Consider the following 288,358-nt stretch of genomic DNA (forward strand, 5'->3'; position numbering starts at 1 on the left):
GCACGCTAAACGATGCCCTATCACTGCGATCCACTTGAGCCATTCGGCAATTATTTGTCACGGTTCCGCGCTATCAACGGTCATCACACAAAACCAAACAGCGTCATGATCGCCTCCGTATCAGCCCGTTTCGATCATCCATCGAAAGTGAGTGAGTTTTTACCACAAACAGCAGCAGATCTAGATGCACCGTCGTCTCCCTCCGATATTTTAAATGTACACTCACGGCTGGAAACTGTCAATTGTGATCCATCCATCGGGAAGCAAAAAAGAAAGAGCGAAAAGCGAGAAAGAGAGCAAACAATATAGCAACAAAAGGTGCCAGTTAGTTTAGTTTTTGAAAAATAATTTTCAAACACGTGTGGCAATGTGAGTGTTTGTTGCTGTGCTGGCGCGATACGATGGGCTGCATACGTTGCGAGCGAGGGGGTCCCACCGTTTGCTTCCGGGACTGGCAACATCTGTCGCCGTAACCTTTGGCCTTACCTTGCCGCGTTCGCTTTCGTCCGTCTGCCGTTCGCCGTGTCTTCATTTTCGGCTTCACGCAATTCCTCGCAATTTTCGGCACCCGGGTTTCCTGGGTGAAGTGGAGGCAGCAATGCAGCAGCAGCAGCAGCAGCTAGATTCGAGGCATGGAAGGAGCGGAGAATCCTTCACCTCACCAACAAACCAGTTGCCGAAAATTCGACATTTATTCCCAAAAGCTAGCCAAGAGCAAATGAAAACGAAAACGAACACCTTTTACCCTTGGCGGGGTTTGTGGTGCGGTGTGGCCGTGTGTGCGAGCCTTGCTCTATGTGTGAGTGGTTGGGAAGCCCTTCCTGCCAGCACCAGGATGACCATTCGCATTATGCATCAAAACACCCTTACATGGTGCACCCTTGCATCATAGCCGGTCTGAAAAGGGATAAAGGCCGCACAGTCTTTGCATGGCTCTCTTTCTCTCCCGCGTGTCCCTTCACGCACGGTAAAAAGGGGTCTGCGAGTAGCGGGTTTTGGCGGGAAAAGCGTAAACCCTCTGGAGGGTTTTTGCATAAGCCGTGTATTGATTCGATTCGATTGCTCTCCCCCCGCTTCGCTTCGGTTATGCACGCCATGGCCGACAGCGATAAAAATGGAGGGATTGTGAACGGTGCACGCACACATGTACGAAACAAAACAGTACAACAACAGCAAAAAACGGGGTAGCGAACGTTAAATTTGCATTCATCCATTCTTCGCTGCCATTGTGCTATGCTGGGAATGGAAATTTGATGCCATACGATGCTTCCCATAGGCAGCCGGACCGCTGAGCCGTTGAGCCAATGCGCGCGCCATTTGCGAAAGGGGCTTGTGAAACGGTAAGCCATAAAAACGATGGACGATGCGCGTTCTGGGGGTTTGACGATAATCGAGCGAATCGATAAAACTGAAGCGCAGAAACGAAGGTAGAACGTAGGGTTTTGTTTTTATGTAACGAGAGTTTGGCTTCTAGCATTGGTCATTTCGAAAATGTTTCTATTGACTGGCTGTGAAGGGATTATTGTGCATGTTTGCGTGTAGAGAACGAGCAATATGGGCAAAAATTCAAATTTTATTGAACAAATAATAGTGTTTTAAAATGTATTTTACACTCTGAAACATTTAAGAAACTGTCGTAAATGTCGGTTTATTCGTTGTTTGTTTTGTACCTCTTTTTACAGGTTTCTTAGGTATAGGAACATTTTTAACCTTTTTTTAATTTCATAACAACAGAACAATTGTACAAAAAATAATTGTATATTCAAAATCACATGATATAATAAAAAGAAGAATACGATTTCTATTATTATTATCAATACTGCCACTAATGCTACTGGTAAAGCTGTAACGGGACTAAAAGTTGGTAGTAATTAATTAATTGAATCCGTAAAGAATGATACGATGTAGTTCTGACATGAAAACACATCCTAAACATCATATCTGTTCTAAGATAGCTGCATGCAATTCAAATAAATATTTAAAACCCAGCTAAGTACAATATCGCATTCTAACGTTATGGTCAATGTTTCCAAGCCACTTCATGATAGACTTCAATTGAAATAATATTAACTGGATCATAATTCGAAACCTTAATGCCAATTTTATAATTAACATTGAATTTATTACTTCAGAAAAGGTGCGAAAAGTTTGTAACACATTATTAATCGTTAGTAACATAAAAATAGAATTGAATAAAATATCATTCACAATGCTTTCAAATAGCTTATTCTTTCGTCCATCTTTTTATTCGCTTTCCTATACTGTCCAAACAAAAAAATCAAACAAAAGCCACCCAATCAATTCCTTCATCTCCCTTGGGTCACCGATCCATCCAAAGCCCACATTAAGTTTAAAAATAAAAAATAAAACAGCCCAAATCTGTCAGCAAGAAAATGATGAGTCCGTAAACTGTCGAAAAAGGTCACTTTAAATAATGCCCATACATGGTTTTAGTTTTTTGGCTCGTGCTCATATGATCCAAACCGGTGGTGGTGGTGGTGCCAGCCGTCCGATGAATTGAGACTCCCTCTGCAATAAAAAAAAACTGCACCGCACTGTGAAAACAATCAACTTTCATTCAGCGAATGAAGATTGAATGTGCTTTAGGAAGAGTCGAACAGAAAAAAAACAACACACGAAAAATCTAAAGACCAGCATTGGATCAAAAGCTGCATGTTTATAGTAAATAAAAAAATGCGTACACACAGCTTCATAAAAACACACACACAGCATGCGTTTATTTGATCCCGTGCAGGACACGTAATATCTTGCAGCTTGCACGCTGCAATCTTCAGCGATTGAGAGGCCAAACGAAAAGAGCCTAAAACGGACATAAACAAAAAAATAAGCTAGCCACCGTTAAAATTTTCTATTCACCCAGCACCGGTAGGGAAATTTATTTTCACCTTCTCTCGGTCGGTTTTGACTGGTCGAATAGGGTTTCTACCTTTTCCATTTTAAAAGTTCAATTTTTTGTATTATTTTGTGCGCTTTGTTGAGGACCCTTTTCTGGGGGCTTTCTTCGTTTGCCGGTTCGTTTGCGTAAAACTCATCTCATTTCAGGACTGGCGGAAAAAGTTTCGGACACAGCGCACACGCACAGTACCCTCGCAAGTGGCCTGTTCCGCTTTTCAAACCATCTCCCTGGCTGGTCATTAAAAGGGCTCAGAAATGGCATTTGATAAGGGTCCGGTCATAGGGGCATCGACATTGGGCTAACGGCTTTCGGATTTTCGATCAATGTTCAATGTCCGAACCAGGGGAAGGGTCGCTGTGTGTTCCGATTGCCTCGAAACTTTGCCCGTGAGGTTGTGTATAATGCAGGAAAATGGAACCGTATTTGCATTTTCTGCTGCTTGGTTGCCTTGGCAATGCTTGCAATGGGGTTGGTGCGTTTTATTCGCTGTGTGCTAGCAGCTTGCAATCGGACGCAACCGTTTTCGCTTGACGTAATTAATCGATTCTTTTGGACAAGCTTTAGCCCCGCGAATTTGTCGATGAAAGGCGATTGGAACGGATCAGACGCTGAAAGATTAATTTTTGTGTTTAAACCTTCAGCACGCTGAAGTCCGTAGTGTTTGAAAGCTTGGTATTTTTTTACATCTCAGTCCTTCTTATTGAATGTATTGCATAATTTGTGTTAAAGATCATATCGCATGATCATGTATTATATATTAGTTTCAACCCAGTCAAAGGAAATTTTGTTCTGCACGCTATTCTATTAGACACACTGAACGGACGGTAAAGCCGTTTGGGCCGTTAAACCTGTAAATAACCACAAAACAACGCAATTATTATTATTAATAAGTAATTAAAAAAAGGCTAAAATTCGCATATTCGAGTAAAAAAATCCAATCAAGCACAACCTTTCCGGGGTGGGTAGGGTTATAACTTTAGTCAATATTTTCAACACTCAAAATTATACAATTATTACGATCAAATGATGTTAGAAATCAATATTAAGTCAGTAATCCTTGCTATTTATATGAAAACAGCATCGAAACTATGTTCCATTCATACTATATACAAATTTTAAGGTATCTTTGTTTACCACCGCTATAGGAACACAATACGACTATAGGAACAATACCACCAACATAGGTGCAACTAAACTGTAAAGAAAATTTGAATTTTAGTAAATTTATTGAGTTTGATGGTAAAAATAGTTGTGATTGCAAAGATAAAACATATTTCAGTTTCTGTGTGTTAAAATATTCATAATTTTACCTTCCTGACACTTAAAATCCATTAAAGTACATCTGTACATATACAAACTGTGCCACTATTGGTACATTTACCCTATATTGAACACCAGTGCATGTTAAACGATAACATCTAACATTCTAGCGATTAAGTAAATTCACATCTTCATGATTTTAGTAAAGATTACATCCGATTTTTATGCAAAATAAATTGGTATAGCCTTGTCTTGAGAGTGAAAAGTCGTAATTACACACCAGAACACAAATTAAAAACAGCATACGCTTAAATAATTCCCAACCAATCCCTGGTGGAATGTATACTACAAATTACTAAAACAGCGCAGATTGCAAATCATACACACAACAGATTGAACACTCCATCTCTCTCTCTCGTTCTTTCTGTCTCGCCGTTCTCCAGAGACCCGTTCGTACAAGTTAATCAGTGCAAAACGATTGCCTCGACCACTTCAGCACTTTTTTGCACTCGGTGGCCACCCCCACAAAACCAAAAGCACTGCACCAAAAAAAAAAGGTCAAATTAATGAACAGCGATGAAAGCGAAAACAACCAGTCCCTTAAGACAACCGTAACCGTCTTGCGCTAAATAAGTAATGCCTAAAAAGTGAGTGTATGTGCGCCACCCTATCTAATAAATTTCCAATATGTCTTTCCGATGACTTTGTACGAACGAAAGCAGCACGTGCGCGCACGTCCTCGCCCAAGAAGTTCTAAAGGTATCTTGTTTTTTTTGTTATATGTTGGAAGAGCTGTTTCTTTCCTTTTAAAACTGAGCTGAGTTGGGTAAATACAAACCCGTGGATTGGTCACGAGCCTTAACGGGACCTCCACATGTGCGTGTTTTTAATGATTAGCCCTCCCTTAGAGTCACACTGTATAGGTGAACGTATTAAAAAAACGCTTCCCTCCCAGGGGCCAAAGTTCATCAACCAGCCAACCACCGGGATGCTGGAGGTGATATTTTTAATTTCCATCCCGTAGGCTCCTTCGGCCCCGGGACACACTGTTTCTTCCCCTTCCGTCTCCCCGTGTCACGGAGCTCCCGTTAAATCGAGAAACAATTCTACGGTTAATGCTTTATGCTTCCCTGCATGTGTTGTGCTTTTTTATCTGTAAAGGTTAACCGTCGTCCCTTTTTTGTTGTTGTTGTTTTCTTCGGTCCACAGTGGTAGGGACGGCGGCTCGTGGCAACGCCAAGATGGAAGATGTTTGTCTTTTGCTACTGAATTTTGGTTGCTCAGTTGCAAAGGGGAAGACGACAGCAAGCACCAACGAGCAGCCCAGTCAGCACGCGGAACAACTTTTCGGGACAATGTTTTTGCCCGTTTTGTTTTTCTTGCCTTTCTTTTTTTTTAACAAATATACGAGTGTTGTTTTTCTTATTCAAAGTTTCCCCCTCGATGGTAGTAGCTTCCTCCTTTTGGCACGTGGATATTTTAAGACCCCCTTAGAAACGCGCAGGCAACGATGGTAACCGCCCGTGCCGGTGGATTGTCTTTCCTCCTTGGTACATCGTCGTTGCCGTGATGGTTAAAAAATACTGGCATCTAGGGAACCGAACAGAGTTCTCCAGGAGTTCCTAGGAAGTTCAGTTTCTGTTCGGTGGGCCGGGAACGTGCTCGAGTTAATTTGTGCACCATTAACCGATGATACCTTACGCCTGTGTTCTTGGGAGGTGCGCAGAAGAAGTGTTTCAATTTGATCTTCTTTTCCCCTGTCCTGGAGGAACCCTTCAGGGGGTAATGAAGTGGCCGCTCGGATAGGCTTTTCATCATCTTCTTTTCGCGTTTTTTAATAGGATTTACACATAAATATTTAATAATAACTGCTCCAATGAGTGCCGGGCACATAGCTGGAGTTAATTGGCGAGCAGGATGATGCGTTAGTTTATTTGCGTAGTTGTTTCACTCATCTACCGTATACGACTCCCATGTGGGAATGTGTAAGCTACCGGGGTCTGTTTTTTGTCTTAAATTTTATAGCGACCATTTTGTTTCAACAGCTTTCATTGTATGCTATTTTTTCTACACTTTCACCAAATAATTTATGCCCGTGCGACACGCCGTGGTGAAAAATCGATTACGTTTGCCCAGTGCGTAATGCCAGTTTCGTAATGGCGATCCGAACGGCAACCAAAAACCAAATCCCTTTCCCCCGTCGACAGTCAACAACATTATCGAGCTGCATTAAAGATTGGTGTATAATGCATTTTTTCTTCTTCTTCTACTCTCGCAACATAGCCTTCCTTCAATGTCTGTCGCTGACGGCCAACATGTCCATGGCAAATGAAAATTTATGCGTTTTTCTCTATGCGTGGACGGAGGATATTCCAGCGTCCAGCCAGGAAGGGGCATGTCCGACGGGCAAGCAAAAATAGAGGAGAGAGAAAAAAACCCCGTGTGAGGGGTTGCAAGCTTGGGAGTTGGCTCACACGGGGTAAGGAAGCATAAAGAAGGAATCAAAATTAAGGGGTTGGACTAGTGTGTATGCTTGTGTGTATGGGGGATCTTTTTTTTTGCTGCGTTTGTGTATGTGTCGCCCTGCAAACCCGTTATGTGTGTGCGCCAGTTTAGGGTGAACGTCCATTTGCAGCAGCAGTAGAGGCAGCAGCGTGATGCAATGGGTATTCATCTTTGTGGACAAAAAGGGGTTCAAAATCACCCCATTTGGAAGATTTGATTCTGGTTGGGTGGTAATGGTAGGATGGTAAGGGATGGATAGAAAGACCGTCCACCACCAACGCGTTCCAGCGAGGAAGTACAGTTACGCCAACGGCCACCGTATGTGCTGCTGGTGAGTCACCTAACGCCGAATTGTAGACCACCAAACACCCGGTATCCAGCTTTATCCTTTCCGTGCAGCCAAAATCCATGATATTGCAACAATATATGATCCGGTGGAAGGAGTCAGCTGTCCGAAAGCATGCTGTTTTTAATCAGTTTTCTTAGCATCCCAGTGGCGATTTTCCGATGCCGTTAAATGGCGTCTCAAAGCCATTAAGCGTTGATTGACACACCGTTGGGGGTATTTTGGGTTAATTATTTTCTGTGGCCAAAATTACGACGGTTTTTGGCAAAAGGTTAGTTCAGGTGAAGATTAGGGAAGATATTTTTTATATCAACATAAACGTTAAATGCTTTACGACCAAATTGAGTTGATAATCGATCATTTCAATCTAAGAAATTATTGAAAAAAGGTTTGACTTTCAAACACAATCGAGTAAAACAAGTTGAAGTACAATCACAAAACTAATGAACATAGCAATTAATTGATACAAGACAATTGACACGTTACAAGAGAAATAGTTCCTTAATAGATTTTTTGTACTTGGAAGACGATTTTTGGCATCTTTTGCGCATAATGCGGTCAATTTATTAGTAGTCAACACAATTTTACCTCCTGAAACTCATAAAATCCTTCTTTAAAAAGCCGTTAGTTTGACAAGTGAAATATGATGTTTGATATAGAAGTTATGTTTTATTTATTTTGTATGTTTATTGCGCTAGCCGATATTAGTTTTTATATTTATGAAGAGTAATTTTGTTCATATAGAGACCTTTCGTTTGAAATCATTCATGATCTTTCCTTATTGCATAGTCTTATAACATCATTAAATGCTTTAAATAAATTTCACTTCGGTTTCATAAGTTCCACTTTCCATCGGTTCCAACGGTTCCAGCAATGCTCTTTGATGTATTCACCATTGACCGTGGGGGACTGGCAGAAATTAAAGGAAATACATTCTTTTTTGTTTTACTTTCACTCTACCGCACGAGCGCTCCACTGCTTAACGGCCTGACGCACATCGACTCATTAATCATTTAATTACGAGCTTCATCTCTAGTTTTTGCTTTATTTTTTGTTTTCATTTCTCTTTCTTTCTGTGCTACTCTCCTGCTCACCCCGCTTTGTCCTTTGTTTTAAAGAGGTACTTTAGGGGAGGAAAAGGTGGGAGAGAGAAAAAAAGTTTTCGAGCTAAACGATTTTCCAGTCCTCTAATTTTATCTCGTTTTCTTCCTGTGGACACATTTTACCTGTGCCGTCGGGGCTGGGTTTCTCTTCGCTTCTTCGGCTCCATCCCTTCCCCCGCTATCCTAACGCAAGTGAAAAGCTGGAAAATCAAATTTTTGATGTTTTAATTAGCGTAACTTTGCTCCGCTTTTCCTTTGCTGCGGACGCACGGGTGACGGTGGTGTCTCGCTTTCCCATCGCTTTCCCGCGAAAGTACAATCGCCCGTGGGTTTTTGCTGTCCGAGCGCCTGTTTACGACAAACTGTTTGTGTCGTTGCGATTTCAATCTTAGCCCCGGAGGCTCCTTTCCGTGGACTGTTAGCTTTTTTGTACGCAGTAAGAGCTATCCCACTTTCCTGTGTAGTTTGTTGCTTCAGCTATGAATAAGTGATAAGAGCAGAAGCTAAAGGAGCAACAAAGGTGTTCGATCCAGGAGAGCAATATGTACACAAACCTAACAGCAGGAGAAAAGATCATCCCACATTGTACATTGTAGACTGGAATTTTAAAGCACCAACGTTTAAAAAAACTGATGTATTGTAAAGGCAACAAATTGTCCAACACCCCAACTCCGCTATAGGAAGTGACCGATTCCTACAAACATCGTCGCACCGTTGGAAGCACGCGGAAGGGAAATAAATGCTGATGATGACAGGGAAAATATTTTCAATTAATGAGCCAATGATTAATGACAGCGCCCGCGATGTTTTGTCGGAGGCGTGCGATAATGGAGAAATGAATTTTCATTAATTTAGTCATTCGCAACGACGGCTATGCCGGTCAGCCGGAATTGCGCTGCGTGACGGAATCCTTGATGTCTGATGTAATGTGCGGTAGGCTGTAATGGTGTTGGTGGGATGTTTAAAATGTGATCGGGATGTTGATTTGTGTTTTAGGAGATTATCCATAATGACCGAAAGTATATCAAGAAAACATACAAAAATTGTCACGCAAGACGCATTATATGTTTTAAAATGTCATTGATGCGCAAGCACCCGAGGCTTTCCTTCCAAAATTCAAATCAAATTATATCCTGCTACGATAACTGATAACGTTTCCAACTGATAACATTTAACAACATTGAACAGTAGATATAAAAATTAGAATTGCAAGCAAATAGATGATGGTATGATCATTTTCTAAAGGGCTTTACGTGCGATTTTCTCAATCAGTTTGGCTCGCCTCACGCATATTGACGCACACTCTTGACATGCAATAGTAGTGCCGACACGGGCTACGTTCATCTGTCTCCACTCAACTATGAAAATAGCATCAAGCGAAATCACAACTTTTCCCCTTCAAAATTCCTTTCTAATTAAACCATTTTCCTTTCCTCCTACCATCAACCATCCGTCACCCCAGAGCACGTGGCAATCCCGCCAGAATGATCTATCGATTCCGATGCGTTCCTGCGCCCGGTTCTGGATTGCGTTTCCATTATCAGGTTTCAAGCCACCTTCACTTTCACACACGCACACGCATACCGTCTTCTTCCGTCATCCAGATGGCCACCCGAAGCGGGAAGGTAGGCCAATCGATTGCAAAAGTCGGCGTAGGCAGCTTTCCAACCCAGGAACTCCATTTTACCGAACGCAGACTGTACCATGGTCCTGGCCAGGGCCACTCGATCCAAAAGACCTGCAGACTTTGATTGATTGGCGGAAGATAAAAGGCATTATTCTTTTCAATTTTTCTCTCTATCACACGCTTTCACCAACGTTTCCTTTCGCTGTGCGTGTATTGCTTAGACAAGCCTTCCCTTTTGTTGTTTGCCAGTCGACGGTAACGCGCAAAACTCTTTTCCCACCTCTGCCCTGCTGCCGAAAGCCGATGCGGTGTACAATATCCGTGTTGCTAAGGCCTCTACTCTTCCTGTTTGTTTCAAGGCGCAATTCGGGATTTGGATCCAGTGAGTGATGGAGAGTGCGTGTGTGTGTGTCTGTTCATTTTTCCGCTTGATCGATTCGGACCCAAAGGTGGAAGGCGTGTTGATGGATCCCGGTGTCCGGTGTCGATAAGAATTCGAAGCCTCCAGCAGCCACCCCAGCGTTCAGATACTCTACAGAACCTCTTTGGGAAAGGATTCGGCTCGATGCCTTGGAGGGATTAGTTTGTGCTGCTTTGTTCGGATTCTTTTTTCCACGAGGAGAGCTGTACATGCGAAAGACAAGTAATCTTCCCTGCTGTCTGTCTCGCAGACGCAAACGTGGAAGCCTTTCTCTTTTTGTTTGGTCTAATTCGTCCTGGCTTGGCCAGCATCCGATGGACAACCCTCGCCGTCATCGGTTGCCGTCCAGAATGATGAATCATTTCGAACCGATTTCGTCCGGGTAAGAATGGCTTGACATGTGGGCAGTGGTAGTGGCGATTGGTGGTGATGGAAGAACGTACGATGGTTACGTTATCGTACACACATTATTGCGTTTACTCTTCCATCAGTCAAAACTTTGCCATCCCTTCGTTCCCGCACGCCATTGGTGCTGTTCACATAGGATGTTGGATTTAGCATGGATTTGGACGTACGCTTCCGTTCAATAGGTAGTTTGATGTTTGTTTTGTTTTTAGATATATTTTATTCCTTATTTTTTCGATGTTCCGATCAACCCAGTTAAAGCTTTTTTGCAGCCTTTAATGCCTAAACATACTGCCCCAAAGCAACACAATGATTACAAATGTGGCTTTGTTTACGAAATGCGGCCAACCCCTACCACCGTTCCCAAAACTGGAAAATGAAACTCGTCCATCATCTCTGGGAAGAGTTTCAGCCTCGTTGGACAAACGGATTACCGAATCCGTAACTGGAGTAACATCTCCAGTGTAGGCTGCTGCTTCTTTCACCATAAACACAATCTCAAGATGTCGGAATCAGCACCAAAAAAAAAACGTCCAGGAGGTACCAGAAGACCGATTATGTCACCGTACCGACCCACATGCGTCCAGAAAAATCGGGTGTCGTTAGTGTCACGTGGGAATGGGTAACATTTTTTTCGGGACAATTTAGCTCAAGATTCGCTCAAAATTTGACCGATTTGACCGAACACTGCGTCGCACTGCTGGGGTGCTGCCGATCATCGATCATCCTTGTGGCTCGTGGGTATGGTGGCATTTTGCAAATGGACTTTGTTTCTTTTTTTATCTGCCTAGCGGCTTTCTGTCTCTGCTCTATCGCCCACATAGAAGATTGTCACTCCGGTGCTGAAAAGGCAATACGATCCTCATGCGAGATGTTGAAAGAAGGTGGAGAGCATTCGTCACTTTGATGTGGGCCATTGTTTGCCGTGTGTTGCGTGTTGTTGTCCGTAATACTTGCATTTGTGTCTTGTAAGGAATGCTGTTTTGTAGGTTATTGTGAAATGGCATTATGAGTGATGTTGGGATTATGCGAAAAGGTTTGTAACTCATTCGTCACTGATTCAAAAGTATTGAAGATTTCATTATTAAGTTATTGAATAGAAATGTGAAAGCTGTAAAAGAAACCGGTATGAACAACATCTAAAAGACTGGGACCTGGAAAATCGTAAATACGCCTTAATGCAATGTGAAACTTAAGTTTCCTCATTCCTAGTTAAGAACACTACCACGATTGCAAAACCTCATCATGAAATACAAAATTCAGGTTCAAATATGAATATTAGACAAAGATCCTGGAGTTCGATTCTCCTAATGTATCTGACGTAACATTTTTTCTCACACATGTATTGTTGAAAACTTAAAGCAGCTGATATGATCATTTTTCAATAAAATGATGAATAAAGTTTGAGAAAAATACATCGTTCTTCAAATCATCCTACCACATTACAGTTCAAATGCTTCAGATAGTGCCAAATTAAACAAAAAATAGCTTCCAATAACCTGCCTGTATCTGCACCTACTCCCACCAATCAGAAGAAAAACCGTAGCTCCCCGGTACTAATGTGCGGGCTTTATTGTATTGTAGAATCACTCCGAGAATAAAGAAGAAGAAAAAAACTAGACAAAACTTGGGCATTCAAAAATTCAAAAGAAAGCCTTCAACCACCAACCACCGGGATGCTGCTGGACGTGGTTAACCGTGTCGGTGGTAGCAGCAGGGATCGCACCCAGCAAAGTAAAGCGTGGACCGAGAAAGAATAGAAATTAAATCAATCTTTTATGAAGCCCTGGTGATGTGGCGCATGACGATGATTAAGCGCCGTCGTGCCAGTTGGCTTCGTGTTGCTTGATTCTTTACCAGCCTCCCTTTCCAGCAGCCCTCATCGGCAGCAGCAGCATGAGTAATGATTGAAGATGCCCGGTTTCGGAAGCCCATTGACGGCACCCGTCCGCCACTCTCTCTATTTCTCGCTAGCTGGCGATGGCGGTGGAACGGTGTTACAATTAATTTGCTAAAAAACCTATTCTCTTCCTTCCGCATGAAAGATGAAAGGCACGTCCTTTCTGTTTGCCATTCGGTTGTGTCCGGTTTCGGAACGGCGGGGCGTGTGTTATGGAGAGAGTGGTGCATGCTTTTCGCGCTTTTATTTCTTATCACTCAACGTGAAATGTCGTTTCTTTTACTAATTTCCCCCTGCGCCCTAAAAGCAGAAGCTGACGATGAGTTTTTCCGCCACATTCCAGCGTTCGCACGAAACGTTTACTGGGCAAAGCCTAACGAGCCACGGGTTTGGAGGCTTTTGCTCGCTTAACGTTTTCATCCGGACTCCATTTTTTGTGATGGTACCAATAAATTTGGTTCACTTTGCCGATGACAAAAGCCATCGCCGTCTTAGGCCCGGGAAGCAAAAAGCATCCCTGCGGTGAAAAACTAATAAAATGCAATCTTTTCCCTATTTTCTTCTCGTTTGCTCAATTTTAAATTAGAGAAGCGCACACAAAAACACCTGCCAGCACCGCGCCTTTTGCCTGCTGCAGTGCGATGGCTAAAAGAGTGTTCCGGTTCGAAGGACCAAAAAACACACTTCACTCCCAAAAAATCTACCTTCTCTTTTCCCGATCTGCCCGTAAATCGTAAATAAGTTTTGCGGCCTCAAATCAACTTAACCTTTTTTTGCGTTGCGTTCGGTTGCGGCATTGTTTCTAGTTTTGAGCCGGCAATAAAACGCCCTCTGCGCAACGAAAGGAAACTATAAAAGCGCACAGCGAAAGGTAAGGATGTTGTGTACCAAATTCGAAATCAAAAACTCGACGCACAAACCTTTTGCAGCTTTCATGGATGCATCAGCCAGCCAGGGTGAAATGGCTACGAAGTCGGCCGGCTACAAAAAAACCCCGGCCCCGGCAGACAGACGCTAATGAGCGGCACGCGGCATGCCGCCAATCGGTGTGACCGCCCTTTCATCGCTTGCCATACGCTTTGCTTGCTGTGTTTTAGTTCTTTGCCGGCTAGCGGAGCGTGTTTTCACCTTTCTTCGATCTCGTTAAAATTTCAGCGTCCAGCTTGGCGCGGTGTGGCACGCCCGGTGCACCGACAATTTTACAATGTTTTGGTAAACATCATGTTGTTGTGTTTTTTCGTCTTTTTTTTTGCTTTATAGCAGTGGGTGTACCTAAGACACACGCGGTCTTCGAGAGGCACACGTTCCGATCGGGCCGAGAAGTGTGGCCATGTTCCACTTTTTTATGGCAAGCAATAGTTGAACCTTTTGGGTTGCTCTTGTTTTACAGGATGTTTTCAGTTGCTTCGTCTTGCTTGTCTTTTTCTCAGGTGTTCGCGGCGTCGTGGTGTTGGTGGCGGGAAGCAACTTACGAATATTTATTGTGCAGCGTGCGTCTTGGTTTGGGTGAATAAATCGCAAACCGCGGGTGGAAGCGCGTTTATCGAGATCTTAATTTAGATGATTACATTAAGCCATGAAGGATCGCGAACGATCACAACAAACCGTAGCAATAAATTTGCTGTCGGATGAAAGGGAGAAGACAATAGCAAGGGGCAATAAAGCAACATATTTTATTTGTTTGAAAATACTTGCTTGTGTTGAGAGTCGTCACTGTGGAGTGTTTTAGCGGTAAATATTTTAAGAAATCATTTTTATTTGACTGATAATGAAGACTAAAGAACATTGTATATATTTAACAAGTTTTGTTCGAATTTTCTCATTTTAAGTGCTGATTATAATGAAAAATAATAGATCTTCATTCAAAACACGCAATGTTACATGGTGTGTTCGTTGATGTTGTATAAGCTGTAGGGAGATCATGAATGGTTTTTGAAGAATACTTCAAATATGGTCCAATATATGCTAAGAATATACATTACATTCGGTGATTTACTATTATTAAATTAAATTTTATTTCTATAGAGCATAAAGTAGCTCCATTAAACGATAAAAAAATATAAAAAGCAGTAATTGCAACGAAACTACGTTCTTTGGTACATATTCTTTCTATAGAATACACAACGTGAACTTTGCCAACATAAACTCCATTTTTTCGACGTGGCATGTTTTTACAGTCTAATAACATAAACACCAGCACCAGCCCATATGGCACTGCAACACCTACACATCTAGGGCAAGAAACTCCCGAACATAATCCTTACTCTTAACCAGGACCACCGAAATTCCAAACCAACGCAAGAAAAAGGTTACCGTTACTTACCCTTTCAACCTGAAACGTGACCCACCAGCGGATCAAATATGTTGTTAAGTATTTTATTTCCAGCACTCGCGACGCGAAGATCCTCTCGATCTCGCTGTTTCCCCCGATGTTTTTCATCCTGGAATCAAAGGAGAAAGACCCTTATAAAAAAGCACATACACAGTATACATAGAAGAACCTAAAGAAACCTTACAAACAAGAGAGAACCATCTAACGCCTGCCATTTACCTGGCACGTGTTTGAGTGGTGTAGCCTTCCTTTTTTTTAATAGGTGAAAGAGCTCATGCTCGAGACAAGGCTTAACGATCCACCGTAAAAGTAAGAAGAAAAAAACAGAAGAAAATCGAAAGGATAACGCGTGTCAGTCAATTTAAGGGCACCATTCTCTCCATCCGAGGGGGGAGGGTTCCAAATGACTACATTACATTTGCTACACGCTGGAAGGGATGAAGAAGGTAGTGTAACTGTTCCATTTCCTGTCTTGAGACGTTCGATCGAGTGTCGAGGGATCGAAGGATGCAAGGGCACGGGCCCTTTTTTGTTTCTCTCGAACGGGTTCACAGATCGATTGCTGCAACCACAATCGGTGGTTCAGTCTTTTTTTATCGTTGGAAAGTTTTCCCTTCTTTTTTTCTTCTCCCTTGTTCGTTCCGATGCACTTCTCAGCCGCGCGATGCCGCGTAATTCAAGCCCAGGTGATGATGATGCGACGATACCTTTTTCCGTTAGGATCAAGGGCCCCTTTATACACCGTTACACGCCGAAGGGCTTCCCGGCCGGCTTAGCCCTTTCACTGTCTCGCGTTTCTTCCCCAGCGGGGGGGATGCCAAGGGGTTTCCACACAGCATACATAGGAGACACGCACTCGCTCTCTTTCACTTAAGCTAGACAGCGGGACAGCAGGAAACCCGTTCCCGTTGCGTTGGAAAGGATTCCCGCAGGTTTTATTAGTTTTCCCTAAGAGCTGCGCTACTTTACCGCGGACCACAGCTTTTGACGGTGGAACATATGTTTTATTTTATTAGGCCCACCCGTTCGATGTTTAGAGACATTAGTGGTCGTTCTGTTGTGGGGCAGCACAAATACTTTACATCGTTTTTTTATTTGACGTGTGAATTGATTTATCAGCTATTTAATATAACAATCGCATGCTCATAAACAGGCTACCATTTCCATTCTTTTTTTATTGTTTTTGTTTGTTGAATCGTTGATTCATTGTTGTTAGGACAATGGTTAGATTGAAGCTTTAAACTGTACAAAAAAATTATGCAAATATGTTTGGAATCATATCAATGATGTCATTTAATTTAATTTATTCAAAACTGAAATCATATCACATCTGTTTGCAGCATTGAGGTTTGTGTTAGATTTTGCATTGTTACTTAGTATTTGCGTTTAAAGTTTTTTTTTAACAATCCAAAACTATGAAACAATCGTTTAGAACTTCAGTAGGAAAAAAACAGAAAGATGTTGAATAAAATAAGCAGTTGAGGTGGGATCAAATGGATTGAAGGTATTAGATATAAAATTAAGAATTAAGATCGATTAACGGCTCAGTATACGAAGCTAAGAAGTTAATTTAAACTGTTTCCCTGAACTATTAATTGATTGACCAGGTAAAGTAAATTATGACTACGATCTACGTTTTTCAATTTCTTCCTATGTTCTACCTTCAATCTTTAGCTGTTCTAAGTTGAGGTCTTGACAAATATGAAAAAGACATTCAAAAGTAAATTAACTTACTGCTTGTTAAGGTCGACATTGCAGTTTGAGCAGCGAAAGTGCAAGGAGGACCCTCAATATTCAATAATTCAATTCGATCACGAGCAAGCGAGTTAACCATTCTATTGAATACATAAGGCATTTCTAGTAATAATCAAATATTTTATCAACATTGCTTAACATTCTAGAAAAATAAGAGTCTAGAGATAGTAACAAAATAATTTCATTATTCTTACTATAAAACCGTTCTTGAAACTCACCTACCGAAATAAGGTTTTAATTCTTTTTTTATGATTTAGACACAAAAAAAACCTCAATAAAAGAGTACCCGCGTTCTATCAAAACGATAAAAAGAAAGAATATTCCCCTTGAAAGACTTCCTTTTGCCATTCAAATCGCCATATCACACACACACTGCAGCCTTGAGAAATATCAATCGAGAGCGTATCGTGGTGAAGGCTAGAAAGAGGTCCCTTTCTACACCTCCCCCTCCTACCAATCTACCTTCAATTCGTCGTCCAGAGTGTTTCCGTTGTTCACTTCATTAATTGAGTTGAGAACCACCGCACGCCATGGCCACCAGCATCCACACCAGGAGGCAAAAGCCCACGAACGAATCGCTTCCGGTGGACGAACAAAACCGAATATTACTCCGTGATGAAGTGCCCGCACTTGAAAGGAACTACTTATCGGTTTGGGGCGGAGTATTAACCTCGGCGAGCGAGCGGAACGGGCAAAATGGGGAAACGGAACGGTACGGAGACGCGATCGTGATCAAAAACCGTTACATCAAGGACCACCACCGTGTGGACTGGACCGGTTCCGTTGAGAGGATTACGTTCGTCGAGTGTATACGTTTGAGCTTGTGTAAATTTGTGTTCTTTTTTTTTTCTATTGCTTCTTTTGTCCACGGCGAGCGGTTAATTTTATTGCCACTATAAAGAACAGAAAGGAAAGGAATGAGTTTCAATAATAAAGAAAAAAAATCCCCCGAAACCTCATATTAAAATACCACCTCGCTGGTATGCGGCCCCGCTGACTGTGTGTTTGTGTGTATGTGCGCGTGGGTTGGTGCGTGCGGCCTTACGGTTTACTTCCTTTGCTAATTTGTTCTCATTTTAATGTTTGAAAGCAGGTTTTTCATGTTATGTCGGCATTTTTTTTCTTCTTGCCACTGATTTCCACTCTTCCCATTGAGCGGCAAAGCAACTCTATCAAATCACCGTGAAAACAGAATGTCCTGTTTCGTCTGGGTTACTGCTTCTTCTTTTTTTCGCTCCCTGCTTCACCCGGTGTGTTGGTCGAAGGCTGCGGGTTGTTCGTGCCTTCGCGAACAATTAATGCTTATCTTTGATTCGTGTTCGTCTTTTTCTCCCGCTGAAGATCACTTCCATGGTGCCTTAATGCTCCGTGCCTTTGAAATCAGCGGCTTCTTTTGTGAGTGTCTCTGCTTGAGGCACACGGTGCTACTGGTGGATTGTCCGTGATGGTCCATTGCTGAGACTTTTTTGTAGGTACTTTTCACCAGTATCCGGGAACGGGATGCTGGTTGAAGGGCGAGTCCGTCTGCACAGCACAGAGGTAAAATGCGGGTGCCAACGAGTACCAGCGCTGTCGAGCACCAGCAGCATCTCCCTGCGGTGGAAAAGCACCATTCTTCAAAGGTATGAAAAAGCGCCCGCGAAATGGAAATTAAAAATTAAATCATAATAATGGAACAAGCAACCTCAGATCATCAGCAAACAAAAAAGGATGCCTAGGGGTGACCAATGGAACAACGATGAAACGGGGTTGCTGCAAGTGATTGCCAGCAAAGGAGAGAAAGATGTTTTCTGAGCTGCAAAGTAAATCGTTTGATATTAATTGTGAGAGACTGCTAACTTTAACTATTCAACTTGCCTGAATCAAGAATATTGGAATAAATTTGGCATCGTTGTCCATTTTTCGACCCTTTACAACAATTTTATTATTGAATTGTACACAATCTTAATTATTTACTAAACGAAGTAATCATACCAACTGAACTAATCGATCGAAAAAACAGCGTTGAGCAAGTGTCCCGAACATTAAAATATGTTTTTATCATGTCCTATAATGTCCTACGAGGTTCTACTGAGGTCCACTATAGACAAATACACAACAAGACGCAATACTTGGCTGTTCTTGTTTGATGTTTCCTGTACAATAAGCTAAAATAATTTGAGACGTGTTCTTATTTAATGTAAATTTTAAAAGAGTAAATGTTTCATTTGTCAAGAATCAATACAGCCAGTGGATAACTTTATCCCTGCATAGTTATTATTCCATCAAAACCTCCTTTGTATTGTCCCAACACCAACCTATCCTTCTAATTTGCCATCATCGACTACTTCCGGATCAGTTCGAACAATGTTAGCAAGTAGAGCGACCCAAAATTCGTAACACAATCCTGCGAAAGGGTCACAGACAGATCACTCCAATCAAATACGATCACAATCTACATCGAATGCGGGTGGAAACATGACCGCTTTTTTCCAACAACGTCCAGAAAAAAAGGGTTTCCATCTTTCACCACAAACTAATGATCGTTCTACATCGAACCCTACCTGTGCTTGTGTTGTTAGAAAGAGAGAGAGAGAGGGAAAGAAGAGAGCAAAAAAACCCTTCCCCAAAACAAGACAGATCGCTCATCGTGATGATAAAATCGTTTGGCTCAATACGAAGGAAAAGAGGATTAGAAAAGTAACCTGTTCCACTGCGGTTCAATCGACAGAACACAGAGCGCATCGATCATCCGCCTCGGTCTGCACTGTGTATTTGCACTGAAGCACTGAAAAATCAATTATCGCTAATCGTGTTTAAGGACCCTTTCTGTGTTTCTTCTCCACTGCTGGGCTGTTTGCAAAAAAACGAAACCCTTTCGAAATCGAACCCATACTCCATTAGCTACGAACACAAAAGACCTGCTGTATTCCAGGTAGTCGGTAGGGGTCCTTCATGTTTTTCCCCTTTACTTTCCTCCATATTCGCAAGCCCCTTTAGAAAACCCCTTTTGGGTAGCAATCCTTTCACTGTTCCTTTTACGCTCAAGGCTTATGCACTTGTTTCACTTACCCGAGGTAGAAACCCTTTTTGCGATCGATGATGGGAAAGGGACCGAACAGCTAACAGGGAACACGGAACGAAAACAATCGTAAAAAGGGTTTTTGGACAAGGCTTAGGAAAATCAATCAAAACAATCGTTGATCGATTTCCGCAATACCAACACACAGAAAATAAAACATAAAAGGTAAAAGGGAGTGCGCGGCCATTAATAAAACCGTCAACCATTAATGGGTTAAGAGGGGACACACAAAGGAAGGGTGAATTTGGGCAAAAAAGGGTTCCGGAGAAGCAGGTAGTCGGAAAAGGGTAATCCTTGGGCCGCTTGCTTCAGACAAGTGTATATAGCCGATGCGTATTTCTATGTGTGCGCATGGGAGCGTTCTACCGCACCACACCAACCCTTTCAAGCCCAATCGTTACGAGCTGGATTGGTGCCCATAAAATCTGCGGTAGGTCTAGGTGCGCTTTTATATGTGTTTATGCTTTTATATACGCACATCGCCAAAGGGGTTAAACACACGCATTCGCTCCTCTGCCCGTATTGGTAAGCATGGAAGAGGGGAGACAGACTGAGACCGAGGACGGAAGCAAAGGGGTTGATATATGTGTGTCACCCTTTCGAAACATAAAACCCTTTCCCGTGTGTGTATGTGTGTATTTGGGCTGCACGCTTGCGCAATGAAGCAAAGCACGTGGCGTCGTTTCGATGGCGAGCCTCACGAATGTGTTGTTATTTATAACGTGCGATGCTCTTTCCTGCCCATAAAAAAGGGTTAGATGCTGCTCGGTGCTCGGTGCTAACGATGGCGGTTTGCCGTAAGTGTCGGTGAGAAAAAAAGGGGTAATGAGCTGTTTGCGGTAGAAAATGGCGTCAGTGAATAATGATGTGTCAACAAAAGGGGTAATGGCTTTATTTCATTGGTTGTTCTCCCGGTAAGAGGCCATATTTTATTGAAGGTGTTTTGTTGTATTTGTTTATGGTGTTGATTGGGCAAATAGAGTGTAAATAATGTTTCAAAAAAATCTTTCCGGTGTTGTAAGTCTCATATAGATTGTTCTCCTTTTATTTCACAGAATAATGACTAATTGCTTAGCAAAATATTTTATTGTTAGATATACATTATAAATATAGTAAGTATCATAACAAACAATATTTACCAAAAAAAAAAAATGTTTTTTATTCTTCAAAGCTTTTACATTAAAAATAAAAATATTATTTAAACAAATGAATCACTCCATTTTCATATAATAACATCGTATTAATCCAAAATAAATAAACTTTTTTTACTTGCCGTCCCTGTATCCCAGTGAAGTAAACTAGAGCAAAATACTAGCTCAAAAACATTGCAAGGCATTCATTCGTTTTTATAGTTCCCTATATAAAGAAATAAAATATCAATAACCATCTGAAATAACCACCACAAACAGCTCTTCAAAAACCCGCACCAAATAGCAGCTTCCAATTGCGTTTCATCGCGTTCGAATCGGCAACAAAAGTTGCCAAAAAAGAAGTAAATACACACACACAAACACAATGCCGTACGTATCGAGCAACCCCTCGATAAAACACCCAACAAGCCATGGCTACCCCCTTTACCGATCAAACCCCTCGCCAAAGAGAGAGCAAACGCCCAAGCAAGCCCGACGCACCCGTAGTTTCGCATATGTGCAATAAAAACCGTAACGACTTAAATTTCTGCCATTTCAACCATTTCCGACCGAGCGGAAGGAAACGGTCCACTCGTTTAGGTTCGAAACGAAAAACCGGTCCTGCCCGTTATGCCGGCAGGCGCTGCCGATTTCACTGTGCAAAGGGCGGCCCCAGGGCGGTGGAAATAAAACAGAGGGATGATGTGAAAACCGTGGAAATCGAATCGCCGAATCCTTTAAGTAACCCGTTGCGGCATTGCGTTACGGTACCGGGGGGTGGGCCCAGGTTCAGGACAACCGTATACCATCGGGCAAAGCTATGTGCGCAACACCGCAGTACGCACACACCGTTAACTGAAAGAAAACTGTATGGAATGACAAAAAATAACAGACTACGAAGGAAAACCCAAATAACACAAAAAAGGGAATGTGTGGGCTCGGCTAGGTTTGTGTGCAGCGGGGCTAAAAAGGGGTTGCTTTTGGAGCAAGATTTACTGCCCTCACGTAAACGAATAGTGGGGGAGTGAGTCTCCGCAGTGACTTGGTTCGGGTTTTGCCTCGTTAACAAAACCGAATTTTGGGGAAAATCAAAGAATCAACGGAGTGAAGGGGTTTTCTGATGCACGCGCAACTCGTACTCTTACAGCGAAGGAAAACGGGACATTTATATTTTCCTTTACTTTCGTTTTTACGTCCCTTTGTGCGTGTGTGTCTGTCCCAGTGAAATGGGGATACCTATTGGCTATGTATCAGTGTCGAACAGTGGGTGCAAGCGGTGGAAGGTAAGGCGTCTATGAGGGTCATAAATTTTTGATAGAAGGATTTGACCGCATTTTCCCTTTCGTTTTGCGTTGCGCATATTACCAAAAGACCTTACTCTTTCACTGTTTGCTTCTTATCATCCAAACGCACAATGGGGCTCCCATTTTGATGCTATTGGCCTGCCAGGAAAATTTGAAAATAAGCAATCCCAGTATCACTACGCACAATCCGATTGGTTTTGTTGTGGAAATAAAATGGAAAAATTACGCGAGCCCAGCAAAACAACATCACCACGAGGAAAGTCTTCCTTGTTGAGGCAAGCAAAGGGATAAGAACACTCTTTATCTTGGTTTTCTTCCCCCGCATTCAAACAATCTACTGCGCAAGGGGTTAGGCTTTTCCCGACCCTATATCAACGAAGGCATTGTTTAATCTCTTCAATATTGAGCTCTTCTTCCCTTAGCTCCGTTCCATCGAATCCCCAACAAGACAACAGCCCAACCAGACAAGCTGTTACTGCTGTTCGTGATGAAAATTCCTTTTCACATAAAAGTGAGAAAAGAGGTAGCCAAGAGCGTGCTGTTGTCGAAAAGGGGAATTTTCCTTCCTAAACCTTCCCGTTTCATTTCGAGATGATTTTTCCTCCTGTTTTGCGGTGCAGGAAGTTTTTACAATGATAACAACGAACGAAAAAGAACTACACACACACTCACAAAAACAGTACAAAACATTCGATCAAAAGGGGAACAATATCCTACAGGAATAACAACAACAGCAACTTGCTGCCCTCCTTTGCAATTTTTGGAAGTCCAGCCCGATGGTTTCGGTGGAACAATAAGATGGGGAACGGGGTAGCGATGGTGTGGAACTTCAGAGCTACTAGGAAGAAGACGAACGCAGTGAAAGCATAAATTTATCATCCAGAATAACTCCTTTCTTTCTTCTTTTTTTGTCTTTTCTTGGTGAATTCTCTGTTTGCTCTGGCACGTCTCAAGTATGGTTCGAATTTCGCTCGAGCTCACTAACAAACTGCCTGATCGATCGTCCTAGAGGTTAGAGTTATTGTAGATGGTTTTTTACGAATAAAATTCAATACATCTTTTATGGCTTTATTTTCTGTATTACGTGTAGCAAGTAAGTTCGATTTCTTAATTTGTAAAACGTATTGTTTGCTCTAATGTTGCTGTTCTTATCGAAAAAAAGAGCTATAAATCACTCAGTTCAATTAATAATAAAATCACACATTATTGTCTAACGTATAACCGATGAGTTATTGTTTCATCCCAAATCAAGGTTATTACTTCACAAATAAAAGTTAAATTTAAAATTTAACAATTATTGTCGTCCCACTGATAACTCTTTAGTTTCTTGTGATTCAAGATGAATTATTTTATATTAAGAAATAATCGAAATTTTCTGATAATGATAACGAACTATGTTTAACCTTATTTTATACCCTTTTATCCTTATTAGAATATATATTCTACGTTTTCCTATGTTACTCTTTGTCATACTTTTATTTTCAAGTTTCCTAAAAATATTAAAATTTAGCAAATGCAATCGTAACGAACCATAGAAAAATTCCATTGCTTTTCCTCAAAATAAGAACAGTAAACGATCTGCCCTCGACTTTTCCCGGAATGAAATACGAGAAAATTATAGGTAGACTTTCCCCGAGCAAAAGGGTGACCCATCAAAGTAACCAAAAGAAAACCATCCACCACACACATGCACACAGGCCATTGCCAGCGTCGTTGTTGCTTTCACCCTCCTTCTACTTTTTTTTTTTTTTTGAGGGAAGAAAATACTCCCGTCAGCGGCCACCACATCTCCCTGGAAAGTTTTCCTTCTTCCATTCTTCTCCCCGCCCGAAGGACGAACATCCCGGAAGCAGCGCAAAAAAGGGAAGTTTGATAACACGGAAGAAGTGTGTGTGGGGGAGTGTGCGCGGGAAAAGGGATAAAGAGAAAACTTATCACCCCCTTTGGAATCCGAACCAGGGCCCCCCGCTGCTGCTACGAGAGAGAGAGCGAGGATTGTGTTTCACTTTCGCTTTTCTTTTCGCCAGGCCGTTCACCGCACCGGACGGGCCAATCCATCTCTCTGCTACGACCAGGACGCCGACGACGACGACGACGGTGACGTTCCGACAGGGTCAAATGAAAACGAAACACTAAACCCCGTTGCAGCAGAGCAACCCTTGCCCTTGCCTATCCTGCTTCCGGAGGGTGAGTATGTGTGTGTGTGCGTGTCTGATTGTGTGTTAGTCTGTGTGTGGAAAGAAAGAGTAAGGCCGAAAGTACATAAAACTCTCGAACCCCTCGGTGATGCGCCGTGTTGGGTGTGGGTGGGTGTGCGCTCGGAGGAAAAAATCGAAACGGGAGAATCGAAAATCGCAAAACCCAACCGACCGTTTCCATTTCGGTTTTCCCGCCAGCCGTACGGGTGGTGGACTTCAGATGACAGCCATAACGAGGGAAACCCCGGCACCGAATGCGAAAGGATCAAAGTTTCCCGCTACTAACCCCTCGCGCCTAACGAAGAAGCAACACACACAAAAAAAAAAGAAAACATCAACACAGGCACCCAGGTGGGTGGTGGTGTAGGCTGGTAGGAAAGGAGCGCACCCTTACGCACACGCTGGCCCACCGAGATGATGGAACTTCGGAACCCGAATATAATAAGGGTTAAATACGAGAAATCATATATACGGCAGTTTATGTTTTTCTTTTGTTGCGCTTGCCTACCCGTATAAAAAGGGGGACATTTGGTGTGCTATGTGCGTGTATGTGTGTGTATTTTGAAGCATCAGGAAAATGGCCGGCATTGAAAATCCGTTTCCCGGGAGACCCCGGGGTAGGCATTGGTTGGAAAACAGTCCCCCTTTTCGCACAGCAACGCAACAGTAGGGAAAGGATGAACCCGGGGCACGATTGGAGAAGTTTTAGATCCACATTTTCAGCCGCAGCCACCCACCCAAAATGGGTAGAGTGGGATGGAGAAAAGCCCTTCGTTCCGAACGGGGTGGATTGGTGGGTAGAAGATTTATAGCGAGATAGCAGCATCCCGTTCGCTTAGGGTGGAGCCATTTTGGGTTGTTTCTTTTCCCTTTTTTTTTGCTTTTATTCTCTGGGACAGAAAATCGAAATATAATGTGACCTTTGGCGCTTTGGCCGAATGTGTCTCATGAAATTAACTTTTGATGGCTATTAATCGGCGAGCCTTTTGCTTATTTATAACTGTTTAATATGTTTCTCGCACTGCAGATGCCGTTAAAGTGCCAGAGGCAGTTTAATTCATTATTAATCCCTTTTTGCAACATAATACCATTGAATGATGCAACAAATTAAACAAGGCATACACTAGAGTTACAGTCCCTATTATTTAAATTGACTCATTATGTTTTCACCGTGAACAAAGCGGTGAATCACAAGGAAATGCATTTAATTTATTAATTTAATATTGTGTGTAGTCTAGATCGTTGGGGAATTGAATATCCTTTCTTTTGGTGTACGATAAGCCAAATTCTGCAGAAACTCCCAAAATTTCACGTTCAATTTAACTGGAACGCTAACGCGGTCTATATGTAGGACTGTCTTAGTAGTGGGTCATCGAAATCGTACCCACGGCTCGGAATCGCTTGCGAGCATTGCTACTCCGGCTCTGATTCCGACAAATTCAAACCGTCGATTCCATCCAGAGTCGCCCGGAGCCGTCGGAGCCGTTCGGAACTGTCGGAGTCGTTGTAACAGCCTGAAGTCTGAACGACTCCGCCGGCTAAAACCGGCTCCGTTGGCTACGACGGCTCCGACCGGCTCCAACGTTTCCGACGGCTAAAACCGGCTCCGGCTGCCGACTAGCGGCTCCGGACGGCTCTGGACGACTCCGAGTTCAGAATTTTGCACATACTTTTTGGCGGAGCCATTCGGAAGCGATTTCGGATTTTTGTTGAATTTACCCAACACTAGACTGCCTATCTTGATATGGTAATCAATAAGTCACTGAGAGGCAAGTCCACTAGTGGTACAGGCAGGCCTTAACAGACAACGGTTGTTATGCCACACAAGAAGAACAACAACTGGTTGAAATCAATCTGCAGTATAGTACACAGAATTGTTTTCAATTTTATTACATTAACTATTGATTTTTCATTAAATAAGTCCTAAATTATTAGTGGCAATGTTTGGGATAAGAACGATATTTTTAATATAAATCATATCCAGTTTATTATGTATGATATAAATTATGCTTGAAGCTTTAAACAAAAATACGATATTTACCTTTCCATTAAAACAATGTTTATCATGTTATGTATGCTTTAATCGTACTATTTTTGTTGAAACGCAAGTTAAATATTTTAATAATGTAACATTATAATACACTTTCCAACTCATTACCACCTTACAGTGTTTCGGCAATCATCGCTGTCCGTTTCCAATAACGCGTTCGAAATTTTCTCTAATAATTCCAAGAACCGGCACATAATTCGACTCTTTTCGACCCCATTCGTCCATCCACAAAACAACCAACTCACCGATTCATCGATAAGCCTGATCGTGGCACTATCGCATAACAAGACGATAAATTCATATTTAATCAGATTACTTCTCGGTCTCGTGCTTACGCGCGCTTCGCTTTATCAAACCAGCACAATCCCGGGCTCCCCAACAGGCCTCCCCTTCACGCTGGCACACGCCGCACGCTTTAGCAGATCGTTAGTAGCGCGTGCCGGCAAAAGGTTAATTTCCTTAAAACGATACCCATCATTCCGGCAAAACCGGGAAGCGATACGTGTGTTCGATTTCAACACGACTTTTCCGGACACAAATTTCCTTACCCCTCCCCCGCACCGTTGGGTTTGGCAAAGCCACACCAAAAGGAAGAGGAATGTATGCATTTTCATTAACCCTCACATGGGGTTCGATTTGTCAACCCTCCGCGGTACTGGTTGACGCCCGTACGCTAATGAACCCACCGATAAAAAGAGAGAGAGAGAGAAAGCAGAGAGTCTTTCGCCCCTGCTTTCCCTAGGCTAGCTAGTGCGTGCTACCGAAGGGTGGCCCTTTAGCCATATCTTAGTCTCACCATCACGCATATAAATTAATACATCCGTCAGACCAGAAACACCAGAAGGTCCTTGGGCGACCGAAGGGGAATTCATCGTTTTTTTTCGGTTTTTACTTCCCTAAAGAAAGAGGAAGCTTCTCATTAAACAAAAACAAGCTAACAAGGAAGGCGCGTTGGGTGGGGGGGTTCCAAAATAAAACTCCCTCCCCCAAAACAGCACCCCTTTTTGGGTGCGTCGCGTGCATGTGTATGGGTTTGCTCTCCGTTCTTACTTCCCATCGTTCGATTTAAAAGAGTCGTAAAAATATCATTTACTTTATTACGGGTCCAGGGAAGCGTGGGCGCGCTTCCCCGTGCTAGCTTCTCGAACCTTTTTTTTTTTGCCAGGAAGCAATCAAACGTTACAAAATGGCAGCGGTCACGCACCGTTGCAGCGCACCCGCACGCGACCAATCCGCTCAAACGGGGACCACGCGAGAACTCGTTCGAAAGGAGAGGCAAGAGTTAACTCGGAGCGGTCCCAACAGTCCCGTCGATCGAACTCTTCCCAGGGGAACGCTTCAAGAGGTACATCGGCTTGATTGAATATCGCGTGCCGGGGACGACGGTTAGATTTAGCTTAAGGGTTATTCGCCATCATCGGAATTGGAAGCGTTGTGCTTTATGCAACCAGCTACGGCTACCGCTTCGATGTCAACAACCTTCTGGGTGTCACTTGTCGTACGTTGTTTCTGGCAAAAGAGCTCCATCCCAATGTGCTACGAGAACCAAAGGACAGAACTGGAATCTAGTTCTGATCTTCTCTGAATGATGCATACGTACACTCGAACTCGACTTCCCGTTTCGGAATAGACGGAACGATGACGTATGCCGTTGGGGCAATATGGATCCAAAAATAGACGTCAACTCCGAGGGGTAGAGTAGTACATGCAGCGCTCAATCAGCCGGTACACGAGCCGGTGGTAACTCGATACGGAAAGGACGGGGGATTTGGACGGCGTAAAAATACACTAACCAACACCTTCGTGCTGGTTGGGCTGTTTTGGGGATGGGGAGTGAAATAGGTGACAAGTACGTATTTAATAGCTGCTTTTACGAAGATCCCATCACATCTCAACCCAAGGTGCAGGAATGAGGAGACCCCTTCAGAATAAGAAGGAACACACCGACATCATAAAAAACCACATACACACACACACACACGCATCCAAAGGAAAACAACAACACCAAACTGCTTCGAATGGGGCGATGCATAGAGCAGGAATAAAAAAGCAAACACGCTTCAACCGATTCCTGCCGAGACGGCGGACAATGGTTCATCATTTATCTCCCTTCAAGAGGCGCAAGAAAACCCCCTCTCGAAATCTCAACCATTCTGTGGCAACCACAAGTAGCAAGATGCTGCTGCTGGGATGCTGTTCAGTTTTTTGTAGTTGTTGTTATTCTTATGTACCAGCACGCGCGCGCGCTTCCCTTCCAAGAGCTAGATACCTCATTATGACCATCATCAGGGCAAGGTAGTGCGTATGTGCGCTGCGCCCATTAAAAAAGCGCATCCACAGCGTATAAACAACGCAGCCGGGGAAGCTGGCGTGACCATGCCAGCCAGTGGTAGCGCATCAGCACCACTAGCACGCGACCAAACGCAGTAGCTCGGGGGATGTGATGCTCGTGGTCACATTAAAAAAAGTGTCAAAGTCATCGTTTTTTTTTTCCTAGTTCCTTCTCCCTTTGCTCTGTTCTTATAGGGTGGGCGATGAAATAAATAGACGAACTGGTTTAGCGTAAAGTGTCACTAGGAAGATTTATTTTCAAAAACGATGGTGGACCCGATGTGTAAGATCATTGGACTCTCGTACGCATATGCGTATGTGTGGACGTGTGTCTGCTGCTTATCACGAGTACCGTCGGTGGAATCAAACACTGCCAATGGTACATTTCCGGCGGCAAAGGTAAAGGACACCGCACCGTTTGTTGGCCGCTTTAACCCGTCGGCGGAATGAAACCCGTCGGAAGAAATGAATCCTTTTTTCTTCCTGGCCTACTTATCACTGATCAAATAGCTGCGGTTGTAAAAGGGTACGCTTAACATTGCTTGGGATGGTTCTTTGCTGTATTGTGCGCTCTATAGATTCTTAGCCCCGAATTCGAACTTCGGTCAAAAAAGTTAGGATCTTTTGGAGAACGAGTTTCTACAAGTGTTTGTCTATTTGGTTATGTACACGAAAACAAAATTGGCTGTACTGCAAACAAACGGGCGAGAAAAGGTTTCTCCTTTAACGGAAAACAATCAAAATCCTAAAGAAACTCGGAATGATTTAGCAAAGATCGTTTCAATGTGAACATTTGCAACATATTTCCCTTTTTACATCGCTTTTGACATTTTCATAAGCAAACATTTCAAATATTATCCCTACTCCAGTGCACTCCCTTCTGGGAGTTCCCATCTGGAAATCATTTTGCAGAACAATGCATCTAATGCCGCGTGGTGGTCCTTCATTCAGGAGGCGAGTTTTAGGCGTTTTGACACAAACATTTCCATCCAGCGCTACAACAATGTACTGCTTGATTTTAATACAGTACCACAGCAGAACTCAAGTCATCTCATTTCTGTGCCATTTTTTCACACATTTTGAGCAAACACACAAAACCCACTATGCCCGGTGGGAATGCATTTGAAATTAAATGCATAATGGGTATGGGAAAGAAATTGCAACCATTCACAACGCAAGGCTATTTTGAATTTGATGGTGTTGAAATGTCACCGTGTTTTTTTCTGAAGTGTCATGCAGCGAACAATGCCACCAGAGCGTTTAGTTTTGTCACCTTCCGAACAAACGACGCGGGGCTTGGAACGTTGGCACGTTGGACGTGAAATCAAAATATGTTAATCATCGTGGTATAGAGTGGACATCAAGAAGTCCAGAGACCACACTGAGCGACTGAGGGAGAGAAGAAATGGCTTCGCAAGCCCCTCGACGACCGAACTCACCAAGGCGGGACGCAATGTCAAGAGTCATTAGAATTTTTTAATTGCACCAAATTCCTGCATCGATGCCTGCGCTATTTGCCTGTGTGGCACGTTACGCAGAATTCTGCCTCTTTCTTTCTTTTTTTTTTTTTGCTGGACGCTTAAAGAATGTTCACCAAACGGTTGACGAACGATGACGAGCCACCGCGTGATAGGGGAGGGAGGGAACACGCCTCAGCAGCACTCTCGAAGATCAAATAACATTTTAATGAAAACATTCGCCCCGAACATAAATTGGAAATTCAATCAATGTGTTTTTCGCACGCCAGTCGCCCCAGAAGATGTTGCGGCAATCAGCTCAGATGGGAGCAAAGCATATTTGCACGAAGGGGAGAGGGTAGCGGAACAAGCGCTGGTCGGTACACGGTTGGCCATCGTAATACGCGATCCTCATTAACATTTTCCGGTGAAGTTAAAGTTGGTAGTGGTGGTGGTGGAGCGAAGGGATGCTCACCAAAACGTTAAAAGCGAATGGAACTTAGGACACTGAGCATTGAATTAGAGAATGTTGCGTTTGATGGTGCTTTAGATGATAGGAAAGTGGACAAAAAATCGGCTCCATGCCAATTGGTTGACGAGATGCACAGTGTGGGTTGATAATATATACCTAGAAGCTATAAAATAATGGTTAAAATACAAAAGCATGTATGAAGAAACAGGATATGTTCAAAACAATCCTCTTCTTTCTTATCATTTTCCATCATCAACAATATATAGAACAACATATCCTAAATTCAATTCAACATCACTCCTAACATCAACCTAACCACTGTAATAGTCTCGCCCACATCGCTCACCATAGCAAGAATGTGTCGGCAAGATTCGACAACGCGCATCCCCCAACGGTGATACTTGAACGGCAAGCAATTCGTCAATTCAACACATCGGTCATACATATTTTAATAGCCTTTATGCTTGCTGAATTATTGAACAAGACGAATTTTTAATTCACACGATGCTGAACGGTTTCGGAGCCGTGTCCGTTCCGAGGGCGGTTAACGAATTTCCCAATGTTGTCCCTTCCCAGTCGAGGCAAGTTTGCCTCACAGAGTGGACGACACGCGTTGTGACATGATGCTGGAGATTCATGATGATGATGATAATGATGACGATGATGGTGGTGGTAGTGATGGTGATGTTGATGAAGAACAGTTTCGATTCCGGGAAAACAAACTCCCGCTTTCATCTGAGTAGCAATCGAAGTGAAATAATTTGAAGCAAGCATCATCCCATATCATATCATGAGGGCAGCGTTGGGGACAGTGCCTTTAGATGTGCGTTTAGAAGTGAAAATTTAAAGAACTTGTCGTTGGGAATTTCTAACGAAACGATAGGTTAAATAAGGTTCAATCACACCTAAAACTCTTAGCATGTGTTTCTGGTAAAACGGTTCAACTGGGGTACCTTTCATACCATACGTCATGAAAGAAATGGGCACCAGGTTCAACCTTTGATAATGGCTTCACCATTTCACCATCACCACACACCATGCTCCCTGTTATTTAAGGGTCATCTTAAATACACCATTTCCTTCCACCCTCGTAAGCAGTGGCAAAAATCGATACCGAAAATGCTTTAAAAACAAAAAAAAATGCCCAACCCTATCCACCCCAGCCACCAAAACCAATACCTCAAGGGACATAGATCGACCACCACGGGGTTTTTGGGGTTGAAAACTTTATCTACCATTCCCGTTACGCTTCTTCCGCTGCGCTATATATGTACAGTCAGTTGAGTGTCCCGAGTGAGAGAAAGGGGAAAATGGCGGAATCTTTATATTCTTGCCTTGAGAAATCAACCCCCAACAAGCTGACACAATCCGTTCCTTCTACTAGGCCACCCTGTTCCCTTCATCCGCCAGGAAAAAGAGAACTGGCTTCTCTGCGCCCTTTATTCCGGTGGGGAGTTGTCCTCCACCTATACTTCCTCCCATCAACAAAAGGGCTGAAATAATAAATCTTACCCTTTTTGTTATATTGCCCCACGCGTGCGTTACGACCCATTTGGGGCGGATGGCAAGCGTGCGTGCGTGTGTGTTCAGTCGGTCACATGTGTCCCTTTTCCGGATGTGTGTATGTGTGTATGTGGCCAGGGGAGATAACAGGAAGGCCAAACGCACTGTCCGAATAAGCGCAGGGAAAGAGGACATTCACACACACATACGCCGAGAGAGGCATACGCACACACATGGAAAGGTTTCGACCTGTGTTACGAGATACGGCCACTAACGCAAAACGAAAATCGCATTAATCACATCCTGGAAAATATTATTGATTGCGAAACGGTTTTACGACGGCTCGGGTGTGTGTGTGTGTGCTCTAGGGCGCTCCGTTTTGTTTTGTGGGGGGCCACAGACGGTATGAACGGACGGAGCCGGGGACGCTTTGATGATTGACAGAAGAATCGTGTGCGAGGATGCTGAATAGGAGAAGAGCGGAGTGGTTGACATGGTTGAGGAGGGCTAGCGAAAATCCTTTCTATATGCTGCAACGGCAAGGGTACTAGTGTGGAAGCATCTTCATGTACGGACATGTTTGTAAATAAAAGAAAGCAAGATTGTCCACAATTTCCATTGGTTGAAGTGTAGCAAAACCAAACAAAACCTCCCATTATTTGCTTGCTTTGTAAATTATGAATGATTTTTGTCTATTTTTTTATTATTTTTAGAGAATCACATATTGATTTCCATTGATAAAGTTTTTGAGTTCATTTAATAACTTTTTCTGTATTCTTTTTCATTTTTATCCTTGTTTTGGCTCTTTTATTTTTCATTATAGTTTATTAGTCAGCTTTAAATTGTCTGTAAATTACTTTTAATTCTTTCTTTCAATTTTTTTTCTGGAATTTATTTCCATGTGCATATTTCTTCGTTTCTTTGTTGTGTCAAATGAGTTTGGACTTGGCTTGACTTGGTTGTTTATTCTATTCATGTGTTTTGCTAACTAATTTTCGTATTTTTTGCACGAATTTCATTATATTATTTATTTTATTTATTTTAAGGCTTGTTCTAAATTTGTGTTTTATATTTCATCTCCAAATGTTTCTATATTACTATTCACTATTTTAATAGCAAAGTAGGAAGCTTCCTTTGGGTTCAAACAAAATTCAATAAAAACAAACAACCCACAGCATCCCCTTTTACTAACGAACTTGCCAGGCTGAGCAAGCTGAGCAAGCGAAAATAAAACGGTAACCAACATAACATCCCTCCCCAAACCGGAAACCTTCGCCTCGTCAGACTGACCACCCTCGTTCGAACACACACTGCGCCCAGATACGTACGGTGTAGAAATGTAGTTCAATCCCAAAGGTTCCTCCTGTTTCCTCCCCTTTCGACGATCGAAAATAAAGAAATAGACCATCAAAAGCGAAAGGGATGAACGGAAAACAGGGCGAAATTCGCAACTCATTCATCACGTACGTAACCCCTTGTGCGGCATCGTTATGTGATGCGTCCGATGCGTCCTTCCTGATCCACCACCCATCCACCCATCCACCCAGTCACATTGCTTTTTATGACTTTCCTTCCTGATGCGTACTAGCACCGTCGTCTCTCGGGCCCTTCCTCGGACTCAATGCCCACAAACACACACACACACACACACCCCAAACACAACCGCTGTGTTATGTGAGCATGTGTAACGTAACGTGCCAGAACCCATCAGCAGCGAAACCCACATTATGTACACGTTATCCTTTATCCTTTCACCTCGCCGGAAAAGTGAGAGTTGAAAGCACAACACATACAAGTCCGGTCCAATTCCTAGCTCCCCCGCTTCGACGGACGGTCTTCCGTGTTTGTGTCCACCCCCAGACGAACCACTGCGGCGTGCGTGAGGAAGAAAATCGAAAGCAAAACCCCCGCAACTGAACCCTTTTTATGGCATTTCGTTGCTGCGCGTTGCTTCGTGCTTTGCTTTTTTTTCCGTTGGACAGCAACAAGGGGAGCGAAAAGGGTCGCTGGAGACCTTTGGGGGGGAGGAAGCGATGGAGGTGAAAGCGAAATCCTTTCGCTGTGTCGGTTCGGTGTGTTCCATTGTCAGTGTCACCATCACTCATTGGGTTGGACGTGAGTGTGCGTGTTGTGCGTGGTGAAAAGGTATGAGGGAGGGCAGCGCTAGGAGTATGTGAAGAAGATAAACGAACCTGTCGAGTTCCGCAGTCGAGTCGCCTGCCTTTTGTCGAGACACTAACCAACCGGACTGTGGGTGAGTGCGTGAGTGGGTGGGTGAGAAAGATTGCAATCATTCTCTTCCTTTTCCTGACGCGGCGCGAGATTTTTACAACCCCACACCAGGGAGAAGATACATAAAAATAGGCACGGAAACATAAAAATAAACACATACACACAAAGCGGGTGTGTGTGTGTGTGTAGCAAAACTTCGGTAAGAAAACGGGAATAGAATGAGACGCATTTGCCCCGTTACTTGTGTAAAAGCGAGACACACGACGAAACCCCGTTTAAAAACGGTAACCCCTTTTTCAAACACGCAACCGAACGCATACATACACAGCGCGCAGCTACCCCTATTACGCAAAAGCAAACACACAGCAAGAAGAGCAAGAAAAGGGTTCTTCGTTCGCTCAAAGCGAGAGAGTGGAATTGTTTAGTTTTTTTTTACTTAAGTTTATCTTCTCGTGTGTTTTCTATTAGTAACACACCGTGCGCATCATGCTGCTGCTCCCGAGTTATTTATACGCGCGAGTGTTTGCTCTGTTCCCAACCAATGTACACGCAACACACGCTTGTAACATACACACACATACACACACACACACACACTCGATATTCAAATGAGAATGGTGCGCACTTACAGCACGCTTCAAAAAAAGGGGTGAACGAAAACAGGGGCGGAGTTGCCCGTTTTGGTTGGCGTGATTTTGGGCAGCAAAAAGGGGTTTTACAGCAATGGTTGAACGAACGCCATTGAGTCGTATTGAAACGCGCGCGTATGTGTGTATGTGGTGGTTGTTGCATGCGTGGTGCGACCGTTTAAGAGGGAAGGGGTTGATGTCTGTTGGATACACAGGCAACCCCTTTCACGTCGCGTTCGCCAATTGGAAGCGTGCAATTGGATCAGCGCGAGTCAAACGATGGAAGAGTTTGATCAGATAAAATGGCTTCTTTTTATTGCTGATGGTGAACATTAATTTGAAAGTTTTAAGCCAGCGGACTTAGAATATAGGGTTACATCTTCGATGTGATGTCTTTTGAACTATTGATGCTCTGTTTTAAGCTGATACGTATTCTGTTACTGGGTTAAATGGTTAGTTAAATATAAAAAAGGAACAAGAGTAAGCTTGTGGAATAGGAAATCGTATGATAAATAAGAGAATATCGTAACGCAAAAACAAAATAATTTGGCTTTGGAATAAGTAATATTACAATATTAAAAACAGCATTTTAACAGCATAAACCATTATTCCACTAACAGATTTGATAAATCAATACAAATGGAAATAAAAATAGGTCAGAAAGCGAGATAATCATCTCCAAGACATCAAATTAAACAAATAAACAAACATAAACATAAAAGCAAATAAACATAAATAAAGAGCATTGAAATTTACATAGAAGCAGACAATATCAATTTATTGTTTTACTTTTCATAGGATTTTATTATCATTGGGCTTAACATTAGGTGCGTAGTATCTGGTACAACGACCAGGTCCAACATAATAACCCTAATTAGAACCAACATTGAATCTTTAGCTGAGAAGATAACTAACAAAGATAACTTATTCGAGAGTTAATGGCAAGAGATACCACATATACAGCGTCCGTGACCTTGATACGTTGACCTTGTCAATGCAAATTTGTTACATTAACAATACTACTACTATCTACAGCAGAAACACGTTAGAAATTACATCTGTGACATTGGTGAATGATGTTGTTGAAACCAAGCAAACGGCCGAACAATGTTCAGAACAGAAACAAACAGGTTTGGAACCAAAATCGGAATCAGATTTGATATTGAAAATAGAAACATGAACACCGACCTCAGTGAAGCAAGATCTTTGAATGGTGAATCTTCATCGTCACTCCAAATCATTCTCAAGTTTCAATATCAACTGTCTTTTGAAATAGAAACCGTTGCTTCTACCGCAATGCCCTAAAATGTTAATGTGTGTTTCTGGAGTCACCCAAGAATCTTTTAAAAGCATTAAAAACACTAATCAAGACATCACTTTTAGGTAGATAAAAACTTTCCAACATTGAAACAGTATCAATCTTACCGCCCTCATGCTACTCGCCATTAATCCCCACACCAGCAGTGAGTACCGGCCATAAATTAGAATACAATCAAATAGTCATAGCGAGCTAAACAGAGTGCCAATAGCAATTGCCCTGACCGTAAGAGCCTTAAACAACAATGGGCATACATTTTGTTAAATTGCTTGTACGACACGATTGCAAACAATGCACACAGCACTACACAACACAAACACACAGGGATGCTGGCGGTCAGCTAACAAACCACAACGAATGCGACACCGGAAATGGCACCCGCCGGAAAAGCCAACAACTCGGGTTTGGCTGATTAACACCCGGTTCCGGTGAATTATTTCTAGATGGAGCGCGATTATTACCGCCGCCCTATTACCGAGCGGCGGATGAGCGGAGCGGTAGATGAATGAGTGGTTTGTTCACAAATTAAAACACAGCACGATGGTCACCCTGGGCCATTTTTATTAATATCATAAAGCAAACCTACTATGTCCAGTGCCTTCGAATGGGAGGGGTCGACGTTGTGCATATAAATTTTGCCTTCGATTAGCCGGGGACGCACAAGGACGCGGGTTAGGAAGATGTCGAAGCACAACCATACACAAACACACATCCTATATGGGAGCATTATCAAATTAAGCACTACACGGTGTCGTAAATAATGAGCTCGTTTGTTTTTCTCCTGACCACTTTCGGGGAAAGCTGCGGGTTTGACCGGGCCATCACAACGCAATGTTTCACCATTCTGGACCGTGTGCTGCAAACATGAATCAATACCGAGCACCGAAATTTCTTGACGAAATCGAATTAAAATCAGCCCAACCAGCCGCACAGTGCTTTATGGGAATGCCAACACAAGGCTAGGCCCCGACCCGTACCTGACAAAACGTGTGCGACTGCGGCCAGGTATTGTACCGGAGGCTGATATTGGCGAGATGGAAGAACGCTGTTACCTATCAGGCGTAACGCGCCGCGCTTATAATCCGGCCACTGCTTGCGTTGGCACGTTGGTGGTGGAAGCCTATTTTTGGGTTCGCTGCACATACTGCCCGGAACACACGGGAGGAAAGCTTCTTTTCTCACCAGCTGACACCGATCCGATTATTTCCACGCACACACACACAGACACACAATGGGCAGACCGAAGTTTGCAACTATTTTTGCACGCCAGGAGTGCGCGCTAGGCCGCTGTGTTGATGGTGTGGCTAAAATTAGAGCACGTGCTTTCTTTCTGTGCGTCTCGTCTCTGCTCCTTCCGCTCACACCTGACCGGCGCGGTTTTACATCATAATTAGCGCACGCGGTAGTTTTTTGGGCTACCTTTTGGGCTGTTTTGGAGGCAAATGGGTGAACAAAAGCAGCAAGAAAGGTGGGACCATTTATCATGGGATTATGTAAGTAGGACAGCGTGTCTGGGACACCTTTGGCAAACGTTCGGATGTGGATGTGCAGAATTAGGCGCGTTGGTGTTGAAATCAGATCCATTCGTTAAGGGATAGTAGGGGTAAGTAGGTGTGTGTGTGTGAAGTCGGTGCATAAGATTTTGCTGTTAATGGATGGAGCGCGAAAGGATAGGGAAGGGATTACATCAGGTTTAGTTCGCATGAAAAGAGGTGTTAAAATCGTAACGGACGGTTGTAAAACGCAATTATGTTGTTTTCAGTTTTTCTTTATTAGAATATTTAGAAATGAAATCTTCAACGTTACCTCATCAAAAGGATTAGCCACATTTCCTACAAAACAGCTTTGTTATATAAGTCGATCAGACGATATGTTAAATTATTGCTTTATTGATCAAGATAACACAAAGCATTTTAATATTATGTTTACTTTTCAATTGAAGAACATATAATATACTTAAAATAATATGCAAACAAACACCTGAAGAAATCATGGTAGAATTGAGTTAAACCTCTAAGGATAACTATCAATTTCATGAAGTAAATAAGAGTCATGTGGTTCAACTTATTTTTTCCTTTTTAATTAAATCAAGCTTAGTAAACTTATCTTCTAATTTCTTGAAATGTTGCTTTTTCACAGCAACAATTTATTCTTTAAGTGGTGTTCTAATTGATGTTCTAACACAATGCAATACAGAAGAATACATCGTTTTTGTTATGAAGAAACATCAAAAGACTGTATCTACAATTCACGAAGTGTTGAAGAATGATAAAATAATGGTCTCCCGAATGTGTTCTATGCCAAGAGACATTTCCGACACAAGAGATATGATTTGTGTGTTCAACTCCTACAGTCGTTTAACGTATCCTTCAAACAATCTGCACTCTCTAGACTACAACATTCTAAATTTGAATCAGAATTTACTTTACATAATAAGCAAACAAACAGACTCTTTACACATTCAGGTACTTTTTCATGTTGTATTTTTAAATTACTGTGCACTTAAACAAACGACTCTCGTTTAAACGTTCCTCTCGGTACGATTTAAGACCAGACGCTGCACTGAAATACCTCAAAGACAACCTCAACCACACCTGTGCCCAATACCTGCTAACTCCGCACATAAATAACATCCCTTTCACACTCCATAAAGTGTGAACCGTCAATTGAGCGGTACTGCGGTGGCGACAGAAATTCCGCCAAAAATGTGAGGCGTTTCGGAGTCAATAAAAATGATTTAAAGCATCGGGTATCGGCGTGGCAAAAACCCGAAACACAAAACGTACGCGCCGACATTAGGTAGGTGTGTATCACGATCACGATTACACAGAGTATATTTATCAAACCACCTACTCGACAAAAGGTGATAAAGGCGTAACCCGTGGGCCACTATTCCCTTTCGGTTTCGATTGGCCCGAAAAATCGATTCCAACTTCTCGCCCCGGAATCGGCACTCAACCGATGTGCAACCTTCTTTCTCGAGAATAAGATACACCCGTGTCCCGTGCGGTGCCAAGCGATCGCATCGAATCGAAGCTACAGGTCGTTTTATTTATAGTGTGATTTTTTTTTTCTCCACAATACGAACACTAAGAAAAGGATAACAATAAATCGGCACAACAGCTTTAAAGCGACTTCAAACGCGGTACGCTGTGTGTAGGTGGAAAGGGCACAAGAAAAAGGACACCTACCAAACACCACGAAATCCTTCCCAAATGACGCAGCAGCGGACGCGCAGTTTCAACCTTCGTGGATTTTTAGTTTCATTTATTTTCCACCTCTACAATCGCTCGCCCCTATAGTCGGGGAAGAAACGATCAAAATCCTTCAAATCACCTCCTCATCCGGCGATAAAGAACGCCAAAAACCCTTCGCCATTGTGCGCCGTGTGGCAAAAGGCAATAAAAATTGCGTGTTTTGCCCTTGTGTGTTTGCGCAGGATCCCTTTCCCGGGGTGACTGTGACCGAGCAGAATGGAAGGCTTGAAAATAGGGTTTGGTAATCCTTTCCTGTTGCAAGCGGTGGGAAATTGAAAAACCTGCGCAAGCACCTTGCACCGTGCACATCATCGACCCATAATCGACCATCGAGACATGGTCCTGAAATGGCAACTTGATTTACGCTTTTTTCACACGCGCATCTCTCTGCCGTTCCTACCTGGGCGAGAAGGTTTTCCTTCAAATTTTTTTGTTCACCCTTCCTACGGTCGAGCTACCCTTTTTTCTCCCCGATCGGGTTCTTTTAGTGTCCTTTTAACCTTCCTTTTTTTGCACAATAAACCCTGCAACATTCCTTGAAGCCATTTCGCTAGCATCCTTCTTTTTTATTCTTCAGCTACACAACACGGCCAAAAATTGATGAGTTAAAAATGTTTCCCTATCCGAGCAATTTATCTTCCTTTCGGGGTGGCAAATAACAAACAAAAAAAGGCGAGATCGATTCTGTACAAATAAAAGTCTATCCTTTTCTGCTGCTTAGCGATCGGTGGACGCTTTTACGGAGAAACGAGTAAAGCCTGGCGTGGGTTCCGGGACGGTCTTTCTGTCGCACAATGTGGAATGTGTCACAGGTTACGAAGGTGTTACATTCACGTGTTTGATTGTTGTGTGTCGTGTGAAACGAGCCTGAAAGAGTTTAAAGGTAAAAAGGTACTTTGATTACGGGAGGAAATATGGTGACGAACAACAAAAAAAACAGGGATAACGATGTAACAAATCGACGATATGGGGGATAAATTGTGATCGGCAGGCCAAGGAAAAGGTAATGCTGGAATTCTAGTTTGCAGGAATGTCACAACACGTAAACGTCCCGATTATTTGCTATTTGGCTTTTGTCTGGGAAGGACGGGTAAATATACAACCTATGATATAAAATGGTTGATGCTTGAAGGTGAACGTTAAACAAGGAAAGCATTTAACCATAAACGTTTTCATTGGAAGTATTTAATTTATATTGATCAACCAACAACATCAACAAAATATTTCGATTTAATTTTAACAATATTACACTACGTTATATCGATTCAAATCCTCTTTTTACATGTATGTGACTAACAAGTATGTGACGCATCGGTTCGGTTCCGGTTCTCGAGCCATTTCGGTGGTGGTTGTAAAAATGTTAACTCGATACGATTTCCCTTTCCATTCTTCCCTCCCCACTTAACCATAAACGAGCCATAACCATAAGCACGACATTCTTAAATTTCAAACAACCTCCTCTTCACCCCCCCCCCCCCTTACCACCACCAGCCGCACTTTACCGTGGTGACCTTTTTTTCGGGGTGTACTTTAGCCAAAAATCGTGTGGTTTCACTTTCGCGCGCAACCGAGATGGACTGTTGGATGGACGGCACAGCAGTGCGCTACCGTTGCATTTCCTGTTTCGGATGCAAAGAACCATTTCCTGCCCAGCCCATTTAGATCGCAAAAAAAAAACATGTAAACGACGCAAACGGAAATCACTTTCAAATAAGAACCCAACCTCACATAAAAAAGCCCCCTATGCGGACAGATACTTGAAAACATGCACTTTTGAGGGAGCTTCAACTTCTAAAGTGCAGTGCCAGCGCAGCACGAGATATGTATGTGCCCGGTCTGAAGAATTTAAGCGATACTGTTCGATGAGGCACATTCCAAAACCGTCCGAGTGCATTGTGGCTGCTGCTCGAGGTTTCGAGCAGCACCAACGGGGGGTGTTTTTTCGCTGGTCGGATGTGGCAACAATTTTTGCCCCGATAACTGATTTGTTACAACTTCCGACGAGGGATCTACCTTATCGCCACCTAATGGTTTCGGTGCGGTTTTTTTTATCATGGTTACAAATGGAACACAATGCACGTACTTATTGCAAGCCTGCGGCAACCATGCTGCGCAGTGTACATCAACTTCAAAATTGAACAGCTTGACAGCTAAGTTACCTCGATTTTTGGAATGTCAAAAGCAAACGCTGGTATTGATTTTAATACATTTTTAATACAAAAAGTTAAGCATTAAATCATTCCAAAAAATTGATTAAACCGATATGATATCTTACCCATTAACATTACCATTCAAAAGTCTATCGGAAAAAAGCCATCGTGAGAACCATCCTCATTGCTAATCCTATTTGTCCTAAAACCTGAGACATTCTTCACCATGACAACTCTTCCTCGAAGTGTAGAGCTATTTTCGGCGTGTAATTTTACCTCCGACATTAAATCTCCTTCAATTTCAATCTTCTCTCTCCCACCACAAGATCGTTTAGATTTAATTATCGTTCGAATTGCATCGCACACTGCCATTGTGGCCAGAGAAGGACAAATTCCTGGAAGCAATATGGAACGGTGCTGAATAAGGTCTCATTGATGAAAGCACGGCAGTAAACTGATCCAAAATTCATTCACAACCAGCATCTCACCGTAGCTGTAATCGAACACGCAAAATAAAACCACACGTAACACGACCCGGCGGCGTCGACCAGCCAGTCCGGTGTTTGTGCTGCCCAGGGCAAACGCAAAAAGGGATATGATGTCCTCTGTGTGTGCAAGTGAGGTACATCCGTTGGATGAGAGATTTTATTTTTATTTTTTTGGCTAGCCTTTTTTCCCTACATCCCTGCCGTGTGGGTGATCGACCAAACCAAACACTGTCCTGCAAAACGTTTTGTCCATTTGTTGCTTGTTTTCCTTTGCTCCGCGTCCATGCTCTTTCATATTTGTCCCAAGCAACTAAAAAAGAGAGCGCAGTTCAAATATCCTTCCGCAACTGCTCGCCGATCGCTCGCCGATCGATCACAAAGGACAACACACCCCTCCCCCCGGGAAGGACATTTAAATCGACAGCCTGCAGACGCGGGAACGCGGGTGCACGGTGTGTAAGCTGAGCGTCAGCTTCCTGCAGCCCAAAACCAGTGAAAGCCGCACCAAGGCCAGAGGTTTCACTTTTGTTTGAAGGAAGCAAGTTTTTCGCGCTGTAAACGCCTTTTTTCCTTGGTTTTGGGTGCAGGAAATGCATTTCGGAAGGTTCTGGGCATTTGATTTCACTTTCTAGCTGCGGGACGGGAACGTTTACACTCCACACGATCCCCCGTTTGTGCAGTAGGTCTGTGCAGTTGGGCGCGGATCTTTTCCGGGGTTGTGGTTTTATATGAGGTTTTTTTATTTATTTTCTTTGTTATTGTCGAATTCGACTGAAATCGAAAATGTGGGAAGAACACATCGGCGCTGATGCGGTTTAAAAGCGCGCCAAAAATCGTCGTATGAAAATGGAAAGTTATAAGTGCTTGAGGACGCTTGACGGTTAAATGGTTCGTAGGAAACATATTTTTTTCTTGATTTTAGCTTTTAAAATGTTCTTGAAAATGAAAGTAAACCGAAAACGCATTACTGCTGCCTTAAGTCATAGGAGTTTCTCAATATATCTAACCTAAAGACGAGATCATTGAGCGAACGTCGATGAGGTGTGGCAATATCACGAAATTAGAATATGCCATGGCGGCGAAGCTTCGTTGAACATCACTAACAAACATGATGAAGAATAACTAATTTTTCTTAAACAATATAAGGTATTATTTATGCTTTGATCTCATTTCGATCCTTCCCACATTCGAAACAATTCAAAAATTCTCACCACAAACTTCAATAGCAGGCGCTAAACTCGAACATCATTTTTCACCAATTTCGTTCTGGTCCAAAACCTCACGATCAGGCATATCATCATTGGGTCAGATCTGTCGAGCACGGGATGAAAAATTGTGTGAAAACCATTCCGTAAAACGCCCATTTGGCGGCGCTTTCGCGGAAACAGTAGCCAGTGGAACGGATTCGCTCGTGAAAGGACTCCCGGAGTGTGAGACAGAGCAGCGATCCATTTTTTACCAGCCTTGGTCCACACGATCGTTCGCACTGACCATAAAGTATATTAATGATATTTTTGTTCCCAACCATACCAAAGTCCAACTGGTGTTTTTTCTATCCGTTTTGTCAGGACCTTATGGAACGCCATTCGGGTCAGTTTGGGTGGGTTTCTTTTTTCGCTCTTATAATTTAATTTACAAAAAACTGCAGCCCATAGCCGCGTCGTTGAATAACCTTTCCCAATGATGCACGCAACTGGCGTCTGGTGGCGGTAGTAGTGCATTCCGAGAATTCAATCGTACCCTCAGATGCATCCCTTCTTCTCGAGTGATATTCTGCCGACATACCTGAGCCAGCCTTAGCTCTTAGGGACAAAAGGATGCGGATATATTGGCTTCCGCCTCCTGCTGACTGGCCCCGAAATGCCCATTGCAGCAGCGCTTGCTAATGATCCAGGCTCAGTTAATTAATCGAGATCGAGGCACCGTTCCGAACTTTCATCACCATTGCATTTTCCTAACCAAAAACCGTGTCGGAACCGATGCTCAACACCTCAGCACAGCACGGTTCGGCTTCCTTTGAACACCTTCCGAAACCTGCCAATCAAGCTTGCGTGGCTTACTGGCGGATCTGTGTTTTTTTCAGGCCGAATTTCTGCACCAAAAATAAAAGGAGTTTAAGCATTAATCTCTCAACCCCGTAGAGATGAAACTCCTTCAAGCCTAGTAATGAGTGCGGTCACAATGGAATCGCAACGTAAAAAACCATGCGCAACAACAACAACACAGCGGAAGCAAGTTCCCATGCGCTGGCGTATTAAACCTTTCGAGTTGAACTCGCAGGTACACTGGACATAGGATCCTTTGGTCCGACCATAGGATGATGCTTTTGCGCTTCTCACAAACCTCTCCCACAAACAAAACCGACCAGTCAAGCGTGCCATAGATGACCATGGGAACCGAATCGGCCAGAATGGACGCAATAGTGTCTTACCGAATGCCAACCGAAACTATCCCAAAAAGGAGTCAAGCTAAACAGTTGTTGGCCTGGCCAAGTGTTTTCCGGCCCGACCGAATCGGGTGTTTATTATTACTGCCAGCATTTTTCACAGCGTCTGCGGCGAGAAAAGGGAGAACAGACAACCGGGTGAAATGCTTCCGTTGAAATTTGAAGCTGGAAAAAGGATGGCTTTTAAGAGGATGCGGATCGCGAACGAGCGCGCTTGTCCAAACATCTCCCACTGCTCTCTCGCCTGACAGGATCGCCTATGCATACCGGATCGATATTGGACTTTCCGACGCACTTGCTGTTTTGTTTTTTCATCCCATCATCCCGAAGGCAGCAAGCAAAACACCATGAGACATCGAGATCGAGTGGTGCTTCAGATTTAACGAGTTTAGCAAACTGTCAACCTCCCGGTCCCGGTCATTCCCGGTGCAGTAATGTGAGATCAGTGCGAACGGCCCAAAAGAATATATGTGAGCAGGATAATCGTTTCCGGTGCAATCGATTCAGTGGCACATTGCAGCATCCTTCCGCAATCGAGCGGAATGTTTTGAATGGTGAAAGAAGCAACAGTTTGACAGCAAGAAGTACTTGCTTAAAACACTTTCGTGGGCAGCCGCGGATTGGATTACTGTAAACAGTCGTATTTTTGGGACGGATTGATTGAGTGTGATACTTCATATTATATAGAAGCAGAGCTAAGATTAGATGGAAAAGTACATCTTCATTTTATTTTGTCATAAGCAGATGAAGATCACAAAACAAGCGACCGATTTCGCTGAAGACACTGCCTGCTATAACAAAACTGGTATTCGATGTAGTGTGAGTATGAGGAAGCTAAATCATCTTCGTGCCAATACAGCGATATTAAGGATAAGTCTTCGGCAATACCTTCTGTTGCGATGCAAGAGCGCTTGTGTTTATCTTTTATTACGCTATAAAGCTTAATCTAATATATTTATTACGCTCCATTATAAACTGATTCCGAGCTTTAATTTATACATTTATTCTATCTTATCATTTCGCGCACACACACCAAAGTATTAGGACTTTGTATGATAAAAAAGTTTAGTAGGTTTTCAAATAAATATTCAATGGATATTTGTCACGGTATCTCGAAATAAGAGTGGTTAGCAGGATGAGACATTTACAATAATCTTACACATGGAGCTCATGATCCACGAATCCCTAACTTTAATACATGTTAGGACAAGAATTCCATATTTTCCAAGATACTTTATAATTGAAATAATATTCCAAGATCAATCGTCGTTCATATGAGTACGGAATATTATTATTCTACAGCAAAAATGCATCTAAAACAAGGCTCAAATGCATTACACTATACTGCAATCTACAGTAGGTTCAATATGACAATATCTCATACACACTAAACAAACATGTCCTTCGGTGCTGCTCTACGACCAATTCCAGGAGAAACTGCTTATCTTCACCAATGTGTTCCAGTTACACAGCAGGCCACCGCCACTGCATGTGCATCAAAGGGCACACCTTTCTTCCGAAAGCAGATACCCAACCCGATGCCACAGTTTGATCCCTTCATTTCACTACGCATCTTATGCATGCATTCCTACGGTAACTCCTGCCTGATTGCAAACTGCACGGCAAATCTTTGCCAAAAAAAGGGGCTTTTGTTTCTATCGGCACACGGGATCACCCAGGGTAGGTAAGGTTCGGTAAGGTTATGCACGCCGCCCTATCGTCAAATGACATCCGATGACGGGTGCATGTCGACCGAGGTTTGCGCATCTGCGGACAATTTCGTCTCGGCTGGTTTTGGCAGGAACGGTTTCAACTTTCTTGCCTTTGACCAAAAACGGCAATCAAGCAAGAAACACCCGTACCGTTACCTGTTCCGGCCAGCCCTGGAATCCGGTCGGCTTCCGTCTCTTTCTTGAGCGTGCTGCTCTTCCCGTTGGTGCGTGTGTAGTTGGCCGTAAATTGAAAACTTCAATTACTCCTTCACCGCCAACGCCGTGCACCGTAAGAAGGAAAAGCGATTCCAATCAGCATCTCTTTCAGAAACGCATGAACAAAAGCATGCGTTGTTGGTAAGATGGCAAAGGTGTTCCCGGGAGGTATACTCGTTTGAATACCAAAGCCCCGTACGCAGGGACGCGCCGACTCAGAATAGGTTTTGGCAAGACGATTAAGTTCGCACCCGGCGGAAAGTCTTCCTTTCAGAGCTGTTGTTTCTTGTTTTGTTGAAGAATATGTCGAGACGTTTGGCACGCTCGTGGTACTCCGAAGGATTTTTTTTTTGGAAGCAATTAAGCGTCTTGCACATTTGCCTGATGCACACCACCGAGATGATCGGGAAGGAAAGGACCTGAGCCAGCACAGGAAAGGTACACCTTCATTAAGCGTTCGTTTTGTGGCAACCGGCTGCATAGAATTGTTCTTTGAAAGGCTTGTCTTAAGAGGATTAGGCAAATGGTTAAGAGAAGCTCGGAAAAGGATGCAAACTACAAAGCTGACGGGCGATCTTCGTCGATCCTTTACGGAGCTTACGGAGTCATGTTTGCGAAAGAAATTACTTTCTTTACAGCTCTGCTCCTTGTCCGTCTTGCTGGTTCCTCAATATATTCGTAGATTCAGCAGTAATTTGTTTTACTCTGGAAATCTTCAGGCTCCAACAATTAAACACTCTCCAAAATCATCAAATGAGCAATGATCTTGACTGACTAGTAACTACCGAATCGATTCAGGAAAGCTCTTCAGGGTATTACAACCTCCTGTCCAGACAAAGATCACTTGAGCGAACGTCTTCATATAAAACATCCAAATGAGCAGCCGTATGAGCAACTTCGACCTCTGTTCAACCGCTCCGGATAGTTTCCAGGAACACAGCTTCCCTTCCAACTGCACTCTCCAAAAAGATCAAATCATCCCACGAACGTTGCAAAACAACTCGATTGCGCTTCGTTCGACCATTGCTGTATGGTGTAACACGAAGCAGCTCGATCCTAGTGTCCATTTTCGTCCCGGGGGTTGCGTCCTCTTCAAGCTTCATGAAATAGCATCCCACAAGTGGAATCTAACCCCGTCCTGTGCAACCTTTTGTTTTGCTGCACTCCTTTTGCATTGTCTCTTCCCGCATAGTCGTCGTCATCCTGCTTCACTAACACCAGGATACGAGAAATTCTCCTTTGTTCTGCTTTAGCGTTGTTTGATCGGTTTCACTTTTTTTGCTCCGTTTTCAAGTTTTTGCCAAAGGAAAAAGTGTATTTTCTTAAAAGGACCAAGATGTGTTTGTCTGTGTGCCATCGTCCCATTTAGTGTTGGTGATCCTCCTCTCTCTGCGCACCTTATTACAAACGGTCAACGGTTCGGGCGATCTTCTTTCGCCGCAGGTTTTGGGTTGCGTTTAAAGTCTATAATTTCCCGAAGGAAACGAGAACACAAACGCAAAACTAGTTGTCTCCTGAGTTCGCATCCTTTTTTTTTTTTTGCTTGTCTGTTTTCGTTGGCTAGCCTCTTCTGGGCGACGGAACTCTTTTGTCTGAGTCCAGAGGCCCGAATGATTTATATTTTGCCTGCAAACCAGTTCGCTTTACTCGTTGATTATCTTAGATGTGTGTGTACCCTCCGGGATGACCCCGTAAATGAAAGATCGTTTTTTCTGCAATTCCCCTTTGAAAGTTTCGCCTCGTACGCAGCCAGGTATATACGATCAGGCCACAGACAGGCACCAGCAAAAAGCGCATCCGATTATTAACATTGCATTGCGTCCACCCTTTTGTCCGATGTGGGTCGGAAAAATCATACCGAACGTTGCTGGCTAGTGTTTGCGTTTCCCATCGGATCCTAGTGCGTAAGCAGAATTGAAAAAGGGATGTGCAAACGACGGACGGGATAATCGATAATGACAGTGAACCAGTGCCAAGGAACGTTGTCGATCGATTGGCCATGGGAATTGAAGAGCTATTCTGGGGCCGGATGCCTTCAGGTATCGGAGCGAAAGAGTTATTAATCATCGTGGATGTCTTCGGTATACTTTTAGATGTAGAAGACGAAACAAACCCTCAATAAATGACACGGACTTTACGAAGATAGCATTTAAAATCCACATTTAGTTATACTATGTCTATGATCACTCACCATGATCTTTCTTAGATAATTATTCTGATTAGGAATTTCTGAACGATTTCGAATGGTGTAGTTATCTTTAAACTATTATTTTCGGTTAAAACCCACGATAGTCATCAAACATTAACCGATGCATCGACACCTTCAATGTTACCAGAAAGTCCAAATCTTCATTCTGCAATCTTCCCCGAAAAGAGTTAATGTAAAAGGCTTTAATATCAAAATAGAAACATTGATGTGCTTTAATTTTTCTATAGGTTCTTTGAGGCTTTACTGTTACTCTCATTTAGTGGTGCTTACTTTTTATACCTTTTTGATTGGACAACTCCTAGCACATTTTTGCTTCGTAGTGTTCAAATTTTGGCTCTCTGTGCCTTGTATACAAGAATCTCTGTGCAACTGTGATCGTCTAATTGGCAGGTAGAGACCCATATCGTATTATGTTTATTTCTAAATTAAAACTGTAAACCTTTCACACAATACTACATTTTGTGTTCTACCTACTATCTCTATAAATCAATCTAGATATGTTTTAGTTTCTCTAAGATCTTGTTTCCAGTAAATGTTTCATTTGATCTAGAAGAATTTAAAAAAATCCAGGTTTTATCAAAAACTATGCCGTATGGAGTTCATCTTCCCAATGTATTCGAAGGAACCAAAATTACATATTGGTTTGCAGTCATTACCTTTATGTATCATGCTATAAACAGCTAAAAAAGCCACAGATTCAAGGTCCATCGTCTATAGCAAAACATGTAGTAAATGTATTCATTTACTAGAATTAGATTCAAGAATTTATAAAACTAATGCGTTGCTATGAATCCTGATAGTAGAAGCTCCTGTAAAGCCTAAATGCTAGTTTTTACATTGGATTTCTCTCTTTCATACTGAAACGTTATTCATTGATCCATGGGGAACCATTTGCAACTGACGAATAGATCAGACACTTACTGACCATGGTCATCCATGCCATCCTTTCGCTCGTCCCATATGCTTTATGTGCCCTTCCCTTCCATGCATCGAGCCCTGATGTCGTTGCCGTCGCATGAAACTACCCCTTACCATCGTACATTACGTACGCAAACGATTCGAAGGGTTCGGTTGGTACTCTTACCCTTACTACTGGCGATTGCAAACACGCAACATGGCTGCTGCTGCAATTGTCTGTCCACTGGTGAACCCCTGGACAACGATGTCCAGTCAACACGAGACGCGAGCGAAAGCATAGCCATAACCCGCTTGAAACCGGCAGCACCGGTGGCGCTGACCAGTTTTCCCCCTTTTTTGCCGTCCCAAAGCACGTCGCTTCAAGTGAAAAGGGACCCTTGTTAAACATATGTTTCAACTCGATTCTGCGCGCGCTTTTTTTCAACCCCGTTTCGTTCTCTCGTTATCTCTACCGATTCGTTTCAATTATCCTTTGCCCGGTCGGTCAAAGCGTGGTCCAGTTCCAGAGTTTTGCTGGAAAGCAGGAGGAAAATGGACGAAACTAACAGAAACAAAACAAAAAATGCAGCCGTCATCAGAGGATTCGTTTTGCGCAAAAGGATGCGAGGAAAAATGAGGAATAAAAAGGGCACAACAAAGGGGGCAACAAAAAAAAAAAAGATCAGACACAAACATGCGCTAGCACAAAACCAGCAACTGGCCACCGGGTATCGCCTATATGTATCGCCGTTTTCGCCTTCTGACCGACCAAACTGACCACCCGAGGAAAAGGCGCTCGATCGTTTTCAGGCAACGGTTCGGTCGGTTCTTCGAAATTAGGATCGAAGCTAATTTATCGCTGCCAGCCAGCGACGTCGGGGGAAAGGGTCGCGCAGATCCGGACGTCCCGATAGTGCCGCAATCTCCGCCGAGATCGACGCGCCACGTTCCACCGACGCTCGACCTACCGACAACACCTTGCGTCTGACATGTGGTTCGTCCTGGCCGGCCTGATTACGTGCAAGCAGGCGACCGTGATGCGTTATTTTCTTAACGTATCTCGAATGGCTCGCTTGAACAAGGCACAGGTGAAGGCTCTGGAGTTGATAGAGATTGTAGGTTGGAATGCACTGGATTGGGTTTTGCTGTCAGGCGAGATAGGAAACTAGCAATTGGTATCAGTAAACGGGAAAAAAGAAAGCGGGTTTTGAACAGCTGGCGGCTCGTGTCCACGCGGACAAGTGTTAAGAATGATTTATAAATTAGTCAAATCTTAATAGGACACAATGAGCGGGTTTTTTGTGTTATCTTCTATTGGAGGAGCTTTAGTGTAAGACGTTGGGCTGTTGATGTCGATTCTTGTTTATCCATTTCCGAATGTGTTAATGTAAATAGGGATAATAAGAACTGGTTTGAAGCTGGGTTGTAAGTTTTTAAGATGAATCCTACAACTCTCTTAATTGAGAAACATTATCAGCTCAAGTCAGAGATGTGACACTTAAATCGTTACATTTATAAATCGTGCATCATGCGTTTCTGCTGCAATAAACCGTCCAATGTCCATTTGTAGCATATCCTCCAGTGTCTTTTCAGGCTTAGCTGGTCAACTGTTATGATCAACCTCATGTTCTGCGCAATTAATTGAAGGATTCGAACAAGGATGCTTTAACAACCCGTCTGGGGTTTAATACCAGTTCAGGGTTCAAGTCTGGGTTTAATACCAGTTCAGGGTTTGCCTTTCTCCTTCTTCTCAACACTTCGACCATTGTTTATGACTGTTTATAGATTTAATTCTCCATATTTTAAATTTATCCAAAACATCCTAAAGAAGAAGATGTGTCTAAATATGTTCATTTAAGTCATTAAAGATTTTTTGATAATAGTGTGCAAAGAGAATTCAATTTGAAGGTAGCAGCCTGAAGAAGCAGACGCTTCTTATCGTCAACATGATATATCCTAATAAACTTTGGTTGAACATTACGATCAACTTAACGCCAGGAAGGTCATCAACAGTGCAATATATTTATAGAACCAAGCCGCAGTTCAACGTATCCTCCTACTGCTTGGTATTTTAACACTTAAAGAGGATAACAACGAGAGCAAGTATGCGTTTAAAATGACCCAGACAGACTTTGCCTTCTTCTCATCACAGTCTTGTTGCACATTGGAAAACTTAACATCTTGCACAACGAACCACACACATAAAAAAGTGGCTCCATTCTCTTGCTGCTCTACCTCCGCTAACAGCACACACCAGCAATGACTTTGCTGCTTTTCTCAACACCCTCAGACCCATCTCGTGTTCGATATCCAATGCGATATAGTTGTACACAATTTTTCATATCCAATCGAAGTATCGAGAGGCCGTTCGTTTTTTCTTTAGGTTGGCAACAAAATCAAACACTAACCAGGGGTGCAGGGGTAAAAAACTACGTCCTGAAACCACCCCCACAGAAGCACCTCATCATCATCATCACCATCGACAGTGTCGTTCGGTTGCGATTGATGGAATCATCTTCAATCACATATATTTTCTTCTGGGGCACTTGAAACGGACCACCTCCTTGGTTTTTTTTTTTCTTCTCTTCAGACACACACACGCACATACACTAAACTCAACCGCCAGGCCGAGAAAATCGATCCGGCACGGTGCGTAATGGTGACAATTTCTTTGAAAGATCCATTCCGCCTGATCCATTCGTGAAGGACATTCAGTGCCCCTGCAAAAGTTTGCTGAGGCAAAACCGGTACAGATGGGTGTCCGGAGAACTTGCAGAAAACATACACACTGACATAAAAAAGAGACACCCGAAACATCAACAACATTGGCATTGGATCGAAAGTGAAAATGGTGGTTGCGGGCAGGCAAAAGCAAAAGGAAAACGATTGTCATCAGAGTTCGTGCATTTGGTGCACGGAGTCCCCCGGGCAGGACGGTGACGGTGAAAAAGCGACAGTCAAACAGCGGTCCCGTAGATGATTTATTGCTTATGCTGCGCAGCATGTGCCCAAACCGGCCGCAAACCGTTGCCACGGGTGTGAGTGGTGCGTGTGGGTGGTCAGACTGCAAATCGATCATTTTGCACTGTTGTTAGGTTGGATGGGTTTTTTTTTTTCAAAAACCACACTCTCCCTCAAGTGCTCAAGTCTAATTTGTTTGTCACCAAATTGAGCCATTTCGTTTCGTACGTCGGGGGTGTCGGTAGTTGGCTGAGCAGGCCATCATTAGTAAAGGGAAAAAAGGGGGTAACGAATGATCTTTGGCTTTCATTCAACTAACGGGAGAAAGTCCTCAAAAGCTCAATGAATGCAGCACGCTCGATTTGGTACGCTGCTCGAGATCATTCAAGAGATCATTTGAGAAGCGCTCTTCAGGTGATGCTGGAGGACTTGCTGAATGGACGTCCTCAAGATATTTGGACACGGTCGAACGGTGGTGGCGTTGCCAATTGGCAAACTTCAGCCCGACTGATTAAGCCGTCTTCGATCATTCAAAGCACACGCAGCGATAGAAACGGCAAGTGAATGCATTCATTCAGAGATTGTACGCAGCAGCAGCACCCGGATCACCCAGCAAGCCGAATACCTACCACCGTCATCGTCTGGGGCTGATAAGCACTGCAGTACCGAAAAGCGTTGGCTTTATCGGTGCGTGCGTTGTTTGCCCTGCAACCAGCTACTAGCCAGATCGGATCGTTGAGTGAGCCGCTGTTTGTCGGCAAATGTAAACGTGGCACAATGATAATCATGCCCCGATCGACGCTACACCACCAGAGGTCGTCCCCGGTCGCATGACATTACTGACCAACTTAACTTTTGCCCCCAAACCTGCGGACGAACACGGAAAGCCCTTGCTGGCTTATCAGAGCGACAGGCCGATACGGTTGATGGTACCACATTATTGAACAGTTATTGGCAGATTGTTTTCCCGCTTTGGGATTGCCTTAATCGGTACGATTGGTGGTGGCGCCCTTTCGGGTGATGGTGATTGGTGGCCCTATCGTGAAGCGGAGGTGAATTGGCCCCTATAAAAAGGGGAGGGCTATCAGTGGCGCTAGTGGAGTGTTACAAATGGCGAAAGGCCTTTCATTCATGCCTCTAATTACTCCGTTTGTGGATGACATAACAGTGCAATATAGGAGCTTACTCAATATCAACATTTTACGTCCCTTTTAAAGACTAAAAACATTCCTTACCATTCCAACATTCCAACAAAATCTTATAGATTCTTCTTACAAATCATATCATGCATGTCCAAGTTTTTCTTTTTCTTGGTTAATTATTACAGTCACTTTTGCTTCTTTACAACATGTTCTAAAACTCACGTCTCTTGACATTGCTTTTTTAGGATTTCTCAAAAGCTTTGATACTTTTCGGACACTTTCTGGGCTCTTTGTGGATCTTAATGTCACGTTAAATCTAAGAATATAGAACTGCATTAAATGAAATGTTAAGAAAAGCATCAAGAAAGAGTAAAAATGTGTTTTAGGTTGTCTGGGAAGTTTAAAATCTTTCACAGCAATATGCAAATATATTGGTGGAACATAATGAGCTTTAAATGTGAATAATTTGAATTATCAGAAAAAATCCCTTAATGTCTACGTTCTCCACAACTTACTCATACCGAAACTCTACACATTGCATAGACAAGAGAACCATTTTCCTCTAATTGTCATAATCATTCAGAGCTAAAATAAACATCCTGTTAGGACTTCCAATTTGCAGGCGCATGTTGCAACACGTACCAGGCGGATGCCTTCATACCAGCTCGTGATCGCAAGCATGATTTCGGTTCGTGAACAACATCCTCCTCGCTTACAATCGCATCTACTTGTCTTCTAGTCGGTCTTAATCAGTTCAGACCATTCTCTTCAAAGAGGTCTGCCATACTGGGAAAAGTGCACCGGAATTTGGCTATCGACCAGACGTCAAAAACTCGTCAACAGCTCGCATGGCCGGTAGACGCACAAAAAACAGTTCCCATTTCCAAATTGACCGCATCACCATCGGTAAAAGGCGAAAGTGCATTGCCCGACCTCGCTGATAATCGTACCAGAGAAGTAGCGTATATGCGTCCTGCACCATCGAAATCGGTTCTTGGTTAAAGTTGCAATCGGTAAGCAAACATAAATTCGCCACATTCGGGTTGCAAAATCTTCACCCTCCAATCTTTCACAGCGGACGAGTTGCGCCCCCTTTTAGGCGGACGCCTGGGCGCGAGAGCGCGCGCGCACGCTCTGGCCTGTGTAAAAATTCATCGCAGTTCCCGTGCAGACCCGAGCCAGACGATAAGACGTGTACGGGATGCAGCAATGCATTGACCCTATTTTTTGGTGAGCGCTAATTTTGTCTAAATCAGCAAGCGATAAGCGATGGTGGGCTTTTGACCTGTTTGCCCGATCTGCAACGGGGGTTTGGACAGCGAACGGAGACCTCTTTCGCTGATTGCGATCGTGCGAGTTGTTTTGCTTGTGCGCCGAAAATAAGCAAAGCGCCGACCAGTTGCACCAGAAGTGGATGAGCGACCCGGGCCCGGGTGGTTTTGAGAAGGTGGTGGTATGGGGAAAAGGCAGAGAAAAACGAAAAGAAATGATTCTGCAAGGCTAGCTAATCGGATGATCGTTAAAGTGTTAGTAACCATGGGATCTATTGCATCATTGAATTTGGTTTTTGGCTGGTAATTAAAAGTAAGGTCAAGTGGGCGAAAATCAGACCTCTTCAGACTGGTTCCTATCAGCTTCGGTTGCTTCTATTGGAGGCTCTTTTTTGTTTTTGTTAGACCGATTAGACGAAATAATGAACTTGAGCAAAGTCACAACCCTTTTGCATGCTTTTCAAGTATAAACAAACCTTCAGAGATTAATCTGTGCCAGATGTGTTTTCAGGCATAACTGCGTGTTTTTTTTTATTGAAGCAGTCTGAATTACAAATTTAATAGAGTAGGTTAAGAAACAAACATTTAACAAAGTAAATGAATGTTCTACATATTGTCTAATTATGCTCCTAACAAGAATGTCGACTACATCATTCCAAGGTTTTCCGTGAATTAATACGACAACAGAATTATTAGTAAGACAACTCCGTGACTAGCTTTAATGAGCCTGTCAGTCGATTTTCTAGACTTACAATGATATTCTATTCTATTGTCGATTTAGTTCAACTCGAAAAATTGAGTTGCAAAGTAAGTTTTTTCATAAAAAAAACTCATCAACAAGAATTGTCATGCAAATAAAACGCCAGATAAAGTGGATCTTGAAACATCATTATTTTATTGACTTCAGGACAACATACAGCACCATAGATTCAACCGAGATATTAAGGTATTTGTTTATGAAAAAGATCCCGGAGAATGGTCTTAGTATTAATCCAATAGTAGGTAAGATAGTATGTACCGATTATAACCTAAGTTTAAAGCGATTTGTAAAAGATTGCAAAAGACTGCATGAATCAAGCAAGTTTAAAAAAACTTTATTAAATGCCCTACTCGTCAAGCTAAGTGGATTATTCTAGCCGTAGTTAGTTCGTCGTCGAGTCACAGTGAGCAATACAAGGAAGTGGTGAGCGCATATAAGTTCAAGTGGTCGAGTAGGGATAGGTAGTCGATGTTGTTCTTGAGTAGTGCAACCACGAATTGTTGTTGAAGGAGACTGACTGGAGACCGAGAAGTAACAACCTCGAACTATAAGTCAGAAAATTGGCTATCTGGTGACTCTAGTCTCTCAGCCTGTCAAAGGGTTGCTGGCTTCCATACCACCAACGCATATTCTATTACGAGACGAACAATACTTCAAAAAGGCGACTTCATACGGAACAGAAACCCCAGCAGTCGATTACGCAATGGGGAATGATATGAAAGATAATACAGCAGTACGGCATTCCTACCAAGCTAATCCCGCGGTTAAGAATCAAAACATTGAGTGCATCGTAAGAGTTAAACAAAAATCATTGACAATCAGTCAAAACCATTTAAATTTCGCTGAGATTTATTACTACACTTTCTACCTTATTCTGCAATGTCTCACACAGATTATTAGTTGAAGTCCACGAGTTTGAGGCTCACAACACGTCTGAAGTTCAGTGCCTTTCAGGAATACAAATAATTTTAAAAAGTCTGTTCATTGATAATGATAACTCTCCAACTCAACATTAAAAGTCCAATGAGCAGCGCTTTGGATCTTCAATTTCAACGTTCTAAACGAAAAACCATTTCCAATACTTCAATATGTTAAGCATACAACATATTAGCAAATCTACTCAAACATCCGGGTTCTCCCTTCCAAATTATTTGATATCCCAACACGGACGCTTTCCCAACATTCCATAAATCGATTAAAAATCGATAGCTCTTCCTCGACCATAGTCCTCAAACTAGCCCACAATGATAGCAATTTGATGTAGCCATTCGATAGACTGCGTGTGGTGTTCAATCCCTTACCCGTCATCTCCGAACCCGTTAGATCCATATTGTTTTCGGACCCCTTCGCCCAAAAACACTGCACACTGCAGCAGAAACATACAAATAAAAAAAAACAAGATAAAATAAAACGCTACCCACCACTTTCGGTTGGCGTACGCCAAATTTTCGAGGTGTTACGCGAAACCCTTCACTCAGAGGAACCCCGGACGTTTATCTCAAAAGGGGTCCCTGAGATAGAAACACACACACACAATAGGCCGGCACCGTTATGTGAAACATTCTCGATAGCGGAGAGGTGATTTGTCGTTAATCCGTGGTCCTGCCATTGTTTACGGCCGTATGTGTGTCTTTGTGCGTGTGTGTGCGCGTATTGCTATCGAAGGGATTGAGTTAACAACACCGGAAACCGGTAAATAAGCAAACCCTTCATTCGCCCGTTCCCGAACGTGTCCGGTGTTGTGTCAATTTTTCCTCAACGCAATCATTCGTCGATTGGCCGTTATGTATTTGCTGTTAATTCTGTTTTTGAACATTTTGCCACTTTTTTGTTCGAGTGCAAAAACAAGAAGAAAAAAACACGCACAAGGGGAAGAGTTAAGGGTAAGGGTTGGTGCGAATCGTCCCCCTTTCTTTTCAGCAAGGGTGATGTTCGCTCAAGGGGTTGTCAATACTTTCCCTCGATTATATGTTGTTCCCTATTTTTGTCATTCTTTCCATGTGCGGTGCTGTGTGGTGTTTGGATGGTGAATCTTTATTTTAGAAAAAAACGAGGGAAATTTTGGTGATTTTTCCCAAAAAATGAGATTTTTTTCTACAATACCCGTAGGGATAATTAGTTCAGGGCACGCGCCACATCCGCAACTGTCCAGCTGGTACACTGCGAAGCGAAAAGAGTGAAGGAAAAAGGGGAAAATTGAAAACAGCATTTTCGAACCCAATCCGTTCGATTAAACATTTCGCATCTTGGTGCGTTCACGCAGGCACGCGCGCGCGAGCGCACACACACGATCAGATCCGGTTGTGATCCGGTTTAGGTTTTAGGGTGATTTTATGTTCTTTTTACAATTTTTTAGAATATTTTTTTTAACGTTAGTGTGGACAAACGGCAGCGTGGGTCGAAAGTGTGGAGAATTGATGAAAAATTGACACCAACGAGTAACGACGTGGCGCAAATAAAAGTGAATAGTAGAGGGGGGAGGGAAAAAATTAGAGCATTGTAAAATCCATTTGTTTGTAACGGTTTTTCTTTGAAAGAACAAATTTACAGTATCGGCTCAAACCAATCGATGTGTCGATTGATTTCAAAGGAGTTTTTTCCCTCCTGTTTGTTCGTTTGTTCATAACTGTTTTATTGTTTTAAATTTTATTGTATTTGCTGTATTTTAAGGTTTATTCCGACAAATTATGTTAAATGATCAATTATTATTTAGCATCACCAAGAAATAACTAATCTGTTCTTTGCTATATTGTTTATTTCACAACAAATTAATTCACTTATTTATCATTGCATACATTCGCAACCTTGCATAATCCTTGCATCACGACAAAATAAACATATTCATACAATCGTGTCAGTTTTAATTATTCATAACACACATAACAAAGTCCAGATGTTTCCCATTAGCATCTAAACTTTCCTCCCATGTTTGCAAACATCAACCTTCGCTCTAATGCAATTTTAAGTGTCATCCTGCGTTAAGTACGGGTCAAATCGATCAGAATTCTTCACATATCTTTTTACTTTTTTTACCTCTCTTCAACTGCCCGAGCAGCTGGTCAGCAAGATAAGAGGCAACCGAATGTTTTTGGTCCGGGGCACGGGGAAAGAAACATCGTTAGGATTGTTTTTTTGGAACGTGCTAGCACGAAAGATGCACAACAAAAAATCAGTAAAATTTAGCCATTTTTTACACCACACTGCCTGCCAACAAGCAGGCAACGATCCAGACCCAGGCGCGGAACACAACAGAAGGAATTAAAACATCACGCACCTTTGTTCCGGTAGGTCAATCGCTCGAAAATGGACAGACATTGGCGATGCATCATGCTTCTCGGTACATGCTTCCGGACCGTAGCGTCGCTGAATCGATGGTGCGCAAGGAACGACGCAACCGAAACCCACAGATCTTAAACAGATTGAACCACTCGTCGATGCAAGATGTCCGAGCGGATCGAGACCTCGGAGGGTAAAAAGTGGAATGGAAAAAAGGGAAACACCATTTCTCGAGCCTCCGTTCCGTGCGTCCAGCTGGCCGTACCGGACAAGATCCTTTCGCCTCGTTTCGATTGAAAGAAACTGCACTGCACCCCAAAGCCAAAGCCAGTGGACAATGATCGGGATTAACCGTTCGATCCCTCGGACCGGGCAGGGAAATCTGTTTTGCCCCCTTCAACCAGCGCAGCACCCCGATTCCGGTTTTCGGTCGCTCTCCTAGTGCATGATGTGTAGTGCGTGTGTGTGTGCCTGTTTTGGCGCGCACTTTTAATACCGTTGTTAACAAGCACTCAAGCAGCGAGCGTCTTCTGCATACCGCAACAACTCCCTAGCGATGCCAAAACCACTCGGTCCCCGGAATCATAACGACCGATTTTCAACTTTTTGCAGCAACAATTTTCATACGCAAAAATCGGCAAAAACCCCCTGACCGTGTTCTCACGCGCGCTTGTCAACGGTTTTGATTAGGGGCAGCAGCTACCGAAACGTGTGTACGACACGGTCGATTTTAATTACGCACCGGTGGGTTGGGCCCTTGCTTTGGGGTCCGAGGCTTTGCAACAAATCCCGCACTTCAAATGGCAGCAAACCGGAAGTTGGCGGCATGTTGATTGCACTGTAAAATGAGACGATTTTTGCGGTGACCAGTGAAAGTTGCCGCGTTCGTTGATGACGTGTGAACGCATCAGTGTAATCATCGCCTGGGAAGTGGGAAAAAATCCACACTAGCGACGAGTGGTAACGGTTGCGGCAACGAAAGGGCCCCTACTAAAAGGGGCAGAGGAAGAACATGTCCAGAAAATGAGTTGAATTGTGCTGGAATTCAACAAACTGTCCATCATCGATGTATTAAAGGCGTGAGAAGTGGCGATATCGTTCTAATTAGCAATGAATGTGATGAGACCTTTTTTTTGGCGGTTACAGTAGTTTTTTGGTTTCCTTGATATGAGAAAAATCTTCTTTTTATGACAGTTCTAGAAAAGTCCCAACATTCAATTTAAAGCAGCAATATTTAACGATCCAGTACTTGGTTGATACTGGAAGTTGGAACAATTTAAATCCCTATTTTTCTGCTAATAAGTCTTGAGTAATCGGATTAACGATGTACAACACACAATAATCTAGTATACTTTGTGGTAATTTTCAGTTATAAAAGTGAACTGAATGTAAATCTTTACAGGGTTTTCGAGCATTATATAGACATGTTCAGCGAGTTGTAGATTCGTTCAGGCATATAATAGACTCTTTCAGCGAGATATAGAATTGTTCGGATGTAGGTGTAGACATGTTCAGCGATTCTGTAGAGCTGTCATTTGTTTTGTTTACACACTGTGCCGCAGGGTTCAATTTTTCATTCTTAAAAGTCCTAAAAGTAGCTAATAATCATTCTCCAAGCTGTTTAATACATAAATTAGTTGAAAAAAGCATATTTTTTCGAAAACCGTTTGTTTACCTTCTGATGAGAATGATCCAACTTGCAGTCCAAGGGGTACGAAAGTGACAGCTCTACAGTATAACCGAACATGTCTACACCTACATCCGAACAATTCTATATCTCGCTGAAAGAGTCTATTATATGCCTGAACGAATCTACAACTCGCTGAACATGTCTATATAATCCTCGAAAACCCTGTAAGGCAAAATGCAATATCAAACCATAAATTCCATGTATATTCAAACAGTGCTGAGAGATAGTCCCTAAGTCTAGCCCAAATGTACGCTAAACAATCATTAATGATTAAAGGAATAAACGAGAATACAGAAACAATGTAACAGATTTAATTAAATTTATGATGAAATTCATTTTAAATCAATTTCATTACAATTTATGATATTCTTTCATCACAAAATGAAAAATCTTGAAATATTGCACCTTCTTCTTTGGTATTACCAACCACCAAATGATCTTCTTCTTCTTCTTTTGGCTCAACAACCGTTGTCGCTCAAGGCCTGCCTGTACCACTTGTGGGTTTGAATTTCTCCCCATAGAAATCACAGGATAGTCTGTCCATTTACATGGCATGTTGTTAAGTCGTACGAGTGGACGACAGTACCACGAGACCGGACTTACCACCAAAGGATAGTTAGTTGTAAGAGATAGGAATAGAAAAGAACATTAACCAGTGTTTCAATAATAGAGATACAAATGATAATATCAAAAGACCTTGTAGCATCAAAATGGCCTACAAGCACACCAAAGTAACAGACAGGAGGTCATCCTGGTTAGCTGTAATCAAAACAGTTTTGGTATTCCGTTAAGCTTTACTCTTTTAATGCATACATTTATCTTGAGCACTATTAAAGACATTTTTACTAGAAACATGTCCCATCATATAATATATGATTTCGCCTAAGCATCACAACCCTCACAACCTAACAGATCATCCAACTCAAACCATAACGTGCGAATGACGGGTTTGAAATTAATACACATCCGTTCTGAGAACGAACCAACTTCCCATCCCATCCTTTTGCCACTAAAAAAGGCTTTCCCGTTTCACTGGTAGTCAAGAATTTCCTACCAGTCAGTAGTTCCATCTCCATCCCATACCCGGACGATTAAACTTTTCCCGCTCTTCACAAACCCACCCCCACAACTCCGTGACTGACGATGAATGATGCTCCCCACCCTAAACGAAGGACAAACGAGTTCCATTTCCGGTTACAGTTTACCTCCTCCCAATGCTGTTCCGACGACCGACCACTGGCCAGGTTCGTGGAAAAGCGGTAAAGCCTCTTCACAGGGCGGACACACACAAAAATCTTATTTCGCTCCCAACAGTCACTTTCTTTTCAGGCAGTAAGTGTAGCAACCTTTTTTCCTTTCCACCACTTTTTTTGCTGCTGTTGTTGAGCCAGTTAAACGAAAATATCGAAATCAATTGAGCAAAATGTCAACAACACTTTCTTCCGAGCGAAGAAACAGAGTCGAGTCGAGGAAGGAAGAAAACCCCTTGACCTCGACGACTCGCATTGCTCATCAAACCTGGCTGAAGCAAAACCTGTCCCCACGGCTGTGTACCGTGCTGCTGTACCACACGGTCATATTTTCGGTGACATTTGAAATAATATTATCATTCACTTCCTATCGAGAGCAGGAAGAAGGAGTTTGGGATTAAGGAAGGCCTAACAAAAAAAGAAGGTTGATTTTTAAGTTTTTGCCAGCTTTTGATGGATAGTAGCGAGTGGTAGCAAACCAGAAGGAAGCTAAAACGGAAAGATGTCGATGTCAGTTTGGTGTAGGAAGTCCCTTCGGGGATGGCCTACGCTTTGTGCAAATGTGGAAAGCCTTTCTTCCTTTCTCGTCCTTTTGTTGCGCCTGTGTTTAGGTCAGCAGATATTGTCGTGAGCTCGATTGTCGTTAGCTAAATTCCGGTCAGCTCGCATCCAATTCTCCTCCTTCGGGACACAAAAGAAAGGAAAGGAAACGTAAAACCAGGGAAGACATTAGTGGAAGTTATCCGGTTGGGCTGGACAAAAGGGCGATTTTTAGGAAGTTGAAGGTGTTGTGCAAAAAAAAAAGGTGGAAAAAAGCATAACTTGAAATCAATCAACAATCAACCTCTAAACTCAAAGTGTTCGCTCAAGAAGATTTTTTTCTGGGGCGGTTAAAACCTTCCGGTTGCCTTAATCCACTTACACAATGCCGTTTTCCTACTCCAGTCCACATTACTTCCTGCGAGTAGATGCTTTTGTGAAAGTTCTTTCTTTCAGATTGCACCCGGAAAGGCGACCTGCCGACCGACCTGGGCACTGCTGGATGTAATAATTGGTAAACGAGTTTCCCGTGAAGGTGCATGTCCGCGCGTCTTACAAATCTGTCACCTTTACAAACCCCCCGAAACGAACTCATCTCCGTCTCCCGGTGGTGGCCGCTTACGCTTGACGATTGGTGGTGGAAGTAATCTAAGTTGGCACCGGGCGCACATGGGCTGCCGTTGTCAGCTCGTTGCTATGCGTGCGCTATTTCCTTTCAGGGCGTTTGACACTTGTTTAGCATCGAGTTTTGGACTGAAAGGACATCCAACACGGTTGAGGTGTTGGGGATGGGAGAGAGTGGCTGCTGTCAACTGCACAAGTACACAAACACATACGCGCGCTCGCAGTATGATAAGACGTTGTTGAATGGTATTGTACTGCTCGGGTACGCCCGGGAACCACTGAATCATCGCTCAAGCATTCAAGCATTCAGCATTTTATCTGCTCGGCTACGGGGATGTGGACCGAGGACCACTGGACGATGTTTATGTTAACGCCCGCGAAGCGGACGCACTTCTATAAATGGTAAGTATTTGTAATCTCTTCCGAAGTGTTGTATCTAAAGAAAGATCATGCCGGCAGAGCAACGCAATGGGAAAGCGTCACGAGTGAGGAAGGAACCATAACGATTATTCCAGCACACTTGACGCGTTTTGGGCAAGGGATGTTGTTGGTTCTTTGGCAAAAATAGTACCACCCCGTCCCAGAGCACGGCCAAAGGTTCGTCGCTAACGTGCTCAGAATTGTATTCTAGGCATTTCTAACATCTTCCAAACCATGTTTATATTTAAACACGCCACGATTGCAATCACCCTTTCTTCGGATTGTCATCTTCGAGCCATCCTCACCGGCAGCAGCAGCAGCAGTACCCTACAAACTCATCGATTCCACACCAAACCATACCAAACCATGTTGATAAGCCGCCGAGAATCCACCAAAAGCGGGACGCCCTTTGCCCCTACTGTGGCCGTTTCCAGCAGTTTGGGACAAGACTGCAAATATCACCCACTAAAGAAGCCAGCCCTCGGCGCGAGGAGCCGCAACAAGAGCACAGCAGCAACCGGGGAAACTCCACACTATCAACCGGTTCCAAGTGTCGTGTGCTCAAGTTCACTGCCGCTTATCAGTGGCACCGAGCGACCGTGCGGTGGAAGTGCATCGCCAGCAGACGGGTGGTTGGAAGCGCAAAAATCCCTCCACTCCAAATGTTGGGCGGTTTCAGCACCACCGGCCAAGGGAACGAAGACACATTATCATTGCGCCGTTACTTATTTGGCTGTGTGAGAATGTTTGTTTCTTTGGCAAGTGCCGCCGCGCTGATGGTTATGTAAATGCAGCACACGCACAGCATGCAACCTCACTCTATCGGACATTTAGGGTGGGGTAGAAGTGATTGTGGGAATGGGTAGGAAAAGGGAGTTTTAAGTGCAGAGTTACCAAAAACATGAAAGACGCTGCTGTATGTGCATGAGGCACCTGTCTAGATGATTAAGGGTAATTTAGATTCTAATGTGTTCGGAAGGAAATCAGAACTTCCCAGGGCTGGCATTGACTGACATTGACCTGGCATTTCGAGGAAGTTCAACCAACTCCACGAAAGGTATTTTGGAAGTTCTACGAAATAGAATCATTCAACATACCGACACAAATAACATGATAAAATCCAACCTAGTGTAGTTCCATGACAACTACTTACATATTTCTAAAAAGACTATGTGTAATAATTTAAGATTGTTCATTTAACAACTGAATATTATGATGGATCATGTATTATATCAAACAAATTGTTTATTTTTTTACATATTCTGCAAAACCTGGTATTATGGTTATGAACACATCCCACTCACTCAACCCGCTGTGCATATGACAACCTGTCATCTATTAGTTTCCCAACAGCCTACACACACATACACACACAGACTTTGGATTACGTTTTTACACAACATTTTACCTCTGCCAGTACCGCCAACGACGAACAACCATCTGCTGCTGCTGCTGCTGCTGCTGCTCAGGCTCGTGTTCATCAGCACACCGTACCATCGACGGGGCTTCATTATTAGCTGTTGAATCGTTTCCGCATCGGGACCGCTGCTGCGTGCCATTTGCAACCGTTCCGGAGTACCGTTTTGGAACAAAGTTGTCGTTTTCAAAAATGCATTTTTTCACATCTTTTTGTGTCTCGTTTGTGCTACGTAATCGCAAACGGGGAACCATCGGGGAGAAGGGGAAATGCACCCGTAACGGCAGCAGGAAGGTAAGCAAGATGTAAAGAGGGACCTAGACGCACACACACACAAACACAAGCACGCACACAAGGAAGAAACAATTGCTAGATGTGTGGTGAGCAAAACGGTACAGGAAGGGAAAACCCGACACAAAGGGCAACAAAGAAACTTGTTCGTCAAAAATGGTGTGGGGCATGGACTTTATGGGGCGAGTAACATTGGTTACTCAGGAGGATTTATCGGTAACTATGAATATGCAATATAGATGTAAATATAAGAAATAAAAGCTAATCAAACATCAACAACACAAAACTATCATGAAAATGTATAAAAATATATAAAAAGCAGCAGGAATTGAAGAGTTTCAGTATGTCTCAACAACTGAAATGACAATAATGAAAACATTCCCCACAATATTATTAAACGAGTATACAAAATATTTGAATAAATCAAAAAGAAAACAAATTCAAAAAACATTAAATTGTAAGTAAAACTTAAAAACCAAAACAAAAAATTATGAATTTCTAAAGTATAAGTGGGAATATAAGCTGATATGTGAGTAGCACATTAAACAAAGAATTGCAAACAAACCCAACAAACAAAAAGCTAATGAGCCGAGAAAACAAATAAAGAAGGTAAGCTACAAAGTTGAACATTAATGAACAAATAAAAGAGGTATAAAACTCGTTACAATGTTCAAGCAGTCAAATATACATAAAATAAACAATAAAGAAACTTAAAGTATAAAAACATAAGTAAGATATTTTAAAAGATGTACAATAAACATAAAATAAGTACTACACACTTCGACATCAACGAAAAAAACGCCCTCAAACTTCAAACCTCCAAAAATTCTAAAACCTTCACCAAACAATCACTGTTCAATATTGTACACAACAGCAAAAAAAAAATCATTGAAAAAGCACCAAAATCCGCATCGAGTTACAGTCCTCACTTTGCTTTACCAACTGCACACACTGCGCCATTGCTGCTGTTGCACCGTACAATGCACCCCAAACAGCGAAGGATAAAATCGATGCCCGAGTGTGCTCTTCCGTCACTTTACTCACTTTACTGGCTGTTTTTTGAGCTATTTCATCCCTATTTTAAGTATTTTTTTAGCATAACATACAGGAGCTTGGTTTGGGTGTTTTTTGTTCAAGCTATCTCAAATTTTCCCTCTTTGATATCTTTTTGTCAATTTTTGTTTTGCCCTTCAAACCCAACGGAGTGATCCCACCTGCTCGCTATTTGTCGTGCATCCCTTCCCGGTGCATCCCAAAGTGCATCCCGGGCAGCACACGCGCGCGCGCATACGCTGCAGCTCGTGCGTACTTGGCTGTTGCACATATCACCAGGACAGTCAGTGATTCGATGACGCCCAAAGACGAGCACAAGATGTACCATCACCCGCCAGGGGGAAAAGGATCTTCTGCTGATCTCCTGCAAAGCATCAGGAAGGATAAACACACATACATAGCGTAGGAAAGAGAGACAGAGACACCAGTCAATCAATTTCGGGTAAGTGGTGTAGAGAAGACCGCATAGATCCCGTTTCTCCGGTTCGTAATCGGGCAAGAAGACAGGGAGAAAAAATACGGAAAGCAACACTAAAGGTTGCACATTAAAAAACGATCGCCCCTTTTCCTTCCCTCCCGGACGAGGGCGAGCACGAGGACAGACACCTCCGAAATAAAATTCAGAAAAAGCATAGAAAAAAAACACTACAACGTGACAGGACGGAACCCTCGATCGAAGAGGACGATCAAAACGCATCTTTAGCGTGTGCGCGCGATGATCGCGTGCCGCGTGTTTCTTACGATCATCAGTCGCTCTCTAATAAGGGGTCCACGGAGTTTCTTTTTTATTTATAAGACATCCGCGGTGTTTTGCTTCCCTGCTTCCTTGTTCGGTGTGTCTCTTTTTCGTGGTTGGTGCGCGCACCGGGAAGAAGTCTGCTGCGCACGTGTTTGAATTGTCTGCCTTTTTTTAAGTTTTTTTCTTATTCTTTGATTGGGTTGCCCCTTACGCTTAAAGAAGGATCTTTTTTATTCTACTTTTTGCTTTATTTCATTCTAAGATCGCGATGGCACAAGCCACGCGTTGAATCTGGACGATGCTGGGGAATGGTTTAATGTTAGGAAATGGATGAGCAAACGGTTAGCGGTTTGGTTTAGGGTTGTTTACCTCGTTTGGTGACAAATACCGATCAATAGTTTGACACCTCGGGTAGCGAGACCCTTTGATGATAGAAATCTTGCTTTTTTATTACGCCATAGGGGAAAGTGGTTAGTTTATTGATTATTCTGATTGATTTCAAAATCAGTTGCAAAGGTTTTTTCTATATTATTTTGAATATTTATGCTAAAGAAGTCAAGACATAATTTGATTAGCTGGTATGTATCATTTCATGTTGAATGGTTCAATTGATCTACAAATTCGAGTTAAATGATACAAAGCAGTAGATAACCAAAGAACACAACTCATTGAAATATCAAGGCTTTGGACGAAATTTAGAACAAACACAGAGCATAACAAAAAACAATAATTTCTTTCAGATCTTCTACAACCACATTCAAGTTCCTATTTCTACATTGATTTTAAAAGATTTTTTGCTAGCAGTTATTGCAGTTAGCTGCTTCTCTATTAACATTTACCTTTGTAGCATGTAACTCAATTGAATGGCTGATAATACTTTTAATCATAATTCCAATGAATTCTGTATGAGAATCTTTGTTGTGTGAAGCAATATCCATTATTTGTCAATACGATTATCTTCATGCAGCTTTACAGCGCTTTATTAACAGTTTTTGGGATACAAACCATGTTCATATCCTCGTTTACGTTAGGGAAGAAACTACATTTCAGCAAATTTTCCAATCGAAATCATTTCCTCAATAGAAATAAACCTTTTTATTTCGCTAACTTCAATTTCGTATCGAGAAAAACGTCTTGAGTTTCTCTTTCACCAATTGCCTAATTATTGTTGAGTGATTGTTTAATATTTGGTAAAGATCCAGGATATAAAGACCAGAATTCAAAAATTATTTCACTCATCAACTGTTTATCTGGCTTCACATCAGTTTTGAAACATTTGTCTTTTTTCATGTTTTCTTCATTTTGTCAAATATATTTTTGCTAATAAAGGCTACTGGCACTTGCTACTCTAAATCTCTTCGTTATTATTAAATCTCAATTAAATCATTATGTTCCCATCCTAAAAACTAACCCCATGACCATGAGTCAGCAGAGTCTTCTCAAACTCAAGTGCAATCCTTTCGGAAACAAAGCCTCCTAACGTACCATTCTAGCAATTAACTTCAACAACTTCTTGCGACTTGTTGCACTGTCATGCTGCTGGTGCATTGTGCACACGGAAATCCGGTCGCTGCCTGTTGCCTGCAGCTGTTGAACAACAACAACAAAATCCCCAAGATCAAAGACTGGCCAAATGAGCAACACACCACCATGTCCATCACACAACCAGTATCCATCCGAAACGGAACAAACAAACCTGTCCCGGGACAGCTAACATCACCTTAAAAAAAGATGTCCACGTTTCCTGGATTCTCAAAAAAAGTGCCCTTAAGGTCCGAGAAATATGATGGTAGAGAGCACAAAAAAAAACCTCACCCACACACAGATGAAATTGCTTTCGAAAACTATTACGTTTTACGATATTTGTTTAAATTACCGCAGCACCGTTACGCGGTGCGGCAACGAGCCTCGGCAGAAAACGCCGTTCAGCAGGTCGGCCGTCTGTTTGCCGGCCTGGGCTCAATAGAAACGCTCGTTCCGGGCTGTGCGTGAGTGGGAAGAATATTCCTTGCATATACTGTGTGTGTGCGTGTGTGTTTTTCGTGCCTATCACCCGCCTGCCATAAACGCAGACCGGGCCCGCGTATGCCAAGTTGCCATTTTTGGGTGATTTTCGTTTATTGTTTGTTGACCCTTGGTCGCATTGTTTCCAAATTTTAATCCTAATTGTATGCCGCTTTGTGAAACGCCCGACGATAGATCGGCCCCGAGAAGAACCGAGCCGGTCTAATTACATCGCTGCTGGCCAGGGGGGGAAAAGATGGGAAATGCTTTCTACCTTTGGCAGGGCTAAAAACGGTGCGAGCGTACACACACACACACGCATCCACACTGTTTGTTTTTATCTTGTATTATTGGACGGGTCCTCCTACGTCACCTCCCTGGTATTAGAAGTTTGCCGGCCAGCGCTGTACCCCTCCCTCACGCTGCCCTCAAGGGGTTGTGTTGTGTGGTGGGTAGTTCCTCACTGTGGAAGGTCGCAATTCACTGACCAAATTGCTCTCATTTGCCTACCCCTCCGTGCGAGACCTTGCTCGCTGCGAACGAACGATCGGCTACCTTTTCGTTCAGAAAATAATCATAAAAAGTTCCACTCGGCCGGACCCGTTTGCGAAGCCGTCTACGGAGAAGGTGTTGGGTAAGCTGCTGCCAATGTTCTCACAACACTCGCTAGAAGAACGAAGACGGGGGGCCATAAACTTGCTTAGGTTTGGTTTATAGAGAGTGAAAAAAGAGAAACACATAGAAACGTTGGGTCCCACCCGCTCCAGGGTCCATTAAAAATCAAACGTCAAATTTGCAAACGTCAAAAAAGCATTAGAGCATTAGACTGGGAAATGGTAATGGTAGAGAGAGAGGGGGAGAATTAGTTCATACTCGGGCATATGTGAAAGGGAAATGGCAAAAACTCGGCCAACCTACCAGAGGACCCTCGCACCGATATTTAGATCAGGCTTTTCCACCATAAAGCACCACTATATGGGATCATAAAAAATACAGAAAGAAGCAATTTTGTCAACAATTTTGGCACCATAAAAAAGTGACCAATTGGCGACTGAAGGTAACGCTTTTCGGGTTTTCTGGGGCGTCGTAGTACAATTAAACTCGCAATTTCATCACACCGTAAATATGCCCGATATGCCTCGTGTGGCGTATGTGTACGTGTAGTCATCGTCAGTTGGCTAGCCACATGGATACATTCTCAATGTTCAATTCTCTGTTTGCCTGTTGACTTCTTTTGACCTGTAGCATTGAAAACAAACAAACATGCAGTTCAATTAACCAGCATCCAATCCAGCCAGCAGAAAGCCCGCTGCTGCTTGCCTAACTTTAAATGACATTTGACGAAAACATTCATGTAATGAAGGTTCCTGTGAGCAGGAACTACCTGCGTGACGCTGGGACTGCCCTCATTTTTTTCGGCAACGGTGAAATGTCTACCCCCGCGCCAAATTCACAACCAGGGGGGGCGGTTCATTGGGTCAACTCCTTCACGCGCAGACAGGCGAAAACATCATTACGAACTTTGCAAACAAAGCTCAACCGGTACGATGTGCGATTCAGCGCAGCCGAAAGGGGTCGTAAAATTAAATTAGCAAACAGGACGAAACACACAAACACCCAACCCAAAACAAACACTCCCTCCTCCTCGTCGTGCAAGTGATCGGTGCTCGGAGGAGACCCCCCGATTGTGACCGCTGTTCTAGATCGAAGTAAAAGGGTCAATACGAAGGTAGCGATTCTTGGATTTCTGTTGTACCACACACGGGTATAAACGAACGTCTTTAGGTTCCACAGACGCACTCTGCTAATGAAGGAAAGAAGCTCTAGGTCTCAAGGCCCAAAAAAACACGTATGGGAGGAACCTTAGGGGTGTCTCCACTGGTGAATTCTACTGTCCTTTAGCGGCAAGCTCTGTGTGTGTGTATGTCGGTACTGGCGGTACGGGGTTGCTGGGCAGATTATGTTTGTTTTGCCAAAACAAAACACCCTTTCGGTTCGGTTTTTGAGACCCTGCGGAATCCCGGGGATGGGATTAGGATTAGGCGGAGAGCATTATAGGATGTCGCGGGTATCATTGTTGTCTGGTGGTGTGTTTGCTGCCTACTCCAGGGTACTTGCTGTTACTGAACCGGCTCTCGCCATTTTGCGGGAAGTCTTTAGATATTCAAAGTACGTTTTAAGCAAACTGGCAAAGGGTTATGGTGTTTGATCTGGGAGAAAAGTGCTTCGGTAAGTACAGATCGCTCGGTAGCGAATGATCTAGTGATCGATGTCTCCTGCCTGAGATTATTGAGCTGCTTTTCGCCATTTACGAGGCGTCTTGTGACATTCAAAATGTACTCTTGGGAAAAGGGTTGAGATGTAAGATGTTCCAGCAACATGATGGTCGGTGAGTAACCATCGTTTTCTCCATAACGAACTTCCAACGCAAACTCCAACATCACAAAGAAACCGGACTGGATGTAAAGTTCGAGAACATCTTACGCGAAGGCCAGTCGGAACTAGTTTGCGAACGGTTATGTGGTAAACCCAGGCCTTGCCTGAAGGGTTTCGGTATGTTTCATTAGCAAACGACGAACCAGTTCCCAGTAGCTTATGACAGTTTCGTTTCTCTTTGTTTGTTTGTGTCTGGGTCCCCCTCGAGGGTCATCCCGCATCGGCGGCGGGCTTTGGATCGTGGCTGGATAAGCAGGTTGCATAAAACCCACCCTTCAAGATATCTTAAATCGATGAATCCATCATCGTTCGCCGCTCCATGAGTGGTTTGCAATTAAACGTCCAAACCGTGTACGGAACATGTTATGGGATATTGAAGATGCGTGCTTTGATATCGAGTTATTGTGACCTACGTTTGTCCGTACGACGTTATACAAGAGGGAACGATTTCAATAACTCCCGTAGATCGATCGCGGGGGGCAGTCGGTTCCAGTTTCCAGTTGGGAGTATCTTTCCTACCCAACGTTGACGTAACCTTGCTAACCTAAAGCGTCACCAAAGTAGCTCAATCGTCCAAAAGGCACAAACTCAATCGTTTCCTTGCCCATCAATAACGATCGCATCTCCAAAACGAGGATCGACGTGTTCAGGTAATACTGGCCAGCGTGTTCAGCGCTTCCAGTTACCGTGTGTGTGTCCTTCTCTCGAATGCGAAAAAGGCCGCCAAGGATGAACGTGAGCAATTAAAAATTTGAATACTGCCTGGATGGGATTTTCGGTGACGTGAGAGCCTCATTTTTGTTCTGTCCCTTTCGGACACTTGCAGATTGCAGATTGAGAGCGAAACCCCGAAAGCAAGAACACTGCCAGAAATTCGCGGGGGGTTGTTGAATGTGAAGATTAAAACATGGAGCCTAGCTGCCGCCTCAGTTCACAACAGAGTGGGGATAAAAGTGCGTGAAGGCTTACACGCACCGGACATCGTGTAATGGCAGCGTGTCAAAACGAGACAACCGGAGTTGTGTGTGCGTCGTTTTTATGCAACCGTTTCGCAGGAAGCCTTTTTTCCCCTTTTTGACGCCGGCGTGAGCATTGGAAGTGTTAGTGCGATAGGGGAAGAGTCCGGTTTCCGGGAGTGAAAACGGCCTCTGTTCCAGCAAAAGGATCAGGCACGAGTAGAAGGTTACCTTAAAAGCCAGCAGCAACAGCAGCAATACGATTCATCAAAGGGACAAGCTGAGCTGTTAAAAAAGATGAGCGGAAAGACACGCATTCCCACTCTCTCTCTCTCTCGGATGCTTTTTAAAGCAGCGACTCTCTCGCAACCGCACAAACACATTCGCGCTCGAAGGACCAGAATGTTGTGCTAGGTCAGCAAAAGCAAAAGGGGAAAACGGATCAGTCAAACAAACCCGTCCATTACGTACCCAACAAAGAGCGAGCAAGAGAGCAAGAATTAGAGAGAGATCGAGCACGCTTTGAATTACGTAAAAAAAAAAACAAGTTGTAAGGGGAAAAGGAGAGCATTGCTACGAAATTCGCTTTTGTTTGCTCGTGTATGGTACCCCTTCTCTCTCTATCTCTCACGGTCGTTTTTGGAATTTCGTTTCAATTGGAATACACGCACACACTCATGCGGCTTTGTTTGAATGTGTGTAGGAAAGGGAACGAAATGGTTAAGATTCCCTCAAAGCGAGAGAGATGGAACTAGACCAAATCTTTGCTCTCTGTACACGCGAAAGAGACCTACGCATACTGCGCTGCGCTGCCGTCGGTGTGGTAGGAAAGAGAGCGCACCAGAACACCACCGGGGCCTACCGGTGACAGCGGTCCAACGTTCGGGGGTGCGTAAAAACGACATCCCTTGTACCGCGTGCGCGTGTGTGCGTGCGGTGCATATTCCACTACCCCTTAACACACGGCACACCGACCGATTTTTCCCTTACGTACTGATTTCTATTATTTTTCAAAGATCACTCGCGTGCCGCCACTCAAAGCCGACGGATGTGCCGTTTTTGCGAGGTTCGCTAGCGCAGCAAACAGCACACGAAACAGTCACGGCGCCGCCGCCTTACCCATCGCTTTTGCTCGGCTTTGCATCCTTTTTATTATCGTGCGCGGCTGGCCAAAACCAGTTCGCCAGTGAAAGCAACCCCTCGCCGCTTCGCCGCCCCGCCCGAATTCTTCTTCGCACATTCCGGCGTGCTCCCGCGCGTAAAGCGCACTCCAGAGCGCGGTCGTCATCGTCAGTCGTTCGGTGTCCATTCACGAATTCGGTCGCAAAGCCGGCAACAAACAAGCAAAGCCTTGCCTAGCCAAGTCTCGCATAGACTTCAAGCGAAGGCTTCAAGTGCATATACAATACGTTCAAACATTTTCGCGTTATATCGTGCGTGCTGTGTTCTTAGTGTAGGCTATCCAGCAAGTGTGAACAGTGGTGAAAGATGTGCAAAACGAACGTCGTGAACGAATTATGAGAACAAACCACTAGCCTGGGTGAAGCATTTAAAGCAGCAGTGCTGATATTAAACACGAATTTTCAGTGATTTTGTGTCGTTATTGTTGATAGCTCGAATGAGCCTAGTTCTTTGCAAAAACATTTTAAACAAGCGTAACTTCTTCCGCAAGTGACTCGCCCTGGTGCTGGTGTATTACAACGCGAAGGGTTTGGAACCCTTCCCTCGGTGGCATACAGTGTCAGCGACTTGTAGTGTGGTGAAAACACACATTTCAGTGTATTTTTGTGAGTGTTTGTGTGGAATTACTTCCAACATTCAGTGATAGCAGTGATATCACCTGAACAACCTCTCCACTGCGGGAAGCGCAACTGAACCTGCTGCCAACCGCTTGCCACGGAACCATACACCGACAACGGAGCAACTACGGACCTAGCAAGTGACAAGGCAGTAATGGCTTTGTCGCTTCTGCAGGACGCTCAAACAGCAAGAGGTAAGCAGTCGTCGATTAAAATAAACGCACCATATCTTCTCAAAACCATCTCGTCAACCAAGACACACACACCCGCACGAAGGGTTAGCTTATTGCATTAATTGATTCAATTTAAAGAGCGTCTAAAGCGGCGGGTTGGAATGAAAGTGAAACTTCGTGGCGTCTCGTGCGCCACCCTCCCTTTCCAAACCCCTTTTCTTTTTTTATTTATTTTTTGAGCGCTTTCTTATCACACACCACCTGGGACGCTCTGTGGTCGTCGTCGTCGTTGTAGTCGTCGACTGCATGCGCAGTACACAGCAAGGTCTCCTTCACGGGGGACTTTTATGTAGTACATAAGGGCCACACGGTTAAGGCCAGCCGAAAGATACTTTCACTTTTCATTCACACTTCGAGGACACACTCGCTTTGCGCTATGCGGAAAGAGCGCTGGGAAAGATACGGAGAAGTGGAGAAGGTCCTTGCTTCTTTGTTGCTTTTTCTTCGGGTTTTAGAGTATTGCTAACAGCAACACTTTTAAGGCCAGATGTGGCAGAAATATTACCTCCCCGTGGAGATGGGTAGTATTTGAGACCAATTTTGCTTTAATTATTATGCTGGGAACTTCAGACGTAATGGCAGGAAGAATATATTGGCAAAGTAGAGTTCCGTTATTTTGTAAGTGGTCCAAAGTGAAGGTCAGCAGAAAAAGGAATTATTTGCAATTAATTTTGAGATTTTTAATTATACATGAAATCTGTTTTTTTAGTATAATTTTTATACTTGATATTAAAATTTACCAAAAAAATGCTGTTTTTTGCAAACACCGACGGCATTGCAACCTCTTTTGCCAATATATCATAAATGTAATCAAGCACACAACTTCCACTCAAAAAATCTCCCGAAATGACAAATAAACACCCACACAAACACACAATCCTCGTGTGGGTTCGGTTGTGTTTGCGGCTGTAACATGCGAAATGTAAACAGGAATTAATTTCACTTCCTGATCCCGTCCTAAATGAGAAAACAGGAAACTCAATCAAGCAGCGGCACGCGCGCGCGAACACTTCTTACAAACAAACACGAGGACGTAGGAAAAGCAAACCTCCTGCAGGCTAAAATCCAAATATACACATCCAAAAAAACAGCAACATTTGAAAGGGTTTCCAAAAGGCTGCAGAACTCTTTCACTAAGAGAGAGAGAGAGCAAAAAAACGGACCCCAATAGAAAACGCTCCTAATCGCAATGGCAAACGGTGCAATGCCAAGGTGGCACCTTCTAATTTTGACGAATGAAAGCGAAACACAAACAAAGACTCCCCCCTTTCGCAGTAACGTAAACAATCAATACAACACTCCCATCCCCCCCCATCGGTACCAATGTGTGTGTGTGCGTGTCAGTTAGAAAGGGAAGGCAAGCATAAATAAAGGATTAAGCTTACCAACACGCCACAGGATATGAGTGTGTGAGCGCCACCCAGAATTCAGCGCGCCAAAACACACACACGACGGAAGCGCCTACTTGGGATGGGAATCCTTCCTTCCTTCCTTACTCGTGTGTGTGTGCGTGCCTCTGCTTCGGTGAGCAGATGTGTGGCGTTGCCAGAGCAACAGCCACACATCGAAACACACACGCGCGCACGCGACTCCCCTTTGCAGGACCAAAAACCCATTCAAACCGTCTCGCCGCAAGCTTGAGACGGGTGCCGCGCCGCAAGGACGAACCACCAGCAGCTCGAGCAGGGACGGCAGTGCGCGATGGAAGGGCTTTGTTTTGCTCCCCTTTTTTCCCCGGGCCGCCTCCTTGCACACGAACACACGAAGGTGGAATCCTGGTGGAAGCGATACACACTACGATGTGTGCGGAATGCCCCTTTTTGGGGGTGTGAGTGTGAGGATATCGTACGAGTTAAAGGCAACTCGTTGCTTTTAACGCGAGAGCAAGAGAGCGAGAAAGAGCGCGAAGAATGTGTTTTGTACGCTGCAAAGGATGCGCCACGAAAGGGGAGGGAAGCTTTGTTGCTCACATGGAGCCGGCTTTTGCGTTCATTTTGCCGGGTTTTTTTGTGCCTTCCTCTCGGTCTAGGAATAACCGTTCATGTCTCGCGTGTCGTCATTGAGCTATTTTTAGAGCCTGGCCTGTGCGTTTTTAGTGGTTTAGAATAGCTCTTATTGCGAATGGCGGCGTCTGACACTTGATGAATGGTGGCGTTCTTAAATAGCCCTTTAATATCCTTTTTTGGACAAGATAGTCGAAAGTGCGTCAGAAGTTCTTATGATCTGTTTTTACCCAACTTCAACCTTCAAAATACCTCCCACAAGAATCCCCAAGAATAAACATATAAATTAACAGGATATCTCTCCTCATTCTCCTTGTTCTCAGGATTAGACGCCGTCCGTACGTTGCAAGGTATGAACCGTGACGAGGAGCGCAGCCTGTCGGTATCGCCACCGCTCACCGGCCAGCGCCAGCAGCACCATCTCGCCATGAGCTTCCAGCACACGCCCTCCCTGTACGGTGGGTTCCACCCGGCGACCGCGTCCGCCATGGGCATGCTCGCGCCCCAGCTGCTCGCCGCCAACCAGACGGCCGCCGCCCTAATGGCCGCCGGTCTGCCCATGTCCCTGCGGGCATCGCTCGCCACCGGCCTGTTCCCCCCGCATGCCGCCCTGTTCGGTGCGTGGGCACCACCGACGCCGACCAGCAACAACAGCAGCCCACCGCCGCCCCAGAGCCCGATCTCGCCCGCCCTCAGCCACAAGAGCTCCAAATCCCTCAAGCTGAGTGTCGCCAACAACAACAACAACAGCAGCAGCACAAACAACAATCACATCGTGTCCACCACCTCGGAGATTGTGCCGCAGACGAAGAAGCTGACCAAGCGCAAGCACCAGGCCTCGCTGCGGAAGGAATTGTCTGCGGCGGCGGCCCAGCACCACCAGCAACAACAGCACCACCATCACCACCATCTGCAGCATCTGTTGCGTTCGCCAAGCCATTCGCACCATCTCTCGATGCCGGTCGACATCCCGGTCAGCCCGGGACCGATCTCGCCCCCGACCTCCGGCTCATCCCCCCAGTCGAACGGGAGCGTCGAGCTGCCGGCAACGATCACCACCACGACCGGGGCGGCCGGTGCCGCCGCCGGCATCAACAACTCCTCCTCCTCCACCTCCTGCTCGTCGGTGGCGTCGCGGGATCCGTCGCGCGACAAGGTGTTTACCTGCAAGATCTGCAGCCGCTCGTTCGGCTACAAGCACGTACTGCAGAACCACGAGCGGACGCACACGGGCGAAAAGCCGTTCGAGTGTCCGGAGTGCCACAAGCGGTTCACGCGCGACCACCATCTCAAGACGCACATGCGGCTGCACACGGGCGAAAAGCCGTACTCCTGCACGCACTGCGACCGGCAGTTCGTGCAGGTGGCGAACCTGCGCCGGCATCTGCGGGTGCACACCGGCGAGAAGCCGTACGAGTGCGAGATGTGCGACCAGAAGTTCAGCGACTCGAACCAGCTGAAGGCGCACATGCTCAGCCACAGCGGCCAGAAACCGTTCCACTGTGATAGGTGCAACTCGAGCTACCGGCGGCGGCACCATCTGCTGCACCACAAGTGCGGCCTGCCGAGCCCGCCGACGCCCGCGGTCAGCCCGGCGGCGAGCGGCGACCAGCTGTCCGACCATGCCAAGTCCGTGTGCGGCGGGTCCGAATCGAGCGACCTGTCGCTCGACCGGCTGACGAAGATTCCGACCCCGCCCGGCATGCTGCTGCACCACAAGTTCCCCGGCCTAACGCTGCCGCTCAGCTTCGGCCCGCTGCCGGCGGGCGATGGGGCGAAGGCGGACGCGGCCTCGGCGATGGATCTGCGCGCCACCAGCCGGTCCCGCACGCCGCAGCAGATCGTGCACATCAAGAGCGAGCTGCCGGAGCAGACGGAGCCGGAAGATCTGAGCATGCATTCGCCCCGCTCGCCCGTCTCGATGGAGGAGCTGGACGAGCTGGACGATGCGGCGACACTCTACCTCAAGCAGCGCCAGCAGCTGCTGCAGCAGCAGAACAGCAACGCCACCGGATGGAGCTGTAAGGCGGAGCACAGCAGGGAAGCATAACCAAAAAAACAAAACAAAACGTAAAGCACTATCGACACACACACACACACACACACAAACACACACCTCAAGATGCCAATCTATTAACTAAACTAAAGAGTTACTATTAAGAAGAGTCACACACTTACGCGTGTTGGAGTACGATGATACGGACGGTTATTATTAGGAGAATTTATCTAAACAAACACACACACACATACACATCTTAGAGAAGAATATGTGTGTTTTGCATAGAGAGAAAGAGAGAAAGAGAGAAAGAGAGAGTGAGAGAGAGAAAGGGAGCGAAAGGACTTCTTCCTGAAACTGAACCACTTCTCGAAGTTGTATATAATATATCAATGTATGAGCCTTTGAAATCTCGATGTACAAAGTAATTTTAACACGTTATCCTTTCACTGATCTTTTCACACATCCTCCCTTTAATATCTCTCTCTCTCTCTCTCTCACTTTCTCTCTTTCTCAAACGATTTTACAACAAATAAACAAAGAACATCCCAAAATCAAGTCAAACACTCCAAACGTTGCAAAAGGGAGCTTGAAGCAAATCTAATACGCTCTTAACTTAAGCGGACATACTTTTTGGTTAATTTTTTGCTAACAATATACACATATACACCCAAAAAAACACACACACACACTCATACGCATTGCTCATTAGTTTCGTTTCGGTCAAGCCGGACCGCAGTGGTGCTTGCCCCGCCGTGAAAATGGGGAAAAGGGGGCACAGCGCCACTGTACAGGTCGTTTGCGGTTTGCTTTTGGTATAAAAAGTTCCTCCTCAATAGTTCGCGATAAAGTAAAAGAAAATGAAAAGAGAAGCAAAACAAAAAAACAAACAAAGCAAAATCAACAAAGTAAAAAAAATCAAAACAAAGTGTAAGGATAATACAAAACGAATGGAAAGGAAACTCCCCGTTTTACACATCACAACAAAATTGGTTCCATAATCACATTTTTTGACGAAAACGAACGCCATCAACTAACCTGGTGTTTCAGGGAGTCGAAGAAGATCGCGAGGATCGATCTGGGATCGTTTTCGTTGTTGGGTTTGGAATTGAATGGATTGAATGAAGGGTGGGGAAAACTGAGTTGGACAAAAAACAAAACTCTCAAAACAGCAAACGCGGTTTGCACAGTTGTGCCAAAAGTCCACCTTTTTTCGCCAATTTGTGGGTAGCGGGAAAATTAGGAAAATTGCAACAAAAAAACACACACACGCAAACGCAAGGTAGCAACAAAAATCAAAATTCGTTTTTAAGTTTTAGTTATAGCTTCTAATTTTGTACGTGGGGGGGTTTACCGGGTTACGCTTAAGTTGCGACTGGCAAAGTGTTAAGAGGCAAAAGGTCTGTTTAGTTCCGTAAGTAGGAGGGGTTTTTAGTTATTTTTCGTTTGTAGTAATGTCGTGGCTGAACTCCAGCAAACAACAAATGGTGCGGTTATCTATTAATATTATTTTTCTTTATTTTGAAAATAAAACATATTTAAACGCTTTTTCATGCAAAACAACAACAAAAAATACATGAAATTGCGCCAAAATGAAAACGTGAAAACATGAAACTACTTTTGTGTTTGTTTTTTCTTTATTTCTTTATTAATTTTATTCCTTTTTTAGTATTAAGATTTAGGTGTGCTAAAAAGTCTCTTGAGTTATTTTTTTTTTTTTGGGTCGTTTTTTATCATTTGTACACAACTCACACCTCGCTTCGAGAGGGCTCAACAGTTGTCTTCGATTGTGTTCACCTTCTTTCTTCCCCTTACCAGAAATTAAAAAAAAAACAAGAAACCCACTTCTTTCCACCTCATCAACTTCCACCCAAGCAGGGAAGGCAAAGCCTACAAGTGTAACATGATGCTCAACTTCCTAACCTTCCTAAATTCCTCCTTCCCGTGACAGGCAAAAAAGGGTTTCCTGCACAGTGTTAGAAAAGCCCATAAATTCCTCACACCCGCCTCCCAACCGATGGTGGGAGATTGTGGGTCGATTAAGGAGACATGTTTTACATACACACACCCCGCTTGACCTAACCGTGTTTCCCTCCCCCCAGGGGGATTTTCCGGTGGCAAAAGCGTTCGAGTGGAGCACAGAGGGACTGTCCGGAGGCTTCGAAATCCCTTTCAGGGTGTGTAGTGATTTTCATTCAATAAAATAACAATTTGCTGTGGATTTGCCGGCATGTCGGTCCGATTGCCGGACGTTCGGACAAGCGTAGCCAAAAAAGGAGAAAAAAGGGACTCACAAAGGGTTGTTTTTTGGTCAGTGCAAATATTTTAACCCCTCGTACTGAGTGAAAAGGGTTTATTGTGATGATTTCTTGATAAGGGTGTGAATTAGGAGGCAGCACCCCGAAAAGGCGTAATTTACACCACGCGTTCTTTTTTGTGTTTATGTGAGTCTCGGGAAGACAGAAGACTGACATTTTTGGGGAAGGATTGAATGCAATTAAAGAATGATCCTGGAAGTTCATGTCTTCACAGGGATAGAAATTGATCCTATTAATAGGTCGATAGGTGGAAGAAACATGTTGATAAAGGTTAATAATGGTTCTGATTGATTTGTTTCCTTTCTCACTCTCTTTACTGCTCTCTTTGTAAAGCATCGATCCTCACGGCCCAATATGCATTCGGAAGAAACACCGATTTCCCATTTCAGGGACATGAGCCAGTTCCTTGAACATTGTAGCAGAATGAGTGTCTGCAACACAGACAACAGCATTTGCAAAATCGTTCACCAACCAAGGCCAATCATCCCAAACTGTTGGCCAATCGACCAAACCGCTCCGATTTTATTTGCAAACCTGGCCCAAAACCCTAGCCCTAGTGCAGTCCTCCCTCTGTGAGTCCCTCCGCATCGCTCCAATTGTGTGGCCATAAATATCGACAAAATAAACCATAAAGCAATCCACTGTGTCTCGCCCGCATCACATTCCCCCGGGGTTGGTACAAACGTTTTACAATCCCCCGAGAGAAGATGCAAAGGCCCCGTTGTCCTTGAGTTCCTTTTCTTTCTTGTTTCTTTCGTCGTTTCGTGTTGCTTCCTTTGCTTCTCATCTGGTGGTGTAAATAATTACATGCATTTAAACTGGACCAAAGACACACGGCCGAGACAGAACATGCACAGATTTGGTGAGGACATTTGGTTGGTACGAGCAGTTTGCTGGTGGTGTCGTTGTGTGCTGTCATGCTGCAATACTGGACACAATCCGGGGGTTTTCGTGGCAGGTAACGTAAGGCTCAAAACGGTCTAAAGATCCTGCTGAGAAAAGTTGAGTAGGAAAAATGAGTCCCTGAAACACACACAACAGTTCTGTTTTATTCAATTCAATCCATCAAACGTAAACAGAGACCTAAATTTTCAAAAAGAAAAACAAAAAAACAGTTCAATGGGGAATGTCGCTCAGCTGTAAATAGTTAAGCCAAATTTTAAATTCCCTTTCCAAATATGTGTCAGTGGTCAACAAAATAGTTAAAATACACGCGCGCACACACACACCCACACATCAGACACACATTATACATGATGGTACAATTTAAATGCTCGATGTTTGGTAGAGTTCCACCACAGTGGAATACGACTATATAATTGTTAATGTTTAATAGCGCGTGGACGGGTAAGGTAATGCCGCACACGCGCACAACTAGATAATGTAATAAGGTAATAAGGCCAAATAAATGAAACCTGTGTCCCTCCTAATGAGCAGTCACTTAAAGATGATTCAAATGAACGGGAAGGTGCATGTTAGTATCTATACATAAACAAAAGGTGCAATGTTTTAACCCATTTCTGTTGCTGTTTAATTTATTTAGAATCAAAATTTAGCTTAAGCCCTTTCTTATTCTTTTAAACAAATTGGGCGAAGAAGTTATCAATTAGTTGAAATCCCAAATTAAACCAAAAATTTAGATATATTTAACAATTATAAATAAATGTACAATAAACCATCCAAACAAAAGATAACAACCATATTCGTAGCACAAAAACAAAAACAAAACAGAAGGAACAAAAGGAGCCGATTGCAAAAAGTTTTCCAATACATTTATAAATGTGTACCCCGTCATGTAAGATTAGATGTTGGTTAGCGATATTCTTGAAAAGATGAAAGTGTACGAAACTGTTACAAACATTGTCGTTGTCGGAACAGAAGCATCAGAAAATGGAACATACACAGATAATGAACGAACAAAAAAGGGATGCAAAAGAAGATTTGAAATAGGAAAACTCCTACGACCATAGTACAAATTTTTGCTCTAGAAAAAGAAACAAAAACAATTCTTGATAAACCCCCCAAACAGTGTTTAATTGTAAGCCAATTTAAAAGTACACTAAACCTTTATGAACTTATGCAAAACTCAAAATGAAGAAATTGTAACTACCTCAAGAAAAACCAGCACTGCAGGAAAAATGGGAATAACAGGAAAAAAAAACACACATAAACACACATGAAACAAATGAGATACGGAGAAGAGCAACGAACAAAAGGTGTTAAAAGAGATGCAAAAATAAAATGTGCAAAATTAAATGAATTTTAACAGTGAACAAAAACCGAAATAAAACGTATTCTATAACAATACACAACGACGACCCCCGACTCTGGTGTGTGGAAGTGGGATGGCATTATTTGATGTGAAAGAAGAAAAGTGAAAGTGAAAGTGTGAGTTGCAAAAACAAAGGAGTGGATGAAAGGAGTGCAAACAAAAAAATCGGGAAGCCCCTGTTACTGCCTTCAGCCGGGATATAACAGGACAATAAAAGGCAACACAATCGAGCGGGAAAGGAAGGAGCACAGTGTGAGCGCGAAAGGCTGTTTTTTGTGTTTTTCAAAACTAAAACAGTTACACACACACGTTTTGCGCTACCGTACAGCGTCATCGTGCTCGATGTAATCAAAAATTCCCTCATTATTATTGCTTTTAAAACAACACACCTACACAACGGCACAAAGCCCGCTGGAGGGAACAAAAGAAAGGGGAAAAAGGTGTGTATGTAAATGCTGCCAAAACGAGGAAAGTACAGAGCAGTGGACCCTTTGAAACCCTATCGCAGCTATCAAGAAAAAATGAGCCCACGATTATATAAAAAAGCAAAAAAAAAGCAAGGCGCATCCAGAAGGGTAAAAACAACGGAAAACGCGTTCAACGGTACGAGAATTGGGGAAACAAAAAATTGCGCGGGCGCGCGCATTCCACCCCGAGTGGCAGCCATTTAATTTTAATGACTTGCTCACGTACACACACACACCCACAGCAACTACCTGTGTATTGGTGTGAAGCGAAGCATCGTTCTTCTTTTGCATTATCCTTTTTGTTTTGTTTTATGGGGGATCCGTTTTTTCAAGCAGGGGGGAGCAATGGAAAGCCTTGTTTTTGATGTGGCTTTGAACGATTTTCTCTCTGTCTCTCTCTCTCTCTCACTCTCCAGCTGTCTCTTCTCTTTGTTTATACGCGCTCGTCCTCTTCATTAGTGTTTGCGCTGCGGTACCACCACACACACACAACCGTTCAGCTACGTCAGCGAAATGAATCCAGGCGGACTCGAGAGCGCGTAGCGCGTACAAGTGAAAGTGAAACGCGCGGAGCAGTAAAGAAGCCGTTAATGAGATTAATGTTAAGGGGTTCCGTTCTGCCAGCCGTAGCACGCGCGCGCTCTCCATTCGCTTTCTCCCTCGTTCGCGCTCGGTTCGCGCTTGGTGTTTTCCTTCTCTGCCACTTGAGAGACGCGCACCCGTTCGCCCGACTTTGATTATCCTTGTCTGGGAGGGCTGTGGCGAGAGGCTGGTGTTCGCATCCCCCCCCCCCCCCCCCGACGTTCTTCCCGCGCGTCTCTTTGCTGTGGCCGTGCGCACACCGACAGAAGGAGGCTGGACAAAGTATGTGTTTGCCGAGTTGCCTGTGCACCCTTCCGAGACCGGTTCGCAACCGGTTGTTGTACATAAAGCTCGCCAGAGCAATAAAAAAAAAAAACCGACAACCATCAACAACTGCGACCGCTGGTCCAAAAAAAAATACGCAAACTGGAGGAAAAAATACGCCATACCATGGACACACCACCACCACCACCACAAGGACGAACCCCGACGCGGGCCGGGATTTATCAATTTTTCGGCCAGCGTTTTACACAAAGTGAAGGAATTAAAATTGGGCAATCTGTTACGCGATGCCCGCGGGTCGCGTGACGCGGGTAGGGGTGCGCTGCGAAACTTTGCCGCGCTTTGTTTCGATGTGTTGGTGTGCTCGATTTTTACATTCTTTTATACACACATTTTAAATGAACAAAAAACCGCTTTTCCCCTTTTTTGTCTTTGCTTCCTTTTCGCTTTCTAAAATGATAAAAATGCGCTCTCACGAGCGTTAGGCCCTTCCGTGCCGTGTCGATATAGGCGCAGCAGCAGCAGCAGCATCGTTCCGTGTTGGCTAATGAAAAGTAAATACACCCCTTTCGTCCTGGCGCCATGGCGCTCGCTGGGCATGGCTCAATTCCCGCGGATCCATTCGCCGTGGTAATAAAAGCGCCGCTACAATGCTTCATACAGACACGCGCACACACATACAACGGCACATAAATTCAAGTACATAGCGAGGAAGCAGCCCCACGGAAAAACAGTGAACAAAAAAATGGAAAACCCCCAAAAAAGGGAAAGCAAGCAGGCAGAGAGTGTTACTACTACTAGCGCAATTACTTGCCGCGCTACTTTTGCTATTTCTGCCCAAAAGATGTAAATGAGATGAAAACTCTTTCCCACTTCCCTAGCATCTCCCCCACCCGCTCCACTGCTTCTTCCTCTTCCCTTTTCATCCTCATCTCGGACGACCATCTTTCTTTTCTTCATTTGGGAGGGATTTTTTGTTGCTCCTTCCTCGTCTCGTCGGTGTTGCCAACGGTATCCTTTTGATTTTCTTCAACCGCCGCTTTTCCCGCTGTGTTTTCAACCGTGCGCAACCAAAAACAAAAAAAAAGAAGCAAAGATGCCGGCATACCCGTGCCGAGCGTTTTAAGTCGTTCGTCTTTTGCGCCACCTTTTGCGCGGAGGAGCGAACGCAACGTCGGGAACGGAATTAAGATAGGTTTACGTTTCGTCTTCCTTCATGCAGGGTGTGCAACGGCTTCCGCGGCCTTTCCCTCTCATTACGCACTGTTTGCGGGAGATCCTTGTTTTTCCTCGCTTGCTGCTCCTACACCTCTCCACTCCACTCTGTCCCGTTCAAAACCGATTCCTTCTCTTTTCTGCACCCGTCTGCGAGGTCGTGGCTCTGAAGATTCGGGTTCGCGCGGGATGCAAACCAGTGTGATAAAGAAGCATATTCAAATTCCTTCTTTTCGTTACTTATCCCCTTTTGCTTAACTCGCTTTTTCACGACTTTTCCTTCGCCCCGTGCGCTACACTTCCAGCTGTCTCCGCTAGGTGGCTTCCTTCTGCGCCTTCCATCCGTTAGTTCAACCGTTTTAGCTCATTTATACACCTCCTTCGGTGTGCTTTCGGTGTGCATACCCCACACGTTTTCTCGGAACAATTCTGCCTCTCACGCACTGGCTGAGAGGCTTTCACTAGAACGGGGGAATCACTAGAAATTATACTCATTAAAACCTTCACCTTGTGTGTGTGTGTGGGGGGGCGCTGGAGCCTTGTCGATGCAAAGTAACAGATCTTGCCTACTTTCCGCTTTCCCTTTTTTTCTTTTCCCGGGATGCATGGGGGAGTACGAGACTTCCCAGCTTCTGTGCGCCTTCGTTTCCAAGGGAAATCGATTCCCTTGGCAACGCAGCACAACGGGTAAAACGGGTAAAGCTACCATTAAATGAACGCAAACGCTACGCTCCGACTGTAGGATAATCCCCCCGGCAGCACCGAGAAAACGGGATACATTCTATCGGAACCGGTGCGAAACTGACTGGGTGGTGGTAGGCTGGTGGAAATTAATCAAACGCACCTTTGCAAAAGAGAAATGGATGGATTTTTGTGCGTTTAAGAAAAGAGCACGGATGCAAACAAAATGGGAAATAAATGATTTTTGTTAAAAGGAAATTAATGAACGTAGGTTCATTTTTGGGTAATCGTTAACAATTTCTTTTAAAAAAGACAAATGTCAAAATTGCATAAATTTTGCCAAAATATGAAGGTGATTGCTGCAATTGCCAACATTTAGGCGCGACATTTTATTTTTTCCTGATTCAGCTCTTATATTATTTTTTTTACCGTTTTACCGGTCTTTTAGTAAAATTCCAATAAAAAAAGCATCACTAATTACACATCAAAGTGTTTTGCAGGTTTGTTTGCTCCTTCAGATAATAAATTATGTACAAATCGTACAGTGGTGTTTAAAACTAACTGGATGTTAATCGCATTGCATACATTTAGGCAAATTAGTACGCAAATTAGTGTCAATCGAATTGCATACATTTAGGCAAATTAGGTAAAGTGATCTGAACTTGTTTTGAGTTAATTTTATCATTGCATGATCTAAAAATTAATTTATTTAATCTTACCTGATGGTAAAACAATCAAAAGATTTCATGAAAATATTAACACAATTTTCAGTATTTGAAAAACTTCTTCTAAGGCAAACACACAAATTACAATATATGAAAGACATTTATTTTGAAACGTTAAATATTTTATAACAATTGATCACATTTATCAAGAGAAATAGTTATTAGTTCCGCAAATTCATTGGTTTTAATTTTATAGAATCTCCTTTTTCTCCACCTTAAGCTTTTACTAGGACACATGAATTTAAAAACATAAAACTTCTTAAAACCCCCTTTAGCAAACCCATTCTATGTAAATATGCTTCTTCATTTGCAGTACCGTCTCGCAGGCTCCTGTCCCTTTAGATCCAACAATTTTCGTCTCCCTTCAGGCTTTCGCCCTTCCCCTTAGATACTAGATTCCTTAAACAGAGCAACGACGTTCGGCGTCGGCGTGGCCGAAGGCACCGAAATCTAATCACGCATTCACGTGGAAGCATTAAAAATTTAAATTAAAGAAGTGTGAGGCGCGTTCGGCTGCGCACACACCGGCGGCAGCGGGTGGTGGTGGCGCAGTGGCACTAAAAAACTTCCCAAAAAATTACCGCCCAATAGGTTGGCGGCAGCGAAAAAAAAGGATGCTACCCTGGAATGGGGCACACACAAAGTGTCTCTCGCGCACCACCGTCTGTATAAGTGTGTGCGTGTGTCGTGGCGCCCTTCCCGTGGTAGTAATTGGGAGCTGTCAGGGTGCCGTGAGCTAAAACCCTACCACCCAGGCGGGAAGCGTACCGAAAGGGATGAACGACGTTTGATGATGGCGCAGATGACAACGGAGACAACGAAGACGACGACGACGAAGACGACGTTAAACTCCCAGCGACACAACCCATTGCCGTGTTTTATATCTCCGCGCTGGCACAGGAAGCAGTAGCACCCACGGCCGCCAAGGTTTTTCGCTCCCTCCGGAGTTTGCATCACGGTGCGATCGGGTGCGATGGTTCCCGTTCCATTAAGCATGCTTCATCCATCCAGCCTTCCTCCTCCCGGGGGCCGAACTCGTTCGTCGGGCGCCTCTCCTTTTCTCTTTCGCGCTTAATTCGTCTTATCGCGTTTCATTTTTATTAGAATTTTTAATGTATCCCAACATAAATTAAGGATAACAAAACGTAACCAAACGTTTCGGGTGTTTTGTGCTCTCCTGAAGTGTGTGTGTGTGTGTCCCTGCTGCCGGTATCCCTTTTTGCACTTTCGCTGCGTAGTCGCGGCTCCCGCAACGAGCTCCCGCACGAAAAAACGATTATGTACACTGCTGGAACGGTTTAAACCTTCCACACAAACACAAAAAAACAACCGGGAACATAGGATGGGAGGCCTTCGGAAAGCGCGAAAAAGTTAGACAAAGAGAGGGAATGAGAGAGAAGCGAAACGGCGAAGGAACAGAAATTAACAAGAAAGAGCGAAACGGCTTCTAAATTGAAGCTACGCATACAGACGGAGCCACCCCTTGCCTTGGAGTAGGACGAGTTGGATGGCTTTTAACTCCGGTTAAAAGCAAAGTACATAAGCCTCATCTTACAGTGTTTGGAGAGGGGGGGGGCGATAGGGAAAGAGCAGCGGGAGGAAAAGCACGGAACTTAAAAATAACTGCAGAAGAGGTAAGCGCACACAGGACCGAAACCGAGAGCGAGGGTGGTGCTAAGAAAAAAAAGAGAAGCATTAAAGAAGTCGAGAAGAAGTAAGCAAAAGATAGGAAAATTAAGCACCATCAACGGGAGCGCGGGCGGACGGGCGAGCTTGGGCGCGAAACATTTCGCGTGTTGCGTCCGCTAAGTGTATTGATCGAACATTCTGCTGCTAAGTAATAGCGGGATGCAGGGCCAATCTGTGTGGGTGTCTGTGTATCTTATTTTTGCTGAATTTATTATAAAAGAAGCGTCGTAAAAAAAATCTAAATCTAATGAAAGCACAAATTAAGAAGACCGTTGTTATAAACGTTTGTAAATGTAAAGAGATCATCTAAGCAGTGTACTAAATACAGAGTTAAATTAGATTTTCTTTGTTGCAGAATCTAAAATGCTGATGTAGTTTTTTGTTCGTTGTGCGACAACCTCATAATGTTAAAACCAAAATTATTATTTTTATAATTATAACCCTAAGATCGTAAAGCTTTCTGTATACTATTAGCACAACTCATCGTGATAAGTACTCTGCCAAATTATTGTACAAGACTTTTAGAGTTTTATAGAGATGATCAATTTTTATTATTTTTTTTTCTTTCCCAGTGTTCAAATCATTGAATAAATTTAATAATAAAGACATTTATTTTTAATAATTAATAATTTGATAATTTAATAATTTAATAATTTAAAGACATCAAATAATGCATTACAATCACAAATTTGTATACTGAAGAAAAACACAAAATAAACCAACATAAACAAATGTGTGTACTAAACAAGGCCAAATTAATTGACTAATTAGGTTAGTAAAATTTCAATAATTTTCTAAAACAGAGAAAAAATACAAACTACATTACAACTGACACACTAAAGGTACGTGCAAAGTAATTCTATCATTATAATTTAATTAGCATGAATAAACAATTCTTTTCCAATAAATTTGATATGTTCTACACTTTCCATTAGAACAAACACCACGCTAAACGACACCATGGTTCTTCCTTTTCGTCCTAGTCAAGGACTTTTGCCACAAACACATACACACCGGCCAACCCACCCCGCTGACCCTTATACACCGTTGTTCAACCCATTCCAAAAAAACACATTCCGAAACGTTAAAAACATAACAATTTTACGTAGCCCACAACGAAAAGAAGGACAAAACACCACCCAGCAAACACACCCGGTTCGTTTGTGTGCGCGCGTACTAAGCGGACAGTACGAAAGTACAAAATCAACAAAAAAAAAAAACAAAACAGAAAAGCAGTAAAATACTTTCAACGTGGAATTACGCGAAAAACATGCCCCAACAACCCCTTATTTCTTGCTAGTAGCTTTGTAGCAGCCAGTATACTCCTTACAGTCTTCGCTTTGTTGTTGTCGTTGTCGACTATCATCCTTCCTTAAAAAAAAGAGGATAGCCGCGAGTTTTTGGAGTGCGCAGCATCCGCGAAAATGAAAGCGAAGTGACTGGAAATTAAAAGAAACCCCTCCACACCCCGGGGTACACACAGAGGCGCGCACGAACGCGGATCCATTCCGTCCCTCTTTCATTCGCACTAACGCAGCTGTGTGCTAGGGATGGAAAAGGGATGAACATAAAAGGGGAACCAAGCAAGCAAGGAGGTAAAAAGGGTATGCAAATGAGTGTGTACATGAAGCGGGGAAAAGAGCAAAAGAATGCTGGCCAGAGCAAGCGCGCTTCGGGTTCGTGTCGCACGTTTCGCATTTCGCACCACAAGAACCAAAGGGGAGGTGGGGGTGTGTAGGAGGAAGTGATTTGGGGGGATGAGATGAACGTTGAGAAAGGGAAACCCTCCCTTTGCTTGCCTGACCGGCATAAAAAGTGCCCAATCTCTCGCTCTCCCTCTCTCTTTCTCTATCTCTCAAGATCCCGAGGTGGGTAGTGATTTGACGTTTCGAGAGACACACGAACGCGATGCCTTTTAAATAATTTCATTAGAGAAAACGCTAAGCGCTTCCGAGCCTACGTTGGCGCGGGTTTCCAAAGCACGGCGTTACGAGAACTTTTCAACCCACCCATCTTCAGCGAGTGCTGCCCGTCAGAGTCCACCGAAAGCTGAAACGCATTTCGGAAGAGTGCTGGCCATTTCCGTTTCCTATTGTCGGGCGACAGACCCCCCTTTCGGTCCCCCCACAATTCACAAGCGTTCGCCTTCAGCTCTTCCATCCTGCCGCGTCTTGATCACGAACGAAAACAACTCTCGGAAACCAATTTCGTGTTTTCATTGCTTTTTATTGCTCTCTTAGAATTGGTGTGAATCTTTGCCAATTTTTTTCTTTCTCTGCCGTTGCTTTGCTTTGTTTGGATCTCTGCCTTTTCCTTTCCATGCTTGTCTGTTGCTGCTGCTGCTGATACTGCAGAAGGCACAGAAAAAGGCACAGTGATGGCGCGAGCAGTCGACGGCAACTCGCCAATACACTGATACGACTCCTTCACATGCAACAGCGTCATTAAATTGAAAGAAGACAATCGAACGCACAGTGCCACAGTGGGAGAGGACGGGTGTCCGTTGCACTGTCGTTATGATTTTGCACTTGAAAGGAAATCCCTGTTCGCTTGGGTGTTATGCGAGCGTGCAAAAAGAAGATACTTTCAAATAGTATTTTAAAAGTGCTTGACGAGATGTATTGTCATAAAATGTACACATTTATACAAGTTTTGATCATTTTAGTATTCAAATAATTGAAGTTTAAATGCCTACAGGTACTAAATAGCATGTACTGGTGAAAAACGCCCTAAAGTATGCAATCTTGTTGACATTATTCACTTGTTTAGCCGTTGAATTGGAATTATGTTAAAGTTTGGCTATTTATATATTTTAAATAAATCAGTTGTTGCCATCAAATGTTGGCTCTAAGGCGTTGCATTCATTATTTACTCTAACTCACATATTTTTATCTATAAGCCAACAATTTTTTACTTTTGTAAGAATCATGATAATTGATAAACTATGGTTATGATCATGATAAACTATCTAGACATTGTTTACACCTTACAAGATACGGGCCAACTTTTTTTCATTCCATTAAATCTTCCAAAATTGGAGTTAAAACGGCGTTGTGGTATTTTAAATTCTATCAATTAAATTATTTAACGCATAACTTAATTTCAATAAACTTGGAACACAAAGTTTCAGATATGAGATTAAATTGTTAGAGGCAAAAGTTGTTACACGCTGTCAAAAAGGCGTGCCTTAGATACAAAAATAGGTGAGTTAGAGCCAAAATTTAGCGGCAACGACCGTATGTTTTCTGGTCTATCACGGAGGAGACTTGTTATAATGTACGGAGACATGTCACTTTATTGTAATGATATCTGCAGAATAATTAAGTAAGTGGTGGGTAAATGTTTTCTGTACATGAAAGCAAAATTATTTTCCACACCTATCCAAAAAATAATATAAATGATTTTATTCTCTGTAGAGAGAGAAAATATAATAATAATTAACGATCTTTGCATTCGTTCTATGCTTTAATAGTCGAATGAAGAAATTTTTCGGCTGAAAAAGCATGAAATAAGTCCAATTAAAGTTGATAAAATAATAACAATATTTAAAACAGTTCCATTCCCAACATATTCAGCAATTGTACAAGTTTCTGTGTTCTATTTTACAAGCTCAACCAACTGCTAACTAAAGAAGTATTTTAAAATACCAAAACCCCTGTAGATTGATTAAATATTCTCCCCTTTTCCGATACATATCGGTCGATCCTTAATCCTTCAATCCGTATCATCACCCCACTCTATATCCTCTTTCACTCTAAAACTTTGCCAGACACCCAATACGCACACACCAACACACACACATCTCTTCACCGGCTGCAACCTGTCGCGGAAAGAGTTCGTACAACGCGCCGTACGGAATATGGGCATGTTTCATTTTGTCTAAATAAACATCGATTTATGCTGCCACCGCTGCATGTCATCGTTTGGTGGCTTCGAACGAGCTGTCTCAATTCCCGTCTGCCAGCAACCCGCCAATTCTTCCGGGAGCTGCGAGCTCCAGAGAGGTGTGAGTAAGTCTGCAATGCTTCCTGGGTCTGTTTTTCTTTTATTCTGCCCCTGCTCGTCTCGTGTGTGTGTGTCTTCCCTCGCCGTCTCGCGTAAGAGATTTTTCTTGTTTCGGGGCGGTTGGTTGGGTGGCCTGTTCGGAGACCAAAGATAGGCGCAATGGCAAATAACAGTGCCTTTGTACGTACGCGCGCGCGTGTGTGTGCTCGCGAACGTATACTTTTTTGTATTTAACTGGCAAAATTAATAACCATAAATCTTACTTTTGATACATCTCGCCGTTCCTCCCAAGGGGCAGCAGGAGGGGTGGCAATGGCACACTCAAGCCAAGTTGTCTTATATACCCTCCCACCAAGGGGTGGAAAACAAGGAAGCCAAAACCCCCTCTGCGCGTATGCAAAGTATCAACCAACGAAGAAAAGCTTTACATATCAGCAGCAAACCCCTTTTCTTTGCGTGGCACCGTTCTTTTTTTTTTTCGTGCCGTTTCCTCATATCGTATCCCCTCTTTCCCTTTCTCTCGTATAAAATCGTTTAAATGTAAACGTAATCATTCCCGGCTGGAGTTCCATCCCCGGGAAGGCAACAGCTTGGAATGTGGATGGGCGTGAAGAGAAAGAGAGAGTATTGCCATCCTTTCTTTATTCCCCATCTGGCGCCGTTCATCATCATCATCATCATTTCGGGCATCATTTATACCCCTTTTGATGTTGTGGCCCTTTAGAGGCGTGTAAGTGAGCGAGGTAAGGGGGAAAGGAAGCGCTTAAATGTTTTCATTTCTGTTGCGAATGTGGGGATTCTTTTTTGGACTCATAAACCACGCTGCTCTCAACATGGCTGTGTGCCGTTATGAACAATACACTAAAATAGCTTCATTTTATGAAGGTTTTGTGAAACGTTTCGTTGAATATTATTATTTCTCAATTGTAAACGTTTGAAACGATTTTTTTACAATTTTTTTTTGTGATGTCTTTTGATGAAGAGATAATATGATGGTATGCATGTTGTTATTAAAATGATTTAAACATTATTACGCAAATATTATTAAGAGTTGCCTAAATTAAAGGAAAGAACATCGTATAATAATATCATTTACAATATTACACTGAAATATGTTCCTCCAGGATTTTTTTTCTTACCAATATCATTTATGCTACTGGTTTTTATTTAATAACTGTACGCAAACCGTTACGCACAGGTGAAGAAAGGTGCAAAGCTTGCACTTTCGGTACCTAACGGGACGCGCCATACGATCAACCGTTTCCGGTTTGTTTTGCTTGATTGATAATAAAACTTTTTTCTTCGATCTCTTACTAAATAAAAAGGAGTCGTTTTCATCCATCAAAACCACACCAAATAAAGGATTATTCCTTTTCTACTTCATACGCTACACTTCGTTAATCCTTCATATCCTGAAACGGAGTGGTAGCCTTTTTTTGTATCATCTTTACCCAAACTCACCGCTTGTAGCGTGTGTATATCCCGCTAGTTCGGATTGCAGAACACAGAAGGATTAATATTACACCGCCTGGTTTCGTGCCTCGACCAAAACCCTCAATCGGAAAAAAACACACACACACGCATGAGTTTGTTTTAAGATGTTCTTTTTTCCTCTCTATCTCTCTCTCTCGTACCAAAATCGAACCTCAAACACAATCCATCCTCTCACGCACATTCCACCATGTGCGTTAGCCGGTTACGCTATAGGTAACAGTTTCTGTTTTTTTTCCTCCCCCTTATTGAACGGCATTCTCCAAGACGGATTTCTACAGATTCCCGTTCCTTTTTAAACATTGAACGCAAAAAAACTGCGACAAAAGAAGCGATGGAGAAGAGAAAAAAAAGGATGTTTACAGTGCACCTTTGCTCTGCACTCGTCCAACATGTGTTCCGCGAGGACCCGATCAAGGGATGCCTCCGATAGTACGAAAAGGTGTCTGTTTGATTTGTGGTTGATTGATTGTCTATCAACCACGGGGGATAAGGGATGGTGATGTTGCAACCTTTGCCATCAGTTGGGCATGTGCAAAGATTTGCTAGGGGAGTAAAGGCACGAAACCGGAAAATGCGGTGGCAAGAAATATTTCAGAAGGACAACAAGAAGATATTTGTATTGTTTCTGATCGGAATAGTGTAGAATAAAACTATATTTGCTTCATTTTTAACCTTACTGTGAATGTTGGATTAATTATAAAGAGATTAAACTCTTAAATTAGATACATTATTAATTCAACCAACGTTATTGTAGTGAGAATTTTATAACAAACATAAATTAAGATATGATAAGTGAAACAGATTCAATTTCTTACATAAACAGATGATAAAGATAAATTATTTATACATTAGATTCATCAATGAGGAGTAAAGAGGTGAAATTTAGAGCTAATAATTAACTCATTTTACATTCACATTGCGAGCACTTACAATTAACAAACGCTACAAACCTCATAAACTGATCAAAGCAATGATCGTAAATTAATCAAACACAGAAAGTGTCAAATGGAGCTGTTAAGCTCAGCCATAACCCTTCCTGAAGAGCTCGTCCCAAATAAACACATTAAAAGGCACCCAGACAGGCATCTTAATAGCTAAGTGTATGGAGAACACTCTTACGTGTTGTAAAAAAATAGTAAAAAAAAACTCCACTAATAAACATAGTCCCGACGCGACGATAGCTTTGGCGCGTGGCACACACATTGCAGGTTAAAGAAGCAAAGGAGAGAAAAACCCGCTGATGGCGCCTCATAATTTAAAATAATAAAAAAAAAACTATTACACACGTAAGTGAACCATCTCACACTGGCACACCTTTTGCTTGCAACCCCTTTTTACGAGGGACCCCTTTACGGAAAGTAGGATACAAAAAAACTGGAAACATTTCTTAAGATGCATCCAAAAGGAGAGCGAGTGAGAATGATCATAAAAAACACACACGCATGCTCAGCGCGTATCAACCGTGTAGTTAACCCGGTGCGCGTGTCGGGGTTAAGGATACCTTCCGGGGGATAACAACAAAAAAAGTTACCACCGTGGTAAGAAAAAGGGGTCTCAACCCGAACCCCTACAGCCGAAACCTTTCTGACGGGAAGCGTAAAGGGGGTAACATAATATCTGTGTAAAGTAACCGCTTAAGTGGCTTTTAAGATGGTTGTGTGTACACGGCAGTACGGGGACATAATCAACCTCCAAGGGTAGTCAGAACAACAATAAACATGACTCCCAAGATCGGCATCGTGAATGCACTCGGGCGCTAGGGTGCAGAAGAGTTGCATCAACCAATTTCGGTAGGCACGCGACAAACTCGCGTGCTTCTACTTCTACCCTACCCGAGGATCGCCTAAGATGATCGTCGAAAAATTGAAGCCGAAACCCTTCGTGGCTTCACGTAAACAGATGTTCTACGCCGCCCCTGGGTACAACGATCGTGAAGCGTCCCACGCTTCGGTGTGATTTGTTGGACCGATTTCCATGGGTGAAAGTAGATTTACATCACCCAAACATCAGAAGTGAGTGATGCCGTTAATTTTCCGGTTACGAGAATTTAAGGAATTGCGCTCCGGAATCGGGGTAGAGGGTAAGGTGTACAATTTTTCATTCCCAACATGCGGCGGTTAATTAGACGTCACGCAGGGGTTGAAGTGCATCTGGAAGCGTTGGAGATGCAGTGATCGCGTATCCAACATCACACAACTGTCAACATTGTCAACAGGCGCAAGAAGGGTAAACGTATGTGAATGGGACATTGAAGTCGTCCTAGTTTGTCGCTGTCGTATGGCTTGTTGAGACAGCTTGTTTGCTTGTGTCTTTACGTCAAACATCTAAATAGACTGGCGGTTTTCTGTTTAGTCGCAGCAAGCTGACGATGCTGTGAGCCATATTGATAAATGGAAGGCACAATTCGAAAGGGCATTGGTATGAACAGAAGGGTAATAAGATTAATAGAAACATCAAACGGAATGGAGAAACACAATCTCAGCTAAAAAATGCAATGCTGTGAAGTTTTACTTATTTAATCAGATATTCAAATCAGTTTAGTTAGTTATTCAGTTACTGTACCATAAATGGAATACACCTACCATCATTAAATGCAAAAAAGCCTTATTCGCAATCGCTTTAAATCTATTTGTGGTCAAAAATGTAAGAATTTACATGCTAGTTGGCACGGAACTACAAATACCATTTGCAACGCTAAGCATCTTGAACCGAAACGAATGATTTCGTGAAAAAAAAGAAAGCTTTATCTCATCTTTACCGATACCACCCAGGACGATGCAGTTTGCCCAACGTTTGTGTAGCTAATTAGCAGAAGGATTAAGCCTCCGCAGATCCCAACCCCGTTGCACCCCGTTGCACATTAACCCTGTCTAGGATTACGTACCTGCGGTCGGAGCAGCTTTACAGAGACACGGTTTGTTTGAGCAACCCATTTTGTTGCACGAGAAAAAGGGAAAAAAGAGAATAATTACTCGTTCAAAACGCATACCGGTGAAGACGGTTTGAGATCATCTTTCTCTGTGTTATAACGGTTTCTTTGAGGACTTTTTGTGGTGAATACATTTTTTTAATGTAAAGAACAAATCATAAAAAAGCAAAACGTCTGTAAGAGATTTTTTCATGCCTTTACTTAATATGATCTCTTTATGATGCCTGCGGAACATCCTGTTTCACTATGCCAAACAGGTATAAAGCGACACAAGATACCTTACCTTATCGCGTATCAGGCTCAGTCCATAAAACCACAGCCTGCATGTTGGAGAGTCTAGAGCACTGACATACGTCCGGAAGCGCTTAACACACCTGTCAGGTTTTTTTTTCACATAATATCAAAATATTCTTTCTTTTAGAATAACGATTTTGAGTCATGTACATCTTCCCATTTGAAAGGAATTCCTGGAATCACTTTCTTCCAATTTCCGAACCTAACAAAATGCAATTCCTGCAAATATCTTCCCGAAAATGGCACGCTAATGGACTCGCATAATGGATCGTCATAACACCAACAACAACAAACGTGTCGCTCAATGGTCAGAACGTTGTCCCTTTGCCATTTAAACAACGACGCCCTATCAACGTCACCGTTTATCAGCTTACACTAAGTGACCTCGTAAAAACTTCCCCCTTCCCGTTGTAGCAAACAAACAACAACAATGGACAATTTAAAATCGCGTCCACTAAATGAAACAGGGAAGAGCGAATAGTCCCACAACCCTAGAATTACTCCGTGCCGCGCTTTTCCCAAGAATCCCAAATGCACATCACTTTTACGGCTGCTTAACTCCACCATGCTTAGTGTCCTTCACGTGCGTCCTTAGCGTGTTAACAACCTACCAAACATTCATTTTTACAACCCATCTGAGAGGTGTCGTTTGTCCACGCGCAGTGGAAGGTAAATGCAAATGGCTTAACGTGAGTGTGCGTGTGTGTCTGTGAAACGAGTTGCATCTTCTCTTAACTCTTCCGAACGACCATTTAGGGACCACACCTGATGACGACTTCAGACGTCTAGGGAACGGAATGCTGCCATCCCCGCGTCTAACAGTAACCGCGTCCAATATGGGCAATCGAATGGTTACAATAGAGCTACCACCAATCCATAAGTTATTGCTGCTCAATTGCCGTCCACCAATCCCCTCGGCTATCGCGCTAGAGACGCGCAAGTTGTCTGCGGGAGTAGCATGAAATCGTTTTCGCCCTCCGCAGAAGACGTTTAGGGCGCAAAGTACGCGCGGTTTGTTTTCCCGCGGTACGCCATTCATCCATCCTGCGTGGTCGATCATAATCGTAACAGGCGGTTTCATGCGTGTATGTTACGCACACGGTCTAATCCACCAAGGGAAAAATGCGACATTTGTTTAGCAAACATTCAAATATTTAAAAAAAATAAGTTCCATACTGTTTATGTTAATTGGTCTCAGGCAAACTCTCATTAAATAGTTCTTCAATGCTTTTTTCCCATGACTTTGACTTCAACATTACAAGACTTTTCTTTCAAAAAACCCCAACAGTAACGCTCCTTCACATATAAGCATCTTTAACACATCATTACGGCAACACCCTCAACATCAATTCAAATAAAGCCACCGAAAGGTACCGACGGAAAAGGGCGTACCGGGCCGCGCTACACATTCCACACCCCGGCCATACGCGATAACGTATGGCATCAGTGAAAACCGGGCACCAACACCCTCCACCACCCATCCCGTACACTCCAGTTCACATGTGTAGAAAATAACCAAATTCGTCGTTTCCCCCTTTTTTTTGCATCTCGTTCCGCAACACCCCAATGTTTGGACACCTTGGTTTCACAAACACAAGTAAACAAACAAACTCCAAAAAAACGCATCCCATATCAGCATCAAATTTTACGATATCGCTATATAATTTCATCATTCTTGTTTTCCGCCCGGCATGAGGATGCTTGTGTTTTGTTGTCGTTTATCCTTTTTGTGTTGCTTGTTACCGGTAAACCGGTGCTTATCGGTAAGGCACAACAGTTAGCCCGAAACTAGATTTGTCCACTTGAATAAACATGCAGCAGAGAACGTATTGAATGAATCCTGTGACAATGAAGAAGATAGGTAAGGACATAAAATAACATCCTATAGTTTTGCAATCATTGTAACCAGTTTGCTTTCATTCTGCTATGCTCTATACTCTTTCAATTATCCTCCTTACGGCTTATCCTTTCTCCTGGTATTTGCTTCCTGGTTTGATTCGCGTGTCTTTGTATACTTTTTCTTCTAATCATCAAAAGACCTGATTGGCTTAAGGGACATTTCTTTTCGCTTCTGTTCGGCTTAAAAAGCCTTTCAAGCCATTCCTTCCTTCTAGGCTTTCAATTGGAGCGTCTTCTTTTCACCTGCACAAGGAAATAGTTTTATATTTTTTGTCTTAATTTTGACAGCTGTCTACGATTACGGTATCGTAGACGATGCCCAAGTTGTATCAGTTGAGAAATAACGTTACACCTGGCCACGTTGGCCAGAAGGTCTTTGACAAAAGAAAAGGTTCGTTTCTTCTTAGTTTTCCTAGTTTATCTCCAACAATTTTTGAATGTCAATGTCAGGACAAACCAAGAACGTTTGTAGAACACAATATGCATTAATAATATGTATATAACATGATCAACAAATGAAAGCAATGCAAATGAAAGGATGCATTATAGCACTATTTTAGCCAGTCTGCTACTAGGCGCAATCGATGTACCGTCTCTCTTGGGCAAAGTAAGATTTTTGGTTCGCCATGCATCGAAACAACAACGAATATTCTATGAAGCTCGCCATAGTACAAGATACAGTACAAACGCTCCTCTCCCAGCTATGATCAGACGCTTTAATGAGTTCTCGCAATTTTTGATAATAATATAAGCATCAATACTTCTAAGAAACGACTTCCTCGGATGTAGATATTTACGTCATGCAATATAAAGAGATAAACTGTCCAATACTTGTAACTAATATCTAAATCTCCTATCTTTAAGCTTTAACGAAGGGTGAGTCCTATCTTTAAGCTTTAACGAAGGGTGAGTTATTACATCAATTAATAAAGATTTAACAAATAAAAACCAACAATATTAGAAAAATAGCATATAAGGATTCATGCAAATACGTGAGAAATACATTTTACATGTAAAAGTAAAAGGTAAATATAAGACAGGAACAGGTAGTATTCCCTGTTTTATCAAATAACTGGAATGGGAAACATAATAAGTCATAAATTATCATTTTGTGATACAGCTTTCTTTGCAAGTTTAATGTTTTTACAATTTTATTTCTCAACAGTTTGTTTAATGAGGTTTCCTCGTAAAATTTATATAAGAAACACTTATTTTTTCCGTTCTATTCCAACCTTTTGAAAACATTTACCATTTTTTTTTTCTATTTAAATCTACCAGTTTAAAACATTTTAATCCTATATCATCCTAAAGCTCCCCTCATTTGTTCTGCTCAACTTCTAGACTCGCCACAATCGCTATCAGCTTACGGTTCCGGGGTGCAGCCAAAAATTGTCAACAGCTGCTATTGCCTAATCCAATTTGACCGTTAGTGCCACGCTTCTATAATTTCCTTTACCGGAAAACTCTTTTTAATATTGCAAAAAAACAACAAAAAAATAGAATCTTACACAGTACGTAAAAAAATACAACATTAAAAAAACAAACCCGCACACACGCTGTTCCAAATCTCAACGGAGGTCAATTTCTCACCCCAAGGAAAATAAAAACAACAACAAAAAACGGGTTGAACATGACTCCGGAAGCTGACAAAGAAGCTAAACAGAGCACACGGCCAATCTCCCCACATTTCTGGTTGTGAGTTTAAAAAGTACAAAATATCAACCAAAAAAATTATAAAATTGGCAAAAAAAGAAACCTGCCTCCAAAACGAAGCCAATCCCACAGCTCAACCCTGTGCCCCGCGCCTGAACAAACCGCTTCCTTTGCACAGCGCGCACAGGTTCGACACAACGACGCTGCACTTAATTAAGCCGAAGCTAACCAAACTCGGATCATCTGAACTAACATCGGAAAGAGTGCGACGAGGACCGAAAAAAACTCAAACAAATAAAAGTATCGTCGATTAGACGGGAGCCAACAAAAAAAAAAAAAAAACAATGTTTGTCGCCTCCTCCGGTTGCTTGATTTTGCTTAATAATTCTTATCCCATGCCTAATGGAGCACACCGTCCGTGCGCGCGTCTCATGCTGAGCAGACCGTGGCTTTCAAGCTTTTGCCTACTCGCAGGAACGAAGAGAAAAAACAGTCAAATACATTCAGGTTTTAAAGTATGAGATAAAAAAAATTAAATGAGTTTTTATGCAAGATCAGCTATACATTTTTTCTACATGGAAAATGCCGAAAAAAAACCCTTTTGAATTCACCCTCCACAATTCAGCAACGTGAGACACAGAACAAACGGGTTAAAAATGCGACCCTCGTCTATTTTTTTTCGTGTCCATCGATGTACCACGTGCCTAGAAAAAAAAACGTCACCCCTTTCGTCGGTGCAAGTTGACGGTCGACAAGATGCATTAAGAACGCTAACGATAGGGAAAAAAAATCTCACCCCTTACACTAGGGGACGTATTTTTTTCCTTCAATTCAGAAGGCTTTTCAATTCAAGACCTACACAGTGTGTGGCGGAGGTCGCCTAGAACCGAATCCGTTCAGTGTGTCCCCGTTTAAAAATTCAACATCATTCTGTGTTTGTGTATGTGTGTGTGTTTTTGAATATTTGAGCAAGATGGATTATCGTTCACTGGCGAATACGGCCCCGCAACCGATCCGATGAAAATGCATCCGGCGACACAATGCGACAAGCGCTGTGAAGAGTTTGTTTGCCAAGAAGGATGAACATACGAGCGGAGAAAGGATAAAATATGATATCGTTTCGTGGCTAGCATATTTGCACAACAGATGCACTTGTTTTGTTGTGGGGATTTTTTAATGTTTTCGTTGAGTGGAAAGGCAACGAAATATTTGCTTTGCTAAAATGCTATCAAATGAGACGAAGTTTTTTCTTGTTAAAGGGGTCTGCGTAAAAGCTTTTACATGATAGTTTATGATGATATTTGAGTTGAATTTTACTTAAATTACAACAAACATATCAGACTTTCTTGATTTACTTATTACCATTTTTTTTTTGCACAAACTCATACATTTATTATCAAGTATTATTATCAACCACACATTCTAACTCAGCTATGTTATTCACACATTCCAAATATTCCATATCATTGCTTGCTAGATGTTTTCCAACAATTGTCAAATGTAATTTTTGCATCACAATAATTTACAGGGTTTTTCGAGTTAATTTCCAATATCTACAACAACTTTCATTGCTTGCGAGATGTTGTTTAACAACTGTCAAATGTTGTATTTTCATTAAAATAATTTTACAATTCTTCCACATGATTTTCAACACGTGTCAAGCTGGATTGAGTTTGACAGTTCTTTGTGATGTGTTGAGAAGATCATGTGTAAGAAATGAAATTTTATAGCAAATAAACCATTAGACAGCTGTTGAAAAACATCTTCTAGGCGGTGAATAATGATGTGCAAATTCGAAAATGACTCGGAAACCCTGTAAATTGCATTCCAAGTCACTTTCGAATGTAAACATTGTTATTCACCGCGTGCAAAATGTTAGTCCACATACAGTGAACCCTCTCTTATTTGACACCTCTTCAATTTGAAAAACCTCTCTTATTTGAACATTTTGCACAGTCCCTTGATTTCCAGTACATTTTTGTTCCTTTAATTTGGAAAACCTCTGAAATCTGTGTCCCTCTTATTTGTATATGGTGTTGCCATGGTTATTGAAAGATGTGTGCTCAAATTGGCGATTCTATTCGCAGTTTCCTATAGCAACAGTTATGGCTGCATACTAAATGTTCTGTCTCTTTCTTGTTTGGATGGACCTTTCATTCACTTTTCGCCTCTGTAATTTGAAAACCCCTCTTATTCGACAGTCCCATCGCCTCTCAAATAAGAGAGGGTTCACTGTAGATCTGACATTTCATTTCCATTATAATAATTCTTAGTTATTTCAGCATGATTTTCAACACGACTCAAACTGGACTGAGTTTGACAGTTCTTTGTTATGTGTTGAAAATCATGGGTTGAAACTGAAATTTCATTTTGAAGCAAACAAACCATTTGAAAGCTGTTGAAAAACATCCTGGAAGCGGTGAATAACTATGTACACATTTGAAAGTGACTTGGAAACCCCTGTATCTTAGATTACTACCACAAGATGGTCATTATTGATAGGTCATGTACAGGGTTTCCTTTTCAATGTTCAATATCAACAACCTTTTTCCATTTTCTTACGAGATGCTTTTCAACAGCTCTCAAATGTTACATTGGCATCACAGCATTTTTTTCAATTCTTCCACATGATGAACAAGTCTCAAGCTGGATTGAGATTGACAGTTCTTTGTAATGTGTTGAAAAACATGTGTAGAAACTTAAATTGTAGTGTGTTGCTAATAAAATATGTGTCAGCTGTTGAAAAACATCTGGAAAACTGTGAATAAATCATGTGTCCATTTGAAAATGACTTGGAAAATCCCGTAAGCGTCCGAATAATTTAATGTTCGAACAGAAAAACCAGTTTCTTTAATACAATCTATAACTTATGTGATTAGCGAGTGTAAATTGCTAAAACAAAAAATAATCACATCATTTTCAACTGTTTAACATAAAATACTAGACGAGTCTGTTCCGAGCATCAACGCTTAAAAACACTAGACCGGTCAAACGCACCGCACTAATTGAAATAATACCCTTAAGATTTCAAATCGGTTGCAAAAACAAATAGCTGGACAAAAAAACACTGTAGCCAAAACACGATACAAATACACACTAATTAAATGATACCGCGGATCGCTTCGATCGCATTACATTCGGCGGAACCAATTATCAGCAAACTCTTGCGTCCGATCCATTTGCTCTTTTTATACATTAAATTGTACTTATGATGGAGAGGTGGAACCGTGCGGGGATGGGAGGGCAACTCTTCGCGTAGTGCCAGTTGAATTTTGCGTTTTAATTAGCCATTTGTTTCTTCTCATCCGCCAATAATTCCCCTCTATCCCCAGCAAGAAAGGTCTAAAGTTTACGTGAACCATTCAAGTGTAACAAAACACAGAATGAAGAGCGGAGAAATAAAAAAGAAGAAACAATCACTAGAACCATCCAATCAGTCCGAATCGTCCCAAACGTCTGTGTATGGTTGAGAGAGCGAAAACTTCGTAGTCGCGTTCCTGTTAATTCAAAACAAAAAGAAAATAATAATGCACCAGCAAACAAACAGCACACGCTAAACGGGGCACTACAACAAAATCGAACAGGGCAGCCGCGTTCGAAACTCTCGAAACAAAACAAACAGCGCCGCCCAAAGGTGAAATCCGGCTCAAGTAGGATGTTATTATGCCGAATCCAAGGTGTGGGCGCAACAACTGCAGCACCCAAGCCCCGGGGAAGGAGGATGAAAAGTAGAAACAACAACAACAACAATACTGAATCAAGACAGAGAGATAAAATAAAACCGGGCAAGCTTTTTTCGACTGCTTTCGGGGTGCGCTTGGCACAAAAATTCCGTTTTAATTTTCCACGATTTCATTTCAACTTTGTATTAAATGGTCGGCAATGCGCGTTGGCGCTGGCGGGCATCACCATCCTCCCGCCAATCGGATGCGAAGCGTTGGGAGCCAGCGATTTCGAGTTAACTACGGGTTGCCTGACCTTTACTGTCAGTGGAAAAACAACTTCAATGGATTCTGCGTTTGCCTCAACCCCGGGAGAGACGCGACGCGGAGCGCGATTTTACTTCCATTCGCTTTTGTGTTTGGAAAATCAGGGAATTATAATACTTTTCCTTTGACTGTAAAGCTTGCCATTACTTGTACAACTTATCTTTTTTTACTGCTACAGCTGGCTGTATCATAGAAAGTGTACGCTTCACCAAACCCGACAACGCACAATCCATGCGACCGTATAGTCGGGAGAGGAGCGACAAAAATCGTTCGAAATGCGTTCGCGAATTGCGTTTGCACTTGCGTTTTGTGCTCCTCCTCCTGGCAACGGGTGACTTCCGGTGTCCGATTCCAATACTTCTCCCTCTTCTCCATGCTCCTCGCCAGGCGAGTGGCTAAAACCAACACAGACGAGTGAGACAAAGTTAAATTACAAAAGTTTTTTAATAGCCAATCAAAGCCCCGGTTTGCCGGTGGTTCGATTTTCCTTTGAAATATTTTCATTTTTCCAACCCATTCCCGCCCTGCTTGCGGGCGAGGTGGCACGCAAGTGACGCCTGGACACAGTAGCTGGCCTGAACATTACCAACAGCACCACAAACACACACACGCACAAACGACGGACACGACAAACACAAGCACGCGAGTGCGCCGTTCCTTCCCTTTCGTGCGAATACTTTGATATTTTTCGCCTTCTTCACTTAGCAAATTTGCTCCCCTTGGTTTGCTTTGAGCGCTTCTGATTTGCTTATAACGTGCAGTGCTGGGCAGCATCCCATTCCCATCCCATTACGCCCCTCTGGGCACGGAAATCGAAACGCCAGAAAAAGAAACGATCCCGCGGGCGGTTCTTATATCCCGTAGCAACAGTGTGCTGCCCGTGGCAAGCAGGAGGACCCGCGGGCTAGGAATGTGAGAACAGTAAAGGATGCTTAAAACTATGCTTCTGCAGGGCCGGAAAAGCACGGAACGTATCATTAAGTAAATTGAGTAGACAGTAATTGATTAAAACACCGAATCACTGGTCTGTGTTTCGATGGAGACGCCTAGTCGCCGGTGTTCGTTTCACCACCCTGTTGTAACCCCTTCGTGTGGACGATAACCCCTTTTGTGTGTGCAATGAACTGTACAGCGAGAACTACATTTTCGGGATAATGTAATTTGATTTTTTTTAAAGAAAATAACTCAGTTATACAATTTAAACATGCATCAAATTTAGTACTCGAAGTTGCTGGAGAATACAAATTTGAAAAGCTGCCAACACAATGTTACTGAATGCTCTTCTTCAAATTGCTGTTTTTATTCGACAAAAGGTTCTTCTTCTATTTTGGCGTAACGTTCTACGCGGATATGCCAGCCTATGCAGGCTTTCGAGACTTAATTCATTACCACGTAGCCGGAATCCTTGCTACGGGGGGACGGTCCATTCTGGGCTTGAACCCATGAACCCATGACGGGTATGTTATTAAGTCGTTCGAGTTGACGACTGTACCGCGAGACCACCTCCGACAAAAGGTATAAGTTTCGAAATCTTATTTGCCTTTATTATATATATTTAAGGAAATTTTCTGTTGTGTTATTAAACATGTTTATAATACCCCCGAATACGCTAATACACGCAAAAAAAAAAAACTAATACACGCTAACATACGGTATTGTATTATTACGTTTCAATCTATCAGAAAACAAGCTTTTTCTAAAGAAAATATAAGCAATTTCGTTACTTATGGTAGAACATTCAAATACTTCAATAATGGGGGCCTTCAGGATTCTAGTTAGTTTTTTGTATGGAGTTTGACATTTGGAGGCTGAAATCATGTAAACACTCCATACAAAACCATACAAAAAACTAGCCTGCAATTTTCAGTATAGATAATTCTAGCCTCAAAGCTAGAATTAAGGCCGGGCTACATTGATCGTACTCGCAAGCGTAATTTTGATTTTCACTAGCGCAACTGGCGGCGGCTGACCGAAGCATTTTGCCAAACAATTTGGAGCCGCTTCAGAAAATACGTTATTTTTCCATGTTTTTTACTAAAAACGCAGGAGAAAAGTTTTGTAAAACGTAGATACACATGTTTTGCACGCATTGCATCCATTTTTGCAATAGAAAACGATGGAAAAACTACTTAATTTTGAGATCCGGCATGACCATTCCCTGGATGACCAAAAATAGCTTCCACCAGTCGCCGCCAGATGCGCTAGTGAAAATCAAAATTACGCTTGCAAGTACGATCAATGTAGCCCGGCCTTTAGATTCGAGTACCTGCTTGAAAACACGGTGTTGTTTACATTTATCCCAAGGTGCATTAAAGAGGTGATGGAATGTACAATCAAAGTGTATGTAGTCCAGGTGGTCTCATAGCATTTTTTAATAACCAATTTTGAACCGCACTTCTTGACAGAACGAGTGAAAACTGTTGCTCCAACGAGCTTCCTGAAGGCTTGACGAATACTCAAAACACTCTTAAAATCTTCATTCAGAAGCAGAAGCGATAAAAATCAGCCTTTTAAATTCATACACCTTGGGATAAGCCCACCTGTATGTTACACCCCCTTAGATAACTGCTCGAAAACTGCATTACAATGCAAACATGGCTGATAGGCTGAAATTTCAGCCTACGAACTTCAAAAGGAAAGGGCCCCAATCACAGAATTTGACATTTTGAAAACTAATTTATTGTATGCTTTAGTGTTCTTCAATTATCACATCATTTTGCTATTTGAAACCTAATTTATTGTATGGCTTCGTGTTAAAACGTACTGATATTATTAATGTGATTTACATTTAAACATATATATTACTCAAAATTCAATAACAAGCAAGGAAGTTTTAAAGTTAAAAGCAAAGCACCGATTTTAATATGCAAACCCTTTTTCTTTTGGATAAGACATCCAATATGCTACGATAAAATCAACACACCAAAACTTCCACCCAGTCCCCACATTCACTGTAGTGCATTAAAAATGTAATAAATCAACCGATCTCGCCTAGCCTAGCCTTCCTCTTCCGCTGCGCATGAATCATCGCAAGACTGCCTGTCTGCTTACCCCACCACACACGTACGTAACGCGATAAATTCCCAAATCCCACTCATCGCCCGGCAGAAAGCTCAACCCTTTTCATCCCCGCACGCAAATCTATTCCTTCCACCAAGCTCAACATAATCTTCCTATCTGTCACCTTACCCAGCCGCGCGGGGACTTGAGCACGAACCAACCAGCGGAAGAATAAAAAAAAAAATATCTAAACACACCATCCAAACCCTGTGGGTCACAGACAGATGTGCGACGGAGAGTCCTTGATAGTAAAAAAACAACCCTTTGAAAAAAAAAACCACCCGGCAATGGAAATAAAATCTCGTACCCCTTTCCTTTTTTCTCTGTCTCTACATTTCATTTCTATGCAGACATTCATCTGCCTTACGGTCACCGTGAAGCGTGTGCCGTGCGTTGTTTATCTGCCTGGGTACTTTCTTCCAATGTGTCCTCCCGGAGTTTTTTTAATCAAATCCTTTCCCTCCGACCCCAACCCACCATTTTCGTACTTTGGGATAGAAATTTAATTGCAATTATTGTAATTTATAACATCGCAGCAGAGAAATTTCCATTCCAAACGGTTTGCTTCGCTCAAAACTGAACGGGTTTTGCTCTGCCGTAAAGCGGGCAAAGCACGGGCAGGCAGGCAGGCAGGCACGGTGAACTGGAATCCGAAACCCAGCCCCGGTACGTCCCGGTGCTCCCGAGTGGCACGGATGCAAATAAACCTTCAGGCAATTGCCAAGTACCAGACGGCAGCGGCGGCACCATGGTTTTAAATTCGTTCGAATTCATTCGAATGTTTTGTGTGCCGTCGCTTTGCGTCTCCGTACCCGAGAGTTTTTTATTTTATTTCTATAATTTATTTTTTTTACCCCCAGCTCGAACCTCCTGCGTTGATAACGAACGTTTCCGTTTGTAGTCGAGAGGGAACACACCGAAAAAAAAATCGCTTCATCTGCGTGAGGGTTAGGCACGGGCCGGTGAATGAATAGAGAGCCAAAAAAAAAGAAGCCGGAATCTTCCCAACTTCACCCTGTCATTTGCATATCGTTTTTATCGAATCCTTTTTTTTCCAAAACCACCCCTCACACGCGCAGCATCTCTCCCGGGAGCGTATTGAGCGATGTACAACAGAAAAAAACGCCACCGACTTTAAAACATCGGCACAAACGATGGCAGCACAACGACAGAGAGAAGAAGTAAAAAAGCAGTCTTGCACAACCCTGTGATCGGGTTGCTATCGTTACCCCCCTGGTTTTTTTCTCTCTAATGTGCCCACGGTCAAAGGGTTGAATAAAGGGGTTGAATGGGATGAAAAAATGCACCCCTCACATTTTTTCCCGTGCTCAAGTCGACTGCATTGATTCAGTCACTCGGAGCTAACCGAAGTGAACTTCCTCTACTTTTTTTGTGTTTCGATTCGAAATTGAATGCTTGTTCTTCTTTGCTAGCTAAATTTGGTTCGAAACCAGCTTTACCCATTCTGTTTCCCTTCATTACAACTGTTCCTACCGTTCGACCAGCAATTCTATGTTTGTGTTGCTATGCATTTGAGAAGCTGTTGCGATCGTTTGCTCGTGGTTTTCCAATTTTTCAAGTTAATTGTGGTGTTGCAAATATTACAATATGAGCAGTATCTAGGCCTTGTAGGGCTTCCAAGTAAAATCCGTTCCGCAAAATTCAAGTAATCGGCAACAATAAACCCTATAAGGATTTTTAATATTTGAATTTAAGTAATTGGGCACAAGAAAAGAAGTCCGCCTAAAAGTATGCAATTTAATTTTACTTATTTTTTAACAACTTTCACATTTTTTGGTATTACAGGGTTTTTCTAGCCAATTCGGCATCATCTTCTTCTTCTTCATTGGCACAACAACCGTTGTCGGTCAAGGCCTGTACCCACTAGTGAAGAGAGCTTGGCTTTCAGTGACTTTTTGTTACCGTAGTAGGATAGTCAGTCCTACGTATGGGGGCACGGTCTATTCGGGGCTTGAACCCATGACGGGCATGTTGTTAAGTCGTGCGAGTTGATGACTGTACCACCAGACCGGCAAATCAGTCGCCGTAAATACTCATTCGAGCAACGTTAACCGTCATTTGCGCCCTGTCATTTCTATTCGCGCCTTGGGAAGTATGATTCGGCCTTAAATGATTGTTGGTAGCAAATTTGTTGGTCGCTGAATTCTTGGTCTCAAAGTTCTTGCTCACAAAATTTTTGGTCGCAAGATTCTTGTTCACTAAGTTTTTTGGTCGCAAAGTTCTTGGTCGCAAAAATTTTGATCGCAAAATTCTTGGTCGCCAAAACCTTGGCCCGATGCATTCTTCACAAGGCCCAAATAAAACTGCCTAATAGAGGATTTACGTCGCCTACGCCGATTCGATTTACGTATCTACGACGATTGAAAACGCATTTACGATGCCTGATTAGATAGGTAAACCCTGTAAACGGCAAACGTAAACTTTTATGCACAAAATTTTCTTCTTATTTATGACACCATCCGTATTAGTTAATGGCCTACCTAAACTACTTATGAGGTTCGTTGTCTGTGACTAGTTGTCGTTGTCTGTGTACTACCCATGTATGAATAGTTAACTCCGCGATAGATAGGGTTTGGTACGTACAACCTTCAAACAATCAAAAGATATGCTTCTGATTTGCTGATCTTTTTTTAAATTTTTATTGATATTTTGCTCTTAATCATTTTCAGAAATATCACTTCATCCATTAGGAGGATTTGTTAAAATAATACGATTACAAGGGACTTTTTGTTCTTATACAGTTATGTAGCTATGATATATGTACCTCAAACCACAAGTTCTTGATAATCAAATACTAGAACAAACTGATTTAAGTGGAATACAATGCAAACAAGTCAAGCCTGTAAAATATCCCATTTTAACGGTTTTAAAATAATTTAAAACTCTCCTCTGCTTACATTGCACAACGTTCTATACCAACGAACGCGCGCACAGCCAAAAAGAGTTAATATTGATCCATGGCGCTCGTGAAACATCGTTCATCCTACGCGGCCTTTTTCATTTTACATTTTAGTCGGTACCTTCCATCTTCCAACCCACCCAACGACTTTAGTCTTTGCCTTTTTTTCCCTGCACCATCCTACTTTGCATCTTGTTCGATTTTAAGAGGGTGAATTATGTACATAAGAACCGAGAGCCAACCCGCCATTAAAAGAAGAGAAAAAAAAATCTCAAAAGCCAAAAAGACAAGAACGACAGCACGTTGCGGAGAGGGTATGGCAAAACACGACACGATGTCGGGCTGCTTCCGGTTCTTGCTCTTATTATGTACTGTTCTGCCCCACCCACGACAGCCCACCTTGCGGCACCACCAGCCGGCACCCAAGCTCAGCAAAAAAAACGGCCGTGATGATGAAGAATGTTTGCGTACACTCCTTGCGCGTAGTGGAAAGGATACGCAAAAGAAACCCACCGCACTTCCTGCATACGCACGCGAAGGGTTCGGCCGCGCGAAGGGCGAGGCTGATGGCGACGCCAACGTAAAGGAAACCCTGGTAATTTATCCTTAAGAATAATGAGTTACCATGGCAACGCTGCTGGCTGCTGCTCCTCGGTGATGGTGGTGCCGGTGGTGGTGCGCGTTCCATGCTTTCCAACCCGCGATGTTTAACTAGCTGTTTATTACTCTCGGTTGCTTTCTCGGGCATGGTGTGGTGCTGCTTTCCTACTTACTTTGCCCAACAGTGTCAGGTGAAGGATTGATCCATTTCCTTTCCTTACGTTCGCTTTACTCCTTTCTTCACCTTTTGCTTCCAAGCAACAGCACACAAACAAAACACACACACACACACAGACTTTTAAAAGAATCCTTTCGAGGCACGAGTGTTGAGGTTCAAATTTCAACAAAAGCGGGCCGGTTTTTCTCCGCACCGAAAGTGAAAATTTGAGCTAAGTTATTTCTTTTCAGTAACTTTCTGTTTTGTTTTGTTGCTTTGCGTAAGCGTAAAAACTTTCACGAAGTAAATAAAGTGTTTTCTTGAATAGCACCAGTCGCTTTTGTCTGCTATACATCGATCGGTATGTTGTTTTTTGCGTGTTGCATTTAAATGAATTATGTATCGCACAGAATGCTTCAATAGTTCTGCTTTAACCAGAGTTCATTTTTATATCGATATATTTCAAGCCTAATTCTCTTATTCTTTCTATGAAATAATCGTTTGAGAATTGTATAGCTAATTATCGTTTGAAAATATCATGAAATGCTGAGATGTTACATGATTTTACCATTTTATTTCATACAATTTGCATCTTTTTCTTGATGGTTTCATTTATTTCCAAATTAAAAATAAATAAAAAGCAGAGTTTTTTCTTTTGCCGCCTTTTTTATTCATTGCATATTTCTCCATCAATTGAATTTTATTATAAATTTACAAAAAAAAACAGTTCTAAACTTTGCATTCAAATATACATAGAAAGAAAAGATAAATAAAGAATAAAACCGAATTGAATTCTCCCCTGAATGGTAGGCTAACCGCATAACATTCAAATCAAAAGACTTTCATTTGCTAAAAATTTACTGGTTCTGCAAAACAACATACCAATTCCGATCGCACACGTAGCACCGAAAGGATTGTCATTAATATTCAAAAACATGCACACGAACGTGTTCGATTCTTCACATCATCATCATAATCATTATCGTAACCCATACGAACATTACACAGTCCACAAGGCGGAAGAACAAGAGTCGCTCGAACTGGAAAAAAACTTCAGTCTTTGTAAGGAAGGAAGGGTAATAAAAAAATCCGTCAAATGTGCCAAACACACACACACACAGGGACGAGCATTTCCTCTTTTCGGAAGTGTGCAAAAAAACACAGTCATTGCAGAAGCTGAGTCTAAAAAATCCATCCCTCAAACATAAAAAAAACTGTCCTCCACCCAGCATCCCTGCGTCGTTAAACCCTTTTTTATGTTCTCAGCTCTCGTTTTAAATATTGCTCGCGCTATTGCGTGTTGATTTCGATCCCGGAACCGTACCGTGTTTTTTTTTTTTCAACCCCTTCGTTTCTGGGTACACAGAGGTATTAAAAAAACTCGTTTTCCCTGGGTAACGAATGCACGCCAAACGGTGCGCGGCGCGGTTTGAGAGTGAACGTACACACAAATAAAAAAAACCCCTTCACCCCTACACGAAAAGCTACGGTCCGGATTGAGACAAGTATGGCATGAAACAGGATCACACAGCGTGCAGCCAACGACCTACACACAAAAAAAAACCCTTTCTCACCCGGAAGCATATAACGCATGGTTCTGTTTACGTGTGTGCGAGCTGTGATGCTTTTTTACTTTCTTTCTTTCGCCTTTATTTCATGCATATTAAGCAACCTTCACCGACAAACAAACGCGGCACGTGCTCTCGATCTCGGCCGATCCAAAGCGAAAGCGTCACGGTTGAATGGAAGGCGCTAAGCGGACGAGCTATCGAGGCACGGACGCAAGACGACGACTGTAAACATATCATCGTACCACGTGGTGGTTGTAGCTCTCCGACCACACACACATGTATTTGTTTTTTTTTTTTTTTTTGCTCAAAGCTACGCTCTCCTCTCGCTCGGAAAAGCTCAATGCAACAAGCACGCTTACTACCGGAGCTACGTAGCGCACACGGCGCAAAAGTAGAGTTGCGACGAATCCTTTCGCCCGACACCCGAAGTGAAAGTCCTCGTACACCAACAGGCACTCGCACACAACCACCACTGGCAAAAAGCCCGCACTTTCATTACTGGCTCCACGTGCTCTAGCGCGAAAGCTGCACTGTTGCCCTCGCACATATGCTGCCGCCAAGTGTGCCATCCCGCGCACAGCGACGAAACGACACTTGTATTTCTCACACCGCGGGAAGCTCACCCTGCCCGGATGGTGGAAGCTAGATGTGTGTATGTGCGAATCCGGGTTTTTTATGTGTATGTGAGTCTGAAGGAAAGGAGAAAAATCGATAGGGCATAACAACAACAAAAAAACATCGGCGACAGCATGCGAGCAAACAGCTGATCGTTGTTTACCACCGATTCCGGCGGTGTGCCAGCCAGCTGGCGAGCGTTGAAAAAAAACGATATCAACACAACACATGTGCAATCCTTCCACCACCATCGACGCAAACACGCGCACGTAAAGGGGAAGCACTCGGGTGCTATTCGCGTACAGGCTCATTCAACAGTACGCGAGTATGTTGCTCGCATCGGAGCACTTGAATGTTTAAGCGGAACCAACGTGTGATGCATGTACACGAAAAGGAATGTGAGTTTTCTTGTCATTAAAAAGGACCATTTTTCGAATTAGAATTTAATAGTTGTAGGAATATTCGTAGTTCCAATCAATAGGAAAATTGATTGTTAAAACAAAGCATAAATATCAAGAAAAACCTGTGTGGACATCAATGTAAATAAATGGATTACGAGAACATCAACTACATTCATTGAACTTTTTGAAATATTAATTCGCTCATTGAACGAGCGAAAAAAATTGAGAATTGAGAAAACAATTATATCCGTTAGATACCTTCTAACCACTACCATCGTTTGTTACATTTCCTAACCCCTTTCGAGAGTGTAACTGTGGGCTTAGCGTTCAATACCCGCGCATACCATGTTTGGGATTAATTGGGCCACAGTACCAAATTTAACGCAAAAGAACGTCTGAAGCCCTCTCCAAGGGAGGTCGTCTTTACACTAAATGCAATAAATATCACCGCACCCTATCGAATGCCGTGGGATTCTGCTGGCCGTTTCTTCCGTGCGTCCGATTGGTACCCCTTTTTTACCAGTACCATGTCCTGGACAGATCGATTGCGTGAACAACAGCTTTCATTCGGACACAATATTAATGGCTTTATTATTTATCGATTGGTCGGAAAGACCCTACCGTTTGGAGAGAAACAAAACAAAAAAGGAGCGCAAAACGTGCGAACAAGCGGGAAACCCTTTTTGAGGTTTTTTGGGTTATTTAAGACCACGGAAACTATTGCCAAGGGATACAAAAAAACCGTTTGATCACAATCGGACAACAAAGAAGGGTTCCGGTGCGTTGAGCTCCGCAAAGGCGATTGTTTGATTAACGCTCGATTTGATGGACAATTAATTGGAAACTTTATTTACCATGGGCTTAGACTATTATTCCACACTTTCTGTTATTTATATTTCCTCTTTGTAGTGGACATTTCTTATTATCTTCCTTTTTATTGAGTGATACGCATTGAAACGTTGTGTTGTGCTTCTTGATATGAACAGTAACTTAATAAACACCTCCATTAAAAGATCCCTTTGCCTTGTAGCTTCCTGTTTTCTCACCTTCTTCCAACCAACATATCGTCTTCCATAAGGGTATCAAAACAGCCAGGAAGCGTTGCATCATGTTTTGCACCAAATACAGCAACCGCTGCCAAATCTGAGATGAAATTGAGCTCTCACAAACCCAAACACGCACCAAAATAAAGAGTGAAGATCAAACGAGACCAGCAAATTGGACGAATTACCGAAACCTTTTTACCCTTTATCAGGAAACCGAAGAAAATAACAGCTGTGTATGTGGGTGGTCGCTTTTTTATACGCTTTTCTTGACTTCATCAACACATCCTGTTACACGCCCACCACATTAGGAAGAGCTACACCTACACACGACGGTTCGGGGACGAACGAACGAAAACTCAATTGAACTCTGATCCCAAGGCCGGGGTGCAGGAGAAGGCGAATAAAGGGATACTGCCCTTCTTGGTGGTGGTGTGTATCGATATATCAAAGGATTGTCCCTTTTAGCGGACGGAAAGTGTGGCATGATTGAGTTAACTGTTGACATTGAAACAACTGGTGTGTGGATGGTGTTCATAAATGTTAGCTAAATGGGAAAGAGGCTAAACCGTTCGTTAACAATGCATTTGGCATGAGTTTATGTTTTGACAAATATATAGACTATAGAAAACTGTGGAATTGAAAAAATAACCTTATGGCATTCAAATGATTTTAGGTTGAAAAAAAAGAAATTTATGGTGGTCAATAAGAATACAATAAAAACTTTAAAACTGATAAAAGTTTAAAATTTAAAATAAAAATAATGTAAATACTTTATATTTCATTACTAATCGACTATTTTGTACTGATTTTTACAAACTATCATAGATTGAATATTTTGTTTATAAAACTAATATCAACTAGTTTTTTTTAAATATTTTAGTTTCTTTAATGAACCATTATCTAATCAAAATTAGCAGTTTAATCCCAGATATATGATTTACTAACTGTTACTTTCGATAAATACGTACACGATAAAGTTACTATATGATAAAACATGTTACTTTCGATAAATGGTGTATGGTATACTTAAGTCATTTTTAATACCAGTGGCTGCCAATACTAATAAGAGAATATTTTAAAAAATCAAAGAAGCTAGAGGCACGTCATGTTATATTCTGCTCATTGATGTGGAAGCTATGAATCATTCATTATTACTGCATGTATAATCATTTGCGACTTAATTTGAATGCATTACATTTCAAACCGATGCAAAAGCCAATATTGCATTTAGATCAAACTATACTATAGCTCGAATACAAGAAATGACAGTTTTGTTGGTTAAGGTTGAGCGTTTTACAGTAATCTAAGCACAGTAAATGAAACTATTCATATTCCTGTATTGTATGTAAAATTTGGCTTTCACTACATTTTGTACAACACTTTCATTAAATTATGATTCAATTATACATAACAATCAGAAATACACATAAAGCACAGCCACTCCTGCCAAACTACTTACTTCGACAGGCAATGTTATAACGAAACCATCTGGTTATGCGCCAAAATGTATGCAAACAGCTTCACATTTCCCTCTTTACTACCGGTTTTAAAGAAATTAACACATCTATTCTTTTCAGACGAACAAAAAACCGGACCCTTTCGATTGCTTTCCGATTTGTAAGATAAAGATTTATCACAAGCCACGCCACAAGTGTAGCCGGAAAAATACCAACAACAACAAAAAACCCGCGTGAATCGTATTATCCATTCTCTGCTCAGTCGAACCTTTCAACCTTGAACCAGCAATTGTACCATATTGCACTTCTTCCCTACGGGCGCAACTGGCAAGCAGGTTTTTCAGCGAGCAATTAATTTCTGTCAATGACAAATTTCTCGTTTTTCCATCCGAATGAACTTGTGCTGTGTCTACTCAATGTGAAGTGAGAGGTGGTGTTTTTTATTCGCTTCTAACAACCATCTTCAAGTGCCACAACAATGCATTGCTTTGATAAAGAAACAAGAACGAGAGAGAGGAAGAAAAAAATCGTCCCCACGCTAACCAATTAAAGCGGAGATAAAGGAAGGCGGACGGATCAACAAAAAAACGTACACAAATCGTGTAAATAGATAGCAGAAATATTCATCGTCCACCAATCGACTGTGGATCGACGCTGCTAGGAGGAGAGACATACAGGGTGGACATTCAGCATATTCAGCCCACTGTAATGCTGTCATGTGCGTGGATTGAACGCCAATAGTGACAGGGACAGTGGCATGAATTCATTAATTTCCCCCGGCCTCGGCTCGGCGGCTCATTATCAGTTTGTCAGGAGCAGATTGTTGCAGCAGGCCAGCACTGTATCCTATCCTTTTTTTGTTCCCATCTTTCCGTCTTCACCTACTTTCTGACAGCCACTGACAGGTTCCTGAAGAGTGTTTTAATTAATGTAAATTTCTCGATACATTGTGTTGTTCTTGCTGAACCGCACCGCTCGTACAATTGCTTTCCCACTGTGGGAAACAATCGCTTGCAATCGGTATGATTAACTCACTTTCGTAAAAGCGGTCAAAAATGATCACACTAGCTGAAACAGTTTGTAAGATCGCTGGTCGTAAAGGTTCTTTCCAGTACTGCCTTTCCAAAGCAGCACGAGACGACTTGCAGCCTGCGGCCACTCATTTCATCCATTTTGGGCGGAAAGTTTGACGCTTATCTCTCGCTTTCTGTTTCACCTTCATCGGAAAAAGTGCTCTCTATCTCTCTCTCTGCATTTAATAACAATAGAAAATGAAGATTTTTTTTTTCCAACACCAAAAACCGAAAAAGTAAAAACATTGATAAACACCTTCGGGCTACCGCGCGCTGCCGAGCGAACGAAATTACTTCATCGTCAGCTTCCTGTCCAAGGTCCAAACCTACTCTGACCATTTTTTTTTCTTCTGTTCGTCTTCCCCGTACACGCCATTCATACGCCCCTGTGAGTGATGTTTCGAGTTGGGGAAATTTTAATTTTATTCATCTCTGAATTTTAAACAGCCCGGATCAGCCCCGGAGTGGAGCAAAAAATTCGCGCTCCAGTTACTAGCTGATAAGCTCGGTTTCGGTGCTGAAACGGTGGCCTCGGGATGAGTTTGAAGGGGCGGAAAATACGAAACGTTGTTCCGGAAGGTTTAAAAAGGAAGAAAAGGGGAGGCGAAAGAAAAGTTCAGAGATTCAGGGAAATATTTTTACCAAGTTTTGTTTTATCTTGATAAGTACAACCTATTTGTTATGACTGTGTTTTATATTGATATCGATATTTCTTGTTTGTGCAATTACAATATCTCTTTTTCTAACAGAGAGAGAAAGAGAGAGATAGCCTAAAAGTAAGCGATAGTAACTTCTTTGTTTGAATAATACGTGCTTTTCTTCTGAACTTTCTATCAGAAAGAGTTTGAATAACTATTTATACCATAGTATCATTACTTTATTACTATAAATAATCATATAGTTTTCAAAAAGGTTTAATATACCAAAGATTACTAAAATATATGACTTGTTTGGCTATATCAGTATTTCCGACCTTGACCATATTTCGTATAGCCCAACATTACTTATCCTTTAAGTTGGCAACCGAATATCTGGGTATTTTTTTAGTCTTTATACTGCAATAACTTTTGAATTGTTGCTTGTATTGACCTGAAAATTTGAGTAGCCTTCCCATTTTTAATTTTCAATTTTTTTGGTGGATACATATTGATTTTCAGCAAGCTGTAAGTATTTTATTCTGATTTATTTTGAATTTTACTATGTAAATTGGCAACCGGCATACTCCATACATTTTGTATGGAGAATGACGTTTCTCTTCTTCTCCTTTTCGTATTGTGCCAAATTCAATCGATTTTAACCTTAAATTGGATCGTTAGTTTTATCATAACATAAAAAAAAAACTAATGAATAAATGGAATAGAAGAGAATATATCAGTCGGCATTACTTGCTTACGGCACCAAAAGATAGAAAGCATTTACCTACGAAACCCGTTAATTGTGTACGTTAAAACGTATGGAATCCCGGGTATGCCGATTGTCAACTCTGCGTTTGGTTACCAATTCTACGGTTAAACTAACACTCAACCCATTAAATTTGACTCTCATAATACAAAACATAAAGAGTTTCGTGGAACAACAGCGCCTAAATGTATGCAAATATTATTATATGCAGTATCTGGTCACCATTTTATCACTCCGAATGGTATCCACACTGTAACCAATTAACCTAATGCGAGCTTTGACCTCATTTAGTGTAGCCCAACAATACTTAAACTAACATTCCACCTATTAAATTTGACTGTTATAACAACATAATACAACACATAATAAGTTTCGTGGAACAAAAGCGCCTAAATGTATGCAAAACATTTTTATATTCAGTATCTGGTCACTATTTTATCACTCCGGAATGTATCCACGCTGTAACCAATTAACCAAAACACAGTGAACCATAACCCAAAGAACAATTTACCATTCCCGTTTTCTTACTTTCCAAAAACATCCATCAGATGAGTTGGCGTAGCTTGAGGGAGCCAACGAAAGAAAAAAAAACTCCCCACCCTGCGAAGCATTCAACCAGCAAATGCAGGGAAAGAAAGCCAAACTCTCCACCCGCTCCGCACTCGCGCCAAAGCAAGTAACAACAGTCGAAATGAATTAGAAATTTATGATTGCTGGAAGAAAAATTGTAAGATTAAATATTTCGTCTCCCTTTGCTTTTTGCGCGGCACCCTTCGGCGGCAGAAGATAGGCTTTCCGATAAAATAATGGAACAAGACCCGGTTTTCTTTCACTTTCACCAGCTGCCCTCTCATCCCTGCAGCTTCAAGGAAGGAATGGCCGCCGAAACGTAGCGAGAAACCGAAACGGTGCCATCCGACCACCACTCGCCCGACCGACCCTTCCACGGTCCGGGGGCTGGCTGTGTGAGGTGGTGCTGTACATTTTCCTGTACCATTTTTGACCTCGGGTCGCTCGCGCGGCCTGGAAGTTTGTGGCGTTTTTGAAACAAACAGCGAATTTACATTTTTGCAGCAAGCAGATTTTTGTTTTCTTTTGTTTCGGAATCTAAGGCAGCGAGCTGCCACAACCACAACTCATTCCTTCTGGCACAAACACAGAAGGCAAAAGGATGACCCTACAACAAGAAAGGCAGCGCGGTACGCTTGAAGCATTCCTCGGCATCCCCCGAAATTCCACCGGGTCAACCGGGTGGCCAACCCGCCAACTTACTTTACCTTTTGACCCCGAGGGGGGGGGGAGGCTGATAACCCACCCACACAGCAAACCCACGGCAGACTGACCGAGACGCACACTCGGGCACACTTTTGCCGTCCGCGTGTCCCTTTTGCGTGGCTCTGATTAAAATGGATAATGTCTGTTTCTGCCCTCCTTTACCCTGGGTAGCGTGTTTCGATCCGTTTCGGTCTTAAATCCTTCGTGGTTTGGCTTTGGGTTAAGCACATGATGCCTGCATGGATGGTGGGGTTTGTTGCTGGGATTAAACAAAGTCCACGCACGGCCTAAACACTCAGCCCACAGAAAACGGAAAAAAACTTCTTTAAAGGTACACTTACTTCTGGGAACAAAATCCCTTCTCTTAAATGTCCCTTGCGGAGAGCTGATTTATGGAGTTTCTATATGTGTCTGTTTTATTCCACTCCCGGTTAAGGCTGACCCCCTCACCCTCTAGGCCCACGCTAATAGAGCACCAGGTATGCAGAAAATGTGTGGCTAAAATGCAAATCGTCCAGTATTTTGTAGTCATTCCCTTCATAAATATTTGCCCAAATGTCGACCTTGCTTTGCCGTGGGCTAGTTGCAGGAGTTATGCGAGTGGCCGTTACAAACCTGGACTAATGTCCTTCCTCAACGGATTAAACACGATGTTTTGTGACCTTTTTTGGGGAATAATTCAGATTTTTAATGCAAAGATGTGCCTTGTTTTGCGATCGTAACTTACACATGGAGCTAAGGATACAAAATTGTAAAAGAAATGAAACACAGTGGAGGAGTTAAGGATAGTTGCACACACATTACCAAGATTTGGTAAACTATCTATTTTAACAAACTTTTCAAGCAAACAATAAACGAAACAGTTTAGCTATAGTAAAACAAAAAAGTTAAGATTAAGTAAAAACACACCTATTAAGCTATATTAAATAGTAAAACTAGTAAACAAAGTCAAATTTTCCAAAAAAATATATTTTCTAGTTTTGCTCTCTCCTGTTTTTTAGAAAGAAAACTCTCAAAGGTCTTTTTCTGATGTCGCAAGTTTTATTTTCTGATGTCTCAAGTTGTATTTTCTGTAAAAATTTTTGTGTGTTTTTACATATTTTGCTACTTTAATTAGAAAAGACTCTAAATACCATTTTAAAGACCTTGATTACAACAACATGTGTTATACTACAAAAGAAGGATTTGCGCGAAGAAACATGAGTCTTATTTTTGTGAAATTTGGTCTTTTAAAGGAGGCATCGAAAGATGAGTCGTTGCATAAATCTGTACATCAACAATTTTAATATTTTTCAATGAAATGTCAATGAAATTCCTTACATTGGATGCCAACATCATTTTTCTATATTTTCTATATTGAAATTTGCTTGTTCTACAGTCTGTGCTATGTGACCAGATTCTAAAAGGACAGGACTTTATGTAACTTTCAAAATCTAACGAAAAGGCAGAACTGGTGTTTACAGTTGAGATTGCTTATCAGTGCATGAAACATAAATATGCGCTCATATTTATTTCACCCACTGCACACGCACACACACAACCAAAGCAATGTCAAATGTATCAAAACGCATCAAGAGATATACTAACGCTAATAAACCATCACTCCGCGACCGTGAAGGTGTACCACATTCCTCCATTAAGCATCACGTACCAGTCAAAAACATTAGCGAAAAAGGTGACACAAAGGTGCGAAACAATACGCCCATCATTTCCCTTTCTTTTTTCCGGCACACTTTCAAATCCGTCCCAACAAACATCATAAAACCCGCGAAGATGGAGTGACAAAAATCCGTGTGTATGTGTGTCTGTCAAAAGAAAAGTTTTTCTGAGAGGAAGCGAATAAAATTTACCACACTTTCCACCACTTTTTCAAATGCATCCTTTCCCGAGTTATACAAATCCGAGCACAATGCACAGTGTGCGGAGGGGGAAGCAATAAAAACTTTCACTTTTGCCTCGCGCTTCGCACCGAAATCGAACCGACGACGCAAGCCCCACGCTCGTCTGCGCCTGAATCGTATGCAACCGGTCGAGCACACGTGGTGGATCGGTTTCGTTTCCGTTGGTGGATTTGTGTTAATGTTTCTTTCTTTTTTATCGTTTTTTTGTGTTGTTGTTTCTGTGTCAAACGTCACTCTCTCACACCGACACACACACACACACGCTCAAAGGAGGTACATATCCTACTGTTTCGTTTTCGCTTTTCTGTGCTTTCATCTATTAAGTCATAGCACTGAAAAACACTGTTGGTTTATTAGCATACAAATGTGAAAAATTTGTAGCGTCCCTCTCCGTGTCTTATCGATGGCACACCGTCGTCGCCCTTCCTTCCATCGACCACCGCATCTCGTAGAAGGTTTCAAAAACTGTTTCCGGCTAGAGGTACGTGCGCATGGGTGCAAGGATTCCCTCCGTCTGCCTGCCTGCGCTTATCCGACGACACTTTCGCTTCATGCGACACTGATTGCGACAATGGAGCAGTGTACACCGAGGGAATGCGGTTGCATCGTTTCAACGCCACACACACACACACACACACACACACACACACACACACACACACACACGCACCCCCTCTCGAAAGGTGGCGGTCGCGGCCAAAGCCCAAAATCGTGTTTTCTGCTGTGAGCCAGAAACACCGAACAAGAAACACAGGAGATCATAAAATATTTACTACTACGAATCTGGCACGGAAGTGCGCGCCCGTTCTACCGGTACACCTAGCAGCGGTACATCCCTGTGTGTCTGTATGTACCGCACCACTAATGTAATAATAAAGTTGACTTCACGCCAAAGATGGAGGCATTATTTTTCGCGTGTTCTCATGTTCGGTTTTTTTTTTTTTTTTGTTTTTTGGTCCGGCATGTCTCCCATTCCATCCCTTAAAAGTTACCCCGTAAAACGAGACACGCGTAAAATGGTACGCAGCCGACAAGCGCCACTCATTGGTAATTCCGTGCTCGCTAACACTTTGTCACATTTGGCTCATTTTCCATCCATTTTAGAAAACACACGCTCCAGCAGCGGGAGGCGGGTGCTGGAGGTTGCTCAGTGCGTTGTACTGTGTTTTTATGTATGCCTCCATCTCCCACCCGGCTCCCGGTGTGTTACGGGGTGTCATTAAATTTTTAAAAACAGCACGCACCTCCTCCCGACCTGCAGGGGACGTGCGCTAACGTAGGTGTGTGTGTGTGCACATTTTGACCGCTTCGGAAAGCAACCGACACCGAAACGTGGTATGTGAGAACAAAAATGCCCCCTTCAGGCTAGTCTAATGACGTGACTGCAATACAGAGAGTCCCCCCCCCATTGGTGTAGGGAGACTTCATGTGCGAAGTTTAAAACGAGCCTTCGGTTTTAAGTGGCCAGCGAACGAGAGAGCGTATGGAATTGTATTTGCGCCTGGAAGGTAGGCTAACCGTATGGCACGATTGCGAATTTTGCTAGCATCAACCTTCAGGATTTCTGATTGGGCAAGCGTCAAATTGGTTTAAAATTCTCATATAAGAAGCAATCATTATCGGAGCCGTGCTTGATAACGGTTTACTGATAAAATGCGGCATTGATAAGAAATGTGTATATTCTTCCTAAACCATCTACTCCCTTCGTTCTTCGGCTTTACAACTTCTGCTAAATTTAAAATACCTTCCCTCTGCTCTGGAACAATCTCAGTTACGCTTGGGTGATGAAACCAATTTTTGAGTTCAAATTAAAAAAAAAATAAGATAAAGGTAGGCCGCCGCGCAGCACAGCGAGCGAAGAAAATGAACTGACCCGCAGGATGTGTACCGTTTCTACGCTTGATGTCCGACATTTGAATACGAACGCGATATTGTGCGACCGTTTAGAAAAGCAACAACAACAAAAAACACGAACCAACCGATAGATTTAAGATCACGGCCCAGGAAAGGCCAGAAGGCTTCCCGTGTACCGTTGTACCCTACACAAAATGTTGCTTCTTTTTCCCATCCCTGCCAGCAGAGAAGGGCTGAGGAAGGGTGCGCTATCTTTAAAATTTAGCGTCGTCCACCAGCGTCGCCGCGGCAGGCAGGGAAGGATGACGATGGACGAAAAATTTACAAAGAAACCGCCCCCCCTCGCCAACAACGGGCCCGAAGGACCCAAGGGCTTAGAGAAAGTATTGCGCGCCTATGTACGACAGTTCGGGAAACGATTTTCCTTACGACAAGCTTTTCCGCTTCTTGCGATCTAAATCGCAGGCGGGGAAGGAAGCGGTGATGGAAGGAAGAAGACTTTCCCTTTCGCTTCCCCCTCCCCCGGCCCTGTAATGAAAAGGTGAAAAGCAACAAGAAAGGGAAAAACACCCACACTCGCGAGAATGAAGCAAGGAAGGGATTGGGGAGATGCTTAAAACGAACGAATCGGTAAGAGAAACATAAAGCAATGAGCGGGGAAATGAGCGTCATCTTGTCGGGAAGGCAACTGAAAGAAAAGGAAGGCGAAGAAAAAGAATTGCGAGCGCCCGGGCCCGGTGGTTGGGGTGGCCAGTGGGCTCTTTTTGGCTGATTGTGAAAGGAAATAAGCGGAAAGAACAACAGCATCTTGCGAAGAACAGGAGAATGGTTTTAATGGAGGGCGTGTAAGGGAGGATGGGATTGGTAACGCAAAGGGTGGCAAGGGGTAGTAATTTGGTTTACAGCGGAGCAGAGGAGTGATTTTAGATTTTTAAACAAGATAAAAAATATATACAAAAAGGAGTAACAAATATAAGTAAAATAAAACAAAATCTTATGCAATGTATTGTAAAATGCGGTAACGACTAAAAAATCTGCTATGAAAGCTAAATTAAAATAATAGTTTAAACAGGGTAACACAAAAATGAAGAGCTTAAAATAACATCAGGAACTGATAATTTATATAAAAAGAAACAAATATAACTAAAACAAAACAAAATCGTATTACATGTACTGTAAAATGTGGTAACGGTTATTATATCTGATATGAAAGCAAAGTTTACATATTAGTGTGATAATGGTAAAATAAAAAAAAGGTTTTAAGAGTTATGTAAAATGAAAATATAATAAATATAACTACCAAGTGACAAAACACAATCCAATAATGAGAATGAAAAAATAATGTAACAGAACAGGTAACGAAAACAAAGAAGGAAATTATGGAAATTGGTTGAGTGATTCTTGGAAACTTTGCAATAAGGTTACAGGTACAATGTAAAGCTTTACTTAGCATCACTTAGCATTACTTCAAAAAGCTTTAGCGAACAAACAGATCCTTAAAGTATCAAACTGGAATAATTATAACAAATATTTGTTGATTTTTCTGACCTGCATCGTGCTCTCGGTGGATAGATCGTCTTGCCCAATCCCTTGTCGCACTGACCGAGCGTTCATTTCTAATGGCTTCAGTTTAGAGCTACAACCCTTAGCGAATCCGCGAATTCTCTTTCCTTTCTCCTTTTTCTAACCCACCAACAACACAGCTGCTCCCCTGTCCCCTCCCACGTCCCCTCAACGGATTTTAAGCCATCGAAAAGAAAGTAAAATTTTATGTACAATCGGTGGGCAGCGGCAGCAACGAACAACAAAAAAGGGGTGGGCTTCACTAATGGAATCGCTACGCACCGCTACGCATTTTCTTCAGCACAGCCGGTTCAGCATAGCTTCTTTCCCCCCCCCCCCCCCCCCCCCAGCTAGTTCCATCAAACTTTTCATTTGAAACCCCGCCGGTGTGTCTTCTGTTGGACCCCGGGAGGGAAATTTTGCATACAACCCCTGCTCAACTCATTTACGATCGAACGGACGGAAGTAATCTTGGTCGGCCGAAAAACGGCCTCGAGACTCCCAGCAAACAGCTAGCCGCCAGAGCGCGGGAAATTTTTGCTCCGTTTTCGGGTTATTTCCGAGAATTCGCTTTGGAAACAACAAACAAAACGACTGCCAAACCCCCGTTTCGTGAGATAAGCGAAGCGAGCCCATTTACTAAAACACGAACAGGGAGGATGTGGTGAAGAGGTGAAGACTTGGCAAGAGAAAGCAAATAGAAAGCCATCTTCCCACCGATGGGGATACCTCGGAGCGAAGGGAGTACAACACACGCACAAGAGTGTGCGTGCATTTGTACATAAAGCAAAGGGTGGGGAAAGCAAAACAGGGGGTGAAAAGAAGGCTTCAAAATCTAAATAAACGCCAGCAAAGCCCACCTTTCCCAGTGTAGCCGTGCTGGAAAGCTGGTGAAGATGGTGGTGGTCAGCTTTCGTGCGGTTTTTGTGGATCGTTTCGGGCGGCGGGAGCCAGCTTCCAGCGCCTGCAAGGTAGGCTACACGCAAAGCACAGGCTACGCGCAAAGGAAGCCTCTCAAACAAGGCCGAAAATAAAAATCGATTACGCTGGGGGAATGTGCGCGCCAGGGTACCACGACCATCACCACCACCACCACCGCACACAACCCATTAATGAGAATCTTGCGTATTTAACAACGCAAAATGAAAAACACGGACCGCACAGGGCAAAAAGAGAAATGAAATAACGAACGAGCCTCTTGCTCTTTCGCGCACTCCTTTCGCGGAAGGCAACCACCCTCGTTCGTTGTACTGTTACTGCTGCTGCTGTCCTATCCTTTCGCTTTCCACGTCTTAACCCATCTTCTAATGCGCGCTTCTTTCCCGCTGCTCCTCATCACCCCACCACACCTCCCACAGCGAGGGGGATTTTTAATGGGCAAAAGAAAAGCGGAAACTTAAACGAAAAAAGTAAAACTCCAGGCCACTGCTCCCACCGCACTCTCACCGAATCCTGGTAGGCGGACATGCGCTCTCCACGCTCCAAGGAAGCCCACCAGCAGCAGCAGCAGCCGGGCCGAGGGTTGCGTTAATGTCGCTCGCTTCTGATTAAAGTAAAAACACCGTGTGAGGGGGTACACCGTACCGTACTTTGCCAACGAATATAAAATGTAAAGTAAAAACACGCACACACCAACACACAGCGGCGCGCAGCACAGCTGGGGTTGAATCTCCTCATTTGCATACGCACGCATCACCCCTTCCGCGTATTTGTTGGCGTGTAGCACAGAGAATAGGGAATAAAGAGGGTAACATGCACGAGCCCGTCATGTGTATTGGTGTGTTAATCCTTTCGTTTTTCAACCACCCAAGTGAACGGGTTAAACTGGTTTCTGGCCACCGTTTTGACGCAACGGTTTTCAGTCTCTTTCTCTCGTTTTGTTTCTACATTCGACCAATTAATGAAAGAGCTGGGCGAGGCCATGTTTGATGGCCAGTTTTTTTGTGTGATCATTTTTCAAGCGTTCCTATAGGTGCTCATCGTTTGCAAGAAAAAGGGTTATTCTGGATTTTTTTTTGCTTATTTAACCCTTTTTGAAAGGGTTCGTTGGTCAAGCGCAGTACGGTCTATTTAGTGAGTGTAAGAAAATGGCTGTTTTAATTAATGAGGAAGTAAGATTGCTTCAACAAAATGGAATCACGTAAATCTATTCTTACCTAAATTTTATTTCAATTTTATAGATCTAACCGATTTTGCTAATCGATTCCAAGATATCTAATAAAAATAATTTAAATAAATGAATGCTTGAAGAATACAATTACCAATACTTCCAATTCTAAAGAAGTAAAGATAAAAAAGGCAAAATAATCAAAAATAAATCATAACAAAAACCTGCAAAGCATATGGTTGCATACCTTTAGGCGCTTTTTCTCTTCCTAAAACCGATCGAAGGGAACAATTCATTCAACCAATAACTTCCTTGCTCATTGCTAGTTTGGCGAACCAGCAAACAAAAGTGTACATCAATTATTTAAAATTAATAATAAAATATTCATTCCATCCGCCACTCATTAAAGCCACTCTTTAGTCATGCCCGTCCTCCGGTGGCACGGTGATCCATCAGCTCACTAATTTATTTCCTCCCTAGTTTTTGTGTGCCAATTTACAAAAACAAAAAAAAAGCGAAAGCATTTTACCCTACAAACAACGAAGCACAGAAAGAGAGGATGAAGAAGAGAAAGATATAGTACACTAATCCTTCAAATTAAGGTGCTACATTACAGAAGTGCATAACAAATCGGTACGCCACCGTCCAAATGCCGTTCGGTTGTAATTTCTTTAAAACCAACCATATTTCATCTCCTTGTTTTCCTTTTTTTTTTCCTTCGTCTGTTTGTCTTATGATGATTGTGTTTTGCAGGCAAATTTTGGCTTTTGAACGGTGGAATGGAAAGATTTTGTTAATTTATTTTTCTCTCCACGGGATCTGGCTCGAAGGTTCTTACTCACACTAGACTTCAACCGCTCCGAACGCACCAGTGATGCTGCCAGTGTTGCGTTCTTTGTCCTCTTTAACTTTTCTCCCTTTCTTGGCAATAATTTCCTTTAAAAAGCGTGCGTAAAGGATGTGCGAGTGTAAATTAAAATTTTGTTAAGAAAAATGTACCATCACGCGAATAAGCGATGGAAAATACAAGGGGGAAAAAAACAAGAACTCTTCCGCCAAAAAGACGCCATAAAACAGCTCGAAAGTGAAATGAACATTTTTACCCCAAACACTCGCGGGGAAAGGGGACCCTGGACCGTGCGCTCATCGACAGTAAAAACCTGCCCCGGCATGCAAAACCCCGCTAGCGTGATGTGCGCTATCTACTTGGGTGAAAAATCACAAAGCATGCAATAAATCCTAGGCGCACCAAAAATTACATTACACATCGGGCGCCTCTACACCCCGTCCGTCAGACAATTACAAGGGGTTAATGCCTCACGGTGGAACAAACTGTGCAGAGACAAACTGACGAGAGAGTGGAAAAGAACACAAACACACACACACACACACACACAGCATGAGACACCACGGAATCGACCGTCATCTCGCGTGACACGCTTAACAGGGCCCGATATGGATCGTCAGCGCCTACACTTAACTCTGCGGAGGGAAAAAAAACTGGCTACTACGGTTGGCAAATGAATGAAAGGAAAAAAAAACGCGTCGCACATAGAGACACCACTCACACCTAGAGAAGCCGTCTATCCCCGCAGTACCGAGCCGTACCGAGAGCCAAGGGGGTGAACCGTTGCTGAAGGATGAGGGTATAAAAAAAATTTGCATAATGTAACCCCCTCATTTTTTTCTGCTTTGTGAGTTGCTCTATTCCCGAGCCTAGCACCAGCTGCCTTTGGCCATGTGCCGTCGTGCGCTTCATTGCCTCGCGAATTGCCCCGCATTTTGCTATTACGTTCCCATTACTGGCACCCCTTCGTCGCCGTGCGGTGCGCGGTGTGTTTTCATTTCATTTTTACTTTCTATCCCGGTTCGGTCGTTTCATTTCTGTTTTTGTGTGAGTGTGTATGGTTAACTCTGTGCCAGAAGGGAGGGTAGGGTCGAAGTCCTGTATCCTTTATGCCCTAGATGAGATGCAAATAAATTTTTGAAAGATCGCTTAAAACACCGAAACGATCTTATTATGCGCGAAAGGGGTTTTCTGGGGAGGAGAGAGAGCACCACAACACGTGGCATTCGTTCTTATGGGAAAGGTTGAGTCGAGCTTCCGTTCGTATTACTTCGGCCGTACTTTGGCAGGATGAGTGGGTGTCGGTGTGTCGTTGTGCCTTATCATATTTCAATCATAAACCGAAACCATAATAGTTGGTGTATATTCGTAAGGGCAGAAGCGTTGTATGAGCTGTTTCTACTTTAAAGATACATTTTTGTATGAGTATTTAGTGAAAAACTGTAACAAATATTCATAAAAAATCCACAATTGCTACTCAATTGCATACATTTAGGCGAAGAGACAATATTGATTACAGGAGACCCTCGAGTTACGATGATTTGCAGATACGGCGTTATTGATTTTGACCGTTTAAAGCTATCATTTAGAAGAAATTAAGGGATTTTTGTTTAAATTATCTTCTTTAATCTCATTTAAGAAGATTTTCCAGCTATCCAAACTTGAATATTTATATCGTCTAAAACAGCTGTGTCAAACTCATTTCATCAGAGGGCCGCAAGTACAGATTTTCAGTGATTCGCGGGCCGCAAAGTTGAGAATAAAAAATATACCTCAATATTTATATAAAATACTGTAAACTCATTATTGTTAAACAAATTGACTTTTTATACTCCTCGCTTCAAATCTGGAATCGTTTCTGGAAAAATTTGCCTGCATTTTTTTGACAGTTCAAGAGAAAAATTGTAATAAATCGTGTTTAAACATTAGTTTTCGCTAATTTCCAAGTCCCAAATGTTCTGGTGGTATATTCATTTCTTATAACAAGAACCCGTTGTTTATGAATAATTTTGTTAAATTACGATAATTTTATCCGACGCAGATTCGTGGTCTCGGTTGTTCTGTACATACGTGTAGAATAAGTTTGTTAGACGATATGGGAACATTAATGTTAATTTAGAAAAATATAGCGACACAATGATTGTTCTTCTCTGGAAAATTGAATACACTCCAACAAATAGTAAGAAGAGATTTTTGGTTTGCAGTTCTTACAGCACTTCTCAAAATATTCTCGCGGGCCGCATTGATTGTCCACGTGGGCCGCATGCGGCCCGCGGGCCGCCATTTTGACATACCTGGTCTAAAAGACTTATAATAAAATTATTAAATTGGCGAATATGTTTTAGTTATTTTAATTTTAAATCCCAAATACATTCATATCTCGGGTGTCACCTGTAGATTTAAAAGTTATGAAAAAAAAGAAAAATATCTTTATCCGTCCTATTACATTATCAATTTCCACTGTATACAAACACACACTGTTGTAATTCCTTTTTAGATAACTCAATAAGTCAATATAATTTAATTCGTTTTTCTATTCAGTTTTTAACGATTTAGACGATTCTTTTCAGTTTGGAACGATGCATACATTGACCAGCAAAATACAAGTTTAAATTACAAGTACAAATAAGAAAAACAATAATTATATTGCATACTTTTAGGCGTTTTCAATACCGCCGCGTTTTTTATTCAAACCCCATACATTGAGCAATAATGTTCAGTGATATAGATGCTTAAGATTCAGTGTAGATATCATTTGAAACCTTCACAGGTTCATTCTGTTATAAATACATCAAATGGGTTGGGATATTTAGCACAAAACAACAAAATAAATTGTGTAATAAACCATCAAACACTCATTTATGGGTCCATTCTTGCTACAAATGGCTTACACTATCGTGCTAGAACGTATATCGAAGCTTTTGTCGTCTTCACACATACCAAAACCAGGCAATTGCATGATGCCACTAAGCATCATTTGATCTGAGTCGCTCTTATCGGGACGTTGCCACCTCTTCAACCTTACACGTCGTTTTTATGTCTCCATTTCGGGGTCACTTTACAACTGTCTGTTTTGGTCATGAAAACCATACCCATACGCGTCCATCCGTCCAAAACCAGCTTCATGGCAGATCTCACCTTACCTAAGCACAATTTTCATACCGTATAAAATCCACCACACGTACACCACGCTCGCTTCGTCGGTTGATGTAAAATCAAACAGTTCATAACTCCGCCACCAATTGAGCAACTTTTATACTAGCCATTTAAATATTTTACGATACGCGCCAGCACATATACCGGCTCGTTTGCAGCGTTCAGTGTTGGTACACGAATGTCGGATTTATTTCATACCTGGTCCTGGGGAGCTCTCCAAGGAGCAACATTGCATCAGCAAATTATCATACCGCACCGTTCGTATCCGATCGAAAAATTCCTAAACCTCATAACCTTCAACAATAAACACCAACCATCCACTAACCACCATTATCCAGTTTCTCTCTTTGAAACACAGTCTTGTGTACTACGCAAAACAACGATGCAGGAATAGGACACACTTTGAAAGACATCGCACATGTGGTATTTGCGCTTCAATGTCACCACAAGTTGCCAACCTATCTATCGTCAAAAAATCGCGATTCAGTGTGCTTATCGGTATGAAAAACGCGCCCAAATGTGTGATACAAGCGCGTGTAGCGTAACACCTTTCCCTTTTTCTCGGAGAAAGCAAGCGAAAGACTTACTTTCAATGGCCTTCGAGTACAGCGATGATTTCCCCCGAGGAATCGTCTGCTAGCCGTTAGGCAAGTGAAACAGCATTAGTCCGTTATTGCTAACCGGAATGACAACCATCGAAAACGACGGAATCCTTCTCGTCCAACAACTTCAAGGGTCCACAGCAGCTTCTCTACTTTCGCTGGCTGTTGCTCACCAAGTCCGCTGGGAACCGTTCGAAACCGGACGGACCCATATCGACGGTGACAGCGGTAAGCACTCGCGAGAAAATCCCGCCCTTCCGCTTTCCTCATATGGCACGGCACAGAGCACACATCGCACATACAACTCGGTCTCGGTTTGATGATGCTGTCAATAAGTCAGAATTGACGCCCTCTTTATATGCATACTTTTCGGGCGTTTCAAACGACACGACGAGCATTAGGAAGGGGGAATGCAAACGCACTCGTCGAAAAGGACCAACGTGAAACCCCTAGCCGAGCGTTGACGTGGGCTCTGGGTCAGATATACTCCGCGTGAAAGTGGCCCGTATGAGCGATTTGGGGTGAACGCTGTTTGTCGATTGCGTTGAGTTTGCCAAATTGAGCTAATATTGCGGTTTTGATCTGCAATCATTTCGGTATTTTTCGCACTCTACGGACTCCAATGTGTTTTTTTTTTATTTAAAAAAATCAGTAGCTTTTTAATTAATTTAAAATAAATGTCACCATCATGTATTCGCTCATTAACACAAGCAGAAACAATATGTTTACTGGAACCCTGCTTCTCCTCATAAATCTATTGGATTCGGTCCCTATTTTTCCATATTTCTGGTTCAAATCTAGTTAGCATTGATCTGTCAACAGGACAGACTCAAAAGCTCATTAAGAAGTGAAAGGTGACCGATAAAACACAGTTTCATCTGGGGCTCAAAGGAACAAACAAAAGAACCCAAAAAATTACCAAAACAATATTAATTTCTTGATTTTTCATTTGTTTGTGCCAATTTGATGCGATTTGATTGCCTTCTTGCAGGGGTAAAAAGGTGGACACAGCAGGGACGGGCTGTTCAAAGCTGTCAAACTTTTTATCGACTGCACACACACACACACACAAATGACACACCATTGTTCTAGCTGTCCTGTGAACCGCACAAACCTGTCAGCAACTCACGTCACCTTCGGTTGGGCATACGCAGCAGCACCGTTCGGTCCCTTCAGATGAAGTTCATTAGACCGCATTCAATTGATGCGTGTTCGATGGCCAGCCCATCAGTAACGAGCACTTATCGCGGTGGACAGAAATTACCATTGTTGCCAAACCCAACTTGCTGACAGGTTTCTCCCCCTCCTCGCGCCTTTAAAATGGGCCACCACAACAAAAATGGCCAGATAAAAACGGACACGAGTGCTCCCGCTAGTGTTTACTTGGACGCCCCCGTTGGCGGAGGAAGAATTATAATAAATTCGCTCGCACTCGCAAAACGACCCACACACTTTTGTTTAGCCATTTAAATGGCATTTTAAGCTGTGTGTGTGTATGCCCAAATGGGAGGAAGTGAATGATAAAAAGCAAATTTTCTCTGCACTCAAATCCTTGGCTGAGCCTTCCCGGTGTGCTAGTGAAGAGATATTAAAATTTAAATTTTCATTAAAATATCCTACACCACTCTCTTCCGCGTCGCTCCTGCTCACCTGTACACTCTCTGGTAGCCCCCGAATGGTTCCACCATTCCATTGACGGTCCATTTGATACCTTTTTACCGGTGGCCGTACACCGCACCAAACGATTAGGACCGACCTGTGCGCCGGGGCTCCCGTCCCATTCCCGTAGGCGATTATCCTTGACAAAGCGCGGCAAACGGCACTTTCGAAGATGTTTGATCTAGAGTGAATGAGTATATCCTGTGTGTGTGTCCTGTACCGTGGGGCGCGTTGCGACGCACGCGAACAAAAAAAGTGAAACAAAAACCGACCGAAAATGGGACCATTTAAGCGAATGACTGCTCCACTTCAATATTCACGGCTGCTGAGAAGCCCATCAACGGCGGCAGTGGACGGTTTGATGGGAACGGGCGCGCACGTTAAAAAGCAACAATTAATATCGTTAAATTTCTCAAATTACCGCACAAACGCACCTTGCACAAACACACTCGACACATTTTGTTTTTTTTTTTGCAGGGCGAGCAGATTTTGGGAGTGATTTTTCGGCACCGAGCGGTCCAAGCCGGGCACTTGGACCTGCCCTGTCTTGGACTGGGTTGGGGGGGGGGGGGGGGGAGTGGGGGAAATTGTTTGCATTTTTATAGATAGCCCAATATCCGTTTACGGTAACATGGCTGGCGCGCGTATTACGCCACGCGCCCTGAAGGAAAGATTTTGGCTTTGCGATTTTTTCTCTATCACTTGCCTTCATACTTTGGTCACTTTGTTTTTATTTTACCGTACACTTATTAAATTACACTCATTAATTATGTTGTTTTCCGGCGCCGCTTAATAGCACTCTGCTTGGGAAGGAGTGTTTTTTTTGTGTTGTTTTTGTATCATGAGAGATGTTGTTTTTGAGTGCATGCTTTTTTGGTTTCGTTAATGGTGAATCTTTCTGTCGAAAACTGAAGTCGGAGAAAAGATTAAAAAACATGTATTTAATGGCTTATCTAAAATTCTATTAAACATTTTATTACATGTTTATGCATGCACCTCGGTGCATTAAACCGTAAAAGTAGCATAGCTTCACATTTCCATCCCATTATTAAACTTAAAATTTGCTTTTTTATATTCCAAAAACGCTGAAACAGTTAGCTGATTAATTTAAAAGTAAGTTACAGCTTTGAAAGCATAGAGATTTGAAATTAGAGTATCAAAATCAAAGAAGTGTTGCTATAAATTTGAATAATACGTTTTGTTTTGACAAGCTTTTCCGTATTTTCTTTGATTTGTGCTGTATAACACTACTTGAAAGACTTGCTTTTTTATAGCCCCGAACATAAAATGACCTTTTTTAATTTCAAATAAAATTCGACAGAATATTGACGATTCAACCTGAAAATACAACCTTCCATTATTCTCGTTTGTTCACCTAAATATCCTCACAGTAATGCTTTAACTTCTTCCAAGAAGAATAAATTTACCCGAGTACGCCGACCGCCCTCCATATAGGCAAAAAAGGTTAAAAGGTACTATCCAACAACACAACAGTGTGTCATCATCGTCAAACGGATGGACACTGTCACATCGCTGCTTCTGGTCGTGATGTGTCCAAAAAGGACGCAATTCGCACGTTTTTGACAATTGCACTCACACGCACTCACACACACACACACATGGTTCACATTCAATCGTTTGAAAAGGGGAACACGCAACAGGAAGCCGGAACCCAGGAAAAAAACCCACAAAAAAGGGAAAATATTAACCCAAAGAGGAAAATATTAACCAGCAGGACGACGGACAGCAGGGAAAAATATTTCCAACCAAAAAAAAAAATCAAGCCGGCAATTTCCATTCGCACAAATGTCCGTTGCAAAGATCAATTGTCGTTTGATGGCGTTGGACATGGGAACATGGTGGCAGGGAGAAACCCCACTCTCGGCCAGAGAGGATTATCCTTCGACCCAAGGATCGATTGTATGCCTCGCGCTCGTACACACGTATGTGCATGTGTGAAAGCAATCGAATCGCCTCCGTTTCGAGAAGGATTTCAATGACCGAATGAAAAGGACACTGCGGCAACCGGAGGAGATTTGCTTTCTTCTGCAACCCCTCTTCCTCGGACGGTAGGCTCTGGTCTGGATTTGCCTACCGTCCTTTCTGTTATCGGGTAAAAACTTTCAAATCATCCTACCACACATTCGCCCGGAAGGAAGCAACAGAAAAAAGGGATTCTCACTCATGTGCCATGCTACCACCCGGTCGGTAATTTGGGGAGAATGAGGTAGGAAAAGAGCGGTAATGTTCTACCGCTTGCCGCAGTTTAACTCACTTCAAGGAGGACAAGGATCAAGAGCGGATGATGTCCTATAAGGAGGAGAGAAAAATTGAATTTGATTTGGTTTTGATTTGATGACAATCGATTCAGTGATTTAGCGCCAACGAAGTTCATGCAAACACATCTGTTTGTCAAAAGGATTTTTTTTATTATTTTGCTTGTGTCATCTCCCGGAACGATGCACGCTGGAAGATGGTCGGTGCTAGGCTTTCCCAGGGCCGGCTTCCCGGAGATGTTTCAGACACCCTTCAGGTCAGTCGATCCAGTGGCAAACGATAAGCATCAAGTGGCGAATTATACTCGTACGCTTTGTGTATGAATTGCTAGCCCTCCGGGGCCGATAGTGGGCAACAAAAAAGTGGACCGATTTGACCGGTAGTTTGCATGTCCTTGCATCCGAATTGGGTACTAACGCCACTTGAGGTTAATTGTATCGGAAGCGATGCGCAACGGACGGTAATCCCGGCTTTCATTTGCACCCCCGGGCTTGCGGTTGTATCACATATTGCGAGGTTCGATCGCAGATATTGCCGTACGGTATTATGCAAAAACCATGAGAAGCAGATAAAATCTTTTGCCATTTATGTACTGGCGTTTTTTATTATTATTATTGATTTTGGGCATCTCTTTTGCCTCAAAAACTTTCTTGTACATTACCAACTCCGCAAGCCACTTGGTGTAAACTTCTAATGTAGGTCGTCTTCCGATTTAGAGTTAGCTCTGGAAGCACCAAAACATTCGATGAACGACTTCAATGTAAGATTGCAAGTAAAAATAATTTGGGAAATTCGTGGGTCTATTGACATAAGCACCTCGGAGGTATAGACCCTATCCAATATACTCAGTCTTCTGTCAATACCATAGAACCATAAACCACACCATAGTAGCATAGACACCTCAGAGGTATAGACTCCAGACAATATACGCAGTCTTCTGTCAATACATTGCAACAATCGTAATTCTAGAACAATAGTCTTCTATCAATAGTTTGGATTAATCGTGAGTTTAGGACCACATACAACCTCAGAGGTAAAGAGGCCCTGTCCAATAACAACAATTTCTTCTACCATGTTGGTCAAGCGCTATGTTCTGCTACGTCATTTCTTTCCAACGATACCCGACGACATCCGAATACAACGACTGTGAACGGGAATGATAACAAGTGACTGCATTGGAACGAGATTTAAATATATACAGTAATAATGATAAATTCCAATAAGAATATTATTCAAAGTCCTTTGCACTTCAGTTTCCTGCGAAACTATTCCCTAGTCAAATCCCAAACAGAAATGACATTTTGAACGAAAACGCTTCATGGCTTGAATCTCATTAACGCCACAGGAACCACCACCTAACCTCAATCGACAGTCCACTTTGAGGTCAAATGGCACTTCCAATGCCGTATGACATAATTATGATAATGTTTAATTCATCGTTAAAATCTCCATCCCACAGCTTACCCCCACCACCGCATTCGTCCGCATTACTGGCGCGTCACGCTGCATAAGGATCATCGTTTTCAAAATTTGCACCTCACCACCGGACCCCCCGGAGGTGGAGGGCAAGCAAATCCTATGGCTAAATGAAATTATTTATTCGAAATTAATAAAATTCATTGCCCGCCTATCCGCTCAGCTCATCCAGCCGACGTTGCCGACGTGGTACGGTGGGTGAAGGACGGTGTTAATTATCATCCCATTAAACCGTCGAAAGAAATTTCACTCCAAACTCCAAACGCCAACGTGCGATAGATAATGAATGTGGTGCTTTACTGTCGTGCTATCTCGCCAGGTAGGTGCGTCAGAAAGAGATGGAGCATTGTGAGTGTGTGTGTGTTTTTTCGGTTTTGTTTCAAGAAGGCATGTTTATGAAATTTTGCACAAACATTCCCAGGCCCCGAACGATGATGTGCGTCCGGACGTTTCGTTTCTTGTCTAAGCAATTATAGCGCCGGGGCGCACATCAAACGCACACAGGCACACAGGTGGCGGGGGGAAGGAGGGGGGGGGGGGGAGGGCGAAAAAAATAAGTAAACAATTTTGGTGTATTAATTTCTCATCGCATTTCGAAAAATTTGCACATCACGTTCCATCAGTCCGGTGGTCGGGAATGTTTGCCAGAGAGGTATGTTTGCTATCCGGAACAGGAAATTTGTATGATTCGTTGTTTTTTTTCGTCTCCCACGTTCCGCCAATTTAATGACTTTGGTGGTGGGGGTGGAGGGAGGAAATTAGAAGAAAGCACGTCAAACATTTTTAATGAGGTCTCAGCACAAACGATGTGACGATCATGCATCGTAAACGTTCGGTGCTCGTTTACTGAAATTAGCATCAATCAGTTGGAAATTATTAACAAGTTGTTTCTACTTATTGATGAGAATTTTCTACTTGGTGGAGAATTTGTCTTAGTTTGGTCTTCATGGAGTTCAAAGTATCTCTTATTGAAATAAAAAAAAAATCTTATTGTAAAATGTTGTATAACTACCAATTGGTTAATTTTCCAATTGTTGCACTCTTAAGGAAACAGCCAACGTATTTCATGTTTGAGTTGGATAAAACCAAAAAAATCCTTGTTACGTGTGTCTAGTAAACATCATCATTGTTTAAAAGATACTTTTTACATCTTATTCCAATCAGATGAAACTGATGAATAATAGCAAGAAACACTGATTTTAAAACCTATTCAAAAATCCAATCCAATAACAAAAACCCAAAATTCTATGATTGCACACTTTATATCCAATTATTAAACACTTTCTCCATAACCAATTATTACACACTATTCCTATTAAAACACACTAAAGAAAAACGAGAAAGAGCCTTGAAATGTATTTTTCTGCAGAACAGTGTTTAGGACAATACGAAACGCTGTTGCATTGCACATTTGTCCACGGTTCAAGCCTAAGCTTCAACTAACTTGGCTGTGCAATCAAATAGGATCGAAGTATATTTGTTCCAATAATTGAATTGTGGTCCAAAAAAAGTGTTTATTTTTTTATTCAAATTTATTAATACTCTATCGTGATAAATTGGTATATTTGTTTGATTTCAATCAAAATACTCAGTTTAAGTGACTCTTCTTCTTCATTGGCACCGACAACCGTTGTCGGTCAAGGCCTGCCTGTACCCACTGGTGAAGTGAGCTTGGCTTTCTTTGACTTATTGTTACCATAGCAGGATAGTCAGTCCTACGTATGGGGGCACGGTCTATTCGGGGCTTGAACCCATAACGGGCATGTTGTTAAGTGATTCACATGGTGAAATAAACCTTATTTTGTAATACACAACTCTTAGCAGTTTAGCTAAGAAATTCATGTTGATTGAAATCAGTCATTAGATTGAAATCGGGTGAAATGTAACAATTTATACGCAGTGTGCAACAATTGGGAAGTGAGCATAAATTGGCATATTATCCTACTATGTGTGATTTACTTCATTCAATACAAATGGAGGTGCTAACAACATTATGATTCCTAAAAGTGTATCACTTTCAAAGAATCTTAACACAGCAACAAATCAGAAATCATTGAAAATGTTCATCTTTCGTTTAGAATTTTGTTTGACACTATAAAGATTATACTGTCCTGGGACCAGATGCCTTTGTACTGGTTGTACTGGCTTACCCTACTACAACCACTAAAAGATCAACGCGTAAAGAAAAAAAAAAGAAATATAAGGCACTCAAAAAAATAAAAGCAAATATAAAGAAAGTGCCTTGCGAATTGGTTCCAAAGAAGCCGTACATGAAATTGTATATTGACATCAATTAGAGAAGAGGAAATCCCTTCTTAAAATACTGAAGATAAATTATATCGAGGTTCAATTCACTTTCTTAAAATATTTGAAAATTAATCCATTTTAAAAGCAAAGAAAAACTGATCATTTTCCTTTTCCCTAGCTTCCCCTTTCGATGCTTTGTGTTCAGTATGTTCTTTCCTCACCCGAAACGCCGTCATGCTGTACTTAATTAGATTAAAATTATTTCTCACTTCCGACCCTTATTTTAAGCAACGCATTCCAAACGAACCGCCAATGTCACCATTTTCGAACCAATTCTACACTGCGTCACTGTGCCACTGGCCTCAAAATGTCCAATCGACAGCATTGGTGAGCGCGCGCACACCCCCCTCCCTCGGAACGCTGCAAGCGTTCGCGATGCTACTGGTAGGCGTCGTAAAATCACCCTTCTGCTGGAGGAGTTTGCCCACCACGCGTACTTTACGCGAACGGTCAGTAACCGTGAAGGACACTGTAAAAGCGGGAGGCCTACCGCGGCGGCGGCTCGCGATGGGATGTTTTCTAACAATCCAATTTTACCTTCCACCGACACTGAAACCCCGCGCCAGCAAAAAGAGAGAGAGAAAGCAAGAGAGAGAAGGCGCAAGCATATAAAATGAAAGTATACCGTTCCCTTTATATGGCTTCCTCAGGCGAGGGAAGGGAATTTTGTTGGAGAAACAAGAAAAAAAAAGACGGAAGCACATAGCCCGCGGCTACTCACGGCCAGAGTCAAAGCGTGGAAATGAAGAGTATTTTTACTCGTTTTTTTAATTTTTTTTAGTACAAGAAAGTAAAGGGAAAAGTGAAAGTGAAAGCTTGTCCTTGGATGCAGAATGGTGAGTGGTCGGCAGTGCGGACGGTAAGAACTTTATCGAGTGCCCGCAGCATGAATCTCTTTTGGAAAGGATCGTTAGATTAGAGCTCCAATAAAATTTGGGTTTGTATATGTAAGTCTGTCGCTTTCATACAACTGAAAATATATATACAACTACACAAGAAAGATTTCTTATACTGCGCGAAACTCTTTCAACACTTGAACATTGGTTTGATAAAACCTGTTAAATTAACATAAGATCAGTTTTTGAAGGATCGAAAGAAAATGTTATATAGAATATCCAAAAATGATTATTTTTAGATTTAAACTATTCCTAAATAACAAACATTAAAAAACATACCTCTCACATAACTTTCCAACTCGCCCACTGCTCTAGCAAACGGGTCAAATAGCAATTTCCTCTACGAGAAGATCTGCTTGAACACGCGGGGGAAAAACACGCACCACTTTTATGTAGCGCCTATTTCTGCGCCCTTTCGTGCACCATCACCACACGGAGAAAAAAACCTAAAAACATAGAAAAATGGAGAAAAATTAAAATGAAGATTTACACAGAGCAAAAAAAAAAGCAAAAGCAGAATAGAAAGAGTCGGAAGATATTCTCTTCTGAGGAACAGAATAAATAAAAAATGCATAAAAGAACAGAAAAGGAGGAAACAAAAACGAACGCGAACAGAACGGAAGCCCAGAGCAAACGGCGATAAAATTAAAACCCAAAGTACACAACTTTTGTTGTCTCCTCTCCCCAAACGCTTGCGATTCGCGTCGAGGTTCCAGGGCGACAGAGTTTCGCTTCAGCGTTCTTACTCCTCCTGCACTCTTGCCTTTGCCATTGCCTGGGGATGCTCCACTCTGTGTTCGTTGTTCTGTAGAGATGCTAAAACACAAGAGGGAAGGGTAGACAGGGAGACCCTTAAGAAACGCGACACTTACCTCCATCCCCACGTTCTTTGTCCAGCAGCGACAATGGGGTCCAAGGCGAACGCGAAGAATCTTTTTCTTGTTTAATTCCTACGTGCTCAAGGCAAGCGTACGAGGGTGAAGCCAAAATTCAACCCACTCTCGCGAAGAGCAGGATGTTTGTCGTCCGGTTTGGGGCGTTGATTACGGGCAGCTAAGTTTTCATAGCTAGCTTGGATTTGCTTACTGTTACTGGTATTCTTCAACGAGCACACGTTCGCTTACACCACACAGCCCTCTCACGCAGATCAAGGTTTAACCCTCTACCGAAGTGATTTCCAGAACGATTTCAAAGACTCCGATTACCAAGAATGTTTCACACAAAAGAACAACACACACACATAAACAGAAAAACGCTATAATGTATATAAAGTGTATCCGGTTCGACCTGAACGAATGATCTTGTGGCCTTTGTTTGTTTACATCTATGGCATTCCACAACTGGGGGTTCGTTTACAATTTTATCGAATTTTATCACTAAATTCACAGTGCTAGAAATAATTTCACGCCATATGCGACAAAACCGCACGCGATGGAGCACTGCCCGTGCCGTGAGTGAATAACATTACTTCAGCAATACTTTCCTGAGTTGATGTTTTTCTGAGCTGTCAGTGCGATCGTTGCTGTTTCGGCGATCAACTGTCAAATGGTGCAGTTTTGACCCAACCTGAGCTTGGGCGAGCAAGCAAACGCGCGTTGTCCGGCAATTACAAGATGCACTTTTACCTCCGATTCAAGGTAGCTAGTGCACGTTGCTGTGCTGCGTGAAAAGTGCATTACATGCGTAAACTTGCGTTCCTCCTACTGAGTAAGTGCATGCGTAAAAGTGTGGCGTAAATTTCCCACCGGAAAGGTAAGTGCTGCAAGGATACGCTTGTGATCGTTCCACGCCTGTGACGTTGTTTCTTTGTTTTCCCGCCGGCAGCTATCGACAAGTGGTGCTGTACGAACAGTTGCTGTGGATTGCCGGTGTGACCTCACCGTGGTGTGCGAAATTGGTCCATTCGAAACTGTGCGAAACGCAAAAGCGTTTGCAAAAATTGCCTTCCAGAAGGGTAAGTACGGGATAATATACTCCTGCGACCATTCGAGTGTTTGTGATTGATTTTTGTATTTTTTTTTCTTTCTCGTCTTCAGATCTGTTTTAGTTGAGCACTAGCTGCCAAGATTCAAGAGTAATGGATGATTATTCGAGTGAACCGGACACCAGCAGCGACGATTCAAGTGATCAAGCAGAAACCGCCGAAACGTCCGGCAACTACAACAACATCCAGGAGCTCGATCCAACCGATTTGGATCACGCTGAGCAAGATGAGGAATGTTTTGCCACCGGCGATCCGGAGGTGCCCTTCGAAATGTGCCGACAGTGTGGTGCTTACTGTCTCGACCCAACAGACGAAGGGCAGCGGCAAATTCATCACGCGCACTGCTCTTTGGAACACCAGCTTAGAAACGACCATTTGCTTGAGCTCGATATTTCCCGCGACAAAACGTGCTACATTTGTCTGGAAGTGGTGATGAAGAAGGCGGCCCGGAAGCGACGGTTCGGCATACTGCCGAACTGTAGCCACACCTTCTGCCTAAGCTGCATCCGGCTGTGGCGCAAATCCGACAAGGATAGGGTTAGGCGCGCCTGCCCGGTGTGCCGAGTCCGGTCCAACTTTGTCTTTCCCAGCTACTTTTGGATCGAGGACGAAGCAGCGAAGCAGCAAGTTATCCAGGACTATAAACACGGTTGCAGCCTGACGGATTGCAAACACTTCGGCAAGGGTACCGGAGTTTGTCCGTTTGGTTGGAAATGTTTCTACCGTCATGCACTTCCGTCCGGCGAGCTGGTCGCTAAAAGCAAACCGAACCGTAAAGCCAGACGGAAGCGGCCTGCTGCTGAACCGGAAGCGTTTGCACCGGCGGGAATGCTTTGGCAGCAGTATGACGACGGCTTATCGTGGGATTAATGGGGCGCAAAGGGGTCTACATTTATCGGTCAAAACGGTGTAGGATACAGGAATGGTTAGTTTGAACATTTCATTACAATAAAAGTAAATAATTACAAACAAAAAGTTTGCAGAAAACAACCGTATAGAGCGTTTGCCTATCGAAATGCACCTCCACTTTATACAGGTATTACTTGATACACGCTAAAGTATGTTTATATGGAACTTAGACTATATTAATTTATGAATTTGTTATTTGTATTGCAATTTGCTGAAAGAACTCAAACTTAGAAATCGCATATACCTTGTATGGCGTACATCGGGACATACCTGTGCTTTTCTCCATCTAGTAATGGCAAATCCTGAGGCCTACATCCCTGGCTGCTTGATAAGTGTCTAGGGTACTTGATAGGGATTGTAAATGTTGTGTCTCACTCTAAACTTTTAGCATTTCTATGCATTTTTCTGTTTACGCTTCGTGTGACGTTGGTATTACACCTACTGCAGGCGCTTCCTACAAAATACGTAAACAATTAGAGATGAGAAAATGAAGTTTTTGTCAGAATCGATTCCGGATAGCTTTGAAGTTTGCCAGAATTGGTTCCGAAATCGGAATTGGTTCTGGAGTCGGAACCAGGTTCGGAATCGAAATCGGTTCTGGAGTAGGAACCGGGTCCGGAATCGAAATCGGCTCCGGAATCCGAACTGGTTCCGAAATTAGAACCTGCTTCGAAATCGGGTTCGGTTTCGGCATATCCATAGGGATAGTTGATAGTTGTCGAATGATACTACGTACTACAGATCATGTTAACGGTATTGTGAAGTTTTACATCCACGGTTCGTAGTCATTAATTGATTGAAAAAAAAACTATATTTTGCACAGTACATAATGTCCCCGGGATACGCTTTTAATGTGTACCGAGAAGAAACCGCGTATAGTTCACGCTCGGTAATCCTCACTTGATCGAGTGTGATGTGTTTTTGTTTTAATTTCTTATTTTGGTCTACGTTATCAAATCACACAGTTTTCAGCCAAAATATAGCTAATTTTCATGTAATTTTGTGTGTAAAGGGTAGTATTAGCCAATAAATTAATTATTTGATATGATACTCACAGAAGGGTACAATTTTACACGTTTTGAATGATTTTTAATTCGATTCCACCACAATGGAAATTATTTTGCATTTGACCATATTAAAGTGAACAATTGATCCTAGTATCCTGTGAGAAGCTGTTGTAATTATTTGAGGATATACAATTATTATTCCTCTTTCAACCACCAAGCAGTGAAGTGGTTTTAGCTTTCTTAAAAGACTATAGATGAGTCAAATCAGTACAATTTAGTCAAGGAATTGTCAAATTAAGAAAACCGCGTATCTCTCGGGAACTACATGTACATATTAAAGTGTGAGAACTAAATTTTTAATTAATTATTATAAGCAATGCTTGTCACATTTTCGCTTAAAAAAACAAACGTTTAAAACAATATTTTGATATTTAAAAAAAATATGTTTTATCATTATTCCAGAGATTTAGCAATTCTGCATCATTTTATGGATATGTGTAACCGTCAGCTGATTTGCTCGTTGGGGAAGCCACTTTAGTTTGCGCCTGTCACCGGTACTCCAAATTACTCGACGCGTTCCGCACACCACTACACGCTTGAGCCAGTTCGGAAGAATCCACTTGAAAGTGTGTTCCGTTTGTGAACAACATAAGCCGAATAAGCTGCTAAAGTGAAGGTGGTATTAGAAGCGCAGCAACTATTTTCTATCTGTAAACATTAGAACCTACATCTTCGAGCCGATTAAACGTTGTAAGACGAAACAAAATAAATCGCTGTAAGTATACTAGAACAATGGCCCCGGGCGCTTTGTTGTTGATAGAATGATTGAATTTGAGTATTCCTCGCGCCTTCCACAGAACGGATGCAAACATGCCGACCTTCCTGAAGTGCGACCTGTGCGACAAGTTTTGCCTTGCCTTGGGTGACAACGATCAGAACCGCCGGCACAAGGCCAGCTGCATTAGCGCGCAGGTGCAGGAAATAGACAAGGTGTTTTCGCGCAAGAAAACGTGCGCCATCTGCTTGGAGGTGGTGCTGGAGAAGAATCCACCCGCTGAGCGCCGGTTTGGCATACTGCCCAAATGTAAGCACACGTTCTGCGTAAGCTGTATCAAAACCTGGCGCAGTACGACCGAGTACCCCGAGACTCTTCGGAAGGGATGCCCGATCTGTCGCGTACATTCGAGCTTTTTCTTTCCCTGCAAAGTTTGGGCGGAGGACGAGCGGGAGAAGAAGCGCCAGTACGCAATTTACAGATCGATTCTCAAAAAGATAGACTGTAAGCGCTACAACCAAGGTGCCGGTGCGTGTCCGTTTGGCGAGCGATGTCATTTCCGGCATGGGCGAGCCGCTGAAGTAACGATTTGCATTTAAAGACAGCCGTAGAAAACGTAAGCCATGATAGTTCAGTTGCAGGTAACTTCTCTGGCCTTGGACAAGGATGTTAGGGTTTTAGCGCATTAGACATTCTAGAGTGAATTAAAATACGATATGCGTTTGCGTTATCGATCATTACCGTTCGTTTGCTTTCCGGTAGGTTAGGTAACAAATTCTACGAAAGGTTGGAATTTTACACAATTTTTTGAGGTTGAAAGCGGAACAATTACTCAATTGATGATTATTTAATCAGTTAACTAAACTGGTGTAACAGCTACGTAATAGCTGAACAGTTTCGAGCGGTTACATTTGAGTCAACACCATTCATACGCGATGGTAGCCTCGGTAGCCATGAACAATAACAATTCTAACAAGAAAACATTAAACATACAGGATTAAGTTTAGTACTGTCGAAATTTTGCATTCTGTTTAATCATCCGACTGATTTTAAAAGCAACAAATCCCATTCTCAACGTATCCTGCAGTGGACGACCATCTTTAAGTTCCTCTGCCCCACAAAAAACGACTATCTTTCCATGAACTCTGTGTAAGCGATGTAAAACAACTCATTTATAGCAATAACATAACACCTTTCATCAAAAATACATTTAAATTTGCGGTTTGATGCCTAAAAATTGCGATTTTGTACTCTTACGGATATCATATACTACACATATACTACATTAATGTGCAAAAACGGAACACAAAAATATCAAAAGGATATTTGATCATTGTTATTTGTACTGTTGAAGATTTACGTTCTGCAAACCATACCTTACGTATAAGATCGCTCTTAAGCAGTAAAACCCATGAAAAATGTGGCATGAAGACTCAGGCTCTAGAAAGTCGGCGGATTCATCGGAAAGATCTAATATAACTGAACCTCATGTATCAAGGTTAGTATTTCTGCTTCGTGTCTGGATTTCTGGACGGCGACTTGACAAAGAACCGTCTAATGCGAGAAGATCTTTTGCATTTGTTCTAATTCTTATAAGATTCTCACATTCTAAAGGTCGCTTTAGACCTTGCGTGAAAGTGAACGTGAAATTTAGGGTATTTCTGCTCTATTTCATTAAATATTTATCAGAATATGGCTTATCGTACACCAAAAGAAAGGATTTTCAATTCCTCAACTATTTATATTAAAAACACGCTAAAAATCAATTAAATGCATTTCCTTATTATTATGTATAATTTTTTCACCGTGAACAAAGCGGGAAATCACTAGGAAATGCATTTAGTTTATTATTTCGATATGTTTTATAGTCTAAACCCTATTCTGATAACAAATTGCTTTGCTTATTTAACCCACGATCGTGGAGACGATCGTTCGACACGTAATGGCAACCTAAGTTGTGCACAACTGAGATTCCCCTAGGATGTTCCTGTTGGAATATATTCCAATAGGATGGTCATACTTTTTTCATTAAAATGAATGTTACACCTGTCAAACAAATGCACATTGCATTACAGCTAATCGATATGTGTTAGTTGTATGTAGTTTTTTTTTCTTTACAACCCAATTACATATCTTAACACAATGGCACACCCCTTATCACAAACCCAAAACAAGCTGGCCTCTCAAGCTGCAAATTAAAATTCATAATTCATTGCAAATAAATCATACCAAGCGCTCTCCTCTCTCTCTCTCTCGACCAGTTTGGTGCTTTCTCTTCCTTATTGTTCCTTCAAATTGCGAATCTTTTAATCTCCCCTTCATTTTCTCAACCACACTAGGAAAAAAGAATTATTCAAAAGTTAATTACAATCAATTAAAACAAGTGGCAATAAACATTCCAACATTAATTAAAGACATTTCCATCTGCAGTGTTTCTACTTTGCGCTGAGATCTGCTTACCGTATTTTTTTAAACTTTTTTTTGTCTCTTCTTAACTTTAACTTGTAGGGATAACCTTTTTTTTCTTCTTCGCTAGCGTCGCTGGTTCCAACTGGTGCCACATTTTTTTCCTGCCTACTTTGATTGTCATTCCGCGGAAGCGTACTTTTCCTTACGCTCTTCTTCCTTTTTATTAATTTTCGCCGTTTTTTTTTTTTTTTTGGGGTGCTCTTCCGCTTGGCTTACTCGGATCGGTTCGTGTTGCTGTAGCAAGAGCAGCCTCCCGTTCTCTGGGCTGAAAAATCCTTCCTAACAAACTACCGTCATTAAAAATGAACGTAAATTTATGCTATCTTAGCAGCGGCAACTCTTCGAGACCTTCGCCGCCACCGAGCAGCAGTGGCAAAGGCAAATACACATTCTGCCCCAAAAACTTTCCTTTAAAATGCAAATTTCATTTCCACCCTTCGCGTTCGGGGTGGGGGTGCGTTCTTAGGTCGTCTTTTCCCCTTCCCATCCCTTCCCCCCGATGTGTCCTTCGATCGGCAAATTTTGCTGCTTTTGTTGTTGGTAAGGGTGGCCCAAAGAATCCTGTTGCCCGAAAGGTTTTTGCTAAAAAAAAAATGCGTATCCTGATGAAGAGGAGAGTGAAAGACAACAAACACACTCACACAAAAATAAAAAAAAAACCAAAGAAGGAGAAAAAAAAACGCGTCGGACATGGACAGTGGGAGTGGGTTGGTGGGTGGGTGGGTGGGTGGGTTTGAGGTTAAAAAACCAGCAGCAGAGCGTAAAGTACAAAAAATCAACCCCCTCACGGTTAAATATTCTGGAAATTATTTTTCACGTCCCGTCGGTCGGTCGTCGGCGTGTTCTCTTCCTCTCCTCATTCGTTCAGCTCCACTTCGCAGCATCCCCCCCCCCCCCGCCCCAACATCAGTTGCGCCATCGCCCCTTCCGGTTGTTATCCTTTTTGTTCCTCTCTACTTTCCCGCTACCTCCTCGTCGCTAGAAATTGCCACTTGCTCAACCGTGGCCCCTGGGCGGCCCAGTTTTTTCTTTCTTTTTCTGTGCCATTTAATCGCCGACACACGCACGCACCAAAACACAACGGCGGCAACACTTTGCTTTCCGAAGAGGGCGACTGCGGCTCCTTCCTGCTTCTCGGTGCGCATCGTTTGTTTCTTGCGCGCTTGTATTGCTTCTTTCTTCGTGTTTTAATGTCTCCTCGGCCTCGTGGTGGTGGGGCCAGGGAGGACAGAGAGTTTTAAGTGAGAGTGTGCTTAAAAACAAGATCTGCCAGAGGCAGAGAGAAAGGGACATCACCGAACTAACGGCAAAAGGCCTTTAAAACGGAAAGCCTAAAAATGGCTGAAAGGCTTCGTGGGTTGCGAGGGGCGAATAAAAACATGGCAAGGAAAAAAGAAGCATCAAGGAAGCTGTGTAGGCAAGGAAAATCTACCCCTAATTTATCAGGGTTCCAACCCGCCAGGTCGGCCATTCAGATGTGGTGTTGGACGCCATACTCTTGCCCCATACACTTGCCTGGTGGTGGGGCTTTTTTGCTCGTCCCTTTCTCCATCGTATTTTTTTTTTTTGTTGCTCCTCTCGGCGAAAGATAGCAATTTGGTATTAAAATGAAATGAAAATCGCACCCTTCTCCTCGCACCACACGGTACGCGCACTCTTGCATTGCGCGTTTGCGCGTGGTATGCTATGTAATCGGGTAGCGAAAGGATGATGGGTCAGCAATGCGCGAATGGCCGCTCGCGTTAGATACGCACGCGGCGGGGATGGCGCGAGAAGGATGGGTTTTCGCGGACGGCCTACTATGGTGAGTGAGTCGTTCGTTTTGCAAAAGCGCACCACAGTAGAGAAAAAAACGCACTCAGACACCTGAGCAGCTCGTTCACGTCGCTCTCGTCGCTCGCTTTTTGCGAAATTAAAGATAATTACATATTCTTCGATAAGGATAACTTAAGCAGATATTAAATAGTCGAAGTTAACATGAATAAGTGAAATGTGTGCCAAATATGAAATTAATACATAAAAGGAATCGAAATTCTAAAGACTCATGATTTTCTTGCATGCTCATGAAGATAAACGAAAGTTTAGACCTGTTAAGAAGCATAACACATTATCTCCATAATTTAAAATTAACTAAAAAATCAAGAATCTTAAAAATTTTGAATCTCTGGAGATTAATTCATCTCTAAACCATGAATGAGGCCCTTTCCGTTTTAAGTTCGTAGGCTGAAATTTCAGCCTGTCAGCTGTTTGCATTGTATAGCAGTTTTCGAGCAGCTATCTAAGTGAGTATAATATTCAGGTGGGCTTATCCCAAGGTGTATGAATTTAGAAGGCTGATTTTTATCGATTCTTCTTCTGAATGAAGATTTTAAGAGTGTTTTGAGTATTCTTCAAGCCTCCGGAAAGCTCGTTTGAGTTTTCACTCGTTCTGTTAAAAAGTGATGCTCAAAATTGGTTATAAAAAATGCTAATACCACCTGGACTACACACACTTTGATTCTATATTGCATCACCTGATCTCTTTAATGCACCTTGGGATAAATGTAAACAAACCTTTGTTTTCGAGCAGGTACTCGAATTTAATTCTAGCTTTGTGGCTAAAATAATCTAGACTGAAAATTGCAGGCTAGTTTTTTGTGTGGTTTTGTATGCATTGTTTACATGATTTCAGCCTCCAACTGTCAAACTCCATACAAAAATCGGACTAGAATCGTGAAGCACAATGTTCGATGTATCTATCATTGTGAATCGTTGATCGATACGTCTCAAATGTGATCCTCGGGCGAAGGATCCCCTAGGAAAAGCACACGAGAGTAGCCATGCCGTTGAACTTAGGTATCATTTCTTCGAGCCACGAGTTTCAAGATTGACCCATAGATGAACTATAATGTCATTAATCTTCAAGATGTTATTTAGATTTGTTTCATTAGATAAAACCTATTATAAAAACTAGTAACTAGAAAACTTATTCAACTCCCAACTAAGATATTTTATATCAAAATTATTTTTTCCGCAATTTCAAATCCAGAAGGTCTCTAGGATACTCTTATGTGCGGAAATACTAGAATTCATAAATACGCTGTTTTCTTTATTTGACAGTTTTTTTAGCAACTTTAGCAATAATTTCATGCATACGTTGTAAAATGCAAAACAAATTCGCTTTTGGCTGCATTTTTTAAAAAAAACATTCAAGAAAGGCACGCACAATTTTAATCTCCAGTCATAATCATGTACAATAATATTTTTTGTAAACAAAACCTATCGTTAAAATTACACGATAATGAGGTTTATTTGGAATCCAGTTGGAATTGCCAATGTGCCTGCACCAAAACAGGAGAGAGTAGAGTTTAAAGTGTACGAAAAACTATGGAAACTTCTGAAAACTCATGCAATGGCGTATCTCCGGGACAGCCTGCACCAAGCAAAATTTACAAAATCGTCCCACAATTGATCTTTGAAAGAGTTATTTGACGCACGTATGATTTGATTCACTACGAGAGAATCACTAATCTGCGAGGCGAGCTAAATCCTGAATGAGTCCAAAAAAAGGCAAAACTGTAAATAAATAAAATTTCAAAGTTGTCAAACCTCCTCATCAAGTGTCTAAATTGAAGATCTAAAAGACCACCATTTCTAATATAATTATAGCTGATTATAGGCATAAAAGACGGTCAAAGTCTGAGGATACAATGAAAAGCTTCAAATTTACATCTCAACCACGAGCATATCACAGGAACAGCCTAATTTAGCTCGTATAGAACATTTATATTCTATTGAAATTTGACTGTTTTTCTCAACATTTTACAACATATTCTATTTAACTTACATCCGTGTCCTAAGCATCATCCACAACACTACCAATCTTTCTCCACTTCTCAGCCATTTTATGCTCAAATGTAGCGTGAAATTAAATACTGACTGGACGCGGCCTCGGCAAATGGCTTGCAATTGGTTAAACCGAACCAACCCGCCACCGAAAAAAGAGAAACAACTAAAGCCGACTACCACAAACCACCTGACCTGCGTGCATTAGTACCTCTCCCCGAGCGCTGTGTGAAGTGGCTTTTTAGTCACCATTTGCTGTCTGTCTCGCGCCGGCAAGTGTCGGTCACCAAACGGAATGGATCGAGTGAAATATTTGCACCCCAAAACCCCCAGGCACAACCGCACAGGAAGGCACATTTAATGAATCGCGAATGGCAAATGTGGCGTAACGGCGGCGGCAGCGGCGACACTGGTCAAAAGGACGTTTGCGCGCAAGGGGGGATAATAAATTTGAAGATTTTTCATCAGCCAGCGCGAGCGGCCCTTTAGTCCTGTGTGACCGAAAGAGTGATGGAGAGACACACTGATAACACACACCCCCCTCCTCTCGAAAGCCTAAGAGTTTGTGCACTCGCCTTAGCGCATTAGCTGCGATGTTATAAATTATTGAATTCTTCCTTTGCGCGGCCAAGCTCTCCAGTGCCAGTTGTGATGAAGGGGGACAACTGGACCTGGAAAAGGAACTTTTGCACGGGAGGCTGGAGATCCTTTTTTTCTTATTCTTGATTATCACTGTGTCCTTCTTTTTTGGTCCTTCTTTTCCAACGCTGACACACGCACACTTTCTAAGCAATTGCAAGGAAAGGGCAACTCCTGAAAAGGTCAACCCCGTTGAAGAAGGGCACGGACAAAGCACAAGTGCGCGGACAAGGGTACACGACGCGGGTACGGCAATGGAGCTTTGCGTAATTTTATAATTTTTTAATCCCAAAGTAAATAAAACGGTCGAGCGCGAGGTCGGCTTTTGGGGTCGCGCGAAAAAAAAATGGGATTTTTATTCATTCGTCCTCTCTCGTTCTTTTTTTTTTTTTTTTGGGGGGGACTGCTGTCGTCCAAGGATGCTCTGGTTTTTTTTGTTGGAGGGGTTGAGGGCAGTGAGTGAAAGATTTGAATCTCCGGTTGCTTGGATGCGTCGCTGGCACCACTGGGGGTTTCAAGTGGGTTTGTGTTTGCGTGGGGAGGACCAAGAAAGGATAAGTAAATAATGCAGGTTAGTTGGTGGAGCTGGAGAGAGAGATAGATAGAGAGAGGGAGTTTGAGCAGCCAGAGGGGGGCTAGGTGGAGTTTTGTATGTACACCAGCTTCACCAGAGGGAGGATAGCCAGAACCTGAAATTAAGCTAAAAGTAGGCCGAATGTAAAAGGAGAAACCCCCACACTTTGCGTGCTTACTTCGGGGAAGGTTTTTTGGATAGAGTTTTCAAAATTCCTGACAAAGAAAATGGTTTCCATCCGCACAAACTGGGACGCAATAATTTAGTACTAAGATTATGGGGGGAAAAATGTAAAACCTATACCACATCTACCAAATTTTATGTTGTAATTAAAAAAACTACACTACATCTAATGTACAATTATTTCTGAAATTAGAAAAAATTAAGTTGTGTAAGAAGCTCGACTGATGAACGAAACCATGATCCGGAATACGGAATACAGGCAAAATAATACGACTCTTGTTCCAAACGAGAACTTTTTGCGACAATCGCAGCACTTTTTGCGAAAATCGCAGAAGTTTTTGCGACAATCGGAGCATTTTTTGCGACAATTGCTGAACTTTTTGCGACAATAGTACAACTAGTTGCGATAATCGCAGAGCTTTTTGCGAGAATCGCAGCACTTTTTGCGACAATCGCAATTTTTTGCGAAAATCGCACAACTTGTTGCCAAAATTCCGCAACTTGTTCCGACACTCGCAACACTTTTTGCGACAATCGCAGAACTTTTTGCGACAATCGCAGAAGTTTCTGCGACAATCGCAGAAGTTTCTGCGACAATCGCAAAACTTGTTGCGACAATCGCAGCACATTTTAAGACAATTGTAGCACAAAATCCATAATAAGGAACACAATTCTAAAGGAAATTTTTGAAAAATCTGCTATTGAATCTTATTACCAGATGAGACAGTGATTATTGAATAAAATGAGATTTTAACATAGAAAACTCTCACATTGCGCTTCTTCAAAATACCAAATCCTAACAATGGGTTGACATAGGACGAGTTGAAGACTTCAATTAAGATACGGGTTAGCCATTTTCTCATACGCATGGCACCGCACGACCCAGACCATAAGGTACTTTCAGGACAACTAGATCAGATTTAGATTAAGGTCGTAATTAAGGCAGGTCGTAATAATGAAGAGGACGGACATCAATTAAGACCAAGTAATGCCTGGGAAGTGAGTTGACTGAGTTGGAATTTAAAACATACTTCACTCATACCAAATCATGCCTATGTTTAAACGTGCCTTAGGACACCGTATCATCATAATTCTTGTCCAATTTTGCCACTCAACTCAACTCCGCTCAGCCCCGTGCCATTACCGGAACATCGATCCCAACTTTAGCACCGCCAGCTAAAAGCCCTTTAATGTGCCCATCCCATCCAGACTGGCCAGTGGCTTTTTTAATGGTTGAAAGATTGTTGTTTTTGCCAAACCACCAACCAAACACAAAAAAGGATACTTTTATTACCAAAAATTTTCACTTTGCAAATTTACATACACACACACACAAACACTTACCCTCTCACTTACACTTTCTTCATTAATGACTGTTGTTATGTCGTTTTTTTTTTTTTTGGGGAGGGACATAGGGAGGACAGCAAGCTCAAGACCGAACTCCTTCTCACGCTCCTGGCTTGCTTCTGGACGAAAGTACAAAGTCTAACTGCAGGCGCAAGGGCGAGTTAAAACGATAATGGAACCGAAATGGCTCGTCCGCCATTGCCAGCTGAGCCGGAGATTTTGCACCGGTGCACCACCGGTGGACTAATTTTTCCGTAATTTTCCTATCGCAGCGCAGCGCCGGTCATATGATGCCGCTTTTAATGTTCCATTTGCTTTTATGGCCGTCTTTACTTCTTTTTTTTTGGTTTTCTGTTGTAGGGGAAGAGGAGGACCGAAAAAAAACTAATCGTCGGACAAATAATGCCATCATTATTATCCTTCGCGCTTCTGGAGTGAGGGCACCGGTTGGATCGCGAGATAATGCCGCCGAAAGAAGAAAAGAAACACACACACCCGGAAGCTGAAGCTCTTTCAACCGTTGGCCGGTGACTGCCGCCAGGTGTAGAAAGACGTCCTCTTGAGCAGAATTCAAACCAAATTTTGGAAAATGTTTACTTACTTTAATTAAAACGTATCCCTGGTGCTCGGGTGGAAAATGAGCAATCTATTATTGCCGCGAAGGAAACCATAGTAACGGCGCAATGGTAATTGTGATTTTTGTCGCTCCAAAGGGCTTATTCGTCAAACAAATCTACACAGAACATGTATAAAATGGTTTAACAAACACTCAAAATTGAAGGTTATTTATATTTTATGTTATTTATATACAAATTTTGTCTATTTCTAGAAAAGACAAAATCATTGCCTTGAGCTCCTTTCTGGCAGTGTGTCAGAAGATTGAAGCAACACGAAGCATAAAGCACATCCCTGTTACTATTGACAACGCATTTCAGCGGCAGTTGTGTAAGGGAGTAGGCACTTTACTGGGATTTTCCATTCCATCTTCAACCTTCCCGTGCGCACACACCGCCAGTGAGAGGATAATTTGCATTTAAGATTTTTGATTTGTTTATTTCATTATTATCCCTCCAGCGCGGCCAGGTGCATTCGGACCTGCCAGACCATCCCTGCAAAGAGACGACGGCCACGGACTGGGATTGGAGGCAAAGGCTATTGAAAGTTGTGAAAAGATAAGCTGAGCAAATTAACGAACGGAATTTTTGGGTGTTTTTGGGCAGGAACGAAAACGGCAGCAAAATAAATCACCATTCGCATACTAGCAACCAGAGGAATCGAGAGGACGCTTTAACGATGGACGCAGCAGCATCCCATCTCACAGACTCGAGTATCGTGCCCCCGATTCTGTACAGCCGGTTGGATAGGCCAACCCGGGGCACGCTGTGGCTCGCACTTCGAACGCGCTCTGATTTCGCTGATTGGACAGCTTAGGAAAGTTTGGGTCTGAAGTGATTCAGGTACGTGTACCGGGGAGTGTGTTTAGAGTAGCCTTGGATTTGCTGGGCAAGAAATTTTAATTTTTGATTACAATCAAAACAAACCGGTGAACCGGCGGGAGGGATCAACCTGCATCAAATCGTGCAGTAAACCGACCTAACAAACCTATCATCGGTGGGTGGGTTGGTGGCAGGAGTAGAGAGATTCCCGTTATGACCGGAATCGAATTATTCAAATCTGTAAAACGATGATGATTCGTCGAAGGTATAAGTGATCGACAAACATTGAATGGGGGCTGCGTCTGTCACTTCCTGCTTCAAATTGATGAGGCAAAATGTATTCAAACAAACCGAAGAGCTTTAAGCGAAGGTTTGAGAGGATCGTTTTGCTATGTCAATTGCATACATTTGGGCGACAAAAAGATAAATCATACTTTTGTACTATAAATTAATCATGTTTTATTCAAAATTGTTTTTATACGAATTAGCAGCACATTATATTGGAAAAAAATGTAAAAAACACTTTTTTGTTAACATTTTTCCCAAGTTTTATTGATTATGATTATTGGTATTGCTATAAAATCTTTCTATTCTTCTCATAAGCTGAATCACATGGATAACAATTGCTAGTCATTTGTTTAGGACGATGTTATAAAACAAATAAACATTCATTTGAACCTTGATTGATGTTTGGAATTATGAATCGATTCTCCAACATTCGATATTATAGATTCTTGCATGTCTTAAGATGCATGTGCTGTAAGACTTAACTGGTTGGACAGAAAGGAACACCAGAATGGTCGATTGGATCACAAAGTTTTTTGAAGAAATTTGTTTTGTTCTGTTCTGTCCCATGTTGTTAATTCTTTTAGTATTTTGTTACGTGAACGACTTGAAGCGAAACGAGAATGATACCAAACCATCGCTACGATCGGGTTGGCCCACGAATAGAGAACATTACTGGGACTCACATACAAGAAGAACATAATTGTGTTGTGATACCCATAGGATGAAGATTCATGAATTTTCAAATTTTATGTTAAAAGTCATTGAATCATTTTGAATATTCCTTCAAATTCTTGAATCAGAGTTATCAATCTGTGTATAAAATCCACAACAAGCATACAGATAGAGCGCACCCACGACTCCGACTCCGACTCCGACTATTGTTAGGCCGATTCCGGCAAACCACTAAATACGCTCGTAGTCATCCGAAGTCATCATCGGATCCTCATCAGACGCAATCTATCAAAATAATACATGGGTAAATATATTTTTCCAGCATATTTTTTTTTATTGTTTATTTTTGCAAAGACTTTAAGCCGATTGGCTGTAATCGCCTCATTACAGGGTTTTCCAGGGGTTCTCATAGTTGTGGGACACTTCCTTGAATTTTTATTATGGGAAGTGAACTTCATTTGATGGAAATTGGACTCTACGGCACCCTTTTTGGACAGCTTCTATTGGAAATTCCTACTGGATTTGTCCAACAAAGGTGCTGTAGAGTCCAATTCCCATTACATTAAGTTCATTTCACGTAAGAAGGAATCAAGAAAGTGTCCCACAGCTATGATAACTCCTGGAAAACCCTGTAAGTCGATAAAATAATTCTAAACGTAAAATCTAACATTCTTCTTGGCCATTTGTGGCTTACAACTTTTTTTTTCAGCCTCAAATATAAAAAAATACGTTACATAATTGATTTCAAATGAATAATTTAGTCATTTTATCGATACCTCTAACATTCGTATAAAAAAACTAGTACAACAATAGTGATCAAATCAACCCAAAGTCGAGACCATATCAAGTAATGTTTTTGATGTGATCTCAGCATACTAAGCATATCGCAACAAGCAGAGTGGCGCAGTGGAAGCGTGCTGGGCCCATAACCCAGAGGTCCGTAGATCGAAACTACGCTCTGCTAAAATATTGTGCGATTCTTAAATAAAAGATATCGTCGAACTAAGTTTTTTTGAGTGACGGAATGCAGTCGCAAGACCCAAAGTCTCTGTATAAACAAACCAAACCAACCAAGCACTACTGATTAATTGTCAAAACACCGCACACACTATAATCACTCTGCAAAACCTTCAGAGCTTGCTTTTTAGCCTCCAACAAACCTTCATTTTTCTTCCTTCAATTCCAAGCACTCACTACAGTGCTTGGCGTGCTCCGTTCATCAAAAAAATCATCCTTCATTTTGCATATCAATCAAATCCATCGTTCGCGCGAATCTGTAAACAATGCTCTTCACGCTTCGCAACACTTGAAAGGAACAACAACAACCAACAAAAACTTTACCAAAACTGGAAGCTGAGCTGAGGCTACTGAAGTTAAACTTTTCCCACCGGTGGGAGTAGAAGAATTTTTAACTTCTTCAGCATTCCCCTTCCAATGATTGTAATGCTGATTAGGACGGTGTACGAGTTCTGTGTCGATCATTACCAGGCGCAGCACGCCCTTATTACGCATCAGCCAAGCGGAGTTGAAGCGAAAGGGAAAACTTTAAAGCTGTTCCCCACTGGAATGAATCCGTCACTACCAGACCACACGATGGACACATGCTACGCTAGCGACAGAGAGCGCGCGCAAAAGTGAAAGTTCGCGGCCAGTGCTCGGGTTTCCGCCTGGATGCACCCATCAAAACTTCCCACTCATCGATACCACCGGGGGTGTATCTTGGTACACACCTCCATGACCCTCGTTGCGCGCGTGCTGTATGTTTGTGTGGGGTAGTTTTCTTTCCTTCTCATCCTTTGCCGCGGGAAAGAAATGTCAGATCCACCCAGTTAGCAACCGATGCCGGGCAGAATAGAGCATTTTGCTCTCCATAGCAACCAACTTCGCTCCGTTTTGCAGCTCTCCTCATGTCGCTGCAGATGGAAATGATTCACTCGGACGATCAAAGTGAGCGGAGGAGTTAGTTAGGGTGAGAGGAGGGTCAATACACACAGAATTGCCCGGTGTAAATAAATTTGTTGTTTACCGAAATCAATTCAAACAGAAATTTTGGCGTCTCCATACACAGTGGACATACCTAAAAAAAAAAAGAAGAAAAAAAAACGAAAACAAACTTTTCCACCCGAAGCTCTTTTAATTTTCGTTTCCTCCCCCCAAATTTCGGACGGGTAAGTTTTATTTTCCTGTTATTGCACCCCCCGGCCACCCCCTTCACTCCAAGGGATGAAGGAAAACAGGTTAGAAAAATGGACACGAACACAGAGTACCTCTCTTCCGAGATGCTTAAAAACCTCCCCGGCCGGGAGTGGCCAGTGGCAACGGAGAAAAACTTTTCCATTTTCCATCCGCCATTTTCAACAAACAGCAGCAGCCTACTGCTTTTCTTGTTCATTGCTTGCTACTGCTCAGTCGCATCCATGGCAAGCTTTGCCCTTGTTGTCCATTTTTATCCACTCCACTGTTTCACTCGCTCGCTTGACAAATGTCACGTCCTTGGGTTCCTTTCTTTACTTTGTTTTCTTTCTCCGTTTCTACTTGCACTTTCGCATTTTGTTGCTTACTTTCAACTTTCCGTCGGTGGGGGTGTGTGTTTTCCTTTTTTTTTTTCTTTTCTCTTCTCCTCTTTACAACTGTTGTTATTTTTCTTCTCGTTTTTCTTCTCTCTTTTACAAACCATCAATCTACGTACGATTCGCTTTTCTCATTCACCCCTCCCCAACTACTGCTTTATCTCGGTAGCCTCAGTTCATAAATCAAATATTTTGATAAGAACTCATTAATTTCTGCTTGCGCAGCAAACTTTCAAGATGGTTTCGTTCAACTGCTCTCGGTGGTTGATGTTTTGTGCGATTTGTTCGTCCCCTTTCTCCTTGGCTTTTCCAGCAGCAGCGGTGCGCCTGTGTGCGGTTACGAATGACTAATTTAAATGTTCGTACGATTATTTGTTTGTTTTTGGCCATGTTCATTCAATTTAACGTGGGTAGCTATCGAACTTTCTTATTGAGCTGGCATTTTAGTTGGTTACTGCTAGGGACTCCCTTGACCACTCGCATGAAGTTTCGTCTGGTTGGAACGGGCAGTGCCATTCTCATCACATTAGGATCCTAATTTTGCAGATCAAATGCGTTACAGTGATCGTTCGATAATGAAAACGCTTATTTCGTTCCATTTAGAGATTTGAAGCTGTTCTTCAATTTTTGTATCTAGCTTACTTCCTTACAGAGATTTCCAAAGGGTTCTCATAGTTGTGGGACACTTCCTTGACTCTTTGTTATGTGAAGTGAACTTCATATGTTGGAAATTGGACTCAACGGCATCCTGTTTGTACAACTCCAATTGGAAATTCCTATTGGATTTGTCCAACAAGGGTGTTATAGAGTCCAATTCCCGTTACATTAAGTTCATTTCACGTAACAAGGAGTCAATACAGTGTCCCACATCTATGAGAACTCCTGAAAAATCCTGTATTATACTCCTTTAGCAAACAAAATCTTAATTTAAGCTGCAGACTCTAAGCCGCCACATCTCAAATTCTAGTAAGAAGTAGTACGTGGAATCAGTTACTAGGAGTACGTACTGTATTCGTTCCTTAGGTGGAATAGATTAGCGATCCGTTTCATAGGACAGTGTTAGGGAACCAAAGTTTTAGGCTGGAATAAAAACAGAGAAACCTATTTTTAGGTCCAGAATACGGGGAAGAATGAATTCCAGAAGTGATATGGCTTCTGGACCGGTATGCGATCAGACTATGTTCCAGGTACTGGGTTATGTTGCAGATCAATTCAAGGACTGCTTTGGGGTAAGGATCAATTCAACGATCGTTTTGAGTTTAGGATCAGCTTCAGATCCGGTAGGAGGTCACAAGATGGTAAGAGGAGGATTAGTTCCAGAACTGATATGATAGAATCAGTTCAAGGATCGGTATGGGTTTAGGATCAGTTCAAAGTGTGATATGGCGTCAGAATCAATTCCCGAATCTATCAAAATAGAACACAAGACCTAGGACCGTGGTATGGATGCAGTATCAGGTATAGCTCAATTAAGGATTCGGCATTAGTGCCTTAAGTGGAATTGATTTAGGAGCCGATTATTTTGGTGTGACAGTCTTTTCCAAAATTATGTTGCACTAATTACACTATTTCTTTTACTTATTAGCTACTCTTTTTAGCATTCCAACCTCAAACTCACTTAGAGAAGAAGAACCAACGAGTGTGCCAGTTAGTAACTCTTGTTAACCATTTCTCAATATCTTAAACCCTCCAATAATTTCAAACCCAGACCACAGAGAGGGTGTTATTTTTCACTGTTTCAATACATCATTTATTTTTTCTTCTTTCAGTCTTAAAAAATACATTTCCTCCTACCGCAATGAATTCGTTCGTTTTCTGGTTTTGTTCGCGTGCTGTGTCTGCACAGTGTATCACTTGGTTTTTTTTTTACTATCGTACATGAGATGCAAATGAAACTAAAAATTTGAGCTCTAATAGAGTACAATAAAAGAAAGAGAAACAAAAAATCCCCCGAAAGAGTAACAGCTAGTGAACGCATAAACACAACATACAAACGTGTAAAATGAAAACGGATGGCAACTTAACTCTGTTCTCTCTCTCTGTAGTGCTCGAATGCACTCTAACGAACGGTGGGTGAAAACAAGAGGATGGTTTAATAATAAGAATCAATTATATACAAAAGAGGCGCACAATTTCACCGTAAGTGCGGGCGTAAACTAATTCAACATAGTGTGATGGTTGTGAGAAGTAAAGCAAAGAACCACAACTTAACGAAAACTTAACCCCGAAAAAAGTACTCTGTACACTACACACCCATCGTTGCACAGCAGAGCGCACCTTCTTGTAGTGTAGAAGTATTTAGTGTACTCGTAATCCTAGTCGTTGGGTTTGCACAAAACAAACAAGTGAATGGAAACATATTTGTTCGCCATTAGTAACAACAACGAAGGAAAATCGCACACTGCCAATTATTTATCTACAAACACACATTCAAATCGCACGCCCCTAGCGTGCACTAAGTACTGTCTTCTGAAGAGTGTTTTGAATTCAAAATATGTATTGAAAACTTAACACGTTTATAATAATAAACAAGCAAGCAGCATTTCAACAGCGAAAACGAAAGAAAAAGGAGAGAGAGGTTTAAAACAAGTTCCATTCATAATTAGTTCCCAGAGCTTTAAACTTACTTCCCTCACTTCCCTCTATGATTATGGAGTTATGGGGAGCGGGAGTTCAAAAAACCCTCATCCTCGTCGGGGTAACTAATTTTGTTCGATCTTGTCTCTACCTGTGATTACCAGTATAAGAGAGTAGGAGTGTGGGGTAGAAAAGGGAAGTTTTGTACTTTTTTTCTTTCTTCTAGCTAAGCACTTAAACCAATGTCTGCTTCATCTTCACCTTTCCCGCCCCATATTCCAACCCAAACGGTCTCAACCACCGGGTGAAGATGCTAAACCGGTTAATATCGTTCGATGATGTCGTCTGCACAACGGGGGTAGAATCTTCCGCGATGGCTTTGGCATGCGTCACACGATGAACTTGCCAAACGATTATTAAACACCACTCTTAAACTATTTCCACGCTTCTTCTTCTAGGCCAGGGTGAGAAGAGGACAGTGGCTTCACCCCCGACCCGACCAGGGGTGAAGGGGGCGTCATATGATGTTTGCCAACAACTGCGCGCGCTGCTGATACGTTTGCTTCTCTCTCTTTCTCTCTCTGATCCACTCTCACTTAAAATATATAGAGTAACGCGTCGCTTCGAACAGTCTCTTCTCTTCCATTCTATCTTCGCACTTTGCACGGTAACCGTTTCTGCACATAAACGCGCGCACACACACACAAACACACAGATACAGCCAGTCCCCTACCCGCGGTTGGTGATGGAAGACTGAACAAACGGAAACAGAATATCGGAGGGACATCTGGTTAGCAAACTTACCCAGTTTCAGGTAAACGCGACTCGCACGTGGCCGCACACACACACGCAGCCACTGGACACGAGTCTCGTCGTTGTCTTACACACACACACAGGCCCGAGTTGTTGCTGTTGTGAAGCTTTCCTACGCTCGTCCTTGGTTGTTGATGCTGATATTTCTACAATTCGACGACGGGGGACGGAAGGGAATTCGACACGTTTGGGTGCTTCGCTTCCGTAACAGAAAACGGGCATATGGGGGCATGCACGGGACGTACGGACGGAGAGAATCGATTGTTTTAAGCACTGTTTTAACCGCACGGTTAAAGCACACAGCCAAGAGGGAAGGGGAGACCATTCCCGCATCTTCGAAGGATATGTTAAGCACATCCAGCAGCAGGAGGAGGACAACCCTTAACCAACCGGTTCGTGGCTACTCGGAACTATTCGGAAAACACGCTGCGTGCGGAAAGAAAAGAGGAAAATCAGCACAGACAATCGAAAAACAATGGATGGCACACACAGCGTTACACAAACCGCCACCTCCAACATGAGGTTGAGTGCGGGGGGTGGTGGAGGTAAAAAAACGCCATTGCAACATTCGAGTTTTCTAGGCCGCCCGCTGATTAAAGTGCTCGTACTTGCAGTCCCGATCAACGCACTGACCGCCGAGCTCGTACGGGCAAAGGATACCGTCGGTGGGAATGTTCTGTGCACTGTGGAGGATAAAGAGAGCGGGAAAAAGAGGGAAAGAGAGAGAGAGAGAAAAGCATGACGGAGAGGGATTATGATACAACGGGGACACAGGGATTGGAAGGATTGATCATGGTAGGTGAACAGAGACGATCATGGTGAGTTGATTTTGTACCATTTTAAAGTTTCAAATGTAAAAGTGCAATTTAGCAAACCAATTGCAACATAAAACATACAGGAAAACATGGAAGAAATGACTCATCGCATGTAGAAAACATTACAGTTCACAATACGAGTGTAATTTTATGAAAAAAGAAGAACAAACACCCGAACACAGATGCGTACAAGAGGGAAAGTTACACAGAAAGGAAAGCAAATGGGAAAGTGGGAGGAGAGGGAAAAGAGAGGGAATTGTTTTCATTTTAACGTAGCTGATAATGATTAGTGTCAACTTTTGGTGATCGATCATCACCCGGGAGGATCGAGCGCGATAACTTACCTTTGCTTTAAGGACATTAGCGGCGACGTATACTTTTCAATTCGGTACGCTTCACCAACAACGAGCTCTTCGGTTTCGTTCGCTGTATCGTCCATCTGGCACTGGTCCGGCACTGGAACCGACGGCACTGTCTCTTCTTCCTGCCGCATCTGCACCTCACTCTGAGGCTCTGCTTGTACGGTAGCACTGTTCTCCAGCACCGTCACGTGGTCGTCCTTGTCATCCGCTGCCGGTGCAACGGGTTGTACAGACAATTGCTCTAAAGGTTTACTGTCGCTCCTGTCAGCCTCCTTGGCAGCCTCTATCGATTGCATATCAAGCTGCTCGAGCTGTTCCGAAGGTTCTTGTACACCTTCTGCATCTTCCTCGTTAGGAACGGTTTGCGGATCCACTTCACACAGCTCCTCCTTTTGCTCACTCATTTCGGAAGCACATTTCTGCTCTGCATCCACCGGTGTTGATTGTACCTCCTCTTCCTGTTGCTCCTCCGTCTCCTCCTCATCATCCTCCTCCTCCTCTTCCTGCTCCTCCTCGGGCACCACCTGCTGCCGTTCTTCGCTCTGCTCATTGTCATACGCGTTCATTTCGGTCGCGTTCGCCAACCGCCGCTTGTGGTTGGCGATCATTTCTTCCTTAAATTCCTCCAGCGTCGGCTTGCGGATGCTTTTCAGCTGCTGCATTTCCGCGATCAAGATGCGCATCTGCTGCTGCACCTCGCAACCATTCGCGCCCACTGGCATCCTGGAAGAGAGTGCGTTTGGTGTGTGATAAGATAAAAAAAAAACGGAGAGAGAGAGAGGAGAGCAAACGTTCGCTCCATTCCCGATCATTACGAGCGTCGTCCCGTCCCTTCGGTGCGAGCTAGAACGTAAAAAACCACCGGCCGGTCGGCATCCCTCCCCACAGCAGTCGGACTAGTTTAAGAGAGAGAGAGAGTGTGTGTGCGATTGCAGTGAACTTACTGATACGATTCCCCCTTGACGGCTCGCCCGATCTGGATGCACATGCGCTCCAGCTCGCCGGAGCGCTTCCGCCCGGACAGGATCTTCTTGCGCGTCGTGTGCAGGTTGGCGAGCGTGTCGCGCGTCCGGACCCGTTGCCGCTCGTGCACCCTCTCGAGCAGCGCCAGCTTTTCCCGCAGCAGATCGATCCGGCTCTCGAGATGGTACAGCTCCCGGCGGGCCTGCTGGGCCTCGATGATCGTGGCGTTGTGCTGCTCTAGGTCACTCAGAAAGCTGTCGCTGTTTGGGTTTGGGTTTTTTTTTTTGTGTGTACATGTGCATGTATAGTTGAATGTAAATTGTCCGGGATTACACAAGAAGGAGAAGGATATAAACGGTTGTCGGTCAGGTGCAAAAAAAACAAAACAATAAACAAAAAAGTGAAGAATCACTAGAGAAAACCCCGACTCTCGCTTTTTACCTGTGATTCTCGAGTTGCGTCTCGGCGGTGAGAAGCAATCGATTCCGTGACGCTTCCGTAAGGTTCGGCAGGCTGGCCCGTATTTGCTGCAGTTTCCTTTCGATCGGATCCAGCACCGGTTCCTGAGTGTCCGCAACCTTTGTGGGCGTGCTGCCGCTGTGCGATTGTTTTCGCCGGCCCGGACTTTTCCCTGACTTTGGTTCCGTCCGCTGCTCTGCAGCAGACTTACTACTAACCGGTTCTTCACTAGCTGCTACTACTACTACCTTAGGAACTGAGTTGTCTCGCGGCACGGCATTGCTGGTGCTGCTACCGTTGTCCGAGGTACGGCGTACTGTCGCTTGCGTTTGTTGCCGTGCAAGCTTGTCCCGTTCCAGCTGTGCCATACGGGCGACCAGCTTCATGTACTCCAGCTGAGCCGATTTCGAAAGATGTTTCACAGCCTGCACAGACACCGGGGACAGGTTAGTGGATTAATTTTGAAAGTAATCAGACCTCAGCCCAGCCAAACGTGGAGCATTTTTAGACAGACTCGTAAAGGGCAATTTGCACAAAGAAAATATGATCATACAGAAAGAAATAAAAAAAATACGGAAAAATATCTCACCGTCGGCGTTGCCATGGTACTGCTGCTCGTTGGTTGCTTCTTTGCTGCCTGCTTCGACGCCTGCTGCTGCCGGATGGAATGTATACTCTTCCCACTGTTCGCACCCGCCCGCTCAGAATGTGGCAATTCCTCCTCGCCCGCCTCGTTGGTCCCTGCAGTTGTGCTTTTGCTGCGTACACTTTTCAAAAACTTATCCAACTGTTCCTCGAACCGTGCCGTTGGTGGCATTGCGGTTCCATTGACAGCACCACCGCTCTCCGGAGTCACCCCGCCGAAATCAACGTCCGAGTCGGAATCGGAATGGCCCAGCTGGATGACGAGCTTGGGGACGGGCCGTGACACGAACATATCGACCGTCGTCAGCTCTTTGGGCGATTCGGTTCGCAGTGGCGCCGTGGCGGGCAGCATCGGAGGCGAAGGTGCAGCCGAACGGTTCAGGTTGATCAGTTTGTTCGGATTGTTGACCAGCTTTTGCGTTTGCACCAGCGCGGGTGCTGCTTTAGCCGGTTTGGGTGGGAGTTCGGATAGTGTGGGTGATGGGCTTACTGGAGTCACCGGAGCAGCCGGCACATCCGTGGCGCTGGCAGTGGCGAGTGATTTTTTCCTACGCTTTCGTACGGGTTGTTTTTGATCGACGAGCGTGATTAAATTGGGGCGTCCTGGGTCTTGCTGGGTCTTAGGTGCGGAATGAATCTCTTCTTCTTCTTCCTCTTCCTCTACTTCTGGTTCTCGTTGGAGAGGAACTTCGGGAGATGAAGCTTCCGTAGGAACTGTTTCCTGCGCATCGTCCCGGACGGTTGGCACCGCCATTTCGTCCCGTACCACGACTTCCTGCTCCTGCTTTTTGCTCTGCTTTTGCCGCATCTTTGTGAGTAGCAAGTGTCGCAACGCTTCCGCTTCCGCTTCCTCCATCGAATCGGGCGTAACGGGTGGGCTTTCCGGCACCAAATCGCCCCTCCGGTGGAACAGTGCCGAATCGCACGAATCAGCCGCCGCCGTGTGCAGCAGCAGCAGCTTCTGATCCATCCCGCTGCGACGACCGTCCCCAATCGGGGACGGTCTACCGCTTCTGCTGTTTTCGCTACTGCTTGCCAGCTCCATGTCGATCGGTTGCTGCGAATCTTCCTCCATATCCTGTTCCGCCCGGTCGGTGCCGCCCAGCGGGCTGGCCAGCGGGCTAATCTCCATGTCGTTCCCATTGTCGTCCGAATCGACCAGATCGATGTGCTCGTACTGCGGCTCCACGATCTGCACGTCGTCCGTGTCGTCATCGAGCAGCTCGACCGAATCCCGCCCATCGCTGTACACCCCGCTGGGGTCGTACGGGGGTGGCATCTCCCGGACGGGCGACAGCACAATGTCATCGCTCGGCGAGTACGGCTGTTCGTTGTCCAGCTCGCGGCGTTTGCATCGCGTCGCGTGCTTCTTCAGTATCGCCGTCTTGAGCGCAATCAACCGTAGCTCCTCCGCGGACTGGTCGTCCGCCGCCGGCTCGGTCTGTAGCTGTATAGCGGGCGGCGGCGGTGGCGACGGTATCTGCAGCTCGGAGATGATGTCGCTCAGCCCTGCCTCCCGTACGACCGGTTTCGTGCTCAGCGCCAGCAGTCGCAGCTTCAACTCTTCCTCCTCCTCCTCCTCTTCCTCCCCGTCGCCCTCGTCATCCTCCAGCTCCATGTCGTGCTCGCTCGAGGAACTGTCCAGCGATACAATCGCGACCGGCGTTCGCTTACCTGCCGTCGCACTTTTTCGCTTTTGAGCCGCCTGAAGCAGCAGCTTCTTTTTCAGCGGATTTCTGCCGCCCGGCAGCCGCCCGCTCTTGCTGTTGCCGATGCCGCACGCAATCTTCAGGTACTCGCGATCGACCGCCGTCGTCTCCGGTTCCGAGTCCGTCGACACCGGGCGGCGCTGGGCGGGCGAGGTCGAGCGGGACGCATACTTGCGGCGCTTGCGGTGCCGATGGGAGGACCGTTTCACGGGCTTCTCTTTGGGTGGCTTCTCCGCGTGCCGCTTCGTGCCGGAGGTACGCTTCTCCCGCTTGCTCGTACCGTGCCGACTGTCCTCCCGCCCGACCGGTGCGCTCGATTTGTACGTTTTTTGGGTGCGGTACGAAGACTGCTGATGTTGCGGGTAGTAATAGCAATAGTTTTCCTTCCCATTCATTACGTCCTCCTCGTCCAGGTAGCCTAGAATGAGAGAACAAAGCGCACAGCGGCGACACACATTTGGCAACGCGAACGTAAGCAATAATGGTTTGGGCGGGGGTAAAGGTAAACATAACAAGGCCCCAATTGGAACTCCCTCCCCGTACCTTCGTATATGCTGCGGTTGGCGATTTTCTTCTTCATCATGCCAAGCTTCTTGTCCATCGCTTCCAGTGCCGCCATTCGCTCGCGGATGGTCGATTCCTCCTCCGAGCTGATGTCTTCCAGCTCCTGCTGCTGCTCCTGCTCGTCCTCATCTTCGTCCTGTATCTCGCCCTCCTCGTGGTCCTCGTCCTCGGCGTCCTGTGCCTCGCTACCGCTGCTCACCAGCACCAGCCCGTCCGGAAGGTCACCGCTGCTGGGCGACGGGGCCGATGGCAGCTTTTCCTCGTCCGGATTGCCCATTGTGCATAGGAAACGCGTGCGCTCGGTCAACGATGTAGGCATGAACGGCGTCGGCGACGAGTTGCATTCGATGGGCGCTAGCTGATGCAGGCTTCAAAGAGGGAGAAAAGGTATTTTGAACGCGCTGGCAACTGGTACCACCAAACTGGGACGATGCGACGACTGCTTTCGTAAAACACAACTGCGCGAAACATTCACCACAAGCCAGCAGCCTTTCGTAACTTGCTGTTTTCGCGTTTTCGCTGCGAAGAACAATGGAGTTCAAGGTGACAGCTGTCAAGCGTTGGCGCGACGGCACGGTTGCTATCGAACGTCGAAACGCGAGGTGTGACGAAAACCAAACGACGGATTCGGGTTATATGACGGTTATCTGACGGCAGTTTAGAAATGTTTCCTTTTATGTGCTGGATTCTTCTTCTCAGTGTTTTTCTTAACTCAGTGTGGAATTGTGGAACGGGGTATTAACTTTTGGTGGTAATGTATCTTACACTGCTTCAAGACGACCAAATTTTGTACTGTGACAAATTTTCTGCGAGCTCTTTGTTCTGAAAAAAAAACTTCTCAGTTTTAGGCCGAAAATGCAAGGCCTGACAGCAGGCAGAATTTTGCAACCGTGAAATTCCAGTTCGTGTATTTTCGGCCTTCGCGGATTTATTAATCACAGAAACGGGGCGCTCGCGCTTCGCGATGAATCGTTCGAAGTTCTTCTTCTTCTTCTTCTTCTTATTCTTCTTCTTCTTCTTCTTCTTCTTCTTTTTCTTCTTCTTCTTCTTCTTCTTCTTCTTCTTCTGCTTCTTCTTAAAAGGTTGATGGAAATTGGTCGAAGTAAGCCATACTTTCGTGCTAAAACATAGACGGTATGACATATGAAAAGTGTCGCCAAAAAGGATCGCGGAAGATTTTTTGCGTCGTCTAGAGACAGTGTTATATGCAATTCGACCCCAAGCGCCACAGATTAAGCTTAAACGACTGTTAAATCAAATATCCATAGGAAAAAAAAAACGAAAGCTCCGTAGCTTCGCTGGTTTGCTCATTGGATGAAGTATTATAATAACTCAACATTATATTGTTGTCCTTTTCTTGCAATGTGTTTCAACAAGCTTCATCTAATCATGACCTATATAGCAGATATATGGGTATCAATACCATTGACCATCACTCAAGTCTTACTTGCTTCAGTTCTGATGCTTTACATTGGAGTTTAGTATTTAAACAATCGTATCGCCGTTCTAGTTCTAGCGATGCATAACGTCAATGCGAAACCATACAACAGTACATAGAGAAAGCTCTCCTCCAAGCGAGGAAAGCTCCACTTCGTGGCTATCCCACTAACAGATGGCGCCACCAACTTTTTTTTGGTATTTGTAGAATGCATGAGTCATTCACAGCCTGCTAAACGAAGTATTTTTAGATTCCTTTTAAGTTGAGAGCTTGAGCCGTTTTAAACCCTATTGAGTGGTCGTTTTGTGGATTTTTGTCATTTGGGTAGCGTCTATTTGCGGCAATTCCATTCCACAAAAGTTTGGTCGGTTTGCAACATTCCTTGTACAGTGGGTATTTCATCACACTTCGCAACTGTCAAAACTTGTTCAGCGGGAATAACGTATTTTCCCAAACAAATCGCCATCTGTCAACCACAAGCTAAAAAAGGAGGACAAACAGCTTTTCTCCGCAAACGCGAGTCATAAAAATTGCATTCTTTACCTGCTCGATGACCCTTTGGTGACCCGTTGGTGAAGTTTATCGAGTTTTGTTTTACTGTTTGCTGGATTGTGGGAGATAAAAAGGACGCAGTACTCATAAAAAAGGCTAGGTTTACGCGCCATCACTCGTTCGGTGTTCCCCCTCATAGGGGCGGGTTGCGGCAAAAGAAAATGGTGCCATAGACGGTGAGCAGGATACATTCACGCCAAGGATATGAAAGGATCGGCGGCAACTGCAGGGCAACCGCGGGACGACACCGCCGCACCGACGATGGAACCGGTCGAAACGGTGACGCTTATCAGCGACGACTCGGACGTGGAGATGACCGACATCTCCGTGAAGCGTCCGAGCAAATCCGAATCGGACGAGGGGCGTCGAACGAGCCGGCGCAAGAAGGTAAAGGTGGGCTACGGTGACAATGGTGCGAAAACGAACACGTCCACCGCCCGACCCGGCAGTGCCTGTGAGCGTGGGGACGGGGTCATCACGCCCGACCGGAAAGCGGAAACAACTACCAAAGCGGACGCACCGCCGACGCCGAAATCGAAAAAACGTGAGGTGGAAGAAAAGTCCGCCACCGGTCCGGACCCGAACCCGTACCAGGAATTGATGACGGGGCTGGAGGGTGCAGCATTTCAGTCGCGTCTCCCAGTCGACAAGATGACCGCCTCGGAAGCCGTCTGCTTTCCGCACATCATCAAGCACGGGCTGGTGGCGCAGCGCGTGTTCCTGAACGTGCGCAACCGCATCCTGCAGATGTGGATCGAGGAACCGACGGTACAGCTGACGGTGGAGAATGCACTGAAGAAGATGGAATCACCGTTCGACAGCGATCCGTCGCTCGTCCGAAGCGTGCACGCATTCCTGGAGCGGCACGGGTTCATTAACTTTGGAATCTTTAAGCGCTTGATTCCACTGCCGGTGAAGAAGCACGCCAAGGTGATTGTTATCGGCGCGGGAATCTCGGGACTGGCCGCGGCCCAGCAGCTGCAGCAGTTCGGGTTCGATGTGATCGTGCTGGAGGCGCGGGATCGTGTCGGCGGTCGGATTGCAACGTTCCGCAAGAACGCCTACACGGCGGATCTGGGCGCGATGGTGGTGACCGGCACCTGGGGCAACCCGCTGACGATACTGAGCAAGCAGACGGGCATGGAGATGTGCCCGATCAAGAGCGTCTGTCCGCTGTACGGGGCCGGCGGCAAACCGGTACCGAAGCACAAGGACGACATGGTGGAGCGGGAGTTTAACCGGCTGCTCGAGGCGACGAGCTATCTTTCCCACCAGCTGGACTTTAACTACGCCGGCAATCATCCCGTTTCGCTCGGGCAGGCGCTCGAGTGGATCATTAAGCTGCAGGAAAAGCACGTGAAGGAGAAGCAGGTGCAGCATCTGGGCGGCATTATCGGCTGCCAGCAGAAGCTGCTGGCGAATCAGCAACAGCTGGTGGAAACGCTCGCCCGGATACGAGACCTGAAGGCGAAGCAGCAGCATCTGATCGACACTAAGCCACCGAAACCACCACCACCGGCGAAGGAGGGTGGTAGTGGTGGTGGTGGCGGTGGTGGGACAGCGGGGCAGGACACATCAGGAGGTAAGGTCATTTGTTTATAGTTTTTTTTGAAGGCTGGATTTACAACCTATAAATTTAGAATATAGAGTTTGAGGAATGGATAAATGAAGTAAAATTGATCAGTTTGTTCGATCGTATTTATTCGTTAATCCACAAGGATGATTTGGAATCCACTAAGAATCCAATATGCCGGTTCAAAAAGGCTCGGAGTCCAATTCCCGTCATAAAAGTTCACTATGAGAACCCATGAAATCCCCAATGGATGCGCCTAAAGGTTTTTTTTAGGTAACTGAATTAATTGATGCCTCTTCAATCTACGAGGCGCATCAAGAGAGACTGATTCTTTACCATTACCAGAAGTGAAACTTATCCTGAAACTATTATAAAAGATAACCCACGGCAGGTATTATAATTGCTCATAAACCTAGATTCATTGCTGCACTTTGAAGATTCATTCGTGATTATGAATTTTAATAAAAGGAAGCTATCTTACTCTAATCAAATGGTATGGAAATGATCTGAAAGGTGTAGAAATAGGTCCTATGTGAACTAAGGCAGTGAGATGAATCGATGGATGGCTTCCAAGTAGTCGTGTGTTTGTTTATTGATACATTCATGTAAAAAACTCACCTCTATCTCAACGACAAGCTTTAATTGCATCTTCTCTTCGGCATTTCCCTCTCCGCCAGGTGACAGTGCGGGGACAAAGTACTTCGAGCACGAGTTTCAGCTCCGCGTGATGGCACGCGAGGAGCAGCTGGCCTGGAAGGAGGTGGAACGATTGCAAGCCTACCAGACCGAGCTGGAAGCGAAGGTGCGCGAGCTGGAGAACGAGCAAGTGTCGGAGGTGTATCTCTCCTCGAAGGATCGCCAGATACTGGACTGGCACTTTGCGAACCTGGAGTTTGCGAACGCGACCCCGCTCAGCAATCTGTCCCTCAAGCACTGGGATCAGGACGATGATTTCGAGTTCATCGGCAGCCACACGACGGTTAAGAATGGGTACTCGTGCGTACCAATCGCGCTCACCGAAAATCTGGACGTGCGGGTGAACACGGCCGTCACCTGCATCCGGTACCGGCCGGGAGGCGTCGAGGTGACGGCCGACTTGAAGTCCAACAACTCGACCGTGTGCTATCGGGCCGATCTGGTGCTGTGCACGCTTACCCTCGGCATACTGAAGCTTGCCATCGCGAAGGAATCAAAGCAGCTCAACACGGTCCGGTTCGATCCGGAGCTGCCGGAGTGGAAACAGCTGGCCATCCGGCGGCTCGGCTTTGGCAACCTGAACAAGGTGGTGCTGTGCTTCGACCGCATCTTCTGGGACCCGAACACGAACCTGTTCGGGCACGTCGGTAGCACCACGGCCAGCCGCGGCGAGCTGTTCCTGTTCTGGAACATCTCCCAGTCGCCGGTGCTGCTAGCTCTAGTCGCGGGTCAATCGGCCGCCATCATGGAAAACGTATCGGACGACGTGATCGTGGGCCGCTGCATCGCCGTGCTGAAAGGCATCTTCGGCAATTCGGCCGTCCCGCAGCCGAAGGAAACGGTCGTCACGCGGTGGCGGGCGGATCCGTGGGCCCGCGGGTCGTACAGCTTCGTGTCGGTCGGTGCGTCGGGCAGTGATTACGATCTGCTGGCCGCGCCAGTTACACCGAAAGCGCCCGAAGGTGCAAAACCACCACCACCACCACAAAAGCCTCCAACTGCGCCTCAGCAGCAGCAGCAGCAGCAACGCCATGACAAAAACGGTGACAAGAAAGACAACGAGGAGAACGATGACGAGGACAGCAATCCGATCGACATTCCGCGGCTCTTCTTTGCCGGTGAGCATACGATCCGCAACTATCCGGCCACGGTGCACGGTGCCCTGCTCAGCGGGCTGAGAGAGGCGGGCCGGATCGCCGACTACTATCTCGGCTTTCCCAACTGCTATCCGGAGGCGCCCAAGGACGAAAGCGCAAAGAAGTGATCGCGTCCTGGGGGCGCTCTCTTGCCGCACAAACTGCACACAGTGACACACACACACACACACATACATACATACAAAGCGAGGGAATTGATGGGCATTGGTAGGCCATTTTTACTGCACGATAAACACACATCCACACACTCCAACTCTGTACACACACATCACCCGTTTGCGTTCGTTTAGCTCCTTAGCACTCTCGTTCCCACTGAACCCTGTGTGTGTAGTACACGATTGATTGTAGAAAATATCCAACTGCTCGAGCAAATTTGATCAAATTTCATATCGGAATGTTTTTGTGCTGTGTGTATGTGTGTGTATGTTGGATGTGTGCCCTCATTCTCTTTAGTGCACTGCGGAGTACAATGGTATTAATATGTTCATTATTTCCGTCTGCCATGTTCAATACTGTAGATAAATAAATATGAATAAGTCGAGAACAAAATGTAATGCTTTGTTGATTGCTCTGCTCAATATGCAGCAATGAGCTTTATAAATTAATAGAGAAAAACTAACATCAGATCAAATAATCAAAAAATCATCAAGGTTATGATCTCAAGATTCATAAATTTGAGGTAAAAGAATGACGAGATCTAAGACTTCTGAGACGTCCGAATTAGGGTTGGATTAGTCCCAGGATCCCAAGACAGTGTACAGAGAACACATCTGAAGCGCACCCACGACTCCGATCCTACTCCGACTGTTGTTAGTCCGATTCCGACTCCGGCAAAATGGGAATTACCAGTTCCGTCCTTTGTCGTCCAGAGTCGTCTGGAGTCGGAATCGTCCAGAATGGGAGTTGCGCGGAGTAGTCTGGAGTCGCTCGGAGTCAATCGGAGGGGTTCAGAGTAGGTGCAATGTGCTTGTGGTCAGGCATTTCATTTAGTTGTGTTTTTTTTGTCTTTCTCTTTGTGCGTGCACCTTGGCACCAGGCCATTGTTTCGAGGGCCTACTCCAGCCGACATCGGACGACTTTTACTCCGACTCCGGACAACTCCAGATGACTCCGGGCGACCGAAGCGATAAAACGATAACCGTTAAGACAACGAGCGGGTCATGAAAAGATGAGCACGGCAAAGCTTGAAAGGATATTCCAGTGTATGGTTCATGGTGAGGGATTGTGTGTTGATAATTTAGTTAATAAAGGTTTTTACATGGGGCATCAACATAGGATACATCAGAAATTTGGAAATTAACATTTATCCTTAAAACTTTGAAGGAACTAGTCCCAAACTTACGAAATTCTTTGAATTGAACCATACGATGCTGGTTCGTACCACCTGACCTGAGGTCCAGCAATCTAATAAACTATAAGAATTAGGTATGAATATCAAATGAATCATTCCCTGTGATTCATACCTATAACAGTTCTTGGAATAAACTTATAGTAATTAACGACGAGCTAACGGAGTTCTTGCCATCCTCTCTTCTGCATGCGGAAGACATCACTCACGAATCATATATCTTTCGAGAAAATAATTCATTCTGCAAAGAGATTGGAGAAGCTATTTAAGATTCGCAAATCCTCGAGGACGACTCTTCTAGCTCCGGTTCGAGTTTAGCTGGTTGACCAGAATGAGGATCAAATGACGATCGAAGAGATATTTGCGATTCCTTGTTCGATTTTTAAAGATTCTTCCATCCGAAGCAGAATTTTTTCAATCCTCTGGGGGTCCTCAGGGGGTCCTCTGGGGGTTCTTCAACACTTGTTGAAGAAAGCTGGAATGCCTAAAAACAAAATTATTAGCAAAGAGGTGTAGAGATCTCGTTGGTTGTCCACATAGCTCGTATACACGATCTTCAGAAGGCTCCAGAGCATCACCGGTACAACACGTGATATTATCCATGCCATATTCATTAATCCTCCAGAAGCACGCTGTTTTCATTCTTTTTTGTATATTATAATTATATCGCTTTTTTTTCTTCTTTATTATTTACTTCCTTTTTGTTCGTCGTCATTACTATTGTAACTGCTGCTTCTCGTCTTCCACCTTCACTTGCACTACTCTTTTATTGCGCACGTGCTTCTTCCCCTCTATGGTTCGAGACAGTTTCGACAGTGTTGCGCGCGATCGGCTTTCGATTCTATTTCCGCCGTGTATTCCAATATAATACATATTAAACTCAAGCGTTCCTGACAAACTGACAATTATATATGCATTTGTTGCTACTGCTGCTGCTGCTTCTGCTACCGCTACCGTCTCTGCTTCCTAGCTAAATGAGAAGAGGGAACGAGAGAGCGGAGCCGCCATCCTCGGTGTGCGCGCGGTTTTTGCAGCTCTTAATCTCAGAAATCTCATAGCTTTAATTATGTCTGCCCGGCGTTTGTCTTCTCTGTCTGTGGATGAATGTGTGTGTGTGTATTAATAATTCCTATTCCACTACTTTCCAAGTGCGCACGAAGTTCCCGCGCGTCAACGACGACAATGCGATGCGATGGAGAACTTCAGGAAATCGCGTTGATGCGGGAAGCATGTTTATTTATTGCATTCCATGCAGGCCACCTTCTCCATTTTGCTCTTTTCGATACCATCTGAACGACTCACCCACATTCACAATGAAAGCTCTTTCGCGCTTTTTGCTAATGCAAACTGGATTCATATGCTGCCATTTCCATCCCGCTTTTCTTTTGTTTTGTACTTTGCATTCCCCTAATGGCCACAGCAAACTCCAAACTCCCTTCCGCCAAAATGGTATCCTTTCCAATGCCCTGTCAGCTTATTCCCCGCACACTGCCGTCATCGTACAGGAAGAAACGTGTTTCGGTAGCGTGGACGACTGTGTCAATGTGTGCTGCGATGCAAAATGCCAGTAGTGAGTGTGTCCCAACGGGTTTTCGAAGCGATATTAGTAGTACTGGTAGGTAGTAATAGTAATTGTAGTAGTAGTAGTTGTAGTGGTAGCATTAAACGTACTGTTTAGGCGGTCTTATATAGATTCATACAAAAGCTCTAGCCTATAAACGGGAGCCGGGGATCAACGGGGTGCTTTTAGAAGGTTCTGATATTCGAAACTGCACCTTCATCCCTTTCTGTCCCTTGCTGTTCTCACACACGCTCATGCGAGTCGGTGCATAGGAGACAAACACACACACGCGGAAGGTGATGAATTTGGCCTTGCGGACTTCGTATTCAACGGGGAACAAGGAGAAACTGAAGCCCTGCAAGAGAGAAGCACGCCTCTGTTACTCTGCACACATCGCCTACCATCGTCGTTACAAACATTTCTTCCATAACTTTCTTCCCACACACTTTTGCATTCGGATTTCACTTTATCACTCACACACTCACAACACACAGACACGCACGCACTTGCATTATCATGCAATCATTCAGGCGCAATCCTTACACACACTTGCTTATTGCTCGTCATGTTTAACTGGTACAGCGATTTCGGACTCCCCCATCGGTCCTTTTTCTCCTCCTCGTCCTACACATCCAACAGTATTCTTGGCCTACTTTTCTGATATTTCATCCGCACTCTTCTCTTTCTCTCCCGCTCTGTGTCTTAAACTGTATTATTAGTAATATTAATTATTGATTCTTCTCCTTTTCCCGAGGGTAAGGGGGGGAGGGCACATTTCATCGGTAGAAGCGTTTGCCGATAAAATTAGCGTCCGGATTTAATGGTTAATAAATACAGTACTGTCGATTATATGAATTTACAACGGCGGAAGGAGGGATTCTTCTTTGCGGTTTGTATGCTTGTGTGTGTGCGTGGAGGGGGATTGGGTTTAATATGTAAAGTGAGATTGTTTTCCCTCCCACAACAGAAACGGAAGATTATTGCCACCGGGTTATAATGCAACAAAAAAAGCAAACATTTCAATAAAGCTACACTTCACTTCACAATTCTACTAGCCGGACAGTACACAGACACTCAACAACACCCCTGCACTGACCAAAACCGCCCACAACCCCGCTTCTGGCTGGTGCGGACCATTTTGCAAATGTTTTAGTAATAAATAATATCTATAAACAACAGAATAGAAAAAAAGAAACATTATGGGGGTGTGTGTGTGGGCGTTGTCTCCTTTCATTTCTTGTTAACTAACGGTACACTAACGATATAACGAGATAATTTTTTTGCCCCATTTTCGCTTGGCTTCCTCTCAGACGGGCGTTGCACTTCAACACAAAAAAACAAAAAGGTAATAGTAAAAGATAAAGTAAAAAAAAAGAAACTGGAAAACTAACCATTTCTGAACAACAATTTAATCCTGCAGCAACTCATCATTCATTTATATTTCACTACTACTACGCGCACTCCCTTTTCCTGTCTCTTGTTTCGCGTCTCCCTCTTCCGTGGCAAAAGGTGTTGTTACCGAGTCGGGAGTGCTTTTCGAGCTAAACTAATGCCCCTTGTGTGCCTGGCATATCTCTCTCTATAACCCACAGATTGCGACGCTCAAACCAAGCATTACGAACGACCGATCAGAAAGTAGCAAACTATGGCCAAGACTGGCACGATGCAGGCCGCTATCTGCAGTGCCAACCAGTGCCGGGATTGGCTCAGGTCCTGGGACAGCTGCTGCAGCTGCTGCTTCAGCCGCACGTGCTCCTCGCTCAGGTGGGAGTACTTCTCCTTGAACGCGATCAGTTCCTCCTCCCGCTGCACATCCGGATGGTTGATCATGGCCAGCTCGTAATCGATCGCGCTCGTCCCCAGCTGCTCCTCCTTACCGTCGCCGGTGGCATCGTCCGCGGGGTAAGCCATCAGCAGAGCACTGCCCCCATTGCGGCTACCTTCGCACGGTTTGTCCGTCACACTGACATCGCGGGGTGCTGCGGCAATGGGATCAATGACCATGTCCAACACCGGCGCATTGTACAGGGCGGTCGCTTCGATGGTTTCCGTCTTCTCGTCATCGTCCTCGTCATCGTCGTCCAGATCGTCCAGATTGGAGCAGATCGACGCGTCGCCTCCATCGCCACTCGTATCGGTCGCATCGGACGGGGCCGCGGCCGCTAGAGGTAGATCTGGTACGGGCATACTCGGCACCACCACCACAGGCACCTCGGGAGGCGCGTCGGTTTGCGTTTCCACGTCCACCATCGGTACCGTGGGTATTAGGACGGGCGAGGGCATTTCCGCCACCGGTGCATTGTCCGTCACCACCAGCAGCGTCGTCGGCATCATCATCAGCGTTTCTTGCGTTTGCTGGTGGTGGGATTGCTCCTCCTTCACTGCGTCCTTTGCCGTTGATTCCGATTCCGGCTTCGAGGAGGACTTTTCCGTCGGTTCGGTGGCACTGGTTTGCAGCAATTCCTGCTCTTCCTTAACCACAACCGAAACCGTTTCCTCGGCGGATGGCTGAGTGGCTGAGGCTGCTGCCGCCGTCGCCGCCGCCGCTGCTGCCGCAGCTGCGGCCATTGCACTGATCTTTTCGTTTTCGATATTTTTCTGCTTCAGCAGCTCGATCTCCATGCGCTCCATCTCTAGCTGACAGCGATCGTTGAGCGTGCGCAGCTCATCTACCTCGCTCCTTAGCGTCGAAAGGTTCTCGGCGAGGCTATCACAAAGCTGCTGCTTCTGATCCAGCTCGTCCTGTTTCGGTCGGCTTTCCAGTTCCGCCTTGAACGCCAACAGCTGTGAAGGGAAACACATTTTGAAATAGTTGTATGATACTTTCATTCGTAACGAACTTGTAATTTAATAAATCAGTGAATCGGAATCACAAAGACATTTGAATAAAGCAAAGTCTAATAAATTGGCTGTCCAATTTTAAAGTAAGTTTTTTTTAAATCATTAATCTTGGAAGGTAGATTTTTTATTCTTTAAAGAATCGCGAATTGATCTCTAAAATAGCTCAAATTCAGAAATGATCATGAATTTAGAAAGTGTAATCATTTTATAACTCTCAAAGTTTCGTGAATGTTGAATCCAGAATATTTTTACGATAGACTCTCAGATATCTTTAAAAATGAATCAAAGTCTTCAAAAACGAATCACAAGTTCTCAAATAATTATGAATTGGGAAGATGATTCTCGTGATTCTTTTGAAAGATTCATGAATTTTGAATCATAATTCGTATCAAACAGATTAATGAATCAAAGGAGATGAATTTATATTCAGTGTCACAAATAACCATTAATTTAGAATGATGAATCACGTGAACCGTCACGAAGAAAGAGTCTTACACTATTAGATCTCGAGATTCAACTACATAATTCAATTCATGTTTTGATTGACTCTTTAGCAAAGAATCGCTTTGGCAAATCTTTTCCCAGCTGTCTCTCCGAGCAGAATGGCACAGAAAAAAAAACAACGCAATAAGATCACTTACCTCCGTCTCCAGCTCGTCGTACTTGGCTTTCTGGATGATCTGTTCCGATTGTTTCTGCGCTATCGTTCGCTCGACCTGCCGCAACAGCGTCATGCAGTCGTTCTTGATCAGCCGAATGTTCCGCTTCAGCACGTTCTGATTGATCTGATCTGCTGCCTGGCCGCCGTACGGCGGAGCAGCGGCCGTCACGGGTACCGTCGTTGCACCGCCTCCAACAACCGTTTCCTGTCCCTCCGGCACAGCTCCACCCTGTTCGCTTTGCGTCGTAGCGCCAACACCGGCATCCTCGCCATCCCCAGCACCGTTGCGATTGCTGGTGGGACTGGCACTGTTCACATCGTTCTGATTGCCATCGCATTCCACCGGCAGCAGCGTCGCCGCCGGTCCATTTTCTGCTCCACGCACTAGCGTGCTTGCGTCTCCGGCGGGTGCGTCATCATCTGGTTGTGCATCACCGGCCGGGATCGTTGTCGCATTGGTTGTCCCCGTCAGCTCGATCGGGTCCGTTGTATCGTTCTCTAGATCGTTTGAGTCGCCTGATTCTGTGAGGAAGAGGAGGAAAAAAATGATTAAGTTCTGCATTTTTAAGCGTAAAACATCAAAAAGATTCTTTTTTACCATTTTCCGACTTTAGGTCTCCTCCGAATAGTAGGGTGAAATTTTTCTCAAGCGTATTAATGCGTCGTTGCAGCTTCGTCAGTCCTTCCGTGTAATCACTACCGGTAATCTCGCTTTCCTGCTTTGGTACAAGAGAACAGGATTAAGTTCAGACACTTAAAATCAGACACATCGCGGGTTTCTCTCCTCCACACTACTTACAGTATCATTACAAATGGCCTTAATTATGTCTTCAGATCCTTCCAGTTTCTTAATATCTGAGTTCTTCAACCAGTTCGACATGGCCGAACTGTGTATCTGCTGTTGCTGTTGCTGCTGCTGCTCATCGTCTGATGATCCGATCTACAGTGGTGAAAGTTTCGCTTAGAACACAGTTGTACTAATAAACGAAAGAAGGCTCAAGCTTACCGCATAAACGTCAACGAAGTGGTCGAGCTTGTGCGTGAGACTGGTGATTTCGGACTCTTTCGCCTTCAGTTGCTCCTCGCTCGACGCCACCTTTTCATCGTACTGGCTCTTCAGCGTATCCATACAGACGGTCATTTCCTGCGTGAAACACGTCCAACAAACGCCGTATGTAACACTCTGCTCTTCGTGACTGTATCAATTTCAACTTACCTGCAACTGCTGCTTCGTTTTGGTCAGCTGCTCCCGCAACAGCGAACACTCATCCTCGCTGGTGCAGAGTGCTTTCTCGAGCGAGATCTGCTTGTGCACGGCTTCGTGCCGCTCCTGGTGCAGTTTGTACATAGCCTCCTTGGCCGCGTTCTGGTACTCCTCCTTCTCGTCCACCAGCTTCAGCAGCTCCTCCCGCAGCTTGTCCTCGGTGATGTTCTTCTGGCAGTACTGTAGCTTCTTCTCCAGCATATCGATCCGACTCAGCAGCCGATCCTCGTCGATCATCGCCTGCCAGCCCAGGAAGGAATTTTGCCTACAAATGCACGCAGTTACAAAACAGTCAAACATAGAACGCTCTTCAAAGCCCTCTCCAGCGCAGCGCAAACTCACTTGGTCGACTCAACCATCTTCTGCAGGCTGATCAGCTTCGTCTCGAGTATCTGTTCGCGCTGATTCGCCTCCTGGATGTACTGATTCAATCGGTACAGATCGACCGGCGGTATGATGGCGCTCTGACCCCCGATGCCCACCTTCTGGCTGGCCTTCGTTTCCCGGCCGTCCGGCAGGAAGAGCTTGAGCGTGGCCGTAATGCAGCCGTGCGTTTCGCGCCGCGTATTCTCCATAACGTCCACGCCGAACTGCACGATGTCGCCCGAGCTGATCTCGTGCGGCTCCGACTCGGTGCACGTCTGGCTGAGGCGAATGTTGTTGATGAACGTGCCATTGCTGCTGCCCGTATCCTGCAGAGTGACGAAGGAAAATCGAGAATTAGCGATATTGTAATCGATTATAATGCTCCCACACTGCCACACACTTACCTTGATGAAGAAACGACCATCTTTGTACCACAGCACGGCATGGTTGCGCGACAGCACCTTGCAGTCGAAGATTGCATTGTTTTCCGAGACGCGTATTCTCGCCACCGACCGTCCTACCTTAGCTTGGGCGCCGGGCTCAAGGTAAAGTGTTCGATTCTGTCCAATGAGAGGTGTTGGAAGAGAGGATGAATTAGAACGTTTTGGCGGGGAGGGAAATGCTTTCACTCCTTCTTGGCTCACTTACATTAAACGGATGAGAATTCGGTCGGCAGATGAGCAGGGCCCGGGCAACCTGCGGCTGGCCATTGTTGTTGAGGCTGTTGTTGTTGTTTATGTTGTTGCTCACATTCAACGTGCCGCACGTGATGCTGTTGTTGTTGTTGATGAGTGTATTCGCGTTGATGTTATTGTTGGTGGTCGCGTTGTTGTTGTTAATGTTGCCAAGCTGCTGTTGTTGCTGCTGTTGCACCTGCGCTGCAACGTCTCGGTTTAGTGTCGTAGTGGTCGTCGTCACGTTGTTAACCAAAGGAGTTTGCATTCTTACTCCTGGCGCTTTCAGGAATGGTAAATACTCATCTCTGTTATTTATAAACACCATGACCTGCGGAAACGGGGGAAAAGAGAGAGAGGTAGAGACATACATTAACAAATGATCGTTAAATAATCCACATCAGTATTGTACATCTCTTCCTGACCGGTGGTTTGCCGGCTACTGTTTGGCAATAAAGCGAATAAATAGTAACATAAATTAAGAGCAGCGACCAGACCTATCAAGGTTGCAATACACACAACAAACACATACACAAACAACCCATCCCCAAGTTGCTCGCTCTCTCTCTCCCACTCTTGGGTGGAAGGGTTGTCGTTCATCAACATGTAAAACACGTTTTACACTGGGGCTTCGTTCGCTGTACCCGTTCACCGCACTTGCCGCACCCATTTGCAGGTAAATATAAACTAAATCCATGACGAATATCCGCGCACATCGAACTCGCCCTTAACCCAGTGAGCGCCCTCTCTAGGCGGCATACGAGTGCCGCTAAGGCATCATTAAAACGGCAACGAAGCCTCATTACGGAAAGTGAGTTGCATATATTAAGCGAGACCGGTTAAAGTTGTACGCAAAATGTACGTGTATGTAGACCAGTTTTCGCTTGTTTAATAACAACTTCAGGCAACACGCGCAGCCTGCCAAAACTTGGATCGGGTCCAAAACATGATAATACTAAGGGAGAGAGTTACCCAACAGAACATTATCTGACTAGGGGGAGAATGGTTACAACGGTGGTTGCATTGTCAAGGTAATATAGATGTAGCTCAAAGCTGAGCTACACACGCGTTACTGATGCACCGTGTCTCTCGTCAGAGCCTGACTCGTGACTCGTTGCTGCTCGGGAGTTCCTCGGTGCGAGACTAACGGCACTCGCAAGCACTCCACAATCCGCTATAGTAGTAACAACGTGCCTGCTGGTTTTAAGCACGAACGAAACATTAACACATGGACCCTTCTCCTTCTCTCCCACTCACTACACAGCACATTCCACCGACCTCACGCACCTTCACATTCGACCCAAAGTTCTGAAAGTGTACTGCATGCATGAGAGGCGATGCAAGAACTTCCTGGAATATAGCAAACGCAACGACAGCCACACACAGGTACACACCGATCTAATGCGTATAAAGCATGTAGTACTCCACCCAACGCAGCAGATACAACGGTATTTGATTCTACCATCTTTAAACATGCAAAGACCGCTTCTTCCCCGAAATGCAACTCTCTGAGGGCAAACGCTGGAAAAAGGGGTGCAGCACTAGCACACGTGGGTTAAGCAAGAAGCTTTAACGTTGATTGCTTTTTGATTAGTACTCCGCCCACCGCGTGCCCGTTAACGTCAGACACATGTTGCTTTCAGCTTTTTTTTCTCCAAAAATAGAGAAACCATATACCATTGCTACATGGAAGCAGCGACGGCCAAAGACAATCGAAGAAGATGCGTTCAGCAGAGATTATCCCAAAAGCGGCCGAGCTGCGGAAAATATGGAATGGAATGTTTCCGCATGGATATGCTTCACATTATCGACGCCGCCCGTTATGAGCAATGGAGGGATGAGTGTTTGAAGTCGCCCAGAAATCGGCGCGGAGTTCAGATTCCAGCTACGGGAGTGTGCGTGTGTGAGCCGCTGTGCAGAGTATAAAGTGGGCGCGAGTCTGATGTCGTCGTCTTCCAGAGTTCCACAAGTTTATCTTTTCGACCATACGTTCTCCGGATGAGTTCCGCTTCAGAGAGTATCGCGCGGGCCCGTCACCAGTAAACGCTACCGAGCGTGCAAGACACAAACTTTAAATATCACACAAAACGCATAGCATAAAATTACTAAACGGTGACATACGGGGATCGAAGGGAAGAGTAAAAACATGTTCAAGATATCCAGCCATCGCTTGGAGCGCCGGATCCGGTGATCAACCGGATAATGATGCTCATGCAGAGCCACGTGGCGTTGAGAATGCTTCAAGATTACTCGAAGAGTTCACTTCTTCTGCCTTCGCGTAATGGGAAAGTGTGCAGCAAAGGAAGGCGAGGTTTATTCCACTTTGCAGACGAGATCACATCCATAAAAATCAAACCGCAAAAACTCAAACCGTCAACAACACTGCATATTATAGCAAACAATAACCCAATCATAGAGCAGAGCAATGCTTTACTGTGTCTGCTAAACAGATTATAATTTGAGACGCTCGGAGCAGCAGTTTGTGGTCGGTTATCAAGGGGGGATGGGGCAACCTAATTAAGATGTTATGGCATCATCTCGTCGCTTAAACTAATTATTGTCGGTTACGCCGCAAACTCCAAGAGATGCAACAAATCTAGCTCTGTTTTTGCGGCCACATTGCAAATCAGCATGCTACTAACTAAATGAAGCGGCTCGTAATTTGTGGTCGTATAATGCGGCAAAAGAAACAAAGTTCCCAACAAACTTTTTTCTGTGGTGTTGTGGTTGTCGTAAGCTTCGTAATAACAACACAAAAACAATGCTTTTTGATCATGTGTTTGGATACAACACATTACTTTAAACAATTCATTATCTTTCCAAATATTTGTCGCGTTAACCAAACTGCTTATTCATATGATTCTAACCTCAAAACACTACCAACAAGGCTATTAATATGATCAAAAGGTCTGCTCAGATGTACTCACGTTCTGCATACTGCAGTGTCATAATTTAAACCGGTGGTAGAGAGGTTCAGCATAACCGAGAAACAAAACCAAAGCAACCAACCAACCGAAGAGCAACGTTCTTGCTCCGGCACGTTGCGTACATTAACCTCGTTCCACGGCAGTTCTCGCCGGCGGTACGTCTCGGTCAGCCTTTTGCCACCACAACACGTTGGCGAGTAAGGGGCCGGGGGTACCATTACGTCTACCAGTTACTGCTGGGAGTGTTTTGTCAACGGGCATTAGAGACCGTCGCCACCGTGGAAGCAAAAAAGTTGCGAAAGTAAAGACTCCACAGTTCCGATAACTGCACGGACAAACAAAAACTTTCAATGCCAACGTAAACACACACACACACATTGGCGAGGTATTTGGCCGTTTTTTGTTCCATTTTCCATTTCCATCGATATTTCTATCGGTGGATCAAGCTTCCATCGCAACATAGTTAGCTTTGAAATCAATAATTTCTGTTATCGTTAAGTAACTTCATCTTATTGGGCTAACACTTGGACTCGGTATAGGATAAAAAGCATTCTCGATTCTTCCGAAAGTCTTCTGCAAGAAGGCTAAAGGCCAAACCAACCCAACCTAATCAACCGTAGCGTTCGACTGAGTGGTAGGCAAATACAGTATTACTCAAAAAAGTGCACACAAAGTGAAATTCGATCCACACGTGGATATAATACTGGAATGATGTGTATAGATGGAGGTTTGTTTTTCTTATTCTTGTTTGGCCACAACAGAGGCCTGTGCCTGTGTTCCCAAAACTACTTACATCCTTTGGGAACACTTTAACTAATTGTTGTATCCTCCTCCTTAAAGGACAATAATGCTTTGTATTTGTAGGAGAGCTCTGTCGATACGAGATTCGAACTCACTCATGATGAACGTATATGTTAGGTAAGTCGTACAGCTTGACGACTGTACCACGGTACCCCATCCTGCAGATGGAGTTTAATTAGAACAAAAAGCACTACAATCCAATCTGACTGGCACAATATTCACACGTGTGGCCTAAATTGGATATTCTCCACCGATTGAATAGGCATTCAAGAGCATTCCACCCATCCTATCGATTTATTTAAGGACTTTAATTAAGGTACAGCTACTTAAGCATACCCTGTGTGCAGGGTGTCTCGTACCCATTGCCAAGGATGACCCACCAGGAATGAGGAAGTTGGCGCAAATCGTGGATGATCATAATACCAAAATGCTGCTGCTGCTGCTGGTACTGCCGTCTATCATCGCTCCGTCGTGTCATGTGTCGGCATGCAGCGATCCCAGGTGCTGGGGCTGCTGCTGTTGCTACCGTTTTGCTATTATTAGCCCACAACATACACACGATGCGCGCGATGCGAAAGCCGTAATCGTAAAATTTTTTGATTGATAAATCCGCACCACATCAACCGTTATATGTTTCCTATTCGGCGGATGGAGGGCAGTGTTTGTGGGGGTTGAACTTCGGCAGGCAGTACCATCGGGCAACTCGGTTACCCGGTTATGGAGTTACGGCCATTACGGCAACACCGACCGGAGCTGTTGGAAGCTATGGAAGAACCACGGAAAGAGCACTCAACACACAAAAACACACCTCCCCCCCACCACTTCTCAGCCACGGTGAAAGAATGACTGACAGACGACCACCCCCAACTCGCCGAGGAAGGAGCTGTATGACCGTGAACAGCTGAGTATTGGCGGTATCGTTTTCGCTCCCGCTGTGGTGGTACGTTGGAATGCCGTGCTAGTGTTGTGCGGTTTCAGAGACGCTGTTGCCTATTGGTGGTGCTGCACGTTTTGTGGATGATTTTACACACCCCTGGTACCGCCGTCCGTGTTAGTGTCGAAAGTAAAACTCGCTCACACCAACTAGCCAAACGGCATTGGCAGCGAAGGGAAAGAATCGCTGGAAGTGTGTTACTTGATTGCGTTAAAATCGAACCAGAAGCTCGCGCGTCATAAACATTTCCCGGTTTTTATATCCGGATCGTTGTGCCAACTGTTCCGATGTGTTGAGAAACTCTCCACTCTCCATCGACTATTAATCCTAATGACAGATGGCTTACGGAAAAAGGGCGTCCAAGTTTGAGAAGGAAATACGGGATTAGATGGCATGGTTCGTGAGCACCGATTCGCGCAGAGGCAGCAAGACGTGATCAGAGGTCGGAGGTGTTGGTTTGGGAAAAAAGAAAAACCGGAATTGAGTTGAAAGCTTTGAATGTCTTTAGAATGCCTATTTCCTAGCATAATTCTTCATCTAATTTCCAGCTCCAACTTGTAATATTGAAGACAACAGAGCAGCAGACTAAAGCCTAAAACTTCCACCGATATTTACGATGCGCTAACTCGTTCTCTCACAACGCAGGCTGCACACGCAGTCGCGTATGCCATCATCAAGTACTTAAGCCCATTGTCTAGCTTATTATTGTCTACCATGCATTTAAACTATTAGTTGCAAGGCAAGCGACACCAACTTCGGTCGTGACTCAACCGTCCCCAAGAAGATGATAACTACCGCGCAAAACCTACAGATACGGGGGACATGTATCTCAGCGACACTCCCTGCGTTCCCTGTGTTGCTGCTGCTAAGCCAAACACAAAACCTTCCCGATGCTTTCCACATTATCTGCCCCGCGTAACGTACGTTTGCGTCTTCCACTTTTGCGCATTTAATTATATGGAGATGAGTTGAGAATGCGACGAGTGTCTGATGGAATTAGCAGCGCTGTTGAGAGCTTGCGTGCTCTGTGTTTTTGTGTATTTGCTCGACGCGAGCAAAGGCAATCATTGCGCGACGCGCGAGTTTCGTTGCAACAGCAGCAGCAGAAGCAATTGTAAAGAAACACAAGTGTTGTTGTTTTGTGCTAGATACACATTCCACCGCGCGAACACGAAACCCCGAGAGCACACAGACATACTTCTCATCAGATTTTACATGCACCGGAGGCCCCCCATGTGAGGCGAAGTATGTGGTGGAGCACTGAATTTGTTGAATGCAGCTGACGACTACGCGCACTTGAGGAATTGCACACACGGCATTTGTGTCGACCTCATCAGTTATCCGGTAGGCCGATGCTATACGAGCTAAGTTGCATAGGATTTCGCTGATCTTTACTCAATTTCATTACCATACACACCGAGCACAAAAACTTTTGTAGCTCGATCCACTATAGAGTAGAGTATATAGGCCCTTTACAGGAAATAGCAAGCAATGTCTTCTATAGCTGCCAGGAGCACATATCCCAAAGAGTGGGCAAATAATAATTACATCAAAAAGTAGGGCTGCGCGATCAAGTAAAGCGAGGTTGCAAAACAAGAATGTTTGGACCAATTTATGCAAATTGAACGATGGTACCTCCTGCACCACCATTGCTTGCTGTGCCGTGTGTGTGTGGGGCACGGTCAATTACTTCAAATTGCTACACTCAGTGTGCACCAACAACATCTAGAAGCACACACAACAAACAGGCGAACCTGGCGAGCTGCGCGCGCCACAAGACTGCGCATTGCTGTCGAAGGAACTTGTGATTCATGCTCCACCGTAAATGCCTTGCGCTTGTTCTGTTTTTTCTTGACCGTCGATCGAATCCATTCGAGTGCGACAACACTGGCGAGCAGGAAGTCGGTACAACATGCACCAGAAGAACGCGTACTCCGCGCACTGTTGTTCTGGTATGCCGTTGTTCCGCTTGTTCTACGTTCTGGCTAGTTGATTATCCCTCCACCGTGCTTGTGCCGCGGACTTTCTTCCGGACGGTCTACCTAAAAAGGGCGTGTGAGTGTGTCTGTCTGTCTGGTGGATCAAACTCCGAAACGAAACAGATTCTGATTCCACACGCTACACGCGTAATCAACAACGGCCAAGGCCCAGGCCGGTTAACTTCCGCCGGGTTCCAAAGCACGCTGAAGCGGCCTTCTGCTAGAGCCATTTAAACGGTTTTCAAAATAAAGTTAGTTCAATCCCTCGGATTGGAGTGCAAAAGGAGGGGAGTAAAGCAGAGAGCGCGGAAGGGAAACGCACATAACAACGACTTGATTTACTAACGATCATTACATTCTGCCCGATCGCGGAGAGTTTCGTGTGCGCGTAGTAGTAGAGTCTGGGAACAACAACTACACCGCGATCATCGTGTGTAGTCGTTGTTTCTTCTTTCCAATTCCAACTCACCCAATCCCCACCACACTTCAGTTGACTACGAGCACTAATGAGTCCAAAGCCAGAAGCAAATACCAGACACAACACACCAGCAGCTGGTCTGTCTTTGATTCATGCGTTAGAGCAACCGTTTTCTTGTTTGCTTCTGGCACCGCTGATTTCATATTTAACGACGGATTGAAGAAGTTGGCAGACATGGCGTCACCCACCAGCACAGCACAACACGGCGATTGTGTCGTGTTTGCTCGAAAAACAGGTTGGCGAGGCACGCGGTGGCTTTTCGAATTAGCAAATGAACCTTGAATCAATAAAGCCACGTACGTAAATCGGAAATGGAATTGCAATTTAAAGCAGAAAATGTGAAATATTTAATCCACTTTTACGCGATTCATTCCAAGCCGGCTAGCGTCAAGTCTGTGTGAATTCTGATGGTTGCATAGTAGTAGTATTGTATGGTTTCAATACAGGCGAGGGATGTGATCTAGGTAATTCCATTATAAAGATTTATTTCGTCATTTTGCCAGCTGTCGTGCACATCGTGTACATGCAGTAGATGGTCAGGACGCTATGTGAACTCCCCACGCTATTTTGTATCAAACTAACAACATTTTAATCTTTTTTAATTACTGAAATGTATTTACTTCTTAAATAAATGATAGATAAATGATAGAAATGATTGAAAGATTGCATCTTCTACGTTTGCAAATTGAGCACCTTTTATACCTACAAATGGGACCAAATGGCAACTATAAAAAATATTCAATATTTTGAACATTTTATTGTACAAATTCGTGGACATATCATTATAACCAACTGTACCCCAAGTTCAAAGATAGTTTAAACAATAATAATTGGAATTTCCTATCATGTGAATATGAAGAAAAAGTTCTGCTCGTGAAAAATTGTTTTATTTCAATTAACGAAATCGTGAATAAAATACTAAACATGACCATATTGCCCCGTATTTCCATACTGTAATGTTTTGCTGATTTTAACATGTGGTTTTTACTAATGTACAATCAGGCAATTCATTTCTTTGATCTTATTTGCTATGTTTCATTTCCAATTGGAACCCTCACATCTGCAATTATAAACGAAGCCTAAGCTTAAATTTCTAACATGAAACAAAAGACAGCGAACAGATATTTCTCATTCCAATCGGCATTTCATGCTTATGTTCATCTTTTTTTTTTTCTTGTTGCTATACCGAAACAAATTGCTGTACTTTGTTCATGATTTGTCCAATTCCATTTGTTTTCCACCCCCTGGACAAGACACTTTTCTTTGTACAAATGGTCATTTTTCCAGCGCCATCACGATAAGCAATCAAGCTGAGGGCCTACGGCGTCTTGCGTCCATTCGCTACCGCCCCCCCCCCACCAAAGAAGGTGACAAATTGTCTCCCGCCGGAGCATGAAATTTGAAAACAAATTGTCATCCAATGGAACTCCCCCTCCCCGTTGCCTCGCCCGGAAGCAGGCCATACTAACCCCATCGGGCGCGCACGGCCCGATGGTCACTTTCACTCCAATTCACACACACACACACCTGTGTCCCGTCCCACACCACACCCGGGAAGAGGTACGCGCGGTTTGGTGCTGAGTAGTTTTGTGGCCGTGGTCAATGGCCCTACTTTGCGGTAATGAAGTATCCATCCAGATAATAAGCGCAACACAGCCCCGCTAGAAACCACCACTAACGCCCCCGCGGGGGGTGTGTTCCACTATTGCAACAGACAACAAAGGAGCAGGCAGGAGTGAAAAAGGCGATCGGGGGAGGGGATCTCGTGTATCGGTGGGCCTAATTTAATCCACAATTAACATTGTTCGCATCGGTTGGATTGTGTATTTTCTTTCCGATTGGGCAATTTGATTGTTTTGTTTGTGGCTTTTTATTTTCTTCCTCCTCTCTAGCGTGGGTCAAGAAAAGCTAGATCCCCATTTCATTAGACACACTAACGCCCGACGGCACACACAAGGCAAGGAAGAGCAGCATTGGATGTATCAATTTCCTCGAGGTTTCTACTATCGTTTGGAAAATTGGGAAAAAAGCGAACACTGCCAATTCCTCCTGCTCTACACCATCGATCGAATGACATCATCGCCGGTTCGATCTAATTATGTGTTTGTATGCGTCTGTGTTGGCATTATGTTGAGCATTGTTGGTGGAACTTCAACAGAACACTATTGGAGCAAAGTACTACGATTCTAAAAATTAGTTGAGCATAATGTTTTGAATTATTTAAACGCATTTGAGCGTAGATTTGAAATTCTCAACAATATTTCCTTTAAAATATTAAAATATAAAATTCCCAATAGTATTCACTTTACTTCTTAAGAAGGGAGAAGGCAACGATTTGCAGTCTCAGAAAAAAACGGGCTGCGAATGAAGAATCACCCGGAAACGCAAGCCTTCGCTCTTCCTGTCGGCAGCAAATCAACCACTATCGCGCGCGTCGAATGCCGTCGTCGTTGCCCTCGTTGGGTGAAAAAAAACCTGAAAATGCAACACCATCAGGGTAATACTACTACTACCGGCGTATGTTTTTTTTTCGCCTCCCTACTCCGGCGGTGTGTGAAAATTCGGTAATGGAAGAGGATAATTTTAGGCATGGCCGAGAGAGAAAGAAACACGTCGGTGGTCCTTCGTCCATCCGTCCGTACACACACCGGTCTCCGACCGGCATGGCCTGCTTGTCAGGGGCTGAGGGGAAAGGCGGTAGTGCAGGGAAACACACAAGGGGAAACGAACCTGGCGCTGACGCTACACACAGCAGCAGCTAGTCTAGGACCGCGCGCTCTAGCAGTGGTCTCTCTGCCGTCTCTTGCTCCGTGATAAATTTAGAATCCGATTTGCCTTCCTGTTGCTCCGATTGTGGCTAAACGCGCCTGTGTTTGTGGCGATGTCCGCGTACACATGCTGTACGGGAGTAGTGTACCGTGTTATTTATTTATTTTTTCTTCACTTTCCGCCCAGTTACAAGAGCCGCAGCAGAACCGCGTTTTCTCAACGCCGGCCAAAGCCCCGCCGCAACCGCAATGAGCACCAAACGGTCGTTCCCTTTTCGGTTGTGTAGTGGGGAGGAACGCGTATTTGCTTTTCTTCCGTCACGTAAATTGGGGCACCCCCACCAAAAGCGACCACACAGTTTTCCAAATTCAATACACTTTCTCGTACCCACAAAAAAAGCACGTAGCCGCCCGCCGCTGCATTCACAACAAATGCATTATTATTCAACCGTGCTGATAAGCGCCAGCGCGAAGGAAACGTGCAGGCATTAAAAAATGTTTTCATTATCATCATATAAAAACACACATTCACTTACGATGACACTCCCCACACACACACACACGCGCGCGGTTGAGCACGTGCCGGAGAAAGATGCATGCGTAGTAGGAAAAAGATGCATGCGCCACGGAACCAACGCGGAGGACTCATCATCACTTTACAATGCGTAATCCGATAAGAAGCCCGCCGGTTCGGCTTATGGCGTGGGTACTCTGTGTGTGGGTGTTTAGATTGCTGCTCCTGCCTCTGCTGCTTGTGCTTGCTCTTGAAACGGAACCGCGCTCTTGTAAACGCTTCTCCTCAGGCTCAAGAGTGGCGCTTGAAACAGAGTCAGTCAAGTGCACACACGAGCTGATACGAGGGGCGTGAAGGGGCGGGGGGTCGTCTGAGCTATCTGCGTTGCTTTGTGCGAGATGAGATGGCGGATGCAAATGGGCAAAGCATATGTTTATTGTGCGCAATAAATAAATGTGAGTGTGTGTGTGTGTCTGCTTTTGAAGAAGGCTTACTAGATATTTTTATTTTTATTGAAGATATCCATTGCCTTATGGCGGAATGATGCGAACATCTAGCTTAATAATAGCAAAAACAAATAATTGGATTTTAAAAGAGTTTCTCACATGCAGTTTGACAATTGGAGGCTGAATTTCAGCCTAAAAACAGACGCTCATTCGATGTGTAGTGTAAAAATATGAACATGAACTGCTAAAAAGAATTATTTAAACGAATTACTCTGAAATTAACGGTACAGCCAACTCACACCATAGAATACCGCACTGCTATAGAGTCGCTGCTACAGAGATTTGAATCTCTCTTTGCAATCAAACACACTAGCTCATTAATTCACTCTTTTGCGATTGATCACACTAACCTTCTTATGGATAGTTATTCTTATTTGTTCCCACAATTTGAAAAAGAATCCCATAAGATTGATTCATAAAAGTAGAGTAAATAATTTAAAAAAATCTAGTAAATGGTTTACAGATTCCAAGGGGAGGGGGGAGAGGGGGGTTGAGATGCCTGAAATGTTCTGATAATTACGAATAAAATCAAGATACTGTGTAACATGTAATTGATTTTTGATAAATTCAAATTAATTTTCCAATTGGTTAAAATACAGGGAGTTCACCGTTAACAAGAACATGTTTGAAACGGATTTTAAAAACAACTAATTCAAAAAAAAAACAAAAAAAAACACTCTTTTTAAAAAAATATATATAAAATTATAAATAAAATGGTTTTCCGATGACTGATTATCGAAAACGTAACTCGGTACATAAATATTTCAACCAATAAGAATGAATGCTTCAAACTTTCAAACTGGACCAACCCTCAATAAGATTAATATTCAAGCATGAAAAAGCTGTTAAAAAATTGTGAGGTATTAAAATACACACACACATTGGTTAAGGTTAGACGAACAGCTTGCTTATTTGGATTCTGAATAGAGGAATTTCACATTCGACGATGGCATTGAGCGTCATCGCAATAGTTACGTAGGCACAGCACAACAACGTTACATACCAGGGCGAATGATCATAGCCGATCAAAGCCGATATGCGATAAGCTAAACAAGAAAACACAGCCATAGAGAAGCGAAATAGTTTGACAGTTCAATTGTACACAAAAACAAACCCCCCATATACCGATCGTGTTCAAGAAAAGAGTGTGTTCGACACGATTCGCGGCAAGAAGGCGGTTTTTGGGTGTACACACAACAAACCTCCTTTCTGTAAGTTATTGCTTTACGGTACAATGTGTTACAGGCATCGTCTCATGATCGCCGCCATCATCATCATCTTCCTCGCGCCACTAATAACAGGTGTTTTCGGTTTCAAATTAATCACCCCTTCTTTAGTGCCCCGCCATTACGAGGCTGTTGGTGCGTCGAACCATCGTAAATCACGGCCACAGCGAATGTGTGTGTGCGCTGCTGTTTGGAAGGAAATTTCGCTTTAAATTATGCACGTGTATTAAGCAACCGGTTAAAAGTGGGAAACGCATCTGGATGGTTAACCGCCGTTCCTGCTGCTCCTCTGATTGATGTACGATAATAATGATTCTAAAGGGTCGGTGTGTTATTGTGCGCCCGTTGTTCCCATAAAGCAGCCGTTTACTGCCTCACTGACGCACCCAATTAAACGATCCATTAGCGGGCCCAGAAAGGTTCATCTGCGCCAACTTGTACGTACAGCCGCCACCACTTCAAACCCGGGACCGTTTGTGCGAAACACGCGAAAGAAGCATTTGTATTTCCGGAGAAAGTGATCGCCGTTTGGGAGGCAGTTGCTCAACAGGTTGTGCAACCGTAACCTAATTTGCACATCTTTTGCATCCCTAGTTCAACGCCTTCTTATTAGCGCATCTAGCGTAACATTTATTGCATGTGTCAAAGTGCAAAATAAAGCACGAAAAGATAATCATTTTGGCATTTCTTGCATATCTAGCCATTACCCAGCGCTATTAAATTGCCTTTGCATTAATTGCAAATGACACCCAACGACTTCATTAGCCGGTTTCGCGAAACGACGAGCGAAGCGAACAGGCTCCTATCTCTCTAAACGTAACATTGGCCGGCAGTGGTTCGCTTGCACCGAGACTGCAGCAGCTTCCAGGAGAACCACAGAGGGCAGGGCACCATACGAGAATGTGTTAATTTTGCAGATAGCAGGTACAGAATAAATCCGCATATCAATTAGCTGCCAGCTGTTAAAATCAACACCTGGAGTGAATCGTTTTACTACTACTAATCATTGGTCCCGGTTCATTATCGCACGTTTAATTAGTGACTTCGTTGCAGTAGCCCGGAAATTATTCAAAACTTTGGCGCTCTATTCTTGGAGCTAGAAATATTTGCAGAATCTTCAAATTATTCTTTAAGCAACTTGAGGAGCAACTATGTGCATATTAGTGATGGGTAAAGTTGGCAAAAATTCAGAGTCGACTCTGATCCGACTCCGATAAATTCGGAATCGACTCCGGAAGGTAGGTTCGCGCTGCAATATCTGGAGTCGTTCGGAATCGTCCGGAGTCGTACGGAGTCGCCCGGAGTCGCGCGGAGTCGGAGTCATCCGGAGTCGTTCGGAGTCGTTCGGAGTCGTTCGGAGTCGTTCGGAGTCGTCCGGAGTCGTCCGGAGTCGCCCGGAGTCGGAGTCGTCCGGAGTCTTTTGGAGTCGTTCGGAGTCATTCGGAGTCGTCGGAGTCGTCCGGAGTCGTCCGGAGTCGCCCGGAGTCGGAGTCGTCCGGAGTCGCCCGGAGTCGGAGTCGTCCGGAGTCGTTAGGAGTCGTCCGGAGTCGTTCGGAGTCGTTCGGAGTCGTTCGGAGTCATTCGGAGTCGTCCGGAGTCGCCCGGAGTGGGAGTCGTTTGGAGTTGTTCGGAGTTGTTCGGAGTCGTTCGGAGTCATTCGGAGTCGTCCGGAGTCGCCGGAGTCGTTCGGAGTCGGAGTCGTTCGGAGTCGTTCGGAGTCGTTCGGAGTCATTCGGAGTCGTTCGGAGTCGTCGACTCCGGACGACTCCGGTCGACTACGGACGACTCCGGTCGACTCCGGACGACTCCGAACGACTCCGACTCCGGGCGGATCTAGTGGTTCCATTTTGCCGGAGTCGGAATCGAACTAACAATAGTCGGAGTCGGATCGGAGCCGTGGGTGCGCTCCATACAGCACATCACTAGTGCATATGCTAGTTTGACAGTTCGGCTCGATGTGATCTTTCGTAATTTACTCTTTCATGATTAGCATAACTAGAAGAGTTGATCGATACATTCTTTTTTTAATATAGCTTACAAGATTATCTCAGTCAGGCTTACGGTACCAAAATAATCATAAATTTGAAATAAATAATAAATATGAATAAAAATGGTAAGATGTTTTTTCCATTATAAAGAAGTTCATATACAGTTTAGGACTTGATTTCAACCGTCAACTGTCAACGTCAAAAAACGTATAAAATCTTGAAAGGCCCAATTCTTATATTTTCCAAAATTGTACAACTTGATCTTGTTTTTTGTAGATAAAGGTTTTGTTGTTATTATTTAGTTTTATTACTATTTTTTTATCAATTCCAATGTTTTGAATTGCCATATTTCCATTATATTTGTGTTCATTGTTAGCAATCAATTTGTTGAAAATTAATTGTCGAATCCGAACAACCGCTCTGGTACAATGATAAAATCCACCGGCGTTACACTTATTGTGAGCCAAAAAAGGGCAAACAAAAATGTATAAGAACCTACCATTCACGGATTTCATAATGAAATTTACCTATTTATACAGTAGCACGCATACAAAACAAATGCAATCAAAATGCATTAACACACGCACGGAACTGCATTGGAAGGAGAAAAACAAACTCTAAACAAACATCAAAATGAAGATAGACAAATTAAAAAGCCTAGCGCGCCAGACAAGTTCATCACTTCCGGATGGCAGCATTCCGCCGCCAGAGAACCTCCCCCCTTTGCCATGTATTCTTCTGCCGTGCCACCCATCAATCAACCGCATTTATTTATTCCGACAGGTCCAAAAAAACAAAACGGGGGGAAAGAAACAAAAAACACCGATGCGGAACCACTAACTCAACAACAAGCTCCACAGCAGCCAGCTGGATGTATTCTTCATCATCCAGGGAGATAGAGAGAGAGAGAGAGGGGGACAGAGATGGCAAGTGCATGGCAGCTGTGTCTGGAATTGCTCCATTTGCACAAATGCATCACAATCGTCCACCGAAAAGCTGCCGCAGCTCCCAGCAGCACCGGAAGGACGAACCGGTGTTATTTTTGAAGGTATTTCTCCGCCCGAATAAGTACGGTGGATTAGTTATTACCATACCGGAATTTTGTAGAGCACTCGAGCAAGAGTGCAACGTGACCTGTTGATTGCAACTACGGGAGATTGCATATGCAAGGTGTCACTAATGCCGGACGTCACTCTGGACGTCAACGCGCAGCTTGACGGTGGGAAATTGAATTTCTCTCATATTAACACACCCAGGATATTCAGGTGCAGAAAATTGTATATCCAATAGTGATTGACATACGTGCAATCGATACGAGCACGAAGAGAGGTTAATTTAAGTATGAAATTCAATTTAATTCCCAGAAAAAAATAAAACTTAATACAATACTAAACATCTTAGAGCGCGTGCAACTAAGGGTATTCTACTAAAGCCATTAACAAAACCTACAGAAGGCATATAGTTCGGCATCCATCTTAAATCCTAACAAGATTTGCCTTTCCAAGGAACTGAAGGACGATGGATCGGCCCTCGGAAGATTGAATAAAACATGCTTACGACCCGAACCAACAACATCCGAATTGTTCCCCAGAACGGAAGCGTTAGCTTGACACTGACAAAGTTCCCCCAGGAAACGGCACAACAAAAAATGGGCACCAACTCCCGTCGTACGGCTTAAATGAGTTTTGCAGACTTCAGCTGAGTGCACGAAAAAACGACCGGTGACCCAGTGGCATTATGTGCCTGCTGTGTGTGTATGGTTTTATGCTAACCCTGAGCCAGCAACAAACGTGCCCGGAAAGTTAACCGAATATCCGCTCCTCCTGAACAAGCACGGGACGCAAAAACGGGACCTCCCCCGGTGGTGGAGCATCATCATGAGCCCTCTCTGTTCTGGCCTGGGTACAGGTTGCCGTAGCATGTCTTAAGGAATGTGGTGGGGGGTGTTGATTGTTCATCATCCCCCCCAAACGATCATAACGGATTCTGGTTGTGCAAAACAGGAAGATGTAGGTTCTCACACTATTGCACACAGACCACGTATGCCGCAAACTGTGCTAGTGGTGTCTTTGGTTTTAAACCATTCATAACCGAACGACGACCAATCAATACAACTACCCACCGACATCCGTGGGGTGTGTGAAGTTCGTGAGGTGAATTAATTAAATTATTACTAACAAATGTTTCATGGAGTGAGGATACATCTTTCACATGATATCTTTCGACACACCACCCTAACAATGTTTGAATACTTTTCACACATAATGGAACGAGAAACCCTTCATTAATTCTTATCAACTGTAACCGTACGTCATTGGATTGGAAGGAAAAACAACACTCACACAGCTGCTTGCCCAGAGAAGAACATGATTAGTCATCGTTGGCAACCACCAGTGGCAGCAAAAACCCTCTCTCCGGGAGTGACCCAGCAGATGAAGAAGCGCCCGAAGCGCCCGAAAGGTGCATGACAACTGGGGACATTTTAATTCCCGAGGTCAATTAGTTCAATTGCATGTGTGAGACACCCGCCCAGCTTCATTCGATTCACGCTGACCCCTGGTGGTTGGTTTGTTTTTTTTTTTCTTCTGCTCACGACCAATTGACCGCAACGATGGAACATAATAATCATCCATGAATCCACACAGACTGACAGCGCACCGATAAAGCATACATTTGAAGAAATTGAGAGAGCATACATTCAATGAAGAAGTTAATGCACTAACATTGATCCTTATTCAAATGAACGATGATTCTGAAGTAGAGTTTATTATGAATAATATGTCCCATTTTGCAATACTAACTGAAATGATATTGACACGAGAGAACTCTGGGGAAAATCCCTTTATAATTCTCCTAAGACAATTAAAACAAAATGTCTTCGATCATTTGAAAACATTCAACTTAAAGGCCGGGCTACATTGATCGTACTCCGTAGTGTAATTTTGATTTTCACTAGCGCATCTGGTGGCGGCTGGTGGAAGCTTTTTTTGGTCATCAAGGTAATGGTCGTGCCGGATCTCAAATTTAAGTTGTTTTTTCACCGTTTTTCGATGCGAAAATGGCTGAAATACGTGAACACCATATTCATCTATCAATTGTATAGCTTTTCTAGTCCAGTTATAGTAAAAAACAAGGAAAAATAACATATTTTCTGAAGCGGCTTCAAGTTGTTTAGCAAAATGCTTCGGTCAGCTGCCGCCAGATGCGCTAGTGAAAATCAAAATTACGCTTGCGAGTACGATCAATGTAGCCCGGCCTTAAGAAATCTCTGAATAAATTACCCTGAGGATCATCCCCAACATAATTTCAAGATGACTAATCCATCTTCCACTGCCATTAAAGCTCGAACTACGACAAATCTAGTCCATTCTTTGCAGCGAATCAAACTCTTTTGATTAGATTCATTGAAGCGAGGGTTCAATTAGTTGTATCAACTACAAAAAACGAGACACAACTAATGACCCATAATCTCAAAGTTCTAGGACGAATCAGAACGGGAACGAACAACCCACACCAAACACGAACACTTCCACGGGTTGTCGCCTTTTCCGTACTTAATTTGATTTAAACCGTAGCCATAACGGAATAGAAACTAGTTCCTTCCGAGCGGTCACGACCTTGTCTCGAGTCCTACTACGGAGAAGGCCACACACACACTCGCTTCCCCCCCCCCCCCTCGTTGGTTTGGTTTCATTTTTACCGATCGGAACCGGAAAGCAGAAGGCGAATTATTGAAAACGCCAACGATTAGAAGATTAAACTGTCGTCATGCAAGCAGGCAGGGGAAAAGATACAGACACACAAACTTGTGCGATTATACCGCATTTCCCCCAAAAAAGGTAGCCACCTGACACAACATATGCACGCAAAAGTCACATTAAAGCGCACAGTAAAGAGATACTACAGAAAAAGATACAACTAATTAATCTACAAAAAGAGTGTACGCCAAACAGAAAGTGGCAATGTTTTAATGACTCACTACCCTAAAAAAAGCTGAAAAGAGCTATATAAATAATAATCACAAGTCTCCAATTTAAGAAATCAACAGACATCAAATTCCAAAACATACACAAACACACATACATACACATTCCACCATCTGACTGGCGGGCGGAAAAAGGCAAATGGAATGTAATGGCAAAGGTGACAACAAATCAAATTGGAAAAAAAGAAGTGAAAAATAAGTCACAAAAAGGAGAAAAAAAAACCCTCCTAGCGGAAAACTTCCACCGGAATGAAAGCGTACAAAATCGCATTTATCCGCCGTTTCGGTGTGTGTGTGTGTGTGTGTGCGGCTGGTGGAATGTTTTCCCAAATTTTCTTCCGCACGCTTTCCATCACCAAACGGGCGGCTCTTCCTTCGTGCGCCTAGAGCTAGCCAATGGAGGAGGTGGAAATCAACCGAACTGTTTCCAATTCCGTTCAACTTTGAAGACGGCAGTAGCGTGTGATCGTTTAGTGAGCAGTTTGTGTGTGTGTGTGTGTGTGTGTGTTGTGCGCTTTAGGTTTGACACGTTTAATCGAAGTTTAATCCACATTACATCAAAAAAGCAATCGCCATTTGGACAAGCTAAGCGGATTGCTGAAAGGCATGTGCAGGAAAGGCGGCTGGTGATCTCGTCGTTAAATTCGGGCGTCGGGCGTTTGTATTGCAAAAAACATGAAGTTTTTTTAAAGAAAAAATTAAGTTTGAACTTCGTGCGCAGTAGCGTAAAAATAATGGACCAAATTGGGGTTATCAGGCAACCGATTGCTTAGCAAACAGCCGCAAATAATATTGACTCATTTAATGGTTAAATGTAGCTCATGGAGTAACGTGGTTTTTTGTAATAATACACATAACTTTTACATGAAATTGCAAAATTGTTGAAACTATTTACCATCAATGGGGCCCTTTTCGTTTTAATTTCGTAGGCTTAAGTTTCAGCCTGTCAGCTGTTTGCATTGTATAGCAGTGTTTAGAGCAGCTATCAAAGTGGGTATAATACACAGGTGGGCTTATCCCAAGGTGTATGTATTTAGAAGGCTGATTTTTATCGCTTCTACTTCTGAATGAAGATTTTAACAGTGTTTTATGTCATCGTCAAGCTCCGGCTGTTAGAGGCCACCATGAACGGGGTGCAGTGCAAAGTGAGAGTGTCGAACTTGACGTCGGAATCGTTCGAATCTCACAGGGGTCTGAGGCAAGGTGACGGACTCTCCTGTCTGCTGTTTAATATCGCTCTAGAAGGTGTCATTCGAGGCGTGGGGCTAGACGACATCCGTGGCACGATCCTCTACCGGTCTCTCTAATTTCTTGGCTTCGCGGATAACATTGACATCATTGGCAGGATAACAGTAAAGGTGTGTGAGGCGTACACCCGACTCAAACGCGAAGCAGCAAGAATTGGATTGGGAAACAATGCGACGAAGACGAAGTACTTGCTTGCCGGTGACTCAGACCACCTGTAGTAAAGGAGTTTTGCTACGTTACTTCAGACAACGACATCAGCAGTGAAATCCGGAGACGCATTGTTCAGGGGAATCGGGCATACTATGGGCTTCCACCGACTGCTGATATCGAGAAGATTTTGAGACTTAACGAAATGTGAGATATATCGTACATTGATTCGCCTTGTGGTCTTCTATGGATATGTGCCTTGGACCATTCGGAGGATGCAAACGCTCTGTGTTTGACCGACGCATCCTTCGGATGATCTTTGCCGGTGTGTTCGAGCATGGAATGTGGAGGAGAGGGATGAACCACGAGCTTGCTGAGCTGTACGGCGAACCGAGCATCCTGATGGTTTCGAAGGCTGGGGCATGTCATGAGGATGCTGGACTCATGCCCAACCAAGAAGGCGTTCCACAGCGATTCCCAGTTCGGCACAAGGCGAAGGGGAGCACAGCGAACTCGATGGCTGGACCAGGTGAAGCGAGACCTGACAGAGATCGGGTGTCTACATGGATGGGAGGCTGCAGCCAAGGACCGAGCATCCTGGAGAATAATTGTTGACCGGGCCATGTCACATCGACGTGCTCTATCGTGAGCAGGCCAACAAGAGAGAGAGAGAGAGAGAGAGAGAGAGAGAGAGAACTGAAAGGATATTGGACACAAGAGAACGCGGGCCCTTTTCGTTTTAATTTCGTAGGCTTAAGTTTCAGCCTGTCAGCTGTTTGCATTGTATAGCAGTGTTTAGAGCAGCTATCAAAGTGGGTATAATACACAGGTGGGCTTATCCCAAGGTGTATGTATTTAGAAGGCTGATTTTTATCGCTTCTACTTCTGAATGAAGATTTTAACAGTGTTTTATGTCATCGTCAAGCTACCAGAAAGCCTGTTTGAGCCAAAGTTATCACCCGTCCTGTCAAAAAGTGACGTTCAAAAGTAACGTTCGAGGGCCCCAATAACAGATAAAGCTCAAGGTGGAATGTATAATGAGGTGTAGTTATAGCGGTTTTGGCGATCCCCCCCTGGGCTCCGATTTTGACAGATGGTTTTCCGCTTGTATATGTATTGATGGATTGTTTACGTTTTGCATGGTCAATATTTGGTGGAGATCAAGTTGGGTGAATATTTTAGTTTATTAGAACACTGCCCGTGATTTAAAATGGAAATTTTCCTTCGAGAACTTGAAGCGTTCGCCAAACGCGGAAAAATAACTGTCAGCTTTCTTCGTCGAATCTTCTTCCACCTAGCTGTCAAAACGGGCTTATAACTTGACCTGATATCTTTACGGTCCTTGATAAAGCTCAAATGCTAAATTGACTTAAAATTTTTGCCTTGTTTTGATAGCAGAACAATGATCTGGCTACTATTGTGACACACGAATTGACTCTTATTGTATACCAAAGTCCATATAATACAGAGGTCGATGCATAGCTCGATTTTGGTCCACCATTTTGAAAGCTTATTTTTGACAGTTAGATGAAAAAGCGTTCACAAACGATTCCAAACAACCATACAATTTTTAGGGCTAATTGTGCATTTTGTGCTCAAAACTTAGTTTAACTATACATTTCTTTCTCATGAACGTGGCATGGAGTAGTTTTTTCAGTAATTCATCACTTAAAAATGACCACAATCAGAAATCTGGCCTCTTAGCTTTGACCCTCTTGAGCTGCATAAGATTTCGTCGTAATTTCGGGCACTGATCTCGTTGTAATTGATAATTTCACTATAATTCTATCTTTTCTTGATATTTGTCAACTTTTTAAAGTACAATATTACAAACAAACGTTGTAAAAATGGCCGAAATTGCTTTCAGACCACTGCATGCACAACAACTAAAACCTCAATGTATGCTACGATGAAACTATTGAAGCTTTTTCATCCAGCTGTCAAAACTTTCCCACGCTTTTTGATCAAATGTTCTGGACGACTCGACCTCTGTACTATATAGACTTTGTTGTATACTTAAAATCTCGTTGACATCTGTCAAATCGTCTGTCAACATAAGGAGACTTTTACATGCCATCACACTAGGAGACCCGCTACACGATCGGCCGATGTGGATTGGAATTGAACTAACGACTTGTCGCGTGTTAACCCTGTACCTTATGCATGACACCATAGAGCCATCCGTGCTGAACGTACGATCATAACCATACAGATTCGTTGATTTAGCTATGAAAGTTAAAAAAAATTGCTCAAACCAGTAATCAAGACACTTTGCAAAGTTATTGAAGTTGAATATTTTGAATCATTTGCAAATAGTTTTGGTATTTCTAGCTAATCATAAACTCCGCTCGCTCAAACTCGCACTACTGCCTGGAGCAGATGCTCAACCCCACCCTGCACAGCAGTAGAACCCAAAAAGCGATTGGAATATTGCTACACGACTACCGTATCAAGCGCAACCAGGTCACTTTTTCATAATCATTCCTGTTACATAAACACCCCCAAAACGCAAATAGAAGGTAGTGCACGTCATGACGTCTTCGGCACACTAGTCCCAGACACACACACACACACACGCATACATAACCTCACAGAACACGGCACGCAATGCTGTTCGGGTTTAGAGAGATCAAAATTAGTCTTGAACAGCACTTGAACTTCTCGGAGGCAAAAGGAAACCCGCGGCGCAATCCTCCCAAGCACGCACTCATCGCCCCAGCGAGCCAAAATAAAAAAAAGCAAAACGAATCGCACGGCCTTGCAAAAATTTTGACTCACGAAAACCCGACAACGGTTTTTGGTTCGAAATGGGTTCGGGGCGGGAGTTGTTGTTAGGGTAGTTTACGTGGGAAAAGCCGTCGCGATGGCGCAAACGTTCCCTCTACACAGGGGGAGTAACAGAGATACTGCGCGTGTATTAAGCGTGTGGTTTTGCTCCTTCTTGCAGGGGGCTAAACGGATCTTTTCGCACCGCACATACATCACCCGGTACACGCGTGCGGAATTGTTTATAAGGAAGGTTGTGCTTGTGCCTGTGTGTGTATGTGTGCGGCTATTTTAACGCATAATTACGCGGCACCAAAAATGTATCGCAAAATAATGATTGTTTCAAAACCGGATCGGTTCTGCCAACAAGGAATGAGAAAAACCACCCCACGGTGAAGGTTAGAAATGCTCTAGGTTCTTCTTCTTTGGCTCAACAACAGATGTCGGTCAAGGCTTGCCTGTACCCACTTGTGGGCTTGGCTTTCAGTGACTAATTGATCCCCCCCATAGCAGGATAGTCAGTCCTACGTATGGCGCGGCGCGATCTATTTGGGGATTGAACCCATGACGGGCATGTTGTTAAGTCGTACGAGTTGACGACTGTACTACGAGACCGGCTAATGGCTAGGTTAGTAATTATGTATTTAATAAATAGTATGCAGTAAATGTGAAAATGATGCACTAAATCGTAAATATACAAGCTAAAATGTCAAACAAATGCACTATGCGACACGAAAATGTAAACCTTTTTAATCCACTAGAAAGCAAAAGCAGTACGTCCATCAACAACAGTCAATGACCATTTCCAATCACCCTTGCCGATCGTGCGCGATAAGAAATAGCACCAGAATCATGCCCGTGCTCAAAGACACAACAAATACACTCAGCATTCACGAGCACTCACAGCGCACCACCATAACGCAATGCAGTGCCAGCTGCAGGCAGAGGAGATGTATGCAGTCGGTGCGCACACAAAAAACACGTCTGAAAAGCGCCTGATGCACAAGACAAATTGCACCCGGAGCCGCCGAGATCGTCGCGTATCGCCCGCCAGTGGCAAATTCTTTAAATTAATACTTTTTTAAGCCACTTGCGCATAATCAATCCCCGGCTGATAAGAACGTAGGAGAACGAGTTTGGGAGCAGCGGTGGGGAGGGGACGACTACGTCCACACTGTCGATTGTCCACACAAATATGTCGCCACAAATACGTGATTGTACGGGGAAGATGGATTTTATGAATTATTTCCATTCATAAATCAACCAGTTGGTGGGAAGGAAAAACAAGATCAAATACAGACCGACGAGTTTGTGAGACGAAGTGGTTTCTTAATTATTATTTTTTTGTGTTCGAATCCTCTCAATCAGACAGCACAAGAAAAAGGCTCATGACGAGTGTGTGTGTCTCGATGGCTTTCAAATATTTGCATTCTCTGTTTTACCTCAATCATTCAACGACCTACTTGCAGTTTGACCTACTTGTACGAGACAAATGACATATCTCACCGGCTCGATAAGATGATCGATCATTCGATTGGGAATGAGATGGACGTTGATATTGATAGTAACACTGTGTTTAGGGAAATTATGTAGATTTTGCCTTTGTTTTTAGCTAAACAAATCAAGAAATTTGTACACTTTCAGTATCGTAATTGATGCACGTCCGATCAATTAGAACCTTGATATAGGGATTTTATCTTCAAATTTGGATATTTTTATGAAGCACTATGTTGAAACGAATTCAAATTCCAAGCCGAATTTTACACATACAGAGATTTATCAAATATATAGCATTTTAAACGTATCAAAGGTCGAGACAGCGTGGTGGTTTAATGGTAACAGCGACGACTCGTCATACGCATCGGATGATCGTCCGGTTGATCGAACCCCATCGGGATCCGTCGGGCCATTATTAAAATAAGGTTTTGGCAGCTGATGCCCAATAATAAAAAGATAAGATTCTCTCTTCAGTAAAAGCGTATAATAAACTAAGCTTGTGAGAATGTGTAGTTGTGAAGTGATTGGCTAAATATTATCGTAAAATTTACCTGAACTGATCACTGCGAGGGGCCGTTATTGCTGACCGGTGGGGGGCAGCAGCAATCAAAGGTTCGGGGAATGATAAACAATGTCGAAATAAAAAAAAATATATATACGTAAAGATATTCCGGCGACGGATGATGTGTTGATGAGCTTCTTGGTCGTTGTTGTGCTTCCTGAATTCCTTTCTTGAAGATGTGCCTTCGTTTTTGCAATTTTTTAGGTTCTTTTTTCGTTGATGAAAATTAAATATTCAAAATTTCCGATATGATGATTCGCGCGCAAAAACAGAAACAAAGAAGGGTGTGCAAATGAAGGCAGCAGCGCTTCCCCGTGTCGGTGTCGTTAAATTGTGGCAACACTTTGCGTTATCATTTGTTACACATGGCCGCACACTTACACACAAACGCAAACACACTTGCACTTGTTATTGCTTGCGCTTCACTTGCTTCGATCGATCAAATTTTGTATCACTCGGTGTGTGTGTGTGTGTGTACACAGGCACAAACGCAAAACGAACGAGTTGCTGTGATCAATTTTCTTGCCACCATCAGAGGTAGGCTACGGTAACTTTGCAGGGCTTTTCCTTCTTGACCCTGTCGTGGCGCGCGCACTTGGGTTTCGCAAACTTCACAACATCACTGTGGCCGGCAGACGAAGCTGGTCGTATTGTTGAGCGAAGGACACACGGACACTCACTGCAAATGGAGGTGGATTGGCGAGATTTTTGTGTGAGTGTGTTAGAGAGCAGAACGAAAGGATCGGTTGTTTAATCAGTCACGTGGGAGTAATAACTCTTAGCAGGTGGTGGTGGTTTAAAGTGAAATATATTGGGCTTGTATCTTTAACGACGGACTACAATTACGATCAGCTCGATGGCTGCAGAGGAGATGGAGGAGAAGAAGGCGGCTTGATGGGTCCATCAAAAGCGCAACGAATCGATTTAATGTTTAAGGATGTCCACGGTTCATGGTTGTTTCCTATTCAAGTTCACAAACACACAGAAAATGGGGGGAAGTGTCAAACCGTTCTACTCAAATGCTTCTTATTGAATAAATATTTTTTTTAAAAACTGCTCATCGTCTTCCGGGTGTGTCAAACATCAACAAAATGAAGATACCAAGGCCATTGTGCTTGAGGGTTTTTGTGAATTTTCAACTGTTCCAATTATGTGAAATGTTATAGAAATATTTTGTTTTCTGTTGAAGTGTCAAATTTCGTGTGAAGCATTTTCAACTATTCGAATGAACTAACACATGAACTCATAAAAGACTTCATACAGTGTAAAGAGCATAAGCGTTGCTCTGCCTTTCTACTGATATTAACGTGTAAATTCTAAAACGTTTGTTTAAATTGTTGAAAATAGAATAAACTATTTGAAGTTAAGGGACAAATTGCCCTAAAAATCCACATGTGCCTTCTATAACATTTTGTTTACAAAGGGCAAAGGGCATTCAACATTTGTAGCAATATTTCCAATATGTTTTATTCTACCATCCTGTATCAAATTCTAATCGTTTGATGAACTAGAAAACAGAGTATCTTATATGAATTGCGTCACCAAACCAATTGTGTTTTTAAAATCAGCAAAATAAAGCAACAATTTCTTTACTTTAAAGCTTCATTTATCCAGAGCCAAATATTATATAAGATTTGCCTTTTCCTGCGTTTGGTGCCGAATTCGATATAATCAATGTAATTGAACTATTTTACACATGTTGTGCCAACCTCAAACTAGCTTGAAAGAGTTTTGTTAGAAACAGTTGAAATTTTTCACACTGCCTGAACCTTACTTCCCTTCTAACTGCAGAGTGAGTGTAAGTGGCCACCAGCGCACCGCAAAAAAAAGCGTAACCCCAACGATACGGGTAGGAGTGAGGGGATGAAGTGTGAAGTGGGGACAGTTGCATTCGTACTACAGTTGCACACCGAAATGCATCGCCGCGTGCGTGCGTGTATGTGTGTGTGAGTGTGATTTACGTGCCATTTCTGCCAATTCCCGTTTCCTTCCCGTACGACTCCCCCCTCCCCGACCCGCCTCCCCACTCCCTTCTCCGGTGTCTTTCACATTCCCATCCTACACCTGCTGTTACGTCCGTTTCCTTTTTCCGGTTCCGATGTGCGACACAAAACTCCACACACATACATCGCGCGCACGGCACAGACACACACACACACACACACACATGAAGCAACGAAATACTTTTAACCGTCGGGTGGTTGTGGTGGTAGTAGAAGGGACAAAAAAAACACATATTCTTCCTCTCACGGAGAAGACTTCGCCCCACCCTACCACCCCACCCTGTGCGCAAATCCGCTGCACACCTACAACCCTTTTGTTTTGCGGACACGAACGAGGGAGTGTTGTGTATGTGTGCCTGCGTTCTCTACTACACTACTCCTGAACACGGCACACATCGCACACCGACACTCGTTTTACTTGTTTTTTCTGCTTTTGTTTCTAGCACTGCTGCTGCTACTGCTACTCCTTTTCTTGACGCAATTGCACGGACACTTTTTGCTTCCTCGATCCCGCTTTGGTGGCGATAATGGGGAGCTAATTTTTCACACTTGACACAAACACACACAGACACACACATACCCATTCCACGGCGAGAGCGAGAGGCCAGGAGTGAAAGGATTCCGTTTTTTCTTCTTTTTTCTTCTATTTTGCTAGTTACTTTGCTTCGGAGCGGACCTGAGTTCGATGCCGACTTTCTTCGAGCGCCCCTACGCGTTTCGCGTTCACAGCAGTAAAGACACTCCCGAAACCAAAACTCAGCCCCAAATGGTTGCTTTGATGGGAGCAGCACCAGCACCAGCACCAGCAGCAGAATGGGAAGTTTTGTTCTCACACACACGCACACCCTATCCCTCTCCCCACGGCATCCGACGACCACGACAAGTAGCACTTTCGATTCTGGTGCCCCTCGATTTCTATTACCTCGTTCGGTATATGTCGAGGTGGTTGAAAAAACAAATTTGAACTATTCCTCCGCTTCCTTGCGTTCGCGTTCCGCTTTGCACGGTTTGTTCTCGGTTTCGTCTCCGTTGCAGCTGAGCTTACGCAAAAAAAACGGGATCGCGGAACGAGCCAACAGGGCGCTGCGTTTTCCAAAGAACTACGAATGTGTCGGGCGAGAGACTTCAGTGGAAAACAACAAAAAGTAGTTTTGTTCTTCGTTGCAGTCACCCCGTCGTACGGTGGGAGCGACCCCGTGGCCATGGCGCGTGAAATGCGCAGGTTGACAGGTTGGGTGGGAAGAATTATTGGCAGGGAGCGAAACAATGGACAGATAAACGTTAATAGGTGGATAACTTTATGAAACTGATAGTGTATTGTACACAGTAGTAAGATCAGAAAAACAATTTTAAACGTACAAAAGATCCAACGAAATAACGAACTTGCAGTATGGAACGTGACGTTATAAACGCCGCGCACGGTTTTAGTACGGATCAATTTGTGCTAAATGTTATTTTTATGTGTCTATATTTTACATTTCCGTTCGAGGAAATAATTAATAAATATATAATTATTAAACGAATTCTTCAACCATTTTAGTGCTGAAAATAATTAATAAAACAAAAAATGCAAAATTTAGCACTACGCCTGTCAAATGGTCGACATTCACAGATTGGTCGACTTTGAAATGTTCGGCCAGCTTCGGCACCTCCTCGGCTTCCCTGCCTGCCGGATTCATGTATTGTTCATGTCAAATCTTTCCGTAAATGTTCTTTTCTCTTGCGCCCTCGACTGAGAAGGACGTTTTCGTATATTACACCACGGAAGTTGCCAAGTTGTTGTTATAAAAGTTTATCAAAATGATCAATAATCTTACTAAATTAGCTAGAGCAACGTTAAAACCCAAGCGATAGCTAGTTGCGTGTGTATTTGTAATGAAATTTTACTGAAAAATATGAGCTCCAAGCTCCGTCTACCATGTGGTAGTGTGGTTCCCAACACCCGGCTGGCGGCTTGTGGTAAGTTCGAATGTTTTTATAGGTAAATCCTTAAATTAATCGTAGTATTTCGCTTTCTCTGAACTAGTTCAGAATTACCGCGTTGTGATTTTCCCGCAATTAAATTGCTCCTTGAATGGTACCGACATTGTTTGGTCTTGTACTTTGTTGTACATTGTTAGGTTATGTTTGGCTAACTCCATGTGCGTTCCGCGTGTTTTTCAGTTGCTGATGCTATTGAGGAAGCACGATTGAAAACAAGTCGTAACTTTGTCCCGCTATTGCCCGCTCTTTAATTCAAGCATACTGCCTGCATTATTTATTCGACCACATTGCGTCCTTTTTTACATTGCTATTCTTGATAGTGCTCGTACTATAGCCGATGCTGTTTGTTCTTTCATTTTAGTCACATCCGGCGGGTAAAGGCGTCATCTGCGGCATGAATCCAGCGCACTGCCAAAAGGTAAGTTCAATTAACTTAATGAATTCTACGAATAGGATTTATTCCTCGCGTTGATGACACATGACTTAAAAAACCATGATAACCGATGATTATTTCAATCATGCACCACTAACTGAATGCTGTTACTATTCGCTATCTAAAATCATTTTACCAAGAAACGCGTTATTAATTTATTCATTATTCATGATTCTTGATTCACAGGTACATCATGAATCGGCATGGAAATATACAGGCCTCCGTAGGCGATTATTCCAAGGATAAGAGAATGGCGTTCGAGTTTTCTAATACACGAGGCCTTACGTTCGATACTAGGTAAGTAAAATTGAGTTGAATTTTTGAAATGTCTTAATTATAAACCATCGCAAGCGATTAGCGATGATTAATATGAGGATAAAACAGCACAATACCCTTAACTATGGAATGAATTAATGATTCAATATGCACCACACTGAATCTAGTAAAGTTCTAATAAGTCATTTATAACTATCGTTGCCAAATATCTAATATGTATTTTTTTATCTTTATCTTCTTCTCCCGCTAGGAGGGACGCTACCTAAACAGATTAATTTCTGGTATTAACGTTTTTCCAATCGGATTCGATGTCAACCAGGTAAGCTTTACCTTTTAAGCCTTTTAAAATGTACTTAACGAATAGGATTTATTCCTCGCGTTGATGACACATGACTTAAAAAACCATGATAACCGATGATTATTTCAATCATGCACCACTAACTGAAGGCTATCTTAAGCAACTCACTGCAATGCGTTTTTGCCTAGGAACAGGATATTAATTTTATCATTATTCATTATTTCCAGGTACATCACATCGAGCATGGAGATGGGTCAGGCACCACCAGCAGATGATTACAATTCGCTAAGTATAATTGATGAAAAAGGTAAGCAAAATCGAGTAAAAATATTAAAATGTCTAGAAGGACCCATCATCGCCAGCATGATAAAATATTATGAGGATAAAACAGCACAATACCCTTAAACATGGAATGAATAAGTGATTCAATATGCACCACACTGAGTTAAATTATGCTGCGCGCATAGCAGCAGTACTCGCTCGTCGGGTATCTTACGCTCTGCAACATTAACGTTTAAATTTTTATTCTTTTCTACAGAAATCACAACGCGATGCCCTGCGAGAAGTTTTTCGTTGCAACAGCCATTTTTAATAGTTCGAAAAAGGAGGGGAGGGGACAGCTTATTTCCACAGGTAAGAAACATCCTTAATTTTCTATAATTTGTTGTAAATTCAAATCTCCGGAAAGTTTTTTGCGCATTTCACTGTGTTTTTTCATGATGATTGGTTTACCCTATATTGTGGAATGAATTATTTTATGATTCTACTTGTACCATGCACCATACTGAAAGTTCGATGAAACAAGCAGCTATAATGTAGTCCTTCTCTCGTCCGCAAATTTTAATGCTCGGTTGATTTTTTCTTCTCACATTTCATAGCGTTGCTTGGTTTGGCACTGTGTCGACGATCCTTCACTGAACAGCTGTATTAAAATAATGGTAAGAAATAAAAATGATTTTAAGACGACTTACGAGCGTGTTTAACTGTAAATGATGAACAATATTCTTATCTTCCTCCTCTTATTAGATGAATTTTCTTGATTAGGAATGCTTATCTGAAGCTTTTGCTTTTTTAAAAACCCTCAAAACTAAAACAAGTGAATCGAAACAACAATAAGAGATTTTTTCCTTTTCCTTTCGCAGGAGGTCGTCCCGTGATCATCGTCTTCTTACCATCATTAATCGCGGATATTCTGCCCTTCTGCGACTGAGAGGACGCTAACTTTTTATGGAAGAAAATCATCAGCTCTCAATATGGCTTCCGTTTATGAAAGGTATCTAAAAATTCGTATTATTTATCCTAGAAGCATAGAAACCCTAGTGCGAGCGGTCGGCAACCTTGCGGTCTCTTTCGTCCATCGTCCTTTTTAAGGAGTTAAGTTTTCCAATTGAAAATAAATACACTGCCAATGTATTAAAAACATTGAAACAGTTAACGATATTGGTTAAAATGTCGAATCTGACGAGGTTTATATTGTGCAAAAGAGGTAAATTATCACAAACTCCTTGATCAGCAGGCTTCTGTTAAATATTCATACAACAGAAAAGATCAAGAGAGTGGTCTACGGTAGTTCAGTATTTACAAAAGCGAATTACATTCCACTGTTTTTCATCAATAGATGGAAGATAGGAAAATAATGGATCACATTTACTTTTGCTATAATTTATGGTACGATTCTTGTGGATCTTCTCAGTTACTTGTGTAGTAGTGTTTTCACTCTTTGAACCGTATCGGTTGCCGTTCACTGTACTAGGACAGCTGTTCTATGATAACAGTAATGAAAAAAAGTCGTTGATGAATTGTGCTCTTATTGATCCTGAGCTTAAATGACGGATTTCATAGTCGGTTTCTTTCTCCTTGCCGTCTATGAAAAATTGAACCCTGAAACATCTACCATTTTTCCATATTTTACCTTGCGCATGACATTTCTGTAATACTAAGCAAACAATATTTTTTTTTTGTATTTTCTTTTCCATCAAGCGTTCTGACATCATTGAGATATGAGTGGGGACGTCATCAACGCTCTCGATCGACGGCCAGCGTGTGATATGCTTCGGTGATCCTCTTTTATATTGTGATAACTCTCATTGCAGAAATAAAAAAAGCTACGTGTTATAAACAATGAAAACGTGTTTTACTTTTTTGTATTTTGTAAATGGAGCGCCAATACGCAATTGGTTGGATAAGTGTTATCGATCGTGTCCCCCCTTCACAAGGAGGAAATAATACTTTACAGCGAAAATGAGATACCGGCAGAAGAAGAACAACAAGCGTGTGGGGGTGTCTAACACGCCCCTTTCCCAACGGCGTGAACTATTCCGAAAAATAGTTCTCATCTTCCAGCCCCTCCGGCATGTACGTTAGGCCCGACTCGTCCTTGTGCAGCAGATTGTACCCGGCCCCGTACCGGAGGTCTTTCATCAGCTTGGTCGGCGCGTTGCGCAAATGTAGCGGCACGCCCGGCATCGGGCCCTTCCACCCGTCGATCGATGCCCGGCACCGCTTGTACGCTTCGTACACCTCGCGGCTTTTCGGGGCGCGGGCCAGATACACCGCACACTGCGCGATGATGCAGTCCGCTTCCGGCAGCCCGACGGACTGGACGGCGCTCAGCGTTGCGGTCGCTACCTGCAGTGCGTTCGCGTCCGCCAGCCCGATATCTTCGCTCGCCATCCGCACCATGCGCCGGCAGATGTAGCGCGGATCCTCGCCGGACGCAACCATGCGCGTCGCCCAGTACAGGGCGGCGTTGTCGTCCGAGGCGCGGATGGATTTGTGCAGCGCGGATATGATGTCGTAGTGCTGGTCGCCCTTCCGATCGTACAGCAGGTGCGATTTCTTCAGACCCTCGCGCACATCCTCCAGCGTGACGGTGATGAGCGAATCGGTGAACGAGCGGCCGTTGGTGGCGGGCGGCGGCGCGGCAGCACTCGATAAGGCAAGCTGTAGACTGTTCAGCCCGATCCGTGCGTCACCGTCGCAGGTTTCCGCCAGCCATCGGATAGTTTCCTCGTGTACAAGCATCCTACAAGGGGAGGAGGGTAGTATGAAGAATTTGGAAAAAAACGTTATTACAAGCAGGCAATATTGGGGGGACAATATACAAACGTCTTACAAACTCACTTTAAACACAATTGTTCTTTTCTTTTTCTTTTGCCGTAACGATCAATTGGGTTCATTTAAGCAAGCCATGGAATCACATGTTCAATGCTTCGTGGGAAACTGTTCGTATTCGTAATGTATTCGCTAAAGTCCTTAATCACATCCCTGGTTATTTCTTCTTATAATACCTTATTTCAGCAATTCCTTTTTAGATACATCGTTTGAAGGTAACTTTAAACACTTAGCAAGCGTTCTTCAAGAAATTTCAACTAACCTTGGTACGTACGACGTCTTGCTCAGGTCCGGCACGTTGTTGTTCAGGCTTGCCGGCACCATGACCGCTTTGTACTCGGGCAGCGCCCGCTCCATGATGCGCATCATGCTGTCCACCGTATGTTTCTCCAGCACGATCACCCGGCACCGGCTGAGCAGGGCCGAGTTCAGGCTGAACGAGGGATTCTCCGTCGTCGCACCGATCAGCGTGATCGTGCCGGATTCCACGTGCGGCAGAAAGATGTCCTGCTGCTGCTTGTTGAACCGATGGATCTCGTCCATGAACAGGATCGTGCGGCGATTAAACTTCGACTCGTTCTTGGCCACCTTTACCACCTCCTTCACCTCCGCCACGCCCGCCATCGTGGCGGACAGCTTGGCGAACCGCAGCGTGCCCACGTTCCGCTTGCACCGGTTGGCAATTATGTTGGCGAGTGTCGTTTTGCCACAGCCGGGCGGGCCCCACAGGATCATGCTCGGGATCGTATCGTGCTCGAACAGTTTGCGCAGTATCGTGTTCTGCCCGATGATCTGCTCCTGCCCGACGTACTCTTCGATGGTCGAGGGACGGACCCGTTCGGCCAGCGGTACGTTCGATTCTGGGGTCGCATTTGGGCACGACGGTGCCGGTCGAGCGGCTGGCGCTGGATCCATCATTTTGGGCTTTTTGTTTTGGCTGTCGCTTGCTGCCGGTTCCTCCTCATCGTCCGTGTCGAGGCTGGTGATTTCGATCGGTTGCTCCACTTTGGCGCTGGACGTTACGGTAGGTGCCGACGGGGCGCTTTCATTTCGACCGCGCTTTGCCGGTTTTGGGCTGCGCTCAAAGATGCTAAAGTTTCGCTTTGGCCCTTGCGAGGATGTTGGTGTATTGGAGGCTGGCTGTTGTTGCTGCTGTTCATCCGGACTGCCATCGTTTCCGTGAGTCATCGTCAGACACTCGTCTACATGCTGCTCGATGTCGGCGATCGGGAACCACTTGTCGCAGATCGGACAGACCGCTTTGCGTGTGCTGGTCGATGGTTGTGGATCATCAAATTCACTCGAGCTCGCCATCGTGCATCTGAACGGTGCGATCGTAATGGCACAGAATAGGAAAATAGAGCAGTAATGCTACCGCCTGTTGAATGAGAACGGGACTGATTTTGAAAAACTCGCGGGCAAACCGAGACCGACGCTGATTGTCAACTGCGGATGTAAACATTGGGGTAATCAGAGTGACCAGAAATACCGATTTATCTGTATTCCTACCGATTTTTTTTATGCCTATCGATTCACAGATGACCGCCCTAAAACTACCGATTTTCCATTTATCCTTCCGAAAATAACAGACATTTGATTTTTCAGTCGTTTAAGCTTAATTAGCACGTACGATAAAATCGTATCCGATGGAGCACTGCAGCGGCTCTAAGGTCGCGTGGAGGCCCGAGAAAAAGAACTTGCCACCATTGAGAAGAAAATGTGCATCTTAGTCCTTCTTTTAGTCCTTCTTAGGATTTCTAGTACAATTTTCAGATCAACATTTCAGAAAGACCTTCATTTGTGTAACCGCTGATTAGATTTGTTCCATATCCTAGGTAAAGGATGCATATTCTCTTGAAATGGAACTTTCATCTTGCGCATTAGTACCCCCCCCCCCCCTCCATCCCGCTTAACACTTCTTTCGCTTTCACTTCTTTCATTCGAGTTAAGTTTCGAGTTTTAACCTACCGAAAACTACCGATAAATTTTGATGCGCCTACTGAAAACTGCCAAAATAATCTGGCCACACTGGTGGTAATTCGCGTCTGCTTGCGGAATGTCATCCGTGGGTTCCCAAGCAACAATCCCAAGGAGCAATGTATTGTTCCTAAATACCCAGGGGACAAAAGCATGCGCAGATAAGTAATGAGCTGCTATTAAGGGATTCAAGAACAAAGTGATTTACCAATTAGCCGTTAATTAACCAACAACCAAGTTTTAAACAGTTTAAGTTTCTTATATTGAGAGTTTTGTTCAAATTTTATGTCATGTTTTTTTTGCGTTAATTCACCTTCCTAAACCACGATACATTAAAAATCACAAGTGCCACAAATCCACTAAAAGGAATCTTTAAAGACTTCGTTTAGCAGACGGTAAATGACTGATTCAATTAAAAAATATCAAAATAACTGGTGGCAACATCTGTTGCTGGGATAGCCTCATCATAACCATCATAAATGAAGGAAATAAGATTTGAGTAATGGTCGTTGGTGTTGATACCTTTGTATATGACCATTCGACCACGACCATTCTTATAGATTTTTGCTCGAAAAGATAGAAGGGAATATAGGCCATGATTACATAAAAATAGGCGAAACACATTGCAAGAAAAGAACAGCAACATAGTGATGAGTTGCAAAGCGCTATCTATTGAGCGAACTAGTGAAGGTATGGATTTTTCGTTTTTTTTCTGTGGATTTTTGATTTTCTAGTCGGTTTAGCTAAATCTGTGGCGCTTGGACAGTGAAGCTAAGCTGCTTTCTTTGTTTTCAATGGATATTTGATTTTCCAGTCGTTTATGCTTAATCTGTGGCACTTGGATAGGCTGGGTTTCAGTTAAAATATTTGTTTGCCTAATCACCTGATTAGGCTAACAAATATTTTAACTGAAACTTTCACGGCTGTAACGAATTCTCTTTGAAATATTTCATATTTTGAATTGAATCAGAACCAATAGCATTCCGCCATGCTAATTTGTGTACAGGCGGTCCCCGAGATACACGGTATCTCTTATACGCGGATTCGGAGATACGCGGTTTTCAAAATTTGACAGTTCTTGGAGCAAATTGTACTGATTTGACACATCCATTGTGAAATACCAAATAATTTCCGTGTTGATCGAATGTAAAATGCCATTTAAAAAGGTTTAAAACTGTTCAATTCATTAGAAACATATCAAATAATTAATTTGGTGGCTAAAACCACCCCCTACTTGCAAAATTGCACGAAAATTAGTGATATTTTGGCTGGAAATCACGAGATTCGACTTACGCGGAAATTCGAGATACGCGGTATTTTGCGGCCGTTTTCGGTCCCCAATAACCGTGTATCTCGGGGACCGCCTGTATATAACGACTTTGATTCTTCGCAGTTGTAACTTTTAAATAGTTTTGTGACAACTTTTTTGCTTCCGAACACAGAAAGCGTGTGTTTAAATCCTGATTTTTTTACCACAGTTTTGTTGTGGTTTGTTCCGTTGCATTATTCAGTTCCTCAATACAAGAACGTTAAAAGCTGTTAATATATTAAACTAATTTCGATAGCTCTCATAAAAGATAAAATTATATAAATATTTCACCCATCCTGATAATGCTAAGTGATCGTAGTAAAATTATTATGTTTTCTAACGATAATTCCTCAATAAGATTTTTTTTGCGACCAGTCTAAAAAAAAAGTAAATAACTCCGATTTTACAACTCAACTCCTGAATACTTTCGTTCAAATTTCAAGAAACAGAATTTTCAAATAGAATAAAATAAGTAGCATTCCTAAAATTCCTCACTAAAAGATACGTGACATGGGGAGTCATCGCATTCCTGCTGCCTTTCGACAACTTCATAATTGAACCAAAAGATTGATAGTGCACAGTACAACAAAGGCTACCCCATTTCCCGTTTAGCAAAGCGTACACGTGGGATGGGATATCGTGTTGTCGTAGGTTGTCATTCGCTTCTTGTTTCATACCGAACCATGCAACATGGAAACTCACAGGGGGGAACTACTACAACTATCTACTCATCACCTAACTTAGGAGGGGGGAATTCAACACGACTCGTTCTTTGTCCCAGTCTGAGACTCCCCCTTTTAGTTCGATGCGCTTTCTACTGCCTGCAAAAAAAGGCCTGAGACCCACCTACCGCAGCTAACGGGCAATCGGGCACGTTGCAAAAAAAGGCGCTGAAAAGTAGTGCAAGGGGAATGTCAAGTTTATCATTTCGCGATGGTGCTACCCCGCCAAAAAAATTCGGAACACAGCACAGCAGTGCCAACCAAACGCCAGGTCGGATGCTTATCGATCCAACAGTTTAAACAGCGGCGGTCACGGTAGGCCAGCATTCCCGGACCGGCACCGCAGGCGGCACCAAACGTACGCTGACCGTGCAGTGCAATGGACGCGTTTCCGATCACGAGCGAAGATCCGGATGTGCGCCAACAGTTTGCGGAAAACATCTTCCAAATATTGCGCCCACTGTCTGCGCTCGAGATGCCACGTGGCAACCGGCCAACCGATGGCGATTCGTCCGAGTGTAGTGCCCTGTCCGATCCGTTCTCCGATCTGGATGAATCGTACATACTGTTGGATCAGCGCAAGAAGGTATGCATTGGACAGCTAGGTACAGCGTATTTCCCCCCCGGTTACACGTGTTTGTTTTGCGTAGAAACCCGGCGTGGATGAGACGGATGAGCTGCTGCTAATGAATCAATTTACACCCGAGTTCCGGTGCGCTTACGATGAGCTGATGGCGACGGGCGAGAACCGGCACCGGAAGCAGGCGAAGGAAACGGCACCCGAACCGGCGGGCACGTCGAGCGGTTCCGGTTGTGCCGCCTGTCCGGTGGATCTGCAAGCGGCCACCGATTTCAGCCCCAAGTTCCGGTCGTTTATCGACGAGATGCTGCGCAAGTGTGACCTGCAGCACCATCAGGAGGAGAAGAAACGGCGCGAACAGCAGCAGGCGCTGCAGCAGCGTAAGAAGGGGCGCGTGCGGGCGATCGTGTCGGAGGAATCGTTCTGCGGGCTGGAGACGGACTCGATGTCGGGGATGTGGCGTATGCTGGACGCAATGTCGGAGAATGAGCGCGAGCTCTTCCCGACGTCCGGCCCCCACTACGATCTGTACTACGATCGGCGGTTCGATTGGATGACGCGGGACGAGATACCGTGGGAGCAGATTGAAACGTCCAAGAAGAAGTGCGAACAGTGGCTAAAGATACCGGGTCAGATGGAGCAGACCGATGGTGCGAAAGCGAAACAGAACCAATAGTATAGGAAGTACAGCTGAGGTTTTCGAAACGTTTTGTACTTGGTAGTGTGTTTTTTTAAAAATAAATTGCGTGTTTTTCAAAAATCTAGCCCTTGATGTTTACAGGTTTTAAAAGGTTTTATGTATGCAGTAATGTTACACGCATAGGGTGTAGTTCGAGCCAAAACGGAAGCAAAGCAGACGTCTACTTCCTGTCGTAAGAACCACACCACAAGATCGTCGTAGCACTCTCCCATGGTTCTGCACAGCAAAACGTCGCAGAATACATTTTATGCTGAGATTGCATAAAATGTGTCATACCCCATGGGTCAGCGATCACCAGCATCTACCCGAAGATATCATCAGTGTTAACAACCGAAGGAGCATCAGTGCGGTAGGCTTAGGCCCAAGTCAGTTAGGACTAGGGAGTTCATTAAAAGAAATTATTAAATAAGAACTCATTATTTTTTCAATTCATTAAAATGAAGTGAAATATGACACCAAAACGTAAAATAGTGTTTCACTAAAGTTTAGTTTAAATCCAGAATATAACAATTGATGGAAATTCAACTAGAGATATAAATGAAAACACAAGCTTATAGTAATATAAATAGTAGAATAGTAAAATATGATCATTGCTAGGAAGATAAACTTAAAGGAAACAAATACACGAACAGAACAGAATGCGAACAGAATTGGTAACTAAGAGGTAAAAGTGTTCCAAAAAGGAGATCGAGTGTAATGTAACGTGAAATTATTAGTTATTTAATAATACAATCACAAAATGATAATGCATGCGTGAACCATTATTCTTGCGAACTGAGCTCCATACAGCTCTCATCTGTGATTAATTTTTTGAATGACTGAGTAAAACAAGAGTTTTCCCTAATGTGATCCTCAAAGGAAAAAGCAGTTCACCTCAAAGAACCTGTCGCGACGGACGAAGCTGGGACTACATAGCAGTTATATAGTACCGGTACTCACATACGCCTCTGAGACATGGGCACTGTCCAAATCTGACGAAACCCTCTTAGCCGCGTTCGAGAGGAAGATGCTCAGAAGGATACTTGGCCCCGTATGTGTGGAAGGACAATTGAGCAGCCGGTATAATGACGAGCTATACGAGATTACGGCGACCTCACTGTCGTGCAGCGTATCAAGCTCGCCAGGCTCCGGTGGGCTGGCCATGTTGTACGCATGGAAACGGACGACCCAGCGCGTAAAGTCTTTCTAGGCCGTGCACAAGGACAGAGAAGGCGTGGTAGGCCCAAATTGAGGTGGCAAGATGACGTGGAGGCGTCCGCCATTAAGGCCGGGATAACGGACTGGCAGACGAAGACGCGAGACCGTGAGCGGTTTCGGACACTCCTGAGGCAGGCCAAGACCGCAAAGCGGTTGTAGCGCCGGATAAGTAAGTAAGTAAGATCCTCAAAGGATAAAACTTTTTTTTACATTCATCTTAACGCTTTGCTAAAGATTTTTGAGGATTCATTAATGATGAATATTATGAATAACAGGGCATAAATCAGCCAATGTTCCAGCACGAAGAAGAAATCCAAGAAATCCAGCACGGATTAGTCCGAAGAAGTAGAGTATTATGCCAATGCCAATGAATACAGAGCCAACGTATTGGAAGCTGATGAACAGCTGATCAAACCTGATTTCATTGGGTATGACACATTTACTGTTCTAATGTGTTCCGCGCTGTTAAGCCACTGGAGAAGAGTGTTAGGGCATTATTTAGTGTGCAGCTATCGCCAAGGAAGTGACTTGAAGATACGTAGATTGACAAATTTGACACTTTTTGAAGAGAATTGTCCTGATGGGGCAAATTATTATTGAACAATTGTGTTTTTTATATAACTTTTAACACAATTGAACAATTAATTCGGATGTAATACTCTACATAACATGGTAACAATGCAAATGTAGTAAGCAAAACCCTTAAAATTCAGACAAACATGCCAAATTTCCGTGATTTTTTACCTGAAAAGTGTAATATCAGTATTTTGAACAGTATTTTATATAATCTTGATATAATTTTTCTATGAATTTGTAAGAACTTTGTCTAAGCTCTTCCCTGCGTATTTCCCAACGTGCATGGAAACGCGTAGCAGAAGCTTCTCACGATGCTAGCAAAACGTTTGGCTCGCTGTAAGTTGGTATAAGACCGGTACCAGGAAACCCCCTGAAGGGTTAATAAAGCACAAACCTCTTCCGAGTAACTTGCTGCAGTACAGCAGCTCAGAGCATCATCGCACGGGGCAAGCGAACCACTCGAACTCCACCGAATGTCCACCGGTAGTAAAACGGTACCACCGAGCATGTTGTGTTTGCTCGAGTGCAATCTTCGCAAGTACCTTCAATAACACTCAAATAAATCTCACCATTACTCAAAACGCTCGGCACAAACACATGCACCTGCTGCTGTATCAGGTTACATACCAGTTTAAACATCCTGTCCGGTGCACTGTTTGCATACTTTCTCGATTATTGTAGGTGCCCGCGGCGTTAGTTTTGGGCCCGGCTGCTGCTGTGCTGATTGATAGCCTCGAGATGTGCGTGTTTTTTTTTGCCCTTTAGTCGGGTTCGATGCCGGGGCTGTAGTAGTCAGGATTACAAATAATTGCGAACTCATAATGCGTCGACTGAATGCATACACGATACACGTCAGTTCCGGTACGGGTGTACATGCGCTCAAATTGAATATTATCCATTCAGCAAACAGTACCCACACGCACACACGCACACAAACCATTAACGCCCCGATGATCACCGCAGCCGGCGGACTGGTGGCTTGAAAAGTGGTTCGAAAATGGCCGTGCATAAATGATGGACCGTCTGGTTAATTTTAATTTCCCCGTGTCTGTGTCTGGGAAAGGAGATGATCCACATCAGCACACATGTTCTCGACGCAACGGCAGCGTTTCTTATGCGCACGACGGCGAGGGAATGCCAGTGGACCCGCTGGCAGTGTTGAAAAGGGTTTTTAAAATTTCGCTAGCACCTTGTACGACCAACGGGTGTGTAAGCCCTTTCACTCGCAATTAATCCGTACCGTAGCGAGGAAATGAGAACGCCCAGGACGTCCCCAGGTGATCCCCAAGCCGGAAGGTGTCGAAGCGTAAAAGGGGCACAGGTTTCGCTTCCCGGAAAACAAACTAAAAGAACATCGCAACAAAAAAAAGGTGGGGGAAAACAACATAATAATTAATTTATAACCGAGCAATTCATCCAACCCCGTTGTGGGTTCATTCCCTTCTTTTTTTGTGTTGATGTTGCTCCCTTTCGTTTGCACACCAACGAAAACCGGATGTTTCTGAACACCCCCCGCTCCCCTCCCGACTGCCCATTGAACTGCACAAAAAGTGAACAATTTAATTCGCTCGTTTTTCTGCCCCAGTGGGAGCACTTTCCTGCCAAAACCATCAAACAAAACGATTCGCCAAACAGGGAAGGGTTGAGCTGAGGGAAGTTTGATGATGTTCGTGTTTTTTTGTTTGCGAAGGAATGACCATATAAAAACCAACACTCCTCTACCGACGGATCGCTGGGAGGAATGTTGCATGGGACCCAGCAAACTGTTGAACTGATGAGCGGCATGAGCTTGAGAAAAGAGTTTTGGGCGAGCCATTTAGCATGTAAAGTTTCGGTCGGTATGGTTTATTTTAGCTCATCGCTTTGGATAAATCACTGCAAAAAAGATCACAAGGGATAGGGTCTTTTGTCACGCAAAAAATGTGAACTTTAGTAAACGTATAATTAACAATTGTCACACGAGACTGATTTACAGGGAGTGGTGTATTTTTTGGCTCAGTTTAATGATGTACTAAAATTTTCGTATTGGATCACCATTTTTCGGCAAAAAATGCTACTTTGTTTGCATAATGTCTTAATGTCTAATTCCCCACGGATTTCTTGAAGACACTGGCAAAATGAGATTTATACAAAATTGTTATTAGGACTTTAGAGATGGTTGGTAAAACAAATCATCAGATCCCAAGTGCCACAAATCCACTAAACGACCACTAAACGGCTTCTAAACGACTCAGGTTCTCTACCTAAACGGAATATAGAAAGACTTCGTTTAGCAGACGGCAAACGACTCATGCATTCTAAAAATAGCAAAAAAGCTGGTGGCGCTCTCTGTTGGTGGGATACCCCAACCATTTGAACTTCATCGCTTGGAGGAGAGCTTTCTCATTTCCTCTGTATACTGTTGTATGGTTTCGGATTGAAGTTATGCATCGCTAGAACTAGAACGGCAATACGATTGTTTAAATACTAAACTCCTACAGAAACCACCAGCACTGAAGCAAGTGAGATTTGAGTAATGGTCGTTGGTGTTGATACCCACGTATCTGACCACACGACCATTTATATAGATTTTTGCTCGGAAAGTTAGAAGGCTATATAGGTCATGATAAGATGAAACTTGCCGAAACACATTGCAAGAAAAGGATAGCAATATAATAATCAGTTTTAATACGCCATCTATTGATCAAACCAATGAAGCTGTGGAGCTTTTATTTTTTTCTATGGATATTCAATTTTCCAGTCGTTTAAGTTTAATCTGTGGCGCTTGGGATTACACTAGATCTTATTTATGATTTAAGAAACATTTAGCCAACATTTTTTTTTTACTGGAAAGCAGTATAACTTTTGTGGTATCGTAATAACTTAATTGAAATACACCATCGCTTTCTACCTTAAACTTCATTATTTTAGATTGATTTACTTCCACAGAACTTGTTCAATTTAATCCTGGACTATAGGACTATAAGAAACATAACTTTCGAAATATGTAAGCCTGGTGTTTTTCGATGCAAGGATATTGCCACACTGTCGTTAGAAGAGCCAATCAATATTTTAAATAAACTAAAATATCAAAATAAATCAAACTACACATGCACGTGTATATTTTTATGCACATCACTGTATCTCAACGCAGCATGTCGTGTAGCAGCGCTTATTATTTTGAGGTGCAATTTTTCATCGCCTACTTTGGCACGAAAGCACATTCTTGCTAACCAAAACTCATCCGATCACCTGGTGAAGCTTTTTTGCAAAACACAAAAAAAGCTGGAAGGAAAATAAAAACCAGGCGCTAAAAAGGATACCGTTTACACTTTTAATTGCCTTGTCAAACAATGCTCAGCAGGGTTTAAGGGTGGTACATTCATGCTGGGATTTTTAACTCATCCGTTCGCCCGCTGTAAAGGTGCGAACCGAATCAGCTCAGTGTTTTGCTTTACCAAGAAAAAGGGATAATTATATCTATGAATCTGTTTACATGGGTGTATAATAACACGGAAAAATTCAACCCCTCAGCTAATAAGGACTAACCGAGCGATGAATTGCTTTGAAGTGATACTAGCCAGAGTAACTTTATTGTTGTAATTTTTAATTTTTTAGTGTGAATTTGACATCGTATTACTTTTGGGCATGAAACATAAGTTATTGAAGTACATTTTGAATTTAATTGCAGTTACTGTTACAGGGTTTTCGAGGATTATATAGACTTGTTAAGCGAGTTGTAGATTCGTTCAGGCATATAATAGACTCTTTCAGCGAGATATAGAATTGTTCGGAAGTAGGCGTTGACATGTTCAGCGATTCTGTAGTGCTGTCATTTGTTTTGTTTACACACTGTGCCGCAGGGTTCAATTTTTCATTCTTAAAAGTCCTAAAAGTAGCTAATAATCATTCTCCAAGCTGTTTAATGCATAAATTAGTTGAAAAAAGCATATTTTTTCGAAAACCGTTTGTTTACCTTCTGATGAGAATGATCCAACTTGTAGTCCAAGGGGTACGAAAGTGACAGCTCTACAGTATAACCGAACATGTCTACACCTACTTCCGAACAATTCTATATCGCGCTGAAAGAGTCTATTATATGCCTGAACGAATCTACAACTCGATGAACATGTCTATATAATCCTCGAAAACCCTGTAAGTAGATAATTCGACTCTTTTGCTTAAAAACGCCTAAAAGTATGCAATACCTTAGCCTTAAAGTACGCAAAAGCATGCAGTATGCTGCTTAAGTAAATTGTTTTCTTTTAATCAATTTAACCAAATTAAAATAGCATTTTGTTCCGGAAAAATCGGCACTTCTCAGTATTGCAGCACCTGCAAAACCTCATTTTCAGATGCAGATGCATACCATCAAAGAAAGCTTCCTGGCTGGCAAACGAGTTGCTTGGTGCACGGGTGCAAATGTTTTTCCCACGTGTAGTGGTGGTTTCATTTGGAACATTCTTTCAGCATCCCGGACAACGCAAAAATGTAGCCATTTTCTGCTGGCTGTAGAATAACTTCGTAAAAAAAAATCCCCGGCTCTAACTAAAGGTTTCCCGGGTAGTCACCCGGAATTCCTGTTTGGATCGCCCCGCACTATACCGCCGCTCAATATCCGGGCTTGCCTTTTCAATTTATATGCATTTTATTTTTATCGCGGTGCATCAACGTTCTTTTTTTGCTTCGTTCGCTCTCTCACTCTGTGCGATTCAAGAAGGAATACATTTGCGGGCGGTGCGGAACGCTCTTTCATCATCACCTGCTCGATATCGTTTGTGGACGAGCTTGCGTTCGTTGTTTATTTGCAGATTATTTTTTTTCCGTCGGTATGTTCACCGGACGAGCCCGAACGTGCGTCCCTCTCGTTACGCTGCCCGTTTGCTACATCTTTGTACGGCGTGCTGTACGGCAGGATGCATTTTTGTTGTTGTTGAGACAGCGTTCGCTTTCTCTCTTTCACACACATACAGACACTCAATCAGTGTGGGCTACGTACCGGCACGACATGGAACGAGCTTTTCCTCTTTCTCTTTATTGAATCAAACCTAGACCGGGATTTGAGTGGGTTCGTGATTCAAATGGACTTTGCTGGCGGGGTTGTATCGGATCGGGCGTGAGCCAATTTCGGCAGTCATTGAGCGTTGAATGGGCGGTATGCTACTTGAACGGAGCTTCATTTTCGCAGCAATCGATGCGGTGTGGATCGCAGGCGGCTTTACTTTATGATGAACGTGCAACAGTGAAGAGTTGTTGCACATCGAACGGAAACTAGCATGAAGAGGCTTATATTACGTAGGAATAGTTTAATTTTCCAACGAATATTCAAAATCATTTCAAAAATACAATGCCGACAGAAGCACTACTGAATATCAACCCTCTTGCTGAAAGCCTAAATGTATGCAATGTATACTTGACTGCGTTATAGGGTTTACTAAGTTATTTTGCCGATGTGTGCTGGATATTTTGTGCCTCAAAAAAGTTTATGTACTTGTACGATGTAAATATTCAGCCGTCCTGTATGATTTTTGACTAAAAGGCTCTCGATGGTAAATCCTGAATCCACCAGTGGCATTCAATCTGTTTCATACACGGCGGTAAATTAGTAATATGAGGTATAAAATGATAAAAAAAATTAAGTGATGTATATAGTTTAATTTAAATATAAATATATTCTACAAACTGTGCCAATATATTGCATAAAACATAAAAAGAATGAGTTTTATAAAATGATTGGAAAATCGTAAAAAGGGTGCCCGATCTGTTACAAACAAAGCATCTAATTGCATACTTTTAGGCGACAGCACATATCCTACATAAGAGATGAGCATTTGTAAACATCTAAAAATTGTAAACCACTGCAAAAATTCATGTTTATCACATATTTTAACAATATTTGCGGCATTTTCATACAATTTACCAGTGAGCTATTTCATTTATTGGTGAAGTGAATTTACTAGAGACAAAATTAATAAAAAAAACCTTCAGGCTGTCGTGTCACATTTGGCAATCGTGTCACATAACACACGCGTTAATGCACTTTCGGTAACTCGTTACGGCGAGCTCGCTCAACAGTCTTTGCACGTAGATCGAATGCCCAGCTCGTGTTGGGAAAAGTTGTCCTGAGACACCGAAAGTCAGAGCACATTTTCCACCTCACCAAACCGTACAGCTTGGTTAAATAATTTGAAAAGAACATATTCGGCGGCCTGGTGTAGCTGGAGCTGAAAAAAACAGCAAATTAAAACACACAATGTAGTAAAACTGTGCGACAAATAAACAAGACAAACAAACAGTATTTGCTCGAACACCTGATCGTGGCTTACCATAGCGAGGACGCGTGCTTTTTGGTGTGTTGCTTTTGCCACTCTCGTTAAAAATCACATCAGCTTACGAGAGGTGTACTGTGAGCGGGAAGGTTCATGTTCGCTTCCAGTTTGTCTGCTCTAAGCTCGGATGTCTTTCAATGTTTCGTTTTTTCAAGAGCAATTGTTTGGTTTACACTTTCCAGACTCACTGTCGCAAAACCGCAGCTCTCCGATGGTTCTATTTGTACAACACAGAGAGCTTAAATGGTAGTGAAAATGTGTGCCCAAAGTCGATCACCGTCTTCAGTTTGCTGGTGAAAAGTGATTCCCTCGAAATAGCAGGCGTTAAATGATGTACCCTTTGCTAAACAAATACAGCAAGTTGGGGATTGTTTGTCTTTCCTGTTGAGCAAAGTTTTGACGCCCGAACCTGCCGGACACTCTCCGTTGCTCCGTTTCTCACCGGCTATTCAAGGTTCTCAGCTTACGTCCTACAGTCACTTACCTTACCTCATCAACCAAGCCGATTTTAAGGATGATGACACAAAGTATCCCAAAACAATCAAGAGGACACTGTTTACTTAGCATTGACCCTCCGTATCACTGCTCTACAAATGAAGATGTCCACTTGTTTATGGATTAGTTTACTTTTCCGGCAAACCGTCCTTATCCCTTCCGGTTAGCGTGTGACCGACTCTTTTCAAATTAAATCACTTTGATCCATTTCCTGGACAAACTACATGCTTTTATCTCACGATTTTGCATGAATCAACAGCTGTGTGTTTGAAGGTGAAAGTTTAGAAAAGAGAACGAGAAAAACCACCAACTAATGGAGGCGCCCCATCCTTCACTTCCCACGAGGAAAGGTGATGATTGAATGCAAAAGTTTCAAAAACCGCACTCGTCCGCTCGGTCGGTGGAAAAGTGTTTTCAAACGAGTTGCATTATGTTGCAATCACAGCCACAGCCAGCACGATACGGTGGGATGGATTTATGGGTGTTTCTGTTTGTCAGTTGGTTTCGCTTGTTCGATTTGTTTGTTTGTTTATTGTGGTTGGTTTGTTTTAGAATTGTTGAGCACATATTGTGGGTGTTTGTATTGTTTCCACTCTATCGCTGGGTAAAATGAACACTCCCTCAAACTATGGGTAATTTATTTTGCATCATTGTGCATTGTTTTGATCATTCTGCGTTCCCGATTCATAAAAAAAGAATAGTTCAACATGTTGTTTCGACGCCAGAAGAGCCTTTTTGTGGACTCAATATTGTTACATTTCAATTTCACTACTGTATCATTTCACTCCCCCAGGCATTGTAACATTTAATTCAACTGAAGCGTTACTAAAAAAATAAAAAGTAATACATTTTAATATAGCATCCCGAACAAATGTTTATCTATCAGTTTTTTCATTGGATTTCCGAGCAATCATTACATTTTAGTAAATCAAATCAAGAGTTTGCTGTAGTGTGCTGAACATATCCCAATCAATTAGAGAAACTTTTCCAAGAGCAAATGATTTTAGGGCTTTAATTAAAGTTGTCAAAGCTTTATTTCAATTATGCAGTACTAACCATGAAGTGGGTTGTTATTAATTAAGATGTAACAACAAGCAATGCGGTTTGTAATTGAAATGACTCGTAAATAAAGAGAGCTTAAAAATAAACAAACATAAAAAGCCCAATTGAGGATGAATATATGAAGCTTTCCCAAAACCTCGTCCAGCAGCAACAATATTTCGTGGTTTGTTTTGCTGTCACAGTCGTTTGAACCCACGAATGGTTGCGGGAATGTTTTATTACCTCAGACTATTACCTCGTGGGTGCTGTTATTAATCATTTTTACATCCATATGTATGCGTTGCGGGAAAAAGGAAAATTTAAAACAAAACAAAAACAGCTTCCAACACGGTGCCACCGTTTGCTGACGCTGTGTAAATTGTATTCATTCGAGTGCAAGCTAAAATTGGAAATAATCCATGCGTTATGAGCAAACTATACTGGGCATGGGCCAGTATGCCGCTTGTAGATTGGTTTGTTTTTGCTTTTTTGTCTGTTTTGTATTATTTTTCCTATTTCTTACCGTTCCACTCACCCCTTTTGCCTTCCGTGCCTCGTCACGGTTCGAAATTGTAGGCGATTGGTTCCGCATTTCGGGGGAGAAAGTGCAACTGCACCACTATGCAGTGAGCGGATGGTTCGCTTTCATGTTTGTCATTATTTTAAATTGATTTACGGGGATAGGTCTTGTTGATATAATTACGCCATAATTGGAGGACACATCCGAGCATGAATACGTCCTTCTCCACGAGACTGCAATGAATTGGTCGATGAAGCGTTTACTCTGTGGAAAAATGCTGATTCAATGTGCGGCTGTGAAACAAATGGTGTAAAGAAAAAAGGGTGTTGGGAAATAATAACCCACCAACTCACGTGTCAATTTCATTACCATTGAGCTAGTTTTTGCTGCGGATTTCTTTCCGGCAACGATCGTTTGATGTATTTTTGATTTATTGCATGCATTATTATCATGCTATCGCACGGTTCGGAGCAGTTAAAGCCATTGCATCTAATCTCATTTGCACATCCAATTAAAGCAAACGCAGTGCGGTATGTAATGGAGCTGGGCAATGGTTGAAAATGAGTGCTTATCCATTCCACGAGTTTATTAATGCATCCAATTAATGTAAATAAAACACAAACGACCCATTTTTATATTTTTTATTGTGTACAGTTTTGATACTTTTATTCATTTCTGTTTGTTTTTGCTGCTTTTTGTGCTTTTCGTATCGCTTGTTCGCTTGTTAATCATTTTTTAACTCTTTTTTCGTTTGATTTTCCATTCCCTTTTCTCATTATGTCATAATGCTGCTTTATAAACACTTTCAACTCGCTTTCCATGATCTTTTACCTTTCCTATACAATTTTCTATAGCTTTTTCCCTTTTCTATTCTTGCCACATTCGACTACACCTCAACCCAACCCATCGCGGGCCTTCAATACTATACCTTTACAGTAGGAATAAGAAGTAACAGATTGTTTGCCAACGAGGAAAACGATCGCTAAGCTTTCGGCGAAGGTGAAAAGAATGGAGAGAGTAAGGGAGCTTAGGTTTAAAGATTAAACGGTTAAAGCGATACCAATGCGATGGGCGAGTTTGGATTTAGCGCAGTGAGCAGTCCTATGTTCATCAGCTTAGCTACTTTTTGTTTAGTCTCTCCCCTTTGCTACTTAATAGTAAAGTGTTTAGATGGAGCATTTGTGCGATAAAATCAAAAGCAATAACGAATGTTTTGGAGCATGCGATGGAACGTAAGAAGAGCATCGTAACCATTTTGTGTTGTTTTATTTGATCGGCTTGACCTCTGTGTGTTTTTTCTCTTTTTTTATATAGAAGTTATTTTACTAAACATTTGAGCTTTGCCCGTAAGAGTTTTTCTTTCGCTTGTGTTGCTTATGATCTTTTCTTCCCTTTTCATCTAGTAATTGTTGTGAAGGCAATATTACAAGGAATAATCAATAGTAACAATAGTTCATAGGACCGTCGGTTTTGCTTCCTTTCTTTCATTAATCGTTTTTCATCTTTTTCTACACGTTGTGAAACATTTCTCTAAACTGAAAAATGAAATAATCAATCCGTACTGCTCATCATCGGTAAATACGGAAAAATAAACGAGTTTGCATCCTGGTCACGGCGCCAGCTGTATTTACCCTCAGATAAAGAGAAACAAGAGGATACCGTGTTGCTTTCCCTATACTTTCCCTTCGCACGAATCCAGTCTACTACTTTTTCGTTTTACTTTAACTCCAGCGTGTAGCCTTGTGTTGGTATGTGCTTTATTATCTACTTTTAGTTGTTTCTTTTTTTCGTTTTTGCATTTGAGTGTTTGCCTTTTTCCACGAGTAACAAAGCTTTAGCTGTTCTCTTTTGTCAGCTTGTATGTGTGTGATTTTTGCACCTTTTTATGCATTTCAATCACCCATTAAACTTCACTTTCCACTCAATTTACAGCGCTTCTATGGTCATTTACCTGCAGCCAATGGAGATGCATCCTTGCTTTCGCTGATTCCCCGTCGCTGTCATCGAGATCGTACCGGGTGCGATCGTGCACCGATCGGCGACAATGTGGGTGGCGATTAAATAAACGTTCCCAGCCAGTGGTGCACAACCGCAAGCACCGTGACAATGGCGAGTGTGACCATGTTTGATGAACTCCACCGCGTTAGACCCGTCGGGGTGGCGCTTGAGCTGAAGTAATCCCGGCATTTGCCACTTTCCGGCGTGTAATCGACGCAGTGCATCTGTTTTGACCGGTCCAGCGATGAGTTGGAGGTTGTGACCGCAAGCGTGGCAAAAGAGAGAGAGAGAGGTGGGAGAAAATGGAATAAAAAATCAATAATGTCATAGAATGGGTCTTTCATGGTAGAATTCTATTGGGAGGACAGTCGAAACGAAAGCATGTGTGTTGCTTAAAAGTTTGGAAGTCCACCCTTTCGAACTGCATTTCTATTCTGGATGAAAACAGTCCAAACACGCAGTACATGGAGATGTACATGTTGGGGTGCCAGTTGCAACCACCTTGTACTCGTGCATTTCGACAAAACCGTTGCACAGTTTTCATTGTCACCCAGTTAACGAGTGCAGCATAAATCATGGCCTACTCGTTGCCCTTCCCAGTTGAACTTCCCTCATTGTGAACCATTGCAATAGAAACTTAGAGAGAATGAGAGAGAGAGAGAAAGAGAGAGATAGAGAGATAGAGAGAGAGAGAGAGACAGAGCAAATGGGAGAGAGCCACACTTCTTCTAATACAATATGCATGAAGTGGGCAACAGAAGCTCTATTTATGTTGTGAACGGGTAAATGTGGATGCAACTGAAAAACGTAGACCGTGACCCAGGCATTTAAAATACCGCCCCACTGTAAACTCCATTGTAAGTGTTATACCATTTTCCCTACATCATGATTGTTCGGGAGTGGGATAAACGTTTGAATGTAGTGTGTTATTTTCACGCACAACTAAATGCAGTAAAATACGCCACCACACCCGTTCAGTGGCGGTTTAACGGGTGTGCCATGTTTTATTCATCGATCCGACTCGTCCTCCCGTGTGTAGTGTTGTGATGTAGAGACATTCTGATGAGTATGTAGACGTGTGGGTGTAAAAACTGGTTGTACAACGTTGTTGCATTTGCAAACAAAAAAACGACGAGGTGGGAATCGCGTTCGGTTGGCTTAAATGATTCGCTTGGAACCTCTTTGTGGTGGAAGGTTAGAGGTGATTCTGGATACAAATTGGCTTAATTGTTTTGCCACGATGGATGTATTGGGGAAACGGTAGCAAAAGGACGCAATATTGCTGCTTGTTTTTTGTTGTTGTTATGTGACTCTTGTAATTGTATCGTGTGAATTAGAATAACGCATTCCTATTTGGGGAGGAAATTATGGTAACAATGGGGATTCATGTATTTGCGTGTTCGTTACAAAAGTCCCTGCAATGAGATACGAGGATTGTCCGTCCATTTATTGGTTCATGTGAACGAATTGGTAAATTCATCGAATTGGGAAAAAATAGAAAAAAAATCGATAAAAACGCTCAATTTCAAGAAGAGCACATGAGGCCATCATCAAATTAGTTTACAATTTTTAGTATGAATACGTGACGTGGGCACTAGATGACAAAGCATACTAAAAACCATTGCACAAATCAAAAGTGATTCAATCCATGGAAAAGCAATATTAAATTAATGTTAACTTTATTGCTGGACAATATTCTATGTATTGATACCGAGAACACATGATTGAACGATTTAAAATACGAACGATTTTTATGATGCCACTTCTATGAAAGTAATTTTGTACAGCCCACAGATTTCTATTGAATCTGATTTATTAAAGATAATGTTTTTTTTCAATATGTTTCTTTACCAGTACTAATATTTGTCAACACTTTTAGATAATCAAAGTTTTCCTTTTCGTAATTCTTAATTTCATAGGTTTAGGTAATTTTATCTGCGCATCAATTTAGCATTCCAAGACAAAGGTCGTTAAGAACTAGCTTTGACTGATGTTCAAAGATTGCGAAGGATCCATTCAAATCTATCTTCACTGGACCAAACGGCCAAAGCATGCCTGATTGCGTTTAACATCGGTACAATGGTGTTGTTAATAGAACAATTATCGGTCCCTAATTAGCTCTCACTTTGTCACCCCATTACGGCCGTGTCTGAGCAACGAGACCGACCTGAGGAAAAGGGATCGAAGAGGAGCAGCATCCAAGCGATTGATGTTTGCTCTCCAACACAAACGCACAGGCACCAACCAGACACATCAATAAATAAACAACCGAACGGCGAGCAGAAAAAGGAAACCTTCACAGAGCGCTGGTTAGAGTCACAGCTCCATTCAAAGTCAACACCAAAAGCACGGCCAGTTGTAGCGAAATGTTCTGCATCGTACCGACTTTTCCGGTTCAACACACGCCAGACTTACCCGCATCAACGTGTTGGACATCTTGTCGAGGAATTTGCGCGTGAACAGCGCCGTCTCGTCGCCGCAGGCATGCCGCACCGTAAACTCCGAGCACTGCATGTACTTCTGGAAGGCACTGTAATAGAGACAAACAGGGAGGGGGAGAGAGAGAGAGAGGAAGAGAAGATAAGAAGAACGTTTAGTGCTCGGAAGATGAGTGGGACTCGTACAACGCAAGGGTATTTGAACGTCTTAGCGCACCGTAGCGTCTTAGGCCTCGGGAAAGGAGATAAATACAGTTCACACCCTCCCATCCAGAACCGACTTTGTGCCGCAAGTGGTGCGTGTAATCGGTGTGAAATTGACGGGAAATGCACTTCGATGCATTTGAAGGGAAGGCTGACTACACAGAACGGATTGACTCAGGCGTGTGATGTCAGTTGTTGATGGGGAGTTTCATTAAAGAGTCGATAGAGTTTGTATGTTAAGAAGGTGGTTTAATAAGGTATGAGCAGAAGTTGCATTCATGCAAATAAGATGATATATATGTATATCTTAAACCTCATAAGTTAACAATGTTTTCATATTGTAACAATGAGAAATTTGAAATGTTAAACGCCCAAAAGTATGCAATTAACATGTCAAATAATCGATAATAAACCTACATTGGTGTTTGATTCATTTGGTATGATGTATTACTCGAACTATATACACATACACACACTAACAAACCTAGCCATGAACATTCACATTATCGATCAGACGGCCAATTGATGAGTTTCCAATTCCATCCAATTCCTGCGACAATAAGACAATAACATCTAAATGGAAAGAAGGGACGACAAACTGAAACTGGCCAAAGCTGAACCGGTCATCGGCCTTTACCGAGAGCGTAAATGAATCGTTCGTTTTATTGCCCACGACACTTACACGTAAGATCAACAAAAAAACCTAATTTGATGGTCGTTTACTGCTCGCTGCTAACTGACTGGACGTCATCTTTTGTTGCCTCCGGGTTGCCTTTCGAGCGAAGAAACAATACAATAAACCCAGACTCGTTTGCTCCGCTCGCTGTGGTGGCGATGGTCCAAAAATTGCGTGGTCATTTGGCAGGCTGACATTTGCTGTCTCAGCTTCAGGGAGGGGTTCAATTTCACAAACTAAGGCTCAATATCATCCAGCAAAAAGGCAACAAAAAACCGACAAGAACAATTCGGGGAAAAGCGGAGCCCAAAACCACAAGATGGTGCGATGGTGTAAGCCCAAGCGAAGATACCCGTTACATGGGAAATAGTGCACTGTCAGAGTCACAGCGGTCACTTTACCGGTCAGTGTGAGCTGTCAGCTTCGTGTGAAACAATAAATTTGATTGGCCTTGGATGGTGGACGAGAACGGCCGATGATGCTTAGGTCTAATGGTAGTTAGTTACTGTTTATGAAACGTTCCTTGGGTTGTATTGCATGCCGGTTGTTACAATCATCCTTTAGGACGTTTGGATACAATCAGAATGGATTTGCTCGGTGTGTGTTAGTATGATCTTTTTATTCTTCCCCGGTTTGCGTTCTAGTTTGTTGGATTGAAAAGAACCGAGTTTATTAAAAGGTCGACAGATTAATCAAACCAAAGGTTGTGGTTGCCTGTATTATGACAAACCTTTGAACATTTTAGAATGTTAGCTTTAACTATATGTAACGCCAACATGTCAAGTAAGGTTCAAGTGACGGCATTCAAGTGTTCTGTTGAAAAGATCCTTGAAGTTGTTTAAAGTGTATAAAAACGAAAAATATCAGTATTTAGTCTAGAAGCAGATGTTGGACGCAATGATCACAACTGTCTAGCCCAAACCCATTCCTAAACCTTTTGAAAAACTTACCAGCAAACCGTTTTAAGCCGTTCCTCCTCCGCATCCTCCACCGACTTGGTGCTGTTTGGATGGCTTCGGCCCAATGGTTCGTGCTGCTGCTGCTGCTGTCTGTGATGGTGATGCTGATGCTGACTCATGTCACCGTTGTGGTACTGCCCACCACCATTGCTCATGACGGCCGCCGGATGTGTGGCCATTGTTGGGTAGATGGACGACGCTACCGTCGTGGTGGTTGTCGTTGCCACCGACTGGCCTATCTTCGCCATGGTGCTCTGGTAGTGGATCGCACACACCTCGTAGTCTTTTTTCACATGCCGCATGCACGGTGCATGTCTAAGAAAGTCTATAGAAATGGAGAGAACAGATGCAAACACATACGGTAAGTTTTTTCCCCCCTGGTTTTGGTTTGTTATTACGGATACGTTGAATGTCAATTCAATTTTGGGGTTTCCTTTTTGGGCCACACTGTTTAGAATCATGGACGTACGGATGGGTGCTTTTGTCCTGTCGTTGACATTCGAAATGTACGAATACGATCCAAGATTCTATTGGTAAAGACATTATAAAATTGGCAAAAAAGAAGAGCAACAAAAAGCGGTACAGCTTCGAGCTTCCTTTGACTGGTGGTTGAAATGCAACAAAAAAATGGTAAGCATATATTATGAGTACATTAAAATGAGTATAAAAAAGTACGATTAAGACACAAAAGAGAACAGCTAGCGAAAGCTCTTAAAAGTGATGAAAAGGGTTATTATATTGTGTGTAGAATATTAATGTTGTTTAATCTGATAAGACAATTTACATTAAGGCATCCCACAACCACACAAACGAAAACCTGTGCCCACACATTCAACCAACACGACCATTAGACATCATAATGTGGCGTCTTCCAACCGCAATGGTTTGGTTCTGTGGTTTCCGGTTGAGTTTAAGGATGAGGTGAAGAACATTATCCAATCAAGAGAGGAAACGATTGAATTATTGACACTTGCCTTTGAAATCGATTGCCTAAGGAAGGAGTGGATCTAAGTCGAGGAGTCTAGAGGTGAATTGATGAAGCGTGCCAAATTTGGCAGGATTTGACCTTTGACACACATGTGCTGCCATGCGTTTTATGATGTAGGATGAGGACTGGACAGTGAACTTGAGATTTAATAGGCTTTTAGAATTGGCTGGTCCTAAAGAACTACGTTTTAGGAATAAAAGTCATTATAATCTTATAGCGTATTTTAATAATTGATATTTTACAACATTTTCTTTGTTATGAAGAGAAATATCACAATGGAGGCGCATGGTAGCTCACGGAAAAAGAAGAAAATAACAAGTGTATACCGCGAAACATTTTACTTGAGCAACCAATATTAAAAAGACTTAAACAAAGATATCTGTTTCAATTCTTCATTTTAACAAAATGCTATACGAATAACGCATGATATTTTATTACTAAAAGAATATCTCGATGAAGTAGCAATTCTCTCATAATAACAATTTTCTCTGCGGTGTTCAGCAACAAAACACTCGACGAAGTAGCAACGTAAACAATGTACTCAAGATTAAATATGATTCCATTCCAAAACCACATCCTTTTGTGGAAGCTGTAGCGAAACCAAACCATTATCCGTTAAGTAGCACAACACAACGAACCCAACAAACCATGGCTGAAGTGAATCTCATGTCGTGCAATGTCTGAATCATCGTATTCTGCTCTCAAATGCACGATAATCAGCCAGTGTATAGAGAATCAGGTGTTTAACTTCAAACTAAGCACAGCACAGCAATCGCTACTAATTAGCGGCGAACAAGGAACTGGTTTTCGCCTTCCCTCAGACGCATAATGAATTACCCACAAGAGGAACATCTTTTCCCGGTCTTTTCTCTTTGCGAAAGTTCTTCTAAACAAATATCATGCGAAACAAGGTGGCATACAATTAAATGGAATTAATCGCCTTACTTTTCATTTTCCCGAGAAAGGGCAATCCAAAACCGGATGTGCATTCACCCCACAATGCATGTGCTATTTTGTCCCGGACTGAGCGGATATCCTGAAATTCTAACTGACTTCCGCAATGCGCCATAAGATCTTCAGCATTCTGTACACTTTTCTGCTCATATTGTCGATGAGAGGTCGTTTTTTCTGTTACATTTTCATTTTCACCATTCTCATTACTGATTTGAGTTGTTTTTTCTTCCTTTGCTGGTTTTTGCTGTGATTGCTCTCTTCACATCGGATCATTAGCCGTCGAGTCGTCGGTGACTCGTTGGTGATTCCTGAGGTAGATTTGGATATTCAGAAATTAGCTACACACTGTGCACACTGTTTCGCTTGTTTTTTCAACTTTCGCTCGTTCAACTTGACTGCTAATTGTCGATTCCCCTGAACCACCTTTACGCTTATCCATTCGAGCGGCGTGTGAGTTTATGCGTGAAGGTGGGCAAAAGTTTTTCCTCATCACTGACGTGCCCAATCACGGAGCAAATTAGATGGAAATGCACAACTTTACCTCCCCTTGTTGGCAATACAAAAAGTCCGATCAGTGTTAAGCCACAAAGTTGAGCTTTACACGGCGTTTGGGGAAAAAGTAAAGAAACTGCCAAATTTCTTTCAACAAAACTTTGTGCCGTTACGAGCATGATTTTTTTAAAACATAAAAATCGAAAATAACTTCATTTCCTTCCACATCAAGTGGTAGTTCGTAAACGAAGCATGATGGTTTTAAACTTCATTCTACCATAATCATCACCTGCAGCGTGATTTGCAAGAGATGCTTTGATTTTATGATTATTTTGTGTATTTTGTATTGCGTGTTCAGGAATGAAGTAGTGCTGAGAAAAAGTTTACCGACTCGAATTGACTAAACAATATTTTTTGCAACATTTTAATATTTGAAATTGCAAGATTCTTCCATTTGATAAACATTTTGTGATACCATTTTGTGATGCTCATAAAAGAATGTGACAAGATTTCACCGTCACTTGATCAGATCGTTAAAATATGCTCTCAATCTATGATTGCACCAAGTACGGTAGAGATCAACACATTACGGAACATTTGTGAGTCTTTATCGTGATTCTGGTAGACGTTACCTGATCTCGCAACGTGCCTGAAATCCTTTTAAACGAATTCTCTTCGCAGCACATTTGGCGAACAAAACAACCAAACGTTCGTTGGGATGCATGATACTCGTGGCCCACGTCAAATCCATCATTGCACGAATGTTCTCCGAAACGCGAAAAACGTCCAAATCTTGGCTGATGAATACAGTAAAATTCCATCACATTGTGCCCTCGTAGCCATCGTGGGCTGGTTGCAATGGTGAAACGGAAATAGAATATGTGACGCACGTACTCGGCACTGCCCTGGACATCACGGACTACGTTCCAGAGTTCGACATAGATTCGATCCACCTCGTCGATGTGTGGTGCAAAAGCTGACAGTTTGAAAGATTGGTATCATATTATTGGTTCGATGCATATAAATCCAGTTAAAAGGTGCCGACCTAAATCGGATTGCATTCCGAGTAGCCACGACGAGAGAGAGAGAGAGAGTGCCTGTGTGTATGCTATTTAGCTCAGTCAAGGGGATAGGAAAGAGACTGGTATAGGAAAAGGCTTTCCCTGTTGTAGTTTTTATATCCTAAACATCCTTCCGCATTTATTCTGTGCTGCTGCCATATCTTCCAACCTGGGACAACATCGGTCATCGTTAGAGATGCATCTTTTTTTCTATTTCATCCTCCTGCACACACACACGGCCGCATTCATTTTGAAGTCATCGTCGTTTTGATGCATGAGCGGACGTGTGATATTGGGTACGTGACACTGCTCCAAATGGAGGATATCATCAGTCAGGAGAAAATTGATAAGATTTCCTTCGCACAGCGACAGGCGCTTTTGTTGTCCATCTCACTGGAGTCCATCTCACTTCCCAGAACCGACCGGTGCATCGCTTGCATGTACACCACTTTTGCCACTTGCTACTCGGCACGTTCACAGAACCTTTCTCTTTTGAAGGTACACCCTCTCCCGCTGGTTTGACAACGCCAAAGTGACCGGGCATGCTTTCAAACGCATGATTATTGTGCTTTTAGCTAACCATTGTGCCCTAGTCCCAGCATGGTCCCAGTGACATCTAGTATCACTGGGTTGGCGGATTCGAAGGCAAGGAGGACGTCCCTTCGACGTTTTGAAGCTTCGAGTCAGTGAGAAGAGGAATTGTTACGAATATGTGAGATGGTACAGCAAGAAAGCTCAGCACGACGACTTATCGGAAGGGCATTGCATCCGTTTGAAGTTACAACTACTTCAGAAATCTGTGATAGAATAAGAATGCAAGCTTATTTTGCGTAACAACACCAGGATAGCACTAGTATAGGAATTCCTTTGAGAAGTGTTTATCTTATTAATTGATTTTTTTTAAATTTTGTATGAATTTTCGATCACGTAGAATTGCATGCGTAATGTGATAAACTATGATTGATATTAGATTTTTGTTATGAAACACCATGCGCCTCCATGTATTTCAATATCGAGAATTAAATTCTTAAAAACAAGTATTATTTTGTTCAGTTTTTTTTATTATAACATATATGAAGAGGAATGGATTAGAAATAAAAAAAGACAAATATGCATTTCATCAAACATGCTTGATGTCATTAAGATATTTCAGTATTATCAGTAAAATCGAACTATTCCAAGATCTTTTTATTATTATCTTTTAGCCCACATTATCAATAATTTTTATCCTTAAACAAAGAGCAATCCTAAAAAAAATTCTTATTATTTGCAAATTATTTAAATGTATTTTCCTATCTATTAAAAGTACAGATAATTATGTTCTCGAAAGTGTAACTTCTTTATTATCGCCACTCGGTACTATCCTTCCTACAGTGAGTGTTACTAAACGGTTAGCTAAACGGTGAGTTTTGGACGATGATGGGGATGATCGTTTCCATCACCCAAACCGACCACTCAGCCGCCTACACGCTGCAGGCACACTTTCTCGCCGGCACAATTTGTTGATGGGAAGTAAAACTTTTCTCGTTAAGCCAAAGCCAACCGTTTCACTGAGAGCTGCATTCAATGCACCTTCCACAGATACTGCCAACAGAGCAGTGAGAGTGCTAAAAGGGATGATGTTAAGGTGGAGAACAGCTTCGTGTGGTTTTAAGAAGGATTCTCAAAAACAAGCGATTGAAAAGGCAGTTTTCATCTCGCTGGACCATCTCGCTGCTCTGCACACGATTAGTTCGCGAACGATGGTGATGATTACGGTGGTCAGGTAGTGGCGTTTAAGCCACTTGAATATGAAAACAGCTCAATTACAGCTAATTAACACACACAGATAATAGCTTACCAACAACACAATCGTTGAACAAAAAGGTGTTTGTGGTGGGAAAATTCCTTCTCCGTGGATTGAGCGCCCACTGTTGAGCTGTAATCCAGAAGGCTAATTTGATTTTCACGAAGATGAGAACTGAGAAACCAGGACAGGAGAATGGGAAAGTTTTGCCCTTGGCATTTCCCTTCCAGTATGAAAGCGAATCGAACAACAAAAACGGCAAACGATGCGAAAGTTGTATCCGGATGATAATCAGCGTGATTATCAACACAGGTTCTGGAGAGTTAGACCGTTAAAGACGATGATAAGAGGCTGTTAATGAGCACCTAACCTTCTCGATGGACACTGATTGCCAGTAATTGGAGGGTGGGGATTTTGTGAATGTTTTCTCCTACATTGCCTTCAAACGAAACTGCTATCAACCAAATAGCCAATATCATTGCAGAGTTGTTGTAACAGATAATATAATATAAAACTGGTTGTGAAAGGACTTGCACCCCTAAAAGGATGCAATTATTGTTATAAAACTTCAATTGCTAACTTTTTACCTTTGGCTACGCTCAACTGTGACCATCACTATAAAACAAATTAATTATCAAGCAAATGGCACCATGAAACGTGTTGCACACAACAAAACGACACCTTGACAACATTGACAACACCTTCGTATACACGTGATGATACAGGCTAACCGCAGGACAGCTTCTCCCTTTACAACACAACAATACAGCTCAACACAAAATGGATGGCAATGGACAGAGGAACAAAAGAAACGTCAACGGAACAGAGATGAAACACATTGATATAATTATTACAATACGTACGTGCCTTCCTGATATGGGCCTTCCTCGCAGAGCTCGTGTATCACTTCATTAGTGCCGTGGTAGAGTTTGTTGAAGTGGTCTCGTTGATGAATATTCATGCAGCGCCGGGTGTAGCTTCGTATGCAGTGCAGTCCTTTGTGCAGATCGCTGTGAATGAAGCGGAAGGAAAATAGTTGAGAGTGGGTAATGCATCGATGTGCTCATCGCTTATTGGTATGATTAATATGAGTATTGGGAACTCGTGGGGAGATTTTACGAAAATATTTGTTCGTGGTTTGTTATCAAACATCATTAGCTGATCAAACAGGAAGAGGTCGCAATATTGCTTTATTATTATAATAAAACATTCTTATCTTTCTTCAACACCAACACTCACGAAAATATAAAACAACAAACTTGTATGTGTCTCTTCAGTAAACACTTTTACGATCGGTAATGTAATGCATGTGCTAAACCTCAAAGCCTTTTTCCTTTGTCTTGCGCTTATGAAGCGCAAAATTTTTGGCAACATCAGCCACCCCGGAGAGAGTAGGTCAAAACTGGCATCTAAACACTTTTTGCTATACTACCTCATCCTGTCTCCCTCTCTCAATGTGTATAGCGAGGTTAAAATCATGGAAAAATGCTGCGTGCGTGTCCTCGTTTCAGCGTCCTTGTCGTCGCAAACAAACTGGGACAACTCGGTCGACGGCGTCGTCGCCATGGTTGGCAGTTGGTGCCAGTTGTACGATGCGTTAGGCACTGCGAAGACTAGCTGAAACGGTGGATGCTGTAGAGCAGACAGCGAGTCGACGCTGGAATGAATTGATTTACTGTATAATGAACGTTGGCTAGCCATGGTGTCGCCATCGAACGAGAAGTGGCGCCAGACTGTGTGGTGGTTTGAAAATAGTAGGCATGGAAATAAAAGCAAAAACACATTTCTACACTTGGAGCTGGTTGGGAGAGACTTCAGGAAATGATGTCGATGGACGGAAACAGTGAGAGCGTAAGAACGGTGGCCACATAAAATAGTAGTGATGCAAAGATTAAAGCGTCTCATATGGCTTAGTACACATAAGTGAAAGGTTAAGTATAGGTTTATTAGGATTGGTTGTCACTTTTTGGGCTTTAAAGATTGTTGATGTGACTACATATTGATGTTGTGATAGTATTTAAAAGCATTTTCAATTAAGATGTTTTGAGTCAAGCTTATTATTTCTTATTATGTTGCTATTGATTTATTGTGTGTAACAAATAATAATTCTAATACAAGTGTGTTTAATATTCATGGATTTGATTTATTGTAAAACTAAAAACGGTTGACAAGTGCAATATTTTTTTCCTCATTCTTCGTGAATGCTTTGGTTTTGATGCATTATAATTATTTTTTTTCTTATTCAGGAGCGACATTATTATTTACTATTTATTAAACTCTTTATGAAGCTAGTAAATCAAAAAGAGGCTCATGATTACTAGTCTTAGCACTGCATACTTAATGTACAAAGTTATGCATACTGTTTTGATAATGACCAACTCAGATTTTCCAGGTCCGATAGTGTGTAATAACATTGTGCTTTATTTATCTAATTTAAATATTACTACTTTTAAACCAAAACGGCTAAAGCAGTTGTTCCTGATTGTTTTTATACCTTTTCTATATTTTTCGAACATTTTACCAAAGATTTATAAGATTCGAAGGGGTAGTCGGTAAAGACCTAAACATATTTGATAATTATTTGCCTACGACAAATATGTGAGTGGCAACACCACTGCAAAACACATCATTCATGCTGATCACAGAGAACAACAATCATTGAATGAATGATGAACAATCATTCATTGAGTGAAACGAGCTGTCGGCATAAGCTTAAAAACCACCCACCCACAGCAAGCCTATCATTTTCAGTTGCAAAATTACACTTTCACCAACGCTTATGACCAAACAGTGAGTGAGAAAGAGAGACCGAGTGTTTTGTGTAAACAATTATTGATTAACACGCACGCTAATTACATCGCACATCCGTTCTCCCGCCCCCCCCCCCCCCCCCCCACTTGGGTTGTAACACAATTTTACAGCTCATGATCTGATAACGAGCCATAAAAATGAGCCTCATCACTCTCGCCTACACCCACCAAGCCTCACATTCGCACCGTTTGGCAATCCGCCAGCAATGACGTGCTTATTCAGTTATTATTCATTAGGTGAGTTTGGTAGTCGAATTGGGAAATGGCCCATACACCCTCCGCGTTAAAACATCACCTCCGAGCATCTCTTTGGAAACTTTGGGAGAGTGAGAGGAGGGTCAAAAGGTGAATGAAATGTTACGGTTGTAAAGGGTAATAAACGACGAATGGGAGTTTATGGTTGGGGTGTGCCGGGTACTGCAAATGATGGTGTAATTTGTCTCAACATATCTTCTGTCTGACATTTCCGTATGATGTGTGTACACACATTTCGTACATTTGGCATTTTAATGCAGGCAAGCCTCCCTTCTTTTTGGGTGTATACTGAGGGAACGTGTTAGCTTTGTGATACGCAGCCTCCGTACTGGTCGTACCCGTTTCCGCTTATCATTGTGGGCAAAGCGACATGCAGCGATACAGACAAGCTTACTCGTTTTAATTGCCAACCCATTTCCGGTTCCTGTTCGGACGTTTACCATACAGTCCTTGGGGGAGAAAACGGCTGAAAGGAAATGCGCTAAATTACTCCCTTTAAATTGAGTTAATTTCATTAGGAAAAATTCATAAATTAAATCACACCCCTCCCTGTCTGCCGCTGCCCACGGGCTTTAATTTATTTTGATACACAACCACAGCCGAATGTGTTTTCCCGCCAGCCAGTATGAGGTTGAGTTGTCGAGGCTGCCCTTCTTTCGCATCCGAAAGACAAACGCGTTGTATCTGTGTATGAAAGTTAGGCTTAGAAACTCCCGACACGTGCTGCCGGTTGTTTTGGTGGAGTTTTGCGTTTTTTTGCTTGCATTTCCGTATCAACTTTCCATTAAACTTCTACCTTGTCAGCGTGTACGTGTGTTAGAGTCCTTGTAGCCGGGAAAGAAAACACACAAAAACAGAGCGCAGAGCGGCAGGCGGCCTTTTCCCGGCTATCATTATTCATTCCACACGACGCACATGTGTGTGTCCGCAGAGGGAATGTCAACCAAGCTGCGGCCACCGTCATACTTTTGAATGGGCTTTTTCTTACTCTTTCACTTCGTTTGGGGTGCTGGTGAGTCAAAATTATGTCGTCAACACCGTTCGGAAGATAAACGCCTCCGTAGAGAATACGATTTCAGAGCTGCACGTATGCGGCACGTACGACCTTCCAGCCCAGCCCTCTCCGCATCAAAATAGAGCTGCGTGATGCGCTCTAAACCGTCCGCTGCGTTGCTTTCGTCAGTCAGATGCTCGACTCGATGCGTTTGCTGAAAAGACATACTGACCAAATAACTGACGGCATGTTGCATTTACGGAGAGTTCGTGAGAGATAATTTCAGCGAACAACAGAATCTGTTTCGTGCTGCTTGTTTGTCGCGAGAACACTGGTTTGCTGATTATGTGGCTCTCAAAAAGAGGAAAAAGGGGAAAGGGGTGGCTTCCACCTCGGGCTCACTTTGCGTCGAAGTCGAAATGAAAACGAGCAGCTTTTGTCATAAATTTTAATTACGTTCCACATGTGCTTTTGGGTGGGTGAGAGCTTTTGCCTTCTTTTTAGTTAATTTGAACTTGGTAGAACTGAGGGCTTCACGTGTATAATTTAATTTACCAGTTGTTTTATGCAGAACAAAGGCTTTAAAGGAAGGACATACAATGTCCTGTTGAAATGATAAATTATATTATAAAAATAAAATTAGATTGCACTACTAACTGTTGCCTATTATTATTTTTTTATAATAAACATTTTACATGAATTGCAAGGGATTGATTTTATCATCGATAGAACGTTATAATTAGACTAGCTGACCCGACAAACTTAGCTATTCCAAAAAAAAAATTAAATATTTTATTATTGATATGTTACTTGGGATAGTTGTATCGTGCCCGTATCCCCTCAGAATTCGATGATGGAGTGTAAACCGCCAGGCTCCTCACACCAAGTGTCAAAGTTCCGTATACAACACAACAACAATCCTGCTCTTTGTATGGGAGTTAGAAAATCATTTTTAAATTAAATTTAGTGTAACATCTGAACGATTTTTAAGTCTTAAAACCTATTCTCATACCACAATAAGGTGTGTGCAAAGTTTCGTTGAAAATGATCCAGCCGTTTCGGAGTTTGTTCGCAACAAACACCGTGACACGAGATTTTTATATATATATAGATAGATGTGTGTAGTTCAGAAATGTTCTACTAAGACAAATGGTTTAAGAAGAGAAAAAAGAACGATCGTTTGGCTCCGAAGAATGGAAAGCACAACATTCTTTAGCTTTTATTTTCAATTTTAATTGGTTCGAAGTCAATATTTACGAAGAATATCGTTAATTAGATTTGTGAATCTATATAAGTTGGAATTCAATTGCTGGAATCATGCGGTACATCAACAACCATTTCCACAATACTCTTGCTTTCGAAGCATGGAACATTCATATAAATCAATTCTCTTGCAATGCCATCCGTCCGATAGAGAAATAACTGGCATAAAATATCGATACAATTCCATTGAAGACATCTCGATCTAACATAACCGACAGCACCAACATGCTTTCTATCTTCAATCTCTTTCACTAAGCAACTAAGCTTCTCCGCTCATCTAAATTCAAAGTCCTCTCCATCCACCGTGCCAATAGAGTGGCAACTATTCGGGTATGTAATTGAGTGTGTTTGTTTGTGGAACCGTGTTCAATTTCACACCCCACGTTACTTGCTTCCTTCGGAGTAAAAGCTATCGAAGTTTCCACCTCAAGTTGAACCTTACCAACCGGTTCGAAGATTCAACCATTACATGGGTCATGTTCTCTGTCTTGCCCAAAAACTTCCCACAAAAGGGTTGTGAAAGATTAATCCTTCGTTTTTCTTTGCAATCCTTTATACTGACCACACCATACTTCTACCTTTGCCAATGGGCCATCCTCTTTTTAGACGTGTGACATGAATGAATCCGATAAACGGACGTCTCCAACGATGCCCCGTACACTGGACATAGGTTCTGTCACATTTGCCTTGCTGACATTGGTCGAATGATGAGGTTTGAGGCTTTTGGGGAATAGGATGTTCTTTGCTAGAACTTTACAATATATACACTTCCTCGTTACTATCCCCGATGAATGGGGCTCTTGCATCCAGCTTTATCTCACTCTCGTTTTCTTCATTTCCGGTCACTTTGTTACGATAACAACTGTATCCTTTCCCAGACGCAACGGTGCACCGGAGAAGTGAAAAGCATAAGGAATGGTCAGTGTATTTGCTTAAGTCGATTTGCTCTCCCTCTACTCTGCACGCCACGAAGGCTTGAAGGTTAAGCTTTGTACGAAGGTAACGATTGAAGGTCCGGTGACACAGCACACACCCAGTTCAGCTTTTTGGTATTTACTAAGTACATCTGTTTGGTTGCCACTCTGTTTGGGGTGGATTTGAAGCGAACTTTACGCCACATTTCCATTGGGGACTTTGACCGTCACGGCAGGCCTTCGAGTCCATGTGGTCTGTATTTACATTCGTTGCTTCAGTGCACACGTAAACACAGAAACTGGGACACATTTTGTCCCAGGGAGTGTTTTCACGGGTCAACACGGCTCAAACCCTTTGAACGTACCATTCAATGGAAGGTGGTTTGCTAGTTCATTTATATTTCATCTGATTTGATATGTGAACTTTTTGGCAGATGACTAAGTCGAGCCGTGCGTGCGGAAAAGTGTATCCCACTGTCCAAATGGATGTACGGGTTTACCTAAACGGACAGATGCAATCTTGTCTCGGGGTCTTCGAACTCATCTTCTGACGAAACTGTGGTCTCGAGTTGATTTCCACAATCGTTCATAGCTCTGGGGCCGTCCCTCGGAGTAAACGGTCGTGTACAAATGGTTCTGTAATGTTTATTTATGTTTGAAGCACATGTTTTATTTGTACAGTGCAAATAGTAATAGTTTCGTTGTAACAGCGACTGCGATGCACCGCGAACGTCGTCATCCTTTGAGGAATGTTCCTTCTTGGAAATCGTCCACCGTTGGTAAACCGAGGCTGCACCGAGAGGTCTAATGGAGCAAAGAAATGTTTAGCTTTCCTATCTTCAACCCCCCACACAGAGTTTTTAGTAAAGTCGTTCGAAAGGAAATTGCCAAACCTCGAAAAGAAGGCTGGTAAGAGGATAAGAGTTAAAGCGATAGTATTGAATTTTCTTTTCTATGCACTACCCAGGATGAAATCCTCTCGGCGTGCTGCTGCTGAAGCTAGGTTTGGATTATTTGCAATATCCTGGCCTATGTGGGTAGAGCAGAGCCCAACGGGTATGCATTTTCTTATTGAATTTTGCTGCCAACCTTGTGAGGATAACATTTCTGTTGAAATTGGATGCTTCGGAATGGACAATATTCTCGAAGCCTGTTCATTACTTGGTGAACGGTACGGTACAATATTGTGCGTATCCTAAAGGACTATGTTGGCTGTTGGAGAATGCAACATTCGAATCGTATTGGTAAGAAAGTCATACTGAGCTTCTATTGCATTCCCTATTCACTGGTGCATTCGATATTGGATCCGTATGATAAGGTTAAAGCAAAAATCGGAGGGTGTCGATGCACAATGAAGCCTCTTATAAATATCACTCATCAAGAGCTCAGCAGGAGAAAACCAGTCAACTGTGGCAACGAACACGTATGTTTGATGTGAGTGTATTGAGTGGGAGAGTTATCTATAATAATGAAATAGTTATCACAGGTTGGAAATACAAACACGGAAAGCAATATTGGAGCGATTGCTATTTGATTTTAGTCACTACAATATCATAGCGTATTCAAAAATGTCCTTTTCCATGTTTATTATAATATTTAATAATTTAATAATAATTTCCAATAGTTGATTGGCAATTGAACTTCTGCCGGAGAGCTGTAATTAAAAAGCGACACAAATCGCAATATGGCCAGCAGATTTGCTATTGCTGTGCGGAATTAGACACGTAGGAAAAATCAAAATACATGGTCTCTCCGCAGAAAATATTACCATCAAATCTCAGACACTATTCATAGTCTTTATAGCCACCAGCATCAGCCAGACCAATGCCAGACGCATCGACGAAATTGGATTTCATTTGACAGCTTTTGGCATTCTCAATGAAAGGGTAAATTTGAAGTCAAACTCGCCAGTGTTACCTCAAACTTTTCTCATCGCATAGCTCATTTCTCAGCCAATAGGACTAATTCTCGCGAGCAAGGGACAGCAATGGGACAATGGGACAGCAAGACCTGGTGAGATTTGACAATCGTCGTCTCTGTCGTTGTTTTGAATAGTTTGAGAGAATTTCCAGTAAGAGACGATGGTGACATCAATCCGGTCGCTTGAGGTGGATATACGAAGGCCCTTCATACGACGATGTACACTTGTCAACCTTTTGCAATCTAAACCTTAGCTCCGAGAGTGCAGTCGAATATGCAGTCAGCTAACGTTGGAAACTGCCGCCTCCTTGAGCGAACCTCACGTTGTCTAACGGAAATGTGTTAAAACGTTAAATTAGAAAAGTTTCCCGCTTCTAATTATTCGCCTAGTTCGAGTCTGGAATTCTATCACGACGCTGTGCTGAGGTGTTGGATAGTAAGGAGCACGTGAGAATGGGAATGAACTCGACGACAACGCCGAAAATAGTTTGACGCTTTCCTGTTCGACCTTTCCCTTCACCTCGTAGAGTTAACTTTCTGCGACCCGATCCGGTGTTGTTTGCCCCATCCGGTCAACCCCTAACGGCGGATTGGGTTGTTGGTTTCGTACATCGGCCCAACCGTTTTGTTGTTCCGGTGGCGGTTGGTTTGGGGTTCCCCAACGATCGGTAGGACGGACTTTTCCGGCAAACTTTCACACAGCTGTTTCCGGTGAAAATAGAGTGGCGAATGCAAAATGAAGGGAAGTGGCTGGATGGCAACAGACACCAACATGTATAGCACATGTGGTTTCCTCAGAACTTCAACTGCATCCGACCGGATCGTTGTGTGGTTTTGTTATGGGAATGGGACAGCGCTGGACTATACGTTTAGATACGAGCTCCTATTAGCGGAACATATGGCTCGCTTCATGATTTCATTTCTCTTGTTAAGAACTGCCAAATGAAAAAAATATCAAAAACTAATTCATTGCTTCTCAAATGCAAAGTGCAAAACTAACTATCATTACAATATTTTGGTGATTCTGATGAGATGTATTTTTACTTTCTAGAGACAAAAATCGAAACATAATATGTTGAACAAATCAAGTGGACTTGTTCTAAACCATATTGTTTGCGTTTAGGCGCTGAAGATGAAAGTTTTACTCACACCTTCGACACACGAATTAAGCGTGTACTGTTGCATCATGTCCCGACTAGCTTCAAAGAGTTCGTTTTCGTAGCAAATGAATAGCCAGGAGTTAACCTAGGATGCAGTATCTGCTCCATTTAAGCTCCATATCAATAAAATCACACCGTAATCTTCTTTCTAAAGAATTTCGTTTAGCCCATTTCGTTTAGCAACAGAGCGTAAAAGTGATTACATTGCATCAGTAGATACTAATCCCTCTCTTCAGCATTAAATTCCTTCCCGATCAGGGATCAGGGTGTCCGAGGTTAATAAGAGAGAAACCGAAAACTTCGGTGCACCGATTGTCCATCAGCCGATGATGTTACAAGGGGTCATGTGAGCGTCCACCTTTACCAAACTCTCACCGAACGTTCAGGCATGAAATCAATACCAAATGGTAGCGAAAAATCTCGGATGTACGTGATAAAGGAGACGTGATTACGCTCAACGGCTAAAATTGACCAACGACACCGACCTCGGAATGGGTAAGCCAAAACGAGCTGCTAGATTCAATGAATATATTGCGGAAGATGATGCCAGGCACGGTGATGATGTCGGGTACACCACACAGAACAGAAGGACGATGGTTTGGTTGGTTGGTTGGTTGGTTGGTTGGTTGAATGGTACAAGCGGGTAATACTCACGGGCAAAGTTTATCCAGCTCCTCCTTCTTGGTAACGAAGGACAGCTCCGATGTGGCCGATAGGACCTGCAGCGGTCTTGTGCACTGTACCAGCTCCTCCTGTCCACAGTCCTCCGTGATAACTTGTCGCACGAGCGCTACAGGGACATGAAATTATTTGAAGAAAAAAGAGAACGGTTAGAGCGGAGCTGAAGAACGTGCATGGATGCATCAAGGCATGGTTGGTACAAGTAGGGAGTCTCGTTCAGCGGTACGTGTAAGGGCGATTAGGACAATTTCAATCATGATAGGGTCCTGTGTGCCACAAAGTTGCCCAAGTCACGCAATCAATGAAGCTACAGCAAAACTGATGACCAAAAAGCTCAGGCCCCAAACTCTCGGCACTTTTATGTTCGCCTATGGAATCGCACGGTCAGTTTTCTGCAGTCACGCTCGTGACACTCCAAGCTAAAAGAGTCTCCGATGGCGATTCCGATCAACCGTTAACATTGATAGGTTAATCGTCCAGTGGCTTAGTAAGCGAATTTGGTTCACTCTTTCGGTGCATCCTTTACGGTGCATGTTTGGTTTCGGCCAAACTGGAGCATTATGGAGCAGGAGCTTTTTAGTGTGAAATTAATCTCATTGACTATAACATGCCATATGTTGAGCGGAGCTATATCGGGTGGGTTTTTTAATCGTGTTGCTGAATTTATCTTTGTGAAGACTTTAGGAAGTTATTTATTATTTTGCAAAGGCTTCAAATACTTTGGCCTCATTTGTGTAACTCCGTCGCCGTTCATAGTAGAGCCAAAAGCTATGCGTATGTCTGGTATTTTTACTGGGGTATTATTTTTACAATACCCTTATGCCACAATATAACCAGATTCTACTAAGTTCAATAACTTTCCTCATAAAATTACTATCTCGTTTTTAGATTGATTACAGGTCAACGAGCATGACGTCAGATCCTATTAGTTTGGAGTCTGGTCCTCTGCTTGCGATGCATGTGAGCTGCAAATTTACTACGGCACTCTACATCGACTAATCTCTTCTATATTTTAGTAACGCCATTTCAATCAATCTATCCCAAGCACTGAGCAAATCTGGGAAAGGGACGAGAAAGGTATACACAGAAGAACATCTCAATTAAGTCCATCTCAAACACGTTTGCGCTCAGAGAAAGGGTACGATGTCTAGAAACGAGAAGATAGTTTTCTGCGTTATCTCGTACAATCTAATAGCTATAATATAATTCCTCCCTGAGGCTATCCAGGATTCTATCCTCATGGTGCCTTTCTCTTAAAACCCCAAGCTGAACGCTTATGGCTTATAATAATTATCGTCCCAAAATCCCTACTTTGCACCATGCATTCCACGAGGTCCTATTCCCGTGGGATAGGGTAATTGATTTCAAACTAAAATTTAATACGCTTGAGCATAGAATGGAATGGTTTTTGTACTCACGAACACATACATTTCCACCTCACATACGCAATTGGTAAGTGCTTATTAAGCATGGTCGATGTGATTTCGAGAGGAAGTGTTAAAAGGGTATTTGCAGGAATGGCATTGAAATGAGATTTTGCAACAGAAACACAATTTCGATCGATTTTAGATTGTATTGCGCGAGAAAAATAGCTCGCTAACCGCACGAGAGGAGATAAGCTTTTTCTGGTTGATTGCCACAGCGAATGACCTACAGATAGTAACATGCATTCCAAAGTTAGTTGGATGTTTTTATCACTGTCAGTAGGAAATGTAAGATGTGATATCAAATTGAGATCAATACGATAGGAGTACACATATTTTACCACGTAGCTCTGCAGTTATTGTACTATGCTACGGTATGATCGAGATTTGATGCACAACCTAACTCGTAGGAGCTGGATTGTCCGATTACCGACACATCGTGCCAAAGTTCACCATGTCTTTTTCAGCTCGTTAACCGTAACAGAACCATTATTATTTGTACCAACTGCATTCAACTAGTGTCTCATTATCCATTCTCAGAAGCTACACACAATCTTGTGGACCTTTTAACGTACATCACGTTTCTATGCCAACATTTTCAAGTGCCTCTCGAATCAGCGTTCTTCCGTTCCAATTGAACGTACGCGTATACCTTAGGGAGCCATCCAGGTCACTCTAGATAGACAACGCGATTTTGGAGCCTACCCCGTTGATAGAAAATAAATTAATTTATTTAATTATCTATTGATTTTTCGTGCAACCAACGCACTCGTTCCAGTTCCGATCGAGGCTTAGGCAAGGGCTACGGTGGTACGTTCAACCGAGTGTACGCTTCCGGGAGTGCGTCCGTGTCGGTAAGCCGAACATTGTTGTCACGGTGCGACTAATTACCGGAAGATTATGAACTGCAATCCGTGTGTCAGCCATGCACCGTACTACTGCATCGTGCAGTGTTTAGTTGCTTGATGAGCATGAGTTCACGCTTTTTGCATGAAATATCGAACGGAAACAGGTAGATAGGTTCAGTCATTTGTCCATAAGGTGGATTTTCCGGAACCATACCGTTCACATCGATTTTAATTACAACTACTCGTACTCCCCGTGCACACACTCACATGGGACTTTATTCCCAGAACCGTACAACACACAAAACTGCTTGTAACGCACATAAATTGTTCGTGAGCATGAGTTTTTGGGACTGAACGGATGCACTTGTGCTATTGTTACCACTCATATAAGTAGATCCTATCGACTGAGTAAGAGAGATACAAATCATTAGCAAAATATATGACAAGAGATGCTTCAATGTAGATTGGTGTAGTTGAAGAGGATAATCGAGAACTAAAATGAACGTCAATCTCCTTCCAACGTATACGTTAATTTTAGTGAATAAGTTGAATTTTCACGAACATAAGATATATTTTACACACAAAAAACAAAATAAGGCATATGCAATAGAATGCGTTTAGTCATGAGTGGTTATTAAATTGTACAAACTTGACTTGGTGTGTTGTAACTTGGGTGTATTGTAATCCTATAGTTAAATGAATTCCTTTTGAAAACAGGGTTTTGAACAAAATATATTTTTCGAGCTATGCACACAGATACTTTTTAATGTTAAGATAAATATGCATATGCATCCAGACCTGAAGTGACTAAATATACAATTCAACAACAAATTTGATCAACGAAAAACCACTTCATTACGAATCATAAAAAAAACACTTGAACACAAAAAAATATGTTAAAATATTCACAACAAAGTATAATCAAATAAATGTTCACTGCTTTCATTTAAACCCCTCTAATGAACTAGAGCAACAAAGTAAAAAAACTAATGCCTATGGACTAACACGTTTTTCGTAACTTTGTTTGATTTTTTTTTATAATATCGATCACTCTCAGCGTTGTTCCCTCTTTGTACGCTCTCTTAACATCACCCTCGTCGTCATTCTCATCGTACATGTGGTCAAAATTTATCACCCAGGCGCTTTGAGTTTTCTTCTTTTATTTTATATCGTTCCATGTTTATTAGTTTGACTGTGGTTGGCTTGTAGTTAAATGAAGCTAGTGAGTGCGCCGAGCAGTCTCGGGAACCGGTATGATCGATTCACTGCAACTTCCTCTCTCTAGTTTTTTCAGCAGTAATTTTTTTTGTTTGCTTCTCTTGGTTCAGATTCGGAGTGGAGCCCGAGCTCCGGTGAATTTTAATTAAATGTGCAGCAGAGAGTTCTTTTTGCTGCTCGTCTCAACTGTCCGCATGCCTCTCATGTATACGCGGGTTGCTAGTGTGCTGCTGGTGCTGTTTATAGTCATATTCGGTACGGTGTACGCAGTTTTAACGCTCCACCGCTTCCTCGGGTGCACTGAAGCGATAGAGAGGAAGTGGTCGGTAAGCTGGGTGGAAAATATTGCAATCACAATTGCACTATATAGGTGCGCTTTTTGCAGTGGTCGGTCACGTAGTTTGTGGGTGATTGGTTCGGTAGGTTGTATTCGGTATTTTACTTACCCCCGATTCCCAGACTCTGCAATAACAAATGAGGGCCTCGGCCTTCCCGTCAGCCATAATTGTCCCCAACTATACCCTTCTTCCTTGCACTCTACCTTTCCACTTCATCGCGTGTTTCCCAAAGGGAAACGTATAGTGCAGAGAGTCTTTTGTTTTAAATTTTATTTGATTATTTAACAACAGATGAAATCATTAATGAATAACGAGCTGCAGGACCGAAAAGAACATGCACACGGGTCTTCATAATGATGAAACGGTCCGAATGGAAAACAACAGTGGGGAGAAAAAGGGAATGTCGCGGGTGTCATGGTCAACCTGTTCAAGTTCGAGTAGTAAGGGTCATGTTTATGGTGCCGTGATATGTGCTCGCACCAATGTTCCAACCATTCACAGCATAGGTATCAGTTTTGTGCTGCTGGTTAACATGCTATGCTTGATTGGTTTTAACCATTCAGATTGGATGGGAAAATGATTAGAATTTTTGAGACAGAATATGGTAAGGCAAGCAAGAGGCATTTGGGTAAATAATCATTCTCGATGAGCTTAAAACACAATGAAAATGTTGTTTCGCAGGTTTTATCCTACTATGTTGAAAATTTCCGCTAACAAATTAAAGAGATAATAATAAAAGCAAATTAACCTGGTTGCTGACTATTACACTGCGAGAGTTTTTATTTCCACACCGTCGATAAAGATGTCTCGAACCATGTTTTTCATACTCTAAATTAATAAACCTTAAAATGTACATGTATACAACAGTACCTCAAATAATTGGCTATTATTATTGGTGAAATGCTCCATGATGGTATGTATAGACATGTCAGACAAATATGTTTGAGGAAAATCAATGTTCATGCTTTGCAAAGTCATGGTGTAACTGTTAGTACACAGTGGGTAATAGAAACATTATTTGTAAAATGTGAATCAATATAGTATCAATCCAAGTGGAATTCCTGGAAGCAAAACACAACCAAACATAATATTAAATTTAACAAATTACTGTAACAAATGAAATCAGCAAAATGGTCCCAAATTATTCCGTTATCGAGTTATCTATTTTCTCCCGACACGCACTCTCGAAATTGAAATACGCCGAACATTGTGGCACATTGCAATTCCCTGTAAGTATGATTGCTTTATGGCACGTTCCAGTGGACACACGAAAAGCGCCACACAATTTCGACCTCGCAGCCATCGGCACAGTACGCGGCTTCGTTTTAATTGATTTTGTTACCAACCACTCCGTTGGCGCTAGACGCTTTATATGTGTATGTGTGTATCCGCGGTAGTGTCCCACGAACGTTTGATGAGTCTGTGGCCACAGGGCCTAAATTGGGATGCTGGAATTTGTATTGGTATACCCCTTTTATACCCGTTCTCGATCATCCGATTAGCAGTTCGTTGCCTGTAAATCGAAAGCACAAACTCATTCTCTCTCTCACACACACAAGTATGACAGGCTTTCGGGCACAGCTTGGTTGAAGCGAGAAGAGAAATTCGTTAAGCATCACCCGCACACTGTGCTTGCCCTCTTCAGCGATGTGGTCTGTTTTGCTGCTGCAATCGAATGTTGGTTTTTCGTTAGCAGATCCTTCCTCCACTCTCCAGTTCGACATGCACTTGCGTTTTGGCAATATGCTACTGACCCTAACCAAAAACTGGCGAAACTGACCTAGGGTAGGGTGTGAAGCCCTTCCACGTATTGCCAGCTTTAAGGTTTGTACAACCCGCCAAAACCGTACACTCTCCACGCCGAAATTCCCAGGACATGTAAATAAATGTAATGTTGCCGAAATCGCCCCCCGGGGAGGTGAGATAAGCAGGGTTACGAACACCGGAAGTATGCTCCGGGGCACCACGATGCACTAGCCAACCGAAACCGCCCCGTGTTCAATGAACGGATAATGGTGCACCGTTCTGTGATGCGGTGGAAAGCTGCGGCGATAGCAGCAGTAGAAAATAGCAGCACTTTCACCGTTGCTGGTGTTTGCGTTTCTGTGTGGCAGAATATTTCACACACAAAGCACGAAGCACCGACAAGCATGTGTGCTATTGTGAGTGGGGATACTTTTATTTGGGTTTCACTGTGCTTACTTTTTTGGCATTTTTTTTTGGGTGGCGTTACTAATGCATTTTCTTAAAGTGTATTTTCCACTTGAGGTTATGCGATTTAGCTGATCGGAGAAAACAGCAAAACAAATCAAACTGAGAACACGGTTAGATGCAGTTTTAATGATGTATCCTTGGGGCATTGTGAACCCAAAATTAATTAAATTTTAAAGGATTACAACATTTATATGCGTGCATTATTGTTTATAATATTACTGGGTTTATGACAAATTAAAGTGAATTTTGTTTAAAAAAATCAAACCAGAATTGCAAGACTTGTAAAAATGCTTGGAAATATTTATGATTTTTTACAATTCCGAACATCTATTCAATTTCAAGGGAAGTTGACTACACTAATACTAATGTTTTGTATCGTCGTCACAATCATCATTACACTGCTTTACCATTTTAATCAATCAACTGTGCATAGGTAATAGCATTTTAAGTAAGAGCAAGCAATAATTTTCCTATTTCATTTCTCGGCTTCCTGCCTGATCTTGCGCCTAAATGTAGGCAATTTAATGTGTTATTCTTCAGTGCAGCGGTCGGCAAACTTTTCTGGTAAAGGCCAAATTTGTAAATCACGGAGAGCCGCGGGCCAAGAGAATGCGAACATTTTTGTGAGGAACAAAAGCCTTAACGGGCAATAAATTATGAAAAAGTACATTTGGTAATGATCAAAGTGCATAACGAACAAGCTATGTCAGACAAATTGATAACTGATTCCTCATGAAAAAACTCGTTGAATGTCTGTTGGCCGGCCTTTGCAGACCTCTGCTTTATTGCGTTTTTATTTGTTTGTATAGATACTATTGACCTCATTCGCGATTTCTTTTGTGGATTGGAATTAGGTATTAATGACCAAAACGTGTCATTCCACTAATAATTTTTCAGGTAGAATATTTTCATAACATAAATTTTAATTGTTTTTAAAACATCAACATAATTTCTAAACATATCATGAGTAATAGCCCATGTAACAAAAAATACCTTGTTAAATCCATGGAGGAAAGGATATTCTTCAAATTGCATACCTTCAGGCGCTTAGTCGAACCTTTTGCGTCATGGTTTGACACTGTCTTGTTGAATTTTTAATCAAAACAACATATTTTCTTTGTGTTACACCAACTCGATATATTGTTAAAATCAGTTCAATGCATTCTAAAAGACAGGCAGTAATACAACACTGTGTGACGAGATAATGTTGATCTTTGCGATCATGTGCACTGTATAAACCAATTCCCTTTTCTCACCTCTCTAAAAGAAAGGATTTCTTTCGAAACCGTGAACATTCTTGGCTCTATCTACAAAAGTAAAACCATGGTAGAGCTAGCTAAAAAATAACACCTTCTCGTAAGCTCCCAACCCTGAGCAGTACTTACCTGCCATGGTGACGAGGGCCAGATGAAAGACACTGCCGTTGCTAATATTCACGCTCCGCCTAATCCTCATTCTGTGTGATGAATCTGTCGTCTCCCTGTGTGTGTCCTGTACGGTGGATTTTTCACTTCACCCGTTTGTGTGTGTATTACTTCACTGTATGTGTCTTTTTGTTTTGCTTGCTTGCGTTGAAGAAAAAGCTGTTCAAATTTAATTCCCGCTTTGTTCTGCTTCGTTTAACTTCTCGGTCAATCTTTGGTGGAAAAGGTTACGCTACGCTTTCACTTGCCCTTTGACCCCGTTTCGCCGCGTGTATGTGTGCATATGTGCAGAAAAAGAACGTTATTTTTCTCTGCTCGCTGCTGAGACCGTCCACAGCTCGACCTTATGCACGAACGCCTTCGTACTTTCGTTCCCACGCGTTTGGCCTTCTCCGTTCCCTAGCGTCGCTGGGAGGAAGGACGAAAACTTTTCGTAGCGTCTACTTGCGTTGAGGTTTTTCGGTCGTACTCGTCACCGCCAGGAGCATATTGTCACTGTGGGAAGTCTCGTGCTCGGAGTCGTTCTTTTCTCTTCCCTTTCCTTTCTTTTGGAAGGCTTTCGGTAGCCTTTGCGGTTGGATTGGTTAGAAGGGAGGCTTATTTTTTCCCCTGCTTGGTCGTCTCCGTCACCTAGCCGAACTGTATTTCACCCCGACAGGCTGGTGGGACAGGTCGTTTGCTTTTGATGCTCGTTTCCCGTGAGCATGTACGAACGTGAGAGAAAGTCAACAATCCAAGCAACGCCGCAGGATGTTTATTGTTTGTTGACGCCTTGTTGTAACCTGTTGAGCCGAGGGTGAGAAAGGCAGGAAAAAATGGTCAAGGTAAAAATCTTGCTTGAATTATACGGTACGAATGCGTCTTGCGGGTGGTTTACAAGAGAAAACGGTTTATTTGCTTTATGATTTTTTATTGCTATTATTTTAGGTGACTTTTTTGTCGCTGTCGCTATCTTCTTCCCGCGCAATGGAAAAGTTTCAGTTGGCTATTTTGATAAGCTTTTAGTGACACAAAGGTACATCCTTCCGGCTTGCAAAGTTCCAAGCCAAGCTGTGACAACTCGTTCGTTTCGTATTTAGTATTTGTTGCCCCAAGCTGGTACAAAGATGGGCACAGATATCATTGAAATGACAAAGTTAGAAAGCGCTTTGATGAACCGACCTTTACAACGACACGCTCTTTCGTCCGGCAGTCAGCAGTGAACGCAGAAAAAGTCGAACAAAACGATGACACTTGTAAAGAAACGGCCCCATCAACATTTAGGCATTCATTTTTTACATTTTTTCTCTGTTCCTTTACGTGACAAGAAAACTTTTGCCCGGGGCTCTTTTGCTCTACAATTCTAAAGGAATGGTGGAAACATTTCTTTTTTTTTGCTTCCCCTTCTTGCTGGTGTTCATTATAACCATCGGAAACTTCAAACATCTTCAATTTACGCCCTCTCGGCGTAACTTTCTGTATCCCATATTCGCCTTGCCCAATCTAATGCATATTGCTTGCCCGAAGGCATTTTTTTTCTCTCTTGCAAGTTGAGTGAGTATGTGTGTCTGTGTGTGACACTTCATAACCCGCAAAACAACTTTGACCCTGGGAACCGTTTACATGGCCTTCGTTTTCTTTGCTTTTCGTACCGGTTGCGGTAGGAAAGTTTTCTTATAAATTTCACGAATGAAATAACATAAATCATCAAGACAGTCGGAGAACGAGTGAGTATATGGTTACTTTTTAAGAAAGGTAAACATAAAAAAATAAAATGTATTAAATTTCAGTAAGTGTCCGTCATTTCAATTTTATTTATTGTATAAAAATTGGTAAAATAGTGTGCTCAAACTTATAAGATTTCTCATTGCAGTTAGTGAGTTAAGCACGAGCACAATGGAGTTGTACCACATAATTTAGCTACGAAATATAGTTTCTTCATTTAAATATTGAAAAATCACAATGTTGTAAATTTTGATACTAGGGTTATATTTCCGTGGGCTTAAAAATTGAACTTTCTTTCCCGAAACACTTATGACGCAAATCGCGATTCATGAGTTCTCAAAACACAACATCAAATCTTAGACCAACTCTTGGTACAATGGCCCAGGTTTGTTTTACACTAATACGTAATTTCACTCCACAAACATGTGTGAATGTATGTTGTTTTATTTTAAATACAGCTAGTCTAATCGCAACGCTCACAGACGCAAAAGCGTTTTTCCACGAAACGCGGGCGATTGAAACATCACCAATTGATAAGCAGACGCCGAGCATTCTAGAGGAAACCTATTGGACCACATTTAATTTAATTCACTTTGTGTAGCCTAATATCAATTTCGTGCAGTGGTGCTTTTGTTACCATGATTTATTTTCTAGAACAACTCCACTCAGCTGATCATGCCGTTCGGCCAATCCGGAACGCAGCAAGACTTTTGCCTCTTTGTTTCGACTATCAGGCGCTGCCCACTTGATGAAGCATCATAATTAATCACCTCAGATGTGGCCAGCCGGGCCGGGTCAGCACGATTGTGGGCACGCCATTCCGGCCATTCTATCAGCGGACGGTAACAACCGTTCGGTTCAAACCAGTACGGCAGCAAATTGGCCCGATTCAATCCACGGCGAGATGAGTCGTTCGCGGTGCCAAAGAAGTCACCTGATAATGGAAACCAACAGCATATGTTTTTTGTTTGTTTGGTTGTCTTCATCTTGGAACGTTCCCGACCCTTTCAAATCGAAAACCACCGAAACGTTCATTCGAACTTTGGTCGCACATGCCACGCAATGATGGTGGCGTTTAGCATGTGGTTTTGTGATTCCCGGCAACGGGTCGTGCTCTATAACCAATGATGGTGATAAAGGCATGCCGGATCGCTACGAGTTGGGGTTGGCTACGCCTGGCTAATGAGTGGTTGTCAAAAATAAAACTAAACTATTATGCTTCAATGACAAACATTTGACCAAACTTTAGCCCTTCATTATAAAGTTCAAGCGAACTCAAGGGGACGGACGTTCCGTGTGCTATGCTCCCTGTTGTTCACAGGCCATTGTTTCCGGCGTTCTGTTCTGCTCGGTAGTGGGGGAAATTTAAAGACAGCTCGTTCGGCAAACTTTCCCAGTTAATGAAGGGGATCGAAGAAGTTTGCTCTTTCCCGCCATCCATTCTAACTACCATTCATTTTTGTAACGTCGCGAAGTTGTATCGGCTGTATGGCGGTCGACCGATGAGGATATGCCACCGAAAGAGGGGACGCTAGAATGCACAACGCAAACGGTGCACCTTCATTAAGCCTTCTCAGCTCGGCTTAATATATCCGTTTTGTCAATAAAGCTATTCTCTTGCGCATTGGAAGACACCGATAGCGGGTCTGGGTATGAGCAACTTTGCTAGATATCTTCTTCTCGCTGCAAACTATTGGTAACTATTGAAAAAAAAGACTTGCTGATAACGTCGTTTAGCTGTGGAAGAAGTTTGGTAAAACAATACCCACAGCTCTCTCAGCGTTCAGAGCGGACTGGGGGAATTCTTTTTGACAAGCCATCGAATCGGGCTGTACAAATCAAGCGAACGGGGAAGAAGTTTCCGATACACAGTGTACTGATTTAATTTTATTCATAATAAATTGAAACTTCATCCATGGGAAAAGCGCTGTAATGCCGAGGTGGCTTAAAATGAAGTTCCCTTTTTTGGGTAGGGAGAAGCAAAAGATGCAAGATTGTAAGGTTGCGTTCTTTTGAAACTTGTTTAGATACTTGTGCTTTAATGAACTGTCAGGAAGTTAGGCTGTGCTATCTTCTGGGACTTTGCGATGTCTTTGTCAATAAAACGTCTCAAAACTTTATTTAAAAATATATTTGTTTTATTGAATGTTTGAGTTTATCACAATACATGCTAAGATGTCAATTATTGATCTGTAATGAACAAACCAAGAAAAATCATGTCAAACTATTGAAATTAAAGGTACTGAAATGTCTTCTACGTTTAAAAAGGGTCTTTGATCCTTTCTTTTTTACTATCTTGTTGTTTTTTTCGGCTGATCTTATTTTTGTTTGCAATTCTCAACAATAATGGTGTATAAATCAATGGATATTCATCTTGATATTTTTATTTATCTCACCACAAACCTTTTTTGTAAACCACAGACCAATCACATCTTTCACAATACACCACACACGGACGGGAAAATAGCCAACCAGCCTAGAAGATTCAGCGAAGCTACCATATCGTATTATTAATACCACAAGATTCAAGCTCACTAGTGGCCGGTGTAAAGTAAACCAATTAAATCTTATCCTTCTTTTGCCATGAGTGAGAAACACTTGCTTTTCCTTGAGTGCTTGGGTACGATTGTTTCCCACGAGAAAGTTTTCTGCAGTCACGTCATCTTCCCAAGTTCAAAGCTCGCGGATCGTGTGGAAGTGTTCGGATGGCTGAGGGTTTTACAGGTTCAGGTTCATTGTCTTTGCTACCCCAAGCACAGGAAACTGTTTGCGTCTGGCATGGGAAGCATAAATAGGAGTAGTTGTAGTATTAACACTACCGTGTTTTGGCGCTAATTCCCTGAGAAACGAAACGAACGTCTCAACATCGGTCGGTGGTGCCTTTGCTGATCGTAAAGTTGCAATGTTTCGTGGTAGTTTGTCGGTGAAGTTTGTGGTTATTTTGGCACCGAATGTGATGGTTAGCACGGTTACAAGAAAGGGAAGTAAGTTACGAAAGTGTGGCAACGATACAGGAGGTATAGAATTATGGAGTACTTCGTAGTGAACAATAAAATAAACTCATCGGTACTTTAAGAAAAGGAAACACTTTTTCTTTAGATTTATATATTTAGAGATGTCACGTGCACATTCTAGAGAAGTTTCAAGTTTAACAGTTATTAGAACGTAATTTGTAATCAAGGAATGTTGAATGAATTAACAACTGCATTTAGTATATACTCGATCTTTATTGAATCAGCTTATTATCCTTTCCCCTAGTAACTACGTTCTATCTCTTGCTTTTTTTATGTATTCCTTACACCTTTCATAATTTGACGAACCTCTCTGCTCTACTATTACCACAATCACAAAGGAAAAGGTTGAAACTCATTTACTAATTTCAGTTCTTCGGTAACACAGATGGTAGAGACCCGAAATTGTGTGATTCACTTAACAAAAACCTTTTTTTCTCTGTCGCTATTTCAATTTTTCGTATTAAATTACACTTCCAATTTTGCTCATTTTGCTCCATCCCAGCTTCAGGGTGAGTGGAAAAGATACGAATGTTAACCCAACTTCGTGCGGTTTCATTTTTCTCGATGTAAAAATTATTTGTCCTTCCTTCGTCGTTAAGTCGAGTAAAAGATACTTTCCACCATTTAACAGATGGCAATTGGCTAGATTCAAATTGGTAGTCGTACAACGAGCAGTAACACGAGCACAAAAAACTCAGATGAGTTTTATGAGATAATGGGAAGAGAAAGGCAAATAAAGTTATAATTTAATTCCCGCCAACTGGACGGGAAAGTCCAGCTCGTTTATTCTGCGTATCATCACAGTTGTGGTTGCGGATAGGGCAGCATTCTTGTGATTACTCTTCTAACCATCCATTACGGGATTGCCAATGGACTATTTCACATCGGACGAGTGGTCGACAATCGGTGTGAAGTGGAATGAGTGTGAAATTTGAAAAAGTAAAACTGTAAATGTAAAATGTAAATGAATGAAAATTAATTGAAAACTCGTATGATACAACACAATCATACGTTCATTCATTTAATCATTTCACAGTTCTGTTTTTGGCGATCTTTTCTATTAGTTTGGTTTGAATTTTCTATCCCATAGTTCTTGTGTCTTCTTGACCAATCGCTGGAGTATGATTATAATTTAATGATATTAGTTAAACGTTGGTTTTAATTTTCAATTTTCACACTGAATGCAGTGAAGAGAAACAGCTGCGTCCGCTACGTGAGTCAGCACCAATTTTCTTCTTGTTTCCGAAGCATTTTCAAACCGAACCAAACTCCTTCAGAGCGACACGAAAAAGGAGAAGGGACTACCAGATGCACAAGAATAAAGCGCCATATTGAGATTAAAAACGATAAGAAGGATAGAAACGTGACGCAAAGGACTGCTGAACCGTTGCTAAGAGCAGAACTTTCGAAGTTTGTGTAAGCTTGACACTTTTCTTTCCATCCTGAAATTATGGTTGAGTTTTGCTTGCTGAGAAGCGCGAAGTTGCCAGTTAAAGTAATTATAACAAAAGTGTTACAATAATTATTTCACTTACAAGGCAGTCCAGAAGTGTGACGCCATTTATCATAAGAAACTACCTCTGATAAAACTGCTTATGAATTTACTTATATACATTGTTCAACTAAAAAATATGTAGCAATTCCATAGAATTGATTGATCAAATCTTCCTGAGTAAAAATCGTCAAATGCGAAATAGCGTTCTGTTATTTCTACACTGACTCGGTTGCATCATATTTTAATTGCAACCAGCAAAACGAACATTCAAATCAGATGGAAATTCGTATCACTCATTTGTGTGGAATGGAGGAATCAGCCACGATAAATGGAAACTGTTTAATCAAACATTTTGCATCGATCCACCGACGCTGCCTCTTCCACCGGTATCAATTGGCTGATCCAGTGAACAGTAATTGGAACAGTCACACGGCGGTCCAAGGTTAAAAATGTTGTAAAATGACCTCTGACACAAGGAAGGTGTCCACGTTTTTCATTGCCATTTTTCATTCATCCCATTCTATGATGACTTTCTGACCTGCTGACCAACCAAAACCGAATGTTTAAACTGTATTTATCTTCTGTCGAAAAAACAGTGAAACAACATGATGCAACAACACATCTTTCACTTATTGTGCTTGGCTTCACAAATTGCCCATGAAAAAGGAGGTTTCACTGCACGAAGGGATGGATTTGGTTTGGAGCGAAGGTACGTCGGCGAATGAAGCAATTAATATTCATTCTGATAAATGAATTCGTAAACGAGGCACCTACGTTTTTCGTTTTGTTATTGTGTATCTTATCATGCAGGCGGAAGCGGGGATTTTAATGCATTGTACTTTTCCTGCTCTTTTCGAAGCTTTCCATAAGCAGACAAACACACGAACAGCATCAGTAGCAACATCAGCCGCAGCAACAACATCACACAGACAGTAATTATTATTGGCGCAGAGTAATGTTGTGTGGATGGGAAAGCATCATTTCCGAGTACTGGTGCGATTGGTAAAAGGATGGCAATGGTGAAACAAATTAGCATGTAGGGTAGGCTGTAGGCTCTTTTCTATTGGTTCGAGCAACAATTGATTGAACCGTGTTTTCATAGCGTGTGTATGTTTTTTTGCTATATTTTTCATGTTAAATTGACTGTATTTCATGGTGCTTTACATAAAGCCCCTTACGTGTCATTATAATGCCTGATTTTAATTTTAATTTTCTATTTTCGAATGATTACATGCTATGAAAAAATGGCAATTCCTTGTAACAAACAATGCAGTGATAATATCATATCTATATCACATTGATTGTACCGACAATTCACGAGCCTTTTTTAAGATAAATCTTTTTTTTTTATATTTTAATTCCCGGTTTTGGACATCAGGAAAATATTTAAAATAGAAAACGCAAGCGAACGCTACGAAATATTCTTCACAGCACTGAAAGAATATGCATGGTATAGGTTGCATCGACATGGTTACACTACTTATGACAGCACCATGTTGCGGAACTTACAATAAGCTTTGCACAACGAGGTTCTACCAAATACGGTTGAGCTGATCTCTCGCCCAATTGAATCGGATTTTATCGATATGATTTTGCTCTTTTTCTCTCTTCTGCTTGTTCTGTCCTTACCAACTACCGGCTGGTTTTCGGTTGAGCGAATCCAAAGCCAACCGTCTAGTCTATTGAAACCAAATGGAACACAAGTGGCCAGCTGTAAAATATCGCTCCAAATCCAAATTCAACGAACGTGTTAGACGTGTGTTTCGGTTGCACTTACCATCAAATGATGTGCTTCTTGATACGAGAAGCCTGCCTTCTGCCAAGCATAAGTGTGGCTGCTTGATTCGGTAATCTGCAACCCTGATCCTATCATTCTCGATCGGGGTGTGTAAAATCGTTACAAATACCAACCAGCTTTCCGAACGCTTCTCAAGGTTTACCATCTGTTTACATTGCAATTGACGCTGTGAGCCTTAAAGTTGAATGTAATGCAGACTAAATAGCAAAAAATAGACAAGAGCAAAGAGCGTTTCACACGGATTCACCGAAAAAGAAATGGTGAAGGTGGCCGAGGCACAACAGTTTGTGTTATGCACTAGCTGGATTGCATATGGAGATTGAAAATTCATGCTCACTGTCTCTCCTGCTCTCATTCTTTTTTCTAGCAGGATTTTGACTGCCTTTTTCTGTTTCTTTGTTTCACTACTTAGGACAGCATGATGGCTTCGTATCATGTCCCTTCGGTGCTCAGAGAGTTGACAGGCGATGCATCCGGTTGCATCGCTCTCTGGGAAGTGCAAATCACCTAGGTCAGCGTTTTTTAGATAATTCATTTTGCTTTTATTGCATCAGTGTGGCTGGTGTACTGTGAGCGCGATGGTTTTATCTACTCCATAATAGATGACACAGTGAGGAACTGTGCATCTCTCAGCTCACCGATCGGAGAAAAAGATGAACATCGCCACGGGCAGAATGACTGATTCAATTAAATCTCATCCTCTCTTGGGCTGACATCCGGCAGTGAATACGCGAACTTCTCGATGCTTCGGGCAGCTGTTTGTGTGTCAATAGAGCGCCAAAAGCCGGGACTCCGTTATATCGCAATTGGAAGGTAAACAATCGGATCAAAAGTGTAGGCGAAAAAACTACGCCACCAGCACACGATGGTCTTTCGCGAATGCAAATCGTATTTTCCGGGGCTCCGTTGGCCATTTTGGCCACTGAACGGTGGTGGTTTAATTAAAGGCAAACGGAACGGTGTGATTTGTCTGCGCTGAGAGCAAACGTTCCGGAGTGTTTCGATGAAGGCACGTCTGCAGCAAGAACTAAATCGACTCAGTACGGTACGTAAGTTATCCTTGGGAGTTTTCAAACACCGAGTGGCACCAAAATCTCTAGTTAATTGGTCAACACCAGGCCAGCTCTTCTCCTTTGGCTGCATCGTCATGTTCCACTTGAACCAGGCAAAGTCACCAAACTTTAGCAAGTACAGTTTTCAACTCTTTGTGACCGTTTCAAGAGCTTCAAGCAAAGCGGCATCAATTTTCCGATTGATGCCACGCTTCTCTTCTAAAAAGTCTAAAATGCTCGAAGCGTTCTCACGAGAACGAGCGAGTATGATTGCCAGATACGCGTTTGGTCATTATTTGAAGTGTGTCGCCAGGTTGAAAAAGCTGGTGTGAGGTGGCAGATGAAATTATTTTAGTAATTAACCAAATTAAGGCGAAATAATCAAAGAGAATCGAAAATTGTCATTAAAAAAATCATAAAAATCTTGTGAATTCAAAATATTATAACAAGATTTTTTGGTGATGATTGAAACGGTTATATTAATATTATTTAATATTCAAGAGATGTACAAAATACTTGAAATATAAATCCATGACCATCATTCCATTGGTAAGATCTTTAAACGAAACAATATTTTTATAAAAATTGTTAAAACTTTATACAAACTCAAACTAAATTGAACCAAAGTTGAAAGTATGCTAAAAACATGTATTTAGCCATTGCTACAGTGAACTTAGAATCTCTAGGTTATGATGAATTCAAGTTGATTCTCAAACGTTAAAATTGATTCCTTGTTTGATTCTAATAAATATTTAGCCTATAGAGCCTATAGAGGCTTTAGAGACCACGCAGACGGATAGTCAGTCCTTATTACCGGGAAAGGTCCATTCTAGGCTTGATCCCATGACGGGCATGTTATCAAGTAGTACAAGTTGACGACTGTACTAAAGGACAGCCCCTACACCCAATGCAATCAAGTTCTATTTGCTGGAACACATAACCAAAGCTAGCCGATCACAAGACACAAGTGCATCAAGCAAAAAGATGTTGCAGTTCCATAAATAGTTCGATGCACCTCGAGCATAACGCTTTGCCCGCGTTAAACCAATCAAGCAGCTTTTTGCGTTATTGCTTCTGCAATCGAACCATACTCGATCATACGTGCACGAGTGAAAGAAAGACCACAAAAACAACAACTTGGGCAGCTGCATTCTACCAAGTGTCAGTGATCGCCGTCACCCTCGTACAAGGCCATCGAGGGAACGGTGTAGCATTACTCGATGAACACGCGTTTACGTACCTGTAACGGGCGAACCGGTCCCTTTGCCAGCCTAGCGATCAAGGTTGTACAGTGATCGATCGAACTAAACGGAGAGCCACTGGACTAATTTCTTCCCACGAAGTACCGGTCTACCGACGCGTCAAAGAATTGCTCCCCAAGGTGAACCATAAGTAGCGTCACAGTCGAGTGCATGTGGACCCAACAAGAAACTCATTCAACAACCACACTGGTTGCAAATGATAATCACTTCCTACCGGTCTTTCTGCGCACTAGCGGATGAACAATTCCTTTCGTGTCGTGGGAGAGAGAACGATATCTTGCACCATCGATAGGGGGGTCGTCAGTTCGTTATGGATAATAATCGTAGTCGGGGCTGGCGGATAATGTCCTCACATGCGAAACGGGAATCTACACCGAATTGGGTGTTTCCTCCTTGCCTGGGGACTTTCGCAAGCACAAGCACTTGCCCGAAAGCGTTCACCTAATTACGTTCGGCACTGGTTGTTGCAGGGATTTATTGCGGGCTAATGGTGGAAACGACCAATTAAGGATATTGCTCTGCTTTCTACTGGCTTGCTTACTTTGAACTAGGCGCACTTGAACCGTGGATAAATTACCACTACCAGAAGCACCTTAAACGACGTTCATATGATATTACCTTTCCTTCACGATCGCTGCGATGATTTTTTTGTGCGAGGCTTTGAATTTCGTTTCGTTGGAAAGTATAAACTTGACTTTGAATCTCCGACACTATTCAAAGAAACATTATTCACTTTTCCTTCCAAACGAATGCAACCGTTCAAACTCCTCGCCTACACAACGTACACGTGGCGCACGTAGAACACTTTCCCGCCAACAAGGATCGAGAACGTTTTCTCTTCGTTTTGGACAACGGTGGCGAACGCGATAACTCAAAACGACCACTCTGGGACGGTTTTCCAGCTCAACGGCCGCTCGCACGAGAGCTCTGAAAACGACTGAACCCTGCACGCCGTTCAATGCTCGCCGGAACCGAACGACAATGCTTCGGAGCAAGCCCTTCGGTATCAACGGTAAGCGCGTGCAACACTGCGTAGTCTCGGGAACCGGTTCGGATGGATTGTTATGGTGGCACGCTCGTGTCGTGCCGAACCTATTTCAACATGACCGCGCATTTCGCCCTCGTGCTGCGTGTCGTCGTCCGCATCCGTGCCAGCATCCTTACTCTTCGTGCCGTACTCGTGGAAACGGTGCTTCCCCTTCACTGTGAAACTGGATGCCAAGCTCGTGGAACATGTTTTGTTGTTGCTCTTAGCACGGAAAACGTGTGTGGTAAGCGTGCGGTAAGCGTCCCCTTGATGGCTGTCTAAAATTGTCACGCTTTTGCAGAGCGGAGGTGGCAGCGGATATGTTGGAACAAAAACGACGCATCTCATAGTGAAATTTCGCTCATCGTGTGATTTGTGCGGTGGGTGTGTGGATAGGGCTAGGGCTTTAATTATCCGTGTTCGAGTTGTCTTGGTAGGTGTGATAGTTTCCGGAGTCAAACGGGTTTCGGATGTTTCATAGAGGCAGAACTCGTTCCTGGGCTGCAAAAATGCGTGACTAGTATTTTTAAGTAAAAGGTGGACAATTTGTATTACAAAAGGAATAATAGAAAATGTATAATTAGTTAAACTATTTGTAGGCAGGAACTCTCAAACTGTTGTGTTTGTTTTATTTGTTTTTTTATTTTATTTATTTTTTAACTAGAGTTGTGTTTCATGAACCTTTCCTCTTCTATCGAGCAGTTTAGCAGGCAATAAACATGAATCGTCCCGCCAACATGAACATAAAAATACTCTATTAAAAGCTATACAGTTCAAGTATATACAAGCACATTTTATTTTCAATTCATAGCACCTGATATTACGCAGCATAAACAATTTATTTAACCTTTAAGTAAGCAACCGAATACCCCGATATATATATATTTTTTTTCAATTTATAAATAACAATTCACGATTGAACAGCTTTCAGACTCATTCGCACGAATAAGCCGCCCACCGGTTAATCCGCCACCGGTTAATCGACGTTCTACTTTAGGTTGATACTTTAAAGAAAAAGTTCTACTTAAGGTTTCCAAGAAAAAGGAAAATTAATTAAAAGCGTATAATTAACTGTAAGACAGTATTATTTTTTATGCATATTAAATAAAAATATACAAACAATAATTATGCTGAACGTAGCGAAAATGTAGACAATTGGTTGAAATATTCTTTTTTATGTTATACAGGGAACTGACCAATAAATCAGTATGGAATACACAAGTATCCTGGTTACCAACTTAACGTGTGTAAATTTGGTTGCCATCTCTATAGTTAAAAGTATTTACAGACACATTAGGACCAACCCACATAAGTAAAACAAATTAATTAACAAATAATTAAGTACACAAAATAAAGAACTGTAATAACTAAATTAACGAAATTAATTAACTCATATCATCTAAATTCAATGCCACAAACGCTCGTCACGTCTGAATAACTTTCAAAAGCTTCCGATTACATCATACTAATGCAAAACTTGTTTGTTTTTACAATAGAACCTTTTGCGCTGCAAATATTTTCCATGTTCTACGCTCCAGTTCGAACAAACATTACCCACAGTTCTATTTATTTACACTTCAAATTTGATAAGTTTTGCTATCAGTTAAGGAAGAAGCGCCGAATGAATCGTACTGTCAAAACAAAAGCAAAACAAAAAGCAATGCTCGATCCCGCGCAACAGAAACCGTTCCGGTAGCGGCGGCACTTCTGACGGCTCATTGGCGGCTCCGCCGAGCGCCCAGATTAGTGAGCGTTAGATTGTTAATCGTTGGATTTTGATTAAAATTGATTAACAGCGTCCGGCCGTTTTAATCGCAGACCGGGCGCCGATTCGTTTAGTCGCGGTGGATGCAAACCTGGCGTTAAGCTTAGCCGCACGCACCAAACACAATTGTTGCTTTCCCCTGTGGAAGTTTTAATTTGACGTCACTGGCCTCGAGGTGCAATTTTTTTGTTGTTGTTGGGATAAATTTACTTTGCTTGTGTTTATTTTTTCCCCCGGTGTCAGCGAAGTTGTCACTGATCCATGGCCTGGTGTAAGATATTTTGAAGCGCAACGGGAAGGGATTTACCATTTCGTCGCTAATCCGGCTTATTGCAGGGCAGCTATGAGCTGTGGCTTCTCTCTTCCGGTCAACCAGCGAGCAGGCAGTGTTTATAACCAGCGCAAGGTGAGAAGGTCGGCCCAATCATTTTGTGTTTGTTTCCTCCCAGTTGGTGCTGTAAATTGAGTTAGATCCAGTGATTCAAAATCAGCGAAAGCCCACAAAAAGTCGTTAAACATCGTAAGGGAGCAACATTTTCGTTTGCTGGAGGGGCAAAGTAAAGCATGACCGCTTAATTAATTTATGGTCTTTCAATTGGTGGCTCATTCAACAGAACAGTACGATGCTTTGTGGAGGGTTTGCAGCCGAAGTAGAAGCCACTGGCACTGGTTATAATGAAACGGGGATTCATTTTCTGTTGCTGGTAGTTGAAAAAGCCGTAAATAATTTGGAACTGATTGAGGTTATAATTGTATTATGAATAATTCTTATTAAAATAATTAATTGAAATGAAAGTTTCTGAAAACGCCTGAAATTAAATTCCCAAGTATAAGCTGCAGGCGTTGCGGAAGCTCAGAAAAAAAAGATTTGCTCATAACAAGAAGAGCTCACGTGAAAGCTAATGACAAGCAGCATGATCATTAATCATGTTGGTTTCAAATACGCCCCAGTACAAGCGCTGCTTCCCACGCTCGACAGCTTTCTTCCGCTGCTAAGCTCATCATATTCAGCGGTTGCGCTGTAGCAGAAACCGTAGCCTACTTTGTGCCTATCTTTTTTACTGCAACAAACTTGCTAGCTGCTCGTAGCAGCTCCTTCCATGGTTCTCTAACAACGAAACAGGATGCATTGTACAATTGCATTAAAATAAACTCACCACCGACACAAACGCGGAGCCTACATCCGCCTTTTTCCATTTGCCAGAAGAAACAACTTAACAACCGTGGCGGAGAATGGGGTTGCATGGTCAGGCTAAGAGAGTTGTATTAATTAATTTTAAATTTGAGATACATTCTTTACAAAGAAGCCCCCCAAAAACCGAAAACCAAAAATCTTGAAAATTTTGTCTCCAAAAAATCTTGACTATTTTGTCTCCTTCACTTGTCGAGCAAAATACTTCCCTTGTCTGATGATGAGGAGTTTCAAGAATGAGCATTTCACCCTATTATGCCGTTTCGTCCCCTTTGCACCGAAAGCGCACAGAAAGCGTACACAACAGCGTAGATAACGCCAGCACTTGATGTTTCGATTATGATGAACACGACTGAGCCATGTGTACAATTTCCACCGACACAAGTGCCTGTACCTGCTTTGGGTGAAGAAAGTGGTGCAACACCTGGTGCAGCAGAAGTGTTGCGAGAGATTGCGATCCAATCGACGGTACCGCGGTGGAGGAATAAAACGGGGACGGTGTGGAAATAGCATCGGCAAGTGGCAACACCGCCGAACGCGCTGAAACTTTGTTATACAATTTTAATAAATTTTATTTCGTTGCTTATTCATATGCATTAAATTTATTTCCGAGTTACCCACACGCCGCATCATCATCATCATCGCCACCCGTCATGTATCGCCCGCTGATGGTTGGGTCGAACTTTTCGGTGGTCATGATTTTTAATATGCTTTAATTAACTTTACTTTTAATTCATTCGCACCGACACTGCTGAATGCTGCGGCACGGGTGAGTTTAATGGGCGTCCAGATAAGTTATGCACATGCCGACGCCAGTACCCACAGTACGCTTCAAACCTATTGACCCCTCGTGAAAAGCAATTTATTTCAATCCCGAACCCCAAAACGCGGGAAAGTAGGCATTACGGGCCCCATGCGGGCAAGAGTTTTGTCACGTTGCCTACCTTTCAGGCGCCAACAAATTCAATCCACCAACGATTCACCTCGTACGCCAAGGCCCTGTTTTGTCCCCCACAATCCCAGTCTCAAGGTGTCGGTCAGACGGTTTCGAATGAGTTTAGTTTGTGAGTCGCGCGAAATTGCTCCCAGCGCTACATCCATATTCAACTGTGGCGCTTCTACTGTCACGAGCGAAGTCTTTCATTGATGCCGGCGCCGGATGCAGCGCCAAACGTACACGTTTGATCACATTTTGCGCAAATGCAGCGTTATGATAATGAACTGTGCCGTGCACGAGTGACACAGTTTTTGCTGACGGTGGTGATGAAAGCAATCGGATGCTGGATGCCTGATGATGTAAAGCATAAACGGCCCCGGCTGGTTTGAATTATAAATCGGCTGTGAGTTTGAATGTGCGGCGAACTATTGCGCTTCTCAAATTGCAACGTTTTGTTGGTAATGCAATGAAGGGGATGCATGTGTGCCGCAAGTGTGTTGCATCACACTGCAGCCAATAAGAGATTGATGTATGCAGGCGAGTTTAACCTTTCCCTGTCTCATCTAATAAAACCGATCTTGAGTGAAGGGAGGAGGGGAGCAGGGCTTTCTCACCGTTCTGGTTTTCTAAACTGTGCCACACCGATCCCATCCCTGGCTGGCTGTATTAATTAATGGCCTCATAGTCTCAACTAACGACGGCCGTACCTTCCCGCACGTTTGTAGCTGGTGCGGAAATCAACTTTTGTCGCTTGAAGCCAAACTATGCATCAAAGACTAGTCACGCAAGCTGCCCTAATGACGGGATCTTGCTCTTCCCTTCTTTCCCTTCCCCCCCCCCCCCCCCCTTGTGTTGGTGGTTTAGTTTTTGATGTTAATTGAAATCAATTGAATTTTAAATGACGCATAACCGCATATGCGTTCGCGGTGAAGCACGATGCACTGTTACGTCGGCACACACTATTTGCGTGACATTTGCGTGTGCGGAGGTGTCAATTATAATTCCCACGTGGTTTTGGGACGAGCTGAAGCATTTGGGTGCGGCATCGTGTCTCTTGCTTCGAGTTTATGGTAGGCGAGTTTTAAGACAGAGGTGCAGATTTACGCTTTGTTTTTGGTTTGGGGGATTAAGGGGTGGGGGAGGGAAATGGGTTTAGGTATGGAATGCGATAAATTGATTCAAACATGTTTTGGGAGTGACGTGGATGCATGAGAGTTGACGCATTAAAACTATAATTTATTTCGATTAAAAATTGTTTGTATTTCGATTACAGATTTTTTAGATTATTGATTGTTTAGATTGTTGAACTTGTTTTTTCTCTGTTTTTTATCTTTTTTATCAACATTCCATAGGAAATTTCCATGATAAAACAAGTATTTCAAATAAAGTAAGTTTATTTTGTAATACATGGTTACTTAAGTAAAGTTGTTTAACATTTAGGTTTATCAAATCTATAGTTAAAAAGTCATTCAGTTATTAAATATAACTAGCTAATCTAATTTGATTTTTATTGTTTTATTAATCAAAATTGAGCCAAAGAAGAAGAAGAAGAAGATTAATCAAAAGACTGTTCAATTGTTTATTGGAAAATATTTTTTTTAATTACTTCTAGTTTGATGATGGTTAGAGTTAGCTGATAGAAAAAATAGTAAAGTTGGTCATCGAAGAGCCGATCATTTTAGTATTCAAATAAAAAACCTTCTTTTCTTGGCAGCCATCCAAAGAAAACCTATGCAAGATAGTAATGTATCGACTTTATATAAGAAAAAATGTTCTTTTCGTGTTTGCTCGTGTTTATCTTTCTGTGAAATATCTCCAGTACACAGAAGGAAGTCAAAAGAGATAAGCTGGAGAAATTAATACCAAAATGGATTTTGGCCCTTTCCCATTCATCAGCGTTGCATGAGACATAATTCTCAAAAACAATTGCCCCAGTTTCAGTTATAACGCTTACCCATTCGAGGCTGTCACCAATGCATTCAAGTCCGCAACCACGCTGTCACCGAGACGTCGTATCGTAAATTAATAACATAAACTCAGCACAAATGTGCATTATGGCCTTGCTCAGGAGCCCATTCTTTTGGAAATGCTAAAAGCTCGCGGGAAACTGCATCGCACAGTAACGTCAAATGCCGGGTGTCCAGCATTGTCCTGCGAACCGGGATGACTACCAACACCGACGTTTTGTTCGTTCCCCAGCGGTGTACGAGCTATGTGATGCGGGACAGTTCCATCACGGATCACCCATACGATCGTGATGGCGCCCTATTGTATGAGGCATCGTTTGTTGGAAAACGCTTCCAGCATCGCTTTTGAACGACGAGACTACGGCTACACGGCACCCTGATGAGTGATGATGGATCAAACTGACCTACGGGCGCAGGGAAAGATTCTGGTCAGCAGAACAAAGCCTACGGAGCTTATGTGCCGTGCGCTTTGCAGTAATCTTCCCTTTTGGCTGGCATTTTGCCAAAACATTCGTGTCACGTGTGTCCCCTTCGCCATTATTACGCATCGTTCCGAGCAAACCGTTTTAAAATATTCGTTCCATTTAGGCATGCAAGCGCCTGTATTGTGATGGAAGCGTCGCGCGTTTTTTTGGCTTCTATCTCTAATCGGTCTCAAACGCTTACCCTTTATGGGTAGAGGATAGGACATGCATCCTTCCGGTCTGGTGGGACACACTTTGACAGCAGGACGTTACACCATTCATCAGTCCGGATGACTTGAATGTGCACAGGACGCACATGGGCTGGATATGGCGTGAAGAGCCAGAGTACGGCAGTGGATGAATAGGAATGAATTAAATTTTAAAGGAATGAATTTTTGGTTGGATTTTTCAATATTAACTTCAACATTACTTTAATGATGTGCATGTGCAAGGTCAAATTCAATGTTGCAATGACTAAATGTTTTTAATTAATTTAAACCCAGGAACATCAAGGTCATTTTCATACAATAAGTTATCTCACATATCTTTTACGATTAATATGTAAGTTATACTATCTTTCTTATCAACATTTCTTATCTGAATAAGCTAGCATAGATCAATCATCAGCATAATCAAGGCTTAACATGCTATCGAATCGTTTAACTCTTGATTCATACAAACTATTAAAGATAAGATTATGACATGTTACAAGTTAACCACCAACACACCAACTTGAATCGATAAAACGAATTGGGATAAGTAAGATTTAGTGTTATTACAGAGGCATTCTCACTTAGATTTAAGATACTGAACATATTGCATACATTTAGGCGTACAACTGTAGCTACGTCATTTTACGAAAAGTCTAGGTTTACATACATTTAGGCGTATAGTGTTGATGAGAGTATTTTATTCCCGTTTACAAAACAAAGCATTCTTTCACTATGATGAAATGCAATAAATGAAAATATATTAGGACATGTTCGTAAAGCTTATTACATAAATTTCAGATAATTCTTAAATCTACCATCTACCAGCAGCAAGTACTGCATCGGGAATGGTGGCAGTTTTAAATGTCATAACCATAACCTCAACGATGAGACGTTACCGGCTCACTACAAAATAGCATCCCAACATGACTGAGGCAATCGGTTGGAAACATGTTGCAGCAAGAGTAAAATAAGAAAACGCGGATTCTACCCGTCACTAAAATGTTTCCGCATGCAAAATGTTGCAATAGGTGAGCTGCTGTTGCCTTTGTGCCGGGTCATGCACAACAGCAGTAAGAGTAAAGAAACGAACAAACTTTTTACTGAAGGATAACAGTGTGTTCCTCTGCTACAAGCATCTCTGCACTTCTTCGAGTAGCTTGCTTTCCATTCCAGAGGAACATTGCTGGCAGCCAACTACAAAGTTATGAATTCAATCAATTTTATTCGACTGGAAGATATGACTTCCAGGTCGGCAGTCGCTTTACCATCGCGAGTTGTGTTCGCGAGGGCGACCGTTAGGTTAGAACTAGGATGCTTTTGCTCCCACACCCGCTTCTTTGTCCATATCTGTACCCCATTCGCGTGATGGAAGAGTTGCTAACGATCTTTGGATCGGTGGATTCCAATCGGTTCCGGCTTCTTCCGTTTCACCACCAGCAGCCCGCTTATTGGTTGTGCAAATCTGAATATCTCAGCCAGACACCAACATCCGAGGCAATCGTCCGCGAACCCGAACCCCGTTATCATCCCTCATTCGCGGTATGTTTTATGGTGCTGTTTTCTTTTTGCTGCAAATAAACGCGCATCTTCCAACCCGGGTTTGGACGGGCTAGACGAGAACGATACAAACTTCTTGCAAACCTTGCAGGGAATGGTTCGTCTTCAGGCTAGCAGACAGGGGCTTGAGAGAGAATTTGTAGCGCGCATTTCTTTTAGCTCTAACCAAACTTCAGCCCCAAAACCCGACAAACACCCGTGCCCGATTCATCATATTTCCAATCTCTTTAGTTTGACTGGCGCAACTTTGGCACAGGCTAATAAATCATCAACATTTTTATTGAAAATTTATGCTTTTCTTTCTTGTTTTTATTTTCCACGTTTAAGTTGCTTGTACTTGTAGTTTAAAGGTTGGAATAAAGTTTTTAGATGCGATCTGGTATCGTTTAAGGCGCTAGAATGAATTTGATTGGTGGAGTGTGCTACAAAGAGACTTAAAGTTTCTATTGGAACTTATTTATAGTCATGCATTAAACTTTTACAGATATCCAGATGTTTTCAGTAATGAAGATAGGTACACGAAATCAATCCACATGGTAATATCTATTTGAAAACATATCATAACGCACTTGAATTGAAACAGTTTAAAGGTTGCATAGTTGGGTGGATTAATTCAATTCTCTCATACACAACACGTGTTGATTTAATGTTTCCATTAAAAATTTATCACATCATTGGACCACTAACTGGAACCACTCAATGCAAATGTCTAACTACCACAACGTAAATTGAATGGGAATGCTTGTATCGATTATTCTTTGTTCAACTACAATAGATAAACCACACATCAGGTACACATTAAAGCTTGCTACTTCCATGCCTTTTCTATAAAACATCATACAAATTTAGTGTAATACCAGACGTTAAAATATTTTTTAAAGCCGAATGTGCTTTTGCATATTTTTTGCGTACTCAAATAAATGTCTTTCAATTTGATTGTACATGTAACATTACATTGAATTTAAATCTGAATCTTTGAATAGTAACACTGAAATAACACATGTTCAAGATTTTTGAAACTTTTGAAACCTCGTTTCATCTAAAAGGTTACTACTAATATCAACATACATCACCGAGCTGTTATAAAGACATCTATTCTAAAGAATTATTGAAAAAAACTCATCGTCGTTTGATCCGTCAACAGCAAACTGCATTCAGCGACATCGCCTAAAACAGTGTTTTCATTTCAATTGGTTCAATAAGATCCAATGCGATAGATTTTACACCATGCTCACGTTGAGCTATATCATGATGGAACGTGTTGCCAACTGTGACTGTTTTCTATTCAGTTCAGTTAAAAAAATAGAAATTGGATGGTGTACAACTGGCTGTCAACCATCGTTTCCAAGCTAAGCGTGGATGTAAAAGCGTGTGACGAACAGAACAGACGTCACGAATCCTTCCTCCCATTACACCCTTCACAACTGGTCCGTGGCATTCAATTCCATCCCCTGCAGCCAATACGAGCCAATGTGCAGCATGTGTGTAACCTCGGAGAAACATAAATTCTAAATAAATTTGTTGACAATCGAACATCTGTATGCGAACAACGGCAGAGGTGGCTTGCGGTCAACCTACGGGATAGGGCGAAGAGAAACACGACCTTCCAACAGGCACAGTCACTGTCGATTGGATCGTTGCCGATAAAGCATCCAACGCCAAACCAAAACCGTCAGACTGTCGAAGTAAAGAGATAAATTTATGGCCTTGGGCTATTCCAGCTTCAATCTAAACTTAGGCCATGACATTGCCCGACAGCCCGTTTCTCTCCAATGGGTGAACGGAAGTTCGAAGCTCGCAAAGGACACTCCAAACATTTCAGACACCATTGTGGGTTGGCTGGCTTTGTTTCATAAATTTTGGCTGGATTGTGGTGAAAATGACGATTTGAAATATCGTCCTGATCGAACGCTTCCTACGAAGCGAACGGCACACATTCACGAAATGGTGCCATTTTCAATGGTACAAAACGATAAAAAAGCGATATGGTATGGTTTGTTCCACTGTTGTTTTCCGATTTTGCTTAACTCTCGGCAAAGCGACAGAAGTGATACGCTCAAACATAAATGTTATGAACCGTGCGGGATTGTTGAATCACTTTTATAGCTTGTTTAGTGATCACTTTAATCGTAACGCATTATGGAAAATTGCCAAACGTAATAGCGGAAATAATTCAATTTGTGCTAACGGTGTAGATATATCTGTTTCGATTTGTTTAGATGGCTATTAAAGGTATTGCATTGCAACAGAGCTGAAGAGGTTTCTTGCCTTTGGGCTTAGCCACGTTAAACGCCTAAAGGTATACATGATGAGAGTAGTTACTATATTTTACCTTGTTTCCTTGCGTCGTCATGTTAAACGCCGGAAGGTATGCAACAGGAGAGTAATGCTTATATTATACTATTTTTGGTGCTTTAACTATGCATTTTAGCTTAATAAACACATTTACTGTATACAAAAATTTGCCATAACTGTTTTGCTCCAAGATCCAAGCAAAATGTCTGTGAAAGACCGAGCAAAGGAAAGCGAAAAAGAAAAACCAATCAATAATGTTCTAAAATTTCGTCACAAAAGTTACTCTTCAAAGCATTTTTTTCTCAATTACCTATGGCACTATTATCGGTCCAAACTTTATAAACTCCATAAACTCTATTTCCAACACCATCTGGTCCGAACTTTTCGAGCCAATCACGAATCGTACCTGATTTGAACACAACGTGCACGGATCATTGATTGCCCCCGGCGGGTAGGCAAGTTTTCTTTTCCCACCTTCACCATATCAATCAAATCAAATCGAGCGAAAGCGCAGAAACAGAACTCGACATGTTCCATCGCCGAAAAAATAAAATAAAATCAAAGAAAGCAAATCAAAACAATCGACTTATCCCATTCCCATCCATGCATACCCGTGCAAACATTTGCTGCAGAAACGTGGGTGGGCGAGCAAAAATTTACATTTTCCATTTGCACATCGTTACGTCCCGGTGCGCCGATAGCAGTCTGGCGGCAGCATCCTGCCACAATTCCTGGATTGTACCGGGGGGAATTTAACGGTTTTGCCAGGTAACAGCGAAGTAGCGCCGACGGTGTATGCCCATGTACTTTACTGTACTTACGGGCCGACGGCTGATTTTTGGTTCATTGGGGCATAAAAATTGCTCCACATATGGGTTAGGTTGTTCATCGCTTTGCGTGTGTTTTTTGAGCTGCTCCAGCATCGTTCACTATTTTGCTTTCCTCCAAATTTCCAACAATGTGTTACCTCGTTTTATTAGAGCAAACCAAGTTGATTTGACTTGACGACACCTTATGCTGCAGTGTTGAGGAAGTAAAACGCTTTACCATTTGAGAATATGAAAACGCCCAAGCACACATGGCCACTGTGCACTGTGCACACTTGAAAGAAAAAAAAATGCCATTCACTATAGAACAATACACACTATCGCACGGGTTAAGTAAGCATTCTTTTTGAATGCATTGCAATAAGGACGGTCGTTTCGGTCTCGCACAAACCATGACGCAGTAATGAAAATATTTTCCCAGTGCGCTGCAGAAAGAATGTTCTCCGACTATTGCTGCTGCTGCTGCTGCATGGGGTGTCTAAACGACACCCAAGTGAGTCTGAGAGCAACGAAATGCCAATGTTACGAGCTTAATGCGAATATTTATTGCACTGCAGTTATGTGGTGGTCGAGCGATTCTCGCTTACTACTAGTGTTTATTTGTATTTTTACCTACATTTTATTAGTGTTATGTAAACTAATTTGAATATTTATCTTTTTTATAAATTAAGGGATCGAGTCTCAGTGGCTTGCATACACAATTACAACAAATGTTTTATAAACTATGGGCTCCTAAAGTTAGACATAATAAAACTTCATATGACACTTGTATATTTCGGGACACGAAAAGACAAATCAATGACACTTGAATACAAATTAAATTTCTTGGACATCAATAATAAAGCACAGAAAAGGCAGTAACGAAAATCAGTCATTATAAATTGTCGAGTTCTTAAAGGTCTAATAGGGACATACAATTTACATTTATTAACGATAGAGGTACATCAATGCGTCCAGTTAACAATGTTAACATGAAAATTCCTTGGGCAATTATTCCTCTCTTTTCAAGTGTATCGTGGCCTACAAACTGATGTCTCTTGCGATAAGATGATAGCACATAGTTATTTGCCCATGGAAATCGCTTAATGGCTACACGAGTAAATTTCCTTTGAATCCTCTCGAGCCTTTCAATTCGAGCTATTTCCTCTGTAATTCAGGCAACCGAAGCCTACTCAGTTACAAAACGAACAAAGCCACAGTAAAGTGTATTAATTATGTGTCCGAGAGTCTTACTAGCCCTAGCAATAACGTTGTCAAATTGTTTGTCTAAGTAAAGTTTAGTGTCTAACAAAATACTTGTGTCCCTAACAGATGTAGATCGATGCATTGGAGTTTCGGAAATAGCATAATTAAAACATAAAGAAGTTCTCGAGCGAGTAAACGAAATAACTGTGCACTTACTATCGTTGAGTGACAAGCTGTTTAAGGTGTACCAAATATTAAAACCAGATGGAAATCCTTATATTCCGAGATCGTCATTAGAACTACCCGCAGGAAAGCACATCTTAATGTCATTCGCGTATTAAAATCTAACTTGAATTAAAAAATACCTTTTTTTGATGATTTTTCCTATTGAGTTGGTTCTTTATTCTTCTCTACAATTATTTCACACTGAATATTAATGCGGTCATATATGCAATCAGATAAATGAGTCCGATGAGATTACTTGTGTTCGTGATTGATGATATTTTGATATTATAGCACCGATATTATGACACTTTGTCAATGCAAGCCAGTAAACTGATTCTGATTTTATCCCACCGTATCGTTCACTCATTTGCTCCCTTTATCATGACACTGACTTCTAGCTTCCCATGTCGAGCACATAAACAAAGAATGGCCCAATATCATTCCAATGGTTTTGTTCAACCTGGTGTTCCTGGGAAACAGCACTTCCGTCAGCTAACGCGACCAATTTGGTGGTGGCGTGTGGTTTGCGATATTTCCTGTTTTGGCTGTGTCGCTCAACACAGCCGGGCGATCGCATTTTTGTGTATCCTTCCCAACCGCCTCCCTTTCAGGCGTAGATGACCACGGCCAATGGTTTGTTCGGTTTTTTTTTGTTTTGTTTTGCCATTTCCGCCCAACGCGACACGAACGCACACGGTGGCCACCCATAAACTTTTATCGTACCGATAATACAATCGTGCTAAACACACACACCATCGATAGCATCGATTGGATAATGGTGTGGGGTTCACACCTCCCTATCCGCAGCGGTCACACCATCGAAAGAGCATTCGATTCGATTGTGATCAATTTTATTTTTATTTTATTTCATTTATATGGTAATAAAATTAATAGAATTTTCTTTTTTTTCGCCTGCTCAGCCCTCAGTCACGGAATTGCTTTTACTGGTAGTTGTTGGCAGCCGACGATGGAGAAGGTTTGGGTATACATTGTGCGAGTGAGAGCACTTTTGCAGTCAGTTCGCTTTTGTATTGTAGGTGAAACGACCACTTGTGTACCAAGATCTGTTTCTAGTCTTAAGAATGCTTCAGTCTTAGTTAATATGATTATTTTGTACGACTTGTATTTGGAGTATATTCCAAAAATTGACAAAATATCAAGGTTTTATGGTAATATGCTATGCAGAGCTGAAATATACAAAAGTATAGTATGATAAAATAAAATTGTAGCTGTCTTAAACATGTTTGTATAATTATACACAGTTTCCTCAATGGATGAAATTATTGAAGAGTTATAAATTGTTTGGAAATGATTATGTGGCATGCTTCTGCTTAGCAAATCGACCTCTCCGGATTCAATGAAGATCTCGATAAGCACAAATTAAGCCTAATTTATGCTTACTGCTTCAACGCGTTTTTCTCAAAACGTACAATTTTTGAAATGATAAAACTCTACCAAGTTCTTCCAAGCGGAGCGATCGAGAAAATTGACTTTCATCAAGCTTCACTGCGCTTGACGCTCCTTTTGCGTTTGGCACACTGTTTGCACCTACCAAACCAAAACCCTACCGACGGAACGGTACCAAACGCGAGAGGTGCAAAACATTCTCGCGAACGAAACATCGTTATTGGGAAGAAAATAAATTCATTACACTTCCCGGCCCGGGATGGTAGAAACTTGGGGTGGAAGGAGAAACAAAGGAAACGTCGGTGTGCGCCCGTAAACACAATCCTTCTTTGTAGCGCTTCGTTATTGTCGGGGAAATTATTACAACGGGGTAGCGTTGTACGGTACCGTTGCTTCCATCCGAGGAGCGTGGCGTGAGATCAACGTGGGTGTGGAATTGAAAATTGAAAGACACTGACAAGCACGGCAAAGCGCACGGTACGCCGGGGGGTCGGTCGGTGGGTCGGTTTGTGGGCGTTGGTGGGAAATAAATTTGTTAACACAATAGATGATGCAGCGCACACGTCACGGAAAATCGTATAAACTCATTTACCCAACCAGGCACGCGGTGGTTGTGACGCGTGCTGGAACGTTCCATGCTTGGTTTGTGTTGCTTGTGAAAAGCGCGATGCGGCAACGTGCCAAAGAGCACAATCAATGCGTCACAACCTGGTTGATGGTTTTCAGCATTAATACGGAAAAACCTTTGGAAAGGTTGCTATAATGATTTTAGATTTCATTAAGGTCAGTTAGCGTTCTAATAAGTTACTATTTGAAGAGTTATTATTAAACTATTAGTATTGATATAATAAACAAGTCTTTTGAGTGGTCAACTGTATCATCTTTGTCGTATGTTCCTATGAAATCGTCGTTTTTAACCAGCTTAAAGCTCTGCTGTTGCTACTCAACCAACCAAAAACGCCCCCAGTTGTAAGAAGCGGCTACATTATGCTCGACCGGTCCCATCTTTGGCTAGATGTAGCTCGCCTGTCGCCTACTGATTATGTGTCCCCGCCTGAGTGGACTGTTAAAATTAAGCCAAATCAACCGAATAAAATAAGTAGGCCGGGTAGCAGCAGCAAGTCACCCTTCGTTCGGGGAGATCAACTCTCAAAGGAAATAACAGGATCCACTTCCCGAACGGCATCAGCCCGGGACCCGTGGATATGGTTTAGGGGAGGCGTCAATGAAGCACCACCACCAGTGTCGCTCGCCTTCCGAAATGGATACGAATGGCTTACGGTGAAAATGAAGGCAAACAATCGGCCCGTAACGCCTGCCTGCCGAGGTAACCGAGGCACGTACACCGAGAGTTCCGGTTGATAAATGGCTTGCACTCCCCGGTTGTCATTGAAAGCAGGGAGGTGAGGTGGGGGCTAGCGTGAAGAAGTAGTCACACTTCGGGTCAACTTTGTTCCCTGCGACTGCCCTGAAACGACCTGAAGATTATAGCTCTGCTGACTCGGGTGTTCACGTGGGCCCATTCCTTCCATGCCCTGTTGTCAAACAGTTGAACCATATTCTCGGTTACGGATCGGTTGACATTGGTGTGGGGGAGTGGTGGTGTTGTACGTGGGAACCAGGTTGGTGACCACAAACTGGCCCAGACTTTGAACTTTCGATTTCGTTGGAGGGGACGCAAAGGTGTTTTGTCACCTTTTGCTTTAAAGTTGGTTACCCTACTTACGGATCGTTTTGTGGTGGTAATGGTTTTAAGAAGAATAAATAAGAATTATTGATTAATCCTTATGCTCGTGTGATCCTTTGCTGAACAGGGGTTTAGTTTGAATTTATCGATTTGTTTTGTGTAAATAAGTGCACAGTATTTTCCCGTATGGTGTAAATATCTACAAAAAACTTGATATTTAGCACTCTGTAGAACAATTCCAGCTACATTTACAATTACCGTCACATACAAATACAAATAAATCACACTGTTCCACCGTGTGGTAGTATAAATTATATTGTTTAATGGTTTAAAATGAAGTCCGCATTCTAACGCTTAAAACCGATCGGCCCAAAAATTCCACGTTACCTAGCCCGGTCACGAAATTTCTTCTCGGAAACAGTGGTTTAGAGTGAACTTTTTGTTGTCTTTAGTTCGGCAGAAACCAGAAACGGCAACCAAGTTTAACTGCATCCTAAACGTGCTGGAAGCACACTGCCCTTTAGAACGTAGAAATTGAGCGTTTGCAAGGAGTTGCAGGCTGGCAAAGCATTATAAATCGCCCCAAAGGAGTCACAACCATTACCACAAGAGTGTGCTTGCAGCTAGACTAGGTTCCTCGTTCCCGAACGCAACAGTACCTTGAGTTATCGAAATGGAAGGCACCCGTTTGGGGACCAGTTTTTATTGTCCCTTGTTTGGTTTCGGTACATTACGGCACATGTGAGTAATGGCAAATGCATGGGCGTCGTTGCTTGGTGTGCATTTACAAACCGAAACGTTGGGTGTTTCCTTTCTAGCATCTAAAAAGTGTATGTGTTTGCATGCGGAATCTGTTGAATCGTTCGATGAAATTAACCCAAATAAGCACAACTTCACTAAATAGGGGATTCGCCACTAGCGGCTAAATGGTGACCCAGTAATTGGAACAGAGCTTGCTGCAAAAGAGCACTGCGAAGGAGGACTGTCTGTGGCATCGCACAAACCACAGGACAATAAAAATCCTCTTTGCAAGAAATTAGACGCTCTCGTACTTAGGGCTGGCTGAGACGTGATGTGCGTTCGCAATGCTAAAAATCACACATTCATACTGCCTACGTGGTGTTGGTCCCAAAGTCACGCAGTCGTTCTGTGGGTAGGCTTGCGAGGCAAAACAAAGACTACCTCTTCTCTGCCGGATTGTGTCGTTGTAGGTGGGGCAAAACAAGCATCAAAAGCCATCGATGATGGATGGTACGTTTGGAGAGGGGAAAGACGACAGCACCGACCCGACAGGGCAACATTTGTCATTACGGATGTGAACATGTGACGTGTATCAGTAAAATATCCGCAATGGAGTAACCTCCTCACGAGACCAAAGGAGAGCACAATCGGACAGGACGATTCCCCGGCATGACGGTGCTGTGCAGCAGTTGCTCCAAAATTCGATGATTACCCTTTTCAAGCGCCGATCTGTTTGTAGACCAAA

The 288,358-nt window shown here is 42.9% G+C and overlaps 9 protein-coding genes, 2 long non-coding RNA genes and 1 other non-coding gene across 18 annotated transcripts; 7 read left to right on the forward strand and 5 right to left on the reverse strand.

Moving 5' to 3' along the window:
* Positions 1-14,393: 14,393 nt before the first annotated feature.
* On the reverse strand, positions 14,394-142,700 carry LOC133393708 (uncharacterized). The gene is made up of 3 exons (XR_009766338.1): positions 142,080-142,700; positions 141,487-141,653; positions 14,394-14,925 (listed from the first exon to the last, which is right to left on the reverse strand). It is a non-coding gene; the product is annotated as an uncharacterized LOC133393708 (long non-coding RNA).
* LOC1280983 (protein krueppel) lies at positions 73,468-82,538 on the forward strand. The gene is made up of 2 exons (XM_061658328.1): positions 73,468-74,454; positions 76,820-82,538. Exons 1-2 carry the CDS (start codon positions 74,415-74,417, stop codon positions 78,544-78,546), a joined length of 1,767 nt encoding a protein of 588 aa, XP_061514312.1. The 5' UTR covers positions 73,468-74,414; the 3' UTR covers positions 78,547-82,538.
* Positions 142,701-142,758: 58 nt separating the features above from the next.
* On the forward strand, positions 142,759-144,178 carry LOC1280981 (E3 ubiquitin-protein ligase makorin-2). The gene is made up of 3 exons (XM_320855.4): positions 142,759-142,959; positions 143,032-143,161; positions 143,244-144,178. The coding sequence occupies exon 3, from the start codon at positions 143,285-143,287 to the stop codon at positions 144,059-144,061; it is 777 nt and encodes a 258-aa protein (XP_320855.4). The 5' UTR covers positions 142,759-142,959; positions 143,032-143,161; positions 143,244-143,284; the 3' UTR covers positions 144,062-144,178.
* A 571-nt stretch (positions 144,179-144,749) lies between these two features.
* LOC1280980 (E3 ubiquitin-protein ligase makorin-2) lies at positions 144,750-148,297 on the forward strand. Its single transcript, XM_320854.4, has 3 exons — positions 144,750-145,448; positions 145,570-145,882; positions 145,965-148,297. Exon 3 carries the CDS (start codon positions 145,978-145,980, stop codon positions 146,479-146,481), a length of 504 nt encoding a protein of 167 aa, XP_320854.3. The 5' UTR covers positions 144,750-145,448; positions 145,570-145,882; positions 145,965-145,977; the 3' UTR covers positions 146,482-148,297.
* Positions 148,298-158,207: 9,910 nt separating this feature from the next.
* Positions 158,208-158,279, forward strand: Trnam-cau (transfer RNA methionine (anticodon CAU)). The gene has a single exon. It is a non-coding gene; the product is annotated as a tRNA-Met (tRNA).
* Positions 158,280-161,608: 3,329 nt separating this feature from the next.
* LOC5667971 (titin) lies at positions 161,609-169,330 on the reverse strand. Its single transcript, XM_061656304.1, has 6 exons — positions 168,772-169,330; positions 166,464-168,646; positions 165,857-166,299; positions 165,397-165,675; positions 164,435-165,175; positions 161,609-163,958 (listed from the first exon to the last, which is right to left on the reverse strand). The coding sequence occupies exons 1-6, from the start codon at positions 169,109-169,111 to the stop codon at positions 163,853-163,855; spliced, it is 4,092 nt and encodes a 1,363-aa protein (XP_061512288.1). The 5' UTR covers positions 169,112-169,330; the 3' UTR covers positions 161,609-163,852.
* A 1,305-nt stretch (positions 169,331-170,635) lies between these two features.
* LOC1280978 (possible lysine-specific histone demethylase 1) lies at positions 170,636-174,757 on the forward strand. Its single transcript, XM_061662959.1, has 2 exons — positions 170,636-172,364; positions 173,033-174,757. The coding sequence occupies exons 1-2, from the start codon at positions 170,987-170,989 to the stop codon at positions 174,313-174,315; spliced, it is 2,661 nt and encodes an 886-aa protein (XP_061518943.1). The 5' UTR covers positions 170,636-170,986; the 3' UTR covers positions 174,316-174,757.
* Positions 174,758-177,344: 2,587 nt separating this feature from the next.
* On the reverse strand, positions 177,345-210,316 carry LOC1280976 (sarcolemmal membrane-associated protein). Of its 5 annotated transcripts, none has more exons than XM_061662958.1 (11): positions 210,175-210,316; positions 207,239-207,928; positions 182,898-183,254; positions 182,654-182,809; positions 182,226-182,575; positions 181,836-182,148; positions 181,626-181,763; positions 181,419-181,559; positions 181,218-181,335; positions 180,600-181,141; positions 177,345-179,901 (listed from the first exon to the last, which is right to left on the reverse strand). In XM_061662958.1, the coding sequence occupies exons 3-11, from the start codon at positions 183,249-183,251 to the stop codon at positions 178,732-178,734; spliced, it is 3,282 nt and encodes a 1,093-aa protein (XP_061518942.1). In that variant the 5' UTR covers positions 183,252-183,254; positions 207,239-207,928; positions 210,175-210,316; the 3' UTR covers positions 177,345-178,731. The 5 variants fall into 5 exon arrangements, with proteins under 5 accessions (XP_061518942.1, XP_061518940.1, XP_061518941.1 ...); XM_061662956.1 differs by having other exon boundaries at positions 181,218-181,338; XM_061662957.1 differs by lacking the exon at positions 210,175-210,316 and adding an exon at positions 209,833-209,972 and having other exon boundaries at positions 181,218-181,338.
* Positions 210,317-210,535: 219 nt separating this feature from the next.
* LOC4577483 (uncharacterized) lies at positions 210,536-214,370 on the forward strand. 2 transcript variants are annotated; one of them, XR_009766601.1, is made up of 9 exons: positions 210,536-211,211; positions 211,597-211,653; positions 211,855-211,965; positions 212,195-212,263; positions 212,470-212,549; positions 212,781-212,875; positions 213,121-213,180; positions 213,385-213,515; positions 214,223-214,370. It is a non-coding gene; the product is annotated as an uncharacterized LOC4577483 (long non-coding RNA). The 2 variants fall into 2 exon arrangements; XR_009766600.1 differs by having other exon boundaries at positions 210,945-211,211; positions 213,385-214,370.
* LOC133394101 (ATPase WRNIP1-like) lies at positions 214,355-216,819 on the reverse strand. Its single transcript, XM_061662960.1, has 2 exons — positions 215,619-216,819; positions 214,355-215,267 (listed from the first exon to the last, which is right to left on the reverse strand). Exons 1-2 carry the CDS (start codon positions 216,668-216,670, stop codon positions 214,556-214,558), a joined length of 1,764 nt encoding a protein of 587 aa, XP_061518944.1. The 5' UTR covers positions 216,671-216,819; the 3' UTR covers positions 214,355-214,555.
* Positions 216,820-219,704: 2,885 nt separating this feature from the next.
* On the forward strand, positions 219,705-221,314 carry LOC5667978 (uncharacterized). Its single transcript, XM_001689243.2, has 2 exons — positions 219,705-219,950; positions 220,015-221,314. The coding sequence occupies exons 1-2, from the start codon at positions 219,744-219,746 to the stop codon at positions 220,618-220,620; spliced, it is 813 nt and encodes a 270-aa protein (XP_001689295.2). The 5' UTR covers positions 219,705-219,743; the 3' UTR covers positions 220,621-221,314.
* An 11,244-nt stretch (positions 221,315-232,558) lies between these two features.
* LOC1280973 (uncharacterized) lies at positions 232,559-271,100 on the reverse strand. Of its 2 annotated transcripts, none has more exons than XM_061657010.1 (7): positions 270,744-271,100; positions 259,762-260,582; positions 252,308-252,443; positions 243,205-243,347; positions 237,048-237,381; positions 235,195-235,309; positions 232,559-233,003 (listed from the first exon to the last, which is right to left on the reverse strand). In XM_061657010.1, exons 2-7 carry the CDS (start codon positions 259,829-259,831, stop codon positions 232,839-232,841), a joined length of 963 nt encoding a protein of 320 aa, XP_061512994.1. In that variant the 5' UTR covers positions 259,832-260,582; positions 270,744-271,100; the 3' UTR covers positions 232,559-232,838. The 2 variants fall into 2 exon arrangements, with proteins under 2 accessions (XP_061512994.1, XP_061512993.1); XM_061657009.1 differs by having other exon boundaries at positions 270,104-271,080.
* Positions 271,101-288,358: the final 17,258 nt, after the last annotated feature.

This window comes from Anopheles gambiae, chromosome 3, assembly GCF_943734735.2.
Source record: "Anopheles gambiae chromosome 3, idAnoGambNW_F1_1, whole genome shotgun sequence".
NCBI classification, from domain to species: domain Eukaryota; kingdom Metazoa; phylum Arthropoda; class Insecta; order Diptera; family Culicidae; genus Anopheles; species Anopheles gambiae.

Bases quoted from the DNA above. Each gene is read 5' to 3' on its own strand.
- LOC1280983 (XM_061658328.1), top strand. From the start codon at position 74,415: ATGGCTTTGTCGCTTCTGCAGGACGCTCAAACAGCAAGAG. The intron at 74,455-76,819 runs GTAAGCAGTCGT...CCTTGTTCTCAG, and splicing joins GGACGCTCAAACAGCAAGAG to GATTAGACGCCGTCCGTACG.
- LOC1280981 (XM_320855.4), top strand. From the start codon at position 143,285: ATGGATGATTATTCGAGTGAACCGGACACCAGCAGCGACGATTCAAGT.
- LOC1280980 (XM_320854.4), top strand. From the start codon at position 145,978: ATGCCGACCTTCCTGAAGTGCGACCTGTGCGACAAGTTTTGCCTTGCC.
- LOC5667971 (XM_061656304.1), bottom strand. From the start codon at position 169,111: ATGCCTACATCGTTGACCGAGCGCACGCGTTTCCTATGCACAATGGGC. The intron at 166,300-166,463 runs GTGAGATATTTT...GTGTCTGTGCAG, and splicing joins GTACCATGGCAACGCCGACG to GCTGTGAAACATCTTTCGAA. The intron at 163,959-164,434 runs GTAAGTTATCGC...TATCCTCCACAG, and splicing joins CTAATGTCCTTAAAGCAAAG to TGCACAGAACATTCCCACCG.
- LOC1280978 (XM_061662959.1), top strand. From the start codon at position 170,987: ATGAAAGGATCGGCGGCAACTGCAGGGCAACCGCGGGACGACACCGCC. The intron at 172,365-173,032 runs GTAAGGTCATTT...CCTCTCCGCCAG, and splicing joins GGGGCAGGACACATCAGGAG to GTGACAGTGCGGGGACAAAG.
- LOC1280976 (XM_061662956.1), bottom strand. From the start codon at position 183,251: ATGGTGTTTATAAATAACAGAGATGAGTATTTACCATTCCTGAAAGCG. The intron at 182,810-182,897 runs GTAAGTGAGCCA...CTCATTGGACAG, and splicing joins CGAATTCTCATCCGTTTAAT to AATCGAACACTTTACCTTGA. The intron at 182,576-182,653 runs GTAAGTGTGTGG...GTCACTCTGCAG, and splicing joins ATGGTCGTTTCTTCATCAAG to GATACGGGCAGCAGCAATGG.
- LOC133394101 (XM_061662960.1), bottom strand. From the start codon at position 216,670: ATGGCGAGCTCGAGTGAATTTGATGATCCACAACCATCGACCAGCACA. The intron at 215,268-215,618 runs GTTAGTTGAAAT...CTCCCCTTGTAG, and splicing joins AAGACGTCGTACGTACCAAG to GATGCTTGTACACGAGGAAA.
- LOC5667978 (XM_001689243.2), top strand. From the start codon at position 219,744: ATGGACGCGTTTCCGATCACGAGCGAAGATCCGGATGTGCGCCAACAG. The intron at 219,951-220,014 runs GTATGCATTGGA...TGTTTTGCGTAG, and splicing joins TGTTGGATCAGCGCAAGAAG to AAACCCGGCGTGGATGAGAC.
- LOC1280973 (XM_061657010.1), bottom strand. From the start codon at position 259,831: ATGAGGATTAGGCGGAGCGTGAATATTAGCAACGGCAGTGTCTTTCAT. The intron at 252,444-259,761 runs GTAAGTACTGCT...ATGTCCCTGTAG, and splicing joins GGCCCTCGTCACCATGGCAG to CGCTCGTGCGACAAGTTATC. The intron at 237,382-243,204 runs GCACGTACGTAT...CCATTTCTATAG, and splicing joins GGAAGGCCCATATCAGGAAG to ACTTTCTTAGACATGCACCG.